This window comes from Dama dama, chromosome 19 (genome assembly GCF_033118175.1).
Source record: "Dama dama isolate Ldn47 chromosome 19, ASM3311817v1, whole genome shotgun sequence".
Lineage (NCBI taxonomy): Eukaryota > Metazoa > Chordata > Mammalia > Artiodactyla > Cervidae > Dama > Dama dama.
The window spans coordinates 91,226,859-91,503,186 of record NC_083699.1 but is presented as its reverse complement, the minus strand read 5'-3'; the positions used below and the strand labels follow the sequence as shown (position 1 = coordinate 91,503,186).

Here is a 276,328-nt window from a genome sequence, read left to right as displayed (position 1 = left end):
CCAGAGTGGAGCTATGAGGTGACTGCATTCTCAGCTGACAGCTTGATGACATCTTTGTAACAGACCCTGAGCCTGGAGGGCCCGACTAGGCCACTGGGACTCCTGATCACAGGAAATATGTGATAATAAATGTTTGTTGTTTTAAGCCACAAAGTTTTGGGGTAACTTGTTACACAGCAGTAGATAGCTAATACCAAATGCATGTTTGTTTATGCATGTATTTCTTTTTTAAAAACTAAATAAAAGTATCTACTTTATTTTTGTTTGATTTTTTAAATTTATTTTTAATTGGAATATAATTGTTTTATATTGTGTTGGTTTCTGCCATACATCAACATGAGTCAGTCATAGGCATACATATGTTCCCTCCCTTCTGAACCTCCCTCTCGCCTCCCACCCTATCCCAACCTTCTAGGTTTTCACAGAGCACTGGATTTGAGCTCCCTGCAACATACAGCAAATTTCTACTACCTATCTAATTTTACATCTGGTAATGTATATTTTTTAAACCCTGGCCACTGTGCTTGCCACCAGGGAAAGAAATTTAAGATTCTAGGGTGGGAGAAAACTTAACTTTTTAATATAGACTCTTTTGTTTTATCTCAGTCTATTGTTTATTCAACAAACAAAAGAGGCAAATGATAACATTTAATATTCTCCAATGAACAATCATTCCAAAGGCCCATTTCTAAAATTCTCAAATGAAGTTTTATTTTCTGTATCTACATAGGATAGCTAACTCACTCACAAAGAAGCTTTTTCATACTTCAACTGGAGCACATATTATATCACTTCACACACACAGAAAAGGAGACTCTTTCCTCCACCTCTTTGGGGGAAAAGGAAAATGCCTTCTTCTCAGTCCCATTCTCTGTGGCCTGATAACTCTGTGCTCCGGCCACTCCACGGGGCCCAACTCCCCCAGGGCCTTTGTTTCCATCTCTGTCTCTTAACTCACACCTCCTCTCAACTTGGAATTCTGCTCCTCCAACCCACCCTCCCCACTCCCAGCTAATTCTTATACCTAACTCTAGGCTCTTGCTCTGACACCTCAGCCCACTCCTGCCCCAACCCCCCTTAGCAATTCTGTTCCTGGATATGCATCCCAGATAAGTGGGTCTCTCCCTCCTTTGAGCTAGCCATGTGCTTTAAACTTAGTCCCAGGCAGGTCTGCACCCACCGTCACGTCATTTTTCTGTGTTCCCTATTAGACAGTAAGCTCCTTGCAGATAAGAGAGGATGGGATAGAAGGCAGACATATGGGACTATGGTATGACACACCCTGTTCACTCCCCCAATCCCTACCCGGAGTGGAGGCAGGAGATGTGGGCGCCCATACAGGGTCACATTCTTGACTTAAAGTCACAAGAGATAACTGAGGATTTGTACTTACATTATCTTAGGAAGCATGTGTAAGATACCTTTATGGTCCCAAAATATATACACCCATAAAGATTTATAACAGTTGACCGTAAAGAAGGCTGAGCGCTGAAAAATTGATGCTTTTGAATTGTGGTGCTGGAGAAGACTCTTGAGAGTCCCTTGGACTGCAAGGAGATCAAACCAGTCAATCCTAAAGAAAAATGAGCCCTGAATATTCTTTGGAAGGTCTGATGCTGAAGCTAAAGCTTCAATACTTTGGCCACCTGATGCAAAGGGCTGACTCACTGTAAAAGATCCCGATGCTGGGGAAGATTGAGGGCAGGAGGAGAAGGGGAGCGGCAGAGGATGAGATGGTTAAACAGCATCACCAACTCAGTGGACACGAATCTGAGCAAACTCCTGAAGATAGTGAAGGACAGGGAAACCTGGTGTGCTGCAGTTCTTGGGGTCTCAAAGAGTTGGACACAACTTAGCAACTGAACAACAACACAGGATACCTTGAGTCAAAACTCACAGGAATCTCATCACTTGTTACAAGGAAATTTAATTATTTCATTCATCAAGAAGCTCAGAGGCAAGACTCTCCCAGAATTTGTTAATTTAGCAGCCCAGTTTCATCAAGGGCCCACATTCTTTCCATCTCTCTGCTCTGCCATCTTCAGGGGGGTCAGCCTGTTCCTCAGGCTAATTTGCCTCACAGTCACAAAATGGCTACCACAGCTCCGAACATCACACCAGAGGAAGAAGTGTTCCTTTCTTCCAGAACGCTTATATATCACTTTTTTAAGACTAAGAAAAAGGCTTCCTAGACATCATCCCATCAGACTTTTTCTTCATGTCTTATTTGTCAGAAATGAGTTGATGCCTAAACCAACTGATGGCAAAGAGAGTAGGATGACCATGATGAGTTTACATGGAGCGCCTGGCTGATTAGGGCATATATTATCTGAGTAAAATCTGGGTTCTGCTAAAAAAAAGGAGTAGAGTGGGTAATAACAACACTGTCTCCTATATTGTGAGGTCCTAGGCTTCTGACTTTTAAACTATTGAGCTATATTGCATATATTATAATTAGAAAACACTACATCATTCCCAGCACCTGGAGATTTATTTTTTTAATTATTATATATGTGACCTAAATCTAGCTTAGAACATGGATTTTTAAAACTTTGAGCTTTAATAATACTGTGTGAAAAAAATGAGGCAATTAAACCCAGGAACATGCTAGTGTTTGCCAAGAGGCTGATTTTTTCCCTTTTCCCAATTGGTCAGGACTCTTCATTGGGCTTAAAGAACAATCAGACCAGGAGCTAATATACTGGGCATGTAGTAGAAAGGAAAACACACGATCTAAAGCTAGACTGACTTAGTTTAAAATCATAGTTTCACCATTTAACAGTACATGAACTTTGGGCATTGAAATTAGATTTTCCGGGCCTCGTTTCCTTATGTGTAAAATATAGATAATAATACTGACCTAGATCATCACAATCATGGTATTAAATGTGACCTCCAAAAGTTATAAAAATAATAATACTGGCCTTGAAGCATTGTGAAAGAATTAAGTGAAAATCTGGACTGAAATCACATGACGGTGCATAAAGAACAAGAATAAAACATCAGACCTCTTGCCATCGTAAAAGCAAACAAACAAACAAAAACAGTGTGCTCATGGCACAAGAACTGAAAGTCTGGCCAGTGGATTAGAAGAGCTAATGCAGGGCCCGTTGCACATGAACTTAATACACAGCCAAGGTGTCAGCACTGCTCAATGGGGGAAAGAATGATTGCTCAACAGATGGTGTTAGGAAAACTGACTCATTATGAGGAACAAGAAAATCCAATTTGGCTCATGGGACTGGGATGGAAAATGCCCTTCTCGCCTCTCAAACTGGCAGAGTGGTTTCAAGATGAATGGAGGTTCTAATTGTCTGAGAGAGAGCTCTAAAATTAATGGAGGAAATTGCAGTAGGGGACCTTTGTGAACTTAGGAGTTACTAATAAAAAGCATTTCTTAAAACTTAGCAAAGACACATATTCTGTGATATCACCTATATGTGGAATCTAAAATACACAACAAACTAGTCAATATAACAAAACAGAAACAGACTCAGATATGGAGAACATATTAGTGGTTACCACTGTGCAGGGAGGGGCAACTGGGGGTTAAGAGGGACAAACCATTATGTATAAAATAAGCTACAAGGATATAATGTATAGCACAGAGCAGATGGCCAATATATATATATTATATATATAATATATATATTCACGACTGAAGTGACACGTACCCAGGAGTGCAACTGTCAGACATGACTGAGCACACACGCATGAAAAGTGAGTGTTAAATTGCTCAGTCGTGTCTGACTCTTTGCGATACCATGGACTGTAGCCCGCCAGTCTCCTCTGTCCATGGCATTTTCCAGGCAAGAACACTGGAGTGGGTAGCCATTCCCTTCTCCAGCCGATCTTCCTGAATCAGGGATCAGACCCAGGTCTCCCGCATTGCAGGCAGATTCTTTACTATCTGAGCCACCAGGGAATGCACGCATATATACATATGGTAATTCTATTTTTAGAAAAACACAGAAGTTCTTGATTTTTGAGAAAAGGAGGGGCTCTTGAATTCCAGAGTGTTTTCTTTAACCACTAGAGGGCACCCTGCAGCGAGTATTTTGTTTTACTCCTATTCTGTATGATCTTTAAACGTTGATTTCAAGAGATTGTCAAAGAGTAGAAGAAGGAACAGCGAACTCTGATTTTTCAAAATAAATATTTTTTTAAACTTTCATTAACTTCACAAGAAATGATTAAGCATGAAGAAAGTAACAAAACAAGAGGGAAAGAAGTCAAAGTCCTGGAAACCTAAAAATGGATCAATCCAGATACTGTACTTGCCAAAAAATAAGTAAATACCTACATTTTTCTCTTCAATTACTAAGTAGTTAGAGAGTAAATCTAACTCCCCAGAAAGCAAAAAGAGAGAGCTGCACCAGGCTAGTGTTACACTGTGAAGTGTCGGCAAAAGATGCTTTATGATGTTGTGATAAGAGGTAATTCCGTACTTAAAAAGTCATTAGATGTTTCATTTAGTTTTATTGGATTGCCAATATATGTGTGTCATGAAAAATTTAAAGGTACAAAATATTCTCTCTTCTCCCCATAATATAGTTCCCCTCCTTAGAAACCACAACTGTTACTGGATTCTTACATATCTTTCAAATGAATCTATACATGTATAAGTATAGAACTGAACAAATATATTGAGTTCTACTCACCACAGAAATGACTGTGTGCTACCTACACTGTTCTCACTTTGCTTTTCTTCTTTCCTTTTTTTTTTTTAACTTAATAATGTATCTTGGAGATCCTTCTCTGTAAGTTTGAATCTGCTTTATTTCTGCCTTACTATTTTTAGCAGCTGTTATGTAGTGAGGTTACATTATTATCTCGTAATCCTATTGAAATTACATATTTCATCACTATCCAGTAATGAACACTTAAGCTATTCCCAATTATTTCTTTTATAAATACTGCTGCAATGAATACTGTTTGGAGAGGTTATTTTCACTGTGTATATCTGTAGAATGAATACCAGGACTGAGTCAGACCTAATACACAATTAAGGTTTTGATAGACACTATCAATTTGTCTTCTGCAAAAAGTGTATTAACTAAATTCCCATAACCCTGTTATCCTGTACTTTGCCCACACAGTTTTTCCTTAATTTTTTTTTAAATCTTAGCCAATCTGCTCTGGGAAAAACACTGCCTTGTATTTTGTTTTGTGTTTCTCTTAATATAAGTGAGTTGAGCAGCTTTTTCACATATTTAAGGAAAGGCTGGTATTAATCAGAACGAACTCTACCATATAAAGGCATAGAATGTAGAGATATTATCACCCAAGTTAAGACTAGAGGGAAGTACACTTTCACGGGGAAAAGAGAATCTGGGAAAGTCCTAAGCCGACCCCACAAAGAAGGCCCTCGACCACACCCCAAGCCACACTACTGCTTTCTATGCTGGGACCCCAGGGCCTCAGCAGATCTCTAGGGGTCCTCCCTGTCAAGTTGAGAGAAGGCCAGACACCACCTGGGGCCAAATGTACTAAAGCACCTTTTATCCCCATTATCCTCAGCCCTGCTCTGACCTGATCCCCCTCTCAATCTTTCTCACTGCACTTTTATATCAACTCTGTCAAATAGAAATGTAATGCAAGCCATACGTGTAATTTAAAATTTTCTAGGAGCTGAATTAAAAAAGAAGTGGCTGGGAAACTAGAGAAAGCCCACATGTACCAATGAAAACCCAGCACTGCCCAAAATAATAAATAAGTAAATCTTAAAAAAGAAACACCTGTAAGTACTTGTTTTGAGTTTTATTGAAGTATAGTTGACTTAAAATATTGTGTTAATTTGTGCTGTATAGCAAAATGATTCAGTTATGCAAATATGTATATTCTTCCCATTATGGTTCATCACAAGCTATTGAATATAGCTCGCTGTGCTAAACACTAAGACCTTGTTGTTTATCCATCCTATATATAACTGTTTGAATCTGCTGATCCCAAACTCCTAATCCTTCCTCCCCATCCTCCCTTTCCGTTTGTAATTACTTTCAATATTTTTATATAACAAAATATATGCAAATTATTATTTCAACATGTGATCAATATTAAAAGTTACTAATATTCTGTATTCTTCTTTTGGGACAAAGTCTTTGTGTATTTATGCTCACAGCCCATCTCAAGGGCTCAGTAGCAGAATGTTGTCCAATGGAACTTTCTGCAGTGATGGAAATGTTAGATCCTTATTCCCATAAATACCATCTAACCTCCTATATATCCAATTTTTCCTCAGAGAATTTTTTCTTCTTCTTGCATCAGTGGGATCCAGGTCTTCTCCTAAGGCCACTACACCACCCCCTGGGCATCTCTAGTGGAGGCCACTTATTCTTTTATGCCCCAAATTACCAGAACCAGCTCCTCATGAAGCTTCAGTCTAGCTCTGTGTTGTCCAATGTGATAAAAACAAATAAGCATGTGGCTTCCTAGGTGGAGCAGTGGTAAAGAATCTGCTTGCCAATGCAGAAAATGCAGGTTCGATCCCTGGGTCAGGAAGATCCCCTGTAGTAGGAAATGGCAACCCACTCCAGTATTCTTGCCTGGGAAATCCCATGAACAGAGGAGCCTGGTGGGCAACGGTCTATGGGGCCACACAGAGTTGGACATGACTGAGCCACTGAGCATGCACACAACTACATTTAAGTTAATCAAAATAAAATACAAAATTTCATTTCCTCAGTTGCACAAACCACAGTTGTGGGGCTCAAGAACCGCATGTGGTTGGTGGCCGCCATACTGGACAGTATTTCTCCTCTATTTCTCTTCTACCACCAGAAAAAGCCATCTCTCTCTGGAGACCACACAGCTCTAGAATCTTCAACCATGCCCTCATGGGAATCATGGAGCTACCTCTTCTAAGTAAGACTTTTAGAGGGTTCTCCTCATCCTTCATCTCTTATAGAGCTGTCCATGCTGTCCAGCCCAGCTCAGAACACCACACTGGGGCTTTGTACAATGTGTGTTCCTCTAGGTAACAGCCTAGCTGATCATGTCTGGTACTTTCTTAGTTCCAACCTGCCTTCACTCCATTTCAGTCACTTATTCCCAGTACCCAACCCTTGATCTGGTCATCACCTGACAGTACTCCACCCAAGATATCTTTTCTTATTCCCTTATTTATAGTTAATTCATAAATAATGCATACTAAAAAAAGAATTGACCCACACAGCTAAAAGGAAAGTCCCTTTTGGCCAGCCACCCCTAAAAATCAAGCCTCCCATCTTGTGCCCATCTCCCAATCCCCTGTCTTTGTATTTCTAAACTTTGATAAGCGCATGTTGTTTTGCAACATGCTGTTTTTCTTAACAATTTGTTTTGCAGACCTTTTCATGTCAGTAGATGTAGACCCACTTCTTCCTTGTTTTGTGTGTGTAGGGGTGGGGGAGGTAGTGTATTCACATAGTTAAAGCCCCAAAGGTATGTAAAAAGGCGCAATGACGTTTTCTTCCCCATTCTTGCTCCTCATCTACCCCATTCCCATACCAGTTTCATAGGTAACCACTGTTGTTAGTTTTCTTACTACAGTTAGCTTTCCCTCATGCATTTCAACCAAATATGAATATAGATTCCTATTTTCTCCCATTTTATGCATATCTATACACTATTCTGCACCTTGAAGTGACTTTCCACATCTTGATTCCACATCAGAGTACTGAGAACATCTTCCTCCTTTTTTCAGCACTATGTTTTCCACTGTATGAAAGTGAAAGTGAAGTCGCTCAGTTGTGTCCAACTCTTTGCGACCCCATGGACTGTAGCCTACCAGACTCCTTCGTCCATGGGATTTTCTGGGCAAGAATACTGGAGTGGGTTGCCATTCCCTTCTCCAGGAGATCTTCCCCACCCAGGGATCGAACCCGGGTCTCCTGCATTGTAGACAGATGCTTTACTGTCTGAACCACCAGGAAATGTATGACTGCCCCATAATTTATTTACCCAGTCGGGATGGATGTTGATGGAGTCCTGGGTTGTTTTCAGTGTTCACTATTACAATGAGTGCTACAATAAAGAATTTGTACCTATATTACTTTCTGTATGGAAGTATACTTGTAAAATGAATTCCCCAAAGGGAAACTGCACAGTCAAAGGGTTTTTGATTGCTAATTTTGATAGATACTGCCACATTGCCTTCTGCAGGTACTGTACCAATTTATACCCTGATCAGCATGTATTGCAGTGTTTCCAACCACTGATTAATACTCTGAAGACTATCGCCTTCCTCTTCGTGGGTATGGAGGACCGACTGTACTAAGGATATGGACTGCGTTGGGGAGGCTCCTCCTACTGATGCAGGACATTAGGTTGTTTTCAATTTTGTATTACAGCAATGCTATAATAAACATGCTTGTCTACGCTTCCTTGTACATGTATTTTTCCAGAATAATTAAAGTAAACAAAGAGCAAAGGTAGCAGCTGTGCAAAGGCTCCAGGGTGGAAGAGAGCTTAGAGTGATAAGAAATGCAGAGAGCGCCAGTGTGGTGGCTGGAGCTCAGGCGTGAGCCTGGAGACCTGAGGATAAATGTGCACAGGGTTCACAGCTGGGCCAGAAAGCCATGGGTAAGGTTTTGGATTTTATTCTAAGATCAAGATTACCTGATTTACATTTCAAAGACCACTCTGGCTGCTGCACTGAAAAATGGTTTCAAGGGAAAGAGTGGAAGCAGAGGGACGTCCCCTGCCGTCCAGTAGTTAAGAAAGCCACCTTCCTATGCAGGGAATGGGGAGTGGTTCGATCCCTGGTGGGGAAACTAAGATCCCACACGTCCTGGCAGGGTAGCCACTAAGCCCTCCCACTCTAGATCCCAGGCTCCACAACTAGAGAAGGTCAGAGAACTACAAGGAAGACCAGTGCAGCCAAAAAAATAAATAGCGGAAGCAGACCAGGTAAGGATGAATGTCAGAAGGGGCACCAGAGGCCTGGCTAAAGTCAAAGACTAGATGCCTAGCAGGTTGCCCAAATGAGAAGTCAGTGGAACAGGAAGGGCTCTGCTCCCAACAGACACGGTAGAGGGCACTGAGTGACACCTGGAACCTCAGGCAGACAGAGCCTCTGCCAGCGAGGAACTTAGTCTCTAGCAAGGCATTTGGAGGCTAAGCAAATCATTTCAAGTGTAGACAAGTCCTTACACAGTGTGACGGGGAATAGAGTAGTGGCCTTGACCTTAGAATGAAATAGGGTCATTTGTAGAGACTTGGATGGGCCTAGAGACTGTCATACAGAGTGAAATGTCAGAAAGAGAAAAACACATATAGTGTAGTAATGCATGTATGTTAAATCTAGAAAAATGGTGCAGATGAACCTAATTTCCAAGGCAGGAATGGAGACACAGATGTAGAGAACAAACATGTAGACACAGAGGGGAAAGAAGAGTGGGATGCATTGGGAGATTTGCATTGACATATTTTCACTGTGGGTGCTAAGTCAATTCAGTTGGGTCTGACTCTTTGCCACCCTATGGACTGTAGCCCACCAGACTCCTCTGTCCATGGGGTTCTCCTGGCAAGAATACTGAAGTGGGTTGCCATTCCCTCCTCTAGGGGATCTTCCTGACCCAGAATTGAACCTATGTCTCTTATGTCTCCTGCCTTGGCAGGGGGGTTCTTTACCACTAGCCATACCTGGGAAGCTCCATATATACACCATCCTGTGTAAAATAGATAGTGGGAATCTGCTGCGTAGCACAGGGAGCTCAGCTCTATGGTGACCTAGAGGGGTGGGACAAGGGGTGGGGTGGGAAGGAGCTTCAGGAGGGAGGGGATATATGTATACATATAGCTGATCAATCCTGTGGCTCAGATGGTAAAAATCTGCCTGCAATGCAGGAGACCTGGATTCGATCCCTGGGCCGGGAAGATCCCCTGGAGAAGAGAATGGCGACCCACTCCAGTATTCTTGCCTGGGAAATTCCTTAGACAGAGGAGCCTGGTGGGTTACAGCCCATGGGTCCCAAAGAGTTGGAGAGGACTGGGCAACTAACACAGAGAAGGCAATGGCACCCCACTCCAGTACTCTTGCCTGGAGAACCCCATGGACGGAGGAGCCTGGTGGGCTGCAGTCCACGGGGTCGCTAAGATTCGGACACGACTGAGCGGCTTCACTTTCACTTTTCACTTTCATGCATTGGAGAAGAAAATGGCAACTCACTCCAGTGTTCTTGCCTGGAGGATCCCAGGGATGGGGGAGCCTGGTGGGCTGCCATCTATGGGGTCGCACAGAGTCAGACACAACTGAAGCGATTTAGCAGCAGCAGCAGCAGGGCAACTAACACTTCCACTAACACTTATAGCTGATTCACTTTGCTGTACAGCAGAAACCAATACAACATTATGAAGCGATTGTATGCTAATAATATGCTAATTTATACTAATTTTAATTAAAATTTTATTAACATACAATTGTATTAGAATAGAATTTTTTATTTAAAAAAATTCTACTCTCCCACTTACTGGCTGTGTTACATTTGTCAAGTTTCTCTCTCTCTCTCATATCTGATTTCTTCATCTGCAAGAGTTAGTGAGAAGTTTAAATGAGATTCTTTTTGAAAAGCACCTAACATTGGTTTAAAAAAAAAAGGAGGTACTTAATTACATTTGGTAAATGTACAGAAAAACACATTCCCTTTTCTCTGCCATCTGTCTTCTTGTGTTCCTGCTGCCTTTCCAGGCAATCATTTTGATTCTAAATTCCTGCCACCCCCTTCAACTACGGAATGTGGTTACCAGTGAAGTCAACCCAGCTCATTAACTCTTTGCACATGGTTTGCCAGAATCAGGGGTTGCCAAGAAATGCAAAGGAACTGTTTATACTCCTTTGGGTCTATTCTTTCCCCAAAGTTATCCTTTTAAAAAGTAAATGAATATTCTTCCTCTTTCTACCCTTTTATTGTCAGGAAATTATAAATATCCTAGTAACAGTGGATGGAGGAATTAATTTATTTGATTAATGGATACCAAATTATTATGGTTAAGTTTATTGTTTCAGACCACAGCTCCACTGGGACATTAATAAATGTGATTGCTTTTGCTAAATTATCCGTTAATCTTGTGGTTTAGTGCACTGATAATGGAACATGCTCTTCCCCTGACTTTTAAGGAGCGTGCTCCACTGACTAGCAGAAAAGCAAAGAAAATAATTTTATGAACGTATATACACTAAGAAGAATAAGGTAGTTTTTAAAAGTCCATAAGCTCTCAAAACATGTCACAAAGGTGTTCTTATTTGTAATTTCTATTTCCTATAGGTTTATTTTTCTATAGATCTTTTTAAAGTTTAAAGTGGAAATCTGAGAAGTAGTGCTCTTAAATTCTAAAACAAGATGAGTTATTTCTAGCTATTGGGATTTTAAAAGACTTTCTTTGGCTTGGAGGCCTTAATTAACATGATTTTTGCAGTTATGGGGTTTTGCCTTCTTTGTGAGTATATAACTCAAAACTGCCAAAATAATATGATGATAATAAACATCACTTCATGTTGATTCAGGTCATAGCCATAGTTGAAAGTGAAATACTGTTATTTAAAAAATCATGAGAGCTTTCCACTCAAGGACAATAGATTGCCAATGTGTCCATTCAAATGTTAAGGCTCATTGTGTACCCTTTCCTATCTTCATCTGCCCTCATACAAATCTATATAAATCAATGCAGTTTTTTTTAACAACGTGAAATTAAAAGACCTTGCTTCAAGTGGACCATATATTTTCCTCCTGTTGTTACAGAGCAATCCCTGTATAAATAATTACGGTGGGGATGAGGAGGGATAAAATTAAGACAGCAAAGAGAACAGGTGAAGTCACCAATGGACAGTAATTTCTGGAAGACAATTCAGATAAAGCGGAGCAGAGAAAGCCAAACTCCACAATACACTGGGGAGGAGGATGCAGATCCGGTGAGAGAGAACCCTGGCAACGATGTTTAATATGGAGACCATATTTAAATGGCCTGGCACGGTGTTAAGTGATCAATAAATGTCAGCCATTATGTCACAACTCGGAACTTGCTTTTGTCACTCCAAATCAATACATAACATGCAATGTATTCTTTTGTAGACATAATAGTCCACATTTCCCATATTTGTTCATCCATTTCCCTATTGGAGAAAACTTCAGATTATTATTTTTTGTTTTTAAGGGGATAGTCTAAAAAAATTGGTGCAAGAAACCCACTTATATACCTATTGTTAGGTAGTTAGGGAAAAGGAGTCCAAAATAGCGGTGGCTAAAAGACAGGAAGGGAAAAGCCCTCGAAAATAGACAGAGGAAGGTCAAAGGAAGGTCTGAGGGCCGGAGAGAGGACTTCAGGCAGAACAGCGCTCCTGCCTAAGCCCAGTTTGCATAGGATAGGCCCAGGGGGAAGAAAAAACACATAAAAAGAGGAGCCAAAGGGCTCTCACTCTCTCTCCCCTGCATGATGGGGCGCTCTTCTCTTCACGTCTTTGGATCGACGTGCCCTCACGCCTCGAAGATGGATTTTCCTGCTATCTTCTAAATAAAATAGAGCTGTAACACTGAGCTGTAACACTGATTTATTTAAGAGCTATAACACTGGTCTGTCCAAGACCCGAGAACTGTGACCCTCCGAGGGGGCTTTAATGTCCGTCACTCCAAATTTTTGTTGTGACGAGACAAAGAACCGAGGAGCATACACTCGCCTGATGCTATCATTTAATGATTTGTGCTGTCATTTCTGTAGGCTAGATTTTTTAAAGTTGGGTTGCTAGGTCAAAAGATATGCACAAGCTTAATTTTAACTAATTAGACAACTGATTAAATTTTGTCACAGGTTGTAGCAGACACACTCTGGCCAGCAACACCGAGGACCACCTGTTTCTATATCCTCCAACCGAAGCTGGATGGTGTCAGTATTATAAATCATAAATTTACAGATTTTTGTCACTCTGTGGGATTAAAAAAAGACAGTTCAGTGGTTCAGTCATGCCCGACTCTTTGCAACCCCATGGACTGAAGCATGCCAGGCTTCCCTGTCCATCGCCAACTCCTGGAGCTTGCTCAAACTCATGTCCATTGAGTCAGTGATGCCATCCAACCATCTCATCCTCTGTCATCCCCTTCTCCTGCCTTCAGTCTTTCCCAGCACCAGGGTCTTTTCTAATGAGTCAGTTCTTCACATTAGGTGGCCAAAGTATTGGAGCTTCAGCTTCAGCAACAGTCCTTCCAATGAATAATATTCAGGACTGATTTCCTTTAGGATGGACTGGTTTGATCTCCTTGCAGTCCAAGAGATTCTCAAGAGTCTTCTCCAACACCACAGTTCAAAAGCATCAATTCTTCAGCGCTCAGCTTTCTTTATGGTTCAACTCACACATCCATACATGAACTGAAAAAAACTACAGCTTTGACTAGACGGACCTTTGTTGGCAAAGTAATGTCTCTGCTTTTTAATATGCTATCTAGGTTTGTCATAGCTTTTCTTCCAAGGAGCAAGTGTCTTTTAATTTCACGGCTGCCACTACTATTATAATTTGTATATCACTGGCCTAGTGTAGTTGAGCATCTTTTCAGACATTTACCAGCTATATAAAGTTCTTAATTTGTGAGTTGACAATTCATATCCTTTGCCCATTTTTTCTTTCTTTTTTTTTAATAAGATTGTAGGGTTTTTTTGTATTTTAAAAATATTAATTTGTCTGTCCTATATTGACTTTGATTACCATTTTTTGCTAGGCAGAATTTCCTAATTTTTATGTTGTTGAACTCATCAGATTTTTCTTTTTGACTCTTCATTTTCTGTCTTCCGAGAGGCTGTCTCCCTCAAACTGAGATTAAACAAATATTCTCGTATATTTCCTCCTGTTATTTTTATTGTTATGTGTTTTAAACTTAGATATTTAATTCACCTGGGATTTTTTGTTATTTATTTATTTTGAAGAGGGAGTTTTGTTTTTTCTTTTTCCAGCTGCGCTAGGTCTTTGTTGTGGTGCATGGACTTCTCATTGCTGTGGCTTCTCTTTTTGCAGAGCACAGCCTCTAGGCACATGGGCTTTAGTAGTTGTGGTGTGTGGACTTAATTGCCCTAAGACATGTAGAATCTTCCTGGACCAAGGATTGAACCTGTGTGCCTTGCATTGGCAGGTAGATTCTTAAGCACTGGATCACCAGGCAAGTCCACGATATCTTTTTTTATTGAAGTATTGTTAATTTACAATGTTGTGTTAGTTTCAGGTACATAGCAAAGTGATTCAGTTAAACATATGTATATATATATATATTTTTAGATTCTTTTCCATTATAGATTATTATACGATACTGAATATAGTTCTCTGTGCTATACAGTAGGTCATTGTTTATTTTGTTATACAATATTGTATATCTGTTCATCTCAAACTCTTAATTGATCACACACACACACACACACACACACACACTTTCACTTTTGGTAGCTGTAAGTTTCTTTGCTATATCTGTGAATCTGTTTCTGATTTGCAAATAACTTCGTTTGTATCACATTTTTAGATTCCACATATAAATGATAGCATATAACAGTTGCCCTTGTCTGGCTTACTTCACTTAGTACGATAATCTCTGGGTCCATCCATGTTGCTGCAAAGGGCATTACTTTATCCTTTTTTATGGTTCAGCAGTATTCCATTATATATATGTGCCACACCTTTTTTATCCATTCATCTGTTAATGGACATTTAGGTTGCTTCCGTGTCTTGGCTATTGTAAATAGTGCTGCAATGAACATTGGGGTTCATGCATCTTTTTGAGTTAGAGTTTTTGTCTTTTCAAGATATATGGCCCCATCTGGGATTTACTTTTATATAGTGAGAAGAAATAACAGTAATGAGCAACAATAACAGGTAAAATTTACTGAAAAGTTTCCGTATGCCAAGAGCTCTGTAAGCACTTGATTTACTTCACTAGATGAGAAAATTAAGGATTAGAGAATTTAAGGAACCAGCCAAGTTTATACAGCTACTAAGACACAAAAACGAAATTTTATTCCAAGCATTCTCACTCAGGACCTTATCCTTCCAAATATCCAGATGAACAGTTAATTATGCTAATCCCATTTAAGAAACATCTTTCCCATTTAGCTGAAATACACATTTCACAGTACAAGTTCTCAAATATAGCCAGCCTATCTCTGGATTCTACTGTAGTTGTGTCACGACTATATTGTTCCAGTTTTAGTACTTTTATAGTACTTTTTCTCTCTGGTGAGGCGAATGCTCCCTCACGACTCTTCTAAATTAATCCAATAAACCTTTGAATATTCTTATTCCGTACAAACGTTTAAACCATTTGTTCAATTTCAAAGAAAATATATTTTCACATTTTATTCAGGTTATATTAAATTTGTCTATTAATTTGTTTAAAAATTGACATATATATTAAATTTCTCTATCTATGAAAATGGTGTAATGCCTCATTTATTTAGGTTAATCAAGAAAATGTTAGAGTTTTTTTTAAATATAATTCTTGTGGTTTTATCATTGAATCTGGCTCTTTTTGTCACCATTTTGAGTGGGATTTCCCCCACCCCATATCTAATAGGCAATTGCTAATATAGAAGAAACAATGCTTGGGCATATTTCTGGCATTTGGCAATTGAGTTAAATAAAACCCCTAATTGTTTTAATTGTTTTCTTAATGGAGTCTTGAATTTTCTAGGTATATAGTCACACTACTGCCAAAAATTTATCCTCTTTTCTAATATTTATACCACTTGTTGAATTTATGGAGGAGTCCCAATACATTACTTAAAATTTTCAAAAAGTATTGAATAGTGGTAAATGTGCCTATCCCAGCTTTGGCCTTGATTTTAATGACAGTAGCTTTAATTTTTCACTTGATAATATGATGTTGCCAATTGTAATTCATAGTTTTTAGCAAGTTTAAGTAGCTTCCTTTTGTCCCTATCATATTTGGAATTTTTATTAGAAAATCTACTTTGTCCAATTTTTTCATCTGAATTGTCATTATCACATAATTTTTAACCTTTAATGTGATAATATTCTAAATTATGTTGATATATTTCCTAACATTATAAAATGATATAATTCTGAAATAAGTACTTACATGAATATCCCTACAGTTCCCAAACCGTCCCAGACTGTGAAAACCGATGAAAGGCACTTTTAGTTCATTGAATGATTTTATCATATCCTTTAATACCAAAACCTACTACAAAATACAAAACACAAGAATGATGGAACAATTTTACCTATGAAAAGAGGGATGCATGCATGCTAAGTAGCTTCAGTCATATCCAGCTCTTTGGGACGTTATAGGTGTGTAGCCTACCAGGCTCCTCTGTCCATGGGATTTTCCAGGCTAAAATATTAGAGTGGGTTGTCAAGCCCTCTTCCAGAGAATCTTCCTGACCCAAGGATCGAACCCAGGTCTCCTGCATTGCGGCAGATTCTGATTCACTGAGCCACCAGGGAAGCCCTGAAGAGGGAAATAAACTACTCTAAATGAAGTATCAAATTAAATCTAGCAATGTGTTAGAAGAATGATAGCAAATGATGTGAGAGTATAATTAGAAGACATAAAGAAATTCAACAACAATAAAAACATACTAAAGAATTTTGAAAAAAAGTCTAGATATAAAAAATGAATAATATAAAAAATCAATAGTTGTTCTGTACATAACCTAAAGCATTTGGAATTGGAAATGTAAGGAAATCCTATTCATGCCACAGTTTTTTGTTTTTGACAATTTTTTTGGAAGAAAAATTGTTTTTTGTGTTATTTGGGGATCTGTGAAACATAATCTTGAAAATGGAAAATAAACACGGGTGGGGCCCTGCGTGTGGTCTAATGATTCATTCACGAAAGACCATTTAGAGATAGAACACAGGCTGCATGACTGAGTCATCAGATCTTCACTCCCCCAACCAGAACCACTGCACCAGCTGAATTCAAAATAATTCTGCAGGTTCCCTAAAAAGCATGGATTAAATAGCACTTCACTGGAGTATTTCTGGAATGAATTTCCTTTTGTTTGGGCTGGTCTTTACATCAGGGCAGAGCTGATGTTCACTTTACATCTGCTAGGTGTTATGTTGTCACTGCTAACCATTAAAAGAAAGAAAACTCGATAGGCACCTGGAATAGAAAGCCCCCTGGAGAGAAAGGACTTTGTTGTCTCATTGATTTCCTGTTTCTAGGAATAAATTCATTCATTCATGAATTTAACAAGTATTTCTTGCACTTCGGGTGCTACCAGGTCCTACAAAAAGAGCTGGACAGGGACCCACCCTCTGAGAACTTACGAAGGAGTGGACTGAGGACAGTGCTACACGTTTGTGATGAAATTACGATGCACTGTTCATTTGCTTTTGGAGCAAACAACTGGAGAGCAACTGATGAATGAAGAACTGGTTATCTCACTTCTAAATGGATAAAGAGGGTCTTTTATCACTTAAAGACCTGATAACAGTAGGTTGTTATTTGTTGTTTAGTCACTAAGTCATGTTCGACTCTTTGCAACCCCATGGACTGTAGCCCACCAGGCTTCTCTGTCCATGGGATTCTCCAGGCAAGAATGCTGGAGTGGGTTGTCACGTCCTCCTCCAGGGGATCTTCCTGACCAAGGGATCGAACCCATGTCTCTTTTATTTACTGCCCTGGCAGAGGTGTTCTTTACCACTAGCGTCACCTGGGAAACTGATAACAGTATAGTCCTGTAAATTCGGTACCCCATGGACTGTAGCCCATCAGGTTCCTCTGTCCATGGAAATCTCTAGGCAAGAATACTGGAGTGGATTGCTGTGCCCTTCTCCAGGAGATCTTCCCAATCCAGGGACCAAACCTGGGTCTCCTGCATTACAGACAGATTCTTTACCATCTGATCCAACAGGGAAGCCCATTACTGCACATAGCAAAGTCCTTTTCCAGTTCACTTTGTTTCCTTCTCCCCTCTACCACATGTTTTCTAAGCAGAAAGAGAAGCAGTATTTCTTCCTGCCTTCTCTCTCCCAGGCTGAGGTCAGCTTCAGGACAAGGTCAACGTTAGTCAGCTTGCCCAGTACTGACTCTCACCTCTACCTCGAGGCTGGTCTTGCTAAAATCTTGATGAACAAATGAACAGTGTCTATCCAGGGTCCTGGGCAAAGGTAGGGACGTGTCCCTGTGGAAAACAGGATCTGAGACCTATGTGGGCTCTGGGTTGACATGGTAGACAGAGAGAGATCTCAGGGTTTTTTGCAAAAGAAATGTGTTAGTCATGTCAGAAGCCACCAGAGTATTCATGTATTTGATCTCATAATTCTATTTTGGGGAATTTATGGCAAGAAAACAATATTAAAAAAAGTGTCCAAAGATATTCTCTTAACAGTGCAATTGGCATTATGATAAATTCTTAGCATCCCAAATACTTCCAATGGGGAATTTTGATATAACCTGGATGAAGGATTACAGAGGTTTTTAAAAATCGGAAGGATGTGTACTATGTTAATTCATGGAAATATCTACATTTAGAACAGAAGACAGAATTCACACATGGATTAAAATTATGTGAAACATCTGCATGAATATTGAGGAAGATTAGAAGAGCATTTACACTATTGTATTTTCCCCAGAATTCTCTATTTTTTCAAAATTATTCTTATGAAAATGAAAATAAATGGCAACTGCGACATCAACACACAGAAGCTACTCTTACTAGACTTAACAGAGGGAAGCATAGAAGCGGTTGTTTGCATGTTGGGATTGGACAGTCTGCCCACCACCAACCTTTCCAGGACTGAACGTGAGGTCAGGTTCTATGGTCCCCTTCACCTCCCAAGGGATCACCCTGTTGTCAGCTACTCTGACCTACAAGCATGGCTTTCGAGTCCTCTGGGTTTCTGGTTTTTGTGCCGTGTCCCTCCTTCAGGCTAACTAGATGGTGTGACCTGACTGTGGCCACCTGCCCTGAGGTTGCCTGCTTGCCTGCCTGGACACCTCTTTATCTGTCTTCATATCTTCACATGTCTTCCTCACACAGGCTTCTTTCAGGCACCATCAGGGGAAACTGTTGCCCTAACACCTAAACTATCTCTCTGCATGTAACTGCATTGCCCAGATGTCCACCCCATTACTGAAATTGTTAGTCGCTCAGTCGTGTCCAACTCTATGAGACCCTGTGGACTGTAGCCCACCATGCTTCTCTGTCCATGGAATTCTCCAGGCAAGAATACTGGAGTGGGTAGCCAATCCCTTCTCCAAGGGATCTTCTCAACCCAGGGATTGAACCCAAATCTCCTGCATGGCAGGCAGATTCTTTACCATCTGAGCCACCAGGGAGGGCCATTACTGAAGTTAATCTCTTTAGATCTCAAAGGCTCTTTTCAAGGATCTCTACCAAAAATGAGCTTATGCTCTGTGATGGCCTAGAGAGGTAGGATGGAGTTGGGGAGGGAGGCTCAAGAGGGAGGGAATATATGTATTCATATAGCTGATTCATGTGGCTTTTCAGCAGAAACTAACAAAAACATTGTAAAGCGATTATACTCCAGTAAAAAACTGAAACAAATAAGTAAATACTCTTGAAAGTTGTATCATCTTAAACTAGTGTTTTGTAATAGCCATTGCTTGGTTTGTTTTTCCTCCGGTAAGGTTGTGGGAGATCAAACCAGCCCATCCTAAAGGAAATCAACCCTGGATATTCATTGGAAGGACTGATGCTGAAGCTGAAGCTCCAATAGTTTTGTCACCTAATGCGAAGAGCTGACTCCCTGGAAAAACCCTGATGCTAGGAAAGATTAAAGGCAATAGAAGGAGGATGAGATGGTTGGATGGCATCACTGACTCAATGGACATGAGTTTGAGGAAACTCCGGAAGATAGTGAAGGACCGGGAAGCCTGGCGTGCTGCAGTCTATGGTGTCTCAAAGAGTCGGACACAACTTAGCCGCTGAACAACAACAAAGTTGTGGGGCGGAGGGGAGGTTGTAGGAAGAACAGTAACAGCTATCCTTTACTGATACCTAGTCTCTGTCTAGCACTTTTTATACTCAATCTTCACAACAAAATTGCAAGACAGCATTACTTACGGGTTCCCTTTGCAGAACAAAGGTGAAGCAACTTGCCCAGTGTCATCCAGTTGGTAGATAACAAAGTCATGTTTCAAGCCCAGGCTTATCTGACTCAAAGTCAGGGCTTACTATGAAAACAGTATGGAAGTTCCTTAAAAAACTAAATATGGAGTTACCATATGACCCAGCAGTCCCACCCCTGGATAAATATCCAGAAAAGATTAAAACTTTAATTCAAAAAGATACACGTGTTCCAATGTTCACAGCAGCACTGTTTACAATAGCCAAGACATGGAGACAATCAAGTGACCATCAACAGATGAGTGGCTTGAGAAGATGGGGTGTATATACGCAGTGGACTGTGAACCATAAGAGAGAACAAAATTTTGCTATTTGCAAACGTGGATGGACCCGGAGTGTATGATGCTTAATGAGATAAGTCAGAGAGAGAAAACAAATACTATATGCTATCACTTGTATGTAGAATCTGAAAAATAAAACAAGTGAATGAATATAACAGAACAGACCCACAGATGTAGAGAACAAACTACTGGTTACTTGAGGGGAGAGGGAAGTGAGGGGGGACAAAATAAGGGTAGGGGATTAAGAGGTAACAAGTACTATGCATAAACTAAGTAGATTACAAGGATATATTGTAAAACACAGGGAAAATAGCCAATATTTTATAATAACTTTAAATGGAGTATAATCTACAAAAATATTAATCACTGCATTGTATACCTGAAACTAATATAATATTGTAAATAAACTACACTTCAGTTCTTTTTTTTTTTTAATTTGTGCTGTGGTCTTAAAAGCTCTGAGACATTTGCAAACCTCCAAGCATTTTAAACCAGATTTTCAGGAAAAGGATCTGTTAAGTTCTAAAAGCTCAGGCCCTAGGGAAAGAGGGTGTAAATTTTTTATGTCTCAGTGGCGCTATATCCGCACTGACATTTGCTTTTTTATTATCTCAGTTTAGGTGAAACCATGGTGAGACAGAATCCTAAATAGCCTCCACAGAGCTGCCGGGGTGTGAAATGATGCTATTAATAGAAGAGATTTGAGGAATTCTCTTTGATACAAACTACTTTAGAATTGACCTTTAAAATACAAATCAAAGCACTGCTAAGTCTTCCTATCATGATGGCTCATGTTATATGTTCTTTCTTTCCAGATAAATGACTCGTCCACAAAATGAACAGGCCTCTTTCCACAGGTTTCACTGAGGGGAAGGGAGGGTGAAGGTGGAGTGATAGGCATCTTTCAGGGGTTTGGTTTGTTGTTAAGATCCCTAAGTGATTGATTCTGAAGTGCAGACACCACTGCCATTGTCACTGAGGTTCACAGCCAACAGCTTTTGTGTTTTCTATTTTTGGTTTAGCTTTTCTGGGCTGTGGAGATCAGTTCATCAGAGAAGAGTCTGCTTAAGCAGGGTCAATACAAATGCTCTGAACTGAGCCTAACTCTGGACATGGAAGGCCTTAGGAATGGTGTCTTTTAAACCTTTCACAAATGTTAAGTGCCTAGTGTGTGCCAGGGCCTTTGATAGGTGCTGGGGATACAGCAGAGAGCAAAGTAGTGGCCCTCAAAAAGCTTCTATTTTAGTAGGGAGAAAGAACGAATAAGTATATATGATATCATATATTACACAGTGTCAGCTAGTGAAACAAGAAGAAAATAAAGCAAGGTAAGGAGGCAGAGAGTGACAGGGTCTGCCATTTTGCCACTTGGGTGGGTGGCAGAGTTTTCTGAGAGATGGTGTTGCTGATTAGAAAACTGAATGAAGGGAGAATGTCAGGGCAGAAAGCATTTGAGGCAGAGTGAGGCACAGAGAAAGAGCATGTGCAAGGGCCCAGGGGCAGCTATCAGCCCAGTGGTGACTCAGGAAAATGCTTCCTTCTTCTGGGCAGACAGCCCATGCATGGGCCCAGAGTGTAGGTGGCAGATTACAGGCTGCCTAGCAGACATCCCTGTCCCGTCACCAGGCTGTTGTGCAGGGGACAGCATGTACACAGCCACATGAAGCCTCTCCTGGTGGCACAGGCTTTAGAGGAACAGCTGGAAGGATGATACAGTGGATGACAGAGAGCATAGAATGAGGGAATGTGGGAACTAGCGACCCCTGTCTTAGAAGATGTAGATTAAAAATCCTTTTCTTCGAAAATTATTTATTTTTATTTATTTTTAAATTTTTAAAATTATTTTTTGCCTGCACCACCATGTGGCATGCAGGATCTTAGTTCCCCAACCAGGGATCGAGCCCATGCCCCATGAAATGGAAATGTGGATTCTTAACCACTGGACCACCAGGAAAGTCCCTAAAAATAATTGCAGTTCAGCTCAGTTCAGTCACTCAGTCATGTCTGACTCTTTGAGACCCCATGAACTGCAGCACGCCAGGCCTCCCTGTCCATCCCCAACTCCCAGAGTTCACCCAAACTCATGTCCATCGAGTCAGTGATGCCATCCAACCATCTCATCCTCTGCCATCCCCTTCTCCTCCTGCCCTCAATCTTTCCCAGCATCAGGGTCTTTTCAAATGAGTCAGCTCTCCGCATCAGGTGGCCAAAGTATTGGAGTTTCAGCTTCAACATCAGTCCTTCCAATGAACACCCAGGACTGATCTCCTTAAGGATAGACTGGTTGGATCTCCTTGCAGTCCAAGGGACTCTCAAGAGTCTTCTCCAACACCACAGTTCAAAAGCATCAAATCTTCAGTGCTCAGCTTTCTTTATAGTCCAACTCTCACATCCATACATGACTACTGGAAAAACCAAAGCCTTGACTAGACGGACATTTGTTGACAAAGTAATGTCTCTGCTTTTCAGTATGCTGTCTAAGTTGGTCATAACTTTCCTTCCAAGGAGTAAGCGTCTTTTCTTCTCATGGCTGCAGTCACCATGTGCAGTGATTTTGGAGCCCCCAAAAATAAAGTCACCTAAAAAAAAATTTATTTGGCTGTGCTAGATCTTCATTGCTGCACATGGTCTTTTTCTAGTTACAGAGGGCAGTAGCTACACCCTAGTTGTGGTGTTCGGGCTTCTCATTGTGGTAGCTTCTCTTGTTGTGGAGCACGGGACCTAGAGCACAGGCTCAGTAGCTGTGGCACACGGGCTTAGTTGCTCCGAGGCATGTGGGATCTTCCTGGACCAGGGATCAAACCAGTGTCCCCTGCATTGCGAGGTAGATTTTTAACCACTGGATCACCAGTGAAAGAAGTGAAGGTCTTAGTCATTCAGTCAGGTCCAACTCTTTGCGACCCCACGGAGTGTAGCCTGCCAGGCTCCTCTGTCCATGGAATTCTCCAGGCAAGAATACTGGAGTGAGTTGCCATTCTCTTCTCCAGGGGATCTTCCTGACCCAGGGATCTTATTGCAGGCAGATTAGATTCTTCACCACCTGAGCTACGAGGGAAGTCCTGGATCACCAGGGAAGTCCATAAAAGTCCTTTTCTTAAGTGAATATAAGAAAACCACCAACCACATGGGACAGGATTTAGGAGCCCCCTCCCCCTCACAATGGACTTGCCTCCATCCCTCGCTGGGGTGATGATTTTCTGCCATCAACCATGAGGCTGATGTAGAATTTAAGAACCACATCAGCCCTAATGACAACACCATTCCAGTTTGGAAACTAAGGTAGGTTATTTCCATGCCCTTCTCACAAAGAGAAATTCTCTCTTCCTTCCCCATTTTATTTCTTCTCATATAATATTGGTACAATGCTCTCCTGAGTTGTACAGTTGTAATTGTCTCTCCTGAGTTACAATGTTCTGTGGCACAGCAAAGTCAAAAGATTCTTGGTGTAAGTGTAAAACCACTACTGCTTTTTAAATTACAGACTAAAACAAGAAAACTAGCCTTTCGTCACCCTTCTTCTGTCTCTAATCCCTTTCTTTATGAGACTTTCATTTCTACTTTCTTTTTGAATTGTTTAAAATGTCTTACAAATTTATTGCTTTGACAAATGCACATCCAATTCCTTGGTATATGTTTTAGTTTTGTTTACACAATATGAGAAAACAAAGTGTTGTGTTATCTTGTGTTGACATCTACCAGACCTGGCTCAGCCTGTCTCCCCTAAGTTATTATAAAGGAGTTTGATGCCAGTAGACAGAATATACATAATTCACTGAAGGACCTGTTAGAAATGCTGAGAATTTCCGGCGCAGTCTGGAGCTGGCAATATGAGAGAGAACTGTGGCCCACAGAGTCACTCCATTCCCAACCTCTTCCCTTCTGACACTCACCCAATTAAATAAAGTTAATATAATCAGAAAGCTTCCGAAACATGAGAGACCATGCATGCAGTCTAAAGTGGAAAATAAAGTATTAATAAGTTCCATCCTTCTGCATTCAAATCTATTTGTTTATCAGAAGTGAGAGAGACCAGGCACTGTTATGGTGAAGGGGAAATCAGAGAACTAAGATATATGCCAAGAGAGAAACAAATGACGCAGGATTGACAGTTCTCTCTGAGATAAACAAGTGTGGATGACTCCCAGTTTTCCATGGTTTTCTTGCCAGATGATGCTTAACCCTCACCCCAGCCCTGACCTCTGTGGATGGGGTGCAGGTGTCTGTCTAGCAAATTACTGAGAAGTAAAAACATTGGAAACTTAATGATGTTTGAAGCAGCATTGAAATACTGCTTGTTTCAAAATGGCTGCATTATATAAGTAATCACAAAGTGGTTGCATTAAGACATTGTGGGCCCATTTCCCCTGCAACTGAGAAGAGGAATGATTCCAACTTCTCTTTATTGTGCTCCAACTTGCTCCTCTGCCCTTTCATGCCTTGAGCATCTGGTGCCGGCTATAAGCATAAGTGGTGTTTATCATTGCTTGTTAAATAAACAGCTGGCCTATCTCCTGAATGCTTGCTATAGATTTATTCAATAATCCCTACTCAGCACTGGGATATCTCTAATCAGTGAATTAAGTAGGTATGAGAATGAGGTATCTAAAGTTGAGACAGGTGGAAAGAAGTTTAGAGGAGCAGGGTAGGAACCAAGAATAAAAACTAAAACATTACAATCCGCCAACTTCTAAATAGAGGGAATATTTTTAGTGAATATGGAAGGAAATAACTTTTATGTCACAAAATTCATATATTCAGCCATTTGTTATTTTTCAAAATCATACAGTCATTGAAATTTAAGAAAGCATAAAAGTAAAATGCTTCCTCTTATTAAATGTTTACTTTAAAAAAGAACTAAACCATTTTAACTCTAGAATTCCCATACCAAACAGCTCAAAGAAACATGCCTATGGGTGACCAAGGGACTACATAAGCTCCTTAAAAAATGCTCCTTCTTTAAAAATCAATATATTGACTATATAAGATACAATATCTTCAATTAGTTTCATGATTGGTGCCAAGACAATTATGTTGATAAATTCATTCAACAAATAGACATTGTACCTCAAAGAAAAGGAAAATCTATACATTAAAAAATGAGATGTACAGGTATATCAAAATATGCTCAAGATTACTACTAACCATAAGGGTAACTCAATACCACAGTGAGATATCACCTCACACCTGCTAAAATGTCTATTATAAAAAAAAAGGAGTAATTTTGGAGAAGTTTGGAAAAAGGAAAGAAAAGGAGACTCTTGTGCACTGTTGATTGGAATGTAAATTGGTACAGCCACTGTGGAAACAGTATGGAGATTTCTCAAAACATTAAAATACAATTACCATACAACCCACCAATTCTACTCCAGAGTATTTGTCCAAAGAAAATGGCAATACTAATTCGAAAAGACAGCTGCACCCCCTTGTTCAATCCAGCATTGTTAACAATAGCCAAGATGTGGAAACAACCTGTGTCCATTCATGGATGAATGGATAAAAAAGATGTAGTTTATGTGTATATGTTCTGTGCTTAGTCGCTTAGTGGTGTCTGACTCTTTGCAACCCCACCATGGGTTTGCAGCCCACCAGGCTCTTTTGTTCATGGGGATTTTCCAGGCAAAAATACTGGAGTGGGTTGCCATTCCCTCCTCCAGGGGATCTTCCCAACCCAGGGATCGAGCCCAGGTCTCCCACATTGCAGGCTGATTCTTTACCATCTGAGCCACCAGGGAAACCCATGTGTATATGTATATATAAAAAATGGAATATCGTTGCTGTTGTTCAGTCGCTCAGTCAGGTCCGACTGTGACCCCATGGACTGCAGCATGCCAGGCTTCCCTGTCCTTCACCATCTCCCGGAGCTTGCTCAGACTCATGCTTTGCCATTAAAAAAAGAACGAAATCTTGCCATTTGCAACAACATGGATGAACCTTGAGGACATTATGCTAGTAAGATAAGTCAGAATAGGAAGACAAATACCATACGGGAGGTGGGGGTGAAGGGAGTCAAAAAAGTACAGATTTCCAGTTATAAAAAAAAGTCCTGGGGATGTAAGATACAGCATGGTGACTATAATTAATAATACTGCATTGCACATCTGAAAGTTGTCAGGAGAGTAAATCTTAAAAGTCCTTAACACAAGGAAAAAAACTCTTGTCACTATGTATGGTGTGGATGCGGATGTTGACTAATTGTGGTGATCATTTCACAATATATACAAATATCAAATCATTATGCACCTGAAACTAATATAATGCTGCAAGTCCATTATGCCTCAGTGAATTTTTTTTTATTTTTAAAAAGAAAAAAAAAAAACTAAATGAAACCCTAGCAGAATATTTTCCTTTCTGTATTAATCAATCACTGTAATCAGTAATATTGTGCTAAATGCAAGGATCATCTATGAAATCATAGAATCTGCTGTTTGCATCTTTGTAGAGACTGAGACTATGGCAAGCCCTCTGGTAATAACAGATGTTAACTGTTTACAGGAAAATGCTCTTTATATGAAATGTACCTTCCAGCCACAGCTAATCAATATGCAGCTGTCACATACTGCATGCACACACGCCTTATTCGGCATCATTCTTTGCAGGGACTTTCTAACCAGATCCAACTGGTGACCACATTCAATAACACTTACAGTTGAGCTTTAGGCCAAGCTGCAACAGTGTTTTTTTTTCTCATCAGTTGTGCTCATTCATTTACAAAGTTCTCCAAAAACAACCATTTTAAAAGCTTAAAATGGAAGGGGATACCGTATGAGGTAATAGGTGTCTTTACTGGAGATGTTCAAGGTTGGCTACACAATAGCCTTGCAGGAGGTAGCACCCCAAAAAGGAAAGAGTTTTGGAATTAATGGTTTGACTTCTAAACTGCCACCCAACTGCATCACATCTCTGAGCCTCTGATTTCTTGTCTGAAAACAGGGAGACTGGATTTACCAGTTCTAATTCTGAGAATTAGAGATAATATAGGTAAAGTGTCATTCCAATACCTGAATACAGTGTATGATCAATAAATTGAAACGACTATCATAAATGGGAAGAGTTGGACTAGATGACCAACTCTCTAGATGACCAAAGAATTATACCACATTGCTAGTCTAAGATTCTAACCATTCAAAGATTTACAGTACTAAAGAGAATTACCCCAGTCACAAATATGTGCGTCCTTACTATGTGTAAAGCACTGTGTCTCAAGGAAAATTGTCAATAAATAATGAGAAGCAGGCACTCAGACATCTATCTCACACACTAGTATCAGTTTCTAAAGCTAAATTAATGGAAGCTACCTAAAAGGCTCTACCAAAAAAGTCTCTTCCCAAAGGGTAAATCTGAATCAGGGTGAATATAATGTGTAAATGGGCTTCCCTGATGACTCAGTGGTAAAGAATCCTCCCGGCAATGCAGGAGATGCAGGTTTGATCCTTGGGTTGGGAAGATCCCCTGCAGAAGGAAATGGCAACCCACTCCAGTATTCTTCCCTGGGAAATTCCATGGACAGAGGAGCCTGGTGGGCTACAGTCTCTCAGGTCAAAAAGAGTCAGATACAACTTAGGGACTAAACAATACAAAATACAAAGTCTATGTAGGAAGACAATACAGGCTCTAGACAAGAAAGAGAAAGAGCAGAACTGGGAGAAATAACTCCAGAATGGAGACTGTATTAGCTCAGCAAGACTTTGGGAAGGGCTCAAGGCTTTGGGCAGGACTGATCAGAGCCTAGGAACTGTTGGTGGACTCTGAGAGGCAGGACCTAAGAGGCAAGCAAGGGGAGTCTATCCTGAGTCCAGGAGAGGAGATGGAAGCAGATGGGACAAACAAGAGCAATGGACTATGGGGCAGAAGTGGACAGTTTTGATTGCGTGCCCTTTATCAGCGAGTGCTTAGATGCGCCCCATGCCCCAACGTATTTAGAAGGATGAGATCTATTGAAAGAGGAGTTGTGGCATTTTATTCTTCCTCTTAGTCTTTTTATGCAGCCCACTTTGGAGACCACTGGTAGAGAGCAGGTGAACCTGTAGGACAGAGGGGAGTCTGGAGCTGTCCCTCCCGGCAAAGAATCTCAAAAGGCAAAAACACCTTCAACAAGGCTCCCTTAGCTTTTATTCAAAAAGGAAGCCCGTTGGGACTTCCCTGGTGGTCCAGTTGATTAGAACTCCATACTTTCACTTCCAAGAGTGCAGGTTCAATCACTGTTAGGGAACTAAGACCCCACAAGCCTTGTGGTGTGGCTAAAATAGGACAGAATCCTGCCACCATGTCAGTTACCAGACAGGAACTGTGCCAGATAAGAACTCAGTCTCCCATCACTTTATCATTTCCAGCCCTCCACCCAACATTTGATTGCACTTTGCCCTGAAAGTTGCCATAGTTACACCTGATGCCACTGCCAGAAGCTATTCCATCATCAAGCATCTGATTCTATAATCTGGTAATGATCACATCTGACATGGAAGTGTTTGTTTCGTTTTTGCTTTTTTAAAATTTTTATGGAAATATAGTTGATTCAAAATGTTGTGGGAGTTCCAAGTGTGCAGCAAAGTGATTCAGTTATACATACATACATATATATATATATATAATACATATATATATATATATACACCTTTTCAAGATTCTTCTAGATTATAGATATATTGGAAGATGCAATAAATTACAAGATATTTAGTATAGTTCCCTGTGCTATACAGTAGGTCCTTGCTGGTTATCTATTTTATATATAGTAGTGAAAGTGAAAGTGTTAGTCATTCAGTTGTGTCCAACTCTTTGTGACCCCATGGACTGTTGCCCACTAGGCTCCTCTGACCATGGAATTCTCCTGGAAAGAATACTGAAGTGGGTTGCCATTCCCCTCTCCAGGGGATCTTCCTGACCCAGGGATCAAACCCACATCTTTCAGTCTCTTGCATTGGCAGGTGGGTTCTCTACCACTAGCACCACCTGGAAAGCCCATAGTACAAATATTTTAATTCCAAACAACATGGAAGTTTGGAAGATAACATTACGACTGTTTTCAACTTGAGGAAAGGGAAGCACTTTGTTTAGTCTGTATATTCTAAGGAGGGACTGAACCTTGTAGAGTTCTCTTCATACAGTCACGGATGCAATTAAACAGTGTTCACAGTGGGTTTTGTTTGCTTGTTTGATTGGTTTTGGCTAAAAATGAGACTAGAAAAAAAATTGCCTCTTCCAAAACAGGTGTAGTATTAACAAATATCATAGCATATTTTTTTTCTGCAGATTTTACAAATATCTCATCATTCTTATTAGAAAACATCATATTTGCTGTGGAAGTTTTATACATGCCTCATCTATTGTTAAAAGACACTTACTCCTTGGAAGAAAAGTTATGACCAACCTAGACAGTATATTAAAAAGCAGAGACATTACTTTGCCAACAAAGATCCGTCTAGTCAAGTCCATGGTTTTTCCAGTAGTCATGTGAGAGTTGGGACTATAAGGAAAGCTGAGCGCCAAAGAATTAATGCTTTTGAACTGTGGTATTGGAGAAGACTCTTGAGAGTCCCTTGGACTGCAAGGAGATCCAACCAGTCCATCCTAAAGGAGATCAGTCCTGAATATTCATTGGAAGAATTGATACTGAAGCTGAAACTCCAATACTTTGGCCACCTGATGCAAAGAACTGACTCATTGGAAAAGACCCTTATGCTGGGAAAGATTGAAGGTGGGAGGAGAAGGGGACAACAGAGGATGAGAAGGTTGGATGGCATCACCAACTCGATGGACATGAGTTTGAGTAGGCTCCGGGAGTTGGTGGCAGACAGGGAAGCCTGGGGTGCTGCTGTCCATGGGGTCGCAAAGAGTCAGACACAACTGAGTGACTGAACTGAACTGAACATCTTATTGTCATGGAGAGAAACACAAATAAACCTACAGTTGATCTTTAAGAACATCAAAGCAAACCACAAGGACAAAATCCATTTGTTCTGCTTGCTACAATTTCTACAAATGACTGCATTTGGCAGCCAGGACCCATTAGTAACCAAAGGTACATAGTCTCCGCAGAACTGCGAAAAATACACTTGTAACCTTGGTTTGACAAGATTTCAATGGGAAGAACTAGCTGGTTTCTGCCTCTAAATGATGGCATTGACTTTCCAATGTAATACAGGTAACTTTTCTCTATCAGGAACTCCGTAATCAGTTCTAGTTACCTTAGAGATGCCTTATCTCCCTGTTCACCTTCTGGGAATGGCAGGCAGCCCACTGTTTCTCTCTGTTTAGCCAAGCCCGGGGGACGGGACCGTGATTCTCACTGCCAAGAGGCAGTTATTTTACTGGAGTTAAAATAAACTACAAAAGCCAGCCATTGTAGGGTTTGGGAAACAAGGTTTTATATCTCAAAAACCTTAAGGAAAATTAATTCTATAGATTGGTAGTAATTAAGAAAAAATCATATTGCTGGTTCTTTTTTTTTTTAAATAAGTTAGATGAATTGTGGTGTTTCCTTAGTTCCTTTTGACTTGGCTTTGTCAGGGAATAGTCAGGACACCTGTCTTGGCTGGCATTGGAGAGCTTTCAGGAAAGCCACTTCAAAACTGCAGCAGATTCTGTGCCTTGTGCGGGAGGGCAGTTACATGAAAAAAGAGAAAAGCAGAAATTGCAAAGACTTTCTGAAAGATTTATAAGAATGTTACGATGGATTTTTCGACTTTATAAAATACAGAGTGCTTTAAAGAACACCATCTTTTATCATAACCAGTCTCATCCCATGAACATAAAGATAAATGTTATTTCATCTAATCAGTTTCTTTCACATTTATTTACAGTCAATTCCATTATTTCACTTGATGTGAACTTTCTATTATATTCTCCCCCATTATGTAAGTGATCTGATTATGCTACCAAGAGGTCGGTAAATATGGGAATTATTATTATAAGATCAACATTTTTTTACAGCTCAGGTTGTTTGTGGAGTAACAAAGAGAAGAGAAAAAAACTCTTTGTTTTCCAGTCTGCCCTGGATTCAGTTTTATCATTCCTAAGTTAGATTTATAAATGCCTAAAGCTTAATCTCTTTTACAAATTAGCCTGGGTCCTTCGTCCAAATGTGAAAGGAAATTAGATTTTGCTTTAAAACAAGGCTATAGACAGTAGCAAAACAAAATACTAAAACAAGATACAGTTAACTACAGCAAAATCTCATTTATTTAAAACCCATCAATAAAGAATTTTTGATAGTTCAGAAAGGCACAAGACCCAAGTGCACCTTTGGCCTAATTGTGTAAGAGCTTGCTAAAGCAGTTACTAATAGGAAAAAAAAAAAATTTTTTTTTTTTGAAAGAGAAGGCTGAAACTTGTTTCTGATACCTTTAAGTAATTTTAGACATTTACAATACTGAATGATTTCCTAGTTAAAATAATTCTTATCCATAACTTAAGTCCCCTGAGCCACCACTAAGTAAACCTTCCTTGACCTACTTAAAGGATTTGTTAGTGAAGAAAGCGGCCTTTCATTTATGAAATGAAAATAGTTGAGCAAATCAGGTTGTTGGATGTTCTGCTTTAAGTACATAAGGTCCAGAAGCAGTTTGCAGGGTTCATAACCCCCTTCTGCCAACTAGGCCCATTATTTACCCTTGTGGTGCTTCCACTTCCTTATCTGTAAAATGGGAAAAATAATACCTAAATCATTTTTAAAACTGTAAAGCACTTAGAACAATGCCTGGCTCCTTAAATGTTAGCCTCTATTGTCATGACACAATACAGCAGGTCAGTGATGCAAGTCGGACTCAGTCACACCCCCAGGGCATCTCTAAGGGAAACTTCCTAGAAATGACAAAACATTTTACAGGAGGCAGGTTTTTTAGTCCCTCTTTTCACAAGGCTCAAGGGCATATTATCACAGCGCAGTGCATCACAACCGTTTTCCGTTCTTCAGTCTTCCTTTCTTCTGGCCTCCAGCCACTCAACCTAGCCTGCCAGGTACTTCTGCTAAATTATGCATAAAGCTTTTTCCAAGCCACCCCTCCCAATCTCCACGAATTCGTCTCCGTTCTCTTTTCAATTCGGGCTAGAACGCACCTCCTCCCTGAGGTCTTGCGTCATCAACATCCCCACTTATAATCAGCCCTTGACTCGGGCACAGCTCTGCTTGGGAATCCCTTCTTAATAAATTTCTCAGATCATTACAGGCTTTCCGGATCCCCTGGTCTTCATCTGAATTTTTTCATTAAAATGCCGAGTTTGAGCAGCCCGCCCTGAGTTGTAGGACTCTGGGCTCCAAACAAGATTCCTAGTTAAAGACACAAGAGCACGGGTGGGCTGCGACCCCCGAAGGCTGGTGATCACGACCATAGGCCAGTTTAGAGGGCCGTTCGTTTGGAATCGGACAAGGACGAAAGGAGGTTGGTGACGCACCTGAATAAGTCCGCCACAGGAAAGGAGATAAACTAACGCTTGACATGGTGCTAAGAGTGAGGACGGCGCGCGCGCACGCATGCACACACACACACACACGTCAAGAGAGGAGCGGTCCCAGGTATGACAGCGACACGGCCTGATCCAGACGCGGCCTCAAAGCCCCCGGATTGCCCGAGCGCCCCCGCCCGCTTCCGAGATGACGGTCGGCGCATCCCTGCGCCCTGCCCCGGCTCGGACTCGCCCGCCGCTCTCCTCCCACCCTCTTTCCCGGCTTCTGCGGCCGCAGCTCCCCGCCCCCCGCGAACGCGGCTCCCCAGTGTCCTCTCGAACGCCCGCGTGGCTGTCGGGTTTCGAATCCCGGAGCCGACCCTCGCCCTCGGTGCGGGCCGCCGAGTCGCTGGCGCAGCCTTTGGCCCCCGCATCAATCATTAACCGGCCAGCTCGGGCTTCGGCGACCCGAGGAGCGGGGGAGGGATGGTACGGAACTCGAGACCGGGGACAACTCTGTCCCCCGAGGCGGCCGCGAAACACTAGCCGGGAGGCCCCCGCCCTCCCTCGGTGCGCCCGTCCCCCGCTCCCTCCAGCGCCTCCGCTCCCCCCGTCCCCGCCTCCCGAGCCGGGGGCGGCGGCGGCTGCGCCCCCACCGCGCGATGCCCAGTCACCGCAGCAGCGCCGCCGCCGCAGTCGATCGCGCCGCCGCCGCTGCCGCAGCCGGTAGCGGGGAGCCGGGCGAAGGGGCCGCCGTGCCCCGCGCGCTCCTGCCGGTTGGCACGCGGCTTGGAGATCGATGATTATTTGTATTTATTTCTTTATTTTTTTAGGAACGGCTGTTCAGAGGCTCCGGTCTTCTTCTGAACCTGCAGCGACGCCCCCGGCGCGCGCACAAAGGCTCCGACGGCGGCCGGCGGGGACTGGCGAGCGCGCAGGAGCCGGCGCCAGAGGTCGCCGGTGCGCGTCCTAGCCAAGCCCCGGGCACCATGCCGCGGCGCCTGCAGCCCCGGAGCGCGGGCACAAAGGGCCCGCCTGGCGCGACCGCGGCGGCTTCGGAGGCCGCCTCGCGTCCCCACGCCTTGGCCTCCGGGGACTCTCCGGCATCCGCCAAGCCGCTGCTGCGCTGGGACGAGGTGCCCGACGACTTCGTGGAGTGCTTCATCCTGTCAGGCTACCGGCGGCTGCCGTGCACGGCGCAGGAGTGCCTGGCCTCGGTGCTGAAGCCCACCAACGAGACGCTCAACTTCTGGACGCACTTCATCCCGCTGCTGCTGTTCCTGAACAAGTTCTGCCGCCTCTTCTTCCTGAGCGGCCGCGACGTGCCCTTCCACCACCCGTGGCTGCTGCCGCTGTGGTGCTACGCGTCGGGCGTGCTGCTGACCTTCGCCATGAGCTGCACGGCGCACGTGTTCAGCTGCCTGTCGCTGCGCCTGCGCGCCGCCTTCTTCTACCTGGACTACGCGTCCATCAGCTACTACGGCTTCGGCAGCACCGTGGCCTACTACTACTACCTGTTGCCAGGCCTGAGCTTGTTGGACGCCCGGGTGATGACCCCATACGTGCAGCAGCGCCTGGGCTGGCACGTGGACTGCACGGGGCTCATCGCCGCCTACCGCGCGCTCGTGCTGCCCGTGGCCTTCGTGCTGGCGGTGGCCTGCACCGTGGCCTGCTGCAAGAGCCGCACCGACTGGTGCTCTTACCCGTTCGCGCTGCGCACCTTCGTCTTCGTCATGCCGCTGAGCATGGCCTGCCCCATCATGCTGGAGAGCTGGCTCTTCGACCTGCGCGGGGAGAACCCCACACTCTTCCTGCACTTCTACCGCCGCTACTTCTGGCTGGTGGTGGCTGCCTTCTTCAACGTGAGCAAGATCCCCGAGCGCATCCAGCCGGGCCTCTTCGACATCATCGGCCACAGCCACCAGCTCTTCCACATTTTCACTTTCCTCAGCATCTACGATCAGGTGTATTACGTGGAGGAGGGCCTGCGCCAGTTCCTCAAGGAGCCACCAGACGCGCCCACCTTCCTGGGCACTGTGGGCTACATGCTGCTGCTGGTTGTCTGCCTGGGGTTGGTCATCAAGAAGTTCCTCAGCAACGCCGAATTCTGCAGTAAAAAGTGAGCCTCCTCCTTGGGGGAGGCTGCCGGCTCGCCCACCAGTTTGTTGGGAGTTTCTGTTGTTGGTTTGTTTTGAAGTTTTGTCGTGTTTCCTTCTTTGCTTGAGGAAGGTGCTGCGAAACCACAGGGGGGAAAGTCCAGCAAGGCAGGAGGGTCTCAGCGCACCTGGGGCTTTGGAAGAGGGAGGTGGGCAAACGGGAGCGATAGGGCAGCTGGTTCTTGTCCTTGGAGAAAATTCAGATGGTGTCTGTGGCATCAGGGATTCTTCTAAGGCAGCGAATAAAACCCCCACTAAAACCCCAAATGGTTCGATTTTCCAGTCGTCTTCTCTGCCAGAGGTAATTGCAAGTGACCGTTGTGAGGTCAGGCATGGAGTAAAGAGGGTAAGTAGACGAAATCCCTGGGTACTTCCATTTGGTTCTGAGGAATGCTTGCATTTGTCTAGGAATAGACCTTTGTAGAAAATCAGCACAGAGACACAAACCCAGGGTTTAACCTGCTAGAAAATGCATGGACTGTGAACACATGTTAATTATTTCAAAATGTTTTCTCAGATGTTATTTAAATAGTAATATATACAATGGTTTTTCATAATTTATCAAAGCCTGTTATCTGCACTGAATTTTCTTGTTGTGTAGTTTTGAATTTTGCAGCCCTTCTGCATTGCATACACTTGAACTGGACATCAGGGCAAGCTGCTTGAGACTTCTCAGCTACTTTTTTTACACAGTATTTTTTTGGAGACCTGTGTGTGTCTTGATACAACTGTGAATTATTCTACCGTAGGGACTCTGGTTAAACTATTGAGAGGAAGCTAAGTGGTTTGTATAGATCCCAGATTCCTGTTTACTTTAATGTATTCCATAAAACCCACCTGATTTTTTTTTTTTTTTTTTGCTTTCTTTTTAATCTTATTCTCTCCTTCTCTACTGATTTAAATTGCCACTGGAATAAATGTGCCTTTTGAAGCAATGCCCAAATGACTGGTCCTCAAAAATATCAATGGTTTCTCACATGGGGAGAGCAGTAGGAGTAAGCTTTTCTTACTTGATTGCAAATCGAGGTTTAACATTCCACTCAGGAGGGAAGGAAGATGGTGCTGGTTGTTTTTGGTAGGACCGAAAGTTGCTTACCAGGACATGCAGAACATTTGCCTTCTCTACAAGGAGAAGAAACCAACCCACTACTGTAGCTATGGTTCCTAATGTAGTCACTGGAGAACGTGACTGTGCCCATCTATCCTTGCTTAAAATTAAAATCATAGTATTCAGGAATAAATTTGGCAGTTGTGTTATGAAAAATCAGGAGTATGTTATTTGAGTTGTAGTTTAAGCCAAATAAGATGACCTTTGCCTAGTTAAGCACTGAAGTCTCATTTGGGTCCAGACTATGGAAATGAACGGCAGTCACCCTAAGTCTTTGAAAAATTTGGGAAGCACATTCCTGAGATCCTGTCTGACAACCACATTGGCCAGTGTTACTTAAGATAGTTCTCGTAAATGCTATCCTGGTTCTGAAATGGCAACTCTAGATTAACACAAACTAGTGAGGTGATTTAAATGCTTATCACACTTCTGACAATTCCTTTTGGTGAAGAGCCAAGTAAGTCATTGAATGGGGAAGTCTTGACTTCACGGTACAATTTAGATCAAGCACAGAAGGTAGATGAACACTTACCTCAGCACTGGTAGGCTGGCGCTCCTGCCAAGACTGCTGTTTTTGTTTATGCTTTTAATCACTACTGTATTTGTAAACAGAGAGGTTCGGCACAACTCCCTTGAGGAACCAATATCCTTGTGTGTTAACTGCACACAGACGTAAACTGCACGTCTGTCCGTATTTGACTTAGGACCTCTTAATGGGATCATGAATACACTTTGCAAGTCTGCTGATAGGTGTCAGTGTCTCATCTTTGGCAAAGTGCAAGGAGATTCCTGTTAGGTTACATTACAGAGACTGAGAGTTGTGCCTGCCACGGATGTTAATAACTCAGCTGTAACTTCATTCCGAACGTGTGCTCAAGGACAGTTGTGGAAATCAGGCTATTTCTGCAGGCAAACTCATTTGCATGTCATTGCTGTGTCTTCTAGAACCCCAAAGAATGTTGGTTTAGAAGCTGGATGAACAGGTTGAGAAGTATTTTGGGTCTTCCTGGTAAAATAGCGACCTCCTTTTTCAGAAGAAACTTTCTAGAGACAGACTTCTAAAAAATGTCGATGAGTTTGAGAAATTAAGCCCGTATCTGTTGTTTTCAATTTTTGTTGGCGATCTTCCAGGTTCTCAAACGAAATTCTCTTCTTGCCCTGTGTCTTTGTCCTTAAGCAGAGGCCACTTAAGGATAAAATTGTACCCATATCATTTTCAAGTGATTATGATGCATGAGCTCAGTAAGATGACACACTTTCCCCGGAAGGTTTCTGTGGAGTAAAGTCTCACTTCGTTCCCTTTGTCTCTTCCATCCTGCACTTTCCCTTTCCTGCTCCATCTTGGTTTTTTCTGTACCGCAGACAGCGTTGACAAAGGATATTCTGGTGGAAAACAGTGGTTTGGCTTTACTCTGTATTCCCATAGGAACCCTATATACTACATAAGACCAAGGAATGATTTGTGAAACTATATATGTTATTTGCTAAATGATATCAGATTTCAGTCAAGGTAAAAGATGGTTTTTGAGAATCAGCAAATATTTACTCAGTCTCCACATTTGCATGGAACTCTCCAGGTGTATTACATATTTCAGGGATAATATGGCAATCACAACATAATTGCTTGTAAAATATTTTTTCACGTAAAATGTTTTTTCCCACTCTCCATGGAGCTACGTCCTTTAAAATTCAGTCTTAGTTTATAGTGTTCAGCTGTTTGAAATGTAGCACAAATGATAAGTCAAAATGCACTCCCTTATCTCTGTGCAACCTATTTCAGCAGTAGAATTTTGAACCCTATTATGTAATGCATTTTATTTTTACTTGTTAGTCATGATCTAGGTGACATCTCAAGGAGCAGTCATGCCTGGGAAATGAGGGTGTTTGACTTGCATGCCTGTCACCCCGTGGGTTGGTCTCTGAAGCTGACTCAGGCTGACTTAATTGGCCAGGTTGGAGGGCGTCCCCTTCTTTCCTGTCACTCTTGTATCTGCACCTTCAGGTGAAGAGGGTGACCTTCCCAGAGAGAGGAAGTGAGTTCTTCAGTCATGTCATGCCTTGTAAAAATAAACGTGATCTTTCCCACTGGCCATATAACTTTCTATAAATAGCCCGGGAAGAAAGTGTGGGGCTTCACAGCTGGCCAGAGTGGCCTTCCCATGTTTCCATTCATAAATCCTACCTGTAAGTGATTGCAGTCAAAACCCGTTTCACCTAATTCATCTTACTGCTTCAGGGGAATCATTCTGAAGAATGCAAAATCTGGGGATGGAGATGATTTTTATAACTTTTTCTGATTTGGTGCTGAATCTGAGAGCTAACAGCAATAACAAGCAGGGATTTTAATCTTCAGATCTCTTCACAACTTGATTTAATATGCACAAAACTCTAGTAGGAGAAAGATATTGAAGGGGTTATCTCCATTTCAGGGTTATACCATTGGTCCCCTAAGGTGACATAATTAGAATGTGGGGACAGTTGTGTGCTCAATTATGTTTACTAATTCACATGGCTATGATGCCTGGCCAAGCACATTGACACTAACTGGATATATATTTTTTCCTCCTTTAATTCATTACCTTATAATGACAAAACAGCAAGGTTAGAGATGGCTGTCCTTGAATTTGGGCTTCCCAGGTGGCACTAGTGGTAAAGAACTTGCCTGCCAATACAGGAGATGTAGGAGACACAAGTTCAATCCCTGGGTCAGGAAGATCCCCTGAAGGGGGGCAGGGCAACCCACACCAGTATTCTTGCCTGGAGGATCCCACAGACAGAGGAGCCTGGCTGAGTATAGTCCATAAGGGTGCAGAGTTGCACACGACTAAAGCAACTTCACAGGCACACATCCTTGAATTTAGATTATAATGTTGTAAACAAAATGTTATTATTAACCACTTAAGTAGTTAGGTGGTTTTGTCCTCTTGAGTTGTTCTTCACCTATTGAAGTCTGCCGTTGCTAACTTCATTCTGTAAGAGTCCTGTGAGCCAATTTTCATTTTTTTGTTCATGTAATGCCTTCAGTGATCATTGAGCACCTTCTGCATGTAAGATGCTGGGCCAGGAACAATCCGTATCATTACAGCCGTTACCCTCTGCTGGTGGAACAGAGGTAGGAACACTGGGAAAAAACCCTCTGACCAGGGACCCAACTCTAACCTTGGCCATAAGCACAATGTCCTAAGCCACTGTGTTTGGTTCTTTTCTCCTATTAGTCTAAGAACAACGCATAGAATCTTATTTCAATTAACATCTTAATTTACCCACAACTGATTTCTTTCTTTTTTCTTTCTTTAGTTTTCTTCCTTCCTTCCCTCCTTTTCTTTCTTTCTGATTCTAGGTCTGTGTGAATATTATAGGTAAAAATAACTAGAAAGTTTAATGTATAATCCAGGTGAAGGGAGAGCAGGCATATGCACAAAGAACTGAAAAATTTGTCATCACTACTAATTAATAAAGGTAGTTAATAAATAACAATCACTTTTGGGTTCATAGTGTTCATATCACTATGAAGTAAGATTCATCCAAAGTGCCTAGACTCTGATATTATTAAGTGTGCATTTTATAGATAGTGTAAGTAAAATTTTTTAATGTGAACTTAAGTGCTTATATCTCCAAAGATTAGCTAAGATTAACTGACGTTCTTTAGCTTTTCCCCTTCTTTAGGTATGTTGTAACCTATGTACCTTGTTTCAGAAAAAAATTAACCTGGAGAAAGGTATCTAGAAAAAAATATCAGATGTGAAAAAGCTAGGAAGCAGGCATGGGAAAGGAAGAATGAGGAAGATTCGATTCACACAGTCAGAATGGGACAAGTTTAATTACGAACAATTTTGCCTGAGTTTTACATTTTGTCCCTAGAAAAGCATGTGCGTTCCCAGGGCGTTCGTGCTCATATAGGCAAATGAAGAATTCTGTTTGTCAGTCTGACCACATCCTGTAGGTTTTGACCTGAGCACAAGCACCTCGGTATATTTTGAGTAGCACATGTACGGTGGCTTCGTGTCTTTAATTTGTCTCCATAAAATTAGGACATAAGGCAGAAAGGCATGAGGGGATAGCACCAGCCAATTTTTAATCACCTTTTGAATCATTTTCTTGAAGGACTGCCAATACTCTCTGACATATATCTCCTGACAGAAAGCGAATGAGTCTAGACACACCGAAAAAGGAAACAATCATTGGTGGAAGCTGACTACTGCTATACTATGTTGTGATAGTCTGCATGTCTTCCTACTGAAGACTTTATTCCTTCAATATTATGAATAACTATTTCCTCCTTGTGAAAATAGATGTCCACTTTCTTAGTCACTATTCCAAAAGCCAATGCAAATTTTTGTCATCATTAGAAAAAGGACAAATGGATTGCATTTCTGGTTTGCAGATTTCTAACCAGTTTGTGGACTTTTTGTTCCCAAATAGCTTCTTCAGAGTCTGTCAGTGAGTTGCAGAATTAGAGTGTTTATTTATAGGTCACAGGCCAAGAATGCTTATTTGGCTGTTAATTGTGGCAGGATGTGACTTTTTAAAGCTCTGAACACATACCTAGATGCAACAGAAATGCTCACATATTGACTATTTAACTCACTGTAACACAGCTTTGGGTTTGAGCTTTTGAAAATGTTTCCAATGTACTATACTTCTAAATGCAGAAGCTTCTAAAGCTTCTAAATGCACGACCTTTAATATTTTTTGTTCTTGAACAATCTCTGAAAGCTGTTCCAAACTAGGCACTTCTTGAATGTGTAACATTATTCTCGAAAGTGTAAAAGTGGCTGGCCACCTTTCTCATGCCTTATACTCCACCTAAAATATGCAATAAGCACTCAAGCAGGAGTCGGGGGTGGGGAGTGTCTTTGGATGGTTTTTAAACCATTCTGAAGAAACAGCCCTTCTCCTCACAGCTCACCACAACCTTGAGAAAGGACCCCGTGTAAATAACCCTTGTTTCCAGATGAAAAACAGGAACACATTGATTTTATTTCTTCTTTTAGGTCAATCTCTAGTTAGATAGCATGATCTGTTTGTAGTATGCTGGATGCAAAAATGAAAATTTTTAGAGAAGTATTCTAATTTTATATTTAAATGTTTATAATAGCAATTTGTTTGTAAAAACTGGCCTTAGCACACAGAAGAGAACCAGCGCTTTTTGGAAAGCCTCATCTTTGTCCTGGGAATTTAATCACCTGGAGCTCTTACCCAAATGATAAAGACCTAGGAGGTCTTGAAACATGTAAATAGTGTATAGTTTAAAGATGGATAAAAATCATTTTCTAAAAAAGAAGAAAACAGGTCAGCTATGTTATAGGTGTGTCACCAGGCTGCATCTAAGTCTTTTCAAAATTCTATGATAGTTAGAAATGTCATTAAATGCACTCTTCCAACAAGGCTGAGCACAGACGGTCTACTTTTCTACCAGGTTTGTTTCCTTTTATGGAGGCTATGAGCAAAACTAAGCAACTGAGTACCAAGGCAATACAGAAATGAGGTCCAATTCACTTTGATGAGGGTTCAATCATAAACATAGTAGGCTTGTGGATAACATAACCAGGAACATGTGCAGCCCTGGACACTCCACTCCTGGTTTCTCTGGAGCAGAAAGAAGAATAAAGCCTCATGCCATCCAGGAAAAGGCTCTATTTCAGGGATAGGGGAGGATACCATGCCCACTCTTCTCTCTAAATAAAGCACGTGCTAGCTCTGAGTTCTGTCCATTTCAGCTTTCTCCCAGACTGTGTCCACCACCCTCAAAGCCTTCACTTGCCACAAACTCAGCCTTGAAGACAAAAGGTTTCTAAAAGGGTTCCATGTGTATTTAGGCCTTCTCAAACCATCTGCCTTAGGAGGTTCATCCATTTCTAAAGTAAGGATTTAAGTACAATGACTGCACTCAGATTTACAAGGATGCACAACCAGCAGGTTCCCATTTGCAGCCATTAATTGAAGAGCTGTACACATTTTCCCCCCCTTCAGGTCAGAGGCAGAGAAAGGATTTACCAGTGACCAACCAGAGACCTCCTTGTGTCAGTATTTTTTAAGTTCATTTAATGGTGTTAATGGAGAAAGGGGAGAGTAGAGGAAAATGCAGGCATGAAAAAAGACACTGAATGTTTTTCCACTGCTTGTTAAATTAATTCTTCTTAAGCAACCTTAAGTCCAGTCACCACCTACATCCTGAACAGCTGTGTTTAGCTAGCTGGCGAGGCTTTCTCAGGGTGTGTGAACAGATACTACAGTATGGTTTCAAATCGTTGGTGAATTCTCCCAGAAAAGCATTATTTAATCATAATCCCATATGACCTGATACATTAAGCAAAAATAGTCCATAGAAAGAGCTATCACTTGGTCAGTTCTGTGCATGTAGCTGAACAAAAATCATGAGTCATGTCTGTTGTATAATTTGCCATGATTTCAGTTTCTTGAGACATTCGTTCCCTATGGTCTTGAATATGAAAATTTGTATAAATAACTATGCATTTTTTGCTGAAAAACAAATGTATGAATTAAGAATAAATTATTTGTAAGCATCATGTTTAGGACTGCATTTGTACATTCTCTGTATGTTCAGAAGACAACCTTCAGCAAACATTCCTAAATTCATAGCATGTATGCCACTAATATGGAGAAGGAAATGGTAACCCACTCCAGGATTCTTGCCTGGAAAATCCCATGGATGCAGGAGCCTGCTGGGCTATAGTCTATGGGGTTGCAAGAGTCAGCCACAACTTAGCAACTGAACAATGATGATGACACTAATAAACATAAGAAAAGACATTATCCTTTTTATAGAAATGAACAGGCAGAATGGGAAAATGGAAGTTTGTCCTGAAGAAGCGTTCTTAGTATATTATTTTTTTTAATTAAAAGATTAGTTTATTTATTTATTTTGGCTGCACCGGGTCTCAGTTGCAGCATGTGGTATCTTCTAGTTGTGGCATTTGAAGTCTTCATTGCAGCATGTGGTGTCTAGTTCCCTGACCAGGGATTGAACCCCAGCCCCCTGCATTGGGAACACAGACGTCACTGGACTACCCGGGATGTCACCTTTAGTGTATTACAATTTGAGTGAGATGAAAAAATTCACGAGTTATTTTGAAGCCTTATTGTCTAAGAAAATATATAATCCAAGTAATGAAGCTTTTCCTTACACCTCACTATTTTTCAAGAGCACATGGACTTCTATGCCAATACAACCTGCCCCAGAACCCTGTGATGTGTTTAACTTTGCATCATCCCCATCCCAAATAATACTAGCAAGGGAGACCCAACTTCATTTCTCAAGCTCTGAGATTGCAAAGTCCTTAAATTATGTTGACTCTTGTTTCAGGTAGGGGTTTTTGGTTATTAGAAACAGAAAATTCTCTTCTCAGTACTGAGGGATTCCCAGAGTGCACAAAGCTGACCACCCAGACAGACCTCAAGAAGGACAAAGAACAGGACAAAGCTCAAGATCCCAGCTGGGAAGTCCTGCCCCCAGCCAGCGGCTCTTCAGGGAGAGAGAGCCAACTTCAGCTGCTTTCTGGCCCTGTTGTATCTGTTCCCAATTCACATTCCTGGAAGGGAGAATCTGATTGGCTTAACCTAGCCCAGGTCACGTGGACTCTTCTAAGGTGATAGGGTACAGGTGTTTTTGATTTACAGCCCTTTCCAGAACTACAAGGAGGGGAAAGTTTAGTTCCCCAAAGGAAGGCGTGATGGGCAGATAAAAACAACAGCTGTCCACCTCATCATCCGTCCCCTTGGCCATCTGGTGCACAGGCATACCTCTGTAATCCTAACTCTTAGGGAGCATGAGGACAAGGACAATGGGATACTGAAGGTTTGGGCTGACGGGCACTGTGTAAAGCATTTGTCCAAGCTGAGTGTCTTACCCATGCAGGGTTCCTATTCAAGTTCTGAAGCAGCTGGTTACAGAAGGAAGGAGGAAAATATATGCCAGCAGCCCCAAATGGTGGCAACCACAGCCCAGCACATGGCTGGCTAGCCTACCCTCTTCTTTCCATGTACGCTTGGCTTATGTAATACAACTGCGTAATCTAAGTGTGCTTGCCCCCTTTCCCCAAATCCGCCCCAAGTCCTGGCTTAGAACTGCAGCTGGCTTCCAGCACCCAGGATCTCCATGTGACATGAATGCCTCTCAGTGATTTATTCAGCTACACCTTGACTAACTGTAGGCAGAGAAGAATTGGATCACTGAGAGGCAAACTTGCACTCACAGTGTCACACCACCTCTAATAACATACTGTCCCACCAATACCTGACAGTCATCACCTCCCAGGATGTAGGAAGGCCAGGCCCTCCATGAGCTGCTTGTGGGTCCCTCAGGTTCCATGTGCTGGGAGGAGCTCTGAATGCCTTGCTCCAAGACCACTCTATTTTTGCTGTTCAATACCTCTTGGGCCAGGGCTTCCCAGGTGGCACTAGTGGTAAAGAACCAGGCTGCCAATGCAGAAGATGCAAGAGACATGGGTTTGATCCCTGGGTAGGGAAGATTCCCTGGAGGAGGGCATGGCAACCCATTCCAGTATTCTTGCCTGGAGAATCCCATGGACAGAGGAGCCTGGCAGGCTACAGCCCACAGGGCTGCAAAGAGTCAGGCATGACTGAAGTGACTTAGCATGCATGCATGCATCTCTTGGGCCTGTGCCAGATATCTGCCTGTTTGCCTACAGACCCATTTCCCCATCCTTCCACTTGTTTGTTCTATGATTCTATGCCCCCTTCCCTCTGGCTTTTGTTAGGTTCTGCCAAAAGAAGAAGAAATGGTGGGAGACTGGATAGAAGGAAGAAGGCAGGTATTTTTCATCTTCCCTCTCCACTCTTTCTTCGTGGTTCTAATTTTTTTTTCCCTTTTTTTTTTTGTTATTAGTTGGAGGCCAATGACTTCACAACATTTCAGTGGGTTTTGTCATACATTGACACAAATCAGCCATGGAGTTACACGTATTCCCCATTCTGATCCCCCCTTCCACCTCCCTCTCCACCCGATTCCTCTGGGTCTTCCCAGCTCACCAGGCCCGAGCACTTGTCTCATGCATCCCACCTGGGCTGGTGATCCGTTTCACTATAGATAATATACATGCTGTTCTTTCGAAACATCCCACCCTCACCTTCTCCCGTGGTTCTAATTTTTTCTGGAATCCTAAACCCTGACTGCTGGTAGCAGTCCAAGTGTAACCCTGAGGGAAGCCAGAATAAGAACAAAGCCAGCACATGGATTGGACCTGAATAGAGTAAATCACAAAGGGAGCCTTGATCAACCTAAGCCTGAAGCCTACACAATTTTTAACTTTTCCTTTTAAGCTAAGACATTACCTTCATTATACTACCCAGTTTAAGTTGTATTTACTGTATGTAATCAGAAACAGTTATACATGGATAGGATTTGCACAGCTCCCATCCCACCTTCACTCAGCCAGTCCAGCATTTTAGGATCTGTATCTTCCTATTTTGTTCAGTTGCTCAGTCATGTCCGACTCTTTATGATCCATGAACTGTAGCACACCAGGCTTCCCTGTCCTTCACCATTTCCTGGAGTCCTTCACCACCTCTAAGATACATCTATATCTTAGATATTTGAAATATGTCATTCTTAATGTACAGATTTCCATATAAGAACTCAGGGCTGCCCAGTGACCCACCTGTTCTCCATTGCAGGTATTTCATTTCTTTGATCCTCCTACTTCCACTGTCTCCTCAGATTTCTCATCATACCCCTTTTCCATCTCTTTAAGAACCACACTCCATCTATTGCACATTATTCTTCTGTATGTTCAATGACTTCTACTTGATAGGATTCTCCTCATAAACATTTTAAAATGTGCTACTAGTTTCTCCCATCTTCTAAAAAAAGAGTCACCCTCTTCCCACCATGTCACACTCTGACAGACACCCCACTCTTTCTTCTCCTTCACAGCCAGGCTTTTTGCAAGAGTGGTGTGCACTTGTCTTTGTTTTCATACCTCCCACTCACTCCTTCACCCACTGCATTCTGGCTTCATTAATCTCACTAGAATGGTTCTCACAAGATTTCCAGCCACCTCTTTATTAACTCGTGGACATTTCTTAGATCCTCTTTTCCATTCCCTTCTGCCGAAACTCTTCCCTCAGCCTCTGAGACCCACCCTCCCTGGGTTTCCTCCTACCTCTCTCCTACTCTTTCACAATCTCCTTTGCTAACTTCTCTTCCCCTATTGCTATCTGATGTCAATTTTCTCAAAGTGTGAATGCAGACCATCCACAACACTGTACTTTAAGGTATACTGTTTAGCAGCTTGAGCCTGCCACTTCCTGTGAGCTCTCTGAATCACAGCAGAGGCATTGTAATTCTTATTCCAGAAAGCTCAACTTGGAGCCTACTCCTCCAATCCTTCCAGAAAGCTCAACTTTGAACCTACTCCTCCAATCCTTCCAGTGGGTGTCTAAGACAACCTATGCCTGTTAACAAATCCCCTTCAGCCCCAACTGTTGAGTGGATTCTGTTGTCTGAAACTGATTCCAAACTAATAAACTAGCTATGCAGAAAAAGTTGGTGATCGGGACTGCTGTAAATAGGAAATCATAGCTCTTTATTCCCCAAACGATTCATTAGCAAGTAGCCAGTTAGGCCCCTCCAGCTGTCCATCACCAGATGGTCAACACTGAAATCAGACTGTGGCTCAGATCATGAACTCCTTATTGCCAAAGTCAGACTTAAATTGAAGAATGTACGGAAAACCATTAGACAATTCAGGTATGGTCTAAATCAAATCCCTTACAGTTATACAGTGGAAATGACAAATAGATTCAAGGGATTAGATCTGATAGACAGAGTGCCTGAAGAAGTTTCGTGAAGGAGTTTCGTGACTTTGTAAAGGAGGCAGTGATCAAGACCATCCCCAAGAAAAAGAAATGCAAAAGGGCAAAATGGTTGTCTGAGGAGGACTTACAAATAGCTGAGAAAAGAAGAGAAGCTAAAGGCAAAGGAGAAAAGAAAAGATATACCCATTTGAATGCAGAGTTCCAAAGAATAGCAAGGAGAGATAAGAAAGCTTTCCTCCGAGATCAGTGCAAACAAATAGAGGAAAACAATAGAATGGGAAAGACTAGAGATCTCTTCAAGAAAATTAGAGATACCAAGGGAACAGTTCATGCAAAGATAGACTCAATAAAGGACAGAAATGGTATGGACCTAATAGAAACAGAAGATATTAAGAAGAGGTGGCAAGAATATACAGAATTATATAGAAAAGATCTTCACGACCCAGATAATCACGATGGTGTGATCACTCACCTAGAGCCAGACATCCAGGAATGCAAAGTCAACTGGGCCTTAGGAAGCATCACTACGAACAAAGCTAGTGGAGGTGACAGAATTCCAGTTGAGCTATTTCAAATCCTAAAAGATAATGCTGTGAAAGTGGTGCCAGCAATATGCCAGCAAATTTGGAAAACTCAGCAGTAGCCACAGGACTGGAAAAGGTCAGTTTTCATTCCAACCCCAAAGAAAGGCAATGCCCAAGAATGTTCAAACTACTGCACAACTGCACTCATCTCACACGCTAGCAAAGTAATGCTCAAAATTCTCCAAGTCAGGCTTCAACAGTACGTGAACCGAGAACTTCCAGATGTTCCAGCTGGATTTAGAAAAGGCAGAGGGACCAGAGATCAAATTGCCAACATCCATTGTATCATCAAAAAAGTAAGAGAGTTCCAGAAAAACATCTACTTCTGCTTTATTGACTATGCCAAAGCCTTTGTGTGGATCACAACAAACTGGAAAATTCTTCAAGAGATGGGAATACCAGACCACCTGACCTGCCTCCTAAGGAATCTGTATGCATCCCTGAAATTAAAAGATGCTTGCTCCTTGGGAGAAAAGCTATGACCAACCTAGACAGTATATTCAAAAGCATAGACACTACTTTGCTAACAAAGGTGCGTCTAGGAAAGCTATGGTTTTTCCAGTAGTCATGTATGGATGTGAGAAATGGACTATAAAGAAAGCTGAGTGCCAAATAATTGATACTTTTGAACTGTGGTGTTGGAGAAGACTCTTGAGAGTCCCGTGGACTGCAAGGAGATCCAACCAGTCCATCCTAAAGGAAATCAGTCCTGAATATCCATTGGAAGGACTGATGCTGAAGCTGAAACTCCAATATTTGGCCACCTAATGCGAAGAACTGACTCATCTGAAAAGACCCTTATGCTGGGAAAGATTGAAGGTGGGAGGAGAAGGGGACGACAGAGGCTGAGATGGTCGGATGGCATCACCAAATCAACGGACATGAGTTTGAGCAAGCTCTGGGAGTTGGTGATGGACGGGAAAGCCTGGTGTGCTGCTGTTCATGGGGTCACAAACTGAATTAGGCCCCTGATTTTTCACCTTTAACTCTCCTTGGAAGGCGAAGCAGATTCTGAATCAGGCAAGAGAGAGAAATCTCTTCAAAGACTTTGGTTCTGTTTCAAAGGAAAAAAGGAACATTAGGAAAAGAATTACCTAAGATTTCTTTCCTTTAATGTTGAGTCTAAACAGATGAAGGGAGATATAACATGGATACTTAGAACACAAAATCAAGTGAAAGAAGTCTAAAATAACACAACCCAATAAATAATGTGACATTCCTATGTGTCAGCATAGTTTATATATTTTCATATTGAGAACCAGCCCCTAAGAAACAAAAATCCATTACGTATAAAGAATGTACAAAATTATAACATTTAGAAAGGAATTTCAAGAATCTCCAATCTAAAAAATTAATTGTGGTCCTCCTACACAGTGGAAGGGGCTTTCTTAGTGGCTTAGCAGTAAAAAAAAAAAAAAAATCTGCTTGCAAAGCAGGAGACTTGGGTTCGACTCCTCGGTTGAGAAAATACCCAGGAGAAGGAAATGGCAACTACTCTAGTAGTCTTGCCTGGGAAATCCCATAGACAAAGAAGCCTGGGGGACTACAGTCCATGGGGTCACAAAAGAGTTGGACACAACTTAACACTAAAAACAAGAGTCCCAGTGGAAGGCCATCAGAAGTGAACCAGAACTTGAGCAGTTGCTTGGTTTTCTCTTTTTCTCAGTTTCCTTCTATCCTTGTAATGCACCCCCTGCTCCTTTTACCCTAAATTTCCTTTTAGGAAGAATCCATCCCACTCACTTTTGGGGGAGTGCTCTCCCTGACTGTGAAGTGTGGGGCATGTGACCTATAGCAGGCCTGCAAGCCCAGAGCATCTCTGGACTCTGTACTTGTCATAACTTATCTGCATATGACTTCACGTGATTCTGTGAGCCACCCAGAGCCTTCAGTAAATTACTTCTTTTATTCTTCTTATTTTTTTCCTCCTTAAGTTAGCCAGAAAGTTTCCATTTCCTGCAACTAAAGAATATTGACTGAGGACTTCAGTTTCTAGTCTGGCATATAAGAAGCTTACAAACTCTCACTCCATCCTAACACCAACTAAAACTCGGAAGACACCCAGAAGATCACCAATTCTTCTAGGATCAACTAGAGAAGTGAGATTACAGAGCAAATCACTGTCCTCAAAATTAGACACCCAGACAGAATTACAACTTGCCATGTTAGGAATCCACAGAAATCCAGCAAAAACCTCTGTAGGGCGAAATACTGGGTTCCTTTTCCTGATGCATATCATGTCTAGCTTTAAATAAAAATCTACAAGGCTACTAAAATGTCAAACTATAGTTTGAAGAGACAGAGCAACCAACAGAACTAGACTCAGGGCACGGCCGTTGGGATTATCAGACTAAGAATTTAGAACAACAATGCTAGAGACTCTAATGGAATAAGTAGACAACACGCAAGAACAGAGGGCTTCCCTCATAGCTCAGCTGATAAATCATCTGCCTGCAATGCAGGTGACCCCGGGTTCAGTTCCTGGGTCAGGAGATCCCCTGGAGAAGGAAATGGCAAACCACTCCAGTATTCTTGCCTGGAGAATCCCATGGACAGAGGAACCTGGAGGACTACAGTCCAGGATAGGTTGCTACAGTACAATCTCTCTGGGATCGCAAGAATTGGACATGACTTAGCGACTAAACCACCACCACCATGCAAAAACAAAGAGATTGCAAACAAAGAGATGGAAATTCTAAAAAAGAATTAAAAATAAATGATGAAAGTAAAAAACATGGTGATAGAAATGAAGAATGCCCTCGATGGACTCACTAGTAGACTAGACACTGTTCAAGAAAGAATCAAGGAACTTGAGGACACATCAAGGAACTTGAGACTACATCAGAAGAAACTTCCCAGATTGAAAAGTAAAGAGAAAAAAGACTGGGGAAAGAATGGAACAGAATAAACAAGAATGGTAGGACAATTACAAAAGATGTAACATGCTCAATTGGAAGACCGGAGAGAAAAGAAAGCTACAGAGCATAGTAACTGATGCAACACCTACTCAAAATCTGTGCAAAGGGAATTCTACACATAGATATGACAACACTTTTAAAAAAAATTTTTTTTGTAGTATAGTTGATTTATAGTGCTATGTTAGTTTCAGGTGTACAGTTTATATTTATATATGTATGTGTGTGAATATATATATATATATATATGTTCTTTTTCCTTATAGGTTATTACAAAATATTGAGTATCATTCCCTGTACTGTATAGTAGGCCCTTGGAATCTTTTATACATATACATATATCCTCTCTTTTTTGGGCCTTCCCCGGTAGCTCAGCTGGTAAAGAATCCACCTGCAATGCAGGAGACTCTGGTTCAATTCCTAGGTCAGGAAGATCCCCTGGAGAAGGGAAAGGCTACCTACTCCAGTATTCTTGGGCTTTCCTGGTGGCTCAGCTGGTGAAGAATCTGCCTGCAATGTGGGAGACTTGGGTTCGATCCCTGGGTGGGGAAGATCCCCTGGAGAAGGGAACAGCTACCCACTCCAGAGTTCTGGCCTGGAGAATTCCATGGACTGCAGTCTATGGGGTCCCGAAGAGTAGGACACGACTGAGTGGCTTTCACTTTTCTCTTTTTTAGATTATTTTCCCATATAGGTCATTGCAGAGTATTGAGTAGAGTTCCCTGTGCTATCTGGCAGGACATTTTTAATTTTCTATTTTATGTATAGTAGTGTTTATATGTCAACCTTAATCTCTCAGTTCATCCCTCCCCCCACCTTCCCTGCTGGGTACCATAAGCTGTTTTCTATATCTGTGACTCTATTTCTATTGTGAAAATAAGTCAACTTGTATCATTTTTTAAGATTCCATATACAAGCAATATTATATGATATTTGTTTTTCTCTAACTTACCTCACTCAGTATGACAATCTCTAGGTCCATCCATGTTGCTGCAAATGGCATTTTGTTTGTTTGTTTGTTTTGTTTTAATAGCTGAGTGATGACATGACTTTTGAAGGATCTGTAAGTAGTTTCTTTCCTTTCTGAGGAGTCCACTCTCAGTTTCTGATCTCCAATGCTTTTTTCAAGAGCTGAAGGAATTCCTAAAATAAGGTAGGATTTAAGAAATTTGGGGACCTTTGCAGATAGAGTAATAAGGACTTCTTAAAATCATAGGATTAATAAAAGATGTCCCATATTTTGCCTGCTCACATAATTTCTGTCTTTCCTAACTTGAGCCTATACAATGGTGAAAAATATATGCAGAAAACTGAGAGGTAGGGAGAAGTCATGTGAGTGCCTAAATGTACTAAATGTAACTAAGAGCTGTGTTCTCATTAAAGGTGCTCTATAATTAGAGCAAGTGCTCTAATAAAGGCGCTCTAAGTGAGTTTTTACTCCTGCTCTTAATTCAATGTTCACTGTATTCTTTCATCTTTACCCTGTATAAATCTGTTTTGGTGGTAATCTATAAATATCAGTTTAGAATTCTTTCATATTCTTATTTTAGTTACACAGAAATTTCAAAAACTGCAAAAAAGAAATGCATTCAAGGAAATGAATATTTCTACAGATATATGCATATAATACACCAACCATAAGAAGATTGTGATCCTGTCTTTTGTATAAAGAAAAAGATGGATGTCCTCATTTTCTCTTGTTATGGTTTGATTTTTTGGTTTTCATTTGAATTTTTGTTTTGGGTTATGGTGTTTTCTTTTTGTTACTTTTAGATCCTAGGAAAAGGTCAAACAAAAAACGGCAGGTATGAAATTCTATTAGAAGCCCCTCATTTTGACCTCTGATGTTATCTATGTCTTGTCACTTGTAAAGCTTGTTCTTTTATAGGCATCTAGTTATCACAGGAACATAGGAAATCCAGGGCAAGTGATGTAAATCATGGCACCTGCCTTCACTGTTTTTATACACCTGGCATCCCTCTAAAATGAATGTGAAGGGAGTACTTAAAGAGGAAACGTTGCAGGCTTTTCTTAGCACAGGCGGCCTTTCCACACTCTCTTCCCGCTGACTGGTTCACAGAGTCATTTCTGCCCCAGGGCCATCATTTGCTCCTTGGTGGCTGCCGGAGTCGCCTTGGAAGGATGAGTCACAGCTATCCTGTGAGTCAGACTCGGATCTGGTGAAGATGAAGTTCTCGCTTTCTTTCTGGACATATAACACCCGGGACGCATCCTGTGAATAGCAGGGTACTTTAAAAACTAAACCTTTTCCTCCCTGTCCTCGCTGTTTAATGCCATATATAGTTCTGACACCTGTCAAGCCGCAGAGATACTTGGGTCCACCCCTCGATCCCACCCCCACCCCAAGGGCTGGTCTCCTAAGAGACCCCCAAGAAGAAACAAGTGCCTTGCAGTAAAATGAGGAGGCCACACCTGGAATCGCTGCCCAGGTGTTTGGGGGCATCTTAGCTCCCAGCCTGATGGCTGGAGGTCTGGAACGCTTGTCCCACTGTATCCGCTGCGGCCAGGGAGCTGGGTGGCTGCACATTCAGGCGACCTTGTGTTGTCGCAGTCTGAAGTTCCTGACAACCGGGACGAAAAAGCTGACCGCACCCCCCACCCCCCGCCCCGTCAGGTTGGGGGTGGGGGAGTGGGGATCCTGCCTCTCCAAAGACTGGTATCTAGAGAGCTCTAGACGCATATACATACACCAAACTCAGACACGCTGGTCACTCCAGATGGCGAGAAGACCCCCGAGCGGTAAAGGTGCCCAAAAGGCCACTCTCAGAACCGCAGCAGACGGAATGCACCCTGGAGATACGGAGCGGGAGGGGGCGGGATCGTCTCTTGCTGCATTTTTTTCAGGAATTCCTGCGAGGCTGACGCGGGATCAGAAATACATTCCGAGGAGCCGTAGGGATGCAGGGTGCTCTCCGAGTGAGCGCGGGGAGTGGTTGCCAGGGGGCAGGGGAGGGGGCGGCCGCGGCGCGTCGGGCGAGGGGCACTGGCGCCCTGGGAAGCCCGGGAGCTGGGGGACGCCGGGCGAGTGGGTCCTACGAGGACGCAGGTGCTGGCGGTGGTGCTGGCCTGAGATCGGGGAGGTTGGTGCCTCGGCCTGGGCCTAGAGGGGAGTCGGCAGGACCGTGGAATGGCGATGGGGTGCTGGGGACCCACACTTCAGGGCCCGGGAGGCCGCCGGAGAGCGCCCGATGGTCCCTACCCGGAGCCTGCTCTAAACTCCTGCTTCCTCTCACTGCAGCTCCTGGCCTCTGGCATCTTCAGATCAGACTGGTCTGACTTCTCACGCCATGATCTCCTTTTCTTATCATCTTAGGACGATACTTGGCCCCTGTAGACCTTCATTTCCCCATCTATAAAATCAAGTTGGGAATATTCCTTATTTCATAGCAGTGTGAGAATTCAGTACATTTTAGCTAAGGTTATATTAGCTCAAACTCTTAAGAACTCGTAACATCTCTGATCCATTAGGATCCTTGCGGGGAACATGTGCACTCTGGAAAAAACTGAAACTGAATTAACTTTCTAGATCAGTGCTAACAGAGATATAACGCAAACCATATAGGTAATTTTCTAATAGCCACTTAAAAGGGTTTAAAAAAAATCAGGTGAAATTAAATTTAGTGATATATTTGGTTTAACCCACTATATCCAAAATATTATCATTTCAACCTGTGGCATCAGCCACATTTCAAGAATTTCAGTTTCTCCTGTGCTGGACAGCAGAGCTCTGACTCCTTGTCACTATTTGGGTCTCAGCTGGAATGTCACCACCACCTTTGACTATGTAATTAGTGATCCCTGTTCCTCCCCACCCATAAATGCACATTCACCATGGCTTTACCTTGTTTTATTTTCTATACATTACTTATCACCATGTGAAATTAACTTGTTTACTGTTTCCATCTCCCCATCATAATCTAAGCATTGGATCCTCAGCACTCAGTACAGTGCCTAGCATATTGCAGGCACTTGTTTCATACTTGCTGAATGTATGAGCTAATGAGTTAAATGACTGAATGTGGTAGTATCTACCTACTCTACAGACAGAACTACCCAATTTTGACTAAGATCTCTCGGCATCATGGAAATTACCTTCTATTTGAAGAAGATAGGCTGCATAGTACTTACAGGAATATGAAAACAGGCTTCTATAAGTTTGACAATTAATCAGGCAATGACAAGTGACTTAGCCACCACCATGTGCGTAAGTTATAAACTAACTCTCCCAACTGTGATGATATACATTTCAGATGTTCTTCAGCTGTCATCTATTTGCTTTATAAATTATCTGAAAGTAATGCCAACTCAAAGATATAGGATTTTTAACAAGTTTTAAAAATAAAGATTAATATATAAAAATATTACACTGAGTCTAAATGGTGAAAAGCCAGTCCACTATGGAAGGGTTAACCTTCACTACAAAGAGAGTAGATAGCTTAAGAGTATGCGTGTCTACTCTGCTGAAACCATTCAAAATGAGAACTTTCTTGATAAAACTAACCATTTGGGTCATGGGTCAATAACAATGGTCAAAACCTACTTCTGGATAGGCAACCCAATTAAGGTAATGAATATGTTTGTGGTACCAGTTCTAATTAACTCATTCACTGTTATAAATTGGTTAGTTAAACAGTGGTCTCTAAACCTAACTGCACTGTAGAACTGCCTATGGAGTTTCACAACAGAGATTCTAATTCAGGCATTCTGTTGGAGCTTTGCAACCTGTCATTAGAAAATTCTCTTGGTGTCTTCAGCCATCAGCCAGGTCTGGGAACTTCTGCAGAAGAAGTGTCCAAATGTCACCAGAGGCCGATTAACCAGGACACAGAGGAGGCTCCATTTTCAAGGGCCGTCCATCTGCAGGCGTGCGTGTGCTCAGTCATGTCCAACTGTTCACGACCCATGAATTGCAGCCTACCAGGCTACTCTGTCTGTGGAATTCTTTAGGCAAGAATACTGAAGTAGGTTGCCATTTCCTTAGCCAGAGGAGGATATTCCAACCCAGGGATCAAACCCACATCTCCTGTGTCTCCTGCATTTGCCAGTGAATTCTTTGACACTGAATCGCCTAGGAAGCCCCTTCACCTGCATGGGTCCCTCCCAAAGCTTTGTATCTAATTTCTTATTCGTAATTTTACATTTTTTAAAAACAAGTTCCCCTTAAGCTAAAAAGATATACAAACTTTATTTATTATGTAACCTGGATGGGATCCTGAACTGAAAACAGTTTTATGCAGGACATTATTGACACAGTTGAATAAATTTGAAGTGGGGATTGGTGGTTAGAATAAAGCATTATATTACTGTTAAACTGCATCAATTTATTAATTTTACTGAGGTTACTTTAAAAAAACGGGGGCTTCCCTAGTGGCTCAGTGGTAAAGAATCTGCTTGCAATGCAGGAAACTCAGGTTCAGTCCCTGAGTCACGAAAATGCCCTGGAGGAGGAGATGGCAACCCACTCCAGTGTTCTTGCCTGGGAAATCCTATTGGACAAAGGCCTGGCAGGATACAGTCCATGAGGTCACAGAGAGTTGGATGCAGCTTAGGAACTAAACAACAACTTAAGAAAATATCCTCTTAGTAAATGCAAATTGAAACATTTAAGTGATAAAAGGTTAAAAAAAAAAAAAAAGCCGCCCCCCCCCCACCCCCCACCAAAGGGTTCTCTCCTCATAAAACCTGGATCTGCTTTTGGCTGTAAACTATGATGTCCCAGAACACTACAGTTACAGACCAAATCTGACCCTCAGCCTGTTTTGTTGTTTTTTTTTACAGTCCATAAGAATGGCTATTACATTTTTAAAGGTTGAGAAAAATGAAAAGAAAAATAATACTTTATGTCATGTGAAAAGTACATGAAATTCAAATTCCAGTATCTGTAGGTAAAGTTACATTGTTCACAGCCATGCTCATCCATTTATAAATTGTCTGTGACTGCTACACAGTAGAGTTGAGTAGTTGCAACAGAGATTGTGTGGCCTGCAAAGCTTAAAATGTTTGCTATCTAATCCTCCAGAAAATGTTAGCCAACACTGATCTTATACCATTGAATGATTACATCATGGATACAACAGAAAATTGATTTGAAACAGTTACCTATTTAATGTCAAAAACATGATAGGGGAATTGTTTAACATAACTTATAAGTACTCCCAAATGCTGAAAGATTTATTTTATGAAAATCTACAAATCACTAAAGAATTGATGCTTTCAAACTGTGGTGTTGGAGAAGACTCTTGAGAATCCCTTTCTGCAAGGAGATGAAACCAGTCAATCCTAAAGGAAATCAATCCTGAATATTCATTGGAAGTTCTGGTGCTGAAGCTAAAATACTTTGGCCACCTGATGTGAAGAGCCAACTCATTAGAAAAGGCCCTGACACTGTGAAAGATTGAGGGCAGGAGGAGAAGAGGACGACAGAGGATGAGATGGTTGGGTGGCATCACCGACTCAACATACATGAGTTTGAGCAAACTCCAGGAGATGGTGAAGGACAGGAAAGCCTGGCGTTCTTCAGTCCATGGGGTCACGGAGTTGGACATGACTTAGCAAATGAACAACACAAATGACTGCATTCAGATGTGAATAGCAAAGACTTTATAGAACCGTAGCATCTTATTCAACATCATTTACAGTAAGCTGTGCTTGGACTATACGTTGGGAGCAATGTAACGTAAGACAGAAGAGTTTGTGAGATGATTCAGGATAGGATGATTATCAGTAAAATCTTCTCAGGTAGAAAATTATGGAAAATCTTGGAAGATAGTTGCAAAACATGTGTGCAATGAATGATTAACCATTAAGCATAAAACATTATGCTCTGGGTTGTGGGAAAGTATAGTACAATGTTGCTAAAGTTATACTTCAAAGTTTAGCTCAGAGGTAGATTATAAAATCAGTTAGCCCAGTACTTCCAACAAAGCTAAAAACATTTGTACAATAATGACTAGACAAATTGGGCAAGAACTGTGACAGATCATCAAATTCTGGCAGCAAAGAGCAAAATATTGATTTGACTGTCCCTCTTCATAGACATCTGATGGAAACCTATGCAGAGTAGTGAGGACAGCTCTGAAGATCTGAGATGAAGGAGGTAACCTATCAAAGGACAGTCAGTATAGCAACCTGAGCTGGTGTGAATGCTGCTTGGCCAGGTCCTATAGACGTAACAGATTCCCGGGTCAGACAAACAACAGGTGGAAAACTAGACCAAAGGACAAATCAATTGGCAAGAATAGTCTGTGAAATGTCACTAGGTTGAGAGTTCAGTGATAAAGGGAGAGCTTTTTTTTTAATCAGTGAGTTGACTTTACGGAATTTATGATTAGATCGTACAAAAGAGAACAAGAGATCTTCAACTGATTCAAGGACCCGGTACTTTGAAGATTCAAGTAATCTGCTACTCCAGCTTCTGACAGAATCTTGGTTGTTTGAAGACAGTTGCTTCTATGACTTTTGGAAGGAGCATAGCCCTCTGTGTTTCAAAGGACCCTGTGTTCTCTGCCTGCCTTTTGTCTATGAAAAAACCTTAGCCAAAGAATAAGTTTAATAAGTTTAATCAGAAAAGTGAGAAAATGTACAAACAAAGGAAAACAGTCAAAGAGTGTTAGTTGCTCAGTCATGTCTGATTCTTTGCAACCCCATGAATGGTAGCCCACCAGGCTCCTCTGTCCATGGGATTCTCCAGACAAGAATACTAGTATGGGTTGCCATTCCTTTCTCCAGGGATTGTCCTGACCCAGGGGTCAAACCTGGGTCTTTTGCACTGCAGGCAGATTCTTTACCACCTGAGCCACCAGGGAAGCCTTCGGAACTAAAGATTAACTGTACTTAAAGCAGTCAAGATCAAATTGCCAACATCCATTGGATCATCGAAAAAACAAGAGAGTTCTAGTAAAGCATCTGCTTTATTGACTACGCCAAAGCCTTTGACTGTCTGGATCACAATAAACTGTGGGAGATTCTTCAAGAGATGGGAATACCAGACCACCAGACCTGCCTCCTGAGAAATCTGTATGCAGGTCAAGAAGCAACAGTTACAACTGGACATGGAATAATAGACTGGTTCTAAATAGGGAAAGGAGTATGTCAAGGCTGTATATTTTCACCCTGTGTATTTAACTTATATGCAGAGTACATCATGCGAAATGCCAAGCTGGATAAAGCACAAGCTGGAATCAAGATTGCCAGGAAAAATATCAATAACCTCAGACAAGCAGATGACACCATCCTTATGGCAGAAAGGGAAGAAGAACTAAAGAGCCTCTTGATGAAAGTGAAAGAGGAGAGTGAAAAAGTTGGCTGAAAACTCAACACTCAGAAACTAAGATCATGGCATCCAGTCCTATCACTTCATGGCAAATAGATGTGGAAACAATGGAAATAGTGAGAGACTATTTTGGGGGGCTCAAAAATCACTGCAGATGGTGACTGCAGCCTTGGAATTAAAAGATGCTTGCTCCTTGAAAGATAAGCTATGACCAACCTAGACAGCATTTTAAAAAGCATAGACATTACTTTGCCAACAAAGGTCCATCTAGTCAAAGCTCTAATTTTTCCAGTAGTCATGTATGGATGTGAGAGATGGACTATAAAGAAAGCTATAGAGTTTGACTATATATAGAGTTGGGCTATAAGAAAGAATTGATGCTTTTAAACTGTGGTGTTGAAGAAGACTCTTGAGAGTCCCTTGGACTGCAAGGAAAGCCAACCAGTCCATCCTAAAGGAAATCAGTCCTGAATATTCATTGGGAGGACTGATGCTGAAGCTGAAACTCCAATACTTTGGCCACCTGATGCGAAAAACTGACTCATTGGAAAAGACCCTTAAGCTGAGAAAGATTGAAGGTGGGAGGAGAAGGGGATGACAGAGGATGAGATGATTGGATGGCATCACCGACTCGATGGACATGAGTTTGAGTAGACTCTGGGAGTTGGTGATGGACAGGGAGGCCTGGCATGCTGCAGTCCACAGGGTTGCAGAGAGTCGGACACGACTGAGTGACTGAACTGAACTGAACTGAAAGCAGTCAAGATGACGCTGGTCAGACTGCCAGTGACCAATTCCAAGATGACTGTCTGAGCTAACTGCTGTTTCTGCATGTAGCCCCTCCCTCAGTCTATAAAATGTCTTGCCCCTGATTGTCCAAGGTGAGGAATTGGCCTTTGGACGGCATCCACTCTTCTCCTGCACCAGTTGTCTGCATCCAAAAGAAAATAAATTTTTCTTTCTACCAACCTAGCCTCTTTAATGGCTTTGGAGTAGCGAGTGACAAGACCCCCACTGCAACCAGATCCCCACTTTCAGTAACATTCCTGGGAAAATATTCCAACTGCAGTCCAACATTTTTTAGAGGCAGAAGTGATATTTATTCCAAATTACAGAATAAAATGAACCACAGCCTCAGAAATAGGTTTTTTAAAGAGCAAAAGTTGGAGAAGACTCGAGAGTCCCCTGGACTGCAAGATCCAACCAGTCCATTCTAAAGGAGATCAGTCCTGGGTGTTCGTTGGTAGGACTGACTTTGAAGCTGAAACTCCAGTACTTTGGCCACCTGATGTGAAGAGCTGACTCATTTGAAAAGACCCTGATGCTGGGAAAGATTGAGGGCAAGGAGGAGAGGGGGACAACAAAGGATGAGATGGTTGGATGGCATCACCGACTCAATGGACATGGGTTTGGGTGGACTCCAGGAGTTGGTGATGGACAGGGAGGCCTGGCGTACTGCACTTCATGGGGTCCCAAAGAGTCGGACATGACAGAGTGACTGAACTGAACTGAACTGAAAGAGCTAAATGTTTCACCTGTCTTTATCTGGAAAAAGTTTCTTATTCTTCCATTGAAAACATGGTATGAGATAGAGTATATCCTCACTGAGACTTAGTTGACTTACACATAAAATAACAGAAAAATTTTCTTTTTGATGACCCATAAAGATACAGTTTATCAAAGTAAATTTTTTAAGCTGCTACCTACAAGGTGAAAAGGTTGGAATTATCCTACTTGATATTAAAGTGAATAAGTCATTTACTTGTATTGACTTATTTATGTCAAAGTCCATTTAGTGTCCTGGTTGCTACTTTAGAAACCTGGCTGCTACTTTAGAAACCTTGATAAAATACATTTTTCCACCACCTTTCCCTGCTGCAGTCCAACTTCTGTATTTTCATGATAAGAGAAGGGTCTTGAGAACTGGAAGATAAGAGATTTGTTGAGTCAGTCTGAAGGATGAGTGATTTACCAGGTGAACATAGGGCAAGAGAAAGTAAAGCAACATTCTGGAGCACCGGCCTTGTGCTGGGTACTTTGCATATGTTACTCCATTATCACCACATCCCCTCAGTATAATTATCATTGATTCCACTGAACACCTGGGGAAACAGAGAGGATCAGTTTCACACTTACAGTCAACCAGCCAGTAACTATAGAGCTGAAATATGAACACAGGTCTGTCTGCTACCTGGCCCTGAGTCTTTCCTCTTTCTATCCTTCCTTCCTTCATCATCCTATTCCTGGCAGGCTCTCTAAGCAGAGAAAGCAACAAGCAGAAAAGCACAGCATCTTAAATATGTTTTCCCACTTTGAGTGACCACTAAGATTCTTTACATTTATCAGAATTATAAAAATAAAACTAAACCAATACCCTCTATCAATTAATAATACTGTCTCTAAGGTAAAAGGTCACATTACCCCTCGTAGTTGTCCTTAAAACAAATTGTCCAATCCTAAATCTAGGAAATGTCCTCAATTTGGTCCTTTTGAATGCTTTTACAATTTAAACTCCCAAACTGGCTTCAAAAAGTACCTCATATGCTGATGTAAAGCTTTGTTGACTGCTGGTTGCAAGATAGGCAAGCCGCTGTCCTGGCCTCTCGTTCCAATTGTGATTAGTGTCTTTTTCACCACACTCCAATTAGAAACACAGGTGTACTTCTAAGTCTTCCCTCCCCAGGAGGATTCTTTACCCAGGCCATTACAGTAATGAATCACATGATCTTTCTTCCCTTAGGTGATGGTCAGTGGTGAAAACACATGCAGTAAATCATTAGAGGAATTATTACCAGCTCCCTTAAAATTCGGTTAAGAACATATGCTTCCATTTAGAAATCCTTTAGTATGTTATTTGATCGATTCTTAAATATTTTTATTCCCTCTAAAACTGCATTCTTTAACCTGTCAGGGCTTATTTACATTTTGTTCCTATTCACAAACCACTCAGAAGAGGCTGCGGGAAGAAACTAGTACCAAGTAATGCTGTCTTAAAGCATTCTGGGACTTCCCTAGTGGTCCAGTGGGTGGGACTTCGAGCTGCCAATTCAGAGGATGCCAGTTCAATCCCTGGCCAGGGAACTAGAATCCTACATGCCATGTGGCATAGCCAAAAAGTGAAAAATAATCATAATAGAAAATTTAAAAAAATTTTTTAAAGCATCCTGTCTACTCTAAGTTCAGTAAAATCTTTGTCAACCTAGGCTTAATCTCAGATTAAACACAACATGGTTACTAAGTAGATGACCTCTTTAAATCTGTTTGCTTTGCCAAGGATGAACAGGTCAAGACTATCTTAATTTGCAGTTCAGAAAATGCTCTTCCCAACTTAGAAGCAGAGGGGAAAAAGAAATCCAAGCATCAACTTAAACATTTTGTAATTATAGGATTTTGGGTTTGGAATCACTTCACTTAATCTTTACATGACCCAGAACTCAACCCAAAAGATCAAAAGAACAGTATTTTCAATTCCATTCATGAAAATTAAGGACTTGGCTAGAGTTAATAAAATTGAGGAGAAAAAAGAAAAGTTGTTAGTCAAAGCAATGTAATCTTCATCCCAATGCCAAGTGAAAGAGTCTTCAGTTCAGTTCAGTTCAGTTGCTCAGCCATGTCCGACTCTCTGCGACCCCATGGATCGCAGCACGCCAGGCCTCCCTGTCCATCACAATCTCCCGGAGTTTACTCAAACTCATGCCCATCGAGTCGGTGATGCCATCCAGCCACCTCATCCTCTGTCGTCCCCTTCTCCTCCTGCCCCCAATCCCTCCCAGCATCAGGGTCTTTTCCAATGACTCAACTCTTCCCATGAGGTGGCCAAAGTATTGGAGTTTCAGTCATACATTATTTCCATTACAGTAGGTCATACTTTTGCTTATAGATTTGTAAAAGAAAACACAATATCCTGAAGGTGAATTGCTCCATGTGGGAAATCCATATTAAGATGCCACTGTTAGAGCAACCCCAGAAGCTTATCAGATCTAAATAAAAGATTGATGGTAATTCTGAGTTTAAAATTTAATGTCCAAGGCTAGCTACTAAATTTTACATTACAAGAATGCTGACGGTACTGTAAATCAACAAAATCAATTATTTTATCTTCAGGGATTGATTTTATAAGATAAAAATTATTTACATATCATTGTGTGTATTTTCCGAGGACATTATTTATTTTATTTATTTATGTCACTCACTATTATTTGTCAAGATTTTCATTTTGATGGATTTAGTGGATAATATTCCATATATGGTACTTTATAAGTCCTATTCAGCTAAAAATGCCCTTTTCACCTGTAAATTGCTAATAGACATGATTGTTCCTACCTATAAAATTGGCAGACTGTGTCTGCAGATACAGTATAATAACCTGAACACCCAATTCAAAGAAACAATTCACAACTCTTAATCATATTTTAAACTGACTCCTTGGAAAAAGGAGCTTCAAGCCAGCTATATTGTGCTATGAAGACACAATCAAAATAGTAATCATAGCTATGAGGTATCTTTGTAAACAAATGGTGTCTGTTTATCCAACACCTTAGTTACTATGAAAGTCTTTCCCAAAACCAGGTTACCAATTCACAGGGGCTTTATCTTTGACTAAACCCATTTCTCAAGTGGGTTAAAGGCTTGTGCAAGAAAGTAAGTGATCTTCTGTAGGTTTAAAGTGGGCTGTGAAGTTAAGACCCATGAAGTGCTACTCAAAGATACGAGCTGGCAGTGTTTTCTCCGGACTCTGTCACTAATGTCCTCAATGAACTCTCTTCCCCAACCTCCAAGAGGGAAGAAACCATCTTACTTAATAATGCAAATACTGTAACAACACATGCCTCCAATTGTGTTTTCATAAAATTATAAGATCAAGGTTTTTGATCATTTAGGCTGATCAGACACTTGGTTATATTTATAATAAAAAAAATAACAGACGCCAGTATGGAAAAAAGGCTCAAACATTATCATAAGGGATCAAAGTATATTTCAAAATAAGTTATCAAAAGTTATAATTAGTGTTGAAACTCAGAATTAGTATCTGAGAAAGACAAATTTCCTGGACAATAGTGACTTCATAATTTCTTAATATAAGGGTGGTCTATTTTAATCGTGGAGGAGAAATCCTTTTACTTATTCCTAGATATATTGGATTAAAGTCACATGTGCATTAGAAATAAGGGTGTTTTTAAAGAGTTAATCATGTATATTCAAGATAAAGATACAAAAATCAATAATCAATTATATTTAAGTCCTGAAATCAAGAATTTACTCAGAAAAGCTTTTATAGGTTTTCATCAGCTAATATGATTATTTGTTTTTAAATGTTTCTAGTATTAAATTTGGGCTTCCTTGGTAGCTCAGTTGGTAAATTATCCACCTACAATGTAGGAGACCCTAGTTTGATTCCTGGGTTGGGAAGATCCCCTGGAGGAGGGATAGGCTACCCACTCCAGCACTCTTGGGCTTCCCAGGTGACTCAGACCATAGTCTGCCTGCAATGTGGGAGACCTCGGTTTTATCCCTGGGTTGGGAAGATTCCCTGGGGGAGGGCATGGCAACCCATTCCAGTATTCTCCCCTAGAGAAAAATGGACTGTGGAGCCTGGCAGGCTACAGTCCATGGGGTTGTAAAGAGTCAGATATGACTGAATGACCAAGCACAGACAGCACGGTATTAAATTTAAACTTCTTACCTTTTCCAAGTAATTTGAATCATTTCCCCTCTATATATCCCCATATTTGAAAAAACACAAAATATATGACACACATTTAAAAACATTTATAGGGTTTTAAAAGTTACAAAAGATACAAGCACCTATGTGAAAGTCAAACATCACAGATATGTAAAAAGAAAAAGTTATTAATCTTCTCTTCACTTTCTCCAATTCTATTCCACTGAGAAAAACAATGTTAAATTTTAGTGTATATTCTCCTCACTAAACAAATAGCTACATATGCATTTATTCAAAGTGAAAGTGAAAGTGTTAGTTACTCAGTTGTGTCCAACTCTTTTTGACCCCATGAACTGCAACCTGCCAGGCTTCTCTGTCCATGGAATTTTCCAGGCAAGAATACTGGGGTGGGTAGCCACTCCCTTCTCCAGGGGATCTGCCCAACGCATGGATCAAACCTGGGTCTCCTGTATTGCAGGCAGATTCTTTACCATCTGACCCACCAGGAAAGTCCCATTTATTCAAACACAAATGCATAATTATAAAGGCTCCATTTTATAGTCATAATCAAGTCATTCACATCATTTTACTTCTTAATCAGGACTCTTTGGGTAGCAAGTAACATAAACAGAAAGTAGTTTAACTAAAAAGTAGGATTTACTGTTTACAAAACCGAGGCTTCAAGGGCAGCTGGATCTAGGGACTTAAACCAGCACCTGGTTTTACTATGTCCGGGTGCTCTCCTTCTCTGTATTGGTTCGTTGTTGGGCGAATCTTCCCTTGTGGTGGCAAGAGAAGCTTACATCTTCACAGCTCCAAACCCAGGGGAAAAAAAAGAGTTATTCTCTTCCAACAGAATCGGCTCTGGTTGGATCAATGAAATGTCCATTCCTGAGGCCAGAGGACTGCTCTCATTGTGATCACCCAGGCGTGTGTCGTGGGTACACATAGACTGAGAACAGTCTCCCTGCCGTAACAAAAATATACTAGATTGGGCAGCTTAAATAACAAGCGTTTACTTCTCATACTTATAGAAGTTGGAAATCCAAAATCAAGAGCTAGATTTGAGCTGGTGTCTGGTGAGGATATTCTTACTGGTTTGCAGACTCTGAGAGAAAAAGAGACAAAGACAGAGAAAGGAGTGGAGATGAAGGAGGAGGAAGAGGAGGAAAAGGAGGACGGTGGGAAGAAGAGAAGGGGAGGTGGAGAAAGCTCTCATACTTCTTTTTATAAAGACACTGATCTCATTCATGAGGCTCCATCCTCATGAACTAATATCTGAAGTACCCAAAACATCCCACCTTCTAATATCATCACATTCTGTTCAGTTCAGTTCAGTCATTCAGTTGTGTCCAATTCTGAGACCCCATGGACTGCAGCACGCCAGGTTTCCCTGTCCATCACCAACTCCCAGAGCTTGCTCAAACTCATGTCCGTTGAGGCGGTGATGCCATCCAACCATCTCATTCTCTGTCATCCCCTTCTCCTCTTGCCTTCAGTCTTCACATCGGTAGTTTTGATTTCAACATGGGAATTTGGCAGGATAGTAGCTGTGGACATAAACATCCAGTTCAAAATACTCCCAAAAGGAAAACCCAGGTTCTGATTTTCCAAAAGTGTTAATGAATTCTGGGTCAGCAAAAGCCACACATTGTCTGTTACCAATGCATCCTGTATCTCTCTTTCTACACTTAATAGTACATTATAAACATCCCTCCATATAAAGTAATCAGTGTAGATATAATGTCAATAATGAACAAAAAAAACTTCTTTTTTGTAAATTCCCATAGAATATACCATTTCATCACTGATGGATGTTCTGCTGTCTCCATTCCCCCACTCCCCACAGAGTTTTTCCCCCCATATTATAACTGGTGCCACAAAAACATCCTTGCATTGTCTAGTTCATTTATTTCTGCAATACAGATACCTCTAAGCGGGATTGCAAGTTCTAAATATGATATTTTAATATTCATTACCTGATGTTGGAGGATGGAGGGAATGAAAAAAAGCCACCAAACTAGAAAGGCATCCTGAGCTTGAAAAAACAAGCAGGCAGCTCCATCTAATCAATTAATCACTTTATTACAAGGCAACTTACAGGATGTGATGCATATCAAGCAGACAAACAATCCAGCATTCACATCTGCACTCAGCACCACCAAGGGACCACTGGGACAACTTTATAGTTAACCTAGGGTATGGAGGTGGTGCTTGAAAACAGGACCTAAGTCAGGATTTAAGAATGGATAATTAGTGTCTGGGGACCAGGAATATGTCAGTGAAGGTCTTCATTATTATTTGGAAACTAACGGAGTAGAGCCCATCTCTCCTAATGATTATTAAGTAATCTCTATTTACTACAAAGCCCTTGACAACAGAGAAGTGATTTACCACACAGTATAGTCCTAGGTAGTGTCAGTGGAGGGACAGGCTGAAATAAACAGATCCAAGGAGACGTTAGTTATGCCGACAGCCATACAGCTGATTATATGTCAAAATCTGTTGTTTGCATTCCCATCAACAACATAGATGGGAAAGTTGGTTTCCTCACATTTTTGACAATGTTATTACAGAGTGTAAGTGAAAACAATAAAATTAAATTTCAGTGTATCAATTTTATAGTTTAGGTTGTGATGAGCTAGCAGAACACAGGAAAGCAAGAAAATGTGTCACACTTATACCAAATTAAGGATGTTGAGTTATGTTACTAATGTATGCAACTTGAGTTTTAATACTCTCTGCCAAAATACAGTTTATTCCCTATTACTTAAAATGTATATATATATTATATACATGTATTTATATATATATATATATATATATATATATATATATATAATAGCTTTTTAGGTACAGTTAATTCCACTGTTTTGGGCGCAATAAAATAGATTTTGGAAAAAAAAATTTTTTAATGTGACTGGAGGCCAACATCCCACTTGAGAAGGCAGATCACCCAACGGTCCATGCTTTCCTGTCTCACCACATGAAGAACAGAGGCTCCATATTCAAGTCAGACCAACAGAGGAGAGCATATCTGCCTGATGGATATAAGAATGAGAATCAGCTCCTTAAAACACAAGATTGTTGACAAGGAGGTTAGCACCATTGTGATCAAGACAAATAATGTGGAGTATTAAAGTTAAGTGTTGATTGTGTGGTTCATTTTTATATTTATTTCAAAACTATATGGAATAGTTTTGCACTGTATATATAGTTTCAGGCAACTATATTGCTTGTTTGTTGTGGTTTAGGTTCTAAGTCATGTCCGATTCTTTTGCAATATCATGGGCTATAGCTCGCCAGGCTTCTCTGCCGATGGGACTTCCCAGGCAAGAATACTGGAGTGGGTTGCCATTTCCTTCTCCAGGGGATCTTCCCAACCCAGGGATCGTAAACAGAGCTCCTGTATTGATAGGTGGATTCTTTAACCACTGAACCACCAGCAAAACTCCATTATATATGTTATTATAACCCTTTCAGTTTTTGCAAATCTCAAAGGTAAAAATGACATCACTTATAAAAAGAATGACAAGTTTGCACACATGGAAAACATTAAAAATCTGCCTGTCAATGGAAAGACAACTTTAAAATGGTTGAAAACCAGAATAAGAGAATATTTGCTGTAAATGTGGCAAATGAAGGTTTGTCTCTAATTTGTGTTTCCTTAACAGTTTAATGAAAATTTAACTTTTCATATTTTAATTCACCAACCTCTACAGGTCCTTGGTGAGCCTAGGATCTTCCCTGACCAGGGACTGAAACTGCACTCCCAGCTTTGGAAGCTTGGAATCTTAACCACTGGACTGCCAGGAAAGTCCTTACGAACTTTAAAAGTTCTTTTTATGTTCAGAATGGTTTCTGAATTTTATCAGTTCCTATTCTAGGGATGTATAACATGATTTACTTTTAATTAGCTAGTGCAATATGTTGAATTATGTTGCTATATTTCCTAAGATTGAGTCACCTTTGCATGTGACCATAGGGCATTATTTTCAACTCACTTTTATTGTTTTTATTTTGTTTTTATTTTTTTTTTAATTGAAAGATAATTGCTTTACAGAATTTTGTTGTTTTCTGTCAACCATCAACACAACTCAGGCATAGTCAACCCACTTTTAGATTCAATTTCCAGTTATTTTATTTTGAATCTCTCTAGAGATATACTGCTTTGCTTTGTAAATACATTTTATTTTTAAGTTTTTTCTATATATACACATTTATAAAAATTCCTAAATGTGAATGCTCAAAAAATAAAATTTTTGCATCCCTTGTTCCCTTTTTTGCTTTGCTATTCTTCACCTCCTTCTCCTTATTACCTACATCATTCTTTCTCCACCCTCCCCTTTTCCTCCATGCCCATATGCTTCAGGTTAAAAATATACTGTAAGACTTCCCTGGTGGTGCAGTGGATGGGAGTCTGCCTGAGAAGGCGGGAGTCATGGGTTTGAGCCCTGGTCCTGGAAGCTTCCCCATGCCTTAGGGCAACTACGCCGGTGCACCACAATGACTGAGCTCATGTCCTAGAGCCTGAAACTACTGAAGTCCATGTGTGTAGAGCCTGTGCTCTGCAACATGAGAAGCCACCACAATGAGAAGCCCACTCACCACAATGAAGAGTAGCCCCTGCTCGTCACAACTAGAGAAAGCCCATGTGCAGCAGTAAAGATCCAGCACAGTCACTCATCTGTTGACGGATGCTTAAGTTTCTTCCGTGTCTTGGCTATTGTAAGTAGTGCTGCTGTCATTACCAGAATGCATGTTATCTTTTCGAATTGGAGTTTTCTCTGGATATATGCCCAGGACTGGGATTGCTGGATCATGGTAACTCTATAGTTTTTTAAGGAACCTCCATACTGTTCTTCATGGTGGCTGCAGCAATTTTTATCCCTGCTATATGTATACAGTTTAAAATTTTTCTTCTTAGGGATTTTTATTTTTCAGGGAGGCAGGCGTGATATTAACGGAGAAGACTTTTTAAATCTATGGGTTTTTTTCATTAGTTCTGGAATTTGACACAAGCACACAAATTCCAAAAAACAGACAGTCTTCAGGAAAAATATTAAATATACTAGGAAACAAGGCACCATGAACAAGATCCAACAGAAAGAGTAGATGTCACTAAAGTACTCCAAAGACCTCATACTGGCTATATGAAACACAAAATATAAAATAAGTATGTTTAACAATTTTAGAAAAAATGCAAGCATGAAAATATGGACAGGCAACAAGACACAATTTTAAAATGTCACAGACACTGAAAGACCATTTAAAACTTATAAGAATGAAAAATATAATAATGAAATTAAAAACTCAATGGGAGGGACTTCCCTGGGGGTCCAGTGGTTAAGAATCTGCCTTGCAAGGCAGGGGACATAGGTACAATCCCTGGTCAGGGAAATAAGATCCCATACACAATGTGGTAAGTAAGCCCAAGTGCCACAATTACTGAGCCTGCACCACAGCTAGAGAATCCATGTGCCCCAACAAAAGATCCCACATGAAACAATGAAGATCTCGAGTGCCACAACTAAGACCCTACTCAGCTAAATAGATTAAAAAAAAAAAAAACAACTCTGTGGAAGATTCCCATATATGGCAATATGGTTATCAAGATAATTTGGACCACTCTCCCACGGGAAATAATAAAAAATATTGGCTATATTAGGAAAAAAATATGCCTTAGAGGCATCAAAGAGCTAACAAAATAATAAGAAAAAATCAAGCCAAAATCTAGGTACATGAGGAAACACAGAAAAATAAACATAGTTATGAGGCCAGTACTTATTTATTCAAGATAATTCCTAAATGTACTCTTATTTTGTGTGAGGGCATTGTCTCATAACATCATATGATGACCCTACAAACAAGGACTCAACACTGAATAGCTATCCTCTACACCTTGGGGATACTCAACAAGCAGGCTTATCTGGAAAGGGGCCAGTCAAGAGAGAGGTTTCCTAGGCATCTCAGAATTAGATCTGTCCCTTGAAAGTGTAGACCACAGACTGCCAACTCTGCTGGACCAGCACTACAGTATGCTTGCAAACCCTTCACTGAAAATATCGAAATAGAATAGGATTGGGGTAAGAAGAACACCCCAAAATCGGAAAGAATGAGCTAGCCGGTCATTCTTCCTTCCTGCTTTACCCACAATGAGGAGAGCAGTAGAAAGGACAGGATGCCTCCTCTCAGATCCAGGAGGAGCAGGCTGCAGGGCTAAGTTCAGACCTGCACCACGTGACTACTGCCTGCCACAACTTCCTTGCCTGCAGTAGACACATTGGACTAAATTTAACTTTGCACCTGCCCCACTCTAACCATCTGCTATTGCTCAGAGCTCTGAGAACACATTACCAGTGCTCCTGTATCAGTTAAGGTGCTCTGGCTTCAAGGAATAGGATGTCCAGCTCAGATGCATTTAGACAATAAAAGAGGATGTTCTTGCTAAAAGTTCTGAAGAGGGTTCTCAGTTTAAGCACTAAAAATTGGTTTAGGCAATAACAAATTTGTTGATATGGAAGAATATCAGTTATCTCAAAGGCTAGGTAGAAAGAACCACAGCCAAAATTATGAGCCCAGAACCATTTTGGCAAAGACAGTGAATCATCTGACCCAACTTTTCATTCCGTCCTGGGGTATTAACTTCGTGTCACCCTATCAAATGCTGATCACCTCCTGAAACAGCAAACAGAAAAACAAAAACATTAGCAAGCTGTTTTTCATGAGCAAGAAATCCTTGAGAACAGCGACCTAATTTAACTTGATTTAGCTATCTGCCTGCCTAGAAAATGTCAGGGCTAAGATAGGTGCTCAATAAAATGGTTGAATTCACACACACACACAAATGTAGCTTTGTTCAACACCAGTTTTTGCTCATAAAAAATTGATTTCCTTCATTAAGACTATAATGGATGATGATGTTCATTGAACAATACTTGCCAGACACTAATATCTCAGTTAAAACCCATGACAACCCTATGACTTAGGTATTTTTTAATCAGAAGATAAAACTGGAGCTTAAAGTAGTAAACTTTGAGTGCTGGCTAGATCTGGATTTTTGATCCCAGGTCACCTGATCCCAGAACTCATGGATGAATCTTTGAAACTCTGATCAATTTTACAAAATGTATTAAAGTTGTACCTGAAACAACGATTACTCTTCTGAATGTTGTTTTGTTTTGTTTTTTACTTTTCTAGACTAATCATTAGCATGCCCACACTTAAGCAGATTTTAGGAACCAAAAGCTTTTCACCACATCAGAATCATTTAAAACAGAAGGTTTTCAGCACAGCTTGCCCACAAGCACCAGAGAAAGAGTAGAAGTGAACTCTTCCACATCAGAGGCTATTATTTACACTGAGTCCGCGTTTGTTTTCATTTCCAGCTTTGAAATTCCCTTCCCCACCTCTAGTTTTCCTTCTTTTCCTTTGTGCTAATGGTTTAATTACTTTTTGTGACTGTACAACAATGTCTGAGCATTGTGACAATTTTGCTACAGTCAACATTCTTTGTCTGAGTTCTCTATAAATTAGAGCCTGAGGCAGATTTTACTTTCTGAAGCTTTACCAGAAGAACACATATTCATGGAAGCACAAGGGAAGGAGAACAGGGCACTGAGGCAGGAGGAAGGGGAAGCAGACAGAGGGTGGGTTTTGACTGACCTGGCCCCGACGTCACTAGAAGGCACAACTGGTTGCTCAGTAGTGTAGGAAGTTTCCAGAGGCCACGTGGAAACATTTCTTAGAAGAGTCCTTTGGGGAGAGGAAAGAGGAAAATCATCCATCCTCTCAGTGTTGTTGTTGTTTTTTTTTTTTGAAATATAATAGATGTCCCTTGGACTACAAGGACATCAAACCGGTCAATCCTAAAGGAAATCAACCCTGAATATCCATTGGAAGGACTGATGCTGAAGCTGAAGCTCCAATATTTTGGCCACCTGATGCAAAGAGCTGACTCACTGGAAAAAACTGATGCTGGGAAAGACTGAGGGCAAGAGAAGGGAGTGACAGAGGATGAGATGGTTAGATAGTATCAGCAACTCAATGGACATGAGTTTGAGCAAACTCTGGGAGATGGTGATGGACAGGGAAGCCTGGCATGCTGCAGTCCATGGGGTCACAAAGAGTTGGACATGACTTAGCAACTGAACAACAACATAATTGGTGTACAATATTATCTAACTACAGGTGTAAAAAATAGTGGTTCACAATTTTTAAACTTCCTTTATAGTTATTATAAAATATTGGTTATATTCCCTGTGTTGTATGACAGAGACCCCCAACCTCCAAAATCTAAGGCCCAATGATCTGAAGTGGAGTTGATGTAATAATAATAAAAATAAAGTGTATGACTCAGGAAACTCAAACAGGGGCTCTGTATTAACCTAGAGGAGTGGGAAGGGAAGGGAGATGGGAGGGAGTTTCAAAAGGGAGGGGATATATGTATATCTATAGCTGATTCATGTTGAGGTTTGGCAGAAAATAGAAAAATTCTGTAAAGCAATTATCCTTCAATAAAAAATAAATTAATTTAAAAAATAAAGAGTTCAATAAATCTTATGAGCTTGAATCATCCCAAAACAATTTCCCTACTCCCTTGTCTGTGGAAAGATTGTCTCTCACAAAACCAGTCCCTATTGTCAAAAAGGTTGGTGACCACTGTTGTACAATACATCCTTGTAGCTTATTTTATACATAATTATTTGCCCCTCTCAGTCCCTTACCCTAACAGTGCCCTTCCCACCTTCCTTCTCCTCACTGGTAACCAATAGTTTATTCTCTACATAAGATATGGAATGGGTTGCAATGGAATACTATTCAATCATCAAAAAGAACGAAATTTTGCCATTTGCAACAATATAGATGGTTTGGAGGGTTCAGACAGTGAAAGACAGAGACAAAGTGATATCACTTATGTGTGGAATATTAAAATATAAGGCAAACTGGTATGTAATAACACTAAGTAACATTAAATAAAACAGATAAGAATCAGTAGTTAATATTTGCTTCATTGGGTGTTAACATCCTGTGCTTCTGGCATCATTTCCGGGCTCCTCCTGGCAGCCATGTGGAGACAGCAATGGCATCTGCCACCTTGGGAGCAGGCACAAGCCGGGCACATCCCTTTCTGCCTGTGGCATCCTATCAAGTCAGTGTGTTCCCACGGTCCTCTTGTGTCTCATACCTCTGTGGAGACAGGGTATGAGTGGGAAAGAAGGGGCTGAGGTGTGAGGCTCGAGGCAGGGTGATACCTGGGCTGTACCACGGGTGGCCCAGAGAAGCTCTATGACGGGTCCAGCTAATTGAGCAGGAGAAACATGACAACAGCACAGCTTCCGCAGATGGAGTTCCATGAGCTTCCCTGTAACAATGGTCAAAACGACCTCTCAGTGGCCCCAAAGAAGGTGCTCTTCCTGGAGCATCTTGAGAAGACCTTGCTAAGTCACTTTAGTCGTGTCCAACTCTTTGTGACCCTATGGACCATAGCCCACCAGGCTCCTCTGTCCATGGGATTTTCCAGGCAAGAATACTGGAATGGGTTGCCATGCCCTCCTCCAGGAGATCTTCCTGATCCGGGGATGGAAACTGTGTCTCTTGTGTCTCCTGCATTGGCAGGTGGATTCTTTACTACTTGGGCTTCCCTGGTGGCTCAGATGGTAAAGAATCTGCCTGCAATAAGGGAGACCCGGATTTGATTCCTGGCTGGGAAGATCCCCTGGAGAAGGAAATGGAAACCCACTCTAGTATTCTTGCCTGGAGAATCCCATGGACAGAGGAGCCTGTCGGGCTACAGTCCATGGGATCACAAACAGTCGGACATGACTGAGTGACTAATATTTCATTTAGACTACCACTAGCGTCACCTGGGAAGCCCCGAGAAAACCTTAGCTGAGCCTAATAAACTGTCTGTCCAAAACATTCTCACACATGTCTTCTTGTGCACATACAAGAGATTTCCCTAGGGTATATATTCAGAAGTGAATGGCTTATAAAAAAAAAAAAAATCAGCTGTTTGCAGCAACAGGATAGACTCAGAGGGCATTGTGCTAAGGAAAACAAATCAGACAAAAATACAAATACTGTATATTATTTATATGTGAAATCTAAAAAATCCAGCATACTGGTGAATATAACATAAAAGAAGCAGATTCAATATATAGGGGACAAACTACTGGTTACCAGGAAGGGGAGTGAAGGGAGGGACACTATAGGGGTGGGGAAGCAGAAGGCACAAACTATTGGGTGTAAGACAGGCTTAAGGATGTATTGTTCAATGTGGGGAATATAGCTGATGTTTTGTAATAACTGTAAATAGAGTGTAACCTTTAAAATTTGTACACAAATAATTTTAGAGTAAGAAGTGAATGGCTGGATCATTTGAAATGTCTATCTTCAACTATACCAGGTATTGTCATATTATACTCCCAAATAATTACTTCTTATTGATTCGGTCTCTTTCTTTTCCTTTCCTGTGGATATGTCTGAAACTCATCTATCATTTAATAAATTCACCTGGGAGTGGGAGGGATCAGTGAATATATCTTCCAGAATTTCTTCCTGTTTTTAGAAATATTTTGCCAAACTCATAGGGAAACTGAAAATATGAATTAAATGGTGTCTGTGAGGTATTTTGATTTTCTCAAATAGGCTACTTAAATTCACATTAATTTTAAAACCAAAATTTCTCGTTGTTTCCAGGAGAGGGCACAAATTTGTTTTATATTTATTCTTAGTGCTCTTAGCCTACCTAACTTTACCCCACAGGCAAACTTATTTGTCTGTATGCTTACACACCCTGACTCCCATTTCACACTCACCCAATAAACACACAGCTTCTGCTATCATTTCAGAGTTGGATGATAAACAGCCTTGGGAAGGCTCTTCACCCTGGTGCAAGACCCAGACGACCTGAATGGGCTTCTTGAGACTCCCATGGCTGTGGGAACTGGCCTGGAATGGAAGATAAGAAGGCTTTTACAAATTAAATACATCTGGCTTTAAATTATAGTTTCTATATTAGTTTTCCTCATTTCCTGTGCCATTGATGCTCCAAAAGTAGTCACAGGAATGGTCCCAGGCAATAAAAGAGTGGATTGTCTGTAGAGAGTTTTAAAACAATAATAACTAAGTTGGTCTGCTTTTATTAATATTAATAGATAGTAATAATATTAATACATAATCACATACTGGCAATTCTACACAATGTCAGATACAATGTGAAATACTCTTTCTCCCCCCAAATATTTTTTTGTCTAAATTCTGAAAGAGTTTTGTGGTTACTATTCAGTTTTTTAATTTAGTTATCTATTTTTTTTAATTGAAGGATAATTGCTTTACAGACTTTTGTTGTTTTCTGTCAAACCTCAACATGAATCAGCCATAAATATACATATACCCCCTCCCTTTTGAACGTCCCCCCCTCTTTCCTCCCCATCCCACCCCTTTAGGTTGATACAGAGCCCCTCTTTGAGTTTCCTGAGCCGTACAGCACATTCCCATTGGCTATCTGTTTTACATATGGTAATGTAAGTTTCCGTGTTACCCTGTCCATACATCTTACCCTTTCCTCCCCTCTCCCCATGTCCGTAAGTTTATTCTCTATGTCCATTTCTCCACTGTTGCCCTGCAAATAAGTTCTTCAGTACCATTTTTCTAGTTTCCATATATATGCATTAGTTTATGATATTTATCTTTCTCTTTCTGACTTACTTCACTCTGTCTAATAGGCTCTAGGTTCATACACCTCATTAGAACTTACTCAAATGCATTCCTTTTTATGGCCGAGTAATATTCCATTGTGTGTATGTACCATAACTTCTTATCCATTCATCTGATGGACATCTAGGTTGCTTCCATGTTTTAGCTATTGTAAATAGTGCTACAACAATGGGATGCAGGTGTCTTTTTCAATTTTGGTTTCCTCAGGGTAAATGCCTAGGAGTGGGATTGCTGGGTCATATGGTGGTTTTATTCCTAGTTTCTTAAGGAATCTCCATACCATCTTCCATAGTGGTTGTATCAATTTACATTCCCACCAATAGTGCAAGAGCGTTTTGTTTTCTCCACACCCTCTCCAGCATTTATTGTTTGTAGACTTTTTGATGGTGGCCATTCTGACCGGTGTGAGGTGATACCTCATTGTAGTTTTGATTTGCATTTCTTATGCTGTTTTGGTGACTGTAGCTTTGTAGTATAATCTGAAGTCAGGAGGGTTGATTCCTCCAGCTCCATTCTTCTTTCTCAAGACCACTTTGGCTATTCAGGGTCTTTTGTGTTTCCATACGAATTGTGAAATTTTTTGTTCTAGTTCTGTGAAAAATGCCACTGATAGTTTGATAGGGATCACATTGAATCTGTAGATTGTGTTTGGTAGTAGAGTCATTTTCACAATATTGATTCTTCCTATCCAGGAACCTGAAATATCTCTCCATCTGTTTATGTCATTTTTTATTTCTTTCATCAGTGTCTTATAATTTTCTGTATATAGTTCTTTTGTCTCCTTAGGTAAGTTTATTTCTAGATATTTAATTATTTTTGTTGCAATGGTGAATGGGATTGATTCCTTAATTTCCCTTTCTGATTTTTCATTAATAGTATATACAAATGCAAGTGATATCTGTGTACTGATTTTGTATCCTGAAATTGCTAAATTCACTGATTTTAGCTCTAGTAATTTTCTGATAGTATCTTTAGGGCTTTCTAAGTACAGTATCATGTCATCTGCAAACAGTGAGAGCTTTACTTCTTCTTTTCTGATCTGGATTCATTTTATTTCTTTTCCTTCTCTGATTGCTGCAGCTAGGACTTCCAAAATTATATTGAATAATAGTGGTGAAAGTGGACACCCTTGTCTTGTTGCTGCACTGTTTTAAATTTTAATCACACATTAAAGTTCCAAGTGGTCACAGAAAAATAAGAAAATTCAGTTGAATGAGAGAGAACTGAAGTAGCTGTTAGAGGCAAGATTGCCTTTTAAAATTTAAAATCTTTTGTTTAAATGCAGAAGCAGAGTTTCGCTGGAGTTGGAGACATGAAATGTGTTCAAAGCAAGCTTGGATGATTCTGAACCATTAGGAACCAAACTCTCAAACAAATGCATGTAGATAAATCCAATTATGCTGGGGATTCTGTGAGTTAACTTCCATGTAGCACACAATGTTTATTGTAGGATAAACAATAAAATATGCTAATTTTATTTTATTATAAAACTGAATAGTGGCCAATATCACTGATGAACATAGATGCAAAAATCCTCAACAAAATTTTAGAAAACAAAATTCAACAACACCTTCAAAAGCTCATACACCATGATCAAGTTGGGTTTATTCCAGGGAAGCAAGGATTCTTCAATATACACGAATCAATCAATGTGATATACCATATTAACAAATTGAAAGATAAAAATCATATGATAATCTCAATAGATGCAGAAAAAGCCTTGACAAAATTCAGCACCTATTTATGATTAAAACTCTTCAAAAAATGGACATAGATGGAACCTACCTCAAAGTAGTAAAGGCCATATATGATAAGCCCACAGCAAACATTATTCTCAATGGTGAAAAACTAAAAAACAAAAAAATATTTGGGGGGAGAAAGAGTATTTCACATTGTATCTGACATTGTGTAGAATTGCCAGTATGTGATTATGTATTAATATTATTACTATGTTACTGAAAATAATGTATAAAGTAGGATCTGTTAAACAATGATCTGCTTTGTGTGTCAGATAGGCAGGGCGCACGGCTGCCTCCCAGCACAGTGAGACCACCTTGCAGAGCCAAGGATCGGAGAACTGCCCCCAGCTAAGGAGGCTGCCCCCGACTGCTGGAGTGTGAATCTGCCCACAAGGGCGATAGAAGTTAACCCTCACTTTACCTTCAATCTTCTTTTATTCTGAGATATGTAATTAAGGGGGATTCCCTGGCAATCCAGTGATTATGATTCCGAGCTTTCACTACTTAGGGCCCAGGTTCACTCCCTGGCCAGGGAAATAAGATCCTGCAGTGGCGTGACCAAAACCAAACCAAACCAAAAAATACCCAGAGATGTATAGTTAATGAAATGACAGCTCCATGAAGATTTGAACTTGGTCTTGTCAGCGCTGATCCCCAAGAACAGAGGGCAGTCAACACATTCTTATTAAATGAAGGGAGCAAGGTGGTGTCACTCTGCACACCTGGGTGTGTGCATGTGTTCCTGTTTCTGAGTGTTCAGGGTGAGCATTCCCAGGAAAGGTTGGGACCCCATCAAGAGCAGACATTGTGTATTTTCCTTCCTTTGTACCTCTCCACAACTACCCCAAAATGCCAGAGACTCCATGGTTGCAGACTGACTAACCAATTGACTACAAGGTCAAGACTCAAAACATTATTCTAATGAAACATAAAATGGCCAAGAAGTCATTTGTAGAGACGTGGATGGACCTAGAGACTGTCATGCAGAGTGAAGTAAATCAGAAAGAGGAAAATAGTTATCGCATATTAACACATACATAAGGAATCTAGAAAAGTGGTACCAATGAACTTGTTTACAGGGCAGGAATAGAGACCCAGATGTAGAGAACAGATGTGTGGGCATGGGCATCCCAGTTCATGGGATGAACTGGACCAGTGGAATTGACATATTAATATATACACTGCTGTTTAGGCACTTAAGTCGCATACAACTCTTTGTGACCCCATGGACTGTAGCTTACCAGGCTCCTCTGTCCATAAGATTTTCCAGGCAAGAATACTGGAGTGGGTTGCCATTTCCTTATCCAAGGGATCTTCCCAACCCAAGGATTGAACCTGCATCTCTTGCTTGGAAGATGGATTCTTTACCACTGAGCCACCTGGGAAGCCCCATATATATATTGCTATGTGTAAACTCTATGCCTAGTGGAACCTGCTATATAGCACAGGGAGCTCAGCTCAGTGCTCTGATGACCCAGAGGGGTGGGATGGAGAGTGGATGGGAAGGAGGCCCAGGAGGGAGGGGATATATGTGTACCTGTAGCTGATTTACTTCCTTGTACAGCAGAAACTAACATAACATTGTAAAGCAACTATACCCCTAATAAAAATAAATACATAAAAAATAAAATGGTCAAGGAAGTAAAATTCAATAAAACAAAATAGCCCTTTTTATTCTCTTCTTATCCTTTTACTGATTTCCTTTGGAGGGAGGGCTACTCATTAGAAAATAAAACGCTCAACATATTAAAAGATACAATGCCTGATACTAATCTTTGCCAAATTTTAATAATGTATTGCTCATTTATACAACTGATGCCAGGAAATACATCTAACTATGTGTCAGAATTACTAAGGTTCTGTTCAAAGCAGGAAAGTAGGAGAATGTAACTTTTAAAGGATCTGAGCAGCTCAGATAAGATGCTCTTTCAAAGATGAGTAATATAGAATGTTAAAGACCCTAAAGGTTACATAATCCAGTCTTGGTTTGTAAATAAAGATGCCAGAGCCTGGAGAACACAAGACTTCTGTCCAGTCTCACAGAAGGGGGAGAGCCAGGACCAACAGAGAGCAACCTTTACTTTTACCCCAGGTTCTTTTTCTCTGTGACTGAGCTTCTAAAGTACAAGGAAATGCTCTTTACTTGTTTATTGTATCAACTTGCTTAAAGTACTTAAAAGGTGTTCCAGAGTCACGGCTGTTTATGGTGGCCATTGACTAAACAATGGAAAAGAAATGATATCCTTACATCGGCAAACAACAAGGTACTGATTAATGAAGATCTGAAGATATCTTTAAGAACCATTTATTACAACACACATATATATTTTTTTTAATTTTAGAGTGTAGATTTATTTAGCAACACACATATTTATAAAGTAGAATTGTGTGTTAATTGCTCAGTCCTGTCCAACTTTTTGTGACCCCGTGAACTGTAGCCTGCCAGGCTCCTCAGTCCATGGGATTCTCCAGGCAAGAATACTGGAGTTGGTTGCCATTCCTTTCTCCAGGGGATCTTCCGACCTAGAGACTGAACCTGGGTCTTCCACACTGCAGGTATGTTCTTTACCGTCTGAGTCACTAAAGGATTAAGAAATATTTATTGAACATCTACCATATACGTGACACAGAGTTATTTCCTATAGAGATTACTGGATGAATAAATAATAGATACACTTGCAGAACACTCACCATATGCTAGCCTCTGAAATTCTTTACATTCACTAACACATTGATCTTCATAGCAACCTTCTATTATCATCATCCCCCCATTCTACAGATGAGGAAATTGAGGCAGAGATAACTTCACCAAATCAAGCAGCTAATAAGTAGATCTCTACTAATCTGATCACCTGGCAACATAGACTGTACAAACTATTGGATATGATCTCTTTCTTGCTTTAAGGAATATAAATTAGGAAAGGTGAAGGGCAGTGCAGTGCAGATTTAAAGAACACTCAAGGAAGACTCTGATGTCCACCAGGCCATCCACAGAGCTGAGGGGATGATAAATCAGGGAGTTCTTTGAGTCCAAGAGGCAGAAACTAAATTAGAAATAGCACTGGGAAGACCCAGAGGGATGGCATGGGGAGGGATGCAGGAGGGGGGATCAGGATGGGGAACACATGTAAATCCATGGCTGATTCATGTCAGTGTATGGCAAAAACCACTACAATATTGTAAAGTGATTAGCCTCCAACTAAGAAAAATAAATGAGAAAAAAAATGAAAGAGACTTAAATTTGAAAAAAAAAAAAGAATGAAATAATGCCATTTGCAGCAACGTGGATGTAACTAGAGACTATCATATGTAAATCAGAAAGAGAAAGACAAAATACCATATGATATTAATTATATGTGGAAGTTAAAATACGACACAAATGAACCTATCTATGAAACAGAAACAGACTCGTGGACATAAAGAACAGACTTCTACTTGCCGAGAGGGAGGGGGTTGGGGGAGGGGTGGAGTGGGAAGTTGGGGTTAGCAGATGTAAACTTTTATATATAGAATGGATAAACAATGTATAGTACAGGGAACTACAGTATATTAAATATCCTGTGATAAACCATAATGCAAAAAATATCCTGTGTAAAACCATAATGTACATTCAAAAGGAAGCTATATATGAGTCACTTTGCCAGACAGCAGTAATTAACACAACTTTGTAAACCAACTATACTTCAGTTAAAAAAAGAAATAGCTTTTTTAAAAAGGAAGAAAGAAAAGAAAATATTATTTACTTGTAACCCATATTTGTTTTTATGAGCTAAATTGTGTCTCTACCCCAAAACTCCAAAATTCATTTATTGAAGCCTTAACCCCCAGTACCTCAGAATGTGACTGTCTGGAGAGAGGGGCTTCAAAGAGGTAATTAAGGTAAAATGAGGTCATTAGGGTGGGCCCTTATCCAATCTAATTGGTATCCTTATAAGAAGAGGAGATCTGGACACAGACAGACATGAAGGGAAGACCATGTGAAGACACTGGGAGAAGACGGTCTTCAGTTAGCCAAGGACTGAGGCCTCTGAAGGAACCACCTCCGCTAACACCTTCATCTCAGACTTCCTAGGCTCCAGAACCATGAGGAAATACATTTCTGATGCTTAAGCCACCCAGTCTGTGGTACTTTGTTATGGCAACCCTCAGCGATAAAGAATCTGCCTGCAATGCGGGAGACCCAGGTTCAATCCCTAGCAGGGGCAGATTCCTTGGAGGAGGAAATGGCAGTCCACTCCAGTATTCTTTTTTTTTTTTCACTCCAGTATTCTTGACTGGAGAATTCCATGGACAGAGGAGCCTGACGGGCTACAGTCCATGGTGTCACAAAAGATCGGCCACAACTTAGCAGCTAACAACAACGACAAAGACAAAAAGCAAAATAATATAGAAGGATGCTGGGTACTTTGCAGAATTGAAGGAAGAGTTGGTTACAGGAACCAGTCAAAGCCAGTAACCACCAGGACTGGAAACAGAGCCCACACACACACACAATCTCTCTCATCTGTGTTTGACTTCATCCTTCTCTTCTAACTCTGCTTTTCTCTCTCAGCTTCAGAATATAAAAATGTCAAGGATGGACTCGGTTGACCCAATGTGACTTGTATGTCCCACCCTAGACCAGTCAGTTCATTCTCTCCTCTCAGCAAGGTGTCTCTGCACATCCTTGGCTGGTCCATATCCCTGAATCTAGAGGCTCCTCTGGGTCACTGGGTCAACCAGGTCACCAAACCTGGTTGCTGGGCTGGGAGAAAGATACTCATTTGTCTGCTGAGAGGAGGAACTTGAGGATCTGACTGTTCCTTCAAAAGACTTTCCATGAACCTCCTGCTTGCAGCCCTACCTCCTACCTTCAGAAGAATCTGTGCCCCTCAATCCTAGGGCCTTTCTGAAGTGTGGTGTCATTAACTGGCTTCCTTCTTAACTGTTTCCCATCTGCAGAAACTGTGTTTTGGCTTCTCAGCTCTGCAAGGTTAGTTACCACTCAGCCAGACCCTGTCCCTATTCCCCACAAAGTTGACATTAACTATTCACTCCTTCCCTCTGTCCTTGTGGACTTGGGCCATTTTGACTTGTTTGTTGTCATTTTGGTGGTGTTTGGGAAGGGATCAAAGAAAAGTGTATGCTTTTAAACAGCAATGTTTAACCAGAAGTCTATTCTGGGGATTTTCAAAGAATCCACTCTGAACATGCCACAGTGACTGCCTTCCGGCTAGGGAGTGGTGGTGGGGGTTTGGGGGCAGAGGGGAGCAAGGTGGAGGGAAGTGTGGGAAGGCGCTGGCCCCCACCCCCTATCTCCAGCAGAAAATCTTTTGCTTTTTTCTGCTTTATATTTTGGGGCTTCTCCAATTTCATTTGGACAAAAAGCCTTTAACTAAAAATAGAAAACCTTTAAAACCACTGCATAACACCAGGCTGCCTCTTACATATTTTATAGAGCTGTAATCATAGTGTACACCCAGTTTGGTATTCTGGCTTGTTTTACATTTTACATTATGTTGCATTATAAACATATTTTCATATTTCTGTAGCTTTTTCATCACCAGTTTTTCAACCCCGTGCCTGGCACATGATAAGTCCTTAGTAAACAGTGATTGAATGAATGAATGATAATATTTAATAGCTGCTGTTTTGGGTTTTTTTAATTACTTTGTCTTTGTGAAGCTAGTGAAACTTATATGTTGTACATGATACTAGTAAACCTTAAGCCTAAAAAGTCATTTTACATAGAAAATTGAATGTCTTATATAGCTGTTTCAAATTGCTTCCTTTTCTTTCTTTTTTTGATTAGTTTTTATTGGAGTATAATTGCTTTACAATGTTGTGTCAGTTTCTGTACAGCAAAGTGAATCAGCTATGCATATACACATGTCCCCTCTTTTTTGGATTTCCTTCTCGTTTAAGTCACCACAGAACATTGCATAGAGTTCCCTGAGCTATACAGTAGGTTCTCATTAATTATCTATTTTATACATAGTATCAATAACATATATATGTCAGTCTCAATCTCCCAATTCATCCTATCACCTCCCAATAGCTGCTGTTTCTAATTTCTTATTATTACAGTAATAACTTGTGCTGAATTCATACATTCATTCACCTAACATGCCTACTACATGCCATACACTGGTGAATGGTGCTGAGAATATGGCAATGAATGATAGACCTGGTCCTTTCCACACCACGCTTGTAGTCCAAATGAAGAATCAGGCAAGTGAGTTGAGAATCACAATACAGAAACATAAACACTATAGCAAGCAAAAATGATGTAACAAAAATTGGAGCACTGAGTAAGTGTGTTAGTCACTCAGTCGTGCCTGACTCTTTTCGACCCCATGGACTGCAGCCCACCAGGCTCCTCTGTGAGATTTCTCCAGGCAAGGATACTGGAGTGGGTTGCCATTTCCTTCTCCACTGAGTAGGGGCCAGTAACCTAGACCTGAAAGTCATGGAAGGCTCCCTGGAGGAAGAGACCAAGGAAACTCATTTTAAAAGTAAGCAGAATGTGCCAGGTGCAGAAGGGAAGACAAATGCTCCCCTCAGAGGAAGCAGCAGATGCACAGCTAGGCACAGAGGAGACTATGGCATAGTCTCAAGGTTCAAGATGACTGGAGGACAGTGTGTGTATAGGTGAAAGGCCAGGGATGAGCCAGAGAGGCAGATGGGAGCCAGGGAATGAAAAATCTGGTGGATTTTCTGCATTTGGCCTGCACCCTAAAGGTAATGAAAACTGTGAGCACTCTTAGAGTAAAGCCCACTTGCCATTTCAGGGTCATATCTGCAGATCCTACTATATGGCCTGTAAGCTGTGATGAGTCTGCAACTTATCCCTAAGAGCAATGGATACCATTGAGGGATTAAATAAGGGGACAATATTTGCATCTCAAAACAACAACAACAACAAAAAACAACCACCCAATCTGATTGCAACTTCAAGATTGAATGGAGGGAAAAGGAAGACCATTTAGGACTAGCAGAGAATATAAGAGATGGGCAGTGGGGGTGAACCGAGGTAGATGGGTTCAAGGAACAGGCTCAGAGAGAAGCAATAAGCCTTGGTGGCTGGAAATGGAATGTAAAGGAGAAGAAAGAGGCTGAGATGACACTGGATTTCTGGCTTAGGCAATGCGTGGGCTGTGGCACCACTCATTAAGAGAGACTGCAGGATACGGTAGCCAGTGAGTTCAATGGGCACACAGGGCTTAAGGCACCCGAAGAAAAGAGCACTGGACCAAAGATGGGGATCTGGGTATCATGCTCAGCATGGAAGTGGTGAGGGGTGTGGAGCTGAAGAGGAGAGTGAAATTGTTCAGGAAGAGATGTGGAGAAGAAGGGAAGAGTCTTGTGATCAGATCCCCAGGGTGTCCTGATAATTCAGGATGGGCAGAGGGAGATGAGCTTGCTCAGGAGCTGGGAGAGAGCAGCTCAAGATGCTGGATGAAAATCAGGGAGGAGCCGTGTTATGGAGGCCAAGCAAGACAGTGCAGGAGGAAGGGGCAGTGTGTCGGCCTGATAGGGACTACAAAGTCGCATCCAGAATGCTACTGGGGCTTCCCAAGTGGTGCAGTGGATAAGAATCCACCTGCCAATACAGGGGACATGGGTTTGATCCCTGGTGTGGGGAGATTCCACATGCGGAGCAACTAAGACTGTGTGCTGCAACTATTGAACCTGTATCCTAAACCCTGTGGGCCACAAGCACAGAGCCCCAGTGCTGCAACTACTGAAGTCCACGTGCCCTACAGCCTGTGCTCCACAACCAGAGAAGCCACCACAATCAGAGACTAAAGCACTGCAACAAAGAGTACCCCCCCCCCCACTGCAACTAGAGAAAGCTGGCTCAAAAGGCAACGAAGGCCCAGTGCAGCCAAAAACAAAAATAAATAGAAATGATATGGTAGCACAGGGAACTATGTTCCGTATCTTGTGATAATGGAAAAGAATATGAAAAAGAACATTTTATATATATCTGTGTGTGTGTGTATATATATATAGTAGCGCTAGTGGTAAAGAACCCACCTGCCAATGCAGGAGACATGAGACACTGGTTCAGTCCCTGAATCGGGAAGATCCCCTGGAGGAGGGCATGGAAACTCACTCCAGTATTCTTTCCCAGAGAATCCCATGGACAACGGAGCCTGATGGGCTACAGTCCATAGGGTCACAAAGAGTTAGCTGCAAAGTGTGTGTGTGAGTAAGAACACATACACACACAGATATATAACTGAATCACTTTGCTTTATAACAGAAATTAATGCAACATTGTAAATCAACTATAATTCAATAAACACTGGGATGACCCAAAGGGATGGGATGGAGAGGGAGGTGGGAGGGGGATTCAGGATGGGGAACACATGTACACCCATGGCAGATCCATGTCAATGTATGGCAAAACCACTACAATATTTTAAAGTAATTAGCCTCCAACTAAAATAAATAAATTTATATTTTTTTAAAAAAGGAATGTCAGGAGATGCTTGATAAGGCCACTCAAAGCAGAATGATGAACAGAAGTCAGGCTGCAAAGGTTCAGAAGCTTCTGATTTTCAAAGTATTTGGGCAAGACTTTCAAGAACTACGGGTGAAAGAGAGAAGAAAGTGATAGGACCCAGATAAGGAGAAAAAGAAGGTAAAAGATATTTGAGCATGTTTGAGTTCTACCAGTGGCTACATATCATCATCTATTTAAAACCAAAACCAACCAACCAACCAACCAGATAAACATACAAAACTCTGTTCAAAGGCTGGCTCCAACTTTCTACTATTCTTTCACCATCACCCAGTGCTACAGCCAAACAGGTTAGTTCCCCCAAATAAACTGCCCAGGTCACCACCTCTTTTTCTTGTTCTATATTATTTCCTCCCTTGAAATGTTACTGTCACCTCCCCGGTCCAATCCAACCCACCTGCATCACTTTTGGGAACCCCATGATGCTCCACCTGAGACTCTCCAGAGCTCACTGCTTGACCCACACAGTGTGCTCTTCTTTCTTCTGTCCCTAAGTTATTTGGATATTTCCATCATGCCTCATCTCCTTCTGCTTCATTGACTATGCTAAAGTCTTTGACTGTGTGGATCACAACAAGCTATGGAAAATTCTTAAAGAGATGGGAATACCAGACCACCTTACCTGCCTCCTGAGAAACCTGTACGCAGGTCAAGAAGCAACAGAACTGGACATGGAACAAAGGACTGGTTCAAAATTGGGAAAGAAGTAAGTCAAGACTGTATATTGTCACTCTGCTTTTTTAACTTATATGCAGAGTACAACACATGAAATGCTGGGCTGGATGAAGCTCAGGCTGAAATCAAGAGTGCTGTGAGAAAAATCAATAACCTCAGATATGCAGGTGATACCACTCTAATGGCAGAAAGTGAAGAGGAACTAAAGAGCCTCTCAATGAGAGTGAAAGAGGAGAGTGAAAAAACAGGCTTAAAATTCAACATTCAAAAAACTAAGATCATGGCATCCGGTTCCATCACTTCATGGCAAATAGATGGGGGAAAAGTGGAAACAATGGCAGATTTTAATTTGGGGGGCTCCAAAATCATTGCAGATGGTGACCACACCATGAAATTAAAAGATGCCTGCTCCTTGGAAGAAAAGCTATGACAAACCTAGATGGTGTATTAAAAAGCAGAGACATCACTTTGCCAACAGAGGTCCATGTAATCAAAGCTACGGTTTTTCCAATAGTCATGTATGGATGTGACAGTTGGACCATAAAGAAGGCTGAGCACTGAAGAATCAATGCTTTCAACTTGTGGTGTTGGAAAGACTGTCGAGAGTCCCTAGGACAGCAAGGAGATCAAACTAGTCAATCCTAAAGGAAATCAACCCTGAATATTCATTGGAAGGACTGAGGCTAAAGCTGAAGCTCCAAAACTTTGGCCAGCTAATGTGGAGAGTCAACTCATTGGAAAAGACCCTGATACTGGGCAAGACTGAGGGCAGGAGAAGGGGGTGACAGGGCATGAGATGGTTGGATGGCATCACCGACTCAATGGACATGAGTTTGAGCAAACTCAGGGAGATGGTGAAGGACAGGGAAGCCTGGCATGCTGCAGTCCACGGGGTCGCAAAGAGTCGGACAGCACTTAGTGAGAACAACAACTCATGACTTCACTTGACTAAATTTCTAGAAGGCATGGGTTGTTACTTAGCTTTGTAAGCTCTTTTTATACAGTAGGAGTTCAACAAATATGGATGAGCAAAAACTTCAATGAACTTCATGGAAGTGTTCATCATACACAGTTGATACCCTGGCAAGAGATAACCCTCATTCAGATCTTGTCCTTGGCCCCTGCATTTTCATGAAATAGCAAATCCCTAGGCGTTCATGATATGCCAGGCATATCATCTATCGTACACATCAGTCCTATGAGGTGGCTACTGTCATCACTCCATTTTATAAATGAGGAAATTAAGGCTCAGAAATGTTAAGTGACCTACACAAAGGACACATAGCTAGTGAATGGCTGAACCAAAACTCCAAATCCAAATCTCTTGGCCCTTGGAGCTTATGACCTTATCCAAAATGGCACACTGACGTTGCCATGTTCTCTCCGCTATCCTTGATGACTTGAAGAATGGAGAAAAACAATTTTAGGAAGTACTCTAAAAGTGCCCTCAGTAACAGCTGTACAAAAAATTGTAAAATATGCTGCTTTAGAAAGCCCTTTCAGACTGGTAGAAAAGTTGGTGGATTCTGCCATTTGTTTCCTTTTTAAAAATTTGGTAATGAGTAAATAGCATAAATAGTACAAACCTCCAAGAAATAGCCAAATAGAAGTCAGTCACTGAGAAAACAAGATATTGGAATACTGGAAAGAAAGGAAGTAGCTAGATATCAGAAATATTCACTTTTCTTGGCTTTTATCTGGCAACACTCAATATTTAGTAAATTCTGGATCTTCAGCTCCCTGGCATGATTCTGAAAACCACTTTTTGTACAAAAATTATATTTCCAAGGAAGATTTGTTCGTGATGACACAAAATTAGGTGTCCTTAATTTTTTAAACTTGTAAAAATGACTCTTTGCTTACATGACTTTGTTTTTCTAGTAGAGAAACATCAAGCCCAACAACTTATCACTGCCTGGAATGAGAACCCTGCCCTCATTCCTAGGTAGTGATCCAGGAGTTGGACTGTATTTTCTGTTTTCACAGACATGTTGGGGTCGGTCTTTTTCCATTCATCTAATAACATTACTCATTATTTCTTGACAATAATTGCTTAACAACTCATTTGTTTTTCTTTGGAGTACCATTCTAATCAGATATTCATTATAATAAAATTAAAACATAGCTCAATTTCTGCTAATGGACTGTGGCATTCTTCATATTAGGAAAAGCTTCTATCTCTATGTCATTATAAAGATATTGAGTTCCAGGAATATTCTAAACAAAGTCAGAAACATCCAGTAATAGTCCCCACTTTGGCCAGATTCCCAGTAATGTCATTGTGTTTTTTCCCCAGATAGTCTATTAGGATGCTGGTTCCTCATCTTTTAAAGATAAGCTGTCCACCCTTGTTTGATGGGAAAGATTTCTTTTTTGGCCTAACTCCTTTTCTTCTCTCTGACCACTTGTCCTCCATCAAAAAGTGCTTCATAAAACACTTTTAAAAATAAGAATGAATTAAAATAGCTGGGTTTGAGAATTTTTTTCCTCTCCCCAAAATTCTGGATCAGGCCTAAAAAATCTGTTTTGGTCAAAATAATGTCATAACCCTTAGTGAACCCTTTTAGATTCACTAGTATTGAAATGTTTTATAACTGATTTACTGTTTATTCCTTTTCCCTTTATGAGAAATTTAGAAATTGGTCAAAACAATTTTCTTAAATAGAGAATTGTGGAGAGAAATCTAGCGTTTGGAGGCATGTGATGTCACACTCTTAGCAGTGCAGCAGCTGGGCTTTATCCTCAGCTCCCCCAGGGGGGTGAGAAGAGTCCATCCCATCACGCAACTGGCTGCGGCCAAGGCAGGGATGAAAACCCGAGGGTGACCCGGAGCAGGTGCAATGTGGCTTATCTCAGCTGTACTGTATAATGTAGGATATGCCAGTGCAGTCCTGGCATCAGGTAGAACAGAATTCAAATCACAAAGAACCACTCTGTGACCTTGTTGCTGTTCAGTCATTCAGTCGTGTCCAACTCCTTGCAACCCCATGGACTGAAGCATGCCAGGCTTCCCTGTCCTTCACCTCCCAGAGTTTGCTCAAACTCCTGTCCATTGAGCTGGTGATGCCATTCAAAACCATCTCAACCTCTGTGGCCACAAGGTCCCTCCGTGACCTTTGGAAATTCTTTAATCAGCTTGAACTCCTGTTTTCTCATTCACAAAATGGAAAATGGTGATATCCATCAGGGCCCAGTCAAGAGACAAGAAACCATACCAGTCATCTGAGAAGTGAGAATTTAATATGAAAAAACACTTAAGGACTTCTTTGGTGGTCAAGTGATTAAGGTTCCACATTTCCTGTGTAGAAGCTGTGGGTTCAATTCCTGGTCTGGGAACTAAGATCCCACATGCCACCTGGCAGGGCCGAAGCAAACAAACAAAAGCTGGTGGCTCAGACAGTAAAGGGTCTCTCTGCAGTGCTGGAGACCCGGGTTTGATCCCTGGGTTGGGAAGATCCCCTAGGAAGGAAATGGCAACCCACTCCAGTACTCTTGCCTGGAAAATCCCATGGACAAAGAAGCCTGGTAGGCTACAGTCCATGGGATTGCAGAGTCAGACACGACTGAGTGATTTTCCTTTCACTTTTGTTAATTAGGTATAACATTATTAACTAGGAGACCAAAAAGGTAAAAAGAAGACATTAAGAAATCATACCAGCAGCAACTATGGGCAACAGCTACCTTCCCACAAAAGGGAGCAGAGAGACAAAAACCAAGTAATTGGCACAAACATCATCTCTATAACACCTACTCCATGCCACGCACAATGCCAAGTGCTTCACATGCCTTACTTTATTCACTTATATTAACAACTTAGGGAAGTGTCCCCATTTTACAGATGTGTATGTAAAGAAGCTGGGTTTATCTGACTCCTTAACTCCTCTGCCATATGTAATGAAACTGTGTCTGGATCTTATCTCAGTAAGCAGACATCCCTCCCACCTTCACCCTCCCTCCCAGTTCTAATATATTCAATATTCTCAGAGCTTGGCGGATCCTGGGGAGAGGCAAGGGGAATGCAGAATCAGGCAAACTTACAGAGGACCTATGGGGAGGAAGTGGGCCCATTTTGTGGTTCAGAAGTGTATAATGAGACCCTGACAATAGGCAGATGATAAGGAAGAGCAAGAAGGGAATTCATCTGGCAGGAATTCACTAGGAAGGAGAAGTCTGAACTCATGGCCAATGATTCACTGGGGAACAGTGGTGCTGGTCACTGAAGCCTTGGGAGATGGTCTGATCCAAGAGGGTCACCAGCGTGGAGGTTCATAGGCAGGACTGTGAAGCTGGGGTGGATCTCCTGAGAGAATCTTGAAGGGAAGAAGCCTTCTTCTTTGTATCTTAAGCCATCACTATGACCTGGAGCCCTGGAATGAGAGAGCCATCTCTGGCCATCAGGGCGGAACAAAGGGTCCAGTTTAGAATGGGCAGCTGTGATGAGAAGTGGCATCTTCCTGAGTTTTGGAGGTTTCAGTGAAGAAGGCAAAGGTTTTTGCAGCAACAGCCCATAGTCATGTCATCTCAAATAGTTCTAGAAAAAGAGTCAACCTCTAGAGAGGATTGTTGAGGTGAGAGCCACAAGGCTGAGTGAGTAGCATGTTCCATCTGCCTTGGGTCAAATTGCCCAGAGACAGACTCTGAGATGGAGACTTGCAAGTAGGTGGCTGACCAAGGTGTTTAGTCAGCAGTAACACCTATAAAGAAGTGAGGAAAGCAAAACTGGGCAGAGGGAGAGACTAAACTGCACTGCAGATGCAACAGAGGCCTACCTAGCTGACTCCAGCCTCAGTGGGAACTGGGATGGCCCCTCAGAATATTCCCAAATTGGGACTGGTCTTTTTAACTCCCACATAGACTTACAACTGAGTGCCATTCTAGGGGAGCGGTTGTAAATCTTGTTCTACAGGAAATTCCTAGACATAGGCCAATCAGGAGACCTTAGCATCTGACACCCCAGCATGCTGACATCCCAGCAGTTGGGGCAATGATTGCCTTGGTCCCAAATGAGAGATCAAAGAAGCCCACCACAGCATACCCTGTACATCCATCAATTTTTAAAGTATTTCTCAGATAACTCCTCTAAGTTAGGCATTATATGGAGCACAAGAAACACAACAGTGATTGAGATGGACAAATATTCAGCCTCAAAGTACAGTTACATTTACTAAACTTTTCTTGGCTTCAATGACCTCATCTATAAACTGGATACTAATAGTTCCTAACGCAGAAGATTGCTGTTAAGAAGGAATGAGATGCTTCCCTAGTAGCTCAGTGGTAAGGAATTCACCTGCCAACGCAGGAGACGTGGGTTTGATTCCTGGTCCGGGAGGGTCCCACAAGCCACAGAGCAACTAAGCCCTTGTGCCACAACTGTAGAGCCCGTGCTCTAGAGCCCAGGAGCCACAGCTCCTGAAACCTGCATGCCCTGGGGCCCATGCTCTGCAACAAGAGAAGCCACAGCAATGAGCAGCCTGCACACCACAGCAAAGAGTAGCCTCCACTAGCTGCAACTGAAGAAAAGCCCACACAGCTACCAAGATCCAGCACAGCCAAAAATAAGTTAATAAATAAGATTATTTTTAAAAAGAGTGAATAAGACAGCACATCTAAAACCCTTAAATCTGCCCAGTACACAGCAAGCTCTCAATTTGTATTAGATGTTGTTATCATGAGGTGCAACGTCCACTCTACAGTATTTGAGGACTACAGCCTGGAGGACCAGCAGGGCAGTCAGCTCCACCCCTGCCATCCTTCCCAGGCAAGAATTTGCATGAATAATGGGTCATCCCCCAAGGGATAAAGAGTTGGAACTCTGGCACTGATCCAAAAGCAACAGTGAGCAACTCCTGCAGGAGAGAAGTGGTTCTCTGTAGTTTACCTTATCGACTGATGGCCAGTCCAGCCCCCGTGGACTCAGAGAGGCAGAGGACTGCAGGAAAGATTAACTACTAACACACATGGTGGTCTGACTAATCTCTGTGGCCAAGTAAGCACAGCCTGGCCCAGCCAGCAGCTCTGAGAGAGAGAGGACACTCACCAGGCAATCAACTCAAGTTCAAGTCCATTTCTCCCCCTTGGTGCTTCTCAACTATCTGTTCCCCTCCCCTGGACTTGGGCTCTGAACTGGGACTTGAACCAGGCACTGCACCCAGGAATTTCCCTGGACTCTACGGATTCTTTTCCTTGGCTTTGTAACCACAAACAGCTGTGCCCCAACCCCTTCTTCTGATTTACTTGTTGGCTAGGCACACCTGACCCCTGTCTGTCAGGTAAGAGGGCCTGAATGGCAGAAATGAGAGCAGAGGGTATTGTCTTCACATGGAGTCCTTGTTGGAGAAGTGAGGAGATGCTTTCAGCAACATGTGCACCGTCTCTGCTGTCTCTGAAGGCGTTGGACGCTGCAGCGGCAGCACTGTGTTTTGGGTACCTCGGCTTTAGCAGCCACGGAAACATCACAGGAGGCCACTGCAAAGGGGGCAGAGGTTACAGGTCCTGAGCGATACCCAGAAGAACTGTTCCATACATGTACACGGGACTCCTCGCTAAAGTCTCCAGGGACTCCCCAAATAATTTGGGAGGAAGATGAGGTTCTGAAGTTCCCACATAGCAGGGAGGGATAAAGCCAGAGAAATTCTAGTCTGTATGCTCTTGCGACCCTCTTTGTCTCTCCCATCGGCCTCCAGCCAATATCACCGCTCTTGTGTGTCCTGAGGTCTTAAGAGTTATTTATGGATAATTGACATTTGTTTTGTCATGTAGCTTCTCCCTACTACTAACCACAGTATAATTTCCCTTGGGGGATCACCAACTCTTCTTCTTTCAGTTCATAGAATGAATATGGGGTTGATTGTACCCTTGGCTCAACATATGGACATGTGTCTCAGCCTTGCTAATCAGAAAAAAAATATGACATTTCTTTTGGTCACACTGATTGGTTTGGGGATGGGCACATGATCCAGTCATAAAGCTCAATGAAGTTTTTACTGGGAGTCTTAGGGAATAATTACTCTTTCCCAACATACTTGAATAGAGGTCTGCTGCTCCTGGAAGCATCTTCTAACCACATAATCTTTGGAAATTGAACCAACACTGAAGATAACCAGAGATGAGAGAGAGTGTTTGGGTTCCAGTGATGCCATTAAATCCCAGACCAGTCTCTGGATTTTTCAGTTACAAGGGCCAAAACATCTTGTTTTCAGTTAAGGCTGATTGGGTTGTTTTTCTGTCACTTGCAACAAAGAAAATAAAGACAGATGCAGTCTGTAACCTGTGCACAAAAGGATACAGAACTTAAAAGGCATGCAAGCTCACTTCAGTTTCCATCTCTCCTTTAATTTAATCCTTATTTCAACTATGAGATGTATTAACAAGTAAGGATGAGGATTTTATTGTCCCACTGAGGAGGTGATAAAGCTATACCCTTGATATGCTGAATGACTTGCCCAAGGTTTTCTAGTTAATATTAATAGATGATGGAACTTAGGGTTGGTGACCTTCTCATCTGGGAGATAGAAAAAGTCAACAAGATCAGTCCACAACACTACAGGTGATGAAACCTACTTACTGATAGTATTGTCTTGAGGATACTTTTGAGAAAGCATCTGATGCTGCAAATATTTTCTGTTTATATCCACTAGTGTCATTTTATTTTGCCTTTGGTCATATTTATAACCCTAAGTGGGCTTCTCATATTAATGGAGACAAAAAAAGTGCCTGGAGAAAACAAACTCAGTTGATCAATAAGAATTTATCAAATACTTAGAAACTATGCCATGACTTTCAACCTCATTCCCTCAGGTTTTCTGCCCTTGGCTCTCCAGAGCTGCTCACCCAGATCTCCTTCTGAAAGAGAGCAGAGTTGGGGCAAGGCTGCCACAAATACCAGTTCTGGGCATTAGGGAGCTTTTAAACAGCTCTGGGTTTCCTATTTCCAAGCATGAGTCACTCCTTAGCCTGGAAGTTGCAGCTGTGAGTGATGCCTAAGTAGATTCAGATTGACTGACTGACTGACTGACTGACTGATGGACAGATTGGTTCTTTCCACTGTCAACTCAAAATTCTCCATGACTTCACTCTGTCCAACTGCTGGGATGTGAATATCACTTATAGGAAAACTTGGATAAAGACTCTTGCCCCATTCACTGATTCATGTAACAAATGCTAATCGTATACCTGCTACGTGTCAGACACTGTGACTAGATTCTGAGGATACGAAACCAACGCATAGACAGCTCCTGTCCTCAACAACTTTACAACTTAATAGAGAGCAAGCCACCAATGATAAGAATAAGGGTTCTAAAGCAATTTAGGTGTTTTTATACAAATGTGTACAGGGTACAGTGGAGGAAAATGAAGGAAGTTCCACCTTGGGCAAGAGAGCCAGGAAAGACTTAGAGGTGGTTGGTGCATAAAGTGAATCTTGAAAGAGAAGGACATATTTGCCAGTCGATGGAGGTGGGGTGGGGTTGGGTAACTCCACGCAGTGGAAGCAACAGGAATTTTCCATTCCAGCTGCATGAGACAGAAAACCTGACACTGGTGGGTTTAAAGAAGAAGGGAATTGACTAGGGAACTGATTGAGAAAACAGAAAGTCCCAGGATGGACTCATCAATCATGGTGGGATTCTGGGCCCAAGCACTGTCTTCAGGACCTACTCTCTACCTCTCATCTAATTTCCTTTGAGATAGCTCCAATAGTATCAAGATGGTGACAGCAGATCTGACCCAACATCCCCTCAGTTCTTAGCTTCAGAGCAAAAAATGACTTCACATCCCACTCTTCACAGAAATGTCTCATTCTCCAAAAATGTTTCATGGCAACCCATGGGCTCTGGGGAGGGAGCATTCAGATGCCCATCCCTGAAGTGTTCGCTGTGGCCAGGGGAGTGGGAAGCTCTGATTTACTGCTGCCTGAGTCACTGTTCCCCCCAGAGAGCCGGGGTGGAGCCTCCTCGCCAGGACAACTTGGACGAAGAGTGGGGAAGGACAACCCAGGCACTGAGCACAAGAATGGGGAGTTGACCACAAGCGTCCATTTCAGCTCTAACCCTGCCAATCTCCGCTGCCTGGTGTCACTGTGGGAAAGGCTTTCTCTTCATTCCCACCAGAGAGTCCCCACCTCTAGGGAGAGCCAGCAAGCAGCTGCAATCCCAGAGAGGCCCCTGGAGTCTCAGGGGAGTCCTGGCTGTCCCTGACCCCCCCACGACCCCTTTCCCCGGGGACCTAATGAGGCCAGGCCACAGGTATTACCACCTCAGTTTGTTACTTTTTATTATGCTCTATTGGAATCTATGAGCCACTGCTTAGGAAGAGCAGCTAGAGCCTACCCTCCCAGGAGCTGAATTTCCAGTTTGTGCAGTGGCCTCACTCCTGTATTTTGGAACCTATTTCTACCCGCTCATTGCATGTTATCCTCAAAGCTAAGAAACATGCTCATTCTTGGTACAGTGTCTTCCTTGTCTGGAACTTTCTGGCTTACATATAGTTCCCTATATCTTCATAGACCTTCTTATACAGAGGAAAGGGAATTTAAGAACACACAGACACGTATATATATACATTTTATAGGTAGATAAATATATATTAAAATTGTTTTTATTAATATATAAATTTCATACAATAAAATCTACCTATTTTAAGTGTACAATTCAGTGGGTTGTGACAAGGGCATATACCCATCGAACCACCACCACCATAGAGCTATAGAACATTTCCACCTCCCCCAAAAGTCCCCTTGCACCCTTTGCAATCTATACGCATCCACTACCCACCCCTATTTCTGGCCCCAGAAAACCACTGATATGCTTTTTGCTGCTCCGGATTAGTTTTGCCTGATTCAAAATTTCATATAAATGGAATCGTATTCTGTACTCTTTTAGGCTGACTTCTTTTGCTCAGCATAATGTTTTTGAGATTCATCCATGTTCTGGCAGGCATTAGGAGTCCCTTTCTTTTTTGTGACTGAGTAGTTTTCCATTGTATGCATGTATTGCAATTTGTTTATCTACGTTCCTGTTGTTAAACACCTGGGCTATTTTACCTTTGAGCTATTATGAATAAAATGACAATAAATATTCATGTATAAGTCTTTTTGTAGACATATATTTTCATTTCTCTTGAGAAAAGATGTAGGAATGGGGTTTCTGGATCAAAAGTGTATGTTTAACTTTTTAGGAAAACAGGCAAAGCAATGGTTTCCCCCAGTGGCTCGGCAGTAAAGAATATCCTACAACACAGGAGACATGGGTTCAGTCACTGGGTAGGGAAGATCTTCTGGAGCAGGCTATGGCAACCCACTCTAGTATTGTTGCCTGGAGAATCCCATGGACAGAGGAGACTGGCGGGCTACAGTCCATGGGGTCTCAAAGAGTCAGACATGACTGAGCACAGCACAGGCAAAGTAACAAGGGTATATTTACAGGACAGAGTTGTAGACATTATTTTGTAATAACTTTTTTTCACCTAGTACAAAGTATTTATTTTAATTGTAAAAGAAAACTTTAATTATAAAATTGCCATATTTTTATTATAAATAATTCATATATTCAGAAGAGTGTAAGGTAAACATAGAAACCCCTCTTGCAGTTGCTTCCTTTCCAGATTTTTCATGCATATACAAATAGATATGGATAAATATTAACATATATGTGTGTGTACAAATATGTACATATACATACACACAGACATCTATAGTATTCCACAAATGGGATCCTATTATAACAATATTTCACAACTTACTTTTTAAACATTTAAAACCTGATCGTTGTTTCTTACTAGTACATAGAGATTTACTCCATTGCTTTTTTTTTTCCTTCCAGTTTTTTTTGAGACATAATCTACATAAGATTAGTAGAACTGTATAAGCTTAAGCTGTAGTGCATGATGATTTGAACTACATACACCATGAAGTGATCATCGCAAGTCCAGTTACCATCTCACATAGGTATTGTGAACTTTAAGATGTAGTCACAACCTAGAAGTTCAAAGTCACATTTTATTTGATGGGAATTTGGGGGACTTCAGCCTGGGAGATAGCATCTCAAGTGACCCTGAGAGAGCTGCTCCAAAGAAGCAGGAGGAGGAGTCCATTTATACAGAAGTTTGCAGCAAGGGGCAGGTAGTTTGAACACTGAAAGATTATTGTTAATTAAGGAAAATCAGATATCTCAGTCTAAGGAATTTAGTGCTTTTCTATGTATGGGAAGATGCAAGAGTCTGGACTCACTGAAATCACTCCTTTCATGTGCCTCTCAGCTATCTGGGGCCAGCAGCCTGTGGTTTGATGACTCATATTCTTAGTTCCTTGCTCACCATGGGGAGTGGTGGCAACTTGTGGTGGGAGCTCGACAGCTGTCAGATAGCAGGCATTGTTCTTCCTGGGCTCAGAAATTCATATTTGGAGGGCTGGATCCACGGATGCCTGGGACATCCTTGTTTATTGATACGGCAAGAAACATTCCATTTCACAGTACAGAAGTAAAGAAATATACAATTTTTTTTCTTGTGATGAGGACTTTCAGTACTCATTCTCTCCAAAATGTTCACACATAACACACAGCAGTGTTAATATATTTAACCTGTTGTACATGGCATCTTTGGTACTCATTTATCTTATAACTAGAAGTTTGTACCTTTTCACGGCCTTCATCCAATTCTTTTCCCTACGCTGCCTTCCACTTCTGGTAACCACAAATGTTATCTCCTTTTTAAATGTTTGTTTTTGAAGTATAATTGACATAAAACTATGCTGGTGTCTGATACACAGCATAGTGATTTAGCATTTCTTTGAATGGAATATAATCTATAGAAATATTGAATTACTATGTCATACATCTTAAACTAACACTGTATATCAACTATACATCAATAAAAATTAATTAAAAAAAAGAAAGTAGACAGATGGATATTTAATAGAGAATAGAGCACTCATAGATGTCAATGCTCCAGGCCTTGGTTTCCTCATTAGAAAGATGGAAATAATACCTACCCTAATTCTTGCCACCATTGCAGTGGTCAGAATGGATAATGCATTCAGTACATCATAAAGTGCTAAGCTGCACAGCATGGACAAAGGGCCAAAGGGATTCCAAGGGAGGAAAGAGTGGAAAGGGTTTAAGCAGGACTGGATCAAGAAGGACCTGACCCTTGTATATTTGATGAAATCTGCCCAACAGGTGGACCGATGTATGGACAAACAAAGAGGTAGACAGATGACATAGTCTCAAGAAATAAATAATAATTTAAAGACTTTAGGGAGAATATTAGATGTATATTAATTAAGATGTGTGTGTGTGTGTGTGTGTGTGTGTGTGTGTATGTGTGTGTGCTCACTCATGTCTGACTCTTTGCAACCTCATCAACTATAGCCTGCCAGACTCCTCTGTCCATGGTATTCTCCAGGCAAGAATGCTGGAGTGAGTAGCCATTTATGTCTCCTGCTTGGCAGGCAGATTCTTTACTACTGAGCCACCTGGGAAGCCCTTTAATTATGATACCTGTTTTGAAAAATCACATGGGCATAAATAAGTTTCCCAAGAGCTTCACCATACATATTTCTCATTTTGGTGCTCAACTGAGGCAAGAGTGACCGCTGCTAGTGTGGTCCTGCAAGAAAGATGATGCTCCTGTGAAAGAAAAAGCATCATCTTGGCTCTTGCTTCAAAAATTATGTTATACCAAACTCCAGACTTTCTTAATATTATTTCTGTACTGTGCTGTTCTTTGTCGCTCAGTCATGTCCAACTTTTTGCGACCCCGTGGACTGCAGCCTGCCTGGCTCCTCTGTCCATGGGGATTCTCTAGGCAAGAATACTGGAGTTGGTTGCCATGCCCTCCTCCAGGGGATCTTCCCAACCCAGGGGTTGAACCCAGATCTCCTGCATCGCAGGCAGCTTCTTTACCGGTTGGGCTATTTTCTACTAAAAGTTAAAAAAAAAAAAAAGAATTATACAAGGAATAGAAAATGAAAGAGGAGAAGAGCACAAGTTGACTAAAGAATGCTTACTTTTGTGTGGTAAAAGTCTAAGATAATATGAAAGCTTCTCTTCCCTAAAATTTGCTGGCTGCCCAAGTCCCTCCCTTACTGAGGTAGCCAGATGCATTGCTCAGGGTTAGGGAGGAGATACACTATCCCCTTTGCTGCTGCTGGAGACCATGGAAGTCTTTGGAGACTAGAAGCCAAGCTCTTTCTCACCTTTGAGCTGGTGTCTCCTGTTTCCTTCATCCAAATGCTCTTTTCTCATTCTCAAGCCTGGTTCTTTCTTATTATTCAGGTCTCGGCTTAAATATTATCACAGTGAGGATTCCCTGTTCACCCAGGGCTTTCTACCACAACTTCCTGTTTTAATTTTCTCTAGAGCTTTTACTAGTGTCAATATTTTTCATGTATTTATTTGTTTGCTTTCTTATTGTCCTCCTTCCCCACTGGAACACATGCTTTCTGAGGGGAAGGACTTTGTCTTTTTTTTTTTTTTTAATTATTGTGTACACATGGCTTCTCTCTAGTTGTGGTGCATGCACGGAGCTCAGTTGTTTTGGCTTGAAGGCTTAGTTGCCCCTGGGCAGGCAGGATCTTAGTTTCCCAACCAGGTATCCAACCCATGTCCCCAGTATTGAAAGGCAGATTCTTAACCACTGAATTACCCAGGAGGTCCTATGACTTTGTCTCATTTACCACCATATCCCCAGTGCCTGGTTCCTGCTGAATAGTGGTATCTCAGTAAATATCTGATGAATGAATGAATGAGGTCACTCCTTGAAGAAGAGGAAGAGAAGGGAAATGATGACCGCTGAGTAACCACCCAAAATAAACTGAGAAGAAACTGGCAGTGATTTGGGTTTAGACTCAAGAAGTAAGATGAGGCTTTCTGCCTTCTAGGGCCTTGTGTGTGTTAAGTAGCTTCAGTCGTCTCCCACTCTTTGAGACCCCATGAATTGTAGCCCACCAGGCTCCTCTGTCCATGGGATTCTCCAGGCAAGAATACTGGAGTGGGTTGCCATGTCCTTCTCCAGGGAATCTTCCCAACCCAGGGATCAAATCCAAGTCTCTTAAGGCTCCTGCAGGCAGGAGGAATCTGATGGGCAGGTTCTTTCCCACTAGTGCCACCTGGGCTTGAGAGATGGCATAATTTCAGCTCTAGAAAAATTGAGAAAGTTTCATTTTCGTAACATCTAGCTCTATCACTATAGGATTCATATGTGCTGCACAATTCAATTCAAAACTAGTGTCTGATTTGATGGGCAAGATTTTATTAATGATTTAAACAATAGACCTAGTGTCCCTAATTATATATGTGACATTTGACCAAAGTAAATATAAAAATATTTCTGATTTCTTTGAAACACTGTAAGTTTCATATATTGTAAACCTTTTTATAATTTTAGAGAGGCCATTGATTTTTTCTAAAGACTCAAAGATTTTTGATTTTTGAAAAATTCAAAGATTTTTCTAAAGCTGTTTGTCCTAGCTTTCAAATATATTTTTCATTTTTATATAATTGTAAGTTCTTTTAAATCTGTACTTGGCTAAATAATACATAGAATTAAGATAATATGATTTTGTTTAATTCTAACAATTTGAATTTAACCTGTTGATAAAGCTCATTTTCAAGAGAAAGGGTACGAATCTCCAGTTGGTTACGTTGAAATTCTAACTGATTTAAAGTCTATCTTTTCCCTTGGGCTTTAAACACCAGGGATGGGAGAGGCAGGCTAAACCTGCTGAGAATTCTTGGGAACATAACTGGTCTTCACACCAGATAACAAAAGAATCAATGAAAGGAAGGGCAAGAAGGAAAGAGAGTGAAAGGTAAGCAAGGAGGGGAGTTCTCACAGAGAGAGATAAGTTATAAGCATTTGCTAAAGGCAAATGCACTATTTATTTAAATACTTGCAAGTGAGAAGCTGTTTGACTCTCTTGTAGACCAGGCCAATTTATTTAAAATCTAACCAGTCATCTAGATCACTGCTGCCCCATAGCTGTGGCTCCTGGATACTCAAAATGTGAAGTGTACAACTGTGGAACTGAATTCTTAAATTTTATTTTAATTGATATAAGTTTAATTTAAATTTAAATAGTCACATGTGACTGGTGGCTGTCATTGAATAGCATACATCTGGATACTCAGCTAAATTATGTTTTAATTTACTGTTTCTCAGAACATTAAAGATATCATAGTTATGCTTTAAAATTAATGTAGGGAGCTAGTATTTTGGAGAAGGGTAGATCCAACCACAAAAATGTTGAGGAGTAGCAATAACGAGAATCTCCTAATCACCTTCTCATTGTGTCTAATGTTCTCCTGTTTCCTTTTTTGGAAAACAAGAAGAAAGTTTCTCCTGTTTCTTTGCTTTTGCTGCTGCTGCTGCTGCTGCTAAGTCACTTCAGTCGTGTCCGACTCTGTGCGGCTCCATAGATGGCAGCCCACCAGGCTCCCCTGCCCATGGAATTCTCCAGGCAAGAACACTGGAGTGGGTTGCCATTTCCTTCTCCAATGCATGAAAGTGAAAAGTGAAAGTGAAGTCCCTCAGTCTGACTCTTAGCGACCCCATGGACTGCAGCCCACCAGGCTCCTCCGCCCATGGGATTTTCCAGGCAACAAGACTGGAGTGGGGTGCCATTGCCTTCTCCGTTAGTGCTTTTAGCAGAGAATTAAAAAAAAAAAGTCCAACCACCAGGTCATCATCTGAGATATTACCCATCTGGACACTTAGTATTCTGTTGTTTGTTTTTGCCCTGAAGAATTCAGTTGACTGCTGGTATTCAATTTTTTCTTGGTGATAATCATTTTGGAGATGGAGAGTTGTTGGCTTGCTGTACTATCAGTTAAAATCCTTTGGGCTGCCTATGTTTTCACACCCACTAGAGCTACCTGATGAGAGGGCAAGCTGGAGGAAGATCCAACAGAAATGCATTAGGGTACAATTATTCTGGAGATAATCACATGGTTTTGTAGTTTTCATTTTTTAATCCATTTTTTTTCTTGGTCTTTCTTTTCCTCAACTACAAGTCTTTTGGTGGCAGTGGTGGCTTTATTTAAAAAAGCCACCATCCCATATGGGATGGTGTGGTTTTGGCTTTATTTTGTTTAAGAGAAGAGGAAAAGCAATCCAAGATGTCCCAGACCTGCAGGTCTGGACGTCCTAGATTTGTAGGGAGCGCAAGCAGTCTAGAAGAGACAGGCAATGTAGGATGCCCGCTGTGTGTCTAATTTTATACCTTACTGCTGGTAAGTGTCTCTTGTGCAAGAGTGAAAAAACGGATTTGGAGCCTTAGACATCCAAAGAAAGGCATCATTACAAATAGTCCTATATACACGTTCAGTGGAGTTGGACCACGGAGGGCAGTAGACCTCTCTCCTGAAATGGAAGAAAGTAATAATGCACTTGTTTATTTTTAAAAGTTAATTTTTTTCACACAAAATTATTTTTGTTAAATTTCACCTTATAAATTTCATAACCACCACTGTGAATTCGTAATATAAATTTTATTCATATTATTTATTTTTTAAAAAAATTTATTGAATATAGTTGATTCACAATGCTGTGTTAATCTGCTGTATAACAAAGGGACTCAGTTATACATATATATAGATATATAATCTTTGTCATATACTTTTCCATTATGGTTTAATCACAGGATATTGAATATAGTTCTCTGTGCTTGCTTGTGTCCCTTGTTGCCAGACAGTTAAATTCTTGATATAGCAGTCTTTATATGGGGGTAGCAGTGAAATGTTTCTTTCACTCTCACTGTCCTTCTATGCCTTCCAAGAACTTGAAAATAAAGTTGCCTCTGCAGATCATCTCCCAGGTGGCACAGTGGTAAAGAATCTGCCAGACAACACAGGAGACACAGGAGACTAGGTTTCAATCCCTGGGTCAGGGAGATCCCCTGAAGAAGGAAATGGCAACCCACCCCATTATTCTTGCCTGGAAACTTCCATGGACAGAAGAGTCTGGAAAGCTACAGTCCAAGGAGTTGCAAAGAGTTGGATACAACAGAGCATGCAGATATCATACAGTCTGTGGATAAAACCCTAAAATCTATCCATGTGGCAGCCATGGAGTATACCATACAGATGTCCCTCAGGAGAGAACCTGGGATAAGGGCTGTGATTAGCTGGTAGCCTTCAGCTGCCATGCTTTAGGAATCTACTAAGATACATGTCAAAGCCACCAGGCTATTCCCAGTCAATGGCAGAAATATTAGAGCCGGGCCTTTCCTGCCCAACCCAGGTCTCTTCTATCAGGCTCCTTGAGAGAGCTTCTTGATGATGTGGCCCGGCTTTTACTCAGGACTGCGGTTACCCAAAGTTCTTCCCACCCAGCCCCCTTCTTTCTCTAACTCCTTTCACGGGTGCCAGTCTGCATTGCAGTCTGAGGCTCCTCGTCTCCTCATGCCTCCTCTTGCCTTTGTCTCCCACAGGCATTTCTTGGACACTTAAGTCTGTACTAGTGTTTGCCTCCCAGAGGACCAAACCAACACCATACAAAATGAAAGAGATTAGTTACCTTGAATTACCAAGGAGAAATAATCTTGAAGGGCATTCTCAATGGTTAGAATACAAGCTGGGTCTGCTCTATTCAGCACTGTATACCCAGGGCTTAGTGCAGCGATTGACATCTAGTAGACTCTCAAAAACTTATGAAAGGAAGAGGGAAGGAAGAAGGGAAGATTTTGGATTAACTGAGATTAAAAAATCTAATTAAACTTTGTTGTTGTGTTGCTATTGGTCAATTGCTAAGTTGTGTTTGACTCTGTGTAACTCCATGAACTGCAGCACACCAGGCTTCCCTGTCGTTCACCATCTCCCAGAGTTTGCTCAGACTCATGTCCATTGACTCAGAACTGTAGCATTATAAGGAAACACATGTAGTCAGAAGAGGCTGGTCAGTTTGGCATTTAGAAAAGGGAACGTCAAAGAGTAAAAATTTGTTATTGCATTCTCAGCACTACCTAGGGACAATGCATACACACATTCAAAGCTGCATCCTTATCTGCATATGCATAAACAGTACATGTGCAGAAAATGCTGGGTATATTATACATATATGTTCATATATTACTTTGTTCAGAATTCTCAATATATACCAAAAATAAAGCACAAAGTTCAAAGGAAAATGAAACAAACAAACAAAAATCTCCTCTCCACACTGCCAATGGAAACATTACCAATTGAGAAAACAGACAATTGCCAGCTCCAGGCACAGACACAGCACTTCTGTTGCTACAACTTCTCATTTGTGCAATTAGTTCTACACAGAGAGCCAGGGTACTTCTGTCATTAGCGTCTGGCAAACATCCCTCAGTTCAGATGTTGCAATTGCAGTGTCCCTGAGAAGAGGCTCTGGACTCTGTCAAGAGCTGTAATCCTATTAAATTCCATCAAACAAGTCTCATGCAAATTTTTAAATGAATAACCACTTAATATCCACAATAAATATATGTTGATTTGCAAACCTTTGGGCTTTATTTAAATTTATGCAAAGTGATGTTTTCTTACATATATCTTCTTTTGCAATTATCTTAGTGGAAAAAAGTACCTATTCAGAGTTCAACTCATTTCTTGGGAAAAATGAAGTTTTCGTTGGGATTATTTCAAAAGCATTTACAAGACTATAAAATGTCTTTAGAACTCTGAGGGCAAAGGCCTTGGGACACATACTTGAAGCTAGTTTTATTAATAGCATGGATTTAGAACTGTGTTCATAGCCATAATTCATATATATTTATATATAAATGTATATTCATGTATTATACTGCATATAAATTCTCTACACATAATTTTATATTAATAAATTCTTTATTTATAAAGTTTCTAGAGAAATTCTTAAAATTTAATTTTGTTTAATTTTCATTCATTCTCAAATTGCAATATCTCTACAGAAATGCTTAAAAGAAAACCAACTGCATAATTCACAGCACTCTAAAGAATGTCTTAATGATTCAGTCTCATAGTTCTAAAGTCTTTGTTTACATATAATATTTATTTGGATAATGGCTTTTAGCTAGTTACCTCACTTTTTCAAAAGCAATAACCCCTAAATAATCTTGCAACTCATAACAAACAAGGCTCAGATTGCAAACACAAATTCTTTTATTCCAGATGTTTAATGAGCAATGAATGTGAATCTTTTCCTTGAGGGACAAATAAAAGATAATTGAATGGAGGTAGATTTGCTAGTTCTGCCTGTGATTAGAATTGGTTTCTCCAAACAGCAGTTTAGAAGAGCGATGAGTAAGCAGGAAGTGATTTGTGAATGGAGTTAAAATAGAAAAAGATAAACCACCATTCCTCTTAAGAAGTCATGTTCAGTCTGTCATTGCAGTAATGTTGACATTATAAAATTATCATTGATTTTCTCTATTAGTAATTTTCCCAAAATCAAAGAAGGACTTGGATTGAAAACAAACTCTTCAAAGCCCTAGATACAATTTTATAGTAGAAGAGGCACATCAGAAAGGACGGAGAGCAAAATGGACACTAGTATCATCTTCGGGTGGCAAAGTTAGTGGTGATTTTCTTCTTTCTCTCTTTAAATATGTTCCAGATTTTATATCATAAGCATGTATTTCCTTTTTACTCAGGGAAATTTTGACTTAAAAAATAAAAAGAAGAAGACATGGTGACTGAAGATGAAAACCCACATAGCTTAAGAGAGAGTTTCAGTTTTCACTCCTTGGTGCTGGTTAGGGTTGGTGTGACACCAAACTCTTGAGCTTTGAGAATCAGTGAAGAGGGCATAGGACCTCAGGGTGGTCTAGGGCAAAGGGATCTGAGCTAATACTCTGTGGTACTCTGGTGTTCTTGTTCCAGACTCCTGGTTCCTTGTTATTGGGCAATCATGGTGGCATTCTTCTCATCTTTGGGGTCCCATCACTTTCTCCCAAGTGACTCCACTGCACTGCCTTCTTGAAGACAGCTGCCATCTTGGCATGACTCATGATTATGAAATAAAGTTGAGTCCTGGTGAGATAGCTAGATGAGTTAGCTACAAAAAGCATCCAAATGGCCTTTTTTTACTTAATTATGGGACATATATCTAACAAATAAAAAGAAACTCTTATCTACAGTTAATAATAATCATTCTTTTAGGCAAATGTTTATCCCCAAAGGTCAACATAATAAAATCATTCGGAGGTGTTTTGGATTGATTTGGTCGTGTTGATAATTATACTCTTTACTTCATGGCCCTCAGTATCATTAATATTCCACTCACTGAGGACTTTTTAGGATCAAGTTAATTTTTTGATTAACACTGGTACTTATATCTTTTCTCATGACCAAGTCTCCTTATTCTGTGGTAGAATTTTGGGTTCTCAACAGAATCTTTTCCAAATTCTTGGAGGTTCATCTTCATGTGGAAATTGAATATCTTGTTTCTCTGAAGCATTTACCTCAGGCTCACTCCTCTTTCCTATAACATCTACTTCCATGCTGCTTCCAGAGGGTTCGGTTCAGTTCAGTTGCTCAGTTGTGTCCGACTCTTTGTGACCCCATGAACCGCAGCACGCCAGGCCTCCCTGTCCATCACCAACTCCCAGAGTTTACCTAAACCCATGTCCATCGAGTCGGTGATGCCATCCAACCATTTCATCCTCTGTTGTCCCCTTCTCCCACCTTCAGTCTTTCCCAGCATCAGGGTCTTTTCCAAAGAGTCTGTTCTTCGCATCAGATTTCCTCAATAGAGACAGGTTAATGAAACTTTGTATATTCCCCTGTCTTGGACATTAATCATATTTGCGCCTGCCATTATTTTTTCAGTCGCTTTTTAATATTGAGGGAAATTTATACAGTATGTAATTCTTATCCCCTGCAAAGAGTTGAGCTCCTAGCTTTTCTTGCAGCTGAGATGCAGGCGTGTGACATGAACATTACCATATGCACTTGCAGGGGACTCATTCAAGAGATCCAAGCAAAGAGGGTCTGTGATGAGCTTTCATTCTGTAGGTGGCAGCAGAGCCGTCTGGCCTTTGAGGTAGGAGTGTTGGAGACTGAATTTCACTGGGCAGAAATGCGTGTGCTATGCTCACAGAGGTGGCAGTAGCAACAAGTTGAAGTACTTGCATTTAGTGCTTAGCCTTGGCGGCAGCAGTGTCAACAGATTTCTCATGGGGCCATTTCTGAAGCAAGGTTTTGCCTGTTATTCTGGGGGAAATAGCCTTGAAATAAGTTCCTCCAGTTCTCTTAATGGTAACATAAACTACCTTCTATTTTAAAATACATTCCTCATACTGCTTGAGCCAGCCAGAATAAACTCAGTTGTTTGAAGCTAAGAAGATTACCCAGTACAATTCCCTCCCAATGCTCTATTCTTAGGAGGAATAGTATGGTTACTATTCATCCAAAAAAAAAAAAAAAAATTGAACTTTTAATTTCCAAAATCCTTGGTCACAAGAACAAGAGTATCTGTGCACAGGAATTCAAAGATGACAGAGTGTTCCTAAATGTTGGTAGTATCTAGAAAATTGAATTCAGGAAAGGCATTTCATCACTTAAGTATTAATATCACAACTCTACACTATTATATTTTCCTAGATTAAAGAACACAGGGAGATTCCAGCGCGATAGTTTTGAAGAATGACACACGTTATGGAAACATCCTGAACATTGTGTTGTCACTAACGTGGGCTGCATAAAGAAAATTCTACACAGTGCTTCTCATACACTCTTCATTTCCTTTATACATTTGGAGCACTTATAAATCTTGAGACTGGTGTGCTGCAGTTGGAGCAGTGTCGAGTTCAAGGAAGCACAGCGCACACCTGTGCTCATGCCTCTAAGGGAACAAACGGGAGGGATGTGAGCAGAGAGCCCAGCTCCCTGTTTCGTCCTCTCTCGGCCTCTCCTCCTCAATCTGATGCAGAGCCCTGGATTGTGGTTCAGGTGCCTTTCAGGGTAATTAGAGATGATCATATCTGAGATTAAAAGGCCACTTAAAATGTACTGAAAACAGGGTCCAAATTTTCACAGCAGATATTGAAAAACTGCTTAGAATTTTACCTTCAAAAACAAAACTAAAAAATTTTAAATTAAATTTTGTATTTAACAAAATTTCATCTGTATTTGCAGCTATGTGCCAGTTCTCAAAATACTGAATCAAATGTGGATTTTTCAGAATAATTTTCCCTATGAAAATGCATTTGAGCAAGATACAAATATTCTTCCCTCCACCTTTGACTTTCAGAAAATCATAAAGTAGATTACTTTTGAAAAAAAATAGCTTAGGGAGTTTTAATTGTTCACTCTTTAATATTTTTGGCATTAAAAATCATTCTTTTTTTTTTTTCTTTTGGTCAGAGACCTTTAGCTTTTTTCCTTCAGTTGTTCACTGGAGTGATTCTTCTAGGTTTTCATTTGTCAAAAAAGTCCATCATTCCTCCATTTCTTTCAACATCACTTGTTTCCATCTTGTGAGATTCTGGATCTTTTACAAGATCAGTATTGCACCATGGATTAAATGTGCAATGTATTTATGTTGCATTTTCAGATGTTTGCAAGGCTGATGAACTGACCAGGTACTAACTAACAAGATGTTGACATATTGGGCCTAGCTAGGGAGTTTCCCAGGTGGCTCAATGGTAAAGAATCCACCTGTTATGCAGGAGACACAGGAGAAGCGTGTTTGATCCCTGGGTCTGGAAGATCCCCTGGAGTAGGAAATGGCAACCTGCTCCAGTATTCTTGCCTGGAAAATGCCATGGACAGAGGAGCCTGGAAGGCTACAGTCCATGGGGTTGCAAAGGGTTGGACACAACTGAGTGACTGAGTACACACAGGTGCTATATTATGCAGCAAAATACCTTTGACTGTGGTCTGATTTTGTTAGTGGTTAGTCCACTGGTGAATATTCTCATATTCTTATGACTTTGAGTCTCTGTGCAGTTTGGTTTACTGCAAAGGCTGGGTAATAGACACTCTGAACAAGGATCACCTCACCTACCACTCTGCATCCACAGGGTTTTGGTCCCCTCCACCTTTCCCTCTTCCTAGTGCCTGGAATTCTGTGGCTATCTACCATTATACCAACACTGCATCTCTGAAGTCCAGAAATCAGTCTCACTGAAGGCTTTTATATGAACCTTCAGAGTCCACTTGGGTCTGTCTCAAACTTAACACATTAAACTTCTCAGGACATTAAAGGTTTATAATTTTGGTCAGAATTGTAGCTCCAAGTTAAATATGCATTTTTAACAGCAAATAATAAGGTCTTAGTAAATTTCTAAAATCATCTGGTAACATCTATGTCTTTTTACATATCTCAACAGTAATAGAACTATCAATGCTGAAACTCCAACTTTTTTAGTGAGGATATAAACACAGTATAAACACATAAATTAAGAAAAGAGTTGTTATGTACTTATGTTCAAACAGTTATCTATCCACTTAGTCATGTTTAATACTTTGTTTTTTAATTTAAAATTTTGAAAACTTAGCTTAGTCCTAAGAATGAAGTATTTTCTGGCTATGATCACTTCAAATCATTACCAGAAAGTGAGTTGAGCAATATTTTCACTCTATAATTTAAAACTCTGACTTTTCAATAAAATATCATCTAAAACACATATGCTATTGGATAGCGTACTCTTGAAACATGTGCAAAATAAACAATCATTTATTTTCCTATTTGCTGTTTTAAAACAATTTTATTGGGTTGAGGGTGTAGGTTTCAGAATGTAATGTTTGCCAAATTCTGTAATCCTTTTTTTTTTTTCTTTTTAATGTCTCACAGGGTGTGGTGCCTTTAGAAAATTTTTTAAAAGTTGTAGTTCTTGGTGTATTTTTCCTTCACTTTTTCAAAAATAGTAAGAAAATCTAAACCCCACAGGGAAATTCTGGTTCCTACTATTGACTCCTGGACTCCACTTTTCTAAAAATAAGATTATTCTATGTAGCCAACTTTTGTTTATTTCCTTGCCAGGAGTATTTATGTTCTTAACACTGTAGGTTCATTATTAGAAATGAAGTCTTGGTAAGGACTATCTTAACGTTTATTATTATTATTTTTTGTTAGAATGGTGAAAATAATGTAGGAGGAACATCTAAAAGGAGGCATCTAAATTCAGTTATGTCCCTTTTGTGGGGACCTGGTTATTGAAAAACCTCAGTGAATCCATTCAGTTCTTGTTTTTCTTTTATTAATGCATGGTTATTGAGAAGCACTTAGCAAAATAAATATTTAATATTATTTTTAATTAAAATTAATTAAAAGAAATAAAGGAAAGTCTTGATTCCATAAGACTGCAGTTGTTCTTAGAAAAACAAATTCTCTGTAAATCTTAACTAATTAATAGTAACAGAAAAAGACATTGTTGGAAACTATCTTTTTAAAAAAGAGAGCGATGCCAGCAAAGAAATACTATTTTCAAAACATAACAGGGGATAGTGAGAACTGATGATCCGGACTTTGTCTGATATTTGGCACAATAATGACAATTCAGTCACAAATCGCATGGCTGAAAACTCGTTTCTAACTCCTAATCCCCCTCCCAAATAGAAACTATCTCCCTATTCTCAAACACCAGTAAATACAGAATCTACTGACACTGTACGTGTGTACAGAGGGGTGTGTGTGTGTGTAGGTGTGCTTAAAGAGAATTAGGGTAGGAGTTAAAATATGATAGGATCCCTCTTTTATTTTCCCCTTTCTGTCCTTGGAGCTGGGTGTTTGAAGGAGGAACCCTACGTTTTAAAGCAACCAGCAAGCGTCAATACTTTTTATTTAAAAGCAACTAGAGAAAAACACCGCCTAAAGCAAACCAAGGCCACCCCACCCCCCCATCATCTGTGGATCAAGGCAGCAAGTCCCATTTGGGTACCACTTGGCAGGGGGTTCTCTTTCATCCTTCTCCTCACCGCCCCTGCCGGCGGGATGTGACCGGGACTGCGGGTCTCGGGGTGCCAGCGAGGAGCCGCCCGCCCGCCCCAAGAGAGGAGGAGGCTCCGGCCTGGGAGCCGCCCCCTCTCGCCGCTGGAGAACAAACGGGATATTCAGCAGTGGCCTGTGGCTGCCAGAGCAGCTCCTCAGGGGACATCCAGCGGCGAAGCAGACTGCACCATAATCGCCTCTAGAAAAGCGCCCCGGCCCCGCCTGCCGCGCACACCCAGCTACCTGGGCTGCCCCGCGGCGGCGCGTGCGAGCGAGCGGGAGAAGCCGGGGTGCGGGGCGCGCCGGGGCGGGAGCCCGGGCGGGTGCGGAGCGCGCGGTGCTCCGGTGTGCGCGCCGGGGTGGGGCGAGCCCCGAGAGTCTCCACCAGCCATGAGGGGCGCGGGCGCCTGGGCCCCGCTCTGCCTGCTGCTGGTCGCCGCCGCCCAGCACTCGCGGCCGCAGCTCTCGGAGAGGTAACGCGACCCCCATCCGCACCCTTCCCCTCCTCCTTCCCTTCCCCTCGCCCGCTGCTTTGCTTTACCCAGTCCGCTTTGGGGCGCCGGGGGACCCACGCGCCACCAGGACACGGGACGGCGCCCGTCGTCGGGACTCCCTTCTGCGCCCCTAGTTTCGCCCGCTGGACGGCCCTGCAGCTGGCCAGCCACCACGTGGTAGGGGCTTAACCTGCCCTGGGTCTCCTCTGCCCGCAGCTTTATGCGGGTGAGAAGAAGCACTGGGGCCCAAATATGTGAACTTTGGTTTACTTCTGTTTTCTTCCCCAAGAGGCTTTGCCCAGAGGCTTAAGCCTACGGAAAAGCCCGAGTTGCCCAGCGCCCGGAGCAGCTCCCGGAAAGTTAACTCTTCACCAGCCTCTGAGCTGCCGGACGGCTCCAGGATCTGGGCTGGGGGACTCGTCCTATGGCCAACTTTGGCATCTCCTTTTCCACCTCCATCACCATCAACCTCCCTTTTCAGTGGGAGGCTCTGCCAATGGCCGACTGTTTTCCAAAACGGGAAGAATTAGGCATCTCTCTTAATCTAGGAAATTAAAACTTTTCCACATTAACTAATTACTTGTCTATCTTTAAAACCAAGCACTTCACAGAGCCTAGCTCTCACCCTTTCTCTCTCACTCCCCCCAGTTACATTTTCTATTTACCATTTTCCAGTGACATCTTATCACTTGATAAGGGCTTGATTGCATATGGATGGTGGATGGATGGATGGATAGATCAGTAGATTGATCTTGTTATTATGGTGTTACTATGGGGGAGATAGTTGTAGCTGGACTGAATGTTTTATTAGGCTATAATTTAAATATTCTAAGAGCTAATAAGTATTTCAAATTCCCTATATGATCCAGACACTTAATAGTCAGTATTCATTTTATCCCTATTAATAAACTACATCTTTCTGAAATTGACAGTGAATTGTTAGGCTCTGTTTCAGATTTCTTTTCCTCTCTTATTTTCCCAGACCTGTTTTCACATGTGGCGGCATTCTTACCGGAGAGTCTGGATTTATTGGCAGCGAAGGTTTTCCTGGAGTGTACCCTCCCAATAGCAAATGTACCTGGAAAATCACAGTAAGCAGTTTTTAAAAGAGAATTCTCCAAAAATGAATACTGGAAGCAGTGGAAGAGCTGCTGCTTTTTTTCTCTGGTGACAGAATTTGGGTTGGGGGTAAATGTCTGAAATAGTGAAATGTTGGCTTTGCCTCAACTATTTGGGAGATTTTTAATAGAACTGGTGGTGTCCTGCATTAACAATTAGGAAGGGCTCGAGATAATGCTTGGAGGGGTAAATTCTTAAAGCAGATGTGTTTTCTGAAAACCCAGTTGGACTCAGCTGAATTTCATGGATTCAGAATGAAGGCTATTTTCAGGCAAAGGCCCCTTGTAAAGACTTTTAGGAGCTATTTATTGCTCCTGCATTTCATAAATGTATCCCAGTGGTGGATAGAAAATCAAAGGTAGTACTCACCTCTGACTACTTTATATCCATTGGAGGGCGGTTAGGCAAAAGAAAAAGAAAAAACAAATCCTATTAATGTCTCTGACTTAAAACCACCCCTAAAGGGACTTCCATGGTGGTCTAGTGGCTAAGACTCTGAGCTTCCAATGCAGAGGGCAAGGGTTTGATCCCTGGTGGGGGAAGTTCCACATGCTGCAACTAAAAGTTAGCATGCTGCAGCTAAAAAGAATCCCACAACACAAAATCCTGCATGCTGCAGCTAAGACCTGGCATAGACAAATAAATAAATATTTAAAAAATAAAAAATTAAATGATTGTTCTCACAAATGCATTTGGGGGGGATGGATATTTTTAAAAAACCATCACTAAAGGCAATCTAAAAATAGAGAATAATAGTAACTTAGTGGGGAAAAGGGCTTCCCTTGTGGCTCAGCTGGTAAAGAATCTGCCTGCAGTGTGGGAGACCAGGGTTCGGTCTGGGGTTGGGAAGATTCCCTGGAGACAGGAAAGGCTACCCCCTCCAGTATTCTGGGTGAAGAATTCCAAAGGCCATGGGGTTGAAAATTGGAAAAAGTCAGACAGGACTGAGCAACTTTTACTTTCACTTTCAGGGGGGAAAATGCCTAAATATCAAACAAAAACTAACAGAATGCCCAGGCTGGTTAGTAATAGCATAGATTAAGTTAAGTCAAGATAAGAAGTCAGATTTAGAGACAGCTAGCTTAAAAAAAATAAGTCTGGATTTAGTCAATTAGACTAAGTCATCTTTCCAGTCAGCACAGTAGTGACTGTTATCTTCTGTATTTTTTCATTTTAGGGAATTTGTTTAATAATTGAACACATTAGTTCACTGAAAGCTTCATTCAGCGTCAGCCATGAATTATGATTTTTTAAAGTAGACACCGCTTGTTGAGCACTTACTGTGTGCCAGAAGTTAACAGGCATAATTTTACTGAATCTCTGAAATCACTGTGAGAAAGTACTATTATTCCCATATTATAGATGAGGAAACTGAGGCCCAGAGCAGCGGTATAAATGTTCATGCTCAGCTGCTTCAATTGTGTCCGACTCAATTGTAGCCCTTCCAGGCTCCTCTGTTCATGGGGGTTCTCCAGCAAGAATACTGGAGTGGGTTGCTATGCCCTCCTCCAGGGGATTTTCCTGACCAAGTTATGAAACTTGGGTCTCTTGCATTACAGGTAGATTCTTTACTGCTGAGCCACCAGGGAAGCCCCTCGAAATATTGATATTAGCATAAATGTGAAATAAGGCTCTGAAACAAACATGTAACTTGGTTTTCACGTTATAGTTGTGTTTCAGTTGCAAGTAAATGGCTATGAGTTAAAAATGACCCAAGGAAATTAGGGACCGAGAGGCATCTTGTGCCTGACAAGTAGACTCCATGGTTAGCCCAGGGTTTGGGGTGTTAGGGGCATTGTTAGTGTTGGAGGGAGAGAGGAGGGTGTCCAGTGAAAGTTCTCTTTGACAAACTGGAGCGCTCTAGAGAGCCCTGACTACCCCATTCTTATGTATGGGGGAGGGAAGTATTAATGGATGCTGCATATGGATACAATGCAAAGGTGAGGTAAGTGGGCTCACATTTCTTCACTCTTAAGCTGTGTGATGGATTTATCTTCTTTAAACCTCAGGACTGTTGTAAAGACAACATGAGATGGTACATATAAAGCTCTTGGGCTGAGTGCCTGGGATGTAATAAGTGCTCACTAAATATTAGCCAACACTGTTACCCTTTGTTGCTGATATTGACTCATCTTTCCTTCTGACCCGCAGGCAACGTGGCAGATCACTGCCACCTGCTTAGTATATTGGCTCAGCTGGGTGTGGCATCAGCTTAAAGCAGCTCATCTTTGATGGAACAATCGATGTTGTCATGTACCTTTAGGAAATTTTTGTACTTCAGTTCTCCTATAATCTTGTTCGGGGAGATTCTGTGTGAGTTAGGACTAGGTCAGCTCCCAGTTAAAGGGATCCAAAGTAACCGTGGCTCAACCAGAAGCTTGGGTTTCCCTGGTGGCTCAGTGGTAAAGAATCTGCCTGTCAATGCAGGAGACACAGGTTCGATCCTTGGGTTAGGAAGATCCCCTGGAGAAGGGAATGGCAACCCACTCCAGTATTCTTGTCTGGGAAATCCCGTGGACAGGGAAGCCTGGCGTGCTACAGTCCATGGAATTGCAAAGAGTCGGACACAACTTAGCAACTAGAGCAACAACAAAACCAGAAGCTTGGTTCTCTCTTACATGAAAGGATCTGGAGATAGCCAATCCAGAATTGGTGTGGCTGCTTCAAATCATTAGTAACTCAGTATCCACTCAGATGTGTGCTCAAGTTCCAGCCATCAGGTAGGTACATGGTCTAGCCAGCAAAAAGGAAGAGAAGAAGGGCACAGATCCTCCCTTGAAGGACATTGTGCAGAATTACATGCACCTCGCTGTTCACATCACATTTGCCAGTTATTAATTGCATGGCCCCTTCTAGCTGCAAGGAAGCCCTGAAATGAAGGCTTCATGTCAGGAATCCGTGTGCTCTGCTAAAATCCAGAAGTCGTCTTTTGAATAAACGTCTTCTATCAACTGTGGAAAGAAGGGAAAACAAGCAGACGACAGGCAGTCTCTGTGACATATTTATTTGTGGTTTGCCTAGGCTGCCCGAACTAATGTTCAAAAGTTGAGTAACAAATGCCAGCCTTTTTAGAAAAATATATATTTTTAGAAAGCATAGGTAATGTACAAGAAAGGATGGCACAGTTTGTTTTTCTAGTGAAAAGCTTTATATTTTTCACTCTTAGCTGGTTGATTCTATTTCAAGCGGCTGCCACTTCTATGTTTGCATGTGAGTAGCACCAAGAACTTCCAAAGGAGCCCAGCACATTCTCCAGGTTATAATTGTACCCTCAGCAGAATGTTCACAAAGGCCGTGGATACTCTCAAGGTTATAGTTTGACGGTATCTTCTTTTCTTCATATTTCACAAGGAAAAGAACTGCATCATTGGTAAAAATCTTTGTAATTCTTCCTCATGGTCCTCTCATGTGTCAGAATAGCTGAAAGGAGCTCCCTAGCTTCTGTGTATCCCTGGGTTGATAAAAGGAGAACTGTGGTTGGGCTACAGTTTGTAGAAGCTTGTAGCCCTAAGGTCTATTATTCATTCAACAAATGTATGTTGGGTCTTGGATATCACTGGAGTTATGGTGAACAAGCTCCTTGCCCTCATGCAGCTAGCTAGCATCCTAGTTTGGAGAGATAAGGCAATTAATGTTTAAACAAACAAGTAAATAAGAAAATATTAAGTAGTGATGAATGAATTATAAAAATAAAGTGGATACTACTTCACACCCATTAGGATGGCTACTATAAAAAATAGAAAATAGCAAGTGTTGGCAAAGAAGTGGAGACATTGGAACCCTTGTGCATTGCTGGTAGGAATGTAAAATTATGCAGCTGCTATGGAAAACAATGGGACACTTTCTCAAGAAATTAAACATAGAATTATCGTATTACCCAGAAATTCCACGTCAGGGTGTATACCAAAAAGAAGTGAAAGCTGGAATTTGAACAGATATTTATATGTCCATGTTCTTGGCCACGTTATTCACAATAGCCAAAAGGTAGAAGCAACCCAGGTATCTATCTACAGATGAATGGACAAACAAATTGTGGTATACAGAGGAATATTATTCAGCTTTAAATAGTAAAGAAATTCTGACACATGCTACAACATGGATAAACCTTGAAGACGTTATGCTAAGTGAAATAAGCCAGTCACAAAAGAACAAATATTGTATGGTTCTTTTAACATGGGGGCACCAAGAGTAGTCAGAGTTAGAGAAAGGAAGTAGAATGGTAGTCTTCTCAGGCTGGGGAGTAGAGGAAAGGAGTTAGGATTTAATGGATATAGAGGTTCAGTTGGGAGGGATGAGAAGGTTCTGGAGATGGATGTTGGTGATGGGTGCACCACGGTGTGAATGTACTTAATGCTACTGACCTGTACACTTACAATAATGGCGAAAACAGATACATTTTATGTTATGTATATTTTACCAAGATAAAAAATATTTTTGAAATAAAATAAGGGAATTTTCTCGTGGCTCAGTGGCTAGGATGCTACACTTCCATTGCCGAGGGTGCAGGTTCAGCCCCTGGTCAGGGAAATAAGATTCTGCAAGCTGCATGGTGCAGTCAAACAATGATAATAATAATTAAAATTAAAAGAGGAGTGGAGTATTAGATAATAATTGTATAATTCACTTACATGAAATATTCGGAAAAGGCAAATCTGTAGAGACAAAGAGTATTATCGATTAGTGTTTGCCTGTGGCAGGGGATAGGTAGGTATGGGATTAACAGTTAATGGTCATGAGGGATCTCAAGAAGGTGGAAATAGTCTAAAATTGACCTATGGTGGTGGTTGTGCAACTTGGTATTTTCACTGAAAGTACACTTAAAATGGGTCAGTTTCATAATATGTTAATATTCCTCAAGAAATTTGTGAAACAACTAAACAGACATGACCTAGTGGTGGAATAGCAGGAGCAATGAATGAGGTGATCGGGAAAGGTGAAGGTGACATTTGAATTGAGGCCTGAGTGATAAGGAGCCAGCCATGTGAAGGTCTGGGGAAGCGCATTTTAAGCAGAGGGACCAGCAAGCATCCGTACAAAGGCCCTGAGATTCAGAGAAGCTTGACTTGTCTGAAGAACAGCCAGGAGATCAGTGTGGGTGGGAACAGAATGAGCAAAGGGGATGATTAGAAAAGAAGTAAAAAAGGTGAGCAGGGCCTTGCAGGCCATGGTGAAGAGGTTGAATTTTTTGAGTAGGAAGCTACTGGAGAATCTTAAGCAAAGGACTGAGATGATCTGATTTTTTTTTAAAGATATTTTTCTTTGATGTGGACCATTTTTAAAGTCTTTATTGAATTTGTTATAATATCATTTCTGTTTTGTGTTTTGGTCTTTTATCCTCCAGGCATGTGGGATCTCAGCTCCCTAACCAGGGATTGAACTCACACACCTGAATTGGAAGGCAAAATCTTAACCCCTGGACTGTCAGGGAAGTCCTGAGATGATTTGATTTGAAAAGATGATTCTGGCTGCTGTGTGGAAGATGAGTTGTAGGGAGCTAAGAGTAGAAGCCAGGAGACCAATTAGGAAGCTCTGTAGTCTCCAGGAGAGAGGTGGTAGAATGGACAGGGGTAGTTACCAAGGAGATGAAGAAATATGGAGCCTTCTGCCTAAAGCAGTTGTCTTAAAGGTTCTGAATGTAGCAGGGGTGGAGCAGTACCAGCCAAGAGGCCCGATGCTCCAGGCTGTCTCTGGACCCTTCCTTGTCACCTGCTCCAGACAGGGCTGTGTTCTGGTATAGCCTCAATCAAGGCAGTCTATTAAAGGCTTTCTGAAAGCCAGTGGATCCAGTTTACCTTCCAGCTCCTGCAGTCAGTAAACTGAGGAGTTCCCACTAGTGATTCAATATCATAAAGACCCTCAAGATGGAAGAATCTCAGAGTAGCCCTCAAACTCAAGTTCCCATAGCTAGAAATATCCCGCCTCTCACCCCTCATCTGCCTCCCAGTCCATTCTTCTAGACTGGAGATGTGTCCCAGCAAGGTGGCTTTCACCATCAAATCCCTTGTCGTTAAGCTGTGTCTTATCAGTGGGGGGATTGGGGAAAGTCTGATGTTAATGTCTGTATACTTTGAGAAAGGTGAAGGCTAGCTAGTGGTCACAAGCAAACTTTCTAGCCATTTGTATTGGACTTTCTGACTTGGAAGTTCACTTTGCAGAGTGGAAATTTAGATTTGTCCTTAAATTATAGTACTTAAAAGAATTCATTGCTATTCTGTGGACAGCTGCACTGTCTAAATGAGCAATCAACATTGGCTATTTAAATTTAAACTTAATTAAATTTAAGTTAAAAAATTTTAAGCCAGTTCTGTGGAGCTTCTCTGGTGGTCCAGTGGCTAAGACTCTGCACTCCCAATGCAGGGGATCCAGGTTTGATACCTGGTCAGGGAACTAGGTCCCAGATGCCGCAACTAAAGATCCTGCATGCCACAACTAAGACCTGGCATGGCCAAATAAAACTTTTAAAAAATCCAGTTCCTCAGTCATATTTCAAATGCTCAGTGGCCACATGTAGATGACAGTCACCATATTAGACAATATTTAATATGAATATATCCATCATCACAAAAAGTTCTTTTGGACAGTGCTGTTGTAGAAAATGTTCAAGGTGTTTTTTTTTTTTTTTTTAATTGGAATGTAGTTCCTTTACAACATTGTGTTCATTTCTGCTGTATAGCAAGTAAATTAGCTATATCTCCACCCTCTTAGACCTCCTTTCCAACCCCCCGGCACCAACTTCCCACCCTTCTGGGTCATCACAGAGCACCGAGCTATGCTCCCTGTTCTACACAGCAGCTTCCTGCTAGATTCCTGTTTTACACATGATAGTGTATGTATGTCAGTGCTACTCTCTCAATTTTTCCCACCCTTTCCCTCCCTTGCTGTGTCCACATGTCTGTTCTCTAAGTTTGCGTCTGCATTCCATCCCTGCAGATAGGTTCATCAGTACTGTTTTTCTAGATTTCATATATGCAGTATGACCCTCGTAACTCAAAAAGACACATGTGCTCGAATGTTCTTTGCAGCACTATTTACAATATCCAGGACATGGACGCAACCTAGATGTCCGTTGATGAATGGATAAAGAAGATGTAGTGTGTGTGTGTGTGTGTGTGTGTGTGTGTGTGTGTGTGTATGTACACACACTGGAGTATTACTTAGACTTAAAAAGGAAAGAAATTGAGTCAGTTGTATTGGTGTGGATGAACCTAGAGCCTGTCATATGGAGTGAAGTTAGTATTCATTCAGTTAAGTCGCTCAGTCGTGTCTGACTCTTTGCAACCCCATGAATCGCAGCACGCCAGGCCTCCCTGTCCATCAGCAACTGCCGGAGTCCACCCAAACCCATGTCCATTGAGTCGGTGATGCCATCCAACCATCTCATCCTCTGTCGTCCCCTTCTCCTCCTGCCCTCAATCTTTCCCAGCATCAGGGTCTTTTCAGATGAGTCAGCTCTTCACATCAGGTGGCCAAAGTATTGGAGTTTCAGCTTCAACATCAGTCCTTCCAATGAACACCCAGGACTGATCTCCTTTAGGATGGACTGGTTGGATCTCCTTGCAGTCCAAGGGCCTCTCAAGAGTCTTCTCCAACACCACAGTTCAAAAGCATCAATTCTTTAGCGCTCAGCTTTCTTTATAGTTCAAGTCTCACATCCATACATGACTACTGGAAAAACCATAGCCTTGACTAGACAGACCTTTGTTGACAAAGTAATGTCTCTGCTTTTCAGTATGCTGTCTAAGTTGGTCATAACTTTCCTTCCAAGGAGTAAGTGTCTTTTAATTTCATGGCTGCAGTCACCATCTGCAGTGATTTTGGAGCCCAGAAAAATAAAGTCAGTCACTGTTTCCCCTGTTTCCCCATCTATTTGCCATGAAGTGATGGGACTGGATACCATGATCTTAGTTTTCTGAATGTTGAGCTTTAAGCCAACTTTTTCAGTCTCTTCTTTCACTTTCATTAAGAGGCTCTTTAGTTCCTCTTCATTTTCTGCCATGAGGGTGGTGTCATCTGCATATCTGAGGTTATTGATATTTCTCCTGGCAATCTTGATTCCAGCTTGTGCTTCATTCAGTTCAGCGTTTCTCATCATGTACTCCGTATATAAGTTAAATAAGCAGGGTGACGATATGCAGCCGTGACGTACTCCTTTTCCTATTTGGAACCAGTCTGTTGTTCCATGTCCAGTTCTGACTGTTGCTTCCTGACCTGCATATAGGTTTCTCAAGAGGTAGGTCAGGTGGTCTGGGATTCCCATCTCTTTCAGAATTTTCCACAGTTTATTGTGATCCACACAGTCAAAGGCTTTGGCATAGTCAATAAAGCAGAACTAAATGTTTTTCTGGAACTCTCTTGATTTTTCGATGATCCAATGGATGTTGGCAATTTGATCTCTGGTTCCTCTGCCTTTTCTAAAACCATCTTGAACATCTGGAAGTTCATGGTTCACGTATTGCTGAAGCCTGGCTTTGAGAATTTTAAGCATCACTTTTATTAGCGTGTGAGATGAGTTAGTATTAGGTTTACTAATTAATTTTGCTGAGTGTGTTATAAAAAATATTCAAATCAATTTTGCTGAGTGTATTCTAAAAAAAGAGTTCAAATCAGAGAATTTGAGGATTAAGAAATTTTAAAATATTTTGTTATCAGTGATGGGGTTAAGGGTTTCTTAGTTTCGTTTATGAGTTGATGTTCACTACTGTGACCTAAGGAGTGTCTGCATAAAATACTAAGCCTGCATACATAGGGGTGGTCAGGAGTTAAGTATGATTTGACAGCTGAAGGATCTCTAATTTTTAGGAAATGGTGGCTGGTCTTCTGAACAGGCTTGGAAGGACATGATTGGGTTGAGGCAAAAGTCATCCAAAGTGATTGAAGGAAAAAAAAAAAACAAAGTGATTGAAGGATAAGAACTATTAATAGTAACTGCACCTGTATCAAGCCTGGCAACATGAAGTGTGTCTCCACTTATTGACGTGTCACCACCTGGACCTCTCTATTACAGTGGTCCTTGTGCTGGGCACATGCCCAGAGGGGCAGGACTGTGCTGGAGACAGTCCTGCCGGAGATCGCCCCTCCCCACTCCAAAAGTCAGGGAGAGTGGACCATCGTCAACAAGAGCACAGCCAGGGGGATATGGCTTACTGGTACATTGGCAAGGCACATTTACGAAGAGACCCGCAAGCATGGTTCTAGGTGCTGGAGACACACAGATGAATACGTGGGAGATGTGAGCATGGCTGGCTGGGCAGCCTGGGATGACGTGTTTCCCAGGCTCTGAGTGGGAGGGGACGTAAAGCCCGACAGGCGCCGTGACTTCTTGATTCCAGGGGCACAAAGATCACCATTCTATTAGTGGTTTCCTTATAAATTCGTTGCTAACTTGGCACATCACCAACTCTTCTGGACCTTGATAGTCTCATCCATATCTTGTTCATTTTTCAATCTCATAGTAGAACTAGAAATTCATAGTGATGATGTGAAACAATTTTTTAAAATAAGAAGACCATACATAGGTAGCAAAATAATACCTTGCGAAAGCAATTCTATTCAGAGTTTGACTTGGGCTCCATTTGGTATGGCCAGCTAAGTGGAACCAGCTGAACCTTTGTTTATAGCAACTATGCAAATTAGAGGAAACTTGAAACCTAGAACCTTCTGGGAACTCTCCTCTACTAGGTATGTAGAAATTGTTATTTTAAATTGGTTCCTGACGTTAAAACTAAATATTCCATCTGAATTGCTGTTATTATCTAAAGAAATAGCAGTTGGTATGCAGATGTCAGTGAAAATTATTCTGTCCTTACATTTAAAAGTGGGCATCATTAACAAAACAGTTTTTAAAATGAGATAATTCATGTATGTGGTCCTATTGTTATAAATCATCATTGAAATTGCAAAGTATTTATTTATGATTTATATCTCTTCTTTATTTCCAACTTTTTTTAAAGGCACTGAAATTAGAGAGCAGATTATTGAAGGTTTCAGTTATTATTTTTGGCAGAAATCTGGCTTGGGAAAAAAACCAGCTAACATTTGAGCAGTTTAAAATTTGGTACTGGAGGTTCCTTTAACTCTGAAGTAAGTAATGTGGGCCGATTAGAAAGTCACAGACCTATGCCAGAAATAGGAGAATTACAGCGATGAATAGAGTCAGTCCCATTTAAGCTGAAAGTATGTGGCAAAGTTTTCCTTGTTTGGCTAATTAACACAGAAGAAAAAGGCATCAATTGTCATATGTAGATCTTCAGGTTCCCCAAGTATATGTACTGTCACTTTGATAGCTACCTTTTTTCTTCTGTTCAACTGGAATTAAATATACTAGTTATTTTGTAGGTCACAGATCTAAAATAATAACATGTAGTTATTTCATCTGCACCCTATTCCATGATGTCAGTGGATACATGTCCATTTCACAGATAGTGAAACTGAGGTCTAAAGCATTTGTATCTTTACCAATATCCCTGAAAATGGCATGAAAAGACTGGCACATTTCTGACTTGGCAATATAAATGCACTTTTATGCCCTTCTGTAACAAATAAACAAACATTCATTCAGTGCTTGTTGAGCATCTACTATGTACTGAGCATTGGGTGGGGTCCTGGGAGTAAAAAAGGAAGACCTAGTTTCTACCCTTTGGAGAAGGAAATGGCGACCCACTCCAGTGTTCTTGCCTGGAGAATCCCAGGGATGGGGAGCCTGGTGGGCTTCCATCTATGGGGTCGCACAGAGTCGGACACGACTGAAGCGACTTAGCAGTAGCAGCAGCAGTTTCTATCCTTAGGGAATTTATAATCTGGTAGGGAGTAGTTAGGGTTCCCTGGTGGCTCAGTGGTAAAGAATCCACCTGCCAATGCAGGAGACCCGGGTTCAATCCCTGGGTTGGGAAGATCTGGGGAAGGAAATGGCAACCCACTCCACTATTCTTGCCTGGGAAATCCCATGGATAGAGGAGCCTGGTGGGCTGCAGTCCATGGAATTGCCAAAGAGTCGAACACGACTTAGCGACTAAACAACAACAGGGAGTAGTTAGATAAGAAAATCAAGGACTTCCCTGATGGTCCACTGGTCTACTTGCCAGTGCAGGGGACACCAGTTCAATCTTTGATCCAGGAAGATCCCACATGCATGCACCACAACAATGGAGCCCGAGCCCTAGAGCCTGTGAGCTGCAACGACCAAAGCCCATGAGCCCTAGAACCAGTGCTTCACAGCAAGAGAAGTCACCACAAGGAGTAGCCCCTGCTTGCTGCAACTAGAGAAAGCCTTCGTGCAGCAACAAAGACCCAGTGCAGCCAAAAATAAATAAATAAATGGATAAAATTTTTAAAAAATAAACACCTTAAAAATAGAAAATCAATAGCAATTCTGTTGTGTAAATAATTATGCTGCTCACTGTAAGTATAGTTTTAAGTATTGATAATGTGGAATAAGGCTTATGAGATTTTAAAAATTATTTAAGATTTTAGATGATTTAAATGAAAATAGTTCTTACCTCATGCAAAGAGTAAAAGATGCTATGACTAATTTTACCTCTGTGCTGCTCTGAGACTTGAGAAACTGTTATATGCCCTTTGTTTGACAGCACAGGGCTATTTCACAATACATGCCTTGATATTTCGAAGTATACCTAACAAACAATGATGTATAGGCATTCCTGTACCATGGGGGGATTTTGTTACTAATGTGTGTTAAAGTCATCATATGGAATACATCCTCCAAAAGCCTGATTAAATTTAAATGGCATTCACATTTAGTTTAAAGAAATGATAGACTGAAAACATGATTGGGATGTACATCCTCATAACCTTCATATGGCTTCATGAAAATAAAGCAGGGGTGGGACATGGAATTTCATAGAAATTAATACATATAGTGATTATTTATTAAGATTAGCACTAGGTATATAATTTGAGAAAACAAATAGGGAATTTAGACAGGAACTCAATATTTAAGTCCCTTAATTATACCGAAGGCTATAGCAAGGAGTTCTAAAATTACTGTAATTATTATTTGCCTGGTATAACCACAGCAGCACAGATAGGGGAATGGAATTTTGGCCTTCAACACATATTTCCTGGCTTTAAACTACATGTAGGATTTAGAGTTAAATAGAGATTTAAATTCCAGTCTTAACTGTGGGGTTTGTCTTAATGTACATATACATTGGTTGGGCTAGGCTTCATTATTTCAGCTGCCTGAGTAGTAATTTAACCCAGTGCTTGACTTAATATTTATGTCTAATTCCTTAGTAAAGATGAGTACAGTTAACAGCAATGTCTCATACCCAAATTTGATTATATGAACAAGAAAAGAGCGCCATAGCTTCTGGTTGCTTGTTTCTTAATTAGGAGAGTGTCATTCAGAAACTTTGTGATTCTTTACAACCGTTAAGAGTGTGTGTGTGTGTGTGTGTGTGTGTGTGTGTGTGTGCTCAGTCGCTCAGTTGTGTCCGACTCAGTCGTGTCTTGGACTCTAACCTGCCAGGCTCCTCTGTCCATGGGATTTCCCAGGCAAGAATACTGGAGTGGTTGCCATGCCCTTCTCCAGGGGATCTTCCCAATCCAGGGATCGAACCTGCATCTCCTGCATTGCAGATGAATTCTTTACCCAGTGGACCATTGGGGAAGCCCCCTTGTGACCCTTAAATTGTTCCATTGAGGTTTCAGTTGATAAAACACTGGAAGAATTAAAACGTTTTCCTTGCTGCCTTCCATCCTTCTGAGAAGGAGGGAGGAATATAGATCCTAAACAAATAAGCCAAGTAGATGACGTTTTCCCACTGGGGCCCCAGTCCAATTTTTCTAAATTTGTTTATTTCCCTGTTTGCTTTTAAGGGCTTCTGTTGCTTTTTTTGTTTTGTTTTTCTTTGCTTTCTCACATGGAAATCAAATATGCTTTTGTTGATTAACAACATGATGTTTTATTAATGTGCTTATTTGTACTGCCTGTATTTTTAGTGCTTGGTGAGGGCAGATGCCTTAGAAAGGGCTTAATGAATAGAGACGGAAATGAGAGGCCATGAACATGAACTCCTCTTTGGGTAATTTTTCTGAAAAGGATTCTCTTTAATAATATATTAACGACAAAAAGTCATTTTTCTGAAATATCGCTATAATAGAGCACAAATATAGCAATCTAAAACTCTCTTTTAAAAAGCTGTCTAATGAAAAAGCATTTAACAGAGGTAAAATGCCCAGAAGTGATTTTAAATATTTTATTATTAAAAAGACTGGTGGAGTTACTTTCCCAGAGTTCCCTTTCTCAGAGTTCAATTTATGATATGGAATTATAGGCAAATTTGAATTGTTCCAAAAATTTTGCGGCTTCCTTGCAACTGGGATGGGTTGCCATGGCGTGGTATTTCTCCTGGAGTGGGTTGCCATGTCCTCCTCCAGGGGAATCTTCCCCACCCAGGGATGGAACCTGAGTCTCCTGCATCGCAGGCAGATTCTTTACTGACTGAGCCACCAGGGAAGCACTTGAACTTACGCACCCACCCCTTATAAATTAGCAGCTTTATCAACAGTGGCAATGGCACTTTGGGGGTACTCTTGAATTTCTTACTCTAGGAACTTGGGAGAATAGAAGTGTTTTCTTCAGTCACATTATTTCTTAGATCATAAGAGTTAATGTGGGTCTCTGGAAAACCAGTATGCTGCTGCTGCTGCTAAGTCGCTTCAGTCTTGTCTGACTCCGTGCGACCCCATAGATGGCAGCCCACCAGGCTCCTCCGTCCCTGGGATTCTCCAGGCAAGAACACTGGAGTGGGTTGCCATTTCCTTCTCCAGTGCATGAAAGTGAAAAGTGAAAGTGAAGTCGCTCAGTCGTGTCCGACTCTTCGCGACCCCGTGGACTGCAGCCCACCAGGCTCCTCTGTCCCTGGGATTTTCCAGGCAAGAGGACTGGAGTGGGGTGCCATTGCCTTCTCCGGGAAAACCAGTATAAATTTCTGAAAATAAATGGGACACCCATAGAAATGTGGGGAGTTGCAGTTAAAGCAGGACAAGTCCCTCCCCTAAGTGTCACCTCTCTGTCACCAGCTCTCCAACACACTGCTAAGCAGGACACATAAAAAAAATAGTGTTTGCCAAAGTGTGGAGGGAGGGGGAGACCTTTTAGTCACAGATGGGCTATTCCGTGGACCAGGCTGAGAAGAAACACAGGGAAGCCAATGGAGATTGGATTGCTGTTTACTGCTCCCAGAAAGGAGTTGATATTGTTACTGACTAGGGTTCTTGGCCTTTCTTAATCAATGGAGACTGATAAGGAGCCAGACAAGAAATTCAGGCAAGGCTTCACTGGGGCCTCTGCAGCAGCAGAGGGGAGTGAAAACAAGTAACACATTCCCTTGCTCATTCCCTGAGGAGGGTTGAGCTGGTTCTTCCTGCGGGGGTGAGGGTAGGGGTGTGTCCTGGGGTTGGGTCAGAGAGGTGGCTGAGGTGGTTGGCCCACCCCTGAGGTGGTGCTGAGTGCAGGGGTCATGTGCAGTACCCTGTTTTGCTCCTGGCTCTTCAGAAGTGGCAGTTGGGTATTTGGTCTCTTTGTATCTTGTTGTCCAGAATTTGCCCCAACTGCACATGTGCAGGACTCTTTTCAGTCCCTTAAAATTTCTTTGTATTTTGTTGATGGAAGAGATGTTTTTCCAGGTACAGGCACTGCAGGAAAAGGTCTGAAGGCCTGTCTCAGTGGGGGTCTGATGGAGGTCTGACCCAGACTTCCTAAAAGCCTGGGCTATGACTGATCTTCTGTGAAGAAATCATACTTCATGACAATTTAAGGTACCTACCAGAGATCAGGTGCTGGGTTGGGCACAGAGACTGTAATGATTGGAAAACCATGTCCCAGAACAGCTTGGGATAATAAGGAAGAGTCAGTAGTCTGGGAGATGTTCGGGAAATGAATCACGGTAGCACATTGTGACAGGGTTCATGGTGGAACTTTGTGAGTATGGCTTTATCCAGTAACGAGAAGAAAGGGCGTTGGCAAGTCATACTGAAACATCGTTCAGCCATTTGCTAGGAATGTGATGCAGTTTCCAGAACTTTCCAAAGTTGGTTATCATCGCCAGACCTGCCTCATAAGGGTAGTGTGAGGATTGAAGGAGGAAGTAGATGAAAGGCCCTTGGCACAGTGCTTGATGCAAGAAAGTACTCAATAAATGTTTTTTTTTTTCAACCTCTCTTCCAGGGTTGTAATAAGGCATAAAAGTGTGGTGTTTGTGTAGAACTTGTCTGCAAGCCAGTGCATTTCAAACTGGATGGTAATCCCTTTGGGGCATGGCTAGCTCCCACTGGAAATACCCATTCCTACTCACTGTGTCCTTTCTTCACTTAAAATATGGTCTTTCATAAGACTTTGTCAACAGAAGCACTTCCAAACCTTCCCTGATTCTCCTCAGGCCATGGGCCCTCAACCAACCACCCCCATCCCACACCACCTGAGAATGCCCTTTAACTTTTTTTTAAATTAATGGATAATTGCTTTACAGAATTTTGTTGTTTTCTGTCAAACCTCAGCGTGAATCAGTCATAGGTATACATATATCCCCTTCCTCTAGAACTTCCTCTCCCATCTCTTTCCCCATCCCATGCCTCTAGGTTGATACAGAGCCGCTGTTTGAGTTCCCTAAGACATACAGCAAGTTCCCATTGGCTATCTATACATATGGTAATGTAAGTTTCCGTGTTACTCTTTCCATACATCACGCTCTCTCCGCCCCTCTCCCCAATGTCCAGAAGTCTGTTTTCTGTGTCTGTTTCTCCATTGCTGCCCTGCAAATAAATTCATCAGTACCATCTTTCTAGATTCCATATATATGTGTTAGTATACGATATTTATCTTTCTCTTTCTGATTTACTTCACTCTGTATAGTAGGTTCTAGGGTCTTCCACCTCATTAGAACTGACTCAAATGTGTTCCTTTTATGGCTGAGTAATATTCCATTGGTTATGTGTACCGCAACTTCTTTATCCATCTGTCAATGGACATCTAGGTTGCTTCCATGTCCTAGCTGTTGTAAATAGTGCTGCAATGAACATTGGGGTACACGTGTCTTTTTCAATTTTGGTTTCCTCAGGGTATATGCCTGGAAGTGGGATTTCTGGGTCATATGGTGGTTTTATTCCTAGTTTTTAAAGGAATCTCCATACTGTCTTCCGTATGAAAATGCCCTTTAACTTTTAAAACTAAGATGTTAGAGGCAGAGAAGTAATTGCCAGCTAAAAATTAGAAATAATTTTCTGTATTTAGAGATGGAGATTTTAATTCACTTTTGGAGCCTCAAACTGTCAGAATAATCCCCATTATTACAAATTAACTAATGAATTTATTCATTATTCCTAATAGAGACACTTCCATGAGTATAGTTTCTAGAGCCAGACTGCCTGGGTTCAAACACCAGCTCTACTGTTGTGGTGGTGAATCTCCAATGATGACCTTTAAATAACCTCACCTTCTGGTATTCACACCTTTTCCTAGTCCCTCCAAACATTGAATCTTGACTGACCTGATGGAAAAATAGAGTGAGGCAAAGTGACACTACATGACTTCTGGAGTTAGGGCATAAGAAATCTTAAAGTTTTAGTCCCTTAAAACATGAACGCTGGGGGAAGCTAGCTGCCATGTAAGGACGACCATGCTGTGAGGAAGCCCAAGCTAGCCCTGTAGCGAGGCTTCATGGACAGAGAGAGAAATATGCTCAGACAACCCCCAGCTGTCCCAGTATTCTGAGCTAGGGTGTCAGACATGTGAGTGAAAAAGCCTTCTTAGAGGACCAGCCCAGGTAAGCCTTCAGATGACTTAATCCCTAGCGGAGAACTGATAGTAATTGCATGAGATAATTCAAGCGAGAACCACCCAGCTGAGACCAGTGAATTCACAAAACATAAGAAATAAGAGTATATGAAAGAATCCGCCTGCCAATGCAGGAGATGCTGGTTTGATCCCTGGATTTGGAAGAACTTCTGGAGAAGGAAATAGCCACCCACGCCAGTATTCTTGCCTGGGAAATCCCATGGACAGAGGAGCCTGGAGGTCTACAGTCCATGGGGTTGCAAAGAGTCAGACATGACTTAGCAACTAAACAATAACAACACACTACTATATTTAAAATAGATAACCAACAAGGACCTACTATAAAATAATAATAAATAAATTTTTCAAAAAAGAAATGAGTGCCTTGTTGTTTCAAGTCATCAAATTTTGGGGTTGTAACAGTTACTTACTAGCTGTATGAGGTTTAGTTTTGAATTTGTTAGTTTCCTCCATGCCCCAGTTTCCTTATCTATAAACTATGGCTACTAACACTCCCTACCTCATAGGATTACTTTGAACATTAAGTTAGCTATTGCATGTATAGTGTTAAGAACAGTGGTAAATACTAAAATACTGTTAGCATGTAGTAAATACTAAAACAAAGATATTATTCATTCAGAAAATATTTACTGAATGCTTAGTATGTGTCAAGCCTTGTTTTATATTCTGAAGATACAGTACTGAAGGTTCTTGCATTGATGGTGTTTACTTTCTGGGGGGAAAGAGAGACAATAAAATAGATAATTGATTGTAGGATGGGGATAGGTACCATGAAGACAGTAAAAGAAGATGATGTAATAGAGATTGACACTGATGATGTGACCTTTGAACTGAAACCTGAATGATGCAAAGCATCTCCCCACTGATGGTCCCTGAAGAAATGGTGAGGTCATCACTGCTCTGAATGCAGATGACTTGGTATGTGGCAATCAGCAATTTCTGAGGTTTCTTGTCCTTTGTGAATACGAAATATCTTCCAGATGATTATGAGTGCAAAGGCCTTACTCACAAATTAAGGTTAGCTCCTGTGGAGAGAATAGTGGATTCGGTTTGCTTCTTTGTCTATTTATGTTTAAGTTGTTTGGTGTTTACTTTAGAAAGCTGCTTTAGAATGTAGGGAGGGTGGAGCTTAAGGGTCAGTTCTTGTGAGTAGTGTTGCCTTGGGTCCCAGGTGACACAGTGGGATGCAGAGTTGGGAGGCAGGTGTTCTTATCATCCCAGCTCACAAGTTTCTGCAACATTTTGGGGGGGAGCAGAATCTTAGGAGCATCAGGAAATAGCACCCTTGAAGTAGATAGAGGCTTCCTGTTTATTGGCATGTTCAGGGGACTTGGATGGCACATCAGTCACCAGGAATGTTCTGTTTATCCATCCATCTGTGAAGGGACACTTGGGTTATTTCCACCTTTTGGCAATTTTGAATAATGCTGCAGCAAAGATGGATGTACAAGTGCCTGTTTGAGTCCCTACTTTTAATCCTTTTGGGCATACCCCTAGGAGTGGAATTGCTGGATCATGTAATTCTTGGCTTTTTCAGAAGCCATCAGTTTGTTTTCCTGGAGAAGGAAATAGAAACCCACTCCAGTATTCTTGCCTGGAAAATCCCACAGACAGAGGAGCCTGGCGGGCTATATAGTTCATGGGATTGCAGAGTTGGACACACTTGTTGACTGAGCACACACACTTATTTTCCAGCAGTAAGAGAAGAAAGACCTGTGAATACTATCACTAGGGAGCCAGACTGCTTTGTAGGCCTGTGTAGATATCCCTTTGGGATACTCCAAAACAACTGAGATTTTAGGAGGGATTCTGGCACAGTCATCAAGTTAATATGAACCTGCACCATTGTTTTTAGGGATTACAACTAAGCATGTATTGTTTGGGGGATGCATATATGTAGCAGAAAAAAATTTTTTAGAGCAAGAGGTTTATCAGAATCCAGGCAGCTACCCTAAGAGTTGTCTATATACTTGTTTTTACTATTATAATTGTGAGTTACCGTTTTAATGAACTTGCTTTATTATTCTCCATAAGTCTTATATATATTTATCCATATAAATCTTAGCAATACATATATTGTTTCATTACTTGCATCATTGTATTTAGGGATTACAGTGGTGTAGAGACAATTTATAGAGACAAATCTTAGCTATTTATATATCTGAAAATAATGAAACTGTATTTCTTGTTAGAGAAATGAATCATAGAATTATTAAGTCAGAAAGGAGTTCCCAGTTAACATTCCTCGCTGTGTCTCTATACCACAGTGAAGACTGGAATCTACTTCCTCTGTGACCCCATAGCATCCGGGGAATATCTGTATTACAGCACTGATCACTGATCATCTGTTTACTAGTCTGTCTTCTGTATTAAACTGCAAAGCTCTTGAGGACGAGACCCTTGTTTTAGTTTTCTGTTCTCCTAGTAGTTAACATGGTGCTTGACACATGCAGTAGTAGCTGAGTGAAAGAATGAATGTATAAATGAGTGAATGAATGAGTGAACAGATTCAATGACCAAACCTGATTTTAGGCAGAACAGCATGGAAGCTACAGATCCCTGCAGAAGAGTATCTATTTATTGCCAAAGATCTCTGGGGAAGGAGACAATCTGAAGATGTTCATAATCTGCAGAATGCTGCTGCTGGAAGAAATGTTCCCTTCCTCCGTCCTCCCGTGTGTCTGGCTGTGTTACACATGTATGCTGTTTGCACTTCCCCCGGGGTTTGTGCATTATAAGTCACTGTGTGATTGTACCAGCTGACTGCCAGTCAGTTTGCATATCAGTGACATGAGCAGAACAACACACCCTGTGGATTGAATGTTGGTTTTTGAATGTTTACTTTCCTTGCCGGAATGGGTGAACAGTCTTCGATGCATCACAGAGTGAAGCTCTTCTCTGCCTTCTATTCCACCGCACAGCGTTAGTATACGTGTTCTCATGTATGTATTCATTTTGTATAGGCAACAGTACAATGCTGCACTATTCGTGTTGACTTTCAAAGCTGCAGCTTTACATATACAACCATTTGGGGTTGGAATCTGTAAATAGTTGTATTTACTATCTGTTTTGAGAAATCGATGAACAGCTAATGTAAATTAAGAGTGTATTCTACTAGCTAGTTCACTTTGGGAAAAATGTTACTGACTTTTCAAGCCAGCCAATCCTGCAAAAATGTGAGTGATATAGAGCTGAATGAAATAGATTCGATTATAGGATCACTTTAACATTTGTAGAATTGTTTGGTGAATGAGTGTTTATAACATCCAGTCACAACATCTTAAGTGTTATATTTAAGTTTACATATTTCATTCCATTTACGCCCTACATCTTTTGGGGAAAAAAAAGTCATTTGAGAGGAATTCTTCATGTCTTGTGAGGATGAATTAACAGTATAAATTGTCATCTTGTTGATGATGATACTTCTTTCTGGCTGAATAGTGATTTCACAGTTCCCTAAGATACGTATTTAGTGATCCTGGGGACCTTTATGAGGGGAACAGACATGGTGGCTTCTGTCACAAATCCAGGCAACAAGAGACAAGATTTTTCTTTCCACTTGGTGTTATTTTGTGAGCTATGATAAAGACACAAGATGCAGCATCTGTTAGGGACACAACAGGGAACAATGCTGGTATGGAAACTGATGAAATGATTTTATTTGATTTATGCAAAAAATATTTACTGAGCACTGTGTTCCAGGTGGGCTTCTCTGGTGACTCAGTGATAAAGAATCCACCTGCCAATGCAGGAGATGCCGGTTGGATCCCTGGGTCGGAAAGATCTCCTGGAGAAGGAAATGACAACCCACTCCAGCACTCTTGCCTGGAAAATTCCATGGGCAGAGGAGCCTGGCAGGCTATAGTCCTTGGGGTCACAAAGAGTCATACACAACTGAGCGACTAAACAACAACAACTGTGTTCCAGGCACTGTTTGGTCACCAGGGATACATCAAGGAACCTGGCAGACAGAGCTTCTTGCCCTTGAGGAGCTTTGCATGCCTGGCATGTGCTGGGAGCAGCGAAGAGGTCTGTGGTATGAACCAAGGGAAGGGGAGCAGATGCTGAGGTCAGACAGGGAAGTGAAGTGTGAAAGTTGTTCAGTCGTGTCTGACTCTTTGTGACCCCATGGACTGTAGCCTGCCAGGCTTCTCTGTTCATGGAATTCTCCAGGCAAGAATACTGGCGTGGATAATCCTTCCCTTCTCCAGGGGATCTTCCCAACCCAGGTCTCCCACATTACAGGCGGATTCTTTACCATCTGAGCCACCAGGAGATCATATAAGGCCTGGAGACCAGTGTGAGCAAGGTAGTCTTATCAATCAGAGTCTCCATAGAAAACAGCACATTCAAAAGATGATGATGAGGGGCAGGGGTGGGTGTTGTTTACAAAGAAGATGTTTAAAAAGGTTAGGGAAGCCTGGAGGAGGGAGATATTACTAGAACACAGGAGTCAACCTACGATGACCTCAGAGAAAGAACCAGAGAAGTTAACATCCCGATCTCACTCTTCCTATTTTCAGTTTCTTGTTGGGGCTTCCCATGGCTCCAGCACCCTGAAGACAATGGTTGATACACGGATCCAGGTCAACCACCCAGGAAGGGGAGTAGGGTGGAGATGGGAAGAGAATGGACCCAGAGGGGCCAATGGAAGATATTGGACATGGGGAACCTGTGTCAGGGGTCTCCAGGGAAACAGGACCAGTAGGAGCTAGATAAACATATACACACGTACAAACATGTGCATATGTGCATATAAATATGCAACATCTATATGTATATATGGGCTTCCCAGTTGGCTCAGTGGGTAAGGAATCTGCAATGCAGGAGTCACAGGAGATGAGGGTTCTATCCTTGGGTTGGAAAGATCCTCTGGAGAAGGAAATGGCAACCCACTCCAGTATTCTCTTGCCAGGAAAATTCCATGGACAGAGGAGCCTGGTGGGCTACAGTCCATAGGGTCACAAAGAGTTGGACATGACTGAAGTGACTTAGCACGCACGCATACATATATACATCCATATATACACGTGCTGTGTTGCGCTTAGTAGTTCAGTCGTACATGCAACCCCATGGACCATAGCCGGCCGGGCTCCTTTGTCCATGCGGATTCTCCAGGCAAGAATACTGGAGTCGGTTGCCATGCCCTCTTCCAGGAGATCTTCCCAACCTAGGGATCAAATTCAGGTCTCCCGTATTGCAGGCGGAAGTTTTAGCATCTGAGCCACCAGGGAAGCTCGAGAACACTGGAGTGGGTAGCCTATCCCTTCTCCAGGGGACCTTCCCAACTCAGGAATCGAATTGGGATCTCCTGCATTGCAGATGGCTTCTTTACCAGCTGAACTACCAGGGAAACCCCTCATATATACCTATGTACATATAAATATATACACACGTATACATACACACATATACCAACACATGCTTGTGTGTGCTCAATCGCTCAGTTGTGTCCAACTCTGCAATGTTATGGACTGTAGCCTGCCAGGCTCCCTGTCCATGGAATTTTCCAGTCAAGAATACTGAAGTGGGTTGCCATTTCCTCCTTCAGGGGATCTTCCTCCTCCAGGGATCAAACCCGAGTCTCATGTCTCCTGCATTGGCAGGCGGGTTCTTTACCACTGTGCCACAGAAGTACATATGTAAAGAGATTTGTTTCAAGGAATCCACTTATGAGATTGTGGAGGCTGGCCAATCTGAAATTTGTAATGCAGGTCAGCAAGCTAGCGTTTGTCAGTCGGGGTCGAAGATGTTGCAGTCCTGAAGCAGAGTTCTCTCTACCTCAGGGAAACCTCAGTTTTGCTCTTAAGGCTCTTCAGCTGATTGGATGAGGCCCATCCACATTATCAAGATAATCTTCATTTTAAGTGAGGTGATTGTAGGAACCTCAGTGGTAAAGAGCCCACCTTGCAGGGGACTCAAGTTCAATCCCTGGACCGAGAATTAGGATCTCGCTTGCTGCAGGGCAACTCAGCCCTCATGTCGCCACTACAGAACCTGAGCGCCGCAACTAGAGAATCTATTAGCTGCATGGAAAGATCCAGCATGCCACAACTAAGACCCAACACAGTCAGATAAATAAATAAGCAGATTAATTAAAAAAAAAAAATAAAATGAGGTGATTGTAGATGTGAACACATCTGTGAAATACCTTCACAGCAACACCTAGATTAATCGAATCTAATTAATTAGATTCAGTTAGAATCTAATTGTGTGAGATTGAATCACTGGGTGCTACAGGCCAGCCAAGCTGAAACTAACCATCCAGAGCCAGTGCCGAGCTCTGGGCGAGCAGTGCCACACCATGACGGGTGTTTGTAACAGATGCCTGGACGCTGTGTTAAGAACAGAGCATGGGGGTGTGGCAGGGATGGAAGAAGGGAGGTTAGCTAGGCGGCTCTTTCTATAATTTAGGCAAGAAGTAATGATGGCTTGGACCAGCCTGGGAGCCCCAGAGGAGTAGGTGGGAGCTGGTTAGTTTCTGGATATATTTTAAAGTAGAGCCAAGAAGAATTGTTGATAGACAGAATGTGGGGTGGAAGAGACAGGGAGGAGCTAAGGATGGCTTCAAAGTTACTGGTCTGAGCATGCCGGAAGGATGAGACCAAATATGGCAGGGAAGGTGGGATGGAGCAGATTTGCCGGGGTGATCAGGGGTGGTGTTTCAACATGTTAAGCTGGAGTGTACATCAGATCCCACACCAAAATGTCCTTCCAAATACTGCTTAACTTGGAAAGAGAACAGGTGGCAGTTAACAGTTGGCTTCCTATTGAATCAGTCCTTTAGGAAAATAAGGAAAATACAAACATGATCACATGACATCAGTGAGCCCCCGTCTTTAAAATTTGCAATTCAAGGGACTGGCTGCAGTAAAGGATATGCTTAGGTGTCTGGTAGCTGAAGATAAATGGGTTCATGCAAGTTTTTGAAATGAAGTGGCATATAGAATTTAAAAAAATAGCTTTGCTTCACTGATAATGTTGATAAAGACATTTCTTTTACTTCAAATGACTTGCTCTGGTGTATGACGGCAATAAATCTTATTTCTTGCCTAGAGTAAACCTATTATTCAGAGCCATAATGTCAGTATTTTGCATTAAAAATTAGGAATTAGAACCTTTTGAGATTGAATTGAGGTACATAGGGTTTGGTTGCTGAGAATTTGGCATATTCCCAACACTGGATGTTTTTCTTCACTTTTCAGAGAAATAAATCAATAACTTAATAATAGATATATTTTCTAACCATACCCAAATGCTGCAGCAGAACATGAAAAAAACACTTTCTAGAGCTAAATGTTATCATAAACAGAATCAGGAACCCATTCACTGCTCCTGCCCAAATTGAAACAGTCAGCTTTCTAGGCCTTGAGTGTGATAAGCCCATCAATCTGACATTTTACAGAATGCTGTCATTTATAATGAGAAGTCGCTCTGTTATTCTGGATCCTGATTTGATTTGACTCACCAGAACTTTCTGACAGAGCCAGGAAACACTCACTGCCTTTCTTGACATCCTATGATTTTCAGTATTTTCTAACTTTCATAAACAAGAATAAAAAATAAAACTGCCTCTGGGACTATTATAAAATGTATTGGCACACTTTTTTTGTGAAAGTGTAATTGATTTACAATGTGTTAATTTTTGCTATACAGCAAAGTGAGTCACATATGTGTGTGTGTGTGTGTGTGTATATGTACATTATTTTTTACATTCTTTTCCATTGTGGCTTAATCATAGGATACTGAATATAGTTCCCTGTGCTATACAGTGGAACCTTGTTTTTATCATTGGCACAGTTTGTAATCACCCATCTTGTTTATGTGAAAATACTATTAGTTATAAGATAGTAAATGAATTTAATTTTAGACTTTTTCAAAACAGACCTAAAGTTGACAAACTGTATATTCTCAGTATCCATTAAATGGTCCTTGGAGGTCAAAAATTTGAGAAACACTATTCAAGACAATGCTCTTTTGATTTACAATGTTGTGTTAATTTCTGCTATACAGAACTGCTACTGAACTGAACTTGGATCCTTTTGACCACCCATGCAACATAGACAATCTACTGACACAAACTAAGTACAGTGTTTATTTGCAGGGCACCAAGCAAGACTAGCAATCTCTTCAAGAAAATTAGAGATACATTAGAGAACATTTTATGCAAAAATGGGCACAATAAAGGACAGAAACAGCAAGGACATAACAGAAGCAAAAGAGATTTAGAAGAGGTGTCAAGAATACACAGAACTGTGGATCCGGATAACGATGATGGTATGATCATTCACCTAGAGCCAGACATACTGGAGTGTGGAGTCAAGCGGGCCTTAGGAAGCATCACTACAAACAAAGCTGGTGGAGGTGATGGAATTCCAGCTGAACTCCTTCAAATCCTAAAAGATGATGCTGTGAAAGTGCTGCCCTCAATATGCCAGCATATCTGGAAAACTCAGCAGTGGCCACAGGATTGGAAAAGGTCAGTTTTCATTCTAATCCCAAAGAAAGGCAATGCCAAAGAATGTTCATTTCATTTCACATGATAGCCAGGTAATGCTCAAAATCCTTCAAGCTAGGCTTCAGCGGTACATGAGCCAGGAACTTCCTGATGTTCAAGCTGGATTTAGAAAAGGCAGAGGGACCAGAGATCAAATTGCCAGCATCCACTGGGTCATAGGAAAAGCTTCATTGACTACCCTAAAGCCTTTGTGTGGATCACAACAAACTGGAAAATTCTTCAAGAGATGGGGATACCAGACCACCTTACCTGCCTCTTGAGAAATCTGTATGCAGGTCAAGAAGCAACATTTAGAACTGGACATGGAACAATGAAACAACGGACTGGTTCCAAATTGGGAAAGGAGTACATCAAGGCTGTATATTGTCACCCTGCTTATTTACTTTATATGCAGAGCACATCATGCAAAATGCCAGGATAGATGAAGCTCAAGCTGGAATTGAGATTGCCAGGAGAAATATCAAGAACCTCAGATATGCAGATGACACCACCCTTATGGCAGAAAGCGAAGAGGAACTAAAGAGCTTCTCGATGAAGGTGAAAGAAGAGAGTGAAAAAGCTGATTTAAAACTCAACATTCAAAAAACAAAGATCATGGCATCCGGTCCCATCACTTCATGGCATCAGATAGTTAAGTATATCCTTCGAGGAGGGACTAAGGCTCTGTTTTTTCACTGAACTGTTGTTTAGGCTATCATTATTTTTCTTGCTTAACTGCTTTTCCTTTATTTCTGAATTCTACTACATCTCTAATTAGTATAACTTCTTGAATCTGTTCTCTGGAACTGAAGGAAGGCCTAGGAGACTAAAGCCTTTCTCTACGAACAAGAAATAGGAGATATGGAGGGGCTTTTGTACCTCAGAAGGCTCCAAAGGGTCTTGATCATGTTCACTCCCCGCTTCTCTTTGATAGTCCTCAATCCTGAGGGGAAGGGAGGGGGCAAGAAAGCTCAGTAAAGTTTTGGATTGGTTAATCATAAACTTAGCTGGGTAAGTCAGTTTTAAGGAGACTGGGTTTCATTAACAAAACAGAATAAATTGGATGTGGCATACAGTAAGAAGTGAGTTTTTATTCTAGATCACAGGGCAAGGAAATATGACTAGACTTCATAGCAATTTGTTATACAGGTTCATATCAATTTCAGACTTCCTAAATAGTAGGTTTCAAGTTTGCACAATGGTGTGGGTGGCCTTAACTAGTGGCTGGGTTATAATAGATAATACTTGTAATTTTACCCAGAATTTATTGAGTTTTTAATAACTGGCAGGCACTGTTCTAAACTCAGTAGATGGATAGATATATGTTCTTACCACCTGCATGACATTGTGTGTTTCTGCTTATTTTAGTTTGGGTTTTTTTAAGGTATACTTTATATAGAGTAAAATGCAAATTTAATGTTTACAATTTAGTGTATTTGACAAACACATTACACCTGTGTAACTGATACCTCCATCCACATAAATATTTGCAGCATGCAAAACCTTCCTTCTCCCTTCTTCCCCATTGGCAAAAGTACCATAGATTAGTTTTTCCTATTCTAGAACTTCATAAAAATGGAATAATTTGGAATGCACCCTTGTTCCTTCTTCAGGGTTTACTCAGCATAATGTTTTTGGATTTATCCATATTGTTGTATCTGTAGTTTATTCCTTTCATCGCTAAGTACTATTCCATCATATGAACCATGATTTGTTTATCCATTCTCCTGTTGACATTTGGGCTGTTATGAATAAAGCTGTTGTGACCTTTCTTCTGTAAGGCTTTTTAATATATACATGTTTTCTCTTGCATAGCTACCTAGGGTAGAATTGCTGAGTCATGAGATAGGTATATGTTTAACTTCATGTGAAACTGCCAGATCAGCTTCCAAAATAGTGACCCTTTTACACTCCCATCAGCAATGGTAGAAAGTTCCGTATGTTCCATGTTCTGACATTTGATATCCTCATCAGTCTTTCTAATTTTAGCTGTTCTAGAGAGTGTACAGTAACGTCTCACTGTAATTTTAGTTTGCATTTCCCTGGTGGCTAATGAAGTTGAATGCTTTTTCATGTGCATGTTGGTCTTGCTTTGTGATGTGCTCAAGTTTTGTGCCTGTGTTTCTTAATTGGATTATTTGTCTGTTATCATTAAGTGGTAGGGGTTCCTTATTTATTCTGAATATAAGTTCTTTGTTAGATACATGTATTGCAAATATTTTCTTACCATCTATGGCTTATCTACTCATTTTATGAGTTTCTTTGAATGACCAGAAACTGAAAATTTTTTGAAGTCCAGTTTATTGGTTTTTACTCTTATAGTTAGGGCTTTCTTGCTACCCAGGGTTGTAAAGATATTCTTCTATATTTTCTTTTAGAAGTACTATAGATTTAGCTTTTACATTTATGTCTGCAATCCATCTCAAATTAATTTTGTGAGATGTGAGGTGGGAGTCAAGATTCGTATTTTTCTGTGTGGATTTCCAGTTCAGTTTTTCAACATCTTTTGTAGAAACTGTTGCTGATTGAGAAATTAAAATGAGAATTCAGTGTTCTAACAAACACATTCTTTAAAAGGTACTGTTGCCAACTCACTGTAATTTTCTGTGTGGTAACTTCATCAACCAAACTTGTTAGGGGTGCCTTGCACATTCCTCTTATCATGAAATCGATGTATGAAATCAGGTTTTGCAGTGTCACGCAGATGCTCATCTTTATTACACATTAAGTTTTGATACTTTCTGTTTGGAATTTGAAACTATTTTAGGGTTGACAATTTAGGAAAACAGGCAAAACATTTGAATACACATTTCACCAAAGAAGATATACAAATGGTCAATGAATACATGAATATATGTTCAGCATCATTAGTCACTAGGGAAATACAACCCTAAACCACAATGAGCTCTCACTTCACTTCCACTAAGATAACTATCATCAAAAAACAGATAATTTTAACAAATGTTGTTGAGGATGTGGAAAAATTGCATCTCTTATATACAGATGGTAGGAATGGAAAATACTATAGCCACTTTGGAAAACAGATTCTTTTAAAGTTAAACATTTACTAAATGATCCAGCAATTGCACTCTTAGGTGCACACATCTACATAAATTTTGCACAAAGATGTTTATGAAAGCATTATTAACAATAGCCAAGAAGTAGACACATCTCAAATACCACCAACTGATGAATGGATAAATAATACATGGCATGTCACACAATGAAATATTACTTAGCCATAAAAGGGAATGAAGTGTTATTGAAGTTCATACTACAGCATGCGTGAACTTCAAAGACACTATGCTAAGTGAAAGAAGTCAGATGCAAAAGACCACATGTTGTATAATTCCACTGATATGAAATATCCAAAAAAGCAAATTTATAAAGATAGAAAGTAGAAGTAGTTTAGCGGTTGTCTGAGGCTGGGCATGGGAATGAAGAATGACTGAATGAGCTTGAGGGATCTTTTTAAAGTGATGAGAATGTTAGAAAATTGGATCAAGCGGGAGTTCTTGGTGTCTAGTGGTTAGGATTCAGGGCTTTCACTGCCATGGCCTGTGTTCAGTGCCTAGTCTAGGAATTAAGATCCTGCAAGATGCCTGGTGCAGCAAAATAATTTAATTTAATTTAAAAGTAAAAATAAATTCACATATAAAAAAGTGGATTGTGATGATGACTGCCCAACTCTAAATATTCACTAAAAATCATTGAGATGAATCAGTTGTATGGTTTGCAAGTTTTACCTCATGTATCCTTAAGAGAAATCAGTTGTATGGTTTATAAGTTTTACCTTGGTGAAGTTTTTTTTTTTAAGTTTTCAGAATTGGAATGGGGTCTGAGATACTAAAGAAACACTAAAACCCTAACTGACACCTGTGGCTGAGTGGGGACTTACAAAAGCAGAACCGCTGTCTGGCATTACAGGGCTCTAGTTTCGAGAATCATTTTCTTGAATTAAAAACCCACATGATAACACCTCCCCTCGATATCATCCATCCCTCTAGGCAGCCAAGAACTTTGAGGAAAGGGTGAATTTTTTTTTTTTTTTCATTTTATGAATAAGCCCAAGGTTTGCAGTTGCAGAAACAAGAACAGACAGGGGACAGGGTGGAGGCGGAGCAGGACACCGTGCCAGGCCATGTTTGATGCAACGACCTCCGCCCTGCCGTGACTTTCCAAACCATCTGTGCCAATTACATGCCGTCTGGACTACTGAGTTCGTTCCCAGCTTCTCTCCAATTTTCTTCTTCCCATCCACGAGTGTCTTCTTCTTGTGATTTTCCCTCAATGTGCTGTTGTCACAGAACATTTAATTTAAATGTCACACCATCTGAGCAAAAGGATTCAGTGTCTTTTCTCCTGCTGACTAAACTTTCCTCTGGGAGTCCTGAGGTTTTTCTTAAAAAGCATGTTCGTTTATCCACTTGTGTTTGTAATTTCATTTCTGTTTTTTGAAAAGCTTCCTTGGGGAGTGGGGCTCTGAGGGGAGGAGAATTTATGAGCAGAGTTATCGAGGTTGTTGGTCTTGGGAAGCCAGTATTGGAAATAATGGAGAAGCTGCCTCTGTTTACGCTCCTAACCGCTGTCCCAAGGACATGCCCTTCGGGTTGTGGCTTCTGGCACCTCTCAGCCCCGTACACACCCTCCTGTCTACTCTCGCCTTGTGGCTTCACATTTGGGAGACATGTGGCTAGAGTAAGAGTCATCTCTGGGCTCAGACTCTGTTTTCTCTTGTAAAAGTTTTCCATGTCCTCTTTCCTGAGAGAACGACACCTTTTAAAATCATTCCCCTCCCTCCAACCATCATTCCAGCTGCCTTTTGATACTGAAATTATACCTCTGATATCTTATACTTGTCATGTTCAAAAGCAAACTTATGACACCTTCTCTCCGTCCATCCTACTTTCCTCTAAAACAAAACAAAAGCTTTCTCTCTTTCTCACTGTTCTAATGTGGATGGTACCTGTGGGCTTGAAGCCTCTTTAGAGGTCCTCTTTAGAGAAGTTTCTTTTCCCTGCCATTCTCCCTTTCATCTCCACCACCTTAAGTGAACCCAGTTGTCCCCTGCAGATGCCCATTGTAAAGTTAAATCAACAGTGGAATGTCATTTTTTTGCCTACCAGATTGATATGTCTTGATTGCATCAGTGTAGCTGAGGGTGTGAAAGATGAGAATATGCATTAGTTCAGCTTTTTCTTGGATATATTCAGTAATCATCTAAAATGCCCATACTCCTTAACTTGACTGAGCCATTTCTAGGAATTCATCCTACAGAAATATTCCCTTAAACACAAGAAGACTTATATAGTTGTGGTCATATAGTAATGAAAAATTAGAAACATATTGGCATGTGTTAATCACGCAGTTGTGTCTGACTCTTTTCAACCCCACGGACTGTAGCCCACCAGGCTCCTCTGTCCATGGGATTCTCCAGGCAAGAATACTGGAGTGGGTTGCCATTTCCTTCTCCAGGTGATCTTCCTGACCCAGGGATCAAACCTGAGTCTCCTGCATTACAGGCAGATACTTTACTGCCTGAGCCACCAGGCAAACCCCCTGAAACATATTAAAGGGAGAAAATGATGTGATTGTTTCTATAAACTATAGTATAGGCATACACTAGAATAAAGCTATTAAAAATGATAACATAGCTGTCTTTGGTTCTTTTGAGTCCTCCATAGCATCTAGCATTGTTCTTGGTATGTAAGAATAATGCTTAATAGAATAGAAGAAGCATTATTCCAAGTGCTTAATAGAATTTGGCTTTTGTTTTTAAGCATATTCTTATACATAATTTTATGTTATACATAGCATAGTCTTACAAATAACCTAGAATATAGTGTCATCATTCTTATTACTTTCTGTAAAACATGCTTGAAACTTATCTTTATCTATGATACAGAGAAAGAAAGGAGGGAAGGCAGAAAGAAAAAGGAATGAGGGAAGGAAGGAGGAAGGGAGGTATTTATCAGTAAGGAAAAGTGAGAAAGTCGAAGTCGCTCAGTTGTGTCCGACTCTTTGCAACCCCATGGTCTATACAGTCCATGGAATTCTCCAGGCCAGAATACTGGAGTGGGTAGCCTTTCCCTTCTCCAGGGGATCTTCCTAACCCAGGGATCGAACCCAGGTCTCATGCATTGCAGGCAGATTCTTTACCAGCTGAGTCACCAGGGAAGCACTCAAAAACGGAAAGGGATAAGATAAATGTTAGTCTTTATAAAAATCACCTTAGTGACTTTTGGTTAAGCATGATAGATTAAATGTTCGTGTTTATTTCTGCCTTCTCTCAAGATCCCACAAAAATTACGGTAAAGAAATTTAAAAATTTAAACCCACAAGGACAAAGGGAACTGGAATGGAACTAACAGTAGATGAGAGATATTGACAAAATTTTGGAGGGTAAGAAAGCAGATGATCAGTGGTAACCGAATTAGCAAAGGAGAGAGAATGAAAATTGTGTATCTGCCAGAGGGGAGGGGGACAGAGCCACTGCAGAGCAAGCTGATTTGTGCCACAGAATCCCTGAAAGGAACTGGAGGTGCCAGATTTCTTGGAAGGCAGCAGAGCAAGGGAGGTTAAAAACTGGAGTTATAGTTGAAAGCATTTTAAGAGCGATTGGGCTTCCCAGGTGGCGCTAATGGTAAAGAACCCGCCTGCCAATGCAGGAGACATTAGGGATGCAGGTTCAATCCCTGGATTGGGAAGATCCCCTGGAGGAGGGCATCGCAACCCACTCCTGTATTCTTGTCTGGAGAATTCCATGGACAGAGGGGCTTGGGGAGGCTATAGTCCATGGGGTCGCACACAGTTGGACACGACTGAAGAGACTTAGCATGCACACATAAGAGCAATTAACCACCTCTCAGTTCCTACCCCACTCCCCTGCCTGTTGCCTCCATCATGGTAGGGCTGCTTCTTTAGGAACCAGAGGGATTCTGGACCTGAGAACTGCAGGCCCAGCAGAAGGGGTCAGGCCTAGGTGTGGCACTGAAAACTGGGTAGTTAAAGTCTGCATATGGAAAGGGGAGGCCCTCCTGATCCCCTTACTCTCTGCTCCTTTCATGAAAGCTGCAGCAAGGTCTTTACCCTTTGGGCAAGGCATTGAAGAATCTCAGAGAAAATGAACAGCCCCAAAGGAAGGCCCTCCAGACACTGACTTTTGGGAGACTCAAGGAAAAAGTCAGTCTGTCCCCAGTCACACTGTAGTGATCAGTCCTGCCACAAGGCTTTCTGTCAGCCTGGCCCCAGTTCTGAATATGAATAGACAGCTGAAGGTCCCTAGACATATGAGGAAAACCTCTTACCTGAAAGAGTGGAACCCCAAACAGAAACTCCAAAGAAACAGACAGTACAGAGGGCAGAAGAAAATTTCAAAATGAATATTGTTATCTCAGAGAGATCAAAAAGATTATTGTAAATTAAGAACAGGATACTTAAAAAAAGAAATAAGAAGATAAGCAAAATGCTCTTGGAAATTAATAACTTGGTAGAAATGAAAAAGATCAATAGAGGAGCTGGAAGATAAACCTGAACACACTCAAAAAGTAGAACAAAAGGAGAATGGGTAGGATATTGCAGAGAAAAGAAAATTAGGGAACCCCTGTATGACCAAGAAGAGTTCTAGAAAAAAAAGAACAGAATATGAAGGGGAGGGAACTATCAAAGAATACTCAGCACAATGAATGGAAAAAGATAAACACCAAGACACACCTTTGTTAAACTTAGATGAGAAAATCCTTTCTGGAGGAGGGGGAATCACGTAGAAAGAGAAAGGAACATTAACTTATTGGAAACTAGAAGACAGTGATTAACAATGCCTTTAAAATTCTAATGAAAAGTATTTTAAGCTACAATTCTATACCCTGCCAAGCTGGCAGACAAATGTGAGCACAGAATTAAGGTGTTTTTAGAAATGCAAGATCTGAAACTTTTCATCTTTGTGTACCCTGTGTGAGAAAACTATAAGAGGGTGAGCTCCAGCACAATGAGGGAATAAGGTAAACAAGAAAGAAGAGAGAGGAGCCCCGTGGGGATTTCCTGAGTTGGTGATAAAGGGAAATCGCAGCCTCGCAGTTGTGCAGCAGCTAGTCCAGACTGGAAACAGAGAGAGGACAGGAGGGTGGAAGGTTCCTGAATCATTGTTTCCAAGAGGAAAATGGAATTGATAGGACACCAGTGCCTGCGCATTATTGTGAAGGGTTTGAGTGACAGGCACGAGACAAACAAAGGCCCCTTAAGGAACAAGGCAACTTATAAATCTAAGAAAAACAAAAAATTATACAAGAACTGCAACAACGTAGTTCAGCAGTGAATAATATTTGTGTGGTCACAATACTGAAAATGCAAATATTGATTTAACCAGGATTTTGATGATTGGATTCCCTGGTGGCTCAGATGGTAAAGAATCTGCCTGCAGTGAGGGAAACCTGGCTTCATTCCCTGGGTTGGGAAGATCCCCTGGAGGAGGAAATGGCAACCCACTCCAGTATTCAGGCCTGGAGAATTTCATGGACAGAGGAGCCTGGTGGACTACAGTCCATGGGGTCACACAGAGTCAGACACAACCGAGCTACTAACACTTGCTCTTCTTGATGAAGGAACGGGGGCAAAGTAGTGAGTAAAGAGATGAAGGTTTAAAAGGATAAGTCGAAAAATAGCAGCACAAGCATTTTGTTAAAAAGCAGGAGGTAAAGGCCAGATAAAACAGATGAAAGAGTTAATTTGATTGTCCCTGAGTAATGGAAATCAGGGATCGGAAGAGAGTCAGGGCTGTTATTTTCCATTAAAGTCTTGTAGTGCTCTTTTAAATTATAAAATAGCATGATTTTTTTTGGATAAAAGAATCAGGTTTATTATTTTTTTATTTTTATTTTAAAATTTTATTTATGTTTTGGCTGCACTGGGTCTTCAGAAAGCTGCACGGGCTTTCTCTAGTCCCAGTGAGTAGGGGCTCCTCTCCAGTTGTGTGGTGGCTTCTCTTTTTATGGAGCATGGGGCTCTAGAACTTGGGCTCGGTAGTTGTGGCTCATGGGCTTAGATGCCCTGCGACATGTGGAATCTTCTGGGACCAGGGATCAAACTCATGTCCCCTGCATTGGCAGGTAGATTCTTAACCACTGGACCACTAGGGAAGTCCAAGAATTAGGTTTAAAAACAACTTGAGTTCTTTCTTGTAACAACCTAATGTGGCCACGTGAACCCTGTTTCTTACTCCTTGAGGAGAACATTGGATGCTCACGTTTGCATCTGTTCTGCTTGAAACCTATTTATTACCTTCCTGTGACTTCTCTCTTCCCAGAAGGGAAGGGCTTTCTGTTTCACTCCTAGTAAAATAGTAGCATTTTGTATTTCTGGGCCATTACAGATTTCTCAGATGAAATCACAGGTTACAAAATTGTTTTCTTGAAAATATTTCAGATTTTTTTCCTTAGGTCACTGCATAAAAATCAATGCTGTCCTATAAAAGCTTTCCAAAAAAATTACACCCACATGTTCTTAAGGAGAAAACCCCGAGTACTATATGACAGAAAGGGCCCTCACTAGCAAAGAACAACCCTGACTTTTGTATCTGTTACCGTTAAACTTCGCTGTCAGAAAACATGAAACAGTGGCTTAGGGTAAAAATGCTTTTTCTCCAAGAATCTCCACCAATCATGTTTATCCCATTCTGGATTAACTAGTGTTGACAGCTTCTGGAGAATTGAAAACATATCCTAAAATGACTTAAGTAAGTACTTTGTTCCATATTTTGAAGGCATGAAAAAATTGGCTAGCTTTAATTTCTGTGACCTATCTGCAGTCTGCTGAAACACAGCTAAGAAGCAGCAATGAATATCCTTACCGTAAAGAGTCATAATCCATTATATTCAGGTTGAGAGTGTGTGCATGCTAAGGCATGTCCAACCTTTTGCAACCCCATGGACTGTAGCCTGCCAGGCTCCTCTGTCCATGGGATTCTCCAGGCAAGAACACTGGAGTGGGTTGCCATGCCCTCCTCCAGGGGATCTTCCTGACCCAGGGATCAAACCCGAGTCTCTTGCATCTCTGGCATTGGTAGGTAGGTTCTTCACCACTAGTGCCACCTGGGAATCCCATGCAGATTGAGACAGTGTAACAAAGCAGACAGCTTGGGATGGGCACTCTTACAAATCAACTTCTCTCTCCTGAGGTCAAGGAAAACATCTCTCGCATGTCTTAGTGAAGCCCTGACTTATTCCAAGCAGCTTCCCTGGTGGCTCAGACAGTAACAAATCCTGTGGACAGAGTAGCCTGGCAGGCTGTAGGCCATGGGGTGGCAGAAAGTCTGACACGACCGAGGCGACTTAGCATGCACAACTTGCCCTAGGTAGGTACTGTCAAGTTTTGAGTCGCAGGGAACCTCGGAGTTTGTTTTCTACAGCCTGATGTATGATGCTGTGCCAGCAGCTGGTATTTAACAAATACTTGTTGATTTGCAGAACAAATAATCAAATGGCATAGAAATTCCCCAAACTGTTCACAGATCTGAGACTGAAATGAAGATTGGAAACTGTTCCCCATCTCCATCGTAATGATCTTGGAGAGAGCAGTGAGCTGTCCTGAAGAGAGATCTTAGTTCCCTGCCCACAATTGAACCTGGGTTGCCTGGATGAAAACCAGGAGTTCTAACCACTAGATCACCCGGGGCTAGAGGCTAGAAGCAAAGGGGTCCGCCATTTGAAAGCAAATGTTTCAAGGAGGCAAAAACTATTTTAAAAAAAGGTACAAAATATATTATCAGAGACACAGTACAAGGTATGGGAGAGCACACAGAAGCAGTTTATTATTTAAGACAGAAGCTAGGCAGAAATACATACCCAGAGAGGTGTGTGTGTCTTGAATGAGGAGCACAGAAAAGAGATGATTTAAATGACTTATATAGTTCTTCCGGGTCTTTGAAAGTGAAACAATTTGGCCAATTGTCTCCTTTCTTTTTCCACACCTGACCTGTTCTAGGACCCTCCCCAACATGCATATGCAACATTTTGCTAAGATGGAGTCCATTATTGCAGAGGCCTATGGTTGCAAGACCACACTTCTTACAGGGTGGTACCCCCTCCCTTTTGACCCCCAAGGAACCTTCCTGCATATGTGCAGACAGGGAAGTTTTCCTTGACCCCAGGAGTGGTCATCTTATCTCTTTACTTCGGCAGAGCTCAGTTTCTGCCACTAGCTTTGTTTGTCCTTGGAGTGTCTGGGTGAAAACAAAGCTTCAGTTTTAATCCACTTGACAGACACCAGCTGTCCAACCCAGGAGCCATCTATCTCCTACCTAACTAACTTTCGCTGCACTTTTTTGGCCTCCAGCTGCCTGTGGGTTCAGACTCAGACACAGATGAATCAAAATGAAACAATCCTGCCTGTGGAAGGTTCGCAGTCCTTCTGGAGGCAGAGAATACACACCCCAGGCCCTGTGGACCCTGTAGATGCTGAGGGATCTACCAAGAGAGCAGGGAGAACAGTAGATGAGTGGGCTCTGGGGGCAGAGAGAGGGAAGATAATGTCCCCCTGAGTGTGGACATTGGTGGAGGACTGGGAGGCTGGTGGGTTCCTAGAAAGGTGCCACTTGGCCCAGAATTTGGAATCGGGGTGACAGTGGGTAGTCTGAGACAGGAAGAAAGGATTCCAGGCAGGGGGTGCACACGTGATCTCATGGAGCTGGAAACAGAAAGGGGCTGGGTGTGTTCGTGGATAGGTAGAATGTCAGAAGGGTGGGCCTCACACACTATTATTCTAAGGAGTTTGGACTTCATTCTCCAGGTGCCAGGAAGCCATTCTTTCACCCTTTTATCCATTCAGCAGCTCTTCATTTGGTCAACCTATGGTTTTTATTTTATTTATGTATGTATTTATTTGGCTATACTGTGGCGGCCTGTAGAACTTCCCCAACCAGGGGTCGAACCTGTGCCCCCTGCAATGTGGGAGTATGGAGTCTTAACTACTGGACCATCAGGGAAATCCTTTTTCTAAATTTTTAAAATTTTATTTTTTAATTTTTTTGGCCATGCCATTTGGCCTGCAGGATCTTAGTTCCCCAACCAGGAATTGAACCCAAGCCCCTGTAATGGAATCATAGCATCCTAGCCACCGGATCATGAGGGAAGTCCCTCAACCTGTGGTTTTTAATGGGACAGCTCCAAACTTTAGAGGAAGGACCCAGGTGCCCTGAGGCCAGGATGGCCAGGTGTCCTCATTTGTCCTAGACCATTCTGATGTGTACCTGTCATTCAGGGCATCTCATGTGGTTTACTATTTGTTGTGGATTTTTCACTGTTTTAAAAGGCATATTACTCCTAAGAGTTGCTTCAGTAATCCAAGATGGGTTTGGTAGAGCTTCCCTTGGTGGTTCCATCTTCTGCCAAGATCTTGTCTAGAAGTACATATTCTATATATGCAGTGCACAGAGTTCCCTCTTAAACATGTGGTTAGATGAGAAAGACAAATAGTGAGAACTTGTCTTTTTTTCCCCACACAGCTAAGACCTGTCAAGGGCAGTATTCAGGACACACAGTGATCACATGAGATAGCTTGGAACTTCCGCCACTATGTTCAGTCTTAGGTGGTTGGAAGGATGAGTGTTTTATGCTGCTGCTCCCGGAAGCCACGTGGCACCGGTGCTGTGGTTGGCACTGTGGCCAGTGAGACACATGAGGCCACCAGGCTTCCAGTGGGCTGGTCCCATGGACAACCTGGGAAGTATAGATTCATTCTTCATGAAATGTATGCTGGGAAACAGAGGCTGAGCTGTTCTGCTTAAAATAGTCTGAATGCTCTTGCTAGGATGGTTTTGTTATTTATTGCTTGGTATAAATCGACAGCTCTTTGTTTTATAAATCTTTATTTTATTGTTTGGTAGTGATTTTTTATTTTATTGTTGGGTAATGCTTTTTTATTTTGCAGTAAATCCTTTCAGGAACAAATAGCCAAAAAGGCACCTTGTGTTTAGTGAAAAATTAAGTATTGAATTTCCAGTTCTCAAGAAAGGTGATGATGAATTGCCTAACTTGCTCAGATTTGTCATCACTTACATCCACAGTAGGGTACTAGTGATGTCATGAGCCACAGGAAAAGATGTGAGCAGTATGGAGTTTCCTTAAAAAACTAAAAATAGAGCTACCATATGACCCTTCAATCCCATTTCTGGGTATATACTGGGAGAAACTGTAATTTGAAATGATACATGCACCCCAGTGTTCATTGCAGCATTATTTACAATAGCCAAGGTATGGAAGCAACCTCAATGGCCATCAACAGATGAATCAATAAAGGAGATGTGGTAAATATATATTGAGATACTACTCAGCCATAAAAAAGGGATGAAATAATGCCATTTGCAGCAACATGAATAGACCTTCAGATTATCACACTAAGTAAATCAGACAAAATGTGGAATCTTAAATATCAAGATTAATATTAATTTTAAATTAATTAAATTAAATTTAAATTTAATAAAATTTATTTAAATTTTAAATTTTAAATAAAATTTAAAAAATAGTTTAAAAATAAAAAATAAAAAAATTTAATTTTAAATAAAATAAAATAAAATTTAATTAAAATTAATTAATAATTAAATATTAAGAATCTTAAATCTTAAAGATACAAATGAACTTACATGCAAAACAGAAATAGATCCACAGACATAGAAAACAAACTCTTTGTTATCAAAGGGAAAGGGGGAGAGGAATATAGGAATTTGGGATTAACGTATACACTCTACTATATATAGAGTAAACAACAAGAATCTACTGTATGGCACAAAGAGCTATAGTCCATATTTTATAATAACCTATAATGGAAAAGAATCTGAAAGAGGATATGTATATATATGTCTCCCTGGAGAAGGGAATGGCAAAACACTCTAGTATTCTTGCCTGGAGAATTCCATGGACAGAGGAGCCTGATGAGCTACAGTCTATAGGGTTGTAAAGAGTCGGACATGACTGAACGACTAACACACACACACACACACATGCACACATGTATATACCAGTTCCGTTCAGTTCAGTTGCTCAGTTGTGTCCAGTTCTTTGTGACCCCATGGACTGCAGCAGGCCAGGCTTCCCTGTTCATCACCAACTCCCAGATACACACACACACACACACACACACACACACATATAAATAACCTTTATTTATATCTAGTTATATATTTATATATATATATAACTGAATCACATTGCTGTATACCAGAAACTAACACAACTTTGTACATCAATTATAATTCAATAAAAAATAAAATAAAATAACTTCATTCAGAATTTTAAAAAAAGAAATACTCTACATTTAAACCTGACTTTTTCTTCTATCCCAAACAAAACCTAAACCAGCAGCTCATTGCCCAGTCTCCCCATCCTGGCTGGAATTTCCTCAGATCCTGTTGCTCTGGGTTCTGCCTTGTTGCTCCTTCAAGTTTTTCCCACTAGCACGTTCCCTTGCGGACTAAGCCAAGTCTTCAGTCATAAGATCCATTTCTTTTCCCAGCTGGAGCAGTCCCATTGGCTGCTGACCCTCTTCTCACCTTCACTGCCCAGCCCCAGATAAAGGCATCATGGGGTCACGATGGTAGTGTCAGTTAGACTTTGCAGGAGCCATTGAATTTATAGCACATACCTCAGTGACGCCTACTGAATTCACTCACTTTCCTGATTGCTCCAAATTGTCTATCACCTCTCTCACCATTCACACAGCCTGAGACCGTGCCCACTTTTTTGGTGGCCATGTTATAATGTTGATTTGTATAGAACTTAACAGGCACCAAAAAACAACAAAGACATCTCTCCAGTTGCCCGTCACCGACCTGCTTGGTCAGGACAACTGACTAATGTCAGGATAATTAACCCAAAGTGCAAAGCTGTACCCCAAGTCCCCCAAATCTCACTGGCCTCCACAACAAATGGTAATTTCTTTTTCAAAAAAAAATATTTTATTCAGGTATAGTTGATTTACAATGTTGTGTTCATTTCTGCTGTACAGCAAAGTGATTCAGTTATATGTATATATACATTCTCTTTCACATTATTTTCCATTATAGTTTAATTGCAGAATATTGAATATAGTTCCCTATGCTAAACAGTTCAGTTCAGTTCAGTTCAGTCGCTCGGTCATGTCCGACTCTTTGCGACCCCGTGGACTGCAGCACACAAGGCCTCCCTGTCCATCACCAACTCCCCGATTTTACCCAAACTCATGTCCATTGAGTCAGTGATGCCATCCAACCATCTCATCCTCTGTTGTCCCCTTCTTCTCCCACCTTCAATCTTTCGCAGAATCAGGGTCTTTTCAGATGAGTCAGCTCTTCACATCAGGTGGCCAAAGTATTGGAGTTTCAGCTTCATCATCAGTCCTTCCAATGAACCCTCAGGACTGATCTCCTTAAGGATGGACTGGTTGGAGCTCCTTGCAGTCCAAGGGACCCTCAAGAGTCTTCTCCAACACTACAGTTCAAAAGCATCAATTTTTCGGCACTCAGCTTTCTTTATAGTCCAAGTCTCACATCCATACATGACTACTGGAAAAACCATAGCCTTGACTAGACAGACCTGTGTTGACAAAGTAATGTTTCTGCTTTTTAATATGCTGTCTAGGTTGATCATCACTTTCCTTCCAAGGAGTAAGTGTCTTTTAATTTCATGGCTGCAGTCACCATCTGCAGTGATTTTGGAGTCCAAGAAAATAAAGTCAGCCACTGTTTCCACTGTTTCCCCATCTATTTGCCATGAAGTGATGGGGCCAGATGCCATGATCTTAGTTTTCTGAATATTGAGTTTTAAGCCAACTTTTCACTCTCCTCTTTCACTTTCATCAAGAGTCTCTTCAATTCTTCACTTTCTGCCATAAGGGTGGTGTCATCTGCGCATATGAGGTTGTGATATTTTTCCCGGTAATCTTGATTCCAGCTTGTGCTTCCTCCAGCCCAGCGTTTCTCATGATGTACTCTGCATATAAATTAAATAAGCAGGGTGACAATATACAGCCGTGACGTACTCCTTTCCTGGTTTGGAACCAGTCTGTTGTTCCATGTTCAGTTCTAACTGTTGCTTCCTGACCTGCATACAGGTTTCTCAAAAGGCAGGTCAGGTGGTCTGATATTCCGATCTCTTTCAGAATTTTCCACAGTTTATTGTGATCCACACAGTCAAAGGCTTTGGCATAGTCAATAAAGCAGAAATAGATGTTTTTCTGGAACTCTCCTGCTTTTTCGATGATCCAGCGGATGTTGGCAGTTTAATCTCTGGTTCCTCTGCCTTTTTTAAAACCATCTTGAACATCTGGAAGTTCATGGTTCACATACTGCTGAAGCCTGGCTTGGAGAATTTTGAGCATTACTTTACCAGTGTGTGAGATGAATGCAGTTGTGCGGTAGTTTGAGCATTGTTTGGCATTGCCTTTCTTAGGGACTGGAATGAAAACAGACCTTTTTCAGTCCTGCAGCCCCTGCTGAGTTTTCCAAATTTGCTGGCATATTGAGTGCAGCACTTTCACAGCATCATCTTTTAGGATTTGAAATAGCTCAACTGGAATTCCATCACCTCCACTAGCTTTGTTTGTAGTGATGCTTTCTAAGGCCCACTTGACTTCAGATTCCAGGATGTCTGGCTCTAGGTGAGTGATGACACCATCATGATTATCTGGGTCGTGAAGATCTTTTTTGTACAGTTCTTCTGTGTATTCTTGCCACCTCTTCTTAATATCTTCTGCTTCTGTTAGGTCCATACCATTTCTGTCCTTTATTGAGCCCATCTTTGCATGAAATGTTCCCTTGGTATCTCTAATTTTCTTGAAGAGATCTCTAGTCTCTCCCATTCTATTGTTTTCCTCTATTTCTTTGCACCAATCACTAAGGAAGGCTTTCTTATCTTTCCTTGCTATTCTTTGGAACTCTGCATTCAAATGGGAATATCTTTCCTTTCCTCCTTTGCTTTTAGCTTTTCTTCTTTTCACAGCTATTTGTAAGGCCTCCTCAGACAACCATTTTGCTTTTTTGCATTTCTTTTCTTGGGGATGGTCTTGATCCCTGTCTCCTATACAATGTCACGAACCTCTGCCCATAGTTCATCAGGCACTCTGTCTATCAGATCTAGTCCCTTAAGTCTTATTTGTCACTTCCACTGTATAATTGTAAGGGGTTTGATTTAGACCATACCTAAATGGTCTAGTGGTTTTCTCTACTTTTTTAAGGCTCATAGTTTCATTGAGTTAGACAAGGCTGTGGTCCATGTGATTAGATTGGTTAGTTTTCTGTGATTGTGTTTTTCAGTCTGTCTGCCCTCTGCTGGAGAAGGATGAGAGGCTTATGGAAGCTTCCTGATGGGAGAGACTGACTGAGGGGGAAACCGGGTCTGTTCTGATGGGCGGGGCCATGCTCAGTAAATATTTAATCCAGTTTTCTGTTGATGGGTGGAGCTGTGTTCCCACACAAGAGACTGACCCAGACTTGCCTGTGAGTGTCCAGGAGTTTCCAGCGGAGGTGTGGGTCGGTGGTGGCCTGCTGCAGGGTTGGGGGCACTGGGTGTAGCAGTGCGTGGATGGGATCTTTTGAAGGAGGTCGCCGTTATCTTCATTACCTCCACCATAGTTTGGCCCCAGGTACATAGCAGGTATGCTATACAGTAGGATCATGTTATTTGTCCATTCTATTTGTAAGAGTTTGCATCTGCTAGCCCCAAACTCCCAATCCTTCCCTCCCCCTTGGCAGCCTCCTCTCTGTCTGTGTGTGCATGCTAAGTTGCTTTGGTCATGTCCAACTCTGTGGGACCATATGGACTGTATGGCGCCAGGCTCCTCTATCCATTGGACTTCCAGGCAAAAATATTGGAGTGAGTTGCCATTTCCTCCTCCAGGGAATTTTCCTGACCCAGAGATCGAACCTGCATCTTTTACATCTCCTGCATTGGCAGGTGGATTCTTTACCACTAGCGCCGTGTGTGAAGCACTCTATGTCTGTGAGTCTGAACAGATGGGGATCTCTTGCTTATGACACAGTCCAGTGCCTTTGGATGACTGTCCTGGACAGCTCTTTTGAGCATTAACTCCTGTGTGACTCTTCCTTCTAGAACCTTCCTGTTTCCTCCACTGAGCTCCCTCCTTAGAGCCAAAAGAGAACTCTGAAAGGATTGGGCAGAGACATTTATGGCCAGGCCTCGGCGTGGGTACCTGTCTCCCCTCACTACATCCCACTGATCAGGACCCAGGTGTCTGGCCTTACCTAACTGCAGTGCAGGCGGGAACATGTCAGCTTCCTGTGGGGCTGGGGAAAGGACTTGAGATGGTAAGCACCTCCTCAGCCTCTGCCTATATCAGGCTACGGGAAACACAGTCGGGGAGAAGTCAGGAGACCTGACCCCTGCTGCTGACTTGCTGGGTGCCTCTAAATCATCACAACCACTCCGAGCTTTCTTCCTTTTCAGAAGGCTGCCACTGCCATTTGCCTTGTACCTGTTTGTTGTTGATTTTTAGTCACCCAGTTGTGTCCAACTCTGTTGCGACCCCATGGACTGTAGCCTGTCAGACTCCTCTGTCCATGGGATTTCCAAGGCAAGACTAAAGTGAGTTGCCATTTCCTCTTCCAGGGCATCTTCCTGACCCAGGGATTGAACTCATATCTCCTGCATTGGTCGGATTCTTTACCACTGAGCCACCAAGGAAGTCCATTAGTTAGTGTACATTGTTACAGAAGCTTAATGTGCTAGTTATAGGAGTCGTGGTCTGCGCTGTTTTTTAAAAATTAAGATTATGAGTGTTTGGGGACTTCCCTGATAGTCCTGTGACTAAGACTCCACACTTCTGATGCAGGGGGCCCAGCTCTGATCCCTGGTCAGGGAACTAGATCCCACATGTAGCAACTATGGCTCAGCACAGCAAAATAAATAAAATAAATTTTCTTTAAGAAAAGATTATAAGGATCTCAGTCATTTATTCAATAGTTACCTTTTGAACTCCTGTAATAGCCAGGTATTGGACTAGCTGTGGACAAGCTCTGGTGTCTTGATTGTACATTCTGGTGGAGAGACAGATGATAATCTGTAAAGAAATAACATGGTTATGTGGATGACATGATCTAAAGCAACTGAAGGGCTCAGGAGAGGCCCCTCTGGAAAGGTGACAGTTGAGCTGAGTGTGAAATGATGAGGTAGGTAGAGGCAGACGTGTGAATATCAGGGGGGAGAGTGTGCTGAACAGAGGGGCCTGACTGTGTAAAGGCCCTGAGGTGGAGAACCAGCTTGGAGGGTTCCTTGAATAGCCAGATTGTTGCATGACAGAGAAAGGTGAGGCCAGAGAGATGTCAGGGATATTATACGAGGCCTTTCCCTCTCTGTGCCTCAGTTTCCTTACTTGTAAACTGTAAAACTTGACTAACATCACCTTCATAGGGTTGCTGTTATTAAATGGAATAATATGAGTGAAGTGATTAGGAAGATACCTGGCACCTGATACACACTACCCAGGTGTGTGACTGTAGGTACAGTGAGGATTCTATTCCTACCTCAGTGGGAAAGCTTTTGGACAGTTTTCAGGAGAGGAGTGTCATTCTATTTTGACTGGTTCTCACGGCCTGGGCTTGAGGTAGTTGGGGGTTTCCACCCTCCTTTTCAACATGCAGGTAAATAGAGTTTTTTTTTTTTTAATCCCCAGCCAAAAAAGTTTCTTTTCTAAACGTCTCATGTTATTTCCATGAATCAAAATGTATGTTCTGTTTTCCAAATGCTTATACAGTTCAGTCTTCCAAAAGAAGAGTATTTACATAGACACAGAATATACATGAATAAGATCTTGAAGCTTTGGATTTATTCCCCTCTTGAGGCATCGCCAAATATTTCTGCATAATTTGTGTGTGCGTTGCTCTGGATTACATTTGGGGATATAAATGAGTTGATAACACAGCTGCTATGCCTCTTGAACTTTCCATAAATAAAATGTGGTCAGTGTTTTAGAACACGCTTTCCCCAAGGTCTGTTTGTGGAGCAGGAGAATCTTAGATTAAAACAAGGGCTTTTTTTTTTTTTTTTTATTAGAGTGTAATTGCTTTACAATGTTTTGTTAGTTTCTGCTGGACAGCAAGGTGAATCAGCTATACGTATACATATATCCCCTCCCACTTCAGCCTCGCCCCCCAACCCACCATCCCACCCTTCTAGGTCATCACAAAGCACCAAGCTAAGCAACCTGTGCAAACCGTAATTCAGAAAGACACACGTACCCCGGTGTTCACGCAGTTCGTTCCGTTCATTCAGTTGCTAAGTTGTATCTGACTCTGCGACCCCATGGACTACAGCCTGCCAGGATATGGAGCCAGGACATGCGTGTGTGCTGGTCACACAGTCGTGTCCAACTCTTTGCGAACCCATGGACTCTAGCCCCCCAGACTCCCCTGTCCGTGGGATTCTCCAGGCGGGAACACTGGAGTGGGTTGCCAGTTCCTGCTCCAGGAGCTCGGACATGGAGGCAACCTAATGTCCATTGACAGATGAATGGATAAAGATGTGTGCATGCTCGGTCGTGTCTGACTCTTTGTCACCCTGTGGACTGCAGCCCACCAGGCTCCTCTGTCCTTGGAATTCCCATGCTGGAGCGGGTTGCCAGGGGATCTTCCTGACCGAGGGATCAAGCCCATGTCTCCTGCAGCTCCGGCATCAGCAGGCAGATTCTTTACCATTGAGCCACCTGGGAAGCATGGTATTAGTCATAAAAAGGAACGAAAAACAAGGACTTTTTTAAAAAATTAGGCTTTAGAAGCAGATCTTTTTGCTTAAATTAGTAAATGGTGTTTTGGGGAAAGAAAAGCTATAGATACAAAGGAGCGTTCCCACTTCTGCAGAAATCTACTCCTCAACACAAAAGAAGCTGACTTCTATTTGCATTTGCTTATAGTTTCCTGAAAATGCAAACAACCAGCCTAGAATGCAGTTCCCAGTTCATTTTCTGGCAGCAGCCCTGGCATTGGCATCGAGAGACTTGGCACTCCTGCCTGTGACCGTGAGGACATCCCAGGCGGGGTGAGCTGAGGTCATTGTTGCAGTGCCAGGCTTTGGCCCATGAAGGATTCAGCTGCTGATAGGGAAAAACATGAATACAGACTTATTTTTTTACAGGCAGATAGTTTATCCCCTGGTCAATTTGATCTCACAAATCAGTGGCCTTGTCTAATATGTTACCCCAAGAAAGTGTCTTAATTGAGTTTCTGCATTGTGTTAGCATTTACAGGAGATTTGAAAGATAAAGTTTCCCCAAGGATATGTCTTTTTTTTTTTTTTTTTTTTAAAGAATGACCTAGAAAAGAGAGAGGCCTTCTGGAGGTTTGCTGCTGGATGGGGTATGAGATGTTAAAACTCAAAGAGGCAGAGCCACCCAGGATGTACCTTGTCCAGGATTTGTGCAAAGAACCTAATGTCCATTTAGCTCTTGATGGATTCATTCATTTAGTAAATCTTTATGATGCAACTCTGCTTGGGGCCATGGGTTGTCCAGAAGCGGGGAATGCAACAGTGAAAAAGACATGGGGATCCTTACCTTCTAGAACTCCATCTTTCAGGGAAAACAGACAGGGGCCAAGTAAGTGGGTTGAGCCTTCCAGGGCTCAGAGACCCGAGGGCCAGGTTGTTAACTGAGCGCAGCCCATCTTGAGAGGAGGACGTGGGAGGGGTCTGGATGCACCTCCAGGAAGAGGTGACCTTGAAACTGAGACCGTGAGCCTGAGTAAGAGAAGGGCAGAAGTGGAAAAGTGCTCTAGGCAGAAGAAATAGCTTACCGAGTCCCTGTTGTTGTTTTTATTTCTCTCTCTTCTCTTCTTCCTCACCCTTGGGAAAATTCAAGGATGCCCAGGTTGGGAAGTGATATGTACAGCATTATCCCACTTTCATTTATTTTTAAAACAGACATAAAAACACAATTATGGATTTTGCATGGATACATATACAGGTATATTAATTTAGCTTTTTGAATAGCACAGAAGGAAACTCACTAAATTTGTGAGTGTTTGCTTCTGAGAAAGGCAGGGGAATGAGGCTGTACATGAGGACAAAGTAAGCTGTTTTATCTGAAATTATTTATTTACTTTATTGAAGGAGACTTTAAAGAATGTTAACAATGATCGATTCTGGCTTGTTGGTATCCAGGTGTATATTACTTTATGTATCTTTCAATATTTTTTTATACTGCTAACAAAGAAAAACCAAGGGTACAGACTATAGATTCTTGAAGTGGAAGGTCATCTTCAGAGAAGAGGCTTTCCAAAATCCTTTAGAATGATAATCCAGGAACTCTTAGCAGAGTTCACATCACAGGGCATCAATCTTGGTTCCTTATATAAAGATGAACAGTGTTGTGCTATAGTGAAGGGTTCACTTCGGCATGCATTTCACTTGCAACAGAATTTCTCTTGGCCTTCAGTGCAAGATGGCATTTATCTATGGATCCAGGAGACCCACAGTGAATACCGATCTCTCCTGAAATCTTCCCTCCAAAGAATTTTTCTTAGGGTTGTTGGATTTTGTGTTCAGAGTTATACAGTGTAACCAATTTTCTATTACCAGCATATTTGTGTCTCATTCTCAGAGAAGCTTCAACTTTTCATTGCATCCAGACCAAGTAAAGAATGTTGGAGAAGAAATGATTTATCCCATAGGGAATGAATTTCCAAAGCTTGGGTTCCATTTCAGCAGCCTCACTGCAGTCACACTATTTTCTTAGTGACAGAGAACTGAGAAGTTACCAATGAAACAAGACTATCATGTCCCGTGTCCCTCCATGTTGCAGTCATCAGAAGACTTCAGGACAGCCTTCCTCATTTCTTATAAACTTTAGGCCCTGGCTTATGGTCACTGTTTTCAGCACCAATCTTGTCATCATTCACAGATATTTCAACATCTATGTGGATGATCCCTTTGGGTCTTTTATCTCCTCTCCTCCATCACTTCTTAGTCACCCACATCCATTGTCATTATCCTCGCCTCCACCACAGTCTACAGACTTCATTTTCTTGGGCTTTAAAATCACTGCAGATGGTGACTGCAGCTATGATATTAAAAGATGTTTGCTCCTAGGAAGAAAAGGTGTGACTAACCTAGACAGCATATTAAAAAGCAGAGACATTACTTTGGCAACAAAGATCTGTCCAGTCAAAGCTATGGTTTTCCCAATGATCATGTATGGTTGTGAGCGTTGTACCATAAAGAAGGCTGAGCACCAAAGAACTGATGCTTTTGAACTGTGGTGTTGGAGAAGACTCTTGAGATTTCCTTGAACAGCAAGGTAATCAAACCAGTCAGTACTAAAGGAAATCAGTCCTGAATATTCATTGGAAGGACTGATGCTGAAGCTAAAGTTCCAATACTTCAGCCAACTGATGCAAAGAGCTGACTCATTAGAAAGACCCTGATGCTGGGAAAGATTGAAGGCAGGAGAAGAAGGGGACGCAGAGGATGAGATGGTTGGATGGCATCACTGACTCAATGGAGATGAGTCTGAGCAAGCTCTGGGAGATGGTGAAGGACAGGGAAGCCTGGCGTGCTGCAGTTCATGGGGCGCAAAGAGTTTGACACGACTGAGCCAACAATAGCAACAACTGACCTCACCCCACTGAGTCCTGACTTCTGTCCTTATAACCCAGTGTGAATTCCGTAGTCCACCATTGTGGTCATTCCCCTGCCTGTGTCCTCTCTCCCTCCATCGTCCTAACTTGGCAAATATCCCTCCACCTTCCCAACCTCCCCCCACAACACTGCTTAAATTCAACTCTGCCTACTCTGGACCTCCACCTAGACAGCTGAACATGGCTGGAGAGAAAGAGAATGCAATCATGCAGAGGACTCACTTTTTTCCTTTTAAACGAGATATAGTTTATGTACAAGATTATTTAAGTTATAGGAATACAGCATAGTGATTCACAACTTTTAAAGGTTACACTCCATTTATAGTTATTAACATTATAAATTATTGACTATATTGCCTGTGTCCTTGTAGCTTGTTTATTTTGTGAAAGTGAAAGTCACTTAGTCATGTCCAACTCCTTGCAACCCCATGGACTATGAAGTTTATGGGATTCTCCAGGCCAGAATACTGGAGTGGGTAGCCTTTCCCTCCTCCAGGGGATCTTCCCAACCCAGGGATCTGACCCAGGTCTCATTTATTTTGTGCATAATAGTTTTTACCTCCTACTCTGCTCCCATTCCCCCCTGCCCTCTCCCCACTGGTTTGTTCTCTGTGTCTGTTAACCTGTTTCATTTTTTATATTCACTAGTTTGTTGTACTTTATAGATTCCACACTTAAGTGATATCATACAGTATTTGTCTTTCTCTTTCTAAACTATTTCACTTAGCCTGATGCTCTCCAAGTCCATCCTGTGCTGTACTTAGTCGCTCAGTCATGTCTGACTCTTTGTGACCCCATGGACTGTAGCCCACCAGGCCTCTGTCCATGGGGATTCTCCAGGCAAGAATAGTGGAGTGGGTTGCCGTGCCCTCCTCCAGGAGATCTTCGCAATGCAGGGATTGAACCCAGGTCTCCTACATTGCAGACGGATTCTTTACCATCTGAGCCACCAGGGAATCAGAGTCCAAGTCCATCCATGTTGTTGCAAATGGCAAAATTGCATTATTTTATGACTGAGTAAAATTTCATTGTATATATGTACTACATCTTTATCCATTCATCTGTTAATGAACACATAGGCTGCTTCAGTATCTTGGCTTTTGTAAATAATGCTGTTATGACCCCTGGGTGCAGGTGTCTTTGAGTTACTGTTTTTGTTTTTCTCAAATATGTACCCAGGAGTGGAATTGCTGGATCATACGGTAGAGAGGACTCACTTTTAATTCATTTACTTCCAGTGGACCCTCAGCACTCATGGCAGCCCTGTTACACTTCCCTAATCTGTTACACACCTACTCATCTGTTCTCAAACTCCAAGTAGCTCCTCCCACCTCCACTCTTTTGCTGCTGATGACCTCGTTCTCTATTTCACTGAGAAAAATAAAGTGATCAGAAGAAAAGTTTCACATGCCATCACAACCTCGTGTACCAACCTACCTGCATCTGCCTGCCTTCCTCTCACTGGGCAGACCATCCATGCTTCATCAGTGTCTTAGATCAGCTCTTCCCTGGCCTGCTAGTGACATTACTCAAGCAATTTTCCCTTTCTTTTACTTCATTAGTTTTGCCCTCTCTACAGGATTATTCCCACTGGCAAGCAAGCATGCCTTAATTCAGCCCATTTAAACATCCTTTCTTGACCACGCATCCCCTTCTAGCTACAGCCTTTTTACTCTGTTCATCTTTCCAGCTGAACTGCTTGAAAGACTTGTCTATATTCATTTTCACCAATTCCTCTCACTCCATTTTCTTTTGATCCTTCTCTTCTCAGGCTTCATCCCTACTGCTCCAGCAAAACAGCCATGTCAGAGTCACCAGTGACCTCTGGTTGCTAAACCCAGTGGTCATTTCTCAGTCGTCATCTTACTGACTAAACAGCAGCGCCTGATTCAGCTAATCAGTCTTTCCTGCTTGACACACTCTCTTCGTCTGGCTCTGGGCACCACATCCTTCTGGTTGCTTCCTACTTATTGACTCAGTCCCTTTGGTGGTTTGGCTTCATCTTGGAGACACAATGACACTGGAATGCCCTAGGACTCCATCCATAGACCTCTTTCCTTTTTCATCTATGCTCACGCTGTGGGTGGATGAGTATCATAGCTTTGAATTGCCCTCCATAGAGTTTATACATTTATGCAAATAGTCATTATTCACTCAAGGACAATCCAAATTAATTTAGTTTCAAATGTTTTTCTTAACTGGGAATTTTTCACTGATTCATGGAGAGCTTGCCTATAGTCAGGGTAGCAGATATGGCATCACATTGTGATAATTTTCTGATCATAGGATAAAGAGAGATTGTATGCAACAAAACAAAACAAACAAAAAAAAAAACCCAAGGATATTCTGCAACAGATATCGCAGTGAGAATGTTTAAAAATTAAATTGTGTTTTCTGTTGTCAACTTCTTAGACTGTGACTTTAGAGCTTCTGATGTTCATGCTTAAGATAAGCCTCCAGCAATTAGAATGCAACAATGGTAAGGCTAAAATATCCCCCTTCTTGTGATTACTGGGTTATAGTTTCTCCATTTGGGTGTTTATGTATTTGATTAAAAAAGGCAAATAGCACTGACACACTTCTTATAGGAAAAAAAATTTCATGTCACTTACCAATATGGGGAGCTTACCAACATGGGGAAGCCACATTTATGTGATGGCATCTGTTGAGCCTTAAGTCTGAGATGGTTAATTAAGATGAAGCAAACAGTGTTGCTTGTGGATCTTTGTTGTTTTTTAATCACTGACCTTTGTTATCTGTAGGTTTTTACAGAATGAAATTCTTATGCTATTGAGTGTGAAACAAATCTGATCAAGACTTTATGACTAAACAGCTTGTATGAAGAAATTAAAAGATAGTGTGAAATAAATGGGGTTTTTGTAAGAATCCTGCCAAATGCTTTTGTAGCCCTTTTTCTCTACCTAGTCAGGGAACAAGGAGGGAGGAGGAAATTATGGTGAAGAAAGTCTTAAGAGAAAGTGGAGAAAGTGAAAACGCATCTTTTTCATCAGTGTAAGGCTGCCTAGTATATAGTTTTCACCTGGAAAACAAAAACTCAGTGACTTTGAGAAGAGCTGATTCAACAATTAATCAATATAATCAGTGTAGATAATTGATCTGGCCTCTTGAGGACCCAAAGTGAATTATCTATAAATTACCTGCACAGTTGCCAAATCACCCTTTGAGTTTGAACTTCATAGAAACATTCTATATCTTGAGATTGTCCTATTATGTTATTTGTAAGAATTGGCATTTCAGATGTATCTTTGCCGAGCACTATGTCTGAGTGCCGTGGTGCTTTAGAATGTGCAGATGTGTGCTAAGATCCAGTTGGGCCTAGGAAGAATATTGTAAGCTATGATTTAGTAATTAATAAGACTGATCCAGGAACTTCCCTCGTGGTCTAGGGCTTAGACCTACCAATGCAGGGGGCCCAGGTTTGACCCCTGGTCAGGGAACTAGATCACACATGCCTCAACTAAGAGTTCACATGCTGCAGCTAAAACAAAACAAAAACAAAAACGCATGCTGCTACTAAGACCTAGTGCAGCCAAACAAATTAATAATTAATTTTCAAAAATAAGACTGATCCAATAGTTTGCAACTTTGAGACAGACTCCCTAAGAATAAGCTCATGTGCCCTAGAGAATTGTGGAACTTGTGAAAAGATAATAAATGCTCATCTTTGACTGGGAATGCATTATGGTAGAATATGCCTTTTCTGGCCTCATTGAGAGTCGAAGGAAAAAAGCATGATTTGGGGTGTTAAACTTTTCTCTGCTCATTTCAGTAATTGCCTTAGACGCCGTTTCCATGACACAGTTTTCCCCTTGGCCGTTTTCTTGGCAGGTTCCAGAGGGAAAAGTAGTAGTTCTTAATTTCCGATTCATAGACCTGGAGAGTGACAACCTGTGTCGTTATGACTTTGTGGATGTGTACAATGGCCACGCCAACGGCCAGCGCATCGGGCGCTTCTGCGGCACGTTCCGGCCTGGAGCCCTTGTGTCCAGCGGCAACAAGATGATGGTGCAGATGATTTCCGACGCCAACACAGCTGGGAATGGCTTCATGGCCATGTTCTCTGCCGCGGAACCAAATGAAAGAGGTATTGTTCCCACAGTGAGGCAATTATAAGGGCCCATAGTTACTGACTGCCTCCTGTATGTCAGGCACTGTTCTAGGCACTTAATCTAAAGTTTAAGAACAGTTCTTCTCAAACAGAGAGTTAATAAATACCACCAAATCATCAAAATGTTACTCAGTTACATTCAACTCTTTGCAATTCTATGGACTATAGCCCACCATGCTCCACTGTCCATGGAATTCTCCAGGCAAGAATACTGGAGTGGGTTGCCATTCCCTTCTCCAATGGATCTTCCCAACCCAGGGATTGAATCTGGTATCTGGCATTGCAGGCAGATTCTTTACTGCTGAGCCCACCAAACCATCAAGAGACCATTAAAAAAATCAGTCTTGCCAATGGGCAGGGGGGTGGAGAAGGGATGGACTGGGAGTTTGGGGTTAGCAGATGCAGACTGTTACATATAAAATGGATAAACAACAAGTCCTAGTGTATGGCACAGGGAATTATATTCATGTATTCTGAGATAAACCATAGACAAAAATCAGTATTTTTTTTAAAGCCCATATGTATTCTTATAAAATTCAAATGTAGAAATTCATGGAGTAAAAACTGTGAAACCTTGCACACAGATATAGAGACTTTTCGCCCCATTGTAGTCCCCTCTTAGAAATAGCCATGCATGGCTGGGGGGTCACATACATGCTTTGTGCACTTACTTATAAGTTTGTACTTTTGCAATAACTTTTAACATGTGTAAGTGGGATCATGCTTTCATATTGTTTCACAGCCTTTTCTTTTTGCATCGCCCTACAAGTTTGAGTAGTTTCACATCAGTACATGTGATCTCCCAAGCGTAGAAACCTCCGTCCTTGGAAGACAGCTGCAATGGCCAAGATCTGCAGCCTTCTGCCCAAGGGCACTGCCTAATCTTTTCTTGCCTTGGACTGTAGCTCAGCCTCTCTGGTTTGAGATATTAGAGTACAGAATCTGGGGCTGACAGAGCAGCCAGAATACTTGGAAGGAAATCCTGGCTGGGAGCTTCTGAAGAATTGAGACACAAAATATACATATAAAATCCACTCAAATCTTTGGCTAACAGCTAAACTCTACATATATGGGGGAGAGCCCAGGTGGCCTGGCACAAAAGCATCATCTGGAATATGAAGAAACCGATCCAAGATACAGCTGCTGCCCATTAGCAGGGTGATAGACTTCGAGCTTGGATCTAGCCAAGTTGAATGCCTGCCAGAACAAAAATCACTTTTCTTTGGAACACAGTAGAATCTAGAGACTTTATAGTGTATCATTCATAATGTCCAGTATGCAATCATCTGATGAAACCAGGAAAGTGTGTCTATATACAACAAAAAAAGCAGTCAGTAAAAACTGACCCCCAGGGCTTCCCTGGTGGTTCAGTGGTAAAGAATCCGCTTGCCAATGCAGGAGATACAGATTTAAGCCCTGATCTGGGAAGATCCCACATGCCACAGAGCAACTAAGCCCGTGCACAACTGTTGAGCCTGTGCTGGAGAGCCCAGGAGTCACAATTACCGAGCCCACGCGCTGTAGCTACTGAAGCCCATGCACCCCACAGCCTGTACTCAGCAACGAGAGAAGTCAGCACAGTGAGAAGCCAGCACACCGCACCTGGAGAGTAGCTCCCGCTCACCACAACGAGAGAAAAGCCAGGGCAGCGACAAAGGCCCAGCACTGCCAAAAATAAGTAAATAAATAATTAAAAAAAACTGACCTGCAAATAGCCCAGAGGTTACAGTTAGCAGATAAGCATTTTAAGGTGGCTATTATACCTATGTTTAAGGATTTAAATGAAAATATATGTGTAAAAAAATAAACTGGGAATATCAGAAACGAAATGAACTATAAAAAAAAGAATAGTAATACTAGAGCTGAAAGATAGAGATTATGAAATTTTAAAATTTATCTGAGGGGCTTACAAGTAGATTGGAGATGGTAGAAGAAAAATGCAGTGGTTTTGATTAGAACTGATTCAATCTGAAGAACCAGTAGGAAAAAGATGAAAAAAAGACGGTCTTGGAGGCTAGTGAGACAGTATCAGGTGGTCTAACATATATGTAATTTGTGCCTCAGAGGAATAAGGGAGTGATAAAAGTGCAGAAAAAAGGTATCTCGAGAAATAATGGCCTGAAGCCACCCAAATTTAGTGAAGAACGTGAATTTACAGCGCTAGGAAGGTCAACAAACCCCAAATGAGATAAGTGAAAAAATGAAGTCACACCTGGGCACATCATAATTAAAGAAATCAAAAGATAAAGAGAAAATCTTAAAATCAATCAGATAAAACACATGTTACATATAGAAGAGCAATGGTGTGAAGGATGGCTTTCTTTTAATCAGAAACAGTGGAGGCCAGAAGGCAGTGGAACAGCATCAACCCAGAATTCTATAACCAGACTTCAAAAACGAAAGTGAAATAAAGACATTTTCAGATAAACAACCATGTCACAAGAAATATTGAAGGAAGTTCCTTAAATTGAAGGGAAGTGGCCCCACAGGGTAACCGAAAGGTAATAGAAGGATAGAAGGCCACTGGAAATGGTTAATATAGCAGACTATGTATTATTTTATTTTCTTCTCTTCATTTCTTTACCATGTGTCTGTTCAAAACAAAACAAAAAGCTTAAGTGTGTATTGTGGCAAGTATAATATATGATATATATGACAACAGTGGAACAAAGGATGGAGAAGCAAGTGAAAATATACAATACATGAAGAAATATTCTGTTAACTCTAAAAGGCTGTGATAAGTTAGAGATGCATATTGCAGTCCCTAGAGAGCCCATTAAATATGCCCTTTTAGTTTTAACTAAAAACCAAAAGGTTAAAATAAATACCAGAATTATTTAACCACTGCAAAGAAGGCAGGAAAGGAAAAAGAGATGGAACAAGAGAAACGTGTGACAAATAGAACAAAATAGTAATTGGTACACTCAATGCAGGCTTATCAATAAATACATTAAATATAGAGGATTAAATACTCCAATTAGAAGACAGTCAGTATTAGAATGGGTTAAAAAGCAGAGCCCAACCATAATTGTCTACAAGAAAGCACTTGAAATATGAAGACAAAACAGGCTAAACATAAAAGGATGGAAAAATATGTGTCATGCAAACTTCATTAAAGTGAAAACTAATGCTTATAAAAAGATAATTTTACAGAGATAGCCTGAAGAATAGGAAAAACATTTGCAAAAATACCTCATAACAGACTTGTATTCAGAATGTATAAAGAACTTATATAACTCAACAATAGAAAAAGATCCCAATAAATACAAAAATGGGCAAACCCTTGAACATTTACTTTCTAGAAGAAGATACACAAATAATTCATAAGTGCATGAAAAACTGTCCAGTGTCATTAGTTAACAGGGAAATGCAAATTAAAAACACAATGAGATACCATTACATACCCACCAGGTTGGGTTAAAAAAAAAAAAAAAACTGACAACACTTAATGGTGGCAAAGATGTGATGCAACCAAAGTTCTCATCCCTTGAGAGGCATAAAATACTACAACCACCTGGGGAAATATTTTGGTAGTTTCTTATCAAGCTGAACATCTACATCTACGGTTGGCCCAGTAATTGCATTCCTGGGTGTTTATATAAGAGATATGAAAATACAAGTCCACCAAGAGATTTGAACAAAAATGTTCATAACAGCTTCATTCACAGTAGCCCAGACTGGAAGCAACCCAAATGGATATCAACGGGAGAATGGGTGAGCAAATTGTTGTTTCCACACCCCAGAATACTACTTAGCAATGTCAAGGAACAAGCTACCAATACACACAGCAACTTGAATGTATCTCAGACATTGTGCCAGGCAAGAGAAGTCATGCACAGAAGAGGAACACCATATGATTCCATTTATATGAAGCTCTAGAATAAAAATAATCTACAGTGAAATCTTTCAGAAAAGTGATGTGGAGATCCAGCAAATTGACTGGTGAGGGATATAGAAATTTTGGATACATACATCATAGGCGTGTGGCTCACACAGGTGTAACCATTTTTCAAATTTTTACAGCTAAGATTTGTGCATTTCAAAGTATCGAATTTACCTCCCCCAAACCTATAAAGTAATAATAATAATAGTGCAAGTGGTGGGCATTGGCTAGCTATATTGATAGAATAGTAGAATGATGGGATTTCCCTGGTGGTCCAGTGGTTAAGACTCCACACTCCCAATGCAGGGGGCCTGGGTTCAATCCTTGGTTGGGGCACTAACGGTCCACATGCCACACAACATGGCCAAAAAGGATAAATAAATAAAAATAAAAAGACGTAAACAAAAGAATAGTAGATTGATGATACTTGTTGAAACTGAGCGATGAATACACACAGATTCATGATATTGTCTGTTTGCTTTGCATATGCTTGAAGTTTTCCATAAACAAAAAGTTGAACAAATTATTCCAACCTCAATTTTTATAATACATTGTCTTCAATTTAAAGAATCCTTTTAAGAATGATTAGCTTCTGTGTCAAAGAAATATTTTATTAAAGTATATGAATGAGTTTCAGTTTTTCTTTGTTGGTTAAATCCAAGTAAAATTAAATCAAAGCTTGTATTGAAATATCTTTCTAAAATTATTTCAATCAACATATGCATAGAGATGTCTGAAATGAGTTTGTCACATACTTATTGTGGTTAATTTTAAGTGATATGATTTGAGGGAATCTTACCCCAAATTTAATCCCCCCCAACCCCCATGGGGAATAAGCAGCTTTACTAGGAGTCTAGGTGTGTCCAGGAAACCCAGTTTAGTCCCAGGGAAGTGAGGCTAATATTCACACAGGCCAGGAAGCTAGCATTGCAGAATATTCTCTTGAAATCCAAGTGTGAAACCAAATCTTCATCCTTAGTAGCCTCACTGTCAGAACTACTGCTGAGCCTGGCTCTGGTGAAACTTCCGGAACCTCCTAGTGAAATTATGCGATTTTTCCCTTTTAAAGGGAGAACCTTCAGCACGGCTGAGTCTGGGCTGCACATTAGGTTAGGGTCTGGGGTGGGAGAAATAGAGGAATGGTGGGGGACGGTCTCACCCCCCACACAAGGCCATCTCAGTGTGCAGGTGAGGGAGGAACCGAGTGTCTGGGGACAGAGGGCAGCTGAGGAAGCACAGTCCCTGGCAAACCCCACAGGCCTGTGCTGGGAGGTGTGAGGGCGCCGCCAACAACCCCTTCCTGAGGCTCCTGGGGGATAGAGAGAGAGTCATTTCCTAGGCAGGTTGATAAAAAAAGTCCAGGGGTCCCCAAGGAGAGAGGGCTCTGGAATTCTCAAGGAGGAAGAAAGGACAACCTTTATTTCCCTCTACATTCCTTAGGATTATATAACAATAAAGTATCCTGCTTGAGGACCGTCTCTGGAAAAAAACCTTCTGGCTAATCCTGTTATCTTAAGGTGTAAATTATGGGAGTAGGTCTAGTGAGGTCTTTACAACCTCCAGACATTCTTTTGATTCACTGTAATAACTAATTAGAGAGTATATAATTCCATTGCTAACACTAGCAAGGGGGAACTCTTTCTTCCCCCTTCTGATGTCTATGTCAGAAGCTTTCTCTATCTCCTTTATACTTTTTTTTTTTTTTTAATGTTTTTTTCTTTTTTACTTTGGGTCTTTGTTGCTATGCACAGACTTTTTTTTTTTTTTCCTTTATTTATTTATTTTTTCAGTGGGTTTTGTCATACATTGATATGAATCAGCCATAGATTGATGTCTATGTCAGAAGCTTTCTCTATCTCCTTTATACTTTAATAAAACTTTATTACACAAAAGCTCAGCGATCAAGCCTCGTCTCTGGCCCCGGATTGAATTCTCCTCCGGAGGCCAAGAATCCCAGCGTCTTTGCGTGTTCAACAACAACCTTTCAATAGCTTTCCTGGTTCTGTTCTGACGTCATTCAGAGCAGAGATGCGCGTGCCCGGCGCCACGTCCAGGGGCATGGTTAGCTGTGAGGCGCGGAGCCACCCCACGCGACACCTGTACCTATTAACCTGGCAGACTTTTCTGGAGCAGTCACTTTTCTCAGACCAGGAGAGAGCTTGCCCAACATCAGCCTAATCTAGAAATCAATCCTGCCTTTAATGCTTTTCTGTATTACTGACAGTTTAGCAACAGTTTGTTTTGACAAAATTATTCTAGAAAATTGTGAAAGATTTATAAACAGTTTTCTAGTAATAAGAGTTGCCTATAATAGCTCATTAAAATTTTGTCCATGGACCTGAATTTTAGCCTTATTAATAAATACCCCTGCCTTGAGTTCTTAAATGTATAGAATTGGTTGAGCCTGCATGGTTTTTGAATGAGTGAGTACCCGCCCAAATGTTTGGTCTCATCCAGAAAATGGGGAAAAGAAAAGAGTCTATGGCCCTCATTTCACTCCTTCACTCTCTTATGCTGATGGGATCTGTCAGGTAACTTCGTGATCATTCTGTGTATGCGTATGTGTGTGTCTGTGTGTGTGTTTAAAGAATATGCAACCATTTTTTAAGGGAAAAACTAAAAGCGTCTGCTATTGCCTTTATTATGTTATCAATATTCTAAGTTACTAATTTCATATGGTTGCATTGCCATAAACTTGGACTTTTTTTCATTTTTAATAACTTCAGGTGATCAGTATTGTGGCGGACTCCTTGAAAGACCGTCCGGCTCTTTCAAAACCCCCAACTGGCCAGACCGTGATTACCCTGCAGGAGTCACTTGTGTGTGGCACATCGTAGCCCCAAAGAATCAGGTGAGGTTCCCTGAAAACATGAAGAAAGTATGCATGTGTGAATTGCCCAGTGTGAACTGTTAAAGATACAGGCAAGGAAGGCCCTGCTGGACACAATATTTCTTCATGCAGAGACCCAGGTTAAAGTTGCCTTTGTGCTCTTTGACTTGCAAAGTCATGGATTTAATTTCCCATTAGAGAATTATAATCTTCCACAGGTTTAAAATACAAATGGCCTGCAAATCCCACATGAGGTTGTTTAAACACTGTGGAAGGTGTTATAAGCATGGGTTTATGAGCAGAAGTGACTAACTGCAGCAGGACAAGAAATCCCCAAGTTTACGTACACCTAAGGTTACCATCTGCTCACAGAGCATCATGCGCTGGTAATAGCCCTCCAAATCACCAAATCCAAAACAGCCAGAATGCTTCACTTCAACAAAGCCAGTGCAAGCACATCACATCATCTTTTCCAAGAACAAGGTCTCTGACATGAAAACTGCTGTGCTCTGTGATGGTTTTTCTTTTTCTTTTTTTGGTTGTTGTTTAAAATTTGTGCAGGTTCCCCACAAATAACTATTCATTGCTCTAAAACAATCAACAGAGATCTAGTTTCCCAGTGTTTATTAGTTTGTGGTTATATAAATTTTTACCCTTTCTGGGGACCACTTTCAGATGTTAATTTCAGGACAGAACTTAGCATGAGAATAGACCAACTCTTTGCTATAGAATTTTGAAAATAACTTTTAAAAATTATTATCTTGGGAAACATAGGCTTTAATCCAAACACTGTATGGTGACTATTATGATATTGTTAAAAAATTTTTTTCTAACTTGATCATTTGTTTACACAAATACTGTTTGCCATATATTCATTTCCTTAGTGGAAAATTATTCAGGCAAATATACCATTCAACTCAGTGATTTGAGTGCACACACACACATACTTTGATCCTAATCCTAAAACTCAGTTTTATGTTTAAATGAAAACTTTACTCATTTATTTGATAATAAAGAATTCTGTAAATCTATTGAACATTTTATAGTTTAAGATAACATTTAAAAATTAAATTTACCCAACATTTAAGCTATTATGTAATTCTTGAGGTTGTATTGATCATTTTTCTCTTTGTGTCATTTGTAAATATGTTAGATTAAGTAATTTCCATTTAAGTATACTTGCAGATTACAACTTAGCATCTTTTCCCCAAGTTTTTCTCTTTATTTAAATTACATTTGGATTTTATTTATGTAATTTTTGGTTTTAGCCAATTGAGTCTCTAGTCATAGTTGTAGTGTCTGAAATCAGTGGAAACTGTCCAAATGAGAAAAATAATAAGAGAAAATTAAGTCTTAAGTAATTTCTATGTAAATCTTTGGGCATTTTCTTCTTTTAAAAGACATCTTTTTAAAAAAAATCATAGCTTTCCACTTTACCCTCCTTGTTTTTATCTTCTCTCCAAAAATTTGTAACCAATTTCTAAGTAGAAAAAGTTCAGCCAATTTTTTAGTAACCTGGAATGCATTTTATTTCTGACCAATGAAAAGTTACAGGACCCAAAAGGGAAATATTTTAATGTAACTTAAAGCAGTGTTGAGTATGAATAAGCTATTATTCACCCTTTCACTGTGCTTTTGAAAAGTGGATAAATATGTGGATATGTGGCAATCATGTTCAAAGCCAAACTTTCCTTTTATGTCTCTTTGCTGTTACAACTTCACCCACATTACTGTCCAAGTCTTCGCTAGCTAATAGCTAATAACAATGTGACTGTCCTAACATGAGTTAACACCTATTATCTTCCATAAGCAGTAGGGAGGGTTGCCTGCCCACGCAGGAAGAATAGGGACCAGTCTCTGGGTGCCATGGGTATTTATGAACCCAGTGAGACTTCCTTTGATTCATATGGTGGAGGTACTCTTCAAAGATCTGCTTTTATAAGGGGAATGGTTGCTTTTAAATCAAAACTCCCTATTGACTTGAGTATTTTAGGACACTATTGTTGGTACCAGTGCCAAAAAAAAAAAAAAAAAAACACTTCAGAAATCTAACGCTGACTTTGTGCATTCATGCTTCTATGCAACCTCTTTAAAAATCAACCAGATCGCCAAGCACACAGTGCTTGGCAGACACAGTCTTAGAACATACTTTCAGAAGACATCAGAGTCAATTCCCACTTCCCCGAACCTCTGGTCCTGAAGAATTTGAGTTCTTTGCATGTGATGGGAATATTAGTCTCCTTCCCTTGAAGGTAGAACTGCTGTGTCCACCCATCTCAGACAACCAAACACGTACACAAACACCACATCCCAACATACACTACTTCAGGGGACATTGTAGGTAATACTTTTTATTTCTATTAGTTTTCCTCTAGAGAAGAATGAAGTTGGTATATAGCCCCAATTTCCACTCCAATACAAACCCAATTTAAGTCTTAATATAGTTTGCTAGGATTATGTAGTGTTTCTGTACTTTCTTAGCTGTACGTAAACAGAGTTCCCATGTGTAAGATCCTAAATTGGTAACCTTCAAAATGCATTCTAATACACACTTGTTGTTTAATCACTGAGTCGTGTCTGACTCTTTGCGACCCCGTGGACTTTAGCCTGCCAGGCTCCTCTGTCCATGGGATTCTGTAAGTGCAGACAAATACTGTTTGACTCCACTTATACGAGGTACCTAGAATAATCAAATTATAGAATCAGAAAGTACATTGGTAGATGCCAGGGGCCAGCGGTGGGGGAGGAAGAATGGGAACTTGGAGTTTCAAGTGGGGCCGCCAGGGGCCAGCGGTGGGGGAGGAAGAATGGGGACAGAGTTTCAATTTAGGAAGGTGAAATATTCAGGTGATGGATGATGGTGAGAGTTGCACAACAGTGTGAATGTAAGTGCCACGCAACTATACAGATATATACGTCCGACTCTTTGTGACCCCGTGGACTACACAGTCCATGGAACTCTCCAGGCCAGAATACTGGAGTGGGTAGCCTTTCCCTTCTCCAGCAGATCTTCCCGAACTAGGAATCAAACCAGGGTCTCCTGCATTGCAGGTGGATTCTTTACCAACTGAGCTATCAGGGAAGCCTGATTAAAATTGTATGTTTTATATTATGTGACTTTTACCACAATTTAAAAAAAAAAACATTAAAAAAAATCCTAACTAGGGTTGATCTAGGCCTTTAAGTGATCTTTTGAAATAGTTAAAAATGAAAGCAAGAGAATAACACAATGTTGTTAACTAAAGAAGTTTGAAAACGATAAGAAAAAATTTAAACAAGGTGAATACATTTTTTTAGGAAGGAAAAACACAGTACCCTTACAAACCTGGGGAGAGGAATAATTCTGTTTGAGGTTATCCTGCACTACCCCTTTGACCCTTCTAATGTTGTGCTTTCACTAAAGCTTATAGAAGTAACGTTTGAGAAATTTGATGTTGAGCGTGATAATTACTGCCGGTACGATTACGTGGCTGTGTTTAACGGTGGGGAGATCAACGACGCTGAAAGAATTGGAAAGTATTGTGGAGACAGCCCCCCTGCGTAAGTAGCACCTGTTTTATTTTCGGGGCGCTAAACTTGTTTCTTATGAAACTGTCTGATTATGTTTTTAAAGTATTTCTTCCCTTATTCAGCTACGTCAGGTCTTCGCTGCAGCACGCGGGATCTTTGTTATGTTGTGCACACGGACTCGCTAGTTGTGGCGTGTGCGCTTCAGTTGTTGTTGTGGCACGTAGGGTTAGTTGCTCTTGTGTGATCTTAGTTTCCCAACCAGAGATCGAACCCAAGTCCCCTGTATTGCAAGGGGGAGTCTTAACCCCTGGACCACCAGGGATGTCCCCTAAAATTGCCCAATTAGATTGTATTTTCTGGAAGATGTTGTGTTGTTGTTTTGTTCACAAATTCTTGGGTTCCTTCCCAGTGGAGTCCCATATAGCAACAACACAAAGAATAGCCAACCCAGAGAGCAAGGCAGCATTAACAAGAGAGGAGAGAGGCCTGGGCCGCTGAATAGATAAACAGAAGCAGAGCTGGTGATGCCCCAGGCGCAGATGCTAAGCCAGAGCCCTGGAAACCTCCCTGCCCTGTGAGGGGAGATCCAGTGTCAGAGCAGAATTAGGAAAATTCTAAGGAAAAATCTGGGGGCTGTTTATTGAGAATCCAGATGAGGAAACCTGGAAGCTTGGGCTAGCTGGTTGCAGATGATTTTACCTGATGAGAGGTCTGTCCTGGACCTTTGGGGGCTTTATGCTTCCTCACATGGTTGCCCAAATTCTTGCTGAGTAAGCCCTGGTAGCTCAGACTGTAAAAAATTCACTTGCAATGCAGGAGACCTGGGTTCGATCCCTGGGTTGGGAAGATCCCCTGGAGGAGGGCTTGGCAACCCATTCCAGTCTTCTTATCTGGAGAATCCCATGGACAGAGGAGCCTGGTGGACTATAGTCCGTGGGATCACAAGAGTCAGACGCGACTTACTGACTAAGCTACATGTCACACCTTCGCATACAATACTGGTAAAGGTGGCAGTTTAAATGACTACTGCTTGCCCGCAAGTCACCATTGTGTTAAATAGTCTTTGTAAAAAATATATATAGTCTTTCTTACCCTGTTCTTCAACCTAATGAGAGTATCTGCATCACTTGATCTTAGTGAATTTCTGAGATTTCCCAAAGGCACATTAGAATTAAAGCACAGCATTTTCTTTATTTTTTATAAATTTATTTTTATTTATTTCTTTGGCTATGCTGGGTCTCAGTTGTGGCATTCAGACTCCTAGTTGCAGCATGTGGAATCTAGTTCTCTGACCATGGATCAAACCCGCCCCCTCTCCCCCCACCCCCCAGGCATTGGGGACATGGTGTCTTAGCCAGTGGGCCACTAGGAAAGTCCCAAGTTACTTGCCAGTTTAGATTCATTTATATTTATTAAGTTTGATAATATTAAGAATTTTAATATGTACAAGTTAGTAGTAATTTAAACGGGTGTGTAATCAGTCACTCAGTCATGTTTGACTCTTTGTGACCCCGTGGACTGTAGTGCCCGCCAGGCTCCTCTGTCCATGGGATTTTCCAGGCAAGAATACTGGAGTGGGTTGCCATTACTTTCAAAATTACTATACACAAATTTGGTTTTGGAGATGACTATGTGACACCAATGTGGTTGAATTAATTTTCCTTCCCCTCCAGGGGAGAAAATAAGGAAAATTGGCTATTTGGGGCCTTGGCTTCTGGTGAAAGGAAGAAAAATAGTCTCTGGTGGGAATTCTTAACCAAAAACCAGTCCACATGTGAATTTGAGGTTATAATTTACACTACCTGACTATTCCCCAAAAAATGCAGTCAGAAACTTAAAGAATTTCCAAGTTGTGAGTGCCCACGTGGTATGACAGAGGAAAACACAAATCCTCACTGAAAGAATGCATCTTAACTTAGGCTTTAACAATTCCTATAAATAGTTTCAAGAAATACAAGTACTAATCAAAAAAAGCATGAAACATGAAGAAAAAGCCAACATAAACCATCATCAGCAGAAACAAGCTGTAATCAGACCTACAGAGGCCTGATTATAGTAATCAGTAAAAATATAGTAAAATTAAAACATACATATTTTAATTTTATATTAATTAAATATAAATTAAATATATTAATTAAATATTAACTATATAATTACTATATATAGTAAAATATAGTAAAATTATGAGATACAGAATGCAAAATAAGTATGTGCAAAGAAATTCATGTAAAACATATTACTTGAAAGCCTTTAAGGTACAGACTGTTGAAAGTGAATAAGAACCAAGAGACGTTTAGAAATGATCAAATAGATTTAACAAAGAACCTAACAGAATTTCCAGAACTGAGGTATATAATAGTTTAAACAAGAAAGTTAATACATATGTTAAATAGTTGATATGACATAGTTCCAGAAAGGATTTAAGGAACTGAGAAACAGTATGAAACATGGCACAAAGAGACAAATAGATGGAAAATATGGAAGAGAGGTTAAGATTTATAGAAGCCAGAGTGAAGGAACCTAATACACACTTAATCAAGGTTCCTTAAGAAAAAATACAGAATATAGGAAATTTAATGTTTGAAGAAATACTAGCTGAGTGTCTTCCAAAATGGAGGAGAGATATCAATGATCAAATATGAGAAGTCAATAAAGCCTAAGCAATATATATTTTAATAGATCCATGCCTACATGTATTATAGTAAAACCACAAAACAGCAAAGAAGGACGTTAAAAACATCCAGGAAGAAAAGATAGATTATCACAAAGAGCCTAACTGACTTCTCAGTACAACAATGAAAGTTAGGTCTTAGAAAAATATCTTCAAAATGCTAACACAAAATAACTGTCACTCTAGAATTAATTACCCGGAAAAACTTCTCTTTTGTGAATGTGGGTGAAATACAGACATTTTCAGCTGAATAAGAGCTGAGACAGTTTACTACCAACAAAGCCAAACTAAAGAAACTGCATTATGACTCTAAATCAGGCAGAAAGGCAATGGCCACAGAATAAAGGACTGAAATGCAGGAACAAACGCTGAGCAAAGATACTGGATATAGAGTTGAAGGATTCTCGGGTCTCTGTCTTGTTTGAGAATCGGGTGATGATATTGTGAAACTTTATAATATGCCAAAGTAAATATGGATGTGAATTGAGGTATCCTCTTAAAAAAAGTAGAAATGAAGAGGTAGAAGGCTGTAAACCAGCAGGCTTGGTCTAATGGGTAAATAGAGAACACTACAGGACTTCGCCGGTGGTCCAGCGGTCAAGCCTCCACGGTCCCAAGGCAGGCGGCACAGCAGTTTGATCCCTGATCAGGGAAGTTTTGAAGGAGAAGAACTGGCAGGAAGATTTGACCTACCACGATGGAACAAGGTCAGAAAGCTGTTGTAATTAAGACAGTGTGGTTTTAACAGAGAGATAGAAAAATTGACTAATGAAAACACCAGAGAAGCCAGAGGCTTCTACAGAGTGTCTCTACAGACGAGTGGGCACATTCCAGAGTCCCACAGGTCAGCAGCCAAAGGATGGCCCTGTTGAGAATGGAGGCAGGGACCATTTTTGTTTCCATGGGGAAATGAATTGTGTTCATATCTATGTCACACAAAAACCAATTACAGATGGGTTACAGGTGGAACTTAAATGAGAAGTTTAAATGAGAATTTCTGCTCATCAAAACACACCTTAAAGGGAGAGAAAAGAGAAGGCACAAAACGGAGACAGATGTTTGTAAAATATTTGATATACTTGACAAAGACCTAGGGCTAGGTTCCAGAACATATCAAGAAATTCTTAAAAGTGAGTGAGGGAAAAGTAACAACTTAATAGGAAAAATGGGCAAAGGACATGAAAAGGCATTCCCAGAAGAAGAAAGCTGCACAGTGAATACATCTTTGAGAGGAATATAAATTGGTACAATCACTTTGGAAATCAGTTTGGCAATATCTACTAACATTGAACATGAACTTGTATCCTTTAACCTAGTGTAGAGCGTATACCCTAACCTTCTGGTGTGTCCACTAAGGACACTTTTGTCTTCGTGCATCACAAGACATAAAAGTGTTCTCTTTAATGTTGTTCGTTCCAGAGGGAGAGTAAACAGTTTATCAACAAGAGAATAGTCAGATTCTGTTGCAGTTCACACTCTATAGCCATGAACATAGTGAATAAATTTCATAGTTGTAATGTTGAGGGTAAAAAAAAAACCAGAAGAAGACACACTATATGCTTTCATATATATGAAGTTTAAAAGCATACAGACTTGTAGGTTATATGGATTATAACCTAAGGTTATATGGATATAGACCAGTGTTGTTCAGTCACTCAGTCGTGTCTGACTCTTTGCGACCCCATGAACTGCAGCACACCAGGCTTCCACGTCCTTCACTATCACCCAGAGTTACTCATACTCATGTCCATTGAGTCGGTGATGCCGTCCAGCCATCTCACCCTCTGTCACCCCCTTCTCCTCCTGCCCTCAGACTTTTCCAGCATCAGAGTCTCTTCCAACAATTCGGCTCTTCACATCAGGTGGCCAAAGCATTGGAGCTTCAGCTTCAGCAGCAGTTCTTCCAATGAATATTCAGGACTGATCTCCTTTAGGATGGAGTGGTTTGATCTCCTTGCAGTCCAAGGGACTCTCAAGAGTCTTCTCCAACATTGCAGTTCAAAAGCATCAATTCTTTGGCACTCAGCCTTCTTTATGGTCCAACTCTCATGGATGGTCCAACCCTCCACATAACTACCGGACAAACCATAGCTTATATAAGTAAATCTGTAGATAAAGGAAGGGAAAGAAGAAGCACAAACTCAGGGTAGCAGTTGCCTCCACGAGGGTGGGTGGGGTGGTGGGGGCGCTGTTGAGCAGTCCTGGCTTCCTGAGAAGTTTGCCTGGAAGAGCTGGACTGCCAGCCCACCAACTAGCATTTGGACCAGAGGAACATCTTCCCACAGTCAGAGTACTTCTGGGGTGGGGCAGTACAGAAAGTGAGAAAACCTGCTTGGGGAACTTTTCCCCTGTTAGATGTGTGAGGAGGAGTGTTGTGATTGTCAGGACATCACCAGCATCTGATTCAATGCAGTATCAGTACTGTTGGATTCAGTTCAGAAACGTTTACCAGCCATGTGGTGGGCACGATGTTAGGGACCTGGAACTCCCAAATTAATAAAAGATACGGAGGTGAGTAGCAGGAGGGCTGGAAATAAGGCAGACAGGTAAATTTGCAACCAAAAGTCTTGGGTGGATTTCTGACAAGGAGTACTTTGGTCCAGTAGGGACAAGTGGTGGGGAGATTGGGGGAGATTATGCTTCTTGAAGCTGAGTCTTGTTAGATACAGAACAGACGATTCGTTCCAAGCAGAGTTTGGTTGTAAAGACACACAGAGGAGATGGGTGCTGTTCTGGAGCCTACACCTTGAGTGGGAGAGAGAGAGAGGAGGCTGAGAGTGGAGTTGGACTCCACATCATGCAGACATGGGGGCCCTCCCCATGCAGGTGGGGGAAATGACAGGGCGGTGCCCCCAGAACCCCCTCCTAGACAAAAGGAACAGGGAGAAGGCTGTGGGAGCCGTCCAGGTAAAGACAAGGGGGTAGGGAAGGGTGGTAGAGATGAAGATGAGGAGGTGAGTCAAGAAATATGGTGGTTGGTAGGCTACAGACAGTTCTCATTGCCAATTCTATAAGACAGCAGTCAGCATCCTTCATCCAGTCCTGGGATTTGCTAGTGGTGAATGGACACACATGAGATGTCCCCTTGCCTCTCAAGTGATTGTAACATTAATTTGCAAATGCAACACTTGGCCCTCAGTACATTTATGGCACTGCGGTTCTGTCACATTCATACTAAAGCTCAGTAGCAGCATAGCTGAAATATGTCTTTGTTACAAAAATACTCTTCCTTGAGAAAATTCAGCTTCCAGTATAGTGCTTCCAAGATTAGTTCATACAAGAGGCAGTGAATGATCACTATAATTATAACTTCGTGCCCATAAGGCTGGCTTGGTTGGATCTTCAGGTTTTCTTTGCTGCTTACAAGAAGTGCTTTTTGTAATTTTATCATCTAAACAAGGTTAACATGTCTTATTTGTAATTGTAGTTGAGAATTCATGTGTTTCATCCACACTGTGTTTATTTCATGGAATATTTTCAGAAGCAGGATAAAATATTCGCGTTTGCGGCTTGATGCTCAGAAGCATTATTTAAATGACCTTGGTCCCATTTTTGTGACTGGAAGGCAAAAGGGAGGTCACAGAGCTCGTTCTTAGGTTTGGTTCATCCCTTGGCTCGGAAGGCAATAACCTTCAGGACGGAGAAGACCCTGCCCTGTTTCTAACTGGTGGTCAAGTCCAGATCTACCTTCCCCTCCACGCTTCCAACTCAAAGTAGCTGATAGGTGAGGGAAAACAAGAGTTGCCTCATTTATTTGTTGTCCAAGATGCCTAAGAAATGGTTCAGCTGAGAAGATGCCTCAAAAAAGGAGTTTAGTCAAACCACCAATTAATTCAGTTAAACAACTTTAATTTTTTCCACTTCTGAATTAAATAGTTTTAAAATGGAATTTGCCAAACAGTATTTTTAAACCATTGTTTAAATAATAGCAAAAGATTAGATGAAACTACCACCTTTTATAATACACTTATCCCCTAAGATTTAAGTAAGAGAGCTTCTGTGCCTCAGTAATTATTGCCACTAAATCTTTAGTCCCAGCTAACCAGCACACCCCTAAGATTGCTTTAAAATTAGATTCTTAATGAGGTTGTTCGTGACCACCAAATCAAAGTAATCACTTTCTCTTTCTCCTTAAGAGCATTTTGCTACCCAGATTATAAACAGAAAGGTTTCCATTTTAGGCACGCATGAGAACTCTTATTAACAACGAAATGAAAGTCCCATTAAATTCTGCGTGGCTTTCTTATCCCTAGGTGACCAGCCTGCTGAGATGATCCCTTTGGTTGTGTCTTCACAGGATGCAGAAATTTGTCCACCAGGTCTCTCCATCTGATTCCCCATGACCGGCAATCCCTAGCTCCCCAGGCCAGCTGGAACTGAGTCTTAGTTCAAAGATGCTGTGTGGTTGCCGAGTCAGACCAGTCCCTAGAGCGCTTATGAAACACCAGCTGCAGCTTCAGTGTTTACATGGTCCCTAGTGTCTTCAGAGGCACCTGGTCCTGGGTTCAAATCCTGACTCTCCTACACACAAGCTGAGGACCTTGGGCAAATCACTTGAACTCGCTGATCTTCTGTCACCTATTCCATAAAAAGGGGATAACAACAGGGTTGTGGTGAAAGCACAATTCAACAGTTTGCAAAAAGCACAGTGCCGAACTGAGCAAACGTTCAGTAAATGTTAGCTATTTGCATGAATACTGAGCAGGTTAAGAATGTCATCTTTTTAAGTCTTTTAACTTTTCGGTTTAAACAGAGAGTAATCTATTGTTGGAAATTAAAGGAAAGTTAGTTCTACATTTCAGAGGTGTCCCTTACACTTTTAAATCTATATATATGCATTTTTAAAACTTTTTTTTCCTTTTAGGCCGATTGTATCTGAGAGAAACGAACTTCTCATTCAGTTTTTATCAGATTTAAGTTTAACTGCAGATGGATTTATCGGTCACTACAAATTCAGGCCCAAAAAATTGCCGACAACCACTGCACTGCCTGTTACCACCACCTTTCTGGCGACTACAAGTAAGTCTGCTTTGAAATTTCTACTCAGACTTGAGGAGTATAAGAAAAATTCTTCTGAAGTGGGGGAAAAAAACCAACTGATTAAGGGGAAAATACTTGAAACTAAAATAAGTTAAATAAGACAAAAACCTACATCAGAGAATAATATGATTCCATTAATGAAAGAAAAGTATAAGATATAAGAATGCTTATAAGCTAATAATTTTAAAATGTTATCCAAGAAAATTATGGTCACTTAAAAATACTAGGAACCCTATTATAAGTAGAGATCATAACAAGCCTAATTTTCTTTCTTGGCATTTATAAAATCATGTTTTTCTGTTTGTTAAATAGAACTGTAGTATTTTGGGTTAAAATTTCAGGGCCCTGATTCCTGCCTGTTTTCATTTCTGCCAGTATTTGGACTTTGTTGTGGGCAGGGGTATGAGCCAAAATGTGCCATACAAAATATATTATTTTTTCAAACTGGAGTAAACAAAAATATTCTATGTATTGCAGACACCAACTGGGGACCTCTGGTCTGGGTATGACCTAAGAAATGCAAGGGCAACAGAGGGTTCCTGTTTCTTGTCTCTACACCCCGTCAGCACAGCCCTCCAGGATTTCAGGCCTCAGATCTCAAAATCTAAAAGGGAGGAGAAAAAAGTGGGCAGGGGGAATCTAAGGTTAAGACGTCAAAGAGGCTGAAATAAGCCCAGCTTTATTGCCCGCCATTTCCTGCCAGTTCGCAGAGAGGGCTGTCCTGAGTACAGGCACTTCCGGAAGGGCTGATTTTTCTGAGAACTCCGCGAGTGTGCCACCTTGTGGCCCGGAAGTGTACTGCCGCACATCGCAGCAGTGTTTCTCCAGTTCTCTCAGTGGACCTTGGTGTCCTTATTCTTTTCAGTGAATCATCTGTCTGCACCCATGTGGTTCTCCAGCTTTTATATCCAGTCCTAAACTTTCTCTGAAGTTGCAAACATGAATTTTTAATTATCTCCTACAGGTTTGCAACTGCTAGCCACTAAAATGAAAATATATCAGATTTAACTCATTCCTATCACACTATATTCTGTCTCATTTCTGCTTCTCCACCTGTTTTCTCAAGCCTGGGCCACAGCATCTGTAGCCACACTCCTAGAGTTCCCTTGACTTCTCTATCTTAACTCCCCACAGCATGCCCTGCCCCTTCCCCCCACTCCCAACAGCGCAGACTGTATCTTTCCCCTCTCTTGTCTACACCTATGCCTTCCAATACGGTGGCCACTTTTAGATGCTTGAAATGTGATTAGTGCAACTAAAGATCTGAATTTTTTACTTCATTAAATTTAAAAAGCCCCCTGTGGCCAGCGGCCAGACCAGAGGACAGCGCAGGGGCCAATCTCCTTCACACTTTGTCCCTGGGGCCTCTCCTTCTAGCTTCATCTTTGGGCTCTATCACCTTGCTCCTTATGCTCTAAGTATTTGGGATTTTATCCTAAGTGTGGGGGAAGCTGTTGGTGGATTTGAGCAAAGTTCAGGGTTAGATTCTCACTTAATGTTGAGACTTCATCTCACTCAGATGTTGATGAGACTTTAAACAAGAGCAGGAATAGAGTGGTACCATCTGATTTCATGATGTGGAGGCTGCCGGACACCCTGGCAGGGGTTGTGTGAGCCAAGTAGAAGCTGGACGAGGGCGAGGGGGCGTGCGGAGCGTGGCAAGGAAGTGAACACCGAGTCCAGCAACTCAGTCTGAGGGTTCGGCCCTGAGGAAGGGAGGTAGAGAGCCTGAGTGTTTGAACGTGGTGAAGCTGAGGGGAAGTAGCTTGCAAAGAGGGGAAACAGAAGGGCGGAGCAAGGGAACAACTGAGGAGGAAATTTCCACAAAGATGGCAGGGTCTGGCCTCCAGAGGGCATGCAGAAGGACAGACCTTAGGCCAGAGGTAGACAGCCTCCTCTCTTAGGAGAGGAAGGAAGCGAGGGTACAGATGGAGACAGCTCGGAGGTCTGGTGGAGGACATTTTGTTCTGTGATCTTTGTTCTCACCAGAAAATGGGCAAGGTCACCCGCTGAGAACCAGAAGGGAGCTGGGAGCCCTGGGGGTTGTGGGAGCAGCTTGTCACTTGGATGAGGGTCTGTTTGTGTTCTCAGCTGTCTGTGGGCAGGCACAGAAAGAGGAAAGAGTCTCCTACAGGACTCCTAAAGGGCAGAGGGCAGAGGGCAGAGCGAGACAGGAGTGTAAGTATTGTTAAGAAAATGACTGAACTAATGGACCATGAAAACTATGTGGAGAAGCTAAGGAATTAAGATGGGCCAGGTCAGTGGAGTGGGAAATAGGAGAGGGGTCAGTATGTTGAACCTCTAAAGAAAGAAAGAATAAGTAATCATGAGAGTAGGAGATTAAATAAATAAGCATGAAGGAAAGAAGGTTCTGTTGGATCAAGGATGAGAGATTGGTGCTGAGACTTCAGCAGAAGGACACATGAGCTTGGGACTGAGGGGCAAAGATGGATCAGAGGGAACATCTGGGGTGGGGCGGGGGAGGGTTTAGGCTACAGCCAGAGAGGGATCGTCCCCAAGGAGGGAGGACCCACCGAGATGGTTGAGGGCGCACATGAAGAGGAAAGCTGAAAACCCGGTGCCACGCTTGGGTGTGCAGGGCGGCAAAGAGCAGACAGGAAGATGAAGCGTGTCAGGGTGGGACACCCACCCAACATCCAGACTAATGTCCTGAGGCCGAGAAGGAGCTGGTTTCAAGTGGTCCTCGTGAGAAGATGCTCTTTCATCAGACAAGGAGAACCACTAAGGCACTTAGCTTTGGACTCAGTGATTAGATAAATTTAGGTCCCCAACTTTTAGAACAATATTCCCTCTAAATGCTTTCTGAGCTCTTTCTCTAAAATATATATATATATATATATATATATATATATATATATATATATATATATATGCTATTATGTATATTTTAACATTATGCTGTGTATATTTTAATATTGTAATCCACTTTAGATCCTTTTGGAGATAAGTAGGGATACAAATTAAGAGTAAATTCACAGAAGGGTTAGCAGAACATATTAGAAGGACAAATTACCCAATATGCACAACTCTATGACAGTTGTTCTGTTTAGTTCTTCCTGAGATGTTGCCACATATAAGGGAATCATTACCAAATGTTTTGGAAACATTTTTAATGATGATAATGAGGATTAAATATTTTCATTTCATTTCATAAGGATTAAATATTATCATCATCATATCACAGCTTTCCAACCTTGGCACTATTTACATTTTTGGCCAGATGATTCTTTGCTGTTGGGGGCTGTCCTGTTCACTGTGAAATGTTGAGCAGCATCACTGGTTATCTATCTACTAGATGCTGGTATCATCCCCTAGTTGTGACTGCCAAAAATATTTCCAGAGTTTACCATATGTCACCTAGTGGGAGAAATCACCCCCAATTGAGAACCACTGTGTTTATCTATTTAGCTGTACTTTAAATTTGTCTACTCAGTTCTTCAGATCCTTATAGGCAATGACAGGCTCAAAATGTTTTAGTGATGGATTGCATCTAATTACAGATATAGCACACTTCATCACATGAGCATTGTTCCCCAAAACCTGTAATACTAACATTTGGGTAATTGTGTATTTCAAATGCACCAAGAAAACTCCCTCCACTCAGGGGAACCCCCTAAGATTCCTTTGGTGAAGTGAAGAGTTAACCTATTCTGTGTTCTTATTTGTTGTTCTGGGTTTTTGGTAAGCAGGGCACATGAGACTGCATCTATTTTTGGTTACAGCATTAGTTATATATAAAGGAAGAAGAGAATAGGGCTAAATTTGGGTTATCTTTGATCTCAGGTTTAAAGCTCAGCAGAAGACATTGAGTTACCCTGAGGAAATTAAGAGTAGAAGTTGGTAACATGAGGCATATCCTTTGCAGGTTCTTTAATTATTTCATTGCAGTGGCGGATTGGTGGCTCAGAGAAATATATGGGAATTTTAAATGGGCTTATTCAGATCTAAACACCAATTATATATGCATTCATTTCCCTGAATCTTGTGTATTTCTTCTTGGAATGAAGGTTTAAAGCCCACTGTGGCCCTGTGTCAGCAGAAGTGTAGACGGTCGGGGACCCTGGAGAGTAATTATTGCTCAAGTAACTTCGGTAAGAAAGAAAACCCAGCCTTTCCTCTTTAATCAGAAACCCGAAACTGCATGCTTAATCTCAAAGGCACTGCCATGAATGGGATGGTAAAGGGTCAGTTACACTCTGCATCTACCCAGGAAAATACTTGCCTCCACGCTACGGTGTGTTGCACCATTCGAATTATGAGTTCACAACTGAGAAAAATGTGTGCAGAAAATGTACGTTTCTTACATAAACTTAAAACTTAATAATTTGACTTCTGGTATATGACACTGCTGTTCTGTGTATGCTGGCTAACTCAGTGTTCCCCCCACCCCAGAAAAAAAGCCCGACATCCTTTTTTTTTTCTCACATAGTTTTCATGTACTGAGTATTTTTTCACACATCTGTAATTCAACTTAAAAAAATCAGAAACATATTCAAGCTGGCCTCTCTCAGAAGAAATTCAAGTATTTCCTTTGCAGTGTCCCTCCAGAGGACGAAATTAAAACTTGAAAATCTGAAATCCATTTGGAAACGCTTATAAACTGGAAACTGAGGAGATATTACCTAATGAATCAGAATTCCTAAAGAGCTTTTTTTCCAATTAAAAAAATCTTGCACATTCTGTAAAAACTGCTTAAGAGCAAATGATCCCAAGTTGAATTATGTTGGTTATGTTTAAAAGGAATTTGGAAGAAAAGTCTTATCAGGAAAAGAAAGTTGCTACAGCCTAAATAGGTTACCCAACACAGAAGGCCTCCCAGAAGAGGCTTTGCTTGCTTTTTCTTATGCCTTCAAGTGGTAACTGCAGCCCAGATTGACCATATTGTAGTAAAGATGTGAGGACAGTAAAGAATCTAGGGCCCTCAAGAGGGAGGGAATATATGTATACATATAGCTAATTCAGGGCTTCCCAAGTGGCTCATTGGTAACGAATTCGCCTGCCAGAGCAGGCGATGTGAGAGTTTAATCCCCGAGTTGGTAAGATGCCCTGAAGGAGGAAACGGCTGCCCACTCTAGTATTCTTGCCTGGGACATTCTGTGAACAGAGGAGACTAGTGGGCTACAGTCCATGGAGTCAAAAAGAGTCGGGCATGATTGAGCGTGCACACACACACACACACACACACACACACACAGCTAATTCAGTTTGTTGTACCACATTATAAAGTAACTATGCATGCTCAGTAGCTCAGTCGTGTCCAATTCTTTGTGACCCCACAGAGTGGAGCCCGTCAGGTTCCTCTGTCCTTGGGATTTCCCAGACAAGAATACTAGAGTGGGTTGCCATTTCCTACTCCAAGGGATCTTCCCGACCCAGGAATCAAACCTGAGTTTCCTGAGTCTCCTGCATTGGCAGGCAAATTCTTTAGCACTGAGCCGCCTGGGATGCCCCCAAAGCAACTATACCCCAATAAAAATACTAGGGCCCTAAGTCTAACTGGAGTTTGCATGTCAAAATTCAAATAACCAGCATGAAAATGAAGACCAGTAGCACCAGGTGTCATTGCTCCCACATCCCGTGTGATCTCCTATAACAGGTGCTTAAGGAAATCTCCCTCCCAGTCCTTCGGCACTATCTGATTTCACTCTGCTACCAACTGACATTTTGCAGAGAATCGCTCATCACTGGGAATCAAAGTAAGGCATAATAAAAATTCTGATGTGATGAGCTTTGCACACCACATAAGCGGTGAGTTTTCATTTTATCCTGAAAGGGTAATATTATCAAGTCCAAAACTCCATCTATTCCATTGTGACATTCACACGGCAAAATGACCCAATATTATTACCAGAGGCCAGTTGGTTCCTAACCAGGATTGGTAATGCTCTTTTAGGGGCAGGGTTTTGTTTTTGTTTTAATTGGCCACATCATGAGGCATGGAGTAACTCTTGGTTCCCTGACCAGGGATCGAACCTATGCCCCCTGCAGTGGAAGCATGGAGTCTTAACCACTGGACCACCAAGGAAATCCCTTTAGAGGCAGGTTTTGGTTTCACAATGACTGGGGGCTGCAGTTGGTTTTCTGGGTAAGGACAGGATTGTCAAAAAGACATGCAGTGCAAGTCCTGCATCACATGGAATACACCCCCTCCAAAAAATGCCCAAAGCATGCCTTTGTGAAATACTGCATCTTTCTTTCTGTGGCTCAGAAGTAAGAATCTTCTCTGAGTGTTACATGGTAAGAAGAGAGAGTTACATAATGAAAAGCAATGGAATTTTGCTCGAGTTTTTCTAACCAAGGAAATATTTAATGTTATACCTCAGTTCTATGCTTTGACTTGTTAATTGAGATAAAAAGGGTGGATAAGAAAGAGAATATGAAAGACCCAGAGGGACTTCCCTAGAAGTCCAGTGGCTAAGACTCCAAGCTCCCAATGTAGGGTGCTTGGGTTCGATCCCTGGTTGGGGAACTAAGATCCTGAATGCAGCAACTAAGACCCAGCTCAACCAAATAAATAAATAAAAAGAGAGGAACCAGGGGGAGATACAGAAAGGTAAGTGCTCACCCACACAGACACAAGGACTCAGATCTTTATGGCTCAACCCTCCGTCATGCAACTTCTTATTATGGCACTGCCTTAAAGATACACGGTCCTGTTGAGTATTAACAATTACCATGTTTGGTAATTGATCCACACGTTGGATAAAACATTGGAACAAGTCTCTGTCTCAGCAACTGACTGCAGTTTGGTAGTTATTTTGGGTTTTTTCAATGCATAACAGCTAGGGTAACATTACAGCCCCATGACTCCTGTTTTTCAACCTGAATTTTGGTGACAGATATATAGAATTAAATTTAATGACTCTTATTAGGCCCTTCTTTCTAACATTAAAATGTTTCCCACCTGAAAGTTAGAGGAATGTGTCAATACAACTATTTTCAGTTCTGCTTACATTTGTCTTCACTGTCCTATGATTTAAAAAATGTTTTCTTTTGCAGTCTTGGCCGGCACTGTCATCACCACCATCCCTCGAGGTGGGAGTTTGCATGCCACGGTCTCGATCATCAACATTTATAAAGAGGGCAATCTGGCAATTCAGCAGGCTGGCAAGAACATGAGTGCCAAGGTCATCGTGGTCTGCAAGCAGTGCCCACTCCTCAGAAGAGGTGAGCAGGAAGAAAACTCCATTCTGTCTTCCAGGGGAGCTCAAGGGCAGAGAAGGGGAAAGAAGAGCCCCTCCAAACAAGTCATGGGCCTTTCCACACCGTGGCTGGTCTAGAGAAGTCAAGTCAGGGCTCATGTATTGCCCACTTCTGATGGAGAAGGAGGGCCTTGGAGTCAGGCAGAACTGGGCTCCAATCTCAGTTCCTGTAACTTGTGGGAGAAGACAGGATGATGGAAATGGTCAGTGAGTTCAAGAAGCATTTGAAGTTGGATCAGTAGGGAACAGACAGAGAAAGAGGTTCAGGAGAAAGATTTTCAGCTATTGCACTTAAAGTACCACTACTGTGTGTAGAGGAAAATATCTATCAAGGAATAGGAAATTCAAGGACTTCCCTGGTGGTCCAGTGGCTAAGATTCTACACTCCCAATGCAGGGGGCCTGGATTCAATTCCTGGTTCAGGGAACTAGATCCCACATGCTGTAGTTAAGAGTTGACATACTTCAGTGACGATTGAAGATCCCATGAGCAGCAACTAAGACCCAGTGCAGCCAAATAAAAATATTTTTTAAAAAAAGGAACAGGAAATTCAGAGCTGGTGTTCAGAACAGAGAGGTATCTATGGGCTAGAATGAAAGATCTGGGGCTCATCTGTAGATATGAGATTATATTAAATTCATGGGTGAGAGTGAGCTTATTAAGATAAATTTTAGGAAAAGGAAAATTACCCTAGAGCCAGAGCACGTGATTTTTTAAAACAGGTATATAAAAGTAATGTTATGTTCTATGGTTTTTTTAAAAAGTTAAATAAGTAGTGCATGGTTAGTCGCTTTAGTCTGTTTGGTCTGACTCTTTGCGACCCTATGGACTATATAGCCCGCCAGGCTCTTCTGCCCCTGGAGATTCTCCAGGCAAGAATACTGGAGTGGGTTGCCATGCCCTCCTCCAGGGGATCTTCCCAATCCAGGGGTTGAACGCACATCTCTGATGTCTCCTGCATTGGTAGGCAGTCTTTACCACTAGTGCCAACTAAGTAGAGAAGGATTTAAAATAAAAAGGGAAGCCCTTTCCCTTTCCCTGGAGGCACAATGAAAAGCTCCTTCCAGAAAGTTCTGTCCATGTAAAAATGTACATACGCATGTGGACAAACGGGATCTTTCTACACATATTCTGCTCAAACTTTCCTCCACATGATATGTATGTGGACAGCTTTCCATCAATAGCACATACACAGCTCTCTCTTTCTTTGGAATGGCAGTAATGGCAGTAATGCCTGGCACTCCACGGTGTGATGAACCGTGACTTCCCATCCGACATCAGCTTGTTCCTTTTCTCAGTCTTATTACAAACTTCTTCCACAATCAAAAGAAGCCAAACCTCTACCACACATACAGAAATACAAATATCCACATTAAGAAAGCTTTACTATGAATTCAGATTGTTCAGAAAAGTCAGAAGCCAGCAGCTTCACATTGACACTATTTTTGAAAAAATTTATATATTATAAGAAAATCTTTCTACAATAAAATGGAAAATGCCAGAAAGGGAAATTTTGATCAGTTTTATCATAACAGATTTGATCCTCAGAGCTTCATATAACATTTTAAATGAGATTAAAATGCAAACAAACATGATAAATAAAATGGTAGAGTAATTTTTGAAAACACAATGGATAAAAGGTTGATATTATCTAAGTAGTATTAAGGACTTGATTTCTGAATAGAAAATAATTGGTGATTTCAAAGCAAAATGTAGAAAGGATATAATCAAGAATAAATTATAAATTAATACAGTAACATTGTACCTCACTACTAAGAAAAGGAGTGAGCATCAGAAAAATAAGACCAATACCACCTTATAGTTTGTTGAAAAAGCAACATAGTACAACTTTCATATGCTCACATACTGTTGCTCAGAAATTACACTCTAAAACATAGTTTCTTAAAGAAATAATCAGAGAGAAGCACAAATATGCATGCAAAACACATAAATTCCAAATAATAATCCCATTGACTCTCAAGAGAGAATAGTAAAGACTCTGTAAAAGGTAAGACTTCTTTCCAGAAGTACCTGGAACAGCAAATAATCCAGGTCTGGACACTTACTGTCATGTCTCATCTCATCTCATCAGATCTCTTACTTACTGTCATCTCTATTGTGGTGGCATCTGCCCGCCCAGCCTGCCAGGCCTTCACAGGCCCAGGACCACTACAGTTACAGTGGTAGGCCACAGAGGAAGGCTTATACAGGGGGAAATGTCTCTTATGACACACAGAGGGAGAGGGAGAGTAAAGGAGGTGGTAACACATACATTTTTCTGAAGCAAGGTAAATCTTCAGAGCTGAACCCAACATTCCTCAGTGTGGGCTCCAGTCTAGGCCTACCTACCTTAACCAGACACACAGATATATAAAAAAAAATAGAACAACAGATAGAAGTACTTTTTAGCACATATCTTTTTAGGGACTATAAGAACGTAAAGAAGTATATGGTCCAACCATGCCCTCAAAAAACTTACATAGTATAAATGTTGGAGGGGTTAATAAAAAGTTCAAGACAACAACTTGGAAGTCAATGGATCAATAGTTGCCAAATGCCTGGGGAGATCCAGAAGCCTAGTGGGACCAGGAGGGGCCTTCTGAAGACGGCCCCTTGAGGAAGGAGAGCTTTTCATAGGAATAGTGTTTGTAGAGGACACTCAGTAAATACATTAGACCTTATGCAGAACTGGACCTGACTGGGTCTACTCATTCCATCCAGTTTCCTAATGTAAGCAGACCTGGAACATTCTATTCTGTCAAAGTTAGATTTTTTTTTTTCAATGAGAGTATTAAACAAGATTTTATGCTAGAAAGAACAAATATCTAATTACACCATTTGTAGAAAGTTTACCTGGAGGTAAGTTATAGTCTAAGTTGTTTCAAACCAACACACACAGAGAAAAAAATTAATCTTACATTCTCTTTTAGGTTTAAATTACATAATTATGGGTCAAGTGGGTGAAGATGGGCGAGGCAAGATCATGCCCAACAGCTTTATCATGATGTTCAAGACCAAGAATCAGAAGCTCCTAGATGCCCTGAAGAACAAGCAATGTTAACACTGTGTCCATTTAAGCTGCCTTCTGTCACTGTCTTTGAAAGATCTTTTTTCTCAGTAGAAGAAGAAAATTTATAACCTGAAATATTGAGCATTCAGAGAGATTTACTCTTCACAGGATGTAGATAGGAGAGCTCGGGTGTTGCTGATGGAAGTTCTGTTGCCTGCACGGAAGAGGAGCAGATATCTGATTGGAAGCCTGCAGACTCAGTGGGGTGATGAGGCTAAATGTATCAAACGTTGACAGTTTGGAAGCAGTTTATTTATGCATCTCTGTAAAAGGATATTTTAGAAATGAGTTGTGTGAAGATGTAAAAAAGAGATTTTTATACGTGCAATATTTATAGTGATATTTGTTTTACCTTCAAGCATTTGCTCTGAGGTGTTATATTCTTCTCTCGCATTTTTAAAACCAGTGCTTAATAAAATATTTTTAAATGATTATATAATTGCCATTAAACTTTTTTTTAATTAAAAAGTGGAACAACATGAAAAGAATATTCCTTGGTATTTACCTGTAAGGTTGTCCTTGTATCAAGTGGCTTCCCTCATAGCTCAGTTGGTAAATCATCTGCCTGCATGCAGGAGACCCGGATTCGATTCCTGGATCGGGAAGATCCCCTGGAGAAGGAAATAGCAACCCACTCCAGTATTCTTGCCTGGAGAATCCCATGGACTGAGGAGCCTGACAGGCTACAGTCCATGGGATCGCAAGAGTCAGACATGACTTAACGACTAAACCACCACCACTGAAAGATCAGTCCAAGGACGACAGGAACCAGTTGGATCCAGTCATGTAAACAGACTATAATTCTTTTCTGCAGAACCAGAGAACTGAGAGCTGGAATGGTGTCCCTCAGGAATCTCGTTCAGGTCCTTCACTTTGTAATAGAAATGGAAGCTCTGGTATATTTAGTAACTTGTTCAGAGCACACACCTCCCAAAAGTCAGAACAGGCAATCAAGCTCAGAAGTCCTAACTCCAAACCCAGTGCCCTTCCTGCCACTAGAAGAGGTTTTCTCTGCCCCAGAGGAAAACTCTCTCATCTTGCAGAGTTCAGTCTTTGTTTCCCTAGCCTAAATCATAATTAGTCATTTTATAGGACTTGCATTACAAGTACAGAAATTAGAAGGGCGCCTCCCACCGCTATTTTGTTCATCCCTAGTTAACTGGGTCAGGGTGTATCTGCTGGGATGCATTCTGCCACTGCCTTTAAAAAAATCTATACTCACCCAGGAGAGGAAGAACTGTAAAAGCGCTCCCATTGTGTGCAGAGCTACTTAAAACGCAGCCGTGCTTGCTGGGGGTGTGGCAACCAGCCTCAGGAGGTTGTCAGCCGGGAGCTGCAGAAGAGGGAACAACTGTCCCTATCCAAAGAAGGTAGAAAGCAGACGAGGGGATAAACACAGACTTGGGTCATAAGGTCCCTCATAGCTGAAGCAATGTTTTAGAAGTAAGGGAAAATACTCCTTTGGGTAAAAATAATAACTCCCAGCCCTAGATGTGACCAGACACTCAAAGAGCAGAAAATGGAAATTCAAAAGGAAGAATCCTGCTTGGGCAGCTAAGGGAGCAGAAGAAAGCAGTGAATATGGGCTAGTTTGAGGGTCAGGAATCATTCCTAAACTCTCCCAGTGGGATGACCATCAGTACCAGGGAATACAGGGCGTCCCTGGTGGCTCAGCAGTAAAGAATCCGCCTGCCAATACAGGAGATGTGGGTCAACATAGGTTTGATCCCTGGGTGGGGAAGAGCCACTGGAGAAGGAAATGGCAACCCACTCCAGTATTCTTGCCAGGGAATTTCCACGGACCGAAGAGCCTGGAGGGCAATAGTTCAAGGGGTTGCAGAGTCAGACTCAACAACTAGACAAAAACAACCAGGAAATTCACCAGCTGAGGAAGTGGATGAACCAGAGGAGCTGGTGGGCGGCTTCCCTGGCCAGTGCCACCTTTCAGAAAAGCCCTCTCAACCCACAGAGGGCACAGGGCAGCTGCGAGCAGCCAGGATTTAACTGTGGAATCCTGATTGATTCCACCCTTCTCTAGACAGCTCAGTACCTTTCAAGAATGCATGTTATGGGACCTTGGGAGCAATTAAGAAAGATTTTAGCATTTCTTACAGAAACTTATTGGTGTACCACGGGTAGCAGGTTGGCAGCCATCAGCTTCCTTCACAACCAGTGGAAATACCTCCATAGGTTTCTGAGAGTGGGTTGGAATCACAGTGAGGTAAAAAGTAATCTAGACTATTCATACCACTGACATTTCTGACAGAAGACTTAGAACCATTGATGGGATTTGTGGTTAATAATAGATGGCAATGATTTTTTTTTAACAATTTTTTTTTCTTTATTGAAGGATAATTGCTTTACAGAATTTTGTTGTTTTCTGTCAAACCTCAACATTAATCAGCCGTAGGTATACATATATCCCCTCCTTTTTGAACCTCCCTCCCCATCCCACCCCTCTAGGCTGATACAGAGCCCTGTTTGAGTTTCCTGAGCCGTACAGCAAATTCCCATTGGCTACCTATTTTACATACGGTAATTAAGTTTCTATGTTACTCTGTTCATACATCTCACCCTCTCCTCCCCTCTCCCCATGTCCATAAGTCTATTCTCTATGTCTGTTTCTCCATTGCGGCCCTGTAAAAAAGTTCTTCAGTACCATTCTTCTAGATTCCGTATATATGTGTTAGAATACAATATTTATCTTTCTCTTTCTGACTCACTTCACTCTGTTCACCCACCTCATCAGAACTGACTAAAATGCATTCCTTTTTATGGCTGAGTAATATTCCATTGTGTATATGTACCACAACTTCTTTATCCATTCATCTGTCGATGGACATCTAGGCTGCTTCCATATTCTAGCTATTGTACATAGTGCTGCGAAGAACAATGGGATACATGTGTCTCTTTCAATTTTGGTTTCCTCAGGGTGTATGCCTAGAAGTGGGATTGCTGAGTCTTATGGTGGTTTTATTCCTAGTTTTTTAAGGAATCTCCATACAATCTTCCATGGTGGCTGTATCAATTTACATTCCCACCAACAGTACAAGAGTGTTCCCTTTGCTCCACACCTTTTCCAGCATTTATTGTTTGTAGAATTTTTGATGAGGGCCATTCTGACTGGTGTGAAGTGATATTTCATTGTATTTTTGATTTGCATTTCTCTAATAATGAATGATGTTGAGCATCTTTTCATGTGTTTGTTACCATATGTATGTCTTCTTTGGAGAAATGTCTGTTTAGGTCTTTTTCTCACTTTTTGATTATGTTGTTTGTTTTTCCAGTATTGAGTTGTATGAGCTGCTTGTATATTTTGGAAATTATTCCTTTGTCAGTTGTTTCAGGAGAAGGCATGGGCAACCCACTCCAGTACTCTTGCCTGGAAAATCCCATGGACATGGACGGAGGAGCCTGACAGGCTGCAGTCCATGGAGTCGCTAAGAGTAGGACATGACTGAGCGACTTCACTTTCCCCTCTCACTTTCATGCATTGGAGAAGGAAATGGCAACCCACTCCAGTGTTCTTGCCTGGAGAATCCCAGGGATGGAGGAGCCTGGTGGGCTGCCGTCTATGGGGTTGCAGAGAGTCAGACACAACTGACTTGACTTAGCAGCAACAGCAGCAGCAGTTGTTTCATTTGCTATTATTTTCTCCCATTCTAAGGGTTGTCTTTTCACCTTGCTTATAGTTTCCTTTGCTGTGCAAATGCTTTTAAGTTTAATCAAGTTCCACTTGTTTACTTTGGTTTTTATTTCCATTACTTTAGGAGGTGGGTCATAGAGGATCATGCTTTGACTTATGTCATCAAGTGTTCTGCCTATGTTTTCCTCTAAGAGTTTTATAGTTTCTTGTCTTACATTTAGGTCTTTAATCCATTTTGAGTTTATCTCTGTATATTGTGTTAGGAAGTTTTCTAATTTCATTCTTTTACATGTAGCTGTCCAGTTTTCCCAGCACCATTTATTAAAGAGGCTGTCTTTGCACCATTGTATATTTTTGTCTTCTTTTCAAAAATAAGGTATCCATAGGTGCATGGGTTTATTTCTGGGCTTTCTATCTTGCTCCATTGGTCTATATTTCTGTTTTCGTGCCAGTACCATGCTGTCTGGATGACTGTAGCTTTGTAGTATAATCTGAAGTCAGGAAGGTTGATTCTTCCAGCTCCATTCTTCTTTCTCAAGACTGTTTTGGCTATTCAGGGTCTTTTGTGTTTCCATATGAATTGTGAAATTTTTTGTTCTAGTTCTGTGAAAAATGCCATTGGAAATTTGATAGAGATCACATTGAATCTGTAGACTGTGTTTGGTAGTATAGTTATTTTCAGAATATTGATTCTTCCTACTATTTCTCCATCTGTTTATGTCATCTTTAATTTCTTTCATTAGTGTCTTATAATTTTATGTATACAGTTCTTTTGTCTCTTTAGGTAAGTTTATTACTAGATATTTAATTATTTTTGTTGCAGTGGTGAATGGGATTGATTCCTTAATTTCTCTTTCTGATTTTTCATTGTTTCATATAGAAATGCAAGTGATTTCTATGTATTGATTTTGTATCCTAAAACTTTGCTAAATTCACTGCTTAACTCTAGTAATTTTCTGATAGTATCTTTAGGGTTTTCTAAGTGCAGTATCATGTCATCTGCAAACAGCGAGAGCTTTACTTCTTCTTTTCTGATCTGGATTCGTTTTCTTTCTTTTTCTTCACTGATTGCTGTAGCTAGGACTTCCAGAAATATGTTGAATAATAGTGGTGAAAGTGGACACCTTTGTCTTGTTCCTCATCTTAGGGGGAATGTTTTTAGTTTTTCACCATTGAGAATAATGTTTGCTGTAGGCTTATCATATATGGCCTTTACTATGTTGAGGTAGGTCCATCTATGCTCATTTTTTGAAGAGTTTAATCATAAATGGTACTGAATTTTGTCAAAGGCTTTTTCTGCATCTATAGAGATTATATTATTTTTATCTTTCAATGTGTTAATGTGGTGTATCACATTGATTGATTTGCATATATTGAAGAATCCTTGCATTCCTGGCATAAACCCAACTTGATCATGGTGTATGAGCTTTTTGATGTGTTGCTGAATTCTGTTTGCTAAAATTTTGTTGAGGATTTTTACATCTATATTCATCAGTGATATTGGCCTGTAGTTTTCTTTTTTTGTGCTGTCTTTGTCTGGTTTTGGTATGAGGGTTATGGTGGCCTCATAGAATGAGTTGGGAAGTGTCCCTTCCTCTGCAATTTTTTGAAAGAGTTTTAGAAGGATAGGCATTAGCTCTTCTCTAAATGTTTGATAGAATTCTCCTGTGAAGCCATCTGATCCTGCACTTTTGATTTTTGGGAGATTTTTCTATCACAGCTTCAATTTCATTGCTTGTAATTGGACTGTTTATAATTCCTATTTCTTCCTGGTTCAGTCTTGGAAGATTGAACTTTTCTAAGAATCTGTCCATTTCTTCCAGGTTATCCATTTTATTGCCATAGAGTTGTTCATAATAGGCTCATAATTCTTTGTATTTCTTCATTGTCTGTTGTAACCTCTCCTTTTTCATTTCTAATTTTGTTGATTTGATTCGTCTCTCTTTTTTTCTTGATGAGTCTGGCTAAAAGTTTGTCAATTTTGTTTATTTTCTCAAAGAACCAGCTTTTAATTTTATTAATCTTCAGTATTGTTTCTTTCATTTCTTTCTGCTCAGATCTTTATGATTTCTTTCCTTCTACTAATTTTGGGGTTTTGTTCTTCTTTTTCCAGTTGTTTTGGCTATAAAGTTAGGTTGTCTATTCAATGTTTTTCTTGTTTCTTTTGATGGGATTGTTTTGCTATAAACTTCCTTCTTATAACGGCAGCTTTTGCTGCAGCCCATAGGTTTTGAATTATCGTGTTTTCTTTGTCATTTGTTTCTAGAAACTTTTTGATTTCCCTTTAGATTTCTTGAGTAACCTGTTGGTTATTTAGAAATGTGTTGTTTAATCTCCATGTGTTTGTGTTTCTTACAGCTTTCTTCTTGTAATTGATATCTAGTCTCATAGTGTTGTGGTCAGAGAAGATGCTTGATATGATTTCAATTTTCTTAAATTTACTGAGGTTTGATTTGTGACCCAAGATGTGGTCTATCCATCTATCCAAGATGTGCACTTGAGAAGATGTTTTCTGCATTTGGATGGAATGTCCTGAAAATATCAATGGGAACCATCTCATCTAATGTACCATTTAAGACTTGTGTTTCCTTATTAATTTTCTGTTTTGATGATGTGTCCATTGGTATTGGTGGGGTGTTAAAGTCTCCTACTATTATTGTGTTACTGTCAATTTCTCCTGTTATGTCTGTTGGTGTTTGTCTTATGTATTGATGTGCTCCTATGTTGGATGCATAGATATTTACAATTGTTATGTCTTCCTCTTAGATTGATCCCTTGATCATTATGTAGTGTCCTTCCTTATCTTTTGTAATCTTTAAGATCTATTTGTCTGATATCAGGATTGCTACTCCAGCTTTATTTTGCTTCCCATTTGCATGGAATATATTTTTCCATCCTCTCACTTTCAGTCTATATGTGTCTTTAGGTCTGAAGTGGATTTCTTGTAAACAGCATATATATGGGTCTTGTTTTTTGTATCCATTCAGCCAGTGTGTGTTTTTTAGTTAGAACATTTAATCCACTTACATTTAAAGTAATTATTGATATATATGTTCCTATTGCCATTTTCTTAATTGTTTAGGGTTGATTTTGTAGTTCTTTTTCCTTCTCTTGTATTTCTTGGCTATATAAGTCCCTTTAACATTTGTTGTAAAGCTGGTTTGGTGCTACTGAATTCTCCTAACTTTTGCTTGTCTAAAAAGCTTTTTATTTCTCCATCAATTTGAGTGAGATTCTTGCCAGGTACAGTAATCTTGGTTGTAGATTTTTCCCTTTCAGTACTTTAAATATATCCTGCCATTCCCTCTGGCCTGCAGAGTTTCTGCTGAAAGATCAGCTTTTAAGCATATGGGATTTCCCTTGTATATTACTTGTTGGTTTTCCCTTGCTGCTTTTAATATTCTTTCTTTGTGTTTTTGATCATCTTTACTATCATTATTCTGAATTCTTTTTCAGGTAGGTAGTTTGCCTATTTCCTCTTCATTTTTGGACTTCTGTGTTTCTAGTTTGTTCCTTCATTTGTCTCCTTTCCCCAGGCTTCAAGGTTGAATTCTTTCTTCCTTTTGGTTTCTGCCCTCCTAAGGTTGATCTAGTGGTTTGTCTAAGCTTCTTATAGGGTGAGATCTGTGCTGAGTTTTTGTTTGTTTGCTTTTCCTCTGATGGGCAAGGCTGAGTGAGGTGGTAATCCTGTGTGCTGATGATTGGGTTTGTGTTTTTCTTTTGTTTGTTGTTTAGATGAGGCATCCTGCACAAGGCGCTACTGGTGGTTGGGTGATGCCGGGTCTTGTATTCAAGTCGTTTCCTTTGTGTGAGTTCTCACTAGGCTGCAACAGACCGCACAGAAGCGTGGCCATGAGGAGCTACCCCTCGTCTAAGGTCAGGGGTAGTGACCGAGAGCGCCAGGCTGCAACGGCGCAGGAGCGGCCGAGAAGAGCTAGCCCATGCCCGAGGTCAGGGGTGGTGGCTGAGAGGAGCTACCCCACGTCCAAGGAGAGGCGGCTGCATGGGCACAGGAGGGCCGAGAGGAGCTACTCCAAGTTCAAGGTCAGGAGGGGCAGCCGTGAGGAGATCCTCCTCGTTCAAGATAAGGAGCAGCTGCTGCGCTTTGCTGGAGCAGCCGTGAAGAGATACTCCACGTCCAAGGTAATGGACCACAGTCTTGTCTAACTCAATGAAACTAAGCCATGCCGTGTGGGACCACCCAAGACGGTCGGGTCATGGTGGAGAGGTCTGACAGAATGTGGTCCACTGGAGAAGGGAACGGCAAACCACTTCAGTATTCTTGCCTTGAGAACCCCATGAACAGTTTGAAAAGGCAAAATGATAGGATACTGAAAGAGGAACTCCCCAGGTCAGTAGGTCCCAATATGCTACTGGAGATCAGCAGAGAAATAATTCCAGAAAGAATGAAGGGATGGAGCCAAAGCAAAAATACCCAGTTGTGGATGTGACTGGTGATAGAAGCAAGGTCCAGTGCTGTAAAGAGCAATATTGCATAGGAACCTGGAATGCTAGGTCCATGAATCAAGGCAAATTGGAAGTGGTCAAATAGGAGATGGCAAGAGTGAACGTAGGCATTCTAGGAATCAGCAAACTAAAATGGACTGGAATGGGTGAATTTAACTCAGATGACCATGATATCTACTACTGTGGGTAGGAATCCCTTAGAAGAAATGGAGTAGCCATTATAGTCAACAAAAAGGTCCAAAGTGCAGTACTTGGATGCAGTCTCAAAAATGACAGAATGATCTCTGTTCGTTTCCAAGGCAAACCATTTGATATCACAGTAATCCAAGCCTGTGCCCGAACCAGTAACGCTGAAGAAGCTGAAGTTGAACGGTTCTATCAAGACCTACAAGACCTTTGAGAACTAACACCCAAAAAAGACGTCCTTTTCATTATAGGGGACTGGAATGCAAAAGTAGGACGTCAAGAAACACCTGGAGTAACAGGCAAATTTGGCCTTGGAGTACAGAATGAAGCAGGGCAAAGGTTAATAGAGTTTGGCCAAGAGAACACACTGGTCATAGCAAACATCCTCTTCCAATAACACAAGAGAAGACTCTACACATGGACATCACCAGCTGGTCGACACCGAAATCAGATTGATTATATTATTTGCAGCCAAAGATGGAGAAGCTCTATACAGTCAGCAAAAACAAGACCGGGAGCTGACTGTGGTTCAGATCATGAACTCCTTATTGCCAAATTCATACTTAAATTGAAGAAACTAGGGAGAATCACTAGACCATTCAGGTATGACCTAAATCAAATCCGTTATGACTACACAGTGGAAGTGAGAATTAGATTTAAGGGACTAGATCTGATAGACAGAGTGCCCGATGAACTATGGACGGAGGTTCGTGACATTGTACAGGAGACAGGGATCAAGACCATCCCCATGGAAAAGAAATGCAAAAAGGCAAAATGGTTGTCTGAGGAGGCCTTACATATAGCTGTGAAAAGAAGAGATGTGAAAAGCAAAGGAGAAAAGGAAAGATATTGATATTCCTAGTTGAATGCAGAGTTCCAAAGAATAGCAAGTAAAGATAAGAAAGCCTTCCTCAGTGATCAATGCAAAGAAATAGAGGTAAATAACAGAATGGGAAAGACTAGAGATCTCTTCAAGAAAATTAGAGATACCAAGGGAACATTTCATGCAAAGATGGGTTCGATAAAGGGTAGAAATGGTATGGACCTAACAGAAGCAGAAGATATTAAGAAGAGGTGGCAAGAATACACAGAAGAACTGTACAAAAAAGATCTTCACAACCCAGATAATCATGATGGTGTGATCACTCACACTCAGCTAGAGCCAGACATCCTGGAATGTGAAGTCAGGTGGGCCTTAGAAAGCATCACTATGAACAAAGCTAGTGCGGGTGATGGAATTCCAGTTGAGCTATTTCAAATCCTGAAAGATGATGCTGTGAAAGTGCTGCACTCAATATGCCAGCAAATTTGGAAAACTCAGCAGTGGCCACAGGACTGGAAAAGCTCAGTTTTCATTCCAATCCCAAAGAAAGGCAATCCCAAAGAATGCTCAAACTACTTCACAATTGCAGTCATCTCACACGCTAGTAAAGTAATGCTCAAAATTCTCCAAGCCAGGCTTCAGCAATATGTGAAACGAGAACTTCCAGATGTTCAAGCTGGGTTTAGAAAAGGCAGAGGAACCAGGGATCAAATTGCCAACATCCACTGGATCATTGAAAAAGCAAGAGAGTTCCAGAAAAACGTCTATTTCTGCTTTCTTGACTATGCCAAAGCCTTTGACTGTGTGGATCACAATAAACTGTGGAAAATTCTGAAAGAGATCGGAATATCAGACCACCTGACCTGCCTCTTGAGAAACCTGTATGCAGGTCAGGAATCAACAGTTAGAACTGGACATGGAACAACAGACTGGTTCCAAACAGGAAAAGGAGTATGTCAAGGCTGTATATTGTCACCCTGCTTATTTAACTTATATGCAGAGTACATCATGAGATACGCTGGGCTGGAAGAAGCACAAGCTGGAATCAAGATTGCCGGGAGAAATATCAATAACTTCAGATATGCAGATGACACCACCCTTATGGCCGAAAGTGACTAGGAACTAAAAAGCCTCTTGATGAAAGTGAAAGAGGAGAGTGAAAAAGTTGGCTTAAAGCTCAACATCCAGAAAACTAAGATCATGGCATCTGGTCCCATCACCTCATGGGAAATAGATGGGGAAACAGTGGAAGCAGTGTCAGACTTTTTTGGGGGGGCTCCAAAATCACTGCAGACAGTGATTGCAGCCATGAAATCAAAAGACGCTTACTCCTTGGAAGGAAAGTGATGACCAACCTAGATAGCATATTCAAAAGCAGAGTCACTGCTGTCAGAGTCCTTTCCCTCGCTGGGAGTCACAGCCCACCTCACCTCCCTAGGAGGCCCTCCAACACTGTGCTGATCTCTGGACCTGCGGTGGGGGCAGCTCAGATTCTATCTGGTCCTGCTCCTGTGTGTTCTTGCCTCCAAAGTCCACAGCTACCAGAACTAATGCATTTTCTTTTGTGGGAGCTCTCAATGACCTTTTATATATTCCATAGACACCGTCTGCCTAGTTGATTGTGTGGATTTAATCTGCAGCTTGTACAGCTGGTGGGAAGGTTTGGGGTCTTCTTCTTTAGCCACACTGCCCCTTGGCTTCAACAGTGGTTTTATTTCCACCTCTGCATGTGGGTCGTCCACTGGGGTTTGCTCCTGAGACTGCCCTGGAGGGCTTGGGTTTGCCCCTGTGAGGGCCAGGTGTGGAGGTGGTGCAGCTGCTTGGGTCACAGGGGTTCTGGCAGCACCAGGTACTCAGGGGAGTTGGCGGCTATGGCAGCAGGAAATATATGCTCTAGAAAGGTATGGAAACCAGTATTGGCCAATACACTCCAGTATTCTTGCCTGGAGAACCCGCCTCCCTGACAGAGAAGCCTTGAAGGCCACAGTCTACAGGGTCACAAAGAGTCGGACACTACCGAAGCAACCCTGCATGCATAGACACAAGACTTTTTTGCCTGTGGCAGCTCTGCCCCAGTGAGAGTTGAGCATGAAGGTAGCGCAGCTGCTTGGCTTGTGGGGACCCTGGCGGTGCCAAGTGTGCAGGGACACGGATTGCCTCCTCCACAGGAGTCATGGCCCTATCAGAGTCTTTCTGAGCCTCTTTCTGGTGATCAGAACCCCTCTTTGGCCAGCCTTTCTCTGTAGCTTTGCCTGTTCAGGCACTCAGAGGGCTCCCTTGCCTGGGGTCCTTCTCTGTTGTTGGGTGCAAATGGCACATAGAGGGGCCCCTCTGGCTGGAGTCCTGTTCTGTAGATCACATGTCAGGCACTTAAAGGGGCACCCTGGGTGGGGCCCTACTCTGTAGTTTGGTGCATCAGTCACTTAGAGAAGCACCCTGGGTGGGGTCCTACTCTGTAGTTCAGTGTTGGGCGTTTGATGGGCCAGCCTCTCTATTGTTCAGCTACTGATGCTGGCGTGTGGGGAGAGAGAGATTATGGTGATGGCGGCCCCACCTCCCCCCCACCCCCATGCCTGACTCAGCAGTATCGCCTTGCTTCCATGGCTGCCTGGCTTTCCTCCACAGGCATTTCCCACCACAGTCTCCTCCCTCACATCCCCTCAATCTGCCTCTCCCAGTCAACAGCGGCCCTCGCCCTGGGGTTGCTGCACAATCCCTAAACTCCAGCTCCCAGCTGCTCTGCCTTGCAGGTCCCAACCAACGCCATGACAGTTCTGAGGCCAACCTTAAAAAAGGCCCAAAGTGGAAAGTGGCCCAGTTTCTAGAACTCTCCACCTCTTCCACAAAAGAGTTGAGATAATCCTCCCACTCATTAGCCTATGAAATTACGCAGCCCATTTAAAAAAACAAAAAAATAGAAATAAGGTGAATAGTAACATTGTTCTTTCTGGTTCAAAAACCATGCCTTAATTTCTTGTTTATTACATCATTTATTCTAACTGAACTTCAGCTTCCTTAGTTATAGATTGAAGGAGTTAGATCAGATGACTTCTGGGGTCCCATATTGCTTTCTTCTTTAGGAATCATTTCCTTTAAAAGTTTTGTTTATTTTTAAAAAATAGTTGATAAAGTTTTGTTTTTGTTTTTGGTATTTGTACTTGGGGAATTAAATACATGTAACTAACAAATGGGTGAGCATACTAAACCATCACAAAACACATTTCGAAATGATAAACCAGACTCTGTGATGTGTTTCAGAGCGTCTTGCTGGCCTAACTTTCATCCTTTGAATTCAATTACTATAATAAAAACATAAGAATCTGCAGAGTTCCCAAATCTTAAATGTTGTCATAAACTTAGTGGGAAGTTTACCTTCTTTTCTTCCTTTCCTATAGGAAAGTGCAGCCAGGATCCCATTAGACTTTCTGGACTATCAAGTGAAAGAAACTAAAGACAAAATCTTCTTTAAAGAAAAGTCCTATAATATAACAGCTGCTAATCAGGAGGCTCTAGTGTGAGCTAGTATTAACCAAAAAGTTCTTTTGCTTATATTCACAGATGTATTTAAATACATGAAAACAAATCTGCAAAAATAGTAAGTTCATGTGGAAAACATTTAAAAAAACAAGTCTTGGTTTAAGTGTCCTAAGACTTTTCTATTGAGAAAGAGAAGGATAAATATATTGATTAATTTGATAACAAGTATTTACATTAAAATATCTAGGGTAACCATAAAAGAGCATTTTTTGAAAAATTTAAAATAGCAGAGAAGAAAAAGGTAAGAAATCAAAGAAAGCGAAATAAAGGAAAAGAGAACAACATATGATGGCAAAAATGCAAATTATCAATAATTTCAATTTATATAACTAGACTAAAAAATTAAAAGCCAAGATTATCAGACTGGATTGGGAAAAAAAAACCCCAACTATATGCTATTTGAAAGAGACATCTAAAACTGAAGGACACAGAAAAGTTGAAAAGAAAAGGATATTAAAAACATAAATATACCAGGCAAAGGTTAACCAGAACAAAATTGACATGGCTTTAGTCATAGGAGGAAAAAAACATACTTTAAGGCATTTCTCAATATAAAGACAGTTACAAGGATATACAACAACTCTAAAAATTGTATGCAGCTAATAACATCTTTCAAAATACATAACTAAATCTGGCATAGTATAAATGGAATTGACAAGTTCACCATCATAGTAAGAGATTTTAACATACTTCTCTCAGAAACTGGCAGGTTTAAAGGGGAGGGAAGATATGAATCACACAGTTAATGAATTTATCTGATGGACATAGAACAGAACCAAAACTCACTTTTAATCTCAGTATGGAACAACTTCAACACTTGACCACTTACTACACCATGAAACAAATTCCATCAAATTTCAAAGAACTAGTATCACACAGACATCCTTCCTCAGCAACAATGAATAATTAGAAGTTAATAACACAAAGTACACAATAGTTTTTAAAAATATGGGGGAAAAAAACCCTGATGTTGGAAATTGAGAAATGTACTTTTAAATAATTCATGATCAAAAGAAAACTGTAATGAAAAATAGAAAATATTAAAAACTGAACAATAATAGAAACACTGAATTTTAAAATGTGTGAAATGCAATTTATAACCTTATGTTTACACTCTAAAGAAAAAGCTTAAAAATATTTTATGAATGATAAGAATTAGAAAGTTAGTAAAATAATAACAGAATACACTTTTAAAAAGGAGGAAATAAGCCTAAAAGCAGAAATTGAGTAAAATAGAATCATAAATAAAATTAACGAAGAATTAGTTCTCTTAAAATGACTAATGCAATTGATAAAACTGACAAGATTAAGCAAGAAGTTTTTAAAAATTGACAAGAAGACAATTCAGGCATGAAAGAGACCTTACAACAGATGTTACAGACTCATAAAAGGCAGTAAGAAACCACTTACGCCAGTATGGACTACTTACATCAATAGATTTGAGAACTTAGATGAAGTGGAAAAATTCCTGGCCGGGGGAGAGGACTTATCACTCGGACTCAAATAGAATACCCAAATAGTCTTAGAGAAATTCAATCCTAATTTAAAAACTGTCTTTAAAGAAAACCTGAAGCCCATTTTACTTAGAAGGTCTACAAAACATCTGAGGGGCAAGTACTGCCAATCTAACATATACTATTCTAGAATATAAGTGGAGCAGTAACACTCAGTAATTCTTTTTATGAGATTAATGCAATTTCAACATCAAAGCTTTCACAGACAACAGGATCTAGGAAAATCACTAGTCTGATTTTATATATGAATGTAAGTGCAAAAACCTTAAAATAAAATATTATCCAAAAAAATTCTGGAAAAAAATAGGTCATGATAAGTTGGGTTTATCCCAGAAATGTTTTGATTGATTTAACATCAGAAAAATCAATGATCAGAACTTCCCTGGAGGCCCAGGGGCTAAAACCCCATGCTCCCATTGGAGGAGGGCCCAGATTCAATCCCTGGTCAGGGAACTAGAACCCACATGCTGCAAGTGAGACCTGGGGTAGTCAAATAAATAAATAAATCTTTAGAAAAGAATGGATCAGGCAATAAATGTTTCTGAAACATGGAGCAATAAATGTTATTTTAAAAAAAGAAAAGAAAGTCAGTGATCATATTTCACTGCATTAATAGATCTTTAATACCCAACTATGGAGTCTGAGGGACAACTATTCAGATTCAGCAATACCACAAGCCTCCACTGGTACCAAATCCTCAGAAAGATTTAGCTCGGGAACCAAAGCTTAATGAGACACTGTTAGACTTTCTTCTATGGGAGTCTTTGCAGCCATCTGGCAGCAGTTCACATCAGTTATCCCTGAGCTGTTTGTTCTCTCTGCCTCCTTAAATGATGTCTTAGATGCGAGGAGACGAGATTCATGCCGGATGGATGCTAACACGCCGTTGAAGGTCCTGTCTCCATGGAAGCCAGTATTTCTTGGAACAACTCCATAGGCCAAGCTCCTAGACGCCTCATAGATGACACACCTGGTTACAAGAGTTACACACTCAGGAAAGCCCAAAGCTCTGGCTCCCGCTCAGGTATTATAGTTCATTTATATTGGATTGGATTCCTCTCAATCCAATGCAATTTACCGATCAGGAAGCAACACAGTTGACACACTGTACTATCAGGTTACTAGGTAAACCAAGCTAGAGCTAAGCAAAGATCATCTCTTAATGGGGAAAGGTCCTGTTAAGCCCTATTCACAATAGATTAAAGTGGGAAGAAGCACTTGATATAATTCAACATTGACTCATGACAAAAATAAATTCTGAGCAAACTATAAACAGAAGGGAATTTCCTTAAGTTGAGAAGAACACCTGCAGCAAATCTTATATTTATAGGTGAAATATTGAAAATATTTCCTGTAAGAGCAGTGATAAAGCAAGAATGCTTGAAATCACCATTTCTATGAAAAATTGTACTGAAGAGTCTGGTCAGTGTAGTAAGGCAAGAAAAAGAAATGATATTGGAAAGGAAGAAACAAGACTATTATAATGCAAAGATGATATGATTATCCTAATAGAAAACCTGAAGCAATGATTAAAATTGTTTCACAAGTTTGTCCCTGGCCCTAACCCAAAACAAACTATAAATATTTTATCTTTTATAATTAAGCACCTTGAATTAAGTACCTGAGGGATATTATTCACACACTAACAGTCTTTTTTTAATGCAGAACCTGTGGTGGTGTACATAGATGTGGAGAATTAGGGATTCAGATGAAGAAGCTCTGGGATATTCATGGAAGTTTTTCTGAGGGATTTTAAAGTTATTTAAAAGTCTGACTTTGTTTTTGCAGTTTCTTCTTCCTCTTAAAAACAATGTCAACAATTAGGTTTTTCATAAAAAGGCTAAAATTTAAACGGTATAGAAGATTTTATTTGCAAAGCAGAAACACAGATGTAGTGAACAAACATATGGACACCAAGGAGGGAAAATGGAGGCAGAATGAATCAAGAAATTGGGATTGACATATATACACTATTGATACTATGTATAAAATAGACAACTGATGTGAATCTACTGTATAGCACAGGGAACTCTACTCAGTGCTCTGTGGTGACCTAAATGGGAAGGGTATTTTAAAAAAGGGACTGTGTTTATATGTATAGCTGATTCACTTTGCTGTCCAGTAGAAACACAACATTATAAAGCAGCTACACTCCAATAAAAATTAAACAAAAGAAAAAAATTAAAAGGCTAAAATTTAATTAGATGTAAATTTGAAACTGTAGTTTTTGCTTAAAGGATGTCCCTGTGGCATTCTAATACCAAGATTAGGTTAAATTTAAACAGTGAGTTTTAAAGTATAGAAATAGTAATATATTGAGAAAAATTACAAGCTTAATGTATGACTTTAGACAGCTGATAAATTTATCTCATGAGCAAGAAATTGATATTAATAATAACATAATACAATGAAGAGCCTCCTGGATGAGAAGGAGAAAGACTTGGATTCTTCTTCACATTGTAGCATTGGAGAACCTTAGCTTCCTCGTCTCTGAAATGACAAAGTTTAATTGGATTCTTTCTGAGATCCTGTACAGGTCCAAATCCTTGAATAACCAAATTGATCAGGATATAAAGTGGCACAGAAATAAAACTAATCACTTTCTCCCTTCTAAACACATGGTCCCTCCACGACCTGGCTTGTTTATTTTCTAAAATTGACTTGTGCTTTTTAATTTATACTTACTACCACACTGTTCATCCTTTCCCTCTTCTTCTTGCTCATCTTCCTCTCTTCTTTTGACCTTGGTCATAAACTTAAGTCCTTCACAAACTAGTCATTTAGAGAAGTAGGGACTGGACATCTTAAGTTCTAGTCTCTGACCAAGATGAAACTGCAGTGAGAAGTTCATTCCAAAAAAAAAAAAAAAGGCAAAGTTTGGGGATGTATCTTTCCCAACACAAAGAAATTGAGTTCAAGATCTCAAGTCAGTCATTATACAACCTGGACAAATAACTTAAAATGTCAGTTTTCTATGAATTAAGACGTTTGAAGTAGATGATCTAAGTTATCGTCCAATCCAATTTGATGGAATTGGACAGCTAGAGCCTGCAATTCTTAGAAGCCTGTCTAAATGACTGGATATCAATCATTTCCAAGATATTTACACAAATAGGTAATGGGTACATTTCATTCAATGAATTTTAACATCAGCAGCAACTGAGAAGATGGAGACAAAGAGAACTGCCCCCTCTTATGCTTAGCTTAGTTTTACACCTTAAAAAAGAAAAAACCTTCTGCTTTAAAATAATCTGTATAGTAAATATGGTGATTGCTCGCTATTTCCACTGAAATATAAAGTGGGGGAAATGAGTTTTAAAATGTGGAGCTGAATTATCTCCCAGAATTAATTTAATTTCTGAATGAGTTAATGAGGTGGCTAGTACACTTTCTGTCTCAAAACGCTTTTCAAATTGCACCGGATAGTTTTATCTCCCAATAAGAATAATTTTGTCTATAACTGAAAGGAATGATCAAATAGTCTTTCTAATGGAGAGAGACAGAGAGAAATGTCTGGATTGCTGGTAGCAGGATGAAGAAACCTGTCATTATCTGGCTGAAAAAGTTCTTTTTTGAAACATACATTTACCTTCTACCCAAATATGCCGCTTTGCTTCTTGCACTATTGTTATTTAGTTTACATCAGAAATCATGCTTCTTAAAGATGACTTTAAAAAATAAGCATGCAGCTAATATAAAAATTTTCCTACTCTTCAGTTGCATGTCTGAAGTATGTATTTCAAACTGAAGGCAGGATGAGCAGGAAAAAAAAAAGTGTGAAATGATCAAATGAAGAACACTGTCATTGGCACTTCCTCAGTATATCTTCAAGAAACACAACATATTTATCAAGAGAGCAGCCAGAAAGCTAATGAATTTACTTACAAATGAGAAATTCAGAGCAACATGGGTAAACATATGGCTGATTCATGTTGATGCTTGGTAGAAACCAACCTAATACTATAAAGCAATTATCCTTCAATTAAAAATTTAAAAAAAATTCAGAGGAGCCATTACCCCAGGTACTATTAATATTTTCTTAGTGTAATTTTGAATAACTTCACTCCCCAGAGCCTATAACCTCAGCCTATTTGTTATTTTATAACTGTAGTTTCTGAAGAAAACAAAATTTTCAATAACAATGCAATTCCAATTAAAATCATCACAAGCTTTTTTGGTAGAAATTGATGGGTAGATTTCAAAATTTATATGAAATAGCAAAAAATCTAGAATTGCTAACATAAATTTCAAAAAATACAAAATTCTTCACCTTGGCATTTACCACTGTACTTTACCTGTGTTGGGTTAGTGATGGGTTACCCATTTTGAATATTCAAGCACTGTTTTCAGGACTTCCCTATTAGTCCAGGGGAGGACTGTGCCTTCACTGCAAGGGGCGCAGGGTCAATTCCTGGTAAGGAAACTATTAAGATCCCCTGTGCCAAGTGGTGAGGCCAAAAAAATTCCATTGTTTCCTTCTGGAGTGGTAATAAGTCACAAAACTCTACTGTTTCTTTGGGGGCGCTGCACCACACAGCATGGAACCCGAGCGCCATGTGGTGGACGTGCAGAGTCTTAACCAATGGACTGCCAGCAAGTCCCTCCACTATTATTTTCTTGGTTCTTTATTTTGGTGTGTTGTAATATTATGTATTTTTGTCAGGTTTACTAAAGCATAATTCATGCTTTGAAAATGTATAGTTTATTAGAGACAGCTAGTGTCTTTTTAAAATTATTTTTTATTTCTAATTTCATAATCCAGAACTAAATTTTTCATAGAAGCTGAAGTGTTGAGCCATGCAAAAGTAACTGGGTGTCAGTCTCCTTGTCCTAATTAAAATACAATGCAGTATCTCTTATTTCCTTCAGTAGCATTTTTTCTAAAACATTAACAATCAGATTTGCTCACCAGATCTTTGAAGTAGGAGATATGTTTGCCTAAAGAGATGCCCTTTTCAATCATCCCAGACATTCAGTGGCATTAATAAGTCTTAAAGTAGTTATATCCTCTTCTCGTGTTGGATAAAATATGTGAAGTTTTTCTTGCTATTTCAATAATGGATGGTACTGCTAATTCCCAACATTTCTTAAATTATTTTATATATCGTACAGTTTTCATTGATTATATGGATATGTTTGTTCATCTAATAAATCAGTGAACTGTTAAAAAAAAAATAAAATGTGTAGTTTAATGAGTTTTGCAATCAGTCTTCTCCTCCCACCAGACCCTGTAACTCATGATATAGTTTTGTCTTTTCTAAGATGTCATACTCATGGAATCTCAGCCTATAGCCTTTTGTGACAAGCTTCTTCACTTGCCATAGTACTTCTAAGATTCATCTGTGTTACTGCATATATCAGCAGTTTGTTCCTGTGTCAGCTTGGGCAGGCTGAATTATGTTTCCCAGAATTCTCTCCACTGTATGCTAAGAAGTAGGTTGGGCCCCAAGACACATTCCAGTGTGAAATCTGAAGGGCAGAAGTGGAGCAGCAGGCATTTGGGATTTTTTTTCCAGGCCCTTTCATAGTTGACACATGTTGAAACTTATCTCCTGGATCAACTGGTGAGGGGCAGCAGCCAGGACTATTAACTGTTCCACTTTTCCTTGGATTGTCCTTCAGTTTCTCTGATTCCTGGGCCAAGGGTGTTCAGCAACGTGCCAAGAGGTAACTTCTCCCACAGGACACCCACATCACCAAGGCTGGAGACAGTGACAAGTAACAGGTCTCAGTCCATCCTCATGGGTTCTAGCTTGTCTGTGGTTCTTCCACTTTGACATCTGTCTTCCTCTCTCAACAGCCTACCCGATGAATTTCAAGCTCCAGAATTAGATACAAAAAATAGTGCTGGAGACTACTTATCCAATCCAGTAATTGTGTAATGTCAAATCCCTATAGATAAATCACTTACACATACAGGTGTGCCTGCAAATATCTTGGTACTTCTGCTTCTCTGACTGAACTCTGGCTCATACAATGCCTTTTTATTGCTGAGAAGATATCTATTGTATGGATGTATGATTTACTTATCCATTAACCAGTTTAAGGGCATTTGGTTGTTTTCAATTTGGGATCTTGGATAAAGTTGCAATAAATACTCATATACAGGGTGTTTGTGTAGACATATCATTTCAAAATATCGTATTTACAAATATAAGAAGAAATAGCTACAAGAGTTAAATGTGACTGCCACCACAGGGTGGAAGGGATATATAAGGGTCTGATGTTACACTTTGAATTTTAGAACTTTGTTGCCATAATTAATGAAAAAAAATCAGGGAACTGTGCACTTTAAAAGAATGAATTTTATGATATGTGAATTATATCTCAAAGTATGCAATAATACAATGAACAGACTCTGCCAATTTATAATCTAGTGTCAAGTTTTATTTACCTTTTTTCTCACAATATGCTGTCATTCAAAATATACCTCATAAGTAACTCATGCATACAGTAGGCACTCTATAAATATTTTGATTTAATAATTAGGTATTTTTTAGAATGACTAAAAACCCTGATGTAAAATCCCAACTGGGAAGTGCATAATCCCATCATAGACAAAATATATAACTTTACAATAAACATTTTTATAAGAATTTGCCCCAAAGAGGGAACACTTACAATTTAGAAATTAAAAAATAAAAAGTAAAAAGCAAGATGAAACACAATACTATTTCAACAATGATCCCTGGATTGGTGGTGCTTGCAGACCAAGGGCTACCTGCACCCTGTGGCCTTAAGACCATCAGACATTCAGTTAAGAAGATAATTGTGTACATAATAACCTCTTAACTGGAAATGCTGCAAGAATATGTAAGCAGTACCCTATGAAAAATGTTATCTATATCCCTTATAAGAACACAGAAAAAGATTTAAATATATATTTTATTCTCCTATTTAAAAAGTCAATGCTTTTTATTCTAAGCATCAAGAATGAGCAACAAATAAGCATGAAGTCACTTTTATACAAGCTATGCTAAATCCTGTGGAATTCTTTGGGAGACAAGATCAAGAACCTTAGCTCAAAAATATGATAAATCCTTACATTAAAAGATCTTTCAATGTTTACAAAAACAAAACAGGCTGTGACCAAACATGCTAAAGAATTATCTTTTAAGTCCTTATTTTGGGTTAGCTTTATAACTAGGAACATTCACTCCAACTTGAAAAAAAATTACATCACTACCATGATAATAAAAAAAAAAAAAAAGCCAATAAATACCTAATTTTATAGAAACAGTTGTGCAAACTTATAAACATAATCAAATACTCCACAGCTTTAAAATGAAAGTCTACTAACTATATTTTTCAAAAGCTACATAATTCTGTAAAAATTTAAATATGTGGACTAACCCTATCAATAAATGAAAAATATATATATAAAATACTATTAAGTGAAAAAAGAAAAATTAAAGATATAAAGTGATTACAACCAAGGCGAGGGTGGGATGTTTTGAGAGAACAGCATGTATATTATCTATAGTGAAACAGATCACCAGCCCAGGTGGGATGCATGAGACAAGTGCTCGGGCCTGGTGCACTGGGAAGACCCAGAGGAATCGGGTGGAGAGGGAGGTGGGAGGGGGGATCGGGATGGGGAATACATGTAACTCCATGGCTGACTCATGTCAATGCATGACAAAACCCACTGCAATGTTGTGAAGTAATTAGCCTCCAACTAATAAAAATAAATGGAAAAAAAAATAATAAAGTGATTACAACCATGTAAAAGTAAATATATTACAATGACAAACACTGAAGTGAATTTAATGTATAGACACATAAATAGATTCAAATATTCATTAGGGCTTTATCTTTTCTGCTTAAGATTATAACAAAAGAACAAAACAGACTACTGTTTTAGGCAAACTTATATTCTGAAACAATAAATACTGAACTATATGTAAACTCCTAAAACAAAGATTTTTAAAACATGACTTCTGTATCTCAAGTGTGTCATATGAAAGATCAGCCCACCTTTGTTGATCTTCATTTTTACAAAACCTTCTGGCAATAGTTAAGACAGTTCTTACTGCCCTTCTTAAGCAGAAAGAAAAAAAATTAAGCACTATTTAAACAAGAAAACTAAACAGCATGCTAATAAAATCTATCTACTCAATCTGTTTTACTCCTGCAAAAAGCCACTGACAGAGGGTTTTAAAAAAACTAATCCTATATACATACTTTACATAACATATATTTATGCTATAAATATTTCAAAGAATGGCTTTTACATAATTCTTTATTTCAATATATATCTTATTAATTTAATTGTAAGTTATGCAAATGCAGTCTTTTAGATTTATAATATTGAAAATTATTCTCTACACGATTTAAAAAATGGCTAATTTCTTGGATAAAACATAGCATATTTAGAAGTCCGAAAGCCAAGTAAATCCCTTATTTCATTTCGGAATTTTGACAGATCTTGGCGCAGTTCATTTAGATTTTCCACAGTTGCCTGATCTGTACTTTGCATCTTTTGTCTCATGGAAGTCAAGTAACGATGCACTAGACAGCACATCACTTTTTGGTAGTTTTCATCTCTCTTTTGTTTCAAATTTCTCCATTCCTTCAAAACAAAATAATACGATACTAATAATGTACATAAAAAATGTTTAAAAGAGGTGAATTTTTTTAAAAAGTTTACAGATACAAATACATATTTGTAATGCTTTATTAGATGATATTTTTGCCACTTGATGTTACAAAATAATATTCAACGTGTTTCAAATAAATATGCCCTGCATATTTGTTTTACTCACTTACCTGTATGCTTATCTTAGTTTAAAATCCTTAGTTTATAGTAGGGATTAGAAAATTTATGACCCACAGGTCAAATATGGCTCACTTCTTATTTCTGACAGCCTATGAGCTAAGAGTGGCTCTTATGGATGAACATGTGTAACTAACCTGATGATGGGGAATACTAACTTTGAACCCTGATTAAAAATGGGTTATTCCAAAATAGAATTCCATTCTTTTCATTAATGGACCTATATTATATACAAATAAGTATTACTCAATTATTGTTATATTTTTAATTTCATCAATAAAAATTTTGTGGAAATTTGATTTCTCTCTTGTTATATTACTACCCACATAAAATCTGTAATTTTGTCATGGCCCACAAAATCTAAAATATTATCTGCTCTTCTACAGAAAAGGTTTGCCAACTCCTGGTTTATAGCAACATGGATTGAATTATCCATATATTAAACAACTTTCAAAAAGAATGAAAAAAATATGAGTTCACTCTGGGAGTCACTCTTTATTTATGCTGACAGGTTAGATTTCTTGAATATTTTCCTTGTTCTAAAACTGTGAGATGAGAATTCATGAAAAAAAATCACACCTCTCTTGCATTTTCAGTAAATATTTATTGAATCTGTACTTTATGATAGGTTCTATGCCATGCATTAGGGATACAGGAATGAAAAAAAACAGTCTTAACCCTTGTTTTCTTAAGCTGTTTTGCTAATTGCTTTATGACTACAACAAGTTAGTATAAAACAACATAAATCTTAGCCCTTAGGACTCTGTATATTTATGCTTTAGGAAACATCTGAAATTAGGAATTATTAAAATTATCACGTTGCAGTTCAAACATTTAACTTCTTACCTTCAAGCTGTTCTGCCGTTTAACCTTGCCTTTTGATGTATGAGAGCAAATCCACTTACTCAGGCTACTAATCATATAGCAGATAGTCTTTGGCGAAGGAATGATGTTGAAAGGTGGGGGTAATGTACATTTGTCATCAAAGTAGCTAAGCCACAGTTTTGCTCGAGCAAACTTCCATTCTTTGTCTTCATGATTCTGTAAGAGGCAAATGAAAAACTAACACAGGATATGATTAGGCATGCATACACGCGTACACACATGGTGGGACTGGTAAGGACTGTTCAAAACTGTTCAAATGTTTCCACACCTTGGAGGTAAAAATTTTGTCAAGACATGCAATTAATATACATTATTTACATTTTTAAAAGGTTTACATTTAATTTTTAAAAGATACTAATTCTTAATTCTTTAAAATCTTTGGTTGTCTTACCTACTATATACATTTGGTATGACCTGAAGAGAATATAAAAATTTTAAAAGAATGACTACTTACTGCTATCAACTGAAAACTTTTATGAAGCATTGCCACCAGCAGCTTGGTAAGGACTATCACAACCACAACATTGTATGTCCCAACAATAACAGCTCCGACGAAGGACTGTAATTCTTCTCCGTAGCTAAATCTTGTGACAAAGATTGCCACATGTGCTAAGGAGAAAATATACCAGAACAGAGCAAAGCAAGTGCCGATGAACCTGTGAAGACAATTATATTTCTATTTGAAAGGAATTTTAAGCAGCTATTTAGCAAAAACAAAGAATTATTAATACAACATTACATAAAGAATAGATATTTTGTAAAATAACCAAGGATGGACCCAGCATCACAGATATGCCTTACTGTAAACAAAGAAACAAACTCAAAAGGAAGACAAACCATTTCCGTTTAATCTCTTACTACTATTCCGTCTTTTCACAACTCAGCAGCCTATGATCCTGTTAACACTTCACAGGATTTTGCCACTTTGTTCAAAAACTTCAGATGGCTCTCAAGCTCCTATGCCCAAAGACCATACAAGAGCTAACAAGGTCCTACAAGACCCTATTACCTTTCTTTTTACCCCTTCCTTCTTTTCTTTGAAGAACAGTTGATTATCCCCACCTCCCTCTCCCCTCTGGTAACCACAGGTTTGTTTTCTATGTCTGTGAATCTCTATCCTGTTCAGCATATGCATTCATTTGTAGAATGTTTTAGATGCCATAATATATTATATAGTATTTGTCTCTGATTTATTTCACTAAACATAGTATTATCCAGGTCCATACACATTGTTGCAAATGGCAGAATTTCATTTTTATGGTCGAGTAACACTCCAGTGTGTGTGTTTTTCTTAATCCATTCATCTATTGATGGGTCCTTTACCATAGGGCTCATATACATTGGCCTATACCTACTTGTTTTAAACTGATAGTCATTTAAGTTCAAACACATTCTAAAAGATCTACACTTTTTTACCCACTCACCCACATGGTTTATGATGTCATATTTTACATCTTCATGATTATCTCTCAACTATTTACTATATTTAGTTGCTTTTATATGTTTTTTCTTTTAATCTATGTATTAGCTTTTGAAAGTGATCTTCAATCCTTACTCTGTATCTGCCTTTCCTAGTGTGATTTTCCCTTTCCTATAGATTCTTATTGCCTTTCCATTTAGAGAAGACCCTTCAACATTTCTTTTAGGGTAGGTTTCATATTGATGAATTCTTTTAGTTTTTGATGGCTTGTTATCTCCTCTCTTATTCTAAATGATGATCTTGCTGGGTAGAGAATCCTAAGTTACAGGTTTTTCCCTCTCAGCACTGAATGAATCATGACTCTCCCTATCATCTGCAAAGTTTCTGCAGAGAAATCAGCTGATAACCTTACGCAATTCCCTTGTATATGACTATATTTCTCTTGATGCCTTTGGAATTCTAACTTTTGCCACATTACTTATGGTATGTCTTGATGTGGGTCTGTTTGGTTTCCTTTCTTGGGACCCTCTTTGCTTCCTGTACCTGGATATCCATTTCCTTCTTCAAGTTTTGGAAAATTTCAGGCATAAGGTCTTCAAATACATTTTCAATCCCCTTCTCGCTCTCTGTCTCCTTCTAGAACTATTATGCAAATGCTTGTCTGCTTAATATTATCCTAGAAATCTAGTGGACTGCTTTTTTTCTCACTTTGTCTCCCTTTCTGCTGTTCTGATTGGGTAATTTCCATTATTCCATCTTCTAGGCCACTTATGTATTCTTCTGTGTCACGTAGTCTGCTATTCAGTGTTTTTTTACTTCAGATATTGAATTGTCTATTTTTAATATTTATTTATTTTTAATTGATTGATGATGTTTTACAATATTGGCTTGATTTCTGTCACACATAAACATGAATTAACCATAGATGTACATACTGAATTGCCTATTTTTGGTTCGAGTCTTTTTTTATATTTTCTAGTTCCTTGCTAAAATGATCTTTGTTTAGATATGTTCTCTTGACGTAAACTAGTTAGCATTTTTATTACCAATGATTTGAATTCTTTATCTGGTTAATTATTTGTTTCATTATTTTTTCAAGGTTTTTCTCTTACTTTCTCAAGTGAGAGTAGTTCCTCTGCCTTTTCATTTTACTTAACTTTCTCTGCCTCTATGAATTTAGACGAAACAGTTGCCTACTCTGGTCTTGAAGAGGTGTTCTTATGGGTGTCCCCATAGGATTTGGTGGGATGGCTGGATTGATGCAAACACCATCCTCTCCTCAGGATGTGCTGGCAGCTCTCACCTTGGTGGGGGGAGTGGCTGGAAATGGAAGGTCTAGAGCCCATGCAGGGTGTGAGAAGGGACATCCTCTCTGCTCAGTGGCCATCACCACCCTGTGGTCAGGGGTGGGATCTACTCCAAGCTGCTGGAGTAGCAGCCCTGAGAGTCAGTCTGGAGCTGGATCTGTTCTTTTTAAGCGTGTGTGTTTTTCTTCTCCCCACACCAGGATCTTTGCCCCAAAAGAAGGGAGTGCTGCTGTTGGTGGGAATGCAAACTAGTACAGCCGCTATGGAGAACAGTGTGGAGATTCCTTAAAAAACTGGAAATAGAACTGCCATATGACCCAGCAATCCCACTCCTGGGCATACACACCGAGGAAACCAGATCTGAAAGAGACACGTGCACCCCAATGTTCATCACAGCACTGTTTATAATAGCCAGGACATGGAAGCAACCTAGATGCCCATCAGCAGACGAATGGATAAGGAAGTTACGGTATATATACACAATGGAATATTATTCAGCCATTAAAAAGAATTCATTTGAATCAGTTCTAATGAGATGGATGAAACTGGAGCCCATTATACAGAGTGAAGTAAGCCAGAAAGATAAAGAACATTACAGCATACTAACACATATATATGGAATTTAAAAAGATGGTAACGATAACCCTATATGCAAAACAGAAAAAGTGACACAGATGTACAGAACAGACTTTTGGACTCTGTGGGAGAAGGCGAGGGTGGGATGTTCCGAGAGAATAGCACTGAAACAAGTATACTATCAAGGGTGACACAGATCACCAGCCCAGGCTGGATTCATGAGACAAGTGCTCAGGGCTGGTGCACTGGGAAGACCCAGAGGGATGGGATGGGGAGGGAGGCGGGAGGGGGGAATCGGGATGGGGAACACATGTAAATCCATGGCTGATTCATGTCAATGTATGGTAAAAACCACTACAGTATTGTAAAGTAATTAGCCTCCAACTAATAAAAATAAATGAAAAAAAAAAAAGGAGGGCGTGCTGAAGCAAGTGGGGCTCGTGTACTTACAGAGTGCCACGTGCTACCTGCGTTAAGTGTCCACGGCTCCACTCAGATGCGGCCCGTGGTTGTGTTTCTTCCTGGTCATGGCCACTGAGTGCTGCACTGTGGTGTGAATGGGTGGGGCCAGAGCATTCACGCAGATTGGATTTGGGCACACAGCAAGGTGGTCACAGGACACCCAGCAGCTATGCTGCTGTCAGAACTATGGACTGCTTCCAGGGTGCCCCTGGAGTAAGCTCCAACAACAGCAACTGCCTCATCCCCTGGGCTACACTGAGTTGCCTCTGTGTCTCAAGATTGAGTCTTTTCCCAGGTCCTGATGCCCTAGATCCAGGGACATGCTGTGATGTAGAATGAGCAGGGCCAGGGTATTTGCTCAGTTCAGGCTGGGGAGAGCAGTGAGGTGGTCATAGGAAACCTGGAAGCCACTAGGGCAGACCTCCCTCTGCCCTAGCCAGGGGCAAGCCAGCACCTGCACTCCTCATGAGTTGGAGTCCAGGCTTCTCCAGTCTTTCTATGTGTCCCAGGGATTCTCCAACCAACCAGCTAAGGCAGCTTGTCTCCCATGCATAGAACCCAGACTAGGAGAGTCTGTGGCCTGACCCACTCACTCCTCAGGGTAAGTGTCCACCTGTGTAATCTCCCTTTCCCTTTGAATCCCCCCATAGGGGTACCGGTCCTGATCAATCACTTTCTTCTCATCCTACCTGATTACATGTGTACCTTTCTTACAGCCTTGGTTGTATTGGAGTCCTTCTGCCTATTTCTAGCTGACTTTCACTGAGAATTATTCCACATGTAGATGCATTTTTGATACGTTTGTAGAGGGAGGTGAGCTCCATGTCCTCTTACTCTGCCATCTTGATGTGCCTTATTCCCCATTAGTCACTCAGTCATGAGTTTTGACCACATGGACTATAGCCTGACAGGCTCCTCTGCCCATGGGATTCTCCAGGCAAGAATACTGCAGTGGGTTGCCATTCCCTTCTCCAGGGGATCTTCCCGACCCAAGGACTGAACCCAGGTCTCCTCCACTGCAGGAAGATTCTCTACTGTCTGAGCTACGAGGGAAGCCCAATTCCCCATTACCTTCCTGATTTAACCTACAGCTCTTCCTCTGATTCACTACATACCATCTAGACTGGCCTCCTGGCTTTTCCTTGAGCATGCTAGTTACACTCTCATCTCAGGGCATTTGCCTTTGCCATTCCCTTATCTGCCAGCTCTCTCCCTCCAGATTCTTCTTCATGGCTTGATCCTTCACCAGCTTTATAGCTTTACTTGAACGCCATCTTTTGTGAGGGCTTCCTTAACATCCTATCTAACTAAAGTTACACACCCTCTTACACAAAAATCCTCCTTGGCTCAAGCTTTCCTTGGGCTACTGGTCCTTATCAATATTGTATAATATCAGTTCAGTTCATGTCCGACTCTTTGCGACCCCATGAACTGAGCACACCAGGCTTCCCTGTCCACTATTTTCCTGAGTTTGCTCAATCTCATGTCCATTGAGTCGGTAATGCTATCTAAACATCTCATCTTCTGCTTCCTCCTTCTCCTTTTGCCTTCAACCTTTCCTGATCTTTTTTCCAATGAGTCAGCTTTTCCCATCAGGTGGCCAAAATATTGGAGTTTCTGCTTCAGCATCAGTCCTTCCAGTAAATATTCAGGACTGATTTCCTTTAGGATGGACTGATTGGATCTCCTTGCAGTCCAAGGGACTCTCAAGAGTCTTCTCCAACACCACAGTTCAAAAATCAATTTTTCAGCATTCAGCTTTCTTTAGTCCAACTCTCATATCCATATGTGACTACTGGAAAAACCATAGCTTTGACTAGATAGACCTCTGTCAGCAAAGTAATGTCTCTACTTTTTAATATGCTATCTAGGTTTGTCATAGCTTTTCTTCCAAGGAGTAAGTGTCTTTTAATTTCATGTCTTATTCTTAATTTTACTGCCTGTATCACCTCACCAGGAAATAAACTCCATGAGAGTAGTTTTTGCTCACTGATACTTCATTTACTTAGCACTTAGAACAGTGTCTGGCATATTGAAGGTGTTTGTTGTTGATGATTATCAAATGATTCATGACAAGTATTTCTTATTCAAAAGGCATATCTTAAAGAAAATATGCAGTTCTAGTTCTATAGGTATGAATTCACACATAACAGGGCAGAAAGAAATATGTTTACTAAAAATTTAAAAGACACTCACGAATGGAAGGTATCATTGCTTTGCTGTTCACAGAATATGCCTACACAGTCCTTCTGTTCTTTTGGAGTGTAGCCTTTATCATACAGTTGTGTCAGCCCAATTGTGAAAGAAAACAAAACAAGAAGAAACATTCCAAGAAATTTTCCAAAATCTTGTAACATCTGTCCCATTGAAATCTGTGGAAATATTACATAGGTGTTCATTAAAATCATCTGGAAAACAAAAATATGAAAAACTAAATGACCAGGCAAGAAAATATATGATCCACAAGGCTATTTTTCTTTTTCCCCTGTGAGATATTTCGGCACTTTTAAACATCAAAAATCCAGTTATCAAACAAAAAGCCATTCTGATCATGCCAGCACTGTGAGTGTTAGATGGTACATTCCTTGAATCTGGATCAAATCTGCAGAAGATACTGTTGCTATGAAGGTAGAGGAAGAGGCATGGAGATTTTGTCCAAGTTTGCAAGGGACAAAAGGAAAATTCCTTGCTAAAACCTAAAGGGAAATAAATGCTTACATTTATAGTTTCGTAAAGTTTACAGATACAAAACCATTATAACATTAAGTTTTCAAAATTTGTAACCAATTCTAAACCACTTCTTAAAGAACAGCATTTCTTCCTTGAGGACTGACCTAATCTCTGTTGCCAAGGTGATGAATTTTCATTTTAGGTCTATTAAGAAAAAAGTATAAGTGTTAAGTCAAATGAGAGGGTCTAATACTTGTATGTGAGTATCTTTTGTAATTTAGATATGTGTAGCACATCTTATTCAAGCCTAATTTCATTCTCCTTCAATACTCTTTCAAAATCTGGGGAATAGGTGCTTTTCATAAATTCCATACAAATTTGGAGACTAATTTAACATTACCTTTTGATCCTGAAATTCTATGCCTAGGAATTTAGCTCATAGGTAGTACACAAAGATGCATTACATACAAGGATTTTCACTGGAGAATTGTGGCAAAAATTAGAACATTCTAAAGCTGTTGTTACAAAGAATGGAATTCGATGTGCTGACGTAGAAAGGTACCTAGAAAACATTTAAGTCAAAAAAGCAAGGTACACAATAGTATTATAACAGCTATTTTTTTAAAGAATAGATCAAATATATTTTTTCATATAGATAAAGTTTGATATGCACAGGAAATTCCTGAAAGTTTACACAAGAAACCATTAACAGTGCCTACCTATAGGACTAGGGGTGTGGAAGGCAGACTTTCTCACTTTATACTCCTTTGAATCTTCTTTGCTACATGAATTTTTTAAGATACAAAAGTTAGTGTTTAGAAATAATCCTTCCTCAAATGCAACCAGGTCAAATTTATATAGTTAATCCAACTTCAAATAAAATTCTGGACTGCTTCAAGCCTGCCAACGTAACATATGCCAGTTGCCAATGTTACAAACAGGAAGAGCAGGCAAGTGGCCAAGACCCTCCAGCCCACTAAAGTAAGCCAGCTAATTAAGTAGAAGAGGTGCTAAAATTTTAAGGCACAGCACAAGCTAGTATTTCAGGCAACTTGGAGTGGATAGGTCCACCAGGCCTGATGTCTGTGCATTTGATCAGCATGTGGTAGTTTTCAAAATCTCATGCTTCCCTCACTTGGCCCTCTTGCAAAATTCTTATGGAAGAAACAGAGAGCTTTTAGAATTGGAAAGCTCAAACTGTGTGAGAAAGAGAAGAAATCCATTTCTCTCTTCATCAAGGACAGCTTTATTATCTCATTTTGGAAAGAAATCATTTATTCAGATTATAAGTGCTTAGAATAAAGCCATGTCATGTTAATAGAGAACCTAATAATGTATGATGGTTAAGAATACAATAACTGCTTTAGATAATGATAGAAAAGACTAAATTTAAAGAAAATTTAGACACTACAAGCTTAAAGGTAATTTCAAAAATTCAGTCCGAAAGTAAAATTCTTCATTTAATATCACTAAGTTTTAAAGACAAGTATAATTCAATTTCATCAAGATGAGCAATATTTGATAAGATCAAGTATCAAGATGAGCAATAATTGATAAGAACACCACAAACTTCATGACTTGTTTTTTAAAAACATGACATTAATTCTTGTATAAGATGGAAGAACAAAAATTAGCTACAGTGGGTATCACTGACGTGGACATTAGCTTGAAGAGCACATTTATGAAACATTCATCTGAAAGGCAAACGTGGAAAGTAATTTTAGTCTAATTTTAGTCTGAGAAATATTACAAGGCTTATTTGTAAAAATAACAATCATGCTTCCTTAAATATTTACTTATTTAAAACTACTTAGCAGTTTTACTTGAGAAATGTGAACAGTAAGAAGTAAAAAAGATAGTAATTTAAATATTAATATTGAAATTTATACAATAGTATACACAGAGAAAAATATTTTCCTGGTAATCAGAAAAATGGAAATTAAAGAAAACTACTACAATAATAGAACAAAGAAGAATACTAAAGCTATGAAAGTGATGAGCATACTGTTTTTTTGTGTGACTGAAAATTAACACATCCTTTTATACAGAAACACTGAGGCATCATGAGAATCCTATCTTTTAGTATGTTAATACTACTTAAAATGTATTATCAAGGAGCCCACCAGGCTCTTCTGTCCATGGAATTCCCCAGGCAAGAACACTGCAGTGGGTTGCCACTTTCTTCTCCTGGGGATCTTCCCAACCCAGGGACTGAACCTGGGTCTTATGCATTGCAGGCAGATTCTTTACCACCTGAGCCACCAGGGAAGCCCAAGACATCCTTATGTGTGCTCTGTCACTCAGTCATGTCCGACTTTTTGTGACCCCATGGACTGCAGCCCGCCAGGGTCCTCTGTCCATGGGGTTTTTCCAGGCAGAATACTGGAATGGGTTGTCATTTCCTACTCCAGGGGAATCTTCCCGACCCAGGGATCGAACCCAGTCTCTTGTGTCTCCTGCATTGGCAGGCGGGTTCTTTACCACTGAGCCACCTAGGAAGCCAAGATATTCTCATGAAATAATTTAACATAAGAAAAAGCCTCAGATACAGAACACTAGGTAGAATAGCAGAAATATGCTAAACGCCTGATAGAAGAAAGAGTTGATATCATTAGGGTGCATATCAAGTGTTAAATTTAAAAAGTTGTTGACAAGAGTTACAAAAATAACTTCTAGTCATTCTTCTTCCAAATCTTTCTTGAGAAAAACCTGTAATTATTTGTAGAAAAGTTCTATCTAATCAAGCTATTCATGCGCAAAATGTCCTTTATATCTGTCAAAACAATCAAAGTGAACTAGTTTCTCACACCATATCCAAAGACCTGAAGCCATAAAACTCCTACAAGAAAACAACAAGCAGTATGCTGTCTGTCACTGGTCTTAGCAGTACATCTTTGGATATGTCCAAGGGCAAGGGAGGCAAAAACAAAAATAAATGGAACCTACTGAAACTTAAAAGCTTTTGCACAGCAGGGGAAACCATCAACAAAATTAAAAGCCAGCACACTGAATGGGAGAAGATATTTGGTAACAATGTATCTGATAAGGCATTAATATACAAAATATACAGAGAAATCACAACTCAAGCTTCCTGACTCTCTCTAAGCACCCCCTCAGTCATGCTCCCAAGTCCTTTGTATGTCATCTCCGTATTTTTCACTTTATACCAATATTTATTGTTTGTCTCTTCTAGCAGTCAATCACTGCTGAATGAGGATCATTTTATATATCCCATACAGGATAATTCTATGACCTTGATTTGCCTGGTATAGTCCCACTTCAGAGCTGTCATCCCAACTTAGTAATGAAAAACATCTTTTCATTCTCCAAAGTGTCTCTATAAGAATAATAAATTATGGTCATTCTACCTAAGGGAGAGAACTAGACTCCTACTATATAATCAGTTACAATAAAAGTCTGTTAGCTTCTAAATCTACAAAAATTTGAAAGGACAAAATGTTAGTAAATGGAGACAAATTTAACAGACAACTGCAGGAATCACATAAAAACATTATCTGATATAGCAGGTTATGCATGTAAAGAAAAAAAGTTACACTTTAGCTAAAGTAGTTAACTTGTCAATTTTCCTCACAACTGGGTCAATCAATTTTAATTGAGTTCCTGGCTTGATTAACAAAACAGAAAAAAAAATGTTTTAGAAATCTTCTGCACAAAATGATTTAGACTTCTTTCTCACTAATATGTTATACAAGTCTGTCATGTTAATAAGACTAGTCTGGAAAACAGATGTCTTTATTGGAGAAGTTTTTTAAGTAAACACCTGAAGACAGGACTCCACAGATTCCTATTCGATTTCTATTTTTCATCCTCTTTCTGACTAACCAGACCCTAGTTTCTTGGGGGGCAATATGTTCAATTAAGGGCTTCCCAGGTGGCACTAGTGGTAAAGAACCCACCTGCCAAAGCAGGAGACATTAAGAAACATGGGTTTGATCCCTGGGTCAGGAAGATCCCTTGGAGGAGGGCAACCCACTCGAGTGTTCTTGCTTGGAAAAACCTATAGACAGAGGAGCCTGGTGGGCTACAGCCCACAGGGTTGCAAAGAGTCCGTCACAACAGAAGCAAGTGAGCACAGCATGGCACGGCACAGCATGCTCAATTAAAAAGTGCTCGTCTCTTCAGAGACACAGACAGCCATGTGACCCGATTCTGGCCAGTGAGCTACAAGTCAAAGTATTCGGTAGGCCTCGAGGAAAAGAACTGTCCTCTTGTTTGAAAAAAGAGAAACAGCAAGCTCATGCTTTCTGCCTTTCCCCTTTTTCCTGCTGAATGCAGACTTGATATAATGACTTGGGGCAGGGAACCTGCAACCTTAAGAAGCAGTCATACTCTAAACAAGTTTATACATTTGCAAAACTCATCAAACTATCCAGTTAGGATGGGTGCATTTTACTGCATGGAAAATGATACCTTAATAAAGATAATTTTTATTATTTATTTTTTGGCCACACCCCACAACATGTGGGATCTAGTTCCTTGACCAGGGATCAAACCCACGCCCCCTGCATCAGGAACAGGGTGTCTTAACCACTGGACCACCAGGGAAGTCCTGAGATAATTTTTTAAAAATCATTTGCTGGACTAGATCATAACCTTTTAACATATATTATGATTAACTTATAGACCTTTTAAAAAAAATAGGAACAAAATAAATATTTGTTAGCTTGACTTTAATTATTTGTTAGTTCTGTGGCTATTTGAACAATATAAAGTACTCTCCTGGAGGAGGAAAAATAAACACCACAGTTGAAAAGACAAATATCCACTTATGCAGTATTTGTACACACATCTGCAGTTCTTTTGGGAAGAGATTGAGTCAGGAAGACCTGACTCAACTGTTCTCAGAAAAAGAAACAAACAATTTACCAAGAAATAATAATATACTTTCTCCTACTTAACCCTTTGTAAAAATCTATAAAGCAATTTCCAGTATAGAAACCTAGTAATAACACCAGTTTTTAGCTAAGAAACAAACAAAACAATGTGCATGTAAAAATACTGCTGACTCTTGGTTAAAAACATTTATAGAAGATACTAGTGGCAAAATTATATCAAAATAACATTTAAATAACAGACAAACTAAACCAGTATTTCATAAATCATGTTTTGGAGGAAAAAAAAAAGACCTGAGCATATTTCATGAAAAATGGGTATGATGTTAAATAAATTTAGGTGATGATAGTTTGAACAAGGTTAAACAAGTTTCATTACTGCTTTCTCACAGGCGTTCATGTGATCATGCGTACTGTGAATTCCTGAAAGAGGTTATATGGAATGCAGTGTGTCCCAAATGTACTTCAGTCAGAGCATCTCACAGGACTTGGCTTGAAGGAGCTACATTTCAGGAAACACTGGAGGATGACAGCACAAGTCAAATCAAATCAAATTGGGTTTTTCCTGCATATTTTGTATTCATATCTCTGTTGGAGAAGGTAATTATGCATATTATTTAAAATATCTTCTTTAAAAATATAAAAAAGAATCTAAATTGTCGGTAAATTTTGACTTAATAAGAAAGATTGAATATTGCTCAGATATCCAGACTTATAAAATAACAGAGTATTATGTAGAGCTGGTCACAAGCAGAGTTGACTCCACCTTTCAAGAACAACCAACTACTAAAATCTGTGGGGTTCAGTTCAGTCACTCAGCCGTGTCCAACTCTTTGCGACCCCATGAATCGCAGCACGCCAGGCCTTCCTGTCCATCACCAACTCCTGGAGTTTGCTCAAACTCACGCCCATCGAGTCGGTGATGCCATCCAGCCATCTCATCCTCTGTCGTCCCCTTCTCCTCCTGCCCCCAATCCCTCCCAGCATCAGGGTCTTTTCCAATGAGTCAACTCTTCGCATGAGGTGGCCAAAGTATTGGAGTTTCAGCTTCAGCATCAGTCCTTCCAATGAACACCCAGGACTGATCTCCTTTAGGATGGACTGGTTGGATCTCCTTGCAGTCCAAGGGACTCTCAAGAGTCTTCTCTGACACCACAGTTCAAAAGCATCAATTTCTAGGCGCTCAGCTTTCTTCAGAGTCCAACTCTCACATCCATACATGACTACTGGAAAAACCATAGCCTTGACCAGACGGACCTTTGTTGGCAAAGTAATGTCTCTGCTTTTAAATATGCTATCTAGGTTGGTCATAACTTTGCTTCCAAGGAGTAAGCATCTTTTCATTTCATGGCTGCAGTCACCATCCGCAGTGATTTTGGAGCCCAAAAAAATAAAGTCTGACACTGTTTCCACTGTCTCCCCATCTATTTCCCATGAGGTGATGGGACCAGATGCCATGATCTTAGTTTTCTGAATGTTGAGCTTTAAGCCAACTTTTTCTACTCTCCTCTTTCACTTTCATCAAGAGGCTTTTCAGTTCCTCTTTACTCTCTGCCATAAGGGTGATGTCATCTGCATATCTGAGGTTATTGTTATTTCTCTCAGCAATCTTGATTTCAGCTTGTGCTTCTTCCAGCCCAGCGTTTCTCATGATGTACTCTGCATATAAGTGAAATAAGCAGGGTGACAATATACGGCCTTGACGGACTCCTTTTCCTATTTGGAACCAGTTGTTCCATGTCCAGTTCTAACTGTTGATTCCTGACCTGCATACAGGTTTCTCAAGAGGCAGGTCAGGTGGTCTGGTATTCCCATCTCTTTCAGAATTTTCCATAGTTTACTGTGATCCACACAGTCGAAGGCTTTGGCGTAGTCAATAAAGCAGAAACAGATGTTTTTCTGGAACTCTCTTGCTTTTTCGATGATCCAGCGGATATTGGCAATTTGATCTCTGGTTCCTCTGCCTTTTCTAAAACCAGCTTGAACATCTGGAAGTTCTCGGTTCACGTATTGCTGAAGCCTGGCTTGGAGAATTTTGAGCATTACTTTACTAGTGTGTGAGATGAGTGCAATTGTGCGGTAATCTGAGTCCTTTCTTTAGTGTAAAGAGACTCAGAATTTATCCCTGGACTCTCTCAAAAAAATAATCATATTACTTTGAATAAATAAAAGGTCAATTTCCTTAACTGTAAAAGTACTATAAAGTGTAAAGCTAGACTACATAAACTGAAATTTTTAGCTCTAAATATGCATTTTCTGGGCTTCATTTATGGTCCAGTGGTTAAGAATCTGCCTGCCAATGCAGGGCACACGGGTTCAATCCCTGCTCCAAGAAGATCCCACATGCCGAGGAGCAACTAAGCCAGTTATTGAACACAATAACTGGGCCTGTGCTCTAGAGCCTGGGAGCCACAACTACCAAGCCTGTGAGACTGTATTAGAGACTGTGTTCCACAACCAGGGAAGCCACCACAATGAGAGGACCACGTATCTGCAGCTAGAGAGTAGCCCCTGCTTGCCATAATCACAGAAAGTCTGCACCTAGCAACAAAGATCTAGCACAGCCAAAATAAATAAATCTTTAAAAAAAATTAAATAAGCCATTTTCTAACTTATTCTGTTTAATAGTTATTATGTAAGGAAGTATTTTATGAAATATAACTTATTTTCAAAACCATCATCAAGTATGAACTCTGTACAATATTTCCCTTATATTTATCACTTAAAACTTTAAATATGAAGTTCATCTTGGGAAAAAGCAAATTTTTATGTCCCTCTACTGTCTGAAGTATTTATTTCAAATACATCCATGTTCGTGGACTTGGGAAAGAGGGACAATGGACCACAACTTAATAAAACTGGATATCTGAAAGCAAAGGATTATCATTCAGCCAGAAACAAAGCAGATGAACACGCTGTTACTTTTTCAACTGTTAATTATTTTCAAAAGCAAAGTTTAGCTTTGACATCATGAGAAACAATATTCCAGTGGACAAGAAAAAGGTGTAGAAGCTTTAACAAATATTCTTTAAGAAACTGTAACTGCTTACCTGTAATGGACCCAAGATAGAGCTTGTGGTATACATAAAAAAGAGACGAAGATAACTCAGAACGTTGGCAAATGCAAAAAGTCCCTCTGCCACCAGTGTAGGGTGGAATGCATCCCAGTCCTTCCGATCCGCAAAATCATGAAACTAAGATTAGGAAGAAAAAGCCAAAGGTAAGTGGCTCTCTCAACTTAGGAAAATAAAAACAAATATTCTGACCATTGAAAGAAAACCATTTTGTCTCTCCTTGTGTCAGAACTCCATTTATGTTTCATAAACTTCTCTTTTAATAGAAATAACATTGTTTTAAATAAATAGATGATTTCTACATATGTGGAGCAATACCAATTGTGTTTCATCAAGAGGTTTTCTCAGAAATTCTCATGCTTTAAAAAACGAAATAATTTTTTAAAGACGGTCATTAAACTTTTTATGAATGAAATTTTTGCTAGTCTTTCTTAAATTCCACAACACAAGCTTGAAATTAATTAGCATTCACATTAAATTAAACTAGCTACTTGACTCAAGATTCTACAATGCACCATAGAAGCTCTTCTCCCTTCTAAACAAGAAAAAAAAAAGGGTGTATTATTACACCTAGACACAGAGTAACCACATGTTTCAACTGCCTGGGACACTCCCAGATTACATACCAGTCTTCCTGGCATAATTATTAACTGTGCTTTCCTTCATTTGTGTTTCTTGGTTTGAAATAATAAAATTATATGGGTACCCTGCTTCTAGAGGGTAGTCTAAGAGACCAGTCTAAAAAAAGGACCAGTCTAAAAAAACCAATGACCATCAACCTCTCTATCCAACCATTTATCTATATGTGATCAACTTTTATTTTCTTAATAACCTCACAACTCTGGTCATTGAACATACCTAATAAACATGTTCTGTACTACTGATCAAATATAGGAATGGAGTTTTTAATAAAGTGGTATAAAAAAACCAGTTTGCTTTCTCTCTAGTTGGTAAATTAGCCAAAACTCAAAAAATATTATATAATAGTTCCTTGAATGTGACACTTCAGAATTCTAAACTCAGGTGTAAACAAAGATAGTCAACATAATCTCCATTACCTTTCCTGGGCTTTAAATTAATCTTTATAAAAGTAACATTGTAAGATGTCTATAAGGTTGGATTTTTATCAAATTTTAAATATAAAACTATAGGCATCAGAAAATAATTAAATTTACATCACTTTTTAAGCTATGGGAGATAACGGTCATGATTTGGAATGTGTAAAACATTATGAGTTCCATTCAGATAAACTTTTCCCTGGTAAATATAACCAATTTAAATAACCTTGTGTTCTCATTTTAAGTAATAGGTAAATGAACCTCGCTCAGATGTAAGGAACTGGCATTTGGTAGAAAGAAGATGCCTGGACAGACCTGGATTTAAATCCAGTCTTGGTTTCTTACTGTGTGGTCTTGGACAAGTTACTTATATTATCTCTGAGCTTCCTTTTCCTTATTTGCAAAATGGGGATAAGGACATCTGTCTCATAGAATCCCTGTGAGAATAAAATAAGATAAAGTATAGCAAGTATCAACCAAGGTACCTGGCATATAATAGGTAACCAACATTTAAAGGTAATTAACACCCTTGCAAGTATTAGAAAGGAAGGAACAATGGGCACTATTTCCTTGCCAAAGATAGGTTTAAAATGAAAACACATCAGACACAGATTTGGGCCAAAGTAACTCTGAGATCCATAGCTAAATATCTTGGGTTTTCCCTAAATAAACTTCACTTGTGCCTTCAATTGACATAGTTAATAGTCACCTTGTTGTGAGCAACCACTTTGAGGGCAAAGGTTGCCAAATAAAGTGAATTCATGACAAAACTGAGCTGATTACGAGATTCTTCTAAAAAGTCTTCCAACCCTTCATACCAGAGTCTTTTAATGTCTGACCATATCATTCCTAAAAAAAAGAAAAAAAATCAGATGATGCTCTTAATTCAATAATAAACTAAAAAAATACATTAAGATTCAAAGTATTAAATAAATAACACGTGTCATCTGTAACCTCATTCAGAAGAAAAAAATAACATTCAGTAAAAAGTTCTTAAAATTTGAAAGAGAAGGAATCTTAAGCTTCATCTGACAATATCTTCCCCAGAGAGGGATTTTAATAAATGATGTGAAACAAGCATAAGAAAACAAATAAGTCATTGTTAAATGTCCCCTCCCCAAAGGCTCTGTTCCTGATTATTTTCTTTATTTACACTCACCCCTACAGTGACCTCATCCAGTCTGGTCTAATGGCTTAAAGTAGTATCTATGTGGTAGACTCTCAAATTTTTTAACTCAACCTGTATTTACACAATAATAAGTATCTCTAAACCCCTCTCCTAAACTTAACTTGCACAGGTACTTGGCTATCTCAAACGGGATGTCCTAACATGTCCGAACTGAACTCCTAATCTCTGCCCCCAAGCCCACAGCGCTTGAAGACTTCTGTATCTCAGCTGATGGCAACTCCATCCTAGATGCTCACTCTAAATGTCCTTGCCTCACCCTTGACTGATATTCTCTTAAACCACACATTGAATGCAATAGTAAATCCGCTGGTTCTATTTTCAAAACATAATTAGGATCTAAACTTTCTCACCACTACTTCAAATTCAAGCCGCTATCTTCTCTGGCCTGAATGTCTGAAACAACCTACTTGGTGTCCCTGCTTCTATCCTGTTTTCCCTGAAATCTGTTCTCAACACAGTGATCAGAACAATCTTTTTAAAATGCAAGTGTTATTTCTCTCATCAAAACCCTGTAGCAAGTCCCAGAGGAAAAAAAATTAACTGCAAGCTAGAACTCTTTCCCCATGGGAACAAAACCTCATGTTATCATCTATTAAAGTGGTTTCCTTGGAAACGTACTATGTTAAGGAAAGTATGGAAAGTCAGCTGTGTTCAACATTGTTATAAAAACAATCACTGACTGGGAAACTGCATAAGTGGAATCATAGACCCCAAAAGTATACACAAACAGGACTATATAAAAACATGTTAAGAAACACAGGTTTCAGCTTCTCTGTGTGATGTTTCTTTAACTTGAAGTGTGCCTATAGGGGGAACTACACTCTGAGGCTTTGTAAGATATCCAGATTTATAAGAAATCCTGCAGTTTTCAGGCTTCTCTGGCTGGGGTAACCCACACCCATGAATATGGCCTCATTCCACACAACTGAGTGTGCCCCCTATGGGGCTGAGGAGAAGCCCCAGTCTTTTGTAAGAGCTGCCAATAGAGACATATTTGAAGCTGTCATGCTTTATTTCCTGCCTTATATCCTTCTACAGAGCTAAGGAAATCTGGCACCAGGTTTCTGCCTTTGGTGTCTGGCAAGTGTGAATGTTAGGAACCTAAGACCACTGCTGCTGACCGTGCATAGCATGCACTGCACACTGCACCTTCCCTTACATCTCCTTTTATTCAGAGTCAAAATCAAATTTTTTACAACGGTCTCTGAGGCCCTACATTACTTCTCTTGGATCTCCTCTCCTCTGAATCTTTCCTTCCACTACCCTAGTCATACTGGCCTCCTGGCTGTTCTCTGAACACCCAAAACTCCCCAACTGGACACTGGCTCTTCTTTCAGCTGGAAGCTCCTCATCCAGACATCCATCCTGCAGCTTTCCTCACCACCTACTCTGATCGTCCTATTTAAAATAGCAAATTTATGCCCGTCACTCCCAATCCTCCAACTCTGCTTCTCTTTCTTTTCCCTTACTACTTATCACTTTTAAACAATAGACATAGTTTACTTATTATGTCTATTATTAACTATCTTTCTCCCACTTTGGGTAAAAACTCTTCAAAGCTAAGAATATTTATCAACCAATGTCCTCAATGTCCTAAATAGTGCCTGATACACAGAAGGTGCTCAAAAAACTTGCTCAGTGAATAAATACACATAAATAAATACCAACCAAACCAAAACTTCCTTCCTCTTCTTTGGCCAGAAGTTTCTCCAGTTTTATATTCCTAGAAGTACCAGAGAACAGTACCGCAATCGAGGATTGCTTTATGATACATTCCTCCATTGAGATATTTTTAAGGGGAATGTAAAGTGACTGCAAGGAGATCAAATCAGTCAATCCTAAAAGAAATCAACCCTGAATATTCATCAGAAGGACTGATGCTAAAGCTGAAGCTCCAATACTTTGGCCACATGATGTGAAGAACCGACTCATTGGAAAAGACCCTGATGCTAGGAAAAAATGAAGGCAAAAAGAGAAGAGGGCAACAGAAGACGAGATGGTTAGACAGCATCACTGACTCAATGGACATGAACTTGAGCAAACTCTGGGGAGACAGTGGAAGACAGGGAAGCCTAGCATGTCGCAGTCCATGGGGTCACAAAGATTTGGACATAACTTAGTGACTGAACAATAATAAATGACAAAAGAATAGAGTGCTACAACCTACATATGGGTGAAGATCAAGTTAAGCCATTAGAATCATCCTCTGGCTTACCAGTAGACTGAATAAGTCCCCTGGGAAAAATATTTCGAGAGTATTCTTGAAAAACTCTGTTCATAATATCTTAATTATACAGAAGACATACTTTATGTACAAGATCATTTTTAAATATTTGCAGATCTGACACAGAAAATACTTTTTTAAAAATTCCATTTGGATGAGCTTTTATTTAAAATGAATAGGGACTTCCCTGGTGGTCCAGTGGCTAAGAGTCCGTACTCCCAATGCAAGGGGCCCAGGTTCAATCCCTTGTCAGGGAATTAGATCCCACATGCCACAACTAAAGATCCTTTATGCTGCAACTAAGAGCTGGCACAGCCAAATAAATATTTTCAAAAATTGAAAATAGATAAAAACTATCAAAAATGTTAAAGCAAATAACTTTAATGTTAAATCAAATAAAGTAACTTATTTTATTAACCCAAACACTGTAACACTAAAACACTAAACTAAGATGCTTAAGTGTTTTATTTCTGTAAAATGCAATATTATACCTAAATGGAACTCTTGACAAAAATTACAACATGGATTGGGTAAGATTTTGATTTAAAAAAGGCAGATATATGAAAGAATATTAAGTACCACTGACAGGTATTTTCCCATCTCTTATGCAACACCCCACACCAAAATGAAGCTAATATACTTGGTCTATTTCACATTTCTGAATTGGATTAGAAGAACACAACAATTTTAAACTATTATAAGCAATGCAATCACTACATAATCAATGGACTATATATACATATATAGAATTATTAATATTAGCAAAACTGTAATCCCATCATTTGGGGATTCCTCAAGGCTTGCTCCTAGGTCCCCTCTTCTCATTTTATACTTTCTCAAGTGTCTCATGCATGCCCATAGTTTCATATACAACATATATATAGATTACATGCACACTGCCAACTCATGCTTAAACTTCCTCTTGAATTCTAGACTATGAAATAAAAATTTTAAAAAAATAGACTATGAAATCAACCAATTGGATGATTGATATCTCTCTTGAGTATCTCAAAGACTTTTTAACTTCAACATATCCAAAACCACTCTCAGAATCTAGTCTCTCACAAATTCCCAAACTTAGTACTCTTCCAGAATACTTACATTGCTTAATAATGTCCCACCTCCTCTCCTATATATATATATATATATATATATATATACACACACATATATATATGGAAATATATATATGTATATGCAATATGTATATACATGTATGTATGTGATATGTATATGTATGTGATATGTATATGTGGTATATATATATATTTCCATGTTCTATTTGCTTTACTTTATAAATATCTCTTGAATCTGTTTCTTTCTCTCTTTTTCTATCACAACCACCCTAAGTTCAAGGTATCCATCAGCTTACTGCAACAGGCTCTTTACTGGTCTCCCTCCAGCTACTCTTGCCATAGCTCTTCCTCCCAACCCATTCTCTATACTGTAGCCAAAATGATCTTGTCACTTACCCACTAAAAAAAATCAGTGGTCTCCCACTGTTCTTAGTATTAAGTCAAAATCACTTAACATGGCCGACAAGGCTGTCCCGGGTCTAGTGCAAAATCCGTATCTATGGCTTCACCCTGAATTCCACTTCTCCTGCTCTCCTTGCTCCATTACTCAGTCCCTTCTTTGTGCCTCTTGCCACATGGTCCTTGAATACAACTTTTACATCAGCCTAGAATATTTTCTCTCCCAATTCTCCTAGAATAATTTTCTTTCCCAATTCTCCAAGTTGACTCCTATTTATTATTTAAATTTTAGCTTATTTATTACTTCTTCAGGACAGCCTTCCCAATCCCCCAACTAGGTAAACAGCCCTTATAATATCCTTGCCCTCTTAGCTCCATGATCTTTACTTAGCAGAATTTAACTCATATATAATTATTTATTTTATCTGTGTGATTCTCAAGTTACTGTGTTTTTTAAAAATAATAATTAGATCATAAGCACCATGAATGTTAGGCCATATCTGTTACTGCCTGTGCCGGGACAAAGCAGCTATATAACATTTCAAAATGTACCTTTTTGTAAGGGCTGTTCTATTATATTCCAACGATTAAAAAAAAAAAAATACCTAACTAAATGGATACCATTAATATCCTGCGGATTCAACAACACACTGTTTTCTTTTTTTACCTTGCTCTTTGTAATTCAATCCTATTTATTTTTCTGGAGGGTTAAGGAAAATAACAAAAAATAAATATACAAAAGCCAGGTATCATGAGTCAGGAGTCACTGTACTCACTGCATGAAAAAGTAAACTGAACCAAGGAATGCCTTTAAACAAGCAGGCAAATGATTCCTACATGTTTTCTTACAGCAATTTCAGATCTATATATTTAAGTAAGACACAGTGATCTAATGACACAACAGGTTCAGAAGACATCCTGGGCAAAGTTTATTCAGATCTAATTGTTTCAAAGCAGAAGCTGTGCTGTGAAAAATAAAATACTTTTAGGAATTTTACTGGATTAATTCACACTGTACTCTTCTACTGAGAAAGAATATGTTTAGAAAATTAATAATACTGTAGGCACATGTGTTTATGTGTGTGTTCAATGTTATTGGAAACAAAGCCATTGTGATTAGGAAAGAGTAGCCATAGTTTTACATCTCTTATGAAATTCAATGATAACAGCATTATTTATGCTATCCAAAGAATGGGCTGACTCTTTGACTTCAGTGAGTTTTTTACTCACTGTTAAGAAATATAAACTTTAATCTTACACAGAGCTGGCTACACTGAATCTTTACTTTACAAAACAAAGAAGATATTCTCTCTCTCTCTCACTTCATTTAAACAATAAATTATAGATAAATAATGTAAAATGTCCTTTCTTCACAACTAAGGTATATACAGCAATCTTTCAGAAATAGTTTAATAGAGGAAAGGTATTTCTTAAGAGATTCCTTTCAGTCTAACCTACTCAATTAAAAAGAGAAACAAAGTTTACATTCAAAAGATCTACAATAATGCAGTTTGAAACCAAATATGACGAGGTATAAATTATTTCCTAAATTAAATACTGAATTTTAGATATGATAGTGAAATATTAGAAACAGGAAAATATTAACAAGAAGAAATTATTTAATTCTCTTTAACCTAAAGTTCAGATTACACTATTTTTACTATATCTACCTAATTTTAAACATTAATGCATCATGAATTGAATACTGCTAAAAGTAAAACTGATTTAAAGTCAAGTTACTTGAACTAATTTCCATATAAAATAAAAATCCCCAAATTCCTATGGACTGGTTCATGTTGATGTATGGCAAAAACCAACATAATACTGTAAAGCAATTATCCTTCAATTAAAAATAAATTAATTAAAAAATTCCAAATACAAATTATTTTTGTATCTAAAGAACTAAAAGTGAACATTGTAATTAACTTTTTTCAAATTATTTTAATAACTGAAAGTCAGAACATATCAAATAGAGCTTCATAACATTAAAAAAATGAAATCTCAACATTCCTTTTATTCTACAGCAAATAGTAAAAAAAAGACAAGGTGGGAAATGCTGAGGTTAAAAACAAGGTTGACGATCCAGAGGGAAATTAAGGAGATGTCATTAAAAGACCATAAATGGACAATGTAGTTATACCTCAACTCCCCTCCTCCCACAACCCCTCTCAAAAAGGGCAAGAGCAATAAAAACTGCAGAAGGTCATTATTTATTTTATAGCATAATAGTTATAAAAAAACAATTTTCAGCTAATAAAATGTCTTTTTAAAAGACTGTTATTTCTAAAGAGATATGGCTATCATTGTAAAGAACTGATTTACAGAGTGAGTCACCAGGGAATGCTTTAAATCCAAATTTAAGTAATGGTTCTATAATACAGATGGGCTTCCCCGATGCCTCAGCAGTGAAGAATCCGCCTACAATGCAGGAGACGTGGGTTTGATCCCTGGATCAGGAAGATACCCTGGAGGAGGAAATGGCAGCCTACTCCAATATTCTTGCCTGGAAAATCCCATGGACAGAGAAGCCTGGAGGGCTACAATCCAAAGAGTCAGGCATGACTGAGCAACTGAGCACAAACAGAGGTAAGGCAATATGCATCTGTAAAGTTCATAGGTTCTTAAAAGAAAACTAATGATATAACAAAAGAGTTAACTCTTAAAATGCAACCAAGTATAAAATGTATCATATTTTAAAATACCTAAGAAAATGTTCACATTCTTATAACAAAAAAAATTCATCAGCAAAATCTGTCTTTAACAATCATGAACAATTTTAGAAACTGAGAAAGAATCTGTAGCTCCCATGTAATTAAATCATATGAAGAGATCTGCTTCCTCATTATCAAGTTTAAGGACATTTATCTTTTAAAAAAAACGTAACCTGCGTCTCCAGTGATCATGTGCTCAGTCGCTCAGTCATGTCCGACTCTCTGCAGCCCCTTGAACTGCAACCCGCCAGGCCCCTCTCTCCATGGGGACTGTCCAGGCAAGAATACTGGGAGTGGACTGCCATGCCCTCCTCCAGAGGATATTCCCAACCCAGGTACTGAACCCAGGTCTCCCGCATTGCAGGCAGATTCTTTACCATCTAAGCCACCAGGGAAGCCCCCCAAAATATGGAACGCTTCACGAATACAGTCATCTTCTCTGTACTGTTCCAATTTGAGTATATGTGCTGCTGAAGCAAGCACTCAATGATTATGGAAGTGTTCAAATTTCTGCTGTATAAACTGTGTAAAACTATAAGTTGAATGCAGTTTATAATGCCACCAACAAAGGGAGAATTAACGGGCTAAATAAACCCAGAACCTTTTAAACTAACTTGATACCTACCAATAATCCACAGTATAAGGAGATAGTCTATTCTTTCAAGGGCTGGCCCCATTGTGTTTTTCTTATCCTCATTGTAGACAAGAGAGTATAGGTTTAGTAACAGTAGGAATGTGAAATATGATGCTCCATGAATAATAAATTTCATAAAAGGTGTGTGGATAATTCTGCCAAACTGAGATTTGGGAGCTATCAAATAACAAAGTGACAAAACTGGCCAAAAGATGCCAACTGTCAAAACAGTCATTATCTTCTTACAGGTAGGCTTACGACGGTAACCTGACATCTGTCCAAACCAAACAGTGTTCAGGAACTGCTGACAGTTGGACTGGGAAACAAACTGAAAAGGAAGCACACACACACAAGTAAAATATAACTTGTAAATAGGATCCAATAGTGCTATTATTTAATTGATATTCAAAGTTTTAATTATGGTTTGAAATCAGTTCTATATAGTCCAGTTTATTTTTCTTACACGCAATAAAAGAGTATAGTGGTTAAGAGCATAGACTCTGGAGCCAGATTATCTATTTTTAAATCCAGGCTCTGCCACTTACTTACTAAATGACCTTGAGCAAGTTTTTAAATCTCTCTCAGCCTCAAATTCTCCATCTATAAAATGAGGATAATAATAGTATCTAGTCAAACACTGGTTATGAGGATTAAAAGTAACGCTCTTAGAATAGTGCCTGGTCATAGCATGCATCATTGAAGTATTAGTGACTATTACTAGCCTGCTTTACCCTCTGAGCCACCAAGGAAGCCCACTAGCCTGCTTGCTGCTAACTGCTGCTAAGTCACTTCAGTTGTGTCCGACTCTGTGCAACCCCACAGACAGCAGCCCACCAGGCTCTGCCGTCCCTGGGATTCTCCAGGCAAGAACACCGGAGTAGGTTGCCATTTCCTTCTCCAATACTAGCCTGCTTAGCCATTATGAAACACTTAACTTTATAAAGACATAACAGTGTTTATGAAATTTCAAAATTAACAAGCATAATCCACAGAAAGAGACTTCAGCCTAGAAAAATTAATGGTTTCAGTTACAAGAAACCAACATGTCAAGCACAGCAAAGCAATTAAAGGCTAAACAGCACATATATTTATGTTCCATGAAAACACTGAGAATTTCTTAAAATGTATTAAAGACGCTTTTAAATCCTCATAAAATGAAATTCTGTGTGAGAAGAAAAGGAAAAATGTTCCCAAATAAGAGGAAAATTCTAGTTGAAATACAGAAATTAACTTACTAAAGTTTACAAAGATTCTTAGTTCGCAAAATTCAGAAGGAATATTTTCCCAATATAATGTTCTTGCTGGGAAGTATAAGTTAAGGATTCTGATGACTCTGGACTCAGTAATGTAATCAGGCTTGAAAATCATTGAAGTAAAGCACAAATGACCATAATATCATTCAGATATTCAATAACATTTGGTCAATGTTCTGTTTTAAAATGATTCATCCCAAGACAGAATATAATTTATAGAATGCAACAGTGTACTTAAAAAACCTGGACAGAGTTTTGTTGTTCATTGTGCTTATCAAGAAATTTCCTAGTAAGCCATACCTACTTTTGGTAATTAATATTTGTCCTTCTGCTTAGCTTTCAGTGTTGTTACGGAATTGTTAATTTGTCCCTCAAAAGGAACTATCTGGGAGAAAAACACAGCTTTTCTTCCCACCAATTACCCAGTTTGGTAGCATCCCAAACTCAGTGGTTTCATCCTTCCCCCAAGTATCAAAGCAATCTCAGGACTGACTGCTGCCCTCATCATCTCTCTATACAATGATGATTTAATTAACCATAATGTTAAATATGTAATTGGAAGAACTTTCAATTGGAGATATTCTAAATCTGTGGTGGTTTTAAAATAGAGACACAAATTCTTTGATACTCTTCTCATCAACAACGGAGAGGCTACCAATATTTCCTACCCTTCAATTCACCAAGGTTGTTATTGCTTTAACAAGTAGATCCTGGAAGAAGTGATGCTATGTGAATTCTGAAGGACATTCAGCTTCCACCTTGTCTGAGAAACACTTGCTCTTGGAGCCAAAAGATGGCATATAAAACGTCCTACTGCCCTGAAGCCACCAGCCTACAAAGAAGCTGAGGCTACATGTAGCCACTCTGATTAACCCTCAGAGGCTTCTCAGACCATCTCCTTGCAGCCAGCAAACCATGAGGGCCATACTCTTCCACAGTTCCGGTCCTGAGCTCTCAGGAGGACTGCCCTCAATGGACCCAGCCTACTGAGCATCCTGCCCACTCAGAGCTCCCAGTCTGAGACCTCAGGTGCTGCTCAAGCACTAGGCATATGAGTGAAGAAATCTCCCAAATAACTGTAGCTGAGATCATTGACATGGTGAAGCAGAGACAAATCAACCTTGCTGTGCCCTTTCCTAATTCCTGACCTCAAGAGGTTTGTGACCTCACAAAACTCAAGAGCATAATAAAATGATCATGAAATTATCACAAAATGACTATGAAGCATTGTTTTATGCCACGTGAGTATCAGGGCAGTTTGTTATTCAGGATGTAGCACCAGAACAAAATATATCAACTATTGGAGAAAATATTATCTTTCCCTTTGATTATATTTAGAAATCCAATGTAAAAAACTAATTTATATTTCATTCATTTTTAAAATTATAGAATATCTTCCTCCCAACTAAAAGTATTACCATTACTCCTTATTCCTTTTCTCTAATCTTCTTTAGAATGGAACATTTGGTTATCCTCTGTAAATTCTTCAGGTATATATATATATATACACATATATCTCATTAGGAAACTTCCTTAGTTTTTCTCCCCTTACCAGGATAATCTTGGTTTTTTTCCACCTTTCTTTGAGATTCTTTTTCCAATCACTTAAGCTGATTTTGTATCTTGCTGTATCTTTTCTGTTATTTTCTAGTGTTTCATGTCTATTTTAGGTTGTGGAACACAAAAGTAAATAAACATAAGATCTATTCAAATGTATATTAGAAAAAGATTATATCAGAGTTCTCTGGTTTTAGGTATACATATTAACATCGTATTTCCTTCTTAAGCCACATAGGTATATTACTGATTTATAATCTTATAGCTGCTGCTGCTGCTAAGTCACTTGAGTCGTGTCCGACTCTGTGAGACCCCATCCCTGGGATTCTCTAGGGTAGAACACTGGAGTGGGTTGCCATCTCCTTCTCCAATGCACAAAAGTGAAAAGTGAAAGTGAAGTCCCTCAGTCATGTCTGACTCTTCGCGACCCCATGGACTGCAACCTACCATCTCCTCCGTCCATGGGATCTTCCAGGCAAGAGTACTGAAGTGGGGTGCCATTGCCTTCTCCGAATCTTATAGCTACCTAGATCCAAATTCTTATACTTAATTGTTTTCCTATGAATGTTCTACCTTAAGTAAGAAACCTCAGAGTACTAGAAAAAGTATAGGATTTGAAGTCAGAGATCTGGATGAGAAATATAACATCTAGGTAATCTTAAAGTAACATCTTAAAATTGCTGTATCAATCTCCCAAGTCACAAAGCTATTCGGCGGCTCAAACTGTCAACCAAGATAATAAAAAACTCTGCTCCAAGCACCAAAGGTCCTATTATCTTGCCTTCTACCATAATCTATTTTGGGCCCCATTTTTATATTAATATAATTGTGATAAGTAAGTTTTACTCCAACATCTATGTTGATAATAAGAATAATGGGTCTTAGAAGCAATACCTTAAAAGTATCATATGCCAGCACTCCCCAACTGAACATCATTGTCTGCATATCAACATCCATGTCTATTACGTTATCTCAAAAAATGAAATTAAAAATGCATACCTTCCTTCTTCAAGTTCCTGAATCATATGCATGTGAGTGTATGGGGAGTAGAAATAGGTATTTCCCTTAATAGGAAGGGATGATGCCAGAAGAGCCAGATTCAACTTAGTTATCATAGCATACGTCTCTCCACCTTTGGGTTTCACAACGAATTAACAAATAAGAATACGGAACATAATATCTGATGCTTTTATTTTTAAACAGAAAGGCCCTACATCTGTAGAAAGGACTATTTATAACTAGATTAATAATATGAACTCGTAACAGACAAAACACAAGGTGGAAACTGCATTAGGAAGGCATTTACTACTCAAAATCTTACCTGCATAGCTACTATTTAGCAAAAACATTACATTAATATCCATACTATTATTATTGTTAAAAATAATAGCAACTACCATTTATTGAGTACTTGCTTAAAGGTAATACTCATTGTACTAAACTCTTTAAATATGCATATCCTTAATTAATTCTTAAAACTAAAGCTCAGACAGATTCAATAACTTTCCCAAGGACACACAGTTTTTATGAAGCAGAACTAGGATCTCAATGTAGATGTATTGCTCCAAAGCCTTTGCCCTGAGCCACTAGACCACTGTGGAGGAAATAATTTAAATATACCACAGAAAACTTCATACCTCCTTTTGGTTATATTTGATAGCAAGTTTTAGACGACTTAAGTTCATTCTTTCTTCTAGTAATCCCCGTTTGTCAAGAGGCTCATCACTGGATGTGTGGTTTAGGATGACTTCTAATTCACGTGAATTCCGGGCTTGGGCAAGCAGATCTTTAGCAAACATTTTACACTGCCGGGCTAGTTCCTCATAATCATTCCTGCCAAGTGCACAGTCCATTATCAGAAATGCCACTTCCATCTTCTAATTAAGGCGTTTTCACAAGAAATACTGCTCAGTAACATTTTAATTCTGACAGTGCTACACAACATCTTAAGTCATTTTGTGCTGTCAAAGGAACCTGCTGGTACATAAAGCCCCCACAGCTTTGCGGAAAACTGTAACACAATTGTGTTCTCTGCATTCACACTGATCATCTCAGATGAGCAAAGTGTTTTCTTATATATATTGATATTCCTAGAAATTCTGATAATATTTTCAACATGTTCATTTAACTCATTTGCCTTCATTCTCTATAAGTTCTGTATAAAGCTTTCTTTTATATTATTTATCTAAACAATAAATAATAATATTTTGATGCTATCCAATAAATATTATTATATGATTTTTAACCAGAAATTTTTTCTATGATAGTTTGAAACGTGTTTACACTACTTCTGATAACAAAATAGTATTTTGTTTCATTTTTAAGATGCTCCTTTGAACAAAATTCAAGTTAGAAAGAAACACTGAAACATTCCTAGTACAGAATCACTATTCCTTGAAACTTAAGACTTACCTGCTTATTAAAGGCAAGCCTAAATCACTTGTGAGAAACTAAGAAGTTTTAATAGACAATTCTTTATAAAATATCAATTATGTTAAGCTTAAGCCTGAGTGGAACAACTTAAGAATAAAGTTAGAAATAAATAGTTATGAAACAATTGGGATCAGATTTCAGAAACTAATTTTTTATTCAGTGTTTTTAAAGTGAAAGGAAGGGAAAATAGGAAGAATTTCTCACTGATTAATTTTCTATTCAATGGGGTTTTCCATGAACTGGCTGCATAAAGTTATAACTCAAAGAATTAAAAACTTTTCCTTACTGGCTAATATTTTTTCATCTATTCCTTGCATTTGCTGCTGCTGCTGCTAAGTCACTTCAGTCGTGTCCGACTCTGTGCGACCCCATCCCTGAGATTCTCCAGGCAAGAACACTGGAGTGGGTTGCCATCTCCTTCTCCAATGCACAAAAGTGAAAAGTGAAAGTGAAGTCCCTCAGTCATGTCCGACTCTTCGTGACCCCATGGACTGCAACCTACCAGGCTCCTCCGTCCATGGGATTTTCCAGGCAAGAGTACTGGAGTGGGGTGCCATTGCCTTCTCCGTCCTTTGCATTTACCACATAACCAAAACTACCTAAGTTTGGTAGAATAAGTAGCTGAATTTCTTTAACAAAGTATTATCTACTTCTTAGTCTAGGAATTTAATTGTAGTCTTATCTAATTAGTTTTATGTCTACATGTTACGTTTCTCCTACTAGAAAATCTCACCAAACTGGGAAATGGGACAATGTCTGGGTGTGTGAAATGTACCTGACATACAAAAAAGCATTCAATATGCTTCTGAAAGTTATGAAGGGCTGGGTTCCAAGGATGGTTATAGAATCTGGAAATGAGGAAAGAGAGCAGTTATAAGTTTGCTCTTGTTTATAACTACCATTCCCTTTATTCTTCACATTGCCCTAGAATGCCTCTGGTAATGTTGAACAAAGTAGGGATTTAAGGGTGGGTGGAAGAGTGGAAGAGCGAAGATGGGTAAAGAATGACCTAAGTGATACTAGGATCTACTCCACTGAGAGAAAAGGAAAATCCTAAGTACATGGCAGCAAGGCCTGATCATTTTGGATCAAATGTAAATAAACATTAAGTGAGAATTTGGCCTATAAGAAAACTCATGCTGAAAATATTCTGGAAAAAAAAGAGATAATTTACAATTTCCATTCATTCCCACCTGAATTCCACCTCCACGAGGCTTAGTTCTTTTAAATCAGCACTAAGTTCAAACGCTCTCAGAATAGGATCCTCCTCTGTTAACATTATTAGAGCTGGACTGGCCAAGCAGCGATATATATCAAGACGAAACCTGGGATAAAATTTGATTCCATTATGTAAAACATTTATTATATACATGTGATTAGTATTTTTAACCTATAATTTTCATAAATTTAAAGTATGGTAAAATTAAAAGAAAATAAAACATTTATAATACACTTATTATAAAGTAACCTACATAAAAAGAAAGACAAAAATAAATATTCTGAGATATAATTATTGAAAAATTTTATACCATTGCTTTAAAAGAAATCATTTTAGTATTTCTTTTCATAGATTTAAAACTCTGTATCCTTCAATTTAATTAAAAAATTTCTATTCCTGAACTTAGTATTATTTTAAATGAAATCTGCTAATAACTAATTGAATATATGGATGCTTATTAAATTTTCCTTCTCCAGCAATAAATTTACTTTAATATGCTACATATATATAACATATGACTCATTCAATCAGGTTATTTTTGAAAGACATTTTCAAATCTTAAGAATAAAATCATTCATTTATGCCTAATTTCTAGCTAATAGAAAAGTATTCCCTTTACCTTCCATGAACTAATTAATGTTCATATTCAATATCTAACAGGAACCAAATCAAAAAAGTTTTGCTATTATTCTTTCATTTATAAACATATAATTCTTAATTTAAAATTTGGTAACTATTATATATTCTCACTTTTAAACAAAAATTTAATATATGCCTGCTTCTTTTAAAAAAGCAAGCAGTTTAGAAACATAATGCTCCACAATTTTTCTTCTTCCACCAAGCATACTCCTCAAACACAGTCACATTCCAGAGAATTGTGAAAAATCTTTCCTGATATTTTCTAGTTATACACAAAAGTACTCAGACATAATGTATACAGGGACAATTATTTCTATGTCACTACATACAGAGTCACCTCATTATTTCCTAAAACTGGATGGTTTTCCATTTAACGGCAGTCCAACTTAATGGAAATTTAGGTTGCTTCTAATTTTTTATTTCAATTAATAATTATTCTTTAGTTCATATATCCTTTGCACACTCAGAATTGCTGGAAAAAATGGCACGTGTATCTTAAAATCTGGAGGATGTTTCCAAAGCACAAACAATAAGGAAAGCTCTTTTTCCCCCCACATCTTCATGCTGCCACCCTAAAGGATGAAAAATGGAATTTTAAGAGTTGTATTACTTTAAATTTCTCTAAAAGCTTAAGCATGTTTACATTTCATTTACTTTTACAAGCTTTCATGTTTACTTTTCATTATAGTTCTGTAAACTATCTGTTCATTTGTAGTTCCCTATTTTTCTGGTAATTTTTTTAAAAAATTCATCAATTTGTAAAATCTCTTTATATACCAAAGAAATTAGCCCTCTGCCTAGTCAAAAGTGTTTTAAATACTTTTCCCCAGTTGGTTGGTTGTCTTTTTACTTTGCAATGGAATTTTTCTGTATAAAAATTAAAAACTTTTATGAAATAAATTTATTGAACTATTCCTTATTTAACTGCTAGATCTCATGTCTTAGACACAAAAATAGGCTCTATATAATGCATTTTTAAGAAAACAATATTCATAAAATCCAACTTTGATCTAGCTATTTAATAAAGAAGTACCATTATTTTATCTTAAGTAAGGATTTCTAAAGGGGTATTTGGCTATACCAAAACTGCTCCAAAAACTTGAGAAAAAGTATATACAATTAAGCAACTAATTTGTTTCCATCATTATGTCTGTAGTAATTTTTTATGGTAATTAGTCTTAGCAGGTTGTTTGTAAAAATGACTTTTGTATCAACCTACATTATCATGTCTAAAAATATGGATTAGGGACATAATGCCCAGAAAAACTGCTCATATTGGGGGCAGACAAGTGGCTGTGTAGCAATGACGTGCCACAGTATGGAAAGCAATTAGAGAGAATCAGAAAAACAACGAGGCTGCACCACTTTATAAAATCTGTCATTCCGGGCATAGAGAATAGATCTGTGGTTGACAAGGGGGGAGGGGGGAGAAGATGGACTGGGAGTTTGGGGTTGGGAGATGCAAACTGCTATACGTAGAATGGATTGACAACAAGGTCCTCCTGCTGAGCACAGGGAGCTATATTCAATACCCTCTGATACCCATAAAGAAAAGAATATAAAAAACAATGTACATGTGTGCATCTGAGTCACACTGGTGTGTAGCTAATGTCAATATCATGTTATAAATCAACTATACTTCAGTAAATGAAAATAAAACAAAGTCTGACATTTCAGTATTCAAACACTATCAAAAGTAATGGTGGAATATAAAGAGATCAATTATTTTACTGCACAAAAATATGCATAAAATGGACAAAATCATTTTTTAAAAAATCAACTATTTGGGGTCACTCAAAATTATCTATTGAGAATCAATTACTGGAAAACTACCAGAACTTCAGGCAGGAATGGCTGGAACCTGTGGCCTTCTTGCCTAAGGCCACATCCATCATCTCTGCCTTCAGTTCATTTAAGGAGAACTGTAGTTTTCCATTTTGAAACTGGTAAAATCTGTACCTCTATGCTAACGGGGTATAAATCAATTCGTTGGGAGGTAAAAACCTACAGCTCTGCTGGCTGAAAGGATTGGACTTAGTACAGATGACCAAGGAAAACCTGCAGCTTTTTGTAAGACCAAGTTTGCAGGTTGAGGTGACGGAAACAGTGGACCAAACAGAAATTTAATAGGGAGATCTTGGAAATGAGAAAAGATATACAAAGTCTCCACAAATTCCTGGCTGACTAAAAAATTAGGCATGTGTGCAGAGCATCAGGAAGTCTGGTAAAAAGAAAAAGACAAGGAACTCAAGAAATGGCTGCAACTTTGAATGCATTCCCCAACTAATCCGCAGATTGTTTGTTCATGCTTTGTATTCCACAAACGGGTGAAAACATACAGTATTTGTCCTTCTCCATCTGACTTGTTTCATTTAGCATAAAGCTCTCAAGGTCTAACCATATTGTTACAAATGGAAAGACGGTATCACCTAGCACTGCATCATCTCTGAAATTTAAAAACCAGTATCTCACAAATACAGACTGCCTCTCTTCCTTATTGATTGTATACTGGCTCTTCAACTCCCCTGAAACCTTTACCTATCTCCTTTTTTGTCAACTTTTTTTTCTCCTGCAGCTCTGCTTAGCAATTCCTGAAAATGACTTTAGTCAGAGCTCTTTTGACATTTGCTATAACTGTTTTCTCAAACATCAATAACAAACTCTCTCAAAGCCTTCAACAAATATACCAAACCACTTGCAGTTCCCTAAATAAACCACATTCATGTACTGTGTAAAATGCCTTTTACCTTTTAATATTTATTCATACTTAAACACTGAGCTCAAGCCACAGCTCCTCTAAAAGCTTTCAGAACAAGCTTTTTTCACACCTCAAATCAAAGCGGTGTTGTGTTCTCTCCAGCCTCAAACTCCATCTCCAAATGCTTACACCACACATAAGCATACTATTGGAAAATAATTTATATTTCACATTAATAAAGGATCTTAATACTTAGTTCCCTGATCAGGGATTGAACCTTCGCCTTTGGCAGTGGAAGCGTGGTGTCCTAACCACTGGATTGCCAGGGAATTTCTCATAGACTAGTCATTTTAAAGCTAAAAAGTTAGATAAATTGCCATAGCTGGGCTTCCCTGGTGGCTCAGTGGTAAAGAATCTGCCTGCCCATGTAAGGGACAGGGGTTAATTCCTTGATCCAAGAAGATCTATATGCCATGGAGCAACTAAGCCTGTGCACCACAACTACTGAGCCTGCTGCTCTAGAACCTTCGAGTAGTAACTACTGAGCTCACGTGCCGCAACTACTGAAGCCTGACTGCCCTAGAGCCCATGCTCCACAACAAGAGAAGCCACCAGTGAGAAGCCTGTGCACTAGACAGTAGCCCCGGCTCCCCGCAACTAAGAGAAAGCCCACGTGTAGCAACGAGGACCCAGCACAGTCAAATAAATAAAATTATTTTTAAAATTGTTTTTAACATTGCCATAACTATCAACCAGATCTTATCAAAGAGAAACACAGATCTCATTGCAAAATTGACGAAAATAGAAAAAATTTTCAGTACAATATCTGTAAGTAAACATTAAATTGATTCCCAGGGGACTTTTCCAATTTATGGATTTGTGACTATCTGTTGATCCACCAAAGATCTGTTCTTAAGGATAGGAACGAGGTAAGGTAGATGGCTCGCAGCTTTAAAGCTAACTTCATACATACTGTATAAGAAGCCTTAACTAGAAAACACTGACAACAGAAGGCCTGGGACTTCCAACCACATTTTCTGTAGTAAAAGCTTTATCTGACACTATCTCAACTACATTTGACCACTGTAAAGAGAATATATACATACAGGCTATGCTGAAAATGAGATTTTCAAGTCTAGTTCAAAACCACACATGTTATACAACATGCACATGTGTGATCTTGCTCAATCTGTCCAGGAAGAGATACTTTCTTGAGTTCATTCACTCCTCAGTTGTTAGTATTTTTGACTGGGGAGAATGGGAAGGCAAGAGAAAAAGACTTAAATATTGTGTGAGAGGGGACAAAGAGGCATAGCAGGCTGAGTAGTTAGTTAGATAGATAACAATATTTATTTTCTTATAAATAAGATAGGAAGTAGTTTTCTTCATCCCTTCCACTACTTGGAAATTCTTTTAGATTAATACACCCTGCTTCTAAAAAGCAAATAGTGACCCTATCTCTGACCAGCAGAATTATGAGATAAACCTTATTTATAATCTGAAAAGTTTTCTTGCTTATTCATCATTTAGTAAACATTTCTTTAAAATATAGAACTCATTGTATTAAGCAAAGGAGCTAGAAGTTTGGCTTTCATTACTCATTGCAATACCAGATTTCTTAGAAGTCTAAACAGAACAACGATAAAAACTGTATTGACATATACCTTACTGCATCACACATCTTAACTTAAATCTTAATTTTCTGACCTGGAATGTCGGAGGCTGTCCTTTTTGTTTTTTGCAGAACACAATGTACATTCACAGCCAACTGCATGGGGCTTAGGTAGAGATACATCCTGTTTTAACAGCATTGTAAGAATTTCATAGTTGTTACGATGAGCAGCTAAAATGACAGGTGCAACATCCATAGTTGTTGAATACTCAGGATTCTGAATTCTCTCCATTAGTTTCTGAAAAATATTTATACAAACATCAAAAAGTTCTTATTTGTGACATCAAAAAAACATTTATCTAAAGAATGTAATGAACAAAAGACACAAAGAATATAAAAATTATTTTGAGAAATATAATCACATTTTACTAGGATTAAATCTTTTTTGAAACCTCAAAACAACTTTAGTTAGTAAATGCAGTATAATCATGACAGACAAAATCTTCACTAGGAAATATTCATATAGCCAGAGTTTTGTTTTCCTAACAAAGAAGAAGTGTGGATATCTGGAGAAATACTTTAGGAAAAAGTGTTTCATTTTCACAAGATTATGGAAACATGCATGACAAGGATAAAGAACAAGAATTTTAGAAAGAGAATATAATGGAAAAACAGAAGTGTTAAAAATAGGCAAAGTATAAAGGCATGAGAAAAAAAATTTTATATCCACCTCTATGACAAAACCTTGCCACATTGATAGCAACGAAGTTACTTGTAAAGAATAATAGGAGGCACTCTTTATTTTGCATAATTCTCTACATATTTTCAAACACCACTTATACTACTTCCTGTTACAAATGCACAATCGTAGCTCCTGGAACCGTTAGGCAGTTTATATTTATTATCTCATTTAATCCCCACAATAGCCTGCAAAATTGAGTATCATAATCCCCATGAAGAAACTGAGGCTCAGAGAAGTTAATGTGCCCGAGCTATACAACAGAGTGGCAAAGTGTAGATAGAACCCAGGTGTCTGATCCTCTGGAGCCTGAGCTCTTTTCACTGCATGGGCTCATGCTTGGTGACTGCATAACATGAGGAAAGAAACATCAGTAAATAAGAGCCAGGTAAAGTAAGTAAGGTTGACTATATTATGACTGCTGTATATTCTTTCTAATACTTATCACTTTCACAGATGTTTTCCTGTGAGCTGTTTGATTCCATAGTATAAGCTCATCAAGTTCACAGTTAATTTTTGTGATTTTTACTAACATAGTACACACATTATAAAATACCTGAAAAATATACAAAAACAGAAAGAATAAAAATACCCATATTTCTACCACCTTAAAACATTTTTTATAGTACTTGTTTTTAATCTTTTTGCCACCACACCTGCTTTTAAGGGCAACTTCAAGGAAGCTATAACAAAGACTCTTCTGGAAAAAAATTTTTTGTACAGAATTTTGCATGCAATTTAAGGAAGTTCATAGACTCTATGTTCAAGGTATTTTATTTTGCTACTATAAATACTACTACCACAAACATCTTTATGAGTACAGCTTTTTCAAACTTTAGGATTATCTCATTAAAACAGAACCCTTGAAGTAGAATTATAGGTCTAAAGGCCATGAACAATTTTGACGCTTCCGATACGTATTATCAAGACCTTTTAATAGTTTACATTACTAATAATACAGGAAGGTACCCACACACTAAGATTTCTTCACCAGCACTGGGCATGATCATTCCCAATTTATGAGCAAAAAAACTATCATGAATATTAATTTACTTTTCTTTGATTACTGGTACATTTTATTATTTTCTGACATTCTTATTTTTTTCCTTCCTTTATGAATAGTTTGTGTATATACTTCCCTTCTATTTATTGGGGTCTTCAAATTAATGAATTTATTTAAAAATTACAGAGAAATCTATAAACATTTACTCCATCCCCCTAGTTACAAAAGAAGAGGTTATAAAGAGGAGGAAGTCATATTTAATCTCTAATGAAAAAAAATGGTCCTTATTTTTCCCATGAGACATACTTAACTATGTGAAAAACAGACATAGATGATTAAAATTCCTAATTTCATTGCGCAAAATATAATCTACATGCTATTAAAGAAAACCTGTATTTGAAAGTCAAACTTTATCAAAAAATAATTTTGATAAGCGAAGAATATAGAAAGAATTCACTGAGATGACAAATTTTTAAAGTATATAAAAATACTTGACATTGCCTGTCTAGAGGTAATCAACCTGTTAAAAAGTGATCTTGCTGTCACTAGAAGTATTCAAAGCAAAGGCTGGATAACCTTTTTTGTTAGAGACACTGAAAAGTGTTCTCTTACTGAGTAGGTGAGGACTGCCTGGCCTTACAACTCAAGATTCGATTGGCAGTGGTAATGGTGATGAAATAATATCAGTCAGTTGCTCCAGTACCCTGGAACTCTACACTCAACCTCCTCAAGGGAATAAAAGGGTTAAAAGGTTAGAAGGTTGAACAGGTAGGGATACCAAAATATATATATACTAGTAACTGGAGGACGGGTGACAGAAAATTGAATAGGGTTCTAGACATTTCTGATCTTTTGAACAGGAACTATACTATTAGCTCTTTTTTCTCTACTCTGTTGGTTGCTTGCTACCACTTAAAATTAGCTGGAACTATCCTTGGGAGAAAATTATGCTTATACAAACTTTGTCATAGTTTAAATGAGGGAAAAATATTTCAGTTAATATATGATAAAGTATTCAATTTAGGGAAGCTTCTCATCTTTCTCAGAGAATGGCAGATCATGTGCAATCAATTTATAATTCTTTCTTAAACAATATTGTTCTTCTGATTATAGCCAGTTTACAGCACTCCCAGAAATTATTTTTACTGATTATTTCACTACATCCTCACCAATAATGAATGTTATAACTGTTACATTTTGATACATACACAGCAAATCTCTCGCTTTTACAGTAGAATTTACTGCATTATTAGTGACTATCTTCTTAATCACAAAAGCAATAAAGAAAACAATATCCTTAATTTGGTAATATGATGACTGCTGTTAGGTAACATTTTGCTACATTTCCATACAATTCCTTTTCTATGCATATTTTTAACCTTGGATCATACTATATATACAGTTTACTATACTCATTTTTTACCATTCTATACCAATGTTAGAATGTTAGGTGCTCCTAATTATTCCTTTAAAAACACTATTTTAATATACATGTAGTTATTTATATTCAAATCTATTTTAGGATGTTTAGATTATGTCACATGGTTTTTTCATTGCTACAAATAAGATTACAAGTAACATTTTTGTCTACATTTCTGACCATCTCCTTGACAAATTCCTAGAGGAGGAAGTGCTAGTTTAAAGAATATGAACATATTTCTTGTTATTGACACTTCCTGCCAAACCACTTTTCAAACTACCTTCTCTTCCAGTGGTGTATGAGACTGTACTACTCCTTTGCTATCAATAGTTATTACTTTTTAAACAATCTTTGCTATCTGATAAGCAAAAATTGGCATTTCATATTTAATTATTAATAAAATTATCATTTTGCACTTTGAGATTTTTCCACATCTTTTGCTGATGTTTAAGTTTTTCATCAATTTATCTAAGATTAAGATTATGAATTTGAGATATATGCTAAAAATATCTTTTGAAAGTTACCCATCTGCTTTCTAATTTTTCCTGAGGTCTTGATTTCATAAGTTTAACTTCTATACAACCAAAGGCTGTGCTACTGTGATTTTTGTTCAAAGTCCTTCCCTCTCAAACAGTTAAGTATTCACCTATATTTTCTTCCAATTTTATAGTTTCATTATTTATATTTAAATCTTAAATCCACCTGGAAACTGATCTGTATTTTCAACTTAACCTGCAGAATGTTCCAAACTAAAAATCATGGACTGCACCAACAAAATCCTAGAAATATCACGAATTTTAAGGTTTCCTGAGAGCAATATTAGTTATTCTTGCAAATGTCTACTTACTTTAGTAAGTAATATTTTTACAGAGTAAAAAAATCTATTTCTTTAAAACAAAGTAAATTGGAGGGGAAGAAAAAATGGCAATGGGGCAGATCTATTTTGGTTTAAAAATTCAAATTAATAAACATTTAAGAGTACTAACTACTATAGTTGGTCTTGATGATCGTTTTGGTCGATGATTAAGTAGTATATCAACAGCTCCCACTACTTCAGAGTCGATTGCCACCAAAAGTGCATCTGCGGACTTTAAAAAAAAAAAAAAGTTAAAAATGAAAATGGAGGATAAAAAGGTAAACTATTTTTACTAATTCACAAAGAAAACTATTTTTTTTAAAAAATTTAAACTGTATTATATACAGTACTACTGAATTTTTTAAAATTTAGACTATCCAAATAGAACATTTGCTTGCCTCAGCAGTACTTCTGTGTACCACACACACACATTTTTATCCTGGTTTCACTGCATGAGCTGATCAAATAACGAATGCTTGATAGTGGGGTTTATTAATGAAACAGGACTGATATAGGTAGTATTTAAAGTTGATATGTTATTTTTTCCAAGATGTTTATTTACTCTTGAACTTTAGATCAAAAGAATCTTAACATTCCAAATCTATAAAAGAAATTGCCAAGAAAAATGACTACAAGCAAAGGATTGTGGTCAGTCTAATAAAAGCAATAATCAATATAACCATGAAGTCAGGGGACAATGGAAAATAAAAACAGGAGGAGCCCGCTGTTCTCATCTGTAAAGCACGTATGGCTGGCTGAAATCATGTAAACCCTGACATTAATATTAGCAATCTTTTTTTTTTTTGGCCTTGCTGCACTGCTTGTGTTTTCTTAGTTCCCTGACCAGGGATTGAACCCAGGCCACGGCAGTGAAAGCTCTGAGTCTTAACGACGGGACAGCCAGGAAATTCCCAATATTAGCAATCTTATCAAGTAAAAATCACAAAGAATTTTCTCTGAGGAATCAATGTCCTCAGAGACAGGGAGAAGTGACTTTACAGTTTTACTCCCAAACGGACAGCTCATTTTGAAGCTTCAACTCTGACAGGAGGAAGAAAGTAAATAGAAGAAGACTAAATGGAGACTTTTCAGCTTTTCAGTGTAACAAAATCTTCAGTCCTATTATGGTACTTAGCAACTGAGATCAGATTTTCAGTTTCATTTTGTTTGGCTTAAGGAAAACCATAAAGGCAGAAGCAAAAAGTGGGGATAAGTAACAATTTAATCTAAGAAAACACTCTGATTATTTTCAGTATATACATTTTTTAAACTATTATAATCTTTAATAACTATTTAAATCAACATTATCTCCCATAAAAGTTAAACTGTATCAGCTCTTTAGTCTTTGTAGCTGAAAAGAATAAAGCTTTCATCCACTTTATCTGGATGTTAAAAATAGGACTAAAAATGGCAGACTTTATCTGGATGTCTAAAAATAGGACTAAGAACCCCAAGGAATGGGATGGGGCCACATTCAACCATTAGGAACTGCCTGTGTCTTCCCATAGGAAAAACTCCTCACCGTCATGGGAAATTTAATTCATTATTTTATCCCTTAAAACTTAGGTTTCATTGAGCTGTAGCCTATTCTTTAAAATCTAGCATTATTATTCTTCTGCTTTGCATACATTTCTAACTTCAGTTTGATACTTGGTCAAGTGAAACAAACAAAAAGAACCATGTGTTCCATTCTATTAAACAGTTCACTTATGATTTTTAATTTTAACCTATAAAGCTAGCTAACTATAGTAATGCCACTGCTCTCAAAGTCCAAATACCACACAACTCCAATCATCTGAAACATCATCATGAATTCAGCTGTAAATTTCTTCCCAAACCATACTGAGCTGTCACAAACTAACTTCATGGGCATTATTTCTTAGAAGGAACTGCCTCAACCACACTGACTTAAGAGTTGTCTATAAATAACAGATATCTGGCTCTCCCAAGTACCCTTCTGGTCTTTACTGAATAAGGGAACAGCTAGATTAAAATCAACAAAGAAGGGAGGAAGGATGAAAAATTGCTAAAAGTTGATCATTGAGAAGATAAAATATCAGCATAGCAAAAACACTATCAATTCAAAGCAGTCTGAAACCATTTGATGTAAGGAAAAACATATCAATAATTTCAGACTATAAGAAGCAAATAAAATGATTATACTCTTGATGAGTCCCACTTATGATGATAAAGTTAAATTATATTCAGATACACTATTTAGTAAAGAATAAAGATTCATGTGAAATCTTTCAAAGCTTAAAAGGATAAGCTTCAGGTAGAGAAATATTTATTTACATAAAAAAGTCAAGTAAATAGGGAGTTGCCATTGACATGTTCTATACAAATGCTGTTACTTGATACATAAAAAGGTAGTTCTAAAGGGGAAAAATTATTTTTAAAATATCCGTATGTACACAAAATGTCCTCATAAGTTTTATTTCCCAATTTCTTAGATATTTGGCTATTCTTTATTAAATCTGCTTAGTACATATTTATCATGTATTAATGGAGTTACTCCCTCCCTTCTCATCTCAGACTTTGTCAACAATTCCCATACTCTTTTTCTCTAAGCTCAGATTCTCATAAATTATCTATTTTCTTACCAACGATAAATTTTCCACCTTGGTATTCTATTTACTGCTCTTGTCTTCTATAGGACCCTGGTCTGTCATTCGCAGAAATACCAAATCCTAGCTCCTACTTCCCAAAACATGAAATACTTCCTCACTCTTTGCTAACTTGACTTGATCCTTTCTCTTGAGCAAGACAAACAAGGTCCCTGCTGTCAAGCAGCTTATTTGGTGAGAGAAGTTGTCATTGTTGTTTAGCTTTTTGCAACCCCATTGACTGCAGCCGGCCAGCTCCTCTGTCCATGGGATTTCCCAGGCAAGAATGGAGTGGGTTACCATTCCCTTCTCCAGGGGATCTTCCTGACCCAGGGATCGAACCGAGAGTTCTGCATTGCAGGCAGATTCTTTACCACTAAGCCACCTGGGAAGCCCATCTTCCTCTTACCACTCAAGTTTTCTTTCTCTCATTCTGCCAAACTTCTCAAACTCATGCGTGTCATTTTCTCTAATTTTACTGATGCCAGAGTTTCAAAATCCAATGGCCTTTCCTATCATTTTCCTGATTTCTAACCAACTAAGAAAACTGTTTCTTTGGTTTTTCACAATGGTCCATGATCCTAACTCCTTTAATGAAATCCTCTCCTTCTAAAGGCGTTTATTAATGTAGATGCTCCCGGGGAAGGAATCAGTACTAGTTGTTTGCTCTTCTTTGTGATTTCATCCATTCTCACGGTGTCGGACCATCCCCATGCCCATGACTGCTGTATTTCTCCAGCCCAACCTCTCCCTAGAGATGTAAGCTTTCCATTGAAAACTGCCTGATAGCCCCAAAATAAACAAGGCTAAAACCAGAAATCAGAGTTCTCTGCCACAAGTTTGACTTAGCTTTGTAACTTCCTGTTTTCCTTTCATCATTCTCCCAGTAACCCATGTTTATGATTTTCAGATCATCTTGGACTCTTTCTCAATCCTCCCTTCCAAAGTTAAATACTCACAAAGTTCTATCAATTCTTCCTTCACAGTATCTCCTACATTTGCCATTATTTTTCCCCTATTCTCATAGCCACTATTCCGGTTCAGGCTTTAACCTCTTTGTATCTGGATTACTATAAAAAACTGCTCACCCAAGCTGTTTATAGCCTTCCCCATTTCCTGTTTTTTTAATCTATACTGAACACAGCCACTAGATTAGTTTTCCTAAAATATCACTGTATACATCACATCCTTTCCCAAAAATCTTGTAATGATCCCATTATTTATCACATAAAACCCAAATTCCTTAGACCAGCATTCAAGCCCTTTTCATCAGTTTTGTTTTAGTTATTTTTCCAGATATTTCCACTACCATCCAACCCAAATATCTTGTTCAAAAAGACTAAGTCAATTCACTGTCTCAAGAACATACACTGAACACTGTTTATATCCTTCTCTATATCCTGTTCCCCTCCTATGTATTAAATACATATTTTTTACAGTAGTTTTAGGTAATAGTGTAAAAGCATGGACTCTGGCAGTCAGAACCTGAGTTCAAATTCCAGATCTGGCATTTATGGAATAAGTTTGCACATGTTACTGAAGCTTTCTGTACCTCGGTTTCCACCTCTATAAAACAAGGATGATAGTAGTACCCAACTCATAGGGCTTTTGTAGGGATTGTGACTATATTTGCAATTATTAATATTTCAAGGCTTGAGCTCAATTGACACTTCCATGAAAGCTTTCTTGATAGTGCCAATCCAGTGATCTTCTCTTTCCTATGTTTCCAAAACACTTATGGTAAACCACTAAAGTTTAAGAATAAAATAGGGTTTCTCAATAGTGGCACTACTGACATTTTGGACCAGATCAATCTTTGTTGAGGGGCTGTCCTGTTCACCATAGGATCATTAACAGCATCGTTACCTTCTACCCACCAGAGGCCAGGTACAAACCCAACCCTTAACTGCAAAAGCAAAAATGTTCCCAGATATTGCCAAATGTCCCTGAGGGACAAAATTGTCCAGTTGAGAGTCACTAGTATGACACAAGATAAAATACATGAAAGCAATTTATAACCCCTAAGCAATATACAAGGATCAATTATCATTACCACTCAGTACACATGAAATACACTTTTCTATTATTTAATTGATTTAAAATTCATTGTTCAATTTGTTTTAACATACTTTTGTACAGAACTCACGTTTTACTTATTCATTTCCACAATGACACCCAATCAAAGGTTTCAGACATTTGTTGACTGAGAAATAAGACACAGGTAACCCAGGACAGGACACGGTGAACTAGAAAGAGCATGGGATTTGCAGACAAAAGATTTGGTTCAAATCTTAGCTTTGCCCTTATTTATTTTAGAACTTTGGGCAATACATTACAGTCTGTGAGCCTCAGTTTTCTGCTCTAAAAAATATAACATCTCTATAGGCTGGCTATGACGTTCAGATATGTTCAGGTATCTGAAAGAACCATGTAGATTACAGAAATTGTATATACAGACTTATATATAAAAAGAAAATGATTATTGTACCATAATACCTCTTGTATATGGAATCATCAGAGACTTTCCTTGTAACCTTATTTTCTAGGTAACTGAAGCTTATGCTTTTAAGTATTTAACTTTAAAATTTAAACAATTTTGACAGAATTTTTCTGCTTTCAAAAGTACTATATATATTCCTCTTTCTTCTCAAGCGATATATACTGAATGTAATTTAATTTTCCCTTACTGACTCTGGGCTACTGTTATAAACATTAATTACCACTCGAACATACAGTTCCCTTAGAGATTATCAGGTATGTAAGGCTGTTGATCTCCTTAAATAGAGTCAGAGGTACTGTGCCTAACTCTGTTCCACTGTAGCCTCATGCCTCTTCTGTTGCTCCCATAATTCTCTATGGATTAGAAAACTAAGTAAGTTTGTTAAAAGTGTAATCTAAAATGAGAAAAAATAGACTTTGAGAGAAGATTCCAGATAAAGTTCATAAATGGGAAACCTCATCACATCTAATCTGGCTGCTCAGGGGTACTTTTTACTTACTTTCTGGTTCTTGGTGGTATTCTGGATAAATGAAATTTCTGGAAAAGCAATTTTTTTCTACTTAAATATGTATATACAGAGATGATACCAGATGTTATAATACATATATATGTATAATATTTATAATAGAAATGTATATAGGACTAACCTATTTATTTTTTAAAAATCTATGAGTATTTCCTGATATCACCCTTTAAAAAGGCTCATTAATTTAAAGCTACAATACAGCAAATGCTCAAACTATCTGAAAGGAAAAAAGAGCCAGAATTCAAATGCAAAGTCCCATGAGAAGCAAAACAAAAACGAAGGAAAATAACATTAAATTTCCCTCACATCTCTGAACTAAATTCTTTCAAGATACACATGCCTACTTTTTTACCTGAACTGATATGAAGACAAGCAAGAAAGCTCAATATTTCCCAATTTAAAAGATTTCATTCACATTTAGTTATAAGTAAACACTAAATTTCAGACAAAAAGAAAAATTTAATTAAACTTAGGAGAAAATCAACGTCAAATTGAAAATTGCTTTGTATGTGAGAAGTACTTTGTTCTTATGCTTGTAAGTTATACGGGCCACAGAAATACCTGTTCCCCTGACACTTCCAGAACACTTGTACTATTTTTAGATATGTAAGATAGATAGTAACAATATAAGTAATAAAAACAAAGTCATCTTTAATAAGTCATAATAATTTACCTCTGTTGGATGTTTTAGAACATATAAGATGAGGAGGAGTGAAAATTGGGGAAAAAAATCAAGTCAAAATATTATATTTTTTAAAAAGGCTTTTTTTGGTTTGTTTTTAAATTTTTAGTAGCTCAAAACAAAAGGTGAAAGAGAGAAGAAAAACAGAAAGGAAGAAGGAAAAAAAGGAAGGAAGGAAGGGAGGGAGGAAGAAAACTAGAGAGAAAGGACAGAACATGGCATATCTAACAGTACTTAAAAGCTACTGGATAAAATTATCTAGCCTTGTACCTGACAACCGTAGTCCAAAAGAAGCTGCAGTATATCCAAGTTTTCGTTTTCAATAGTTATGGTAACAGCATTTCTCCCAAGCACATCTACGCAATTTATGTTCAAGTCACCTGAACTGTTTTCCTCCAAAATCTTTTTAACCATATAATAGTCACCTAAATAACAATACACAAACATAATTTAATATCCATAACACATTAAATAAGAACAACTATAAAGAAAACTTAGCTTGATGATTTAAAAGATTAAAACACCTAAACTCATTTTTGTATATGGAACTGCGCAAAGAAAATGTGAACATTTCCTTGCTGAAAACTTATACCCTGATTTAAAAAAGATATGTACATCAGTAACAAATAGAAAAAATAGAAAAATTTTAAATGTACAGTTTAAAATATAAGTTGTTTAAAATTCAAAACTGATTGATAAGGAGAAAAACTTTTAGAAGATATTTAAAGTAATAAACAATGTCTAAAAGTACAGACTGAGTGCTAGAGAAATAAGATAGAAAGGATTTATGTTTTATATCTCAAATACATACACAAATTTAATTGTTAAATGGTTAAAAACAAGATCTAGTAATAAATGGAGGCTGTTATGAAGAGGTTTTTACAGGGGAAAATACACTTTGGAAAAGCAGTGTGAATGTATATATGCTCGTGGGTATGCACAGTAAGAGGGAAAGATGCCCAAAATTCCTAGTCTCCTCCCCACTCTACCAACACACACACACACACACACACACATCTCATTAATGAAGCTGTTTAGATTAAATGATGGGATATTCAGCTCACAGAACTCTAAAGCAGGACTATGATTAATGCTCGTAGAGGCCAACGTCAGACTATTTCAAAATGAAATCTGACCTGTCAGGATTATGCAGATTAGCTTCTGCCTCACTCTGCCCCACATCAAAACAGCTAATGAATGGGGGAAAATGAGAATAATTACGGAGTAATCATTTTCACAGAGGGCCCACTATACTTGTCTGCTAACCAGCTGGTGCAGTAAGTAAAAGGGGAAAAAATCAAAAGAGAAATGCTAATTAAATGGAGGAAAAAAGCTAAGTGGGTTTTCCTTTATTTCATCTTGCTTTTTAAACATAAGATGAATAAACCATTTAAAGTGACTTGCAAATATAGCTGTTCCTTGGCAGTCTATGAATAAGAAACAGGAAGAGAACAATCAGAGTGGAAACCAGAAGGAAAAAGAAATGAATGATTTCATGATACAGAAAGAGAAATTCTAAAACTGGACTGACTGAATAACAAAGAAAGGTAACAGATTTTTTGTTGTTGTTAACATTTCAAATTACACTATTATTTTTAATCAGTGACTTTTAAGTCCTCATTTTTGGAAGGTGCTGAATGGTAGTTTTCTTGATGGTGTATTCCTTATTTCCCTCAAGAAAACTGGTCAGAAAAAGAAATTATTTCCTCAAAGCACTATTAATTTATATTTAAATACTAACGCTCCATGGCAAAAACTTAGCAAACACTTCACAAAGTGAAGTTCTGAATCACAAGTTGAACCAACAGTGAACATGCAGACAGATCAGTGAAAATTTATCACTAATCCTAGAAAATAACTTTAAAACCTGAATTTATTTCAGTGTCTTAGTTGTAGGAGAATACTACCCACAAAAACTCTGGCTCAATTTTGATTTCATGATGTGCCTAGGTGAGGAACAGTGTTTTCGTTTATCCTTGGGACTCACTTCTTAAGCTGACTCTGCCCTTCATTAATATGCAATATTTTCAGCCGTTTTCTCTTGAAATATTGCTTCATTTCCATATTACTTTTTCTCCTATTGGAACTTCTTTAGGTATTATGTTAGATCATCCCATTCCAAATTCTATGTCTCTAAAGGTATATTTTTCTTCTTTCTTCCTCTCTTTTCTGCTTCAGGATAAATTCTTCACATTTCTCTTAAGTCATTTATTCCTCCTTTAACTGTTTCTGCTGATTACTCCATTTTTTTTTTTGATGACTATATTTTTTATTTCTCTAAGCTTTATTGGATTCCTTTCCAAATCTTTTGATCTACTTTCTTATGTTTTCATTTCATTATTTTAAGCTTTTTGTCATTTAAACACTTATCTTATGGTCTCCATATGACAACTGGGCTTCCCTGGTGGCTCAGTGATAAAGAAATCCCTTGCCAATACAGGAGACATGGGTTCGATCCCTGGGTCAGGAAGATCCCCTGGAGAAGGAAATGGCAACCTATTCCAGTATTCTTGCCTGGAAAATCTGATGGACAGAGGAGCCTGGCAGGCTATAGTCCAAGGGTTGCAAAAGAGTCACATGACTTAAAGTGTCTAAATAACAACAAAACACAATAATTATCTGAGGGCCTTATGGATTTAACCCTATTCATTGCACCACTTGTGATAATGAAATTTTCAATTGGGTATTGCAAACTCAACTTCATGCAGTTTAACTTTGGGAAACTAGGCAGCCTAGTTTGAAAGCTTGCCCCACCAAGGATGTATGTGTTTGCTTCTTCCAAATAACTCAGAGGTTTTGCTACACTATGAATCTTTTTTTATATTAATTTCTCAGTTTAGGTTTTCCCAGAACAAGAAGTTAATATTAATTTAAATTCCAAGCCAACAAGAGGCAGGAACATAGTTACAAATTCTTAGGGAAACCTTATTTAAAAGCTTCTTTGTAGTCTCCCTTTGCTGATGGATGGGTCCTTTTCCTCATCTACCCCTTTGCTGGAAGTATACAGTCCTTTAAGGATCCTGGTTTCATGCTTGCATGCTGTTCCAACTCTCCACTTTGTACAAACTCAAAGCTCTGTAACTTATTTCCACGTGGGCATTAAAATTCTAATCCCAACAATGCCCAGACCATTAACTCTTGCTCCCACCCATAGAGCAGTCAAATGTCAGCTTACACACTCCTCTGTTTTTCAGTCTTTTCTTTATGTTTGAATTTGTTTTCCTTACTCTCTTGAAAGCTCAGTTGTTCATTTAAATGGATGTTTGCTATATTTTACCTAAAATTTCTAGGTGATTTGAAACAGAAGGGTCTTCAGATTATTTAGTCAGCCATACTGTTAGAGACAGTAAGGTATAAAGAACTATATAAATATAATTCTTACATAATTTTATAAATTTCATGTATAATAAATGGTCAAAAACAACTGCTACACATTTAAAAGTTTGAATTACTGCTTAAAAAGTAATTTGTATTGCAAATTCAGATTCTACGGATTTATGGTTTCAAAGACTATTTCCACTACAGTCAGGGGCTATACAAGGAAAATATAAATAAAATTTATAATAAAAACTTTATTAAAATTTCCACCCTGCCACAGCTGACAAACTCATGCAAAAGAACAACCACAAACTATAGTCACAGAACCAACAGGAGACCTAGAGTGGTTCCTAAGCATTCTACCTAAGTTTAAATTTTCAAGCCATTTAAAACAATGTACTGTATTCAGAAAGCCCAGAAGAGTCTTAATATTTATAAGGAGTGTATATGTAAGAAGAGGTTAGTAAATTTAAAATACATAGCAAGAAGCTAGTTATAGAGAAGGATTACAAGTCTTATGGGTCAGGCAAACATAACATTGTTTTTCATTTTACACTGAAGTTGCTTTTGAAAGTTACATACATCTTTTCGAATACCACATACAGAAGGAAATGCAACATGATCCATTTACTTTTTTGGCTAGATGGTTGTCTTTATTCAGTGAAGGAAAAAGAAACTTTCAATCAATTCCACCAGTAAACAAACTCAATGGCAAAACTTCTCAGTCCCTTCTCCAAAATGCCTCCCACACTAATCTACTTGTATCCATGTACATACACTACTACCCTCAGTCCAAGACACCATCATCTCTCTCCTGGACTGATATGGCTGCCTAAACTCTACCACAGGGGTCAACAAACTTTTTCTCTAAAGGGCCATATAGTAAGTATTTCGGCTTTGTGGGCCATACTATCCTCATTCTAAGTACTCAACTCTGCTCTTGTTGCACAAAAGTGGCCATAGACCATATGTACACAATGAGCTTCCATGTGTTCTAATAAAACTTCATTTATGGACACTCAAGTTTAAATTCCATATAACCTTCACATTATGAAATATTATTATTCTTTTGATTTATTCCTGACCATTTGAAATGTATGTAAAAACCATTCTTTGCTCACAGGCTTTACAGAGACAGGTGGCGGGTGGATTTGGCCTGTGGGCCCACCTCTACCCTGGCATCAGCCCTTCAATCCACTCTCCACCCAGCAGCCAGAGTGATCATATGAAAATCAGGTTTTAATCCTCAAGACTTTTAATCACACTTTAGTAAATTCTATCATCTTTACTGTGGCTTACTAAGCCCTATGGGCTTAGTACCATTCTGAATTTACCTAGGAGCCACTCTCCCTCTCACCCACTATGATCTTTCTATACCAGAGTTTTCCAAACCGCAGTTTGCAACCAATTTGCCGTCACGAAATCAATGCAGCAAGTCCTAACCAACAATTTTAAAAAATGAAATCATATATAAAAATACCAGGGTAATTCCACAGATCCTTAGCAACAAATTTTCTCTGACCAACTTGATATATTCACCCTGGCCAACTTGAGGACTTCCCTGGTGGCTCAGATGGTAAAACGTTTGCCTACAATGTGGGCGACCTGGGTTTGATCCCTAGGTTGGGAAGATCTCCTGGAAGAGGAAATGGCAATCCACTCCAGTACTCTTGCCTGGAAAATCCTATGGACAGAGGAGCCTGGTAGGCTACATACAGTCCATGGGGTCGCAAAGAGTCTGACGCAACTGAGTGACTTCACTTTCACTTTCAACTAGAAAGTGGAGGAATTTTATGGTATTAATGAATAACTGGTGGCATCTCATTTTATTTTCTGGCATATGATGGTAAATTTCAACATCACTGAAATGGGAGCACTCATGTTGGTCAGTTTAATTTTATAGTAACCAAATTTTCAGTTAGTTATAAAGTATGGGATGATATATCTGTCAAAAAAATCTGTTTTTCAAACCAAGTTTCTATAACTTTTTGACTATGGCACGTTTAACATTCTAGTTGAACTATTACTAACGATGCTTAAAACAAATTTTATTTATTAAGAGGAAAAAGAATAATGAGATAAAAAACACAGTGCCATGATCAAATCCAATTGTTGGCTCTAGAAATGTAAGTAGTAACAATACTGATTAAAATGTTAACTCCATAGCAAACTTCAAATTAGTTTGAACCAAATTCTTAAAAAAAAAAAAAAAAAAAAAAAAAACTACATGTAAGACTTTTAGAGTGAAAATGATTTAAAAATGTAACTTTACCAAACTTGCAAAAGCCAATATTTATGATAGACCCCTAATGTATTTCCATTCACATTGCTGTGAATGAAATCTTCAAAATTAGGTACAGAAGCATGGTATACTGAACTGTCCATAGTACTCAGAATATTTTTGTAAAAAGACAATTATTACTGTAATTTCTTAGTCATTTATATCTGTTAATGAAGACAGTTAATGATAATGAATATCACCTGACAAAAGAGCAAAGCTGAAATGCTTCAGGAAAATATTATATTAATAGTGTAGAAGGTAATGGTTATTTTTTTTAGAGGAAATTAGTTTATAAATTTAAAACTGCTAATATATTCTTGAATCTATTAGAAGCAATGTTTACTTTGTAACTACAGTCTGGAATATGATTTGAGATGCAATTCACAGTGATGTTACAAGTACTATAAAACTTTGGTTAGTATCAGGTATGCAGTATTACAGTTTCATAAATGATTTACTGTGTTGCTTAAATTTAATCTCACATACATTTAAATTATACATATTTATAGAACTGAAAAAGTACACTAATGATCAATATAAATGAAGCTACAAAAATATAAAAGGATTAGTAATGAAGCAAATATGACCAAAAAACAAACATGAGTTTGCTTTTCTTTAACAGAAGCTATTAATAAGAGTGCTGATCACCATTTTATAGGTCACAAAGTTAGGGCATCCAAAGAAATTCCACTGAATTTCACAACTATAGGACATGGTATTGGATAATACCACATATTAGTCCTGATAATTTATGTCTTTAAAAGTCACTACTTAATCACCTCTTAGTGACAGCTTTTGAACTCACTGCATATTAAATTACTAATCCTAGAATTTAAACTTCTTAGTATCAATATATCTGGTGAAGTCAGTTATAAGGAAGATATTTACAATACTGGAAGCAGGGAAGAAGAGGAATTATTTCTAGGTTGCAACAATATCCATGCAACAAAACCTAATCTTTTAGTATCCTCCCCAAAGTTTATAATATACTAGGTAAAGGGGTTTGGCTTGGGTTACATTTAACTTCACAGATAAAAGACTGACTGTATACTAAGAATATCCCATCTTCCAAATCACAAATAGGCCATGTAGTTAAATTGAGCATTTGTTTCTTCCCTTCAGACAGATTTATTAGGCCCAAACATATTTTTTTTTCCTTACTGCTCCTCACAAGAGAGCATCTTCATTACACAGGAAACTACTAAAAAGATAGGGATGTAGTCAGTTATTTCTTGATAAAGCACCTTTACAGTGCCTTAACAAAATTAGCTTGATAAATGTTATACATTCAGATGATGAACTGTAGAAAAGAGCAGCGAATTAAAAATGAAATAAAGAAACACTTGTGGAATCACTACAAAGAAATACCAGCAGTACAGAACTGAGAAGCAGCTAGCTGCTCAATGATTAGTCTGTTACATACTCTCCACAAGATCTTGGTGATTTAAGAGTCTTTTTTGTTAAAATAACTGGTGATTTAAAAAACTCTCTTGTCCAAATACTTACACTAATGATAATTTGTGAAATGTTTGTAGAATTGTGTCTATAGTACCCTCTTTACCTCTCCTTGCTGCAAAGTCTTCTCCCGTCACATCACATACCTCTTTGCATTAGGTGTCCCTTGTCAACATAAAACTTCTCGGCAGTTTTACCAGTACTCCACACTTTTTCTTCCCACTGCCATCCTCTCCAACCCCAAACACTTCAAAGTCTCTTTTCAAACAGCTTCTTTAAAAGTCCCACTAAATACATTAAGTAAAAGTGCTATTAAAACAGCAGCTTGACATCACCTTTCCTGGAAATGTTACCCATTTTAAAAGCATGCTGAAACAAAGGCAAGAAAAATTTAAGTGGGATCCAGGCATCAAAGCATGCTCCATACAATGCAACAAATCATACCACAAAGGTGACACAAGACTCTAGACTATTAAGATTAAGCCCAAGAATAAGGGTGAAATTCGATTGTTTCCATCCCTCCCCTGACTCCTGAATGCTGAAATTCAAGGGCCTCCTGACATTAATTGCAAATCGAATTTCCAGAAAACGCTCTTCATGAAAAGCTGACAGGGACTGAATCCAGACTGAGTCCTTTCATCATTTTCTTTTTCTGCACAAGAACTGATGACCGATCATCAGCAAATTAAAGGATTTATATTAAAGCTACCATCTACTCAAGTTACTTTCAAAGAGCATACGTAGCTTAGGTGCTCCCTAAATAAAGGTATTAATCTTTTCTCCAGCCCAAAGGCCTGAAGTAGACCACTGTCTCCCACAAATAAAAGTGGCTCATTACCACACTTAACTTTCAATGAGAAAGGAAAAAGACAATGGGTGGTAAGAATCACTGCTTAATACTTCATATAACAACACATGTATAGAGGCTCTTATTTCAATTAACTTTTACCTCTGAATTGCAGCATTCTATGTCTAAAAAGAACATGCGTACTCAGAATTTTACTAGGTGGTTGGGACAGACTTAACTTTACAAAACGGGCACAGAAATCTTCTATTTACTTTTTCTTCTAAATTTTTCAGAAAGAAAAGAACCAATGTTACCTTTAAGATGATTCTGACACACTTTCAAGATCACCAACAGTCATTATTAAGTGGCCACTACCTGGGTCAGCACTTGCCTAGGTCTATAGAACTAATTTACATAAAAGTCAGCTATATACACTATAAAATCATTTTTATTTCCTATTTTTTTCCTTTACTCCTCAAACTGTACATAACTTTCAAAGAGCCACCCATCTACTAACAAACACATACCACCGCATCTTCACAATTTCTGCTTTAGGAATTCTCAAGTGGAATACATTATGAACATTTTACACATATAGAGAAAAACTGCTAAATGAAAGAGGATGAGAAACACAGATAATCTAGAGCAAATTTGCTCTCATCCTTTTTCACTTTTACTGGACAAGTATAATCCATGGAAATCTCAGTTAATAAGAGACATTGAGAGCAAGTGTAACTTCCAACCAGTAAGTTCCAAATATGGATGTGTCTTTTCTAACACAAATGATTTTCATTCATTCAACTACAACTAGATCAATAAAACTCAGTAGTTTTTTAAAGAGTATAGACTCAAAATAGATCCTAGTTCTACTACTTCCTAGCTAATGTAACCTTGGGCAAAGTAACTATAAAGTTTTGCTAAGCCTCATTTTCCTCATTTGTAAAATGGGGGATAACAACGTATCTGGCTCATGAGGTTGTGAGGATTAAATGAAATCATCTATGAAAAGCATATGACTCCACCCAGAAAGCTGTCTCAGTAAATGTGTGCCATTTGGTTTGATGAAAGTACAAAGTAATAGTGGAAACTATAGCCACTTTAGGAAATTTTTCACTTTTAGATTTGGTTTGGGTAACACTGAAAAAGGTTTAACAATATTAGTGAATATAAACAAAAAAAAAACCCTGCTATCACTAAAATTTATTTTTTAGCATAAATGTATATCATAAGTACATGTAAGAAATAAGCCATTTTTCAATATCTAACCCAAGAATTCATTTCAACATACCTGAAACAAAAAATACCTATTTCACTTGTTAAACATTGTTTTAATCTATATGGGAGAGAAAAAGCATATTTACTTTTCACCCTACCTCCAAAAGCCAAATCTCTCCAAGGATCTTACTGATGTTATAAAAAGGAAACTAACAAAGAATACCAAGGCTATTTCAACTGGCACGACTGGATAGGCTACAAAGCTATCATACATTAAAACTCCTTTGAGGTATGTCATGCAATAATCCTAAATATACACACCATACAAGTATTTACTCAAGCTGTGTTCCATTATGACATTCCTCTGTCCTCAGTTTGACAAGAATATTAAATTGCCTCTCTTGACATAATACTGTTTGCTTTAAAATAACCATTGCTCAGTAAGCTGGGTAGAAAGCAGCAGCAGCCACTTAGTCATTCTAGTATAACACAATCTGTTCTCCACCCCTCACTCCGAGTTTTTTTTTCCCCCCTCTCAGAGAAATTTCAAAGGAAGAGAATTCAGACTATCCACTCCAGAAATACTAAAAATTTTACATAATCCACAGACAAGTGATATTTATGAGGTTATACGTTTCCTTACATTTTCAAGACTACTCCAAACTGTGTCCATGGTGGACTTCCACATATGCTTTCATCATATAACTTAATACTATTACATAAGATCATAAAAGTTACTCACAATGGACACAGGTAGACTTCGCTTATACTTAGTTTTCTAAAAGTAGTGTAAATAAAATCCTATCTCAAAAGCAGTAGCAGCAGTTAAGGAGGCTGTCATTTATTTAAAAAAAAAAGAGACAAAAAAATCCTCTGTAATCTTTTCACAGTGTAAGCTGCCCTTTGGGTTTATGTTTTGGAAGTTTGCATGATCCTAAACATTTTTCCTAAGTAAGCATGGCCATTGGAAGCCAAGCTGAATAAATTTCGAGAAGTTAGAACGCTTTTTTACATGTAGGAAATAAAAGCAGTCTTCGGGCAATCAATTTCCCATTCTTTTTATTATATTCATCAATAGATGAATGCTTAAGTGAAGAGACTTTATTATGGCCATAAAAGTGATCGATTTCCAAATTAAAAAAAAAAAAAAGAAACACATTAAATATATTCCACATTTTTGCCCTGTAATTATTTTGTTTGTCGTTGTTTAGTCGCGAAATCCTGTCCGATTCTTTTACAATCCCGAATTATTTTGTACTACCTGTATTTCCCGAAAAAGAATGAGGAGCAATAAACCTTTCTCTCCAATAAAAACGCATGAACAAAGCTGTTTCCGTAAATGTGGAGAAACTTTGGAACTTAGAATTTTCGGTAAAATCCTGTCTTTATGTCCACCTAGGATACTAATATGCCTAATCCCACCCAACAATCACAGAACTCTGGGTGGCTGGAGTTAAATAATACAAGTAACGTTTTAAAAAAAAAGAAAAGAAAACAAAAAAACAACTGAAAGCCCATAAGCAAGAGAAACACCAAGCATGGGATTTTAGGACCGAAAAGTCCCAAACTGGACAAAACCTCTGGGCTTCCAGAAAGAACTGACACCCCAAAGGGGAGATCAGGAGACTCAGGTGGGCAGCAGCGGAGGTGAGGCTGAAACCCTAGCAGCGTCTCGGCTCCCACGGCGCTACCTGAACTCCGGACCCTACGAAAGGAGACCGAGCGCAGAGGGGCGCGGGGCTCCCAGGGCGGCACCCACGGCTGCTGCCGCCCTTCAGCTCCGCACACGCGAGGCAGACGCGGTGCCCGGCGGCCCCGGTGATGCAGCGGGCGCGGGGGGAACAGACGCTCGGCGGCAGAGCCAGAGGGAATGCCCCAAGTTGAGGCCGGGAAGAGGATGAGGAGTGTGGAGGGCAGGGGCATCCAAAAGCGGAGAGAGGGGCCTCGCTCTCACCCTTGTCGCACGCCAGCAAGAAAAGCTTCTCATTCAGGGTGTTCTCCTCCTTCACCTCCCGCACATCCTTCAGCGCCATCACCTCGTCTGGCGACGAAGAGGAGGATGGGGAGGAAGGCAGGGAGGAGGAGGAGGCGCCCGAGAGGTCCGTGCTCGGGTACAGGGCCGCCATCATCGCGGCCCAGGAAGGGGGCAGGCCAGGGGACGGGGGCGGGGCCCCCGCCAGCCCCGAGCCCGAGCCCAGCCCCGCCCCCCGGCCGGAAAAGGGATGAGTCGTTCCCACGGCCGCCTCGGCTCGAGGCCCGTTGGCCCCGAAGGGCGTCGCCTCCCCACGGAGCCAGCACTCGCCTTCCACTGACAGCCCCAGACTGGTGGCAGCGCATGCGCGGCCCCGGGGCCAGCGCCCCCTCCCCAGCCGCCGGCGCCCAGGCCGAGCGGGTCCGCGCCCGTCCGGGGACGACAGGGTGGCGCGCGCCAGGGCGGCAGCCGAGCGCGGGGCCGTGCCAGGAGCCGCAAGGGCCGCGCGGAGGGCGGCCCGGCCAGAGAGGACGACGAAAACCGGTGGGAGAGGAGCTCCAAGAGGAGATTCTACACGCGCCGGGCTCCAGGGCCCTGGGAACCACCGGCCGAGCAGGGCCAAGGGAGATGTTCGCGGCTCTCCTCACGTCATCTTCCGCTCGGCGCTAGCGACGACGACTGAGTGGGCTCGGCGGTGGGTGGGGCCTGCGACGGAGGCGGGGTCTGCGAACACCCCGCCCTCTACCCCTTGCGCTGCCCGCTGGAAAGCATCCTTGCAGCCCAGGAAAAGGAGAACGGTTGGGTGCACCCTCTCGACACCCGGGCTGCAAGTCTCAGGTAATTTCCCTCGCGGTCTCTGGGTGCATACATGTAAACATGTGGCGGGGTGGTTTGTTGAGCCTCTGACGACTTAACGCTGAGTCGAAACCCCCAGTGTAATTGTCGAATATATTGCATATTCCTTTGTCCTCTGGCTAAAGCAAAAAGGACAGGACCCTTGCCACGTCACTAACCTGTTTGTGTGCAAGTATACTGGGCTAGCTACCCTCGTTTCTAAACCTGTACTTTTTTAAAAACTAGTTTGTGATATAAAATTTGCATAACATTTCTGGTGTCATACACTTATTTGCCTGTAACCATTGGATAAGCACATCATTAGGATCTATCTACGTCACAGTCCTTCCAGTGGTTTCTTGTTCATCTTCACATTTACTATTATAACTCAGATTTGAGAGGATGAGTGTTATGTAAGCAAAAGCTAACTGAATGCAGTAAGTGCTGCTTCCTTGAATATTTTTTTTTGAAAAATTAAGCTTGATTTAAAGCATATTTTTTCACCTTTAAGAACTGGGGGACGGGGGCTGAAAATTGTATCCCGAATCGTTTTCATCGCTTTCCACAGCCAACTGTGCAAAAATC

At 39.9% G+C, this 276,328-nt stretch overlaps 3 protein-coding genes across 14 annotated transcripts; 2 read left to right on the top strand and 1 right to left on the bottom strand.

Moving 5' to 3' along the window:
* The first annotated feature begins 33,718 nt into the window (after positions 1-33,718).
* Positions 33,719-42,516, top strand: PAQR9 (progestin and adipoQ receptor family member 9). The gene has a single exon (XM_061167796.1). It carries the CDS (start codon positions 33,719-33,721, stop codon positions 34,850-34,852), a length of 1,134 nt encoding a protein of 377 aa, XP_061023779.1. The 3' UTR covers positions 34,853-42,516.
* A 69,588-nt stretch (positions 42,517-112,104) lies between these two features.
* Positions 112,105-195,090, top strand: PCOLCE2 (procollagen C-endopeptidase enhancer 2). Its single transcript, XM_061167794.1, has 9 exons — positions 112,105-112,234; positions 113,238-113,346; positions 166,145-166,400; positions 173,034-173,158; positions 176,541-176,677; positions 184,183-184,337; positions 188,387-188,470; positions 191,379-191,546; positions 194,512-195,090. The coding sequence occupies exons 1-9, from the start codon at positions 112,152-112,154 to the stop codon at positions 194,640-194,642; spliced, it is 1,248 nt and encodes a 415-aa protein (XP_061023777.1). The 5' UTR covers positions 112,105-112,151; the 3' UTR covers positions 194,643-195,090.
* Positions 195,091-215,189: 20,099 nt separating this feature from the next.
* On the bottom strand, positions 215,190-275,283 carry TRPC1 (transient receptor potential cation channel subfamily C member 1). Of its 12 annotated transcripts, none has more exons than XM_061167780.1 (13): positions 274,892-275,283; positions 264,152-264,306; positions 257,698-257,799; positions 253,645-253,847; positions 248,575-248,706; positions 246,586-246,781; positions 242,130-242,466; positions 234,615-234,754; positions 232,824-232,967; positions 224,447-224,658; positions 218,940-219,141; positions 218,447-218,641; positions 215,190-217,396 (listed from the first exon to the last, which is right to left on the bottom strand). In XM_061167780.1, exons 1-13 carry the CDS (start codon positions 275,064-275,066, stop codon positions 217,169-217,171), a joined length of 2,421 nt encoding a protein of 806 aa, XP_061023763.1. In that variant the 5' UTR covers positions 275,067-275,283; the 3' UTR covers positions 215,190-217,168. The 12 variants fall into 12 exon arrangements, with proteins under 12 accessions (XP_061023763.1, XP_061023764.1, XP_061023765.1 ...); XM_061167781.1 differs by having other exon boundaries at positions 224,447-224,622; positions 274,892-275,278; XM_061167782.1 differs by lacking the exon at positions 257,698-257,799 and having other exon boundaries at positions 224,447-224,622; positions 274,892-275,277.
* Positions 275,284-276,328: the final 1,045 nt, after the last annotated feature.

Bases quoted from the DNA above. Each gene is read 5' to 3' on its own strand.
- PCOLCE2 (XM_061167794.1), top strand. From the start codon at position 112,152: ATGAGGGGCGCGGGCGCCTGGGCCCCGCTCTGCCTGCTGCTGGTCGCC. The intron at 113,347-166,144 runs GTAAGCAGTTTT...TTTTCTTGGCAG, and splicing joins AATGTACCTGGAAAATCACA to GTTCCAGAGGGAAAAGTAGT. The intron at 173,159-176,540 runs GTGAGGTTCCCT...CTTTCACTAAAG, and splicing joins TCGTAGCCCCAAAGAATCAG to CTTATAGAAGTAACGTTTGA.
- PAQR9 (XM_061167796.1), top strand. From the start codon at position 33,719: ATGCCGCGGCGCCTGCAGCCCCGGAGCGCGGGCACAAAGGGCCCGCCT.
- TRPC1 (XM_061167780.1), bottom strand. From the start codon at position 275,066: ATGATGGCGGCCCTGTACCCGAGCACGGACCTCTCGGGCGCCTCCTCC. The intron at 234,755-242,129 runs GTAGGTATCAAG...TCTTTTTTTTAG, and splicing joins CCTTATACTGTGGATTATTG to GAATGATATGGTCAGACATT. The intron at 217,397-218,446 runs GTAAGAAGTTAA...TTTGTTTTGAAG, and splicing joins AACGGCAGAACAGCTTGAAG to GAATGGAGAAATTTGAAACA.